General features: G+C 39.6%; 3 protein-coding genes across 27 annotated transcripts; 2 read left to right on the top strand and 1 right to left on the bottom strand.

The window, feature by feature from the left end:
* The first annotated feature begins 5,213 nt into the window (after window positions 1–5,213).
* Window positions 5,214–69,492, top strand: dlgap2b (discs, large (Drosophila) homolog-associated protein 2b). Its single transcript, XM_065963618.1, has 6 exons — window positions 5,214–6,349; window positions 49,491–50,650; window positions 58,186–58,403; window positions 59,809–59,959; window positions 61,226–61,445; window positions 64,883–69,492. The coding sequence occupies exons 2-6, from the start codon at window positions 49,562–49,564 to the stop codon at window positions 65,692–65,694; spliced, it is 2,490 nt and encodes an 829-aa protein (XP_065819690.1). The 5' UTR covers window positions 5,214–6,349; window positions 49,491–49,561; the 3' UTR covers window positions 65,695–69,492.
* A 647-nt stretch (window positions 69,493–70,139) lies between these two features.
* LOC109978920 (disks large-associated protein 2) lies at window positions 70,140–97,404 on the top strand. The gene is made up of 7 exons (XM_065963619.1): window positions 70,140–74,470; window positions 81,631–81,989; window positions 83,119–83,204; window positions 83,293–83,738; window positions 84,004–84,095; window positions 86,301–86,453; window positions 88,410–97,404. The coding sequence occupies exons 1-7, from the start codon at window positions 74,344–74,346 to the stop codon at window positions 88,623–88,625; spliced, it is 1,479 nt and encodes a 492-aa protein (XP_065819691.1). The 5' UTR covers window positions 70,140–74,343; the 3' UTR covers window positions 88,626–97,404.
* A 3,369-nt stretch (window positions 97,405–100,773) lies between these two features.
* ptprk (protein tyrosine phosphatase receptor type K) lies at window positions 100,774–214,541 on the bottom strand. Of its 25 annotated transcripts, none has more exons than XM_065963593.1 (42): window positions 214,241–214,541; window positions 208,085–208,108; window positions 168,325–168,447; window positions 160,759–160,937; window positions 159,650–159,701; window positions 159,490–159,548; window positions 154,845–154,926; window positions 152,997–153,112; window positions 151,960–152,134; window positions 145,071–145,183; window positions 144,073–144,253; window positions 134,862–135,044; window positions 134,415–134,534; window positions 133,746–133,855; window positions 133,429–133,630; window positions 133,220–133,325; window positions 133,052–133,124; window positions 132,694–132,816; window positions 131,671–131,745; window positions 131,284–131,320; window positions 124,086–124,221; window positions 120,821–120,850; window positions 117,921–118,081; window positions 117,167–117,202; window positions 114,870–114,881; window positions 114,241–114,428; window positions 113,700–113,799; window positions 113,170–113,315; window positions 111,616–111,633; window positions 110,989–111,025; window positions 110,764–110,861; window positions 110,317–110,433; window positions 109,908–110,062; window positions 109,596–109,731; window positions 108,194–108,343; window positions 107,398–107,571; window positions 106,027–106,044; window positions 105,294–105,425; window positions 104,654–104,779; window positions 104,320–104,483; window positions 103,881–104,016; window positions 100,774–103,669 (listed from the first exon to the last, which is right to left on the bottom strand). In XM_065963593.1, exons 1-42 carry the CDS (start codon window positions 214,320–214,322, stop codon window positions 103,616–103,618), a joined length of 4,539 nt encoding a protein of 1,512 aa, XP_065819665.1. In that variant the 5' UTR covers window positions 214,323–214,541; the 3' UTR covers window positions 100,774–103,615. The 25 variants fall into 25 exon arrangements, with proteins under 25 accessions (XP_065819665.1, XP_065819668.1, XP_065819675.1 ...); XM_065963596.1 differs by having other exon boundaries at window positions 109,608–109,731; XM_065963603.1 differs by having other exon boundaries at window positions 113,239–113,315.
* Between the last annotated feature and the right edge of the window lie 27,813 nt (window positions 214,542–242,354).

The raw sequence follows: 242,354 nt of genomic DNA, 5'->3' as shown, positions 1-242,354 counted from the left end.
ATGTGTACTGTATGTGTGCTTGTGGTGACTCAGCTGTATTGTACTATATCTGTCATCCATCTTTTCATCTGTCACAGGTGTTACCATGGCTACTACAGACTCACTGCTGTCTTTTCTTTGAGAAGGACTCAGGTAAGACGTGGGCTGCGGTGAACATAATGAGGAGATGTCACTCACGCTAACAGGCAGCTTGTATAATGACTTTAATGGTAAAAAAAAAAAAAACTATCAGAAGGTGTGACGGGGAAAGTGGTGTCAGGTTTCTCGCTTTTTTGAAAGTGATTTAGTTTCCATAATTAGAACATTTCATACTCCTAAAAAGATGAATTGGATCATATCTCGTGCATGCAGCCAAAGCCTGCATCACTCATTTTTACCATTGACTACAGAAGTCTTAAGCTGCCAGCCTGCTATATACTAGTTAATTTACTCCTTTTTCCCCATAAAAAGTAATTTCTGGCTGTATTTTGTAAATCTCTACTGATTAACAGCGCTGGTTTACCCATAACAACAAGTTCATTTAGTTGTTTTCTCGAGATCTCAACTTGTTTTACTCGTTATCTCAGTATAACAAAGCTGTTTACCCCATTATATTGGCTCCATTTATCTAATTATATCGAGATAAGAAGCCCTGTTTTCTCCTGATAAAGGGATCATTTTGAAAACAATAGACTGGTCACTGTGAATGGTCAGACCACGACATGCCATGCTGCCTATTTCTCTTTCTTTTGTGCACTTGCAGCTCTGAGGATACGAAATTATAAAGTCAGGATCTCAAGAAAACGAAAAGACATTACTGGTTATCATGGCAAAATGGAGTAAATACAATGAATGGATGCATGTCCACCATGGGCTTCCGTAATAGACATACAGTATATTATTGTCAAAACTATTGAAAGATATCATTGGCCTTACTACTACACCAGATCACAGCTTCAGCTACTTTATTTCCATTAACAAGGTCTGTATAAAATATATGTTATAGTATTACAGTACTAGCTAATAAGAAGACTTGGTACATCTTACATTTAAAGTGTATAATTACATCCAGCTGTCTTTTGAATAAAACTAGTGTAAGAAATGAGTCCCAGAGGCAGAGAACAAGCTATACATTGATTTATTTAGATTACAATACTAACACTGGTTGATCTGTCAAATACAGGAAGTCACATCTTAAGCGAGTCATCTTTGATGGACATTAGCGCTGAAATACTCAAAAGCTTGACATATCCTAACCAGGACCATACATAAAACATATATCTGTCCTTCAGTTACAAAGAAATAATACAAAATGTAAACATTACAAAAGCATATTGTACAATTTCTTTGTAAGCTGACAACCTTAGATTTTTATATCCTGATAACAAGTAGTCAATTCAAATTACCAGTCCAATAATGAATGGGAATGTGGCTAAAATGAACCAATTAAGATCAGTCCAAAATACAGGCTAGGTGAAAAAGGAAAATGGATAAACTCCCAGCAGTCTACTTAATATGTGCGAACCAACTTTACAGAGCATGATTTTACTCTCCACAGCTTTTATCAAATCCATTGATATCATTTTTATTGAACTGTATTTTGTAGTATGCTACAAGTGCCACAAGGGGGCAGAGGTTACATTTCAAATGTGCTAAGACTCCACAAAGGCCGCTAAATTTTCAATGTTTCAACTCCCTTTTGAGTTTTTCCTTGCTTACACTTTGGTGCTCAGGAAAAATTGTATTATTTCGTAAAAAATAAAACAATATATTTGAAAAATTTTAAGATTTACTCCTTTAGTAAAAAACAAAGGGCTGACAGAAATGTCTATTGTTGGTTTTTTATTGTTGAACTTGATAACACACTACGATAGAATAATATTGGACTGATACTTTACATAATGTACAAACTCACGCTTTGTTGTATCTGTAGGGTGACCTTGAGTGTCCAGAAAGGAAACCTTAAATACAATCTTTAACTAGTATTATGAATCTTAATTTAAATTAATTGATGTTCCCAACCACATGGGGGGCAGCACAGCTCATTAAAACACAACACAGACATACTACCATAAATGTCTACCACAATTCCTTAAAGGCTAAAATGTATATTGAATTCATGTTTTAGTCAACCAGAACAATGTCAGTCCAATATTTATTCCTTTAGGATTTTCTCTCCACCAACTCTTTGGGAATGATCGAACTCTTCAGCTGCTGTAATCTACACTTTATTTCCCAGCTGGTTGCAGACTTTTCTCTGCAGTTTGCGATGTGTAAGGAGTGTACAGCAGCCACTGTTATACTTGTCAAATGAGGCTGGAAACTAAGCTGATAAAGCAGTGAGCTGGAACTAAAAGAGAAAAAAAACTGAAGGTTGGGAACAGAAGGCTGTAAGATGCTAAAATTCTCCATAGATTTGAGAGGAGCTGCAGCACATCTTCCCCTTGTTAAAAAAAAAAAAAAAAAAAAAAAAAAGGTTGTGTGTTTTTTCATGTAAAATTTACCACAAAAAAAGAACAGGCAGTTACAGTATAAGACAGAAAGCAACCTCCAATAGGGCAGTGGAGGTGTTAGCTGTTATGATGTGTGGATAATTTGCGCATGGAGCATAAAGGAGGAAGTCGTTAATTATCTAAACTCTGCACGACTGCCTCCCTCTGCAGAGGTCAGAGCATTGAGAAACATCCAAGGCTAAAGCACTGTAGGGGTCCTCTGCTTTTCTTCTGGCATTTTTCGGGCTTCATGGTTAATCAAGTGCTGGCTCACATCAGCACAAAACTCAAATACTATCACTCTTACTGTGATGCTTAAGCAGCCAGAGGCCAGGAGGATTTCATGAAAGAGTAATAGTACGTTTTTAGAATAATTTACATAGTTATTAATAACACAGATCGGTATAAAAAACAAGAATTCTCATGATACCTGTGATTTGTCGGTGTAAAATTTGCCATAGAACCAAACATTTTGAAGTCTATTTTTACACTGAAGCGTCACCTTTTTCTTCTGCTCATTGATCTTGCAGTACGGTACATTAAGCACATTAAGCCCAACACTAATTGTAAGCTAAGGCTGTTTAGATCCCGCTTTGTTCTAAATCACAACCCCATCTGAAGATAAGGACTGTGGCATCGCAAACAAGGATATATACGTGTTCGTTTCACTCTGAAAAAGTCTTTTCAAGTCTTACAAATGGGCTGACAGTGGAGTTTCAGCCCAAGCACACTCCAGAGATTATCTGCGAGTTAATCATGTGTTGGGTGCTACTGTGATTTTACAGGCTTTGTCAGCACAAAGGCTCCAGATGAAGTGAACGGGAATATGGGAACGTCTCTGCCTGTTTGATGTGCATATCCTAAAGAATTGTTGGAGGGTTTTCTTTTTTTTTTTTTTCTCCTCCCTTTTTTTTTTTTTTCTCTTTATCAGCCAAACGCAGAACTTTCTCTTGATCACACCTTACTCATCACTTTCTCAAGGTTGAAGCAGAATGTTAATGACTGCGTAGACCGGAGCAGTTTAAGGAGTAGAGAGCACGCAGGTCATGACACAGGTGCAGCGATGCTGTTTATGACTTTTGTGATTTTGAGCTTGTGTTTTTAAAAATGAGCATGACGATCTCTTTCTGTGGGTTTTAATTAACAACAGTATTACAACATAAATGTGTACACCTTTGATATTCCTTGAAGCACTTTAGATCACTGTTATAACACTAGGTGGGGCTGTTTACTCGTTAACTCATCCAAAGGCTGCTATGACAAACCAACTTGTGTGTTTCAAAAACTGGCCAGTTCTGAATTCACCAGGCTATGGACTGATATTATGGAACAATAAGACTTTGTGTCAGGGTGTATCTGCTAGAACTTTGTAGTCTAAAAATGGCTTTGATTTTTACATCATAGGGAGTCGTTTTTCTGGATTGTGTTTGACATCTGTAAGATAACTTGTTATGACATTTCTGTGTCCGTAGTGTGCCACTCTGGGAGAAAGCGTCACTTTTAATCTGAAGAGCTTTGTGTCTTTTTGGATGAAACCTGTTTCTCACTTTGATGCATGTGGGGCTTCTTGTCTTTCTCTAGAGCAACATCTTTTAACAGTTTCAAAGGAGGCGGCTTGTTGCTACATTTTAAAATGTAGCTTGGTACCTCTTAAAATCTGGAGGGGGTTAAAAAAAACACAACAATTGAACTTCTTATGACATATAGTGGTCGGCATGACTCCAGCCCCCATGTGACTCTTCAATGGATAAACGGTATTTGTCATGAATGGATGGATCGATGACATATACTGAAATCACTCATTTAATGATGACTATTTCAGTACCTTTTGCTTTGGTCTCACAGGCCGCGTTTCCACTAAAAGTATCCAAGACTTTTAGTTCCAGCAGTCCACAGCTCAGTTTTAGATTTTAACCAAGGAGAACAAATGCCAGAAGAATAGGGGAGTAAGTTCACCTGGGAAAAAGCCACACCTGAATTCCATCAATCTGAAATGTTCAGTGCTCCAAGCCAAGGCCCAACCTAAAGTCCCTGTACTTTTTGAAAATGCTCCCCGTCAAGCAGGCACCTTTTTGGGGACTGAACTAAAGTATGTTAGACTTTTTTTTTTAACCCTGGTCCCTGCGGTGGACTTCCTCCACAAGTCCATTCAGAGAGTTCCTGTGGCAGAAACACAGCTGTAGGAAACCACCTGTTCTGATGTACGGTGTGCATCTGCTGGTAGGAGAAACTATGGGAAACATTTAGAGTTTGCTTGAAATGAAAACAGATACACACCTGATTCCTTTGTTTCTTTAGCGCAGCCTTGTGTTCACACTTAAATTCCAAAAGAGAAGAACTCACAGTGTCACTGGTTTCAGCAGTGTAGTGGCTGTCAAGAGAACATGGTGGGAAGAAAACCTTTGTCTCTTTTTAAACGTTCAGTTGCAGAGGAGATGAGTAAGAAACTACTCATAAAACGATTTTGCACTTGTATTCACACAAGATTTTGATGTCTTTGTGTGTTGGCTTTATGCAGCTGTGTCTTTATTCAAACATTCCTTTTCCAGCTGCACTAGTTTTTAGTGACTTGCCCTTTTTTTTTTTTAAATCTAGTGGAGGAGTTCTCATATTTCTCTCGAGTAGCACCTCTACTTCTTCAGAATACTAAAAAGTCCTTACATTAGGCCTCACATCAATATGATCCTTTTCAAATCTGTATTCATTCCTCTCTTACATTGTCTCTCAACCTTAGAAGCTCTGCTGTGCCGTAGGACAGAGAGGGAGGCTGGTGAAGGAGGGAGGACGTGAGGGGAATGTGAGGGCGGAGGAACTCGCTGATCGAGTGCTCTGGTATTCAGTTGGAGAAATTTGCGGTTCAAGTTTGGACAACAGGTAGCTTCAGGAGGAAATATGGTCAAGTCTGGTGATGTAATAAACTTGGATCAGCTTGGATGCTTTCCAGAAAATGGAGCCATCGGTTTTGACGTGCTTCTGATGTCTTTTCTGTGTTTTGTGAAACTTTCTTAATGGACTGGGTGTCATTTCAACACCTGCACATACCCTGAGAAACGTGCCGGATTTTTGGTGACGTCAGCGGGGTCCCGACAAGACCAGGAAACGACTCCCTCCTTTTTGGTTCTGAGGAGTGATGTCATCGCAGGGAGAGCGTGAGGTTGGCTGAGGCTTTATTGAGCTTGACGTTTTATCGCCAAGAGCACCAGACGTATGACCACATGCACCAGTCATTACGGGGACACAGAGCTGGGAAAAGTGAGCGCCAAATGACTTGGGAGCACATTTGCGATTGGTTATAAACCTCCTAATAGGGAGATGGAGTGTGAGGAACAGACACGCAGAGAGACACAGATGCAGATATAAACCCAGAGGGAAAGAGGGACAGCATGAGTGTGCATGCTGATGGGGATAGGCGCGCGTGGAGCTACAGAGCTGCAGAATCCTGAATCCAGCAGATGGTGACTCCGTGTCCTTGTTTTGCGGTGATCCGTGGGAGCAACATGCAGCTCGCGCCGCTGCCTCGCACTGCTGCAGTGGAGGAGTAAATGCGGAGCCCGACACTGCTCCAGGTGATCCACAGCAGCCCAGCCCGGCAGACTGCTCCCTCCTTAGCCTTCCCTCTCCTCCTCCTCCTCCTCCTCTTCCTCCTTCTCCTCCTCCACCTCCTCCTCCTCTTCCTCCTCCACCACCTCCTCCTCTTTCTCCTCTGTCAGTGCTCCGTTCCTCAGAGGGCTTTGAAAAAAATACCAGGACAGGAGCAGAAAAACAGAGGAGAAATCCGGCTTTCCCCCTCCGTTCTCAGATGTGAAACACCTCTGCATGACTGTGAAGACGCACCGCATATGTGCTCAAATGTCTCCGGAACACGGACTAGCTGCAAGGTAAGAAGACTTGGACTTCTCTGGCAACATATTTACAGCATTTGGCTGTTTTATTTGCTTTTTTGCATGGGACATTTTCCATGTCATTCTAGCGTTTTACGTGTGGGTGAATTTAACAGGTAGATGAGAAGTTGGTACTGCAGATCGGGTGATTAGTATTCCTCTCAATGGAGAGAAAATTAAAAAAAAAGAAGCTCTTGAAGACTGATCCTTTGTCGGATGTGATAAAAGAAGAGAAGAAGCATCTCTTATCTCGCTAAATCACAGTGATCCTTGCAGGTGTGTGTGTTCATGTATGTGTGTGTAATACAGCATCCAGCGAGGAGGGAGGGATTGCTCCTAAACCGAGCTTCTCAATGGGCACAAGGGGATATTAATTTCAACATTGTGGCCAAACAGCTCTCCATTGATCTTCTTGTGAACACTAACGTCGCCACGATCTCAGTCTTCAAATAATTGATTAACTGTTACTCAATCGTACCAATAGATAATGATTATGTAATCATTTTTATTGATTGTGGTTGGCTATAGAGAGACAACCCCCCCCCCACCCCCCCTCTTCCTGACTATTTATCTGTTTCTCTTCATGGATTACTTGTACGAGAAAGAGATCATTCAAGACGAAGAGAGGAAACAAAAGGGGAGATAAGGATAATGGTAGATGAGGACAGGAGTATGGGAGGGGGTGTTGGGGGAGGGAGGGAGGGGGTGGATGGTGTAGGATAAGTTACTCTGTGGTTTCTTGAGATGTGATGGCCAACAGCTGAACACTGATCACTACCAAAATCCTACAATCTTTCAATCACATGGGGAGTTCTGAAGACGTACGCCTGAACCTGTAAGTGACCTAATGAGGGCTCACCACTTTTGACCACACAGACACACACACTCTCCTGAATCCAGAAGAAGAGACCAATATGAGTTGGTACTGCAGCGATATTCAAATCCTGCATTCCGCAGTTTGACAAGGCTTCAGGGTTTTTCTATGTATTTGAGTGTATGGACGCATGTGTGTGTGTGTGTGTGTGTGTGTGTGTGTGTGTGTGTGTGTGTGTGTGTGTGTGTGTGTGTGTGTGTGAGTGAGGTGAAACCTTTGATAGGGTCTTGCAGTATCTTATTTGTCCAGAAAAAGCACAGATGTGTTGGTCATGACCTGTAGGACACAAACATAAAAGAAAAATGTCACGAGCTATCACAGTAATTCATACAGATCAGATAGCAATGCAAGACTCCTCTGTAGCTGTCCTTTGATTTAAAGCAGAGGATTGTCAGACATTATCACCACAAGCATTCAATCTTGTGTCTTGACATATGCAAACACCCACACAAACTCTTATGTACCGCATTTGCTCTAGCACTGATCCCTATCTTCTAAAATAAACGTACAATACAGCGAGCTAAGGGCCCACATTTATGCACATACATACACAGGCTCACACGGACAGCTGTGTGGACTGAATCAAGCGGCTTTCACGTGTAGCAAAGGTGTCTGCAGATGTGGTCATTTGTCATGTGTGGCATTAGGATGCAGAGGAGAATCTCAGAGGAGCAGAGTCTCAGCTCCTTGCAGCTCCCAGGCGGTTTCCTACTGCTCTGATTCTCCTGCAGATACACTGGCATCCTGAAACGCTTCATTTAGCTGCTTAGCTCCGTGCATAAAAGCTCACAGCTCCAAAAAAAGAATGACAGTGGTGAGCACAGCCAGATGCACCTTGAGGATGCAGTGTTTGTTACAAACAGCAACACAAAAATGGATAACATCTTGAGAGATTTTGCAGGTGGCCTCACTTGGACAATGCTTAATAAAAACTTGAACATTTGGGTTCATTGCCGGGACGCAGAAGATAACATTATAACCGCCAACCTGTATGTACATGTATTATGTAGGTGGAAGCAGCAGCAGGTTCCTGTAGCTTTGCAAGGCACTGAGGCCAGAACCAAATAAATAACAACTTACTGGCCGCCGTTAAGTCCGGGACTAGTCTGAACAATTTCTCTTTTCATTTTTGGTGGTATGCAACCTGTTTTTGTGTTTTTGTACAGGTGCTGGAAGGCATATATTAAACATCTGGACTGAGTCAGGATTGCTATTCCCTCTTTTTCAAGTCTTTATGCTTAGTTGAGCTAATTTACCCAAATGCCAAATAATTACTTTAAAAAATGTTGATCACTCAAGCAAATGAAAATCCAGTAAGCTTCCTGGATCTCTTCAAAGATATAGAGACATCCTGAGTTAATTCAGATGTAAAACTTTTGCTGTTGGTCAGCAGAAGAAAGAGGCTCTAACAGTCAACATCATTGAGATTCATACTCTTCAGACCATCAATATTAACAGCACACTTCAAGGACATACCACTTCACTGGTAGGATTTTTACCCTTCATCGGGTCAAACAAATAGTAATCATCAAAGAAACGATTTAGAGTCGACCTCTGAGGACGGGATATACCAACCAAATTTCATGGGACAGTTGTGGTAAACTTGAAAAAGAAGCAGAACTTGCACAAAGACAAAAAGATCAAGATAAGAGCTTATTTTGCCATGGAGTATCATTCCCGTAACTTGATGCCTTTGATTTAACATCCTTTGCTCGTTATCTTAGACGACATGTTTATGATCTCTGTCAGTGAGACTGTTTTTTTTCATTTGGTGTCCTATTCTGGAAGCTCCACATGTAATACAGTTAATAAAAGGGCTAATTTGTTGATATAGCTTCTTACTTTTTTTTCTCACGGAGAGTGTGTGTTTGTTTGAAGGATTAAAGCAGCAGTACATCTTGCTGTTGATGGCATCTTTTCTCTTTGTTTTGTTGCTGCGGGGGTTTGAAGGTCAGGATGGAATGATTAACCAGTCATTAACTGGCGAGCTGATTCATTGGCGGGTGCAGAGCAATAAGTAATAGAAATACCAGTGAGTTTTGTTCAATTTTAAGTAATAAGCCCCATCAGTCAGTGCTGTTGTGCATCTGTAAATGCATGATCAAGACACCAACACATGTTAAAGAAGACATTTCTGTGACCTGTCATTAATTGTGGTGCAGACTTCGGATGCTAACCACAGATCATCCAAACTGCCAAGAAAAAAAAGGACATTTAATGTGCTATTGTCTTTTCGTCTATTTTCACACACCAAATAAATCAGTGAAAGAAAACTATAACATTACAAAGAGAGAGTGTAAATGACAACATCCTCAGGGAATGACACTTTCTAGAGATCCTGCAATTAACTTGCATTTTAATGAGTCAGGAGTTGATTTCCCCAACAGGTAAAACTTCACATCTTTTCTTTGTCTTGTCACCATCTTCCATCTTGCTAGTGACACCTTGGCATTTTTTCTTGCTCCATGTCAGTGTCTGTAACACAAAAGGTGACAATAATCGACACTGTAGTCAGGAATAAAAAAAAAATATACAAGTCTTATCAGCTGATATACCGTCAGTTCAAGTTTGAATTAGAACAGAAACTATTTAATTGTCAATTTATGTCTTCAACCAATCTCCCACAACACGAATGGGTATATACAATGTAGAAGTAGATTTTTAAAAATGTCAGACATTCATTTTCATACATATGACAATCATTGTAACAGTTAACAATTCAAACTCAAATGTGTTCTGTGTATCCAGTATGCGGAATCACACATTTATTTTCTCATTGCTAATAATAGTGTTGAGTGGGGCTACATTTTCTATGAATCATCTGGCTAGACTTGCTGGTCAGTCCTGGGTTTTATTGCTGCTAGATCTGTCAGCTGTCTTTGACTCAGTGAACCAAATCCTCGTCTTCATATCCTCTAAGGTTGGTATCTCAAGATCTGCCCTCTGCTGGTTCATGTCATACCTTTCACGGAGATCTTTTAGAGTATCTTGGCAGGGAGAAGTGTCAAAACTGCACAGCTTATCCACAGGGGTGCCTCAAGGGTCAGTGTGTGGTCCCCTTCTCTTCTCACTATGCACCACCTCACTTGGAGCAATAAGCCGCTCCCATTGCTATGTTTACAATACACAGCTTCTTCCTGTCATTTCCGTCAGAAGACACTACGATCTTGTCAAGGATTTTGTCATGCCTTGCTGATATCGCTTAATGGATGAAAAAAGGCCACTCTCAACTCCACTTATCAAAGACTGAGCTCCTTGTCATCCCAGCCAGTCAACACACCGATGTTTCCTCATGCACTAAGTCTGCCCGGAACTTTTTGGCATGATTGATGACCAGCTGTCCTTTAAGGTTCACATGGCCTTGATGGCCTGGTTGTGTCAAAGTCCCCTATACAACATCAGAAAGACCAGACACTACCTGTCAGAGCATACAACAGAGCTCCTGGTATAGGCTCTGCAACGCCTTGCTGATAGGGCTTCTTTTGAATTCATGCTCATTCAAAACTCTGCAGATGATCCTGAACGTTCCAGCGTGACTGATCTTTAACTAACCCAAAATAACACATATCACTCCACTATTCATATACCATATAGGTGTTGCATATTAGCAAAAAAATTAAATATTGTAGAACGAACAGATATCTCAATACTCATGCAGAACCTATAGAAGAAAGGACCAACTTTGATATCAGAGGCTTTCTGTTTTCTATTTGTAGTTGGTTTGTAGTTTTTGTTGTGTTGACCAATCACATTACAGCTGGCTCTTATTGCAAGAAGGAAAGCAGTCCATATGGAGGGAAAAGAGGGAGATTTCATCGGCCTTAGTTTGAGAAAGCGCATATGCTGTGTTGATTGGATTAATTGTAGATGTTGTACATCAACTGTTGTGGAGTTTTACATTGTTAGTAAGACTGTGACCAATGACTATCACACAAAAGAGGGATTCTTGGCCTGAATGTCTGTTTTCTTCTGTCCTCACATTCGCCAATAAATATTTGCCCTCACCCTCAGAGGCTATATCTTGTCGTTTGGTGTATTAAATGAAAGTGTAATGTGATTATGTTTTGTTTCATCGAAATTATGGTATAGGGCAAAGTATTATATTTATACTGATATTGAAGAAAGAAAAACATCCATTCTTCACATTTGAGAAGCTGAGGCCAAACGATATTTGGCATTTTTGCTCTAAAATGGACTTGACCATATGCTATTTTCAATCCGCAATATGATTCACAAGTTGTATTTTTGTCTACAGTTTACTGTTATTCTTTAACTACTGCAGTGACACAAGAACCCAAAGAGGAATCATTAGAGTTACACCTAAGCTCTGTTGGCTAAATGTTTCCCTGACACCTGATGTTCAGTCCTGTAGCAAAAAAAAAGAAAGAAGGAAAAACACACAGAGAGGCTGGATAGAAATAACTAGAACCTAAGTTCCCCGTTTAATCCCTCCTAGCTGTGCTTGGTACAATACCATGTTAGGTAGCAAGAGAAGCTGTGTGGGTGTACGAGTGAGTGGAAGAGTGAATATGAGTCGAATATAGAGAGCATTCAGAGGAGTGAGCTGCATATTGGCAGCTAAAAGCACAATTGATACTAAGTACTGTGTTGTACTAAAAACAGGAGGAAACACACTCTGCTGATCACATCTGACTTAAGTTGATAACCTTGAATTACATAAATCTCAGGAGATGTAGTATTGCATTTTGGAGGATAAAATACTCAAAAATGGTTTGTGTAAACACGTGTATTTACCACATCACTTGGCTTGATGTTGGTGTGACAGAACAGAATTGTGAGCATGAATGTTTGGTAAAAAGAAATTGTAAGTGGCCGCCTTACTCCACACAACAACTACATACCATCTTAAATGACATAATGGACAGCGGGAGCCACTGAAGCCCACTCTAGCTTTTGATCTCTGTTGTATGTTTGAGGCATTACATTAACAATTCATATATGTACATATTTTTTTAAATCAGTATATCATCTACACTTGACCCTCGAGAATGATTTCACTTTCCGGGTCAGCTGTCAGTGACTGTACACATTTGAGGATACCAAAAGGGTAAGTGTGAGGCGTGAGCAGGAAAAAGCGATGACTAGCCAGGACGAAACTATATTACTGTGATCAAATATAATATATGCATTTGTCATCCTCTGGAGAGAAACTCCTAAGTCCATCAAGCGATCTGGAGTGAATTGACTACTTTGAGGAAACCCCTCATCCAGGTGTGTGCGTTTTTTGTTTTTTTTTCTTAGGTAAAAAAATCTGTTGCGATTAATAATGGAATCATCCGCCTGCTATGTGATGTGGTTTAGCTTCCCTAATGAGGACTGGATACGTCCTCAGTCTCTGACAGAATGCCGAGTGGAATATGCTGCTCTCCAGCCTGTTTCCATGGAGATACTCAGGAGCTGTAACGTTTTTTTTCTCTCTCTTTCCCTTCTGCTGTATGTTGTACCAAACAGTGCTGCTTCATAAGAGAGATCTGGGCCAGGATTTGTCTGTGTGTGTGTGTGTGTGTGTGTGTGTGTGTGTGTGTGTGTGTGTGTGTGTGTGTGTGTGTGTGTGTGTGTGTGTGTGTGTGTGTGTGTGTGTGTGTGTGTGTGTGTGTGTGTGTGTGTGTGTGTGTGTGTGTGTGTGTGTGTGTGTGTGGGGGGGGGGGGGGGGGGATTTAATGGTGTTTTAACAAGCACAAACAAACACGTATGGTACCATTGACGGAAATGCTATTGTGGTAGTATTAGGCACCATGGTCTAGAATGTGCTACTGTGTGTGTAGCTCAGTTTCTCCTTCAGTGCGATTGAACAGTGTGTACTTAGTGTGTGTGTGTGTGTGTGTGTGTGTGTGTGTGTGTGTGTGTGTGTGTGTGTGTGTGTGTGTGTGTGTGTGTGTTGTACTCTCTCCTGGTGTGTCATGCAAGTAGTAGCTACTAATCCTGAAGCTCTGCTGTAGCAAATGTCCAAGTATGAACGTGTTCGTGTATGTCAGCGTGTTACAAAGGCTGAATTATCAGGCATGACTGGTCATTGAGAGTGTGTGTGTGTGTGTGTGTGTGCATATTGTGTACGTGAGAAAGTGAGTCAAAGTGACAGAGAGAGCAACGTCGGGAGAATGAGGGGGCGAGAGAGGTTAGGAAGGGAGAGACGGCGAAACAGAAGGTGAAAAAAGGCAGAAAGTGTCCGTCGACTGTAAACCTTGAACGACGTAATGCCATTGAGAAAACGACTTGTGTGTGGTTACAGTATGTTTCCCCCTAGACCTGTAAAGCCAAGGCTTGTGTGGTTCTTGCTTACAAGGTGACAAAGGTGACAAGTGATTCCTGGCCATACAAAGAGGCCACCACGGGATGGAGCGTGTCGAAAATAGCTTAAAAAAAAAAAAAAAAAAAGGCTCTTACTGCCTTGGCAGAATGATGCAGTGCAGACCTGAGCAGAGAGTCCCTGCCGTATAAAGGCCAGGGCAATCCCTGTAGCAACAGGATTTCTAATCCTGAGGCTCTCTAGGTCGATATACACCCAGCATCTTTTTGAAAGATTGATCCAATCTTTGATTCAGCAATTGTTACCTGGTTTGTCAGAATGGGTTAAAGGGAAGTTTAAATGTAGTGCACTTCTAACATTTGAGGTGTTGCACCAGCTAGGACAGTTTAAAGGTAGGCTTGAGTTGCACTTTTACACACGGCTGTCATTGAGCATTGTTTTAAAGGGTGGGAAAACTTGAAAAATACATGAGAAGAAATGTTTGATGTATTTGATTTGTAGTGCCACTTTTGTTTTCAATGAGTGGATATCATTTCATCCGTCCAATAGTAGAGTGCCGTGAAATCACCTCAAAGGAGACATATTATGTAAAATCCACTTTCTCAGTGTTTTTGAACATATATTTGGCTAAGCTGAGTGTCTACAGACCCACAAAATGTGAAATAAATCCATCCAGTCCTTTGTTTGTGGTCTGCATAAGTCTCAGAGAAAAATGCTCTGTTTCAGATTTGCTCTCCTTGTGACGTCACAGTGGTACATACCTCCCCTGGTATCTCCACCCTTTGACTCCACCCCAAGCCTAGAGCAAAAACTTTGGCACAGGTCCACTATTTTTATTCTCGCTAGCTAAGGAGTGATATCTATAGGGAAAACTTAGGGGGGGGCTCATTGCATTTAAAGAGACACACACACCAAAACGGAACATACCGACTTTGAGGTCAAACATAAGTTGTGTTCAGACAGCGGGAGTTTATACCCTGCAATCAGTGCACGACCATAGACTGTATGCACATGACCGATGTGATCTCTGTGATTCTATAGAAGTACACATAGCATTGAAATAAAGGCAAATACTGTCATTATGGCGTTGTCTAGCAGACTCTGTTGCTACGGCTGCCACTTCTATGATGTTTTTTTTTACATCATGTCATGCCTCAGGAGATCCCCCGCCCGCCTACTGTCCAATTGGGATAGTCTCCCACTCTGAGGTGCATGTGTGAAAAAAAACAGATAGGAAGGATTTCAGGGCCATTCTTCTTGAAATTCTCTAGAAATGTTTAGGAGTGCATTTGAAATTAGCTCAGGTTTAACTTTGCGGATGTGGATCATATGAGACTTAAAAAAAAACAACCATCAGAAAGCAAGAAGAGCCACATGGTTGAATTATCCTGAAATGCATATCTTGCTGCTTCAGATTGACCTGCTGGTTTCTAACTTTGGCTGTCTTTCATTTGATGCTGAGCAGGTATTGGTACACATATTGTTAGATTTGTATGGCAAAATACAGTTTTGGTTTGAAGTAAGCCAAATAATGCAGAAGAGAGCTGCTGATTCTAGTGTATTGTAGATCAATGTGTGGATTGGTTCATGCTGAAATGTTATATTATTTAGAAAAAAAAGTTAATCATTTATATTTTCTGTTTTAACTTATGTCTGAATGTTTGCTGTTTGTGTGTCTGCAATTGTGATTGTCTCTTTTAAATTGCTTCTGTAAAGCACAGACCACAGTTTTACTAAAATCCTGTCAACAATACATACCCCCCCGACACACACACACACACACACACACACACACACACACACACAAAGAGCTGATATGAGATAAAAACAGAAAATGGAATCATAAAGTAAATATGTCCTTGATTCTGTCTTTTATTCAACATTTGTAATTCATACCATAAGGAGATTAAAAAAAAGTCCAGAATCAGCTTTATCAACCTATGTTTTAATCAGTGTTCCATCAAGCATGAAATTGATTTGAGTGTGTGTGTGTGTGTGTTCGCCCTGGCAGCATCCATAGTGAACATCTCCATAGCTGAAAGCAGGATATACTGTGAAGAGTGTTAGCCTGTATAGAAGCTGGGTGGTAGCCGTCTTCTCAGTCTATCGCACTCTGGGGAGCGCTTATAGGATCAGTACAAGTCTGAGCGGGAGGAAAGCTGTGTGTGTGTGTGTGTGTGTGTGTGTGTGTGTGTGTGTGTGTGTGTGTGTGTGTGTGTGTGTGTGTGTGTGTGTGTGTGTGTGGACGCTAAGGTTAACATTAGCCTTTGCCATGGTACCTGCCGTGCATTAATGGACACCGTGTTTGGACTCACGCAGGGTGGCGATGCCTAGCCGGTGTTACATGTCCACACAGGGATTTCAGAGTGCTAATGCTAATGTGCTAAACCAGCATCGAGTCAGGCAACGGGGGAGCGGGGGCCTTAGTGCCTCATGCACGATAAAAGGCTGGTAGGGCATGGTGGGGTGCATTGCTTGGCTCGTTTTGCTCAGCTGGAGGCTCACATGCTCTCTGTCATGCATCGTTTGAGTGCGTAAACTCTGCAAGCATACATGCACAGAGACACACAGAAGGTCATCTGCAGGAAAGCGGTGTATCACAGGTGTTCATTGAAAACACCTGTGAGAGGCAGGTGTTTGTAAACAAGAGTTGTCGACTGGTTTTGACATTTTTCTTTCAACCCTCTAATCACTGTATTTTGTGTCCACAATCTATCACTTCAGTGATAAAGTGGAGCTTTATTCTGGGTTGCTCCACCGGCTGTAACGTAAGAACAAAAAAAGCCTAGCGTAAACACTGTTTTCTACTCCTTTTGTATTCAATTTCAAACAAAAAAAAATGCTGACTTTCCTTCTTGAACGTTTGAATCAAGTTTGGCAAATCTATAACAAGCCTTTAATCGGAAGGCTCTGCCCACTTGGAAACAGTGCATGTGAGAGCTTTTTAGTCGACTCCAGCCCGGCTGCTGGCAGGAGCACCCTCAGCCAACCCGTGGCTCTTCAGCACAACTTGAACATGGAAGTGGAGTATTAATAATGCTTAATGTTGCTCTCAATTGAGGATCCATCAAGACTCTCACGGATGATCTTGAGTTCAATTCGGTTGAATTTGTGGATTTTGAGAACAGTTAACAGTTGAAAAATGTTCAAGAAAGATTTAGTTTTTTATTCGCCAATTTGTGCCAATTCAGCTGATTCACTTTTAAAACTATATTCTTTTAAATGCCCGATCTGACTTATAACTGAGTAAAGAGCTATCTCAATGATTGCTGGCACACATAGTCCAACCATTTAGTGTAAGGCCATTTAGTAGCCTCAGCATCCCCTAATCCTTTTAAATGCGTTGGATTAAAAAGATCTGTGTGCCACCCTTAGACAAGAGGCTTAAAGATCGTGGCCTGTGCTCTGATGTGTCATGGCAACACAGAGGTGAAAACTGTGACTGCTCAGCCCTGGCACCCTGCTGGTGCTGACGGTTTAATTCAAAACTAATTATGGAAAATTCTGGAGCTTGTCACAGTTTACTCTGAGGAATCTGCATGAGGCGGAAAAGTGTTGACATGTAGCTTTCAGAGGTTTGGACCGTACTGCAGAGCGATTTTAATTCATATCATCACTCACAAGATTTTACGTCGTGTGCTGCTGAACAAAGTCGGCGAACAGATCCATTGCTTTGCTGGTTTAGTATTTCAGACATCATTTTAGAAAATAAAAACGGTGATTTGAAGCACTGTTCCCTAAGTAACAGTAAGTAATAGACCACCAGAGGGCAACTGTACCACTCTTGTTGGCACATTTTACAAATATATTTCCTGCCATAAAAGCAATAGATGTAGTCAATGGGAGTATTTATCTGTCTAAAGGGCTTAAGATTTGCCATTTGCGCGACTGTGTGCGCTGTGTGTCATGCTGTGTTCTGAAAGAGGGAGAACTAAAAGCACGCACCTTCACTCTAACCCATTATTCCATCAGCCCATTGAAACAAATAATCAAAGCTCTCTGCTCTTTTGAAACAGAACACTAGAAATGTTTTGGTGCAAAATATGAATATCCTGGGCTCCTTTTTGAGAAGTCACTCACAGCAAGTCAGTTTGGATGATTGTTACCTAGAGCTAGAAATGGGTTTGTATGTCACTTTAAGGGGGTTTCCCTAAAAGTACTACATTTTTACAAAAAGTTAAGCTATCCACAAAAGAGCAAAGAGTTGGTTGTGGTTCGACCTGCAGCTATTTGTAAAGTAGACGTCAGAATTGCATTGATATTGGTGCTGGTGGATGTAGACTGTGTATTGGTGTTGAGTTAACCATGTTGTATATTTTAAATCACAGCTGAACTTGGTCTTGTGTAACCTTATGGATGATAAGAAACCATTCAAACCAGTGATACAGGTTTAGTACATTTACTAAAAGAAAGGACTGATATCCTATTGCAACCGGGGTTCCATTGCAGATTCCCCTGACTGGAGGCGTTGTGGTGTTAGTATTTGATCTAGGCTTCAAGAAATGTCTCATTAGAAAAAAGTCATGAAAGCAAAGTTGTGATTTTCAGCCATTTAAGCGTTTCAGATATATATTTCTTACTGCTTTCCTTCCATTCATTTTTTTAGAGTTTTTGTTTTTTTATCGCCTAAGATGTAGAGATGCCTAATAAAAAACCTGAAAAACATAACCCCTTTAATGCACCGTGCACCTGCAGCAACATTTAGACAAAACATGTATCAGGAAAACGCTTAAGTGGATTTTGAAAATGTATCGGCACCACCAAGCAATTTATCCTGAGTTGTCTAGTCTCTCACATGACCAATGGAAAAGCCCATACCTAGGCTGTGTTCACTTGAGTTTGACTCACCTGGATTAAAAAAAATAAAAAATAAAGCAACATTATGCATGTTTGAACATTATAATAAAAGCTTCAAAAGTGTTTTGATGGTACCCTGACTTTTTAGAGAAAATTGTGCCGGCGTTTGCTTGGAAAGGACATTTCTCTGAACAATAACAGCTCAGCTTTCTGGCAAAAAAAAAAAAAAAGGCCCTGAAGGCAAACATATCCCTTCTTAGCTCAGTATTCCCAATATGGATATCATGGACTGAGTTGAAGAAACCAGTGAGAACGATGACAGAGAAGAGAAAAAAGGAAAGTGAAGAAACCAGCCTGGATGGGCTTAATCTGAGACTGGCTCTCAATCATTGGCCAGAACATTAACTGTAGGGGGGCCACATTGCCAAATAAAACCAAATCTTGTATCATTTTGGTTTAACAAAGTCTCAATTTAAAATATATAATTATTTCACTTAGATCTCCCTGTCAACCAACCAGGTCTGAGGTTTTTGCCTAGTAATGAATTAGTCTAGTACTGAATTGCTCTCCTTGAAACACATGTAATGATACATGTAGGAACATTGTATCCATGTCAGAAACTTTTGCTGTCTTTTGGTTTTCTTGTTCTACATCTCAAGCTCAGTTTCTATTTATTTGTAAAGGGGAAATGAAATTGCTCGAGCAGGTGATTTTATTAAAAATCTTATCTGGATCAGTCATATGAGCTGCTGTTGAATTTTGTTTGAGTAAAAAAAAAAAAGCAGCCAGCTTTGTGAAATTACCCTCTCTGCTCTTACTGCAAAACCACATCGTCAAATAGTTTGTACGTTGTACTAGTAAAAAAATAATAATAATTGAGATGAATCATGTAATTCCCTGAAGGGTTCTCATTTGATTTTAGCTCATTTGCCTCCGGACCTGCCATCCATTCAGGAAGCGCAAACCCATTATAACAACAGCACTACCACCCCAGGCACTCTGAAACCAGGACAAAAGCTTTCTATTGTGCCTGCAGATGAGCATAATAAGACATATTGCTGTGTGAAATATCCAGTTTGTGCTCGTGTAATCTCCCTCAACAGCATCTTTATTAAAATATTCCGTCACTGCAGTGTGCTCTGGGTGTCTAAAGAAGAGAAAGCTTCTGTTGAATGTCAGACTGATTTGACAAATCTAACTTGAGTACGAGAGCCACGCTGCTGCTTGCATGCACGGGAACACAGCTGATGGAAACACCTCAGCAGGATACCACAAAGGCCATAATAAGGTCATACAAAGGGAATTGTAAAGGTTGGCATGAATTGTTTTATAACATATCAGGCTCAACTCATATCACTGATCAATTTTATTCAATCTTATAAGTTAGGTATGCTGCAATTTCACATGAGGTAAAAGTTCAATTTTGTTTGTTTTTTTTGCATAAAATGTCCAGTTACTGGACGTGTGCTATTTTGGCAGTGTCGTTCTGAAAATCAAAACCTTTAAATTATGCCTGTTCATTCGATTTTCCTGAGTAGTGTAGTCCCAATAAAAAAGCATGACACTTTTGTATTTAAGAGAGTAGTTTGTGTGTAGTTGGACTCTTTGGTTTTGATATCCAAAATGTCATGAATACATCATGGGTGGAGCCAGAGGGTGGCCAGGGCCAGCCAGAAATCTGTTTGGCCTACCCAGACATGCGGCAAGGGAGCCACAGGTCGGATTCAAACCCGGGCTGCTTGCTTTTTCGACTGTACTCGGGGTGCACTAACTAATCGCTCGGTAGTGCCCTGTTTTGTTCAGTTTAGGAAAGTATATATCCTCCTATCCATTAGGCAAATAGATTTCAGCTGCGACCTCTTCAGTGCAATCACATGACCTACAAACATATGACTATTTAACGTTCTGTAGACTATTTACCACTTACAAAGCTAACAGGCGGAAGACCAAATAGTTATCACAACTTAGTATTATCATGCACAGTATCAATACACACACATACAGAGTAGACACACACACACACACACACACACACACACACACACAGGATGTCGACATCTGGTTACACAAAGAGACAAAAGGTGGCTAAAGAAGATGTCTTGTTCCTGGGAGCTGATTAAGAAGTCAGTAAACAGAGTTAATAGTCATTTGGTGGCATGACAAACTGTATTAGTTATTAGCCCGTTTGATGCATTAAATGTTTTATTCATACAGAGAAGTTGGTGGATGCAAGCAAAGTAGGAGGAGAGAGAGCATAGCATCCTGTTCATTAGCACACAATTTATGCAACAGAGCCTGTCCCTTAAACACTTCCTGCTGCTCTTTATGAAGGATATGTTAAATAACTGGATGCACTTTAAAATAGTCTTTTCATAAATATGCTTACAAATACTGAGGTAATTCAGACTACTAATTTGATCAAATGTTTACTGTGTCAGACTCAAATATGATTATAAATGTCCTACATAAAATATGAGAATAAGATACAAACCTTACTCTTCCTCGAGGGATTATTTTCTGCTTTATTACAAACTTGGTGTTCTACTATAAGGCAGCAGAATTGCTGTTGTGGAATTGAGTCAAAGAAGAACTAAGCTGCAAAGGTAATACATTTGACTTGTACGATTGTTGGTTTTGGATAGCATTTACTTTTTCTTGATCGTGCTTCAAAGGCGTAATGTGTAACATTTCCTCATTAATATGTCAAAAACTAGTCCCACACGTGTTTTTTTTTTTCAATGATCCAAATTTTCCATGATCCATGAAATGGATGAAATGTTCCCTGCAATGTTCAAATGAAACAAATCTGTAATTTTATTCATGATCGTGATCCATTTCATTTGGTCCACACTGTCTTCCAGGGAAGCTTAGTAAATGCCTAAAAGCTGAACGTCAGCAAACCAGCCTTCCTATTGTCCTTTTCATTTGAATGAAATGTCATAATGTTAGTGAACCTGACTGAAAACAACAGGAACAACCTTAGTACGTAAGTTTGTTGGTGACTTTAAGTTGTGCCTGAGTCATGTCAGAAAGATTTCTGTTATCCAACTAAGTGTTTTGTTGTTGTTTTATTTGATAGAACGCTAGGAGGAGGAATTACGTGCTGTGCCTTCAAAGCTGCGATGAGCAAGAATTAAATGTTGTAAAAATAACTTGAGTGTTGACAGGATGTTGATCTGAACCATTAAATCAAAGTTGGAATATTCAGTTCTGGGATCTTTGCCCTTATAAAGCTCACTTCCTGTTTTATACAGTAAATACAAAAACCCATTCTATCGAGTTTCGCCAGTATTGTTGGAGTTAAAATAGATCCCCAATAGAATAAACAATAGCCTTTTTTTCTGTTAATAATATGCAGAACATGTGAAGTATAATACACAATCACCCTCATGTTACTGTGTGAAATGTCTCTGATGAAGATGTGGAGACAGGAAACACACACACACACACGGCCCTCTGCCCTGTTCTCCATCCTCTCCTCTCGACATGTGAAGCACCCTTTCCACTCCCGCTCACCGCTCGCTAAGCTCAGCTAAGTGTTGCTTTGAGATTAATACATGGGAGGCCCACTCTGCCATATGATGTAATAACCGTGTTGGTTTGCTGTTGCCTAGAGACGGGGAGACAGCAGGAAAAAAAAAAAAAAAACCCTCAGCCAGGTCTTGCAGTCTCTGTCACCGAGACCCCCAGGACTGTTTTGAATCGATCAGATCAGGCAAGCTGCTGCTGACGCTGACTGCAAGTGTTTAAAAAAAAAGGAACAGAGGAGGAAAAAAAGGACTTGACTTAAGAAATAAACTGTCTGCCTTAAACATAATTCATCTAAAAGCTTCACATATTAAATAACGCCTCACACATCCCCTGTCTAGTCTGTTCAAAAATGAGATTTTCTCATTATATCATTTTCTTGAAAGCACTCTGGGGTGTTCTGTAAACTTGTTACGCCTCGTGTTTGCACATTACATTAGTGCTTTGAGGATGCTAAACATCCACAAGCAGAAAACTATCAAACTCCCTTCTCCTCTGTATTACTCTAACGTTCACTTCACTCACTCTACGTTTGCCTCGGTGTGTGTTTGTGTGCAATTCAGGGAGGTAGGAAGTGACTGGTGCTCTTCCTTCTCATTGTGTTTCATTAAGGGCATTTTCATTCATTTTAGAGCCCAACAAAACTTATCGGTCATGAATTCACACTTTAAAAACTTTGTTTTGAACTGTTACAAAACTTGTGATTGAGCTGTGACTGAATTTAAATTATTTGGATAAACTACAGACGAGGTCTAAGATTGGAGGAAAATCTCCTCCTTGTGATCAATAGACTTTAAAATCCCACGACTGGATTAGCTAGAAAATGCGACGTAACAAAACTGAAATCATGGCTATTTTTTTTTTTTTTTTTTAAGATTTATTTTTGGGCTTTTGTGCCTTTAATGCAGAGATAGGACAGTGGATAGAGTCGGAAACCAGGGAGAGAGAGTAGGGAACGACATGCAGAAGGAGGCCACGGGTGGAAGTGAACCCGGGCCTCCCGCTCCCGATAACCGTTGCTCCACCAGCGTGCCCCAAATCATGGCTATTTTCAGTGTTCTTTTCCATGCACAGCATGTAAAAATCAGCCGCCAACAATAAAAGATGACATCGAGGCTGGCGGGGAATCATGGGAGTGATTCTGTCTGCCTAAATGTCGAGTGTCGTATCATACACTATACATGTACAACTTTTTGATCCAGCAGATGTCACCCTTGAGCACCAGCATGAAACCAAAACAAACTGCTGTTTTGGCGACACCTACACCACACTGAATCCTCTGCTCTCCTAAAGCGACACCCCTCCAACCCCTCTCCCCTGAGTTATCAAATTGGAACGCACCATAATTAAGCACTAAGTGCAAGTGGTGGACAAAATTGCATTGTTGTGTAAGCAGGCTAATGGTAGCGCTGTTTAGTAAGCTTGTAGCTTTGAACTGCATGTAAATTTACACGGCATGACCGTGATCGAAAAACACTTACGTGAAATTCAAATAAGCAGTGAGTACAGTATGTTATTCTCCTTTTCTATAGTGCTTATTAAACAGATTTAATACGCAAGGGGACGAGCCGGCCAGCCATCCCGTCCTTGTAAACATGATGTAAATACGGCATCACTGCAGACAGCGGGACTCGAGCGTCACACTCATTGTAGACAGTCATGACTCAGAGATTTACAGAGGATATATACTTGATTTCTGCTGGATTTATGTGTAAAATGTCGCACATTCTTCCTTTAAATAGTTTTGGATGAAGGACTTGTTGCTGAGAACTTTCACAGTAAGAATAGCTTTTCACCTGGAATAATGGATCTGACTGCTCAGGCTTTTTAGGCGGGAAATTAACTGTTACATTTGGAAGATGTGTTGTTTCATGAAAATAATACTCTTTATTAGTTGTGACATTTATGACATTATGAGGACTTGATAGTCTAGCTTCAACAGCCAACTGAGGCGTTAGCATCCATCACCATCTACCTGGAGAAAACAGACTTATCTTGGCACTGGCAGGCCATTGGAAGCTGTATCTGTGGCACTGATTTGATCATTTTGGTGCCAGATCTCGCTATACTTAAAATGAAAATAAAAACTGGATGAAACTAAAACAAAGGGAATCCTGATCCAGATTGTGAAATGTGAAGATTCGCTGCTTTTCTTTATCTTCTGCTAAGATAATTCAAAACTCATTATTTTTGTAAAATGGACTCTGGCTGGACTAAATGAGACTTTTGATAGTTTAATCATAATCTAGTAAACTGTTAAGAACCCTTGAGTATGGTTTGATGCATCAGAAACCAAATAACTGAATGGCAAATTACTGAAATGAAAACATAGTGGTAGCCCTGCTTTTGATCCCCCATGTTCAACTTGCGTAATTTAATCTAGGACCTCTGCTGCAAAAATAAGTATGTGATTGAGGAAATCAATCCTATCAATCCCTTCAGATAGTTTTTTTCTGACAAAGAAAAGACATCCCCTCTCTTGGATGAGTAATGATAGGCCCTCATTTTGCCACCATCTGCTGCTCTGGTGCCATGGCGCTGTGAAAGACTGCCTGTGACCTTGGGGGTGGGCTGAACTGGATGGGCTTGTCTGCATGACATGGACTCTTGATGCCAGCTGTCCATTAATTCTGCAAAAACACTCTGATGAGTCAGTGATGCTTGCCTATGACACATCCACTGTCGATTTTAGCTTCTAGATTGGACGTCATCGTCCATTTTTGGTTTCTACTGAAGTATTTTACAGGCTATCTCACTCATTAGGGTTTTTTGGCTCAAGGATCAAGAGATGAAACAGATTTGCTTTGATGGTTGATGGGTAATTTCCATGTTGACTTAATCCATTTCCACTGTGAAAGGCGTAATATAACACTTTTTGCCATGTTAGAAGGAGGTGTGCTGTTTTCAAAACTGAAATAAGAAACCGCCACAAAGTTGACCAAAACGAGTGTGAAAAGCTTTATTTCAAATGTTTCATTATGAATCGTGAAGCCACCCTCTTAATGTTGGTATGCCTCTTTAAGTGCCTTATTACGTCGCATTGCTTGATTGACCAACATCACATTATGTTTACAGGGGGTTAAGAATTAGCCGATTGGTCACAAAAGACCTGAGATCAGCCTTCACAAATTGGAAGTGCAATTAAGTCTTGAATGTGATGATGGACAGTGCAGAGGTACATGAACTAATCTAGCCCAGTAATAGACCAGTGGTAATTAGAACTGAAAATGACTCCTCCTGGACTTGTTTCTGCTGAAACCTTTGTCTCTAACCTGCAGCTGCAGTGTCCTGTGCTCAACACAAACTCTAAGGTAAAGTCACATTTACACAAAAGAGGTGGTAAGGTAGATAATTACACTGTCTTAAACTGTAATTTATCACTTTGCTAAATACAGAAATAGTTCAACTGTTCCGGCAGCTTGAATTATTAGCCCGTGTGGTTGTGTTTCTCTGGTGGTCAGTTAGTTATGGTTCAGCAGTTAAGACGTTATTGTACCCTTGGGGTAAAGACTGCAAATTGTTTTTAGTTTCCCTCTTACAGTACAATAGACAACCTACATACCTACAATATGAGATCAGTTGGTGGAGTTGGTCGTCAACTGGAAGGTCAGAGGTTCAATCCCCAGCTTCTACAGCCACATGTCCAATGTGTCCTTGGGCACAACCCTTTGGGTTAAGTGTCTTGACCAAGGACACTTAATCCCCCCAAGTTGCTCTAGAAAAAGGCTCCATGAGCTCAAGTTCTTTTACCATTTGACCATTTACCTTTTGTTCGAGTGTTGAATTTGTGCATTTCTGGATACGCACTATGAGTCATCATTACCTTACAGAGGATGGATTTAAAGGAAATACTTAGTGGCAGATTTGCTGCAGTAAAAAGTGACTACACAGTGGAGAGATATGTGTAACAAGTAAAGATCCAAACTGGATAGAAATAATAGTAAAATAATGATATTTGCACAATATGATTTTACTATAAATACAATTTCCCGTTATATAGAATGGCTTACAACAGAATACAATCTTTTATATAATTGCATTAAAATTATTGGAGCATAAATGTAGTCAGCACTTTAGTGTTATATCTGGTAAAGTCAGAAAGGCATATTTTGGGATATTTTGTAGATTTGATTTGTTAAATATAAGCTACAAAAATGGCAACTGGATGTGAGGAATTGTCCATGATGTGAGGTTTTTCTCAGACTTTCAGACTGATGAAGAAATAATAACCCATATGTCTGTGATTACGTTTCCAAATGCTGAAAATTGAATCGTTTGTCCTTGACCAAACTCTTACTTCGCCTCCCCAGAATCTTAGCCTGCATGACGCCTCTTGCTCGAGTTTGCTGGCCTGCATTGTGTACTTGTAGACTATCTCACTGATATGTCGTCATTTAGAAGGCCATCCTTAACTTGCTTACCTCATACTTGTGTAATTTTATTAATTTGAAAAACGTTGGAAGCCACAGTCGTTTCTCTGCGACCGAGTCACAAAACATATCGTTATCTGTTCCCAAAGTGCATCTTAAAATGGATTAAAGCGGTTTCAGGAAGCTGCTCTGCAGGAGGATTGGGGAAGCTGGTCTCTAAATCATTTTTATGCATTATGCATCAGGTTGTAGGTGCTTTGACTAATGACTTTCTGCTTTGTGACCATGGATATGTTGAGCTGTGTTTTATCATTTTTCATGTGATGTTTTGTTCTGGTTAATTTAACTCTAAACACATGAATTGTGTTAACAGTAAGGTTCTGTTGTGTTGTATTAAGCGTTGTATAAATTTAACTACAGGTTGGACCAAAGTATGAATGCAATTGTAAAACTAAAAGAAAGATTAGAAATGGTGTAATGCAGCGGCTGAAAAACAATTTCCAGATGACATTAGCCTTTAAGATGTGTTTGCAAACTCCTGTCTGTGTTTTCTTTCATTTCTGAATCAACAAACAGGCCTGTGGTTGAATGTGCAGAATGCATGTTTATGTGACTCAGCGTGTTTTGATTTATTTACTGCGTGGGGTTAAATAGGGCCCAAAGGCACATTTATACAGTTTTTTAAGGCTCTGTTGATACTCCACACAAACGGTTACATGTCGACCCTATCCGACTCTGCTCTCTCTTTTCTCTCCGTGCTGTTCTGTATAATAAAGCAGAAACACCTTCAAACCAGTCTGTCACTTCAGGACACAGTGGCATTGCATCTATGGTGTTTTGATAGTGCTGTGAGTAATCCCAGCGTCCATCGCTGCTGTCTCTAAGCTTCCACCGTGTCTATTTTTCCCTTCTCGGGGGGGGAGAGGAGGGCTGTGCAGCTGACAGCCGAGGTCATCGCGCTTGTTTTATCTGGGCTGACACTGTCACAGGCTTGTACTTTTAAAAATCTCGAAGACGAGGGCTGTAGAGTAACTTACAGCAGAAACACACACACACACACAAACCGGCAACGTTTCCTTTGAGGAACCCGCAAATAAATCCAAAACTTTAAATCCGTAGCAGAAGGCGTTTGATGTTTCGGGGTGGAAAAAACGTGCAATGCTTAGTTCTTCTGACAAATCCTTATATGGAGATGGAGAATGGCATGGGATGTGAATGACAAGACGTTGAGAATAAATGAATGACAATATGAAGTACAGTCAGGTCTGTTTGATCATAAAAGTCTGTTAACCTTTTATGGCGCGATTAGCATGTTCTTATGGCTCATTAATGTGCCAGACGCTTCAGTGAACGCTGCAGCAGCGTGAGCTCTAATTATCAGGAGGAACAGGATAATCTGTCATAACGACTGATTTGAACATGTGCTCCTCTTGCAGGATGTATTTAGTATTTGCAAGCTGTAAAATGTACTGTTAATATATTGCTTTTAGTTGCATTCACATTCTCTTGTTTCTTTTTTTTTTTAGATACTTCGTTCTCTTCATAAGATAGGTAAAAAGTTGTAAGCGAGTGCTACAGCAAACCATCTCTCACACACATATCTGTTGTTCCCTAGCAACCACTTGGCATTTTTTTGTGTGAAGGATACCCTTATAACCGTATTCAAAAAAAGCCACAGTGAAGCCTAAGTTCCTTGAACTCTCACTGTGGGTGTTTAAATGCTGAATACATAATGTCCCTCAGTAAACACCAGGAGGAGTATTGTTCAGCCAACGTTGCTGTCGGCCTGGAGTCTCTTAGAGGGCTGCAAACTTATTTTTCTCTCATTGGCTGCAGAGGAACAAAGAAGTACAGGAGGAGATTACACACTGTTAAAGAGTTCTAGTTAAACTTTCAGTGGGAGATCAATAGGCTGTAATGCCTGGAGGCTAGTTTGAGAATGGAGTTGATAGTTAAATGGAATCAAATGGACGCCGTGTGGCTGAAAGGTCATCTTATCTACTGCCTGGCATTGCTGTTTGTTTAGAGAGCATGTAAGAGCCTCCGCATACTAAAGCAGGCAGAAAGAATACAACACAATGAGACTTTTTTTTCCTCTTTGTACTGTTGTTATTACGTCCACATTGTGAGAAAATACTGAACATACATCTTTATAGCTTCCTGTTTTATACGTTACAGATGATTCATTCCCTCAGCTGTTTGTCAAGCTTACGGAAACAATTTGAAATTTACATTTGACATTTTTTTTACTGAATACAATCTCACTTTTTATGTTTGATGTGAATATTCACCTATTATTTTATTATGTAATATTATTTTTGTGTTTGTGTGTGAGTGTGTGTGTGGTGGGGGGGGGTTTACCGTCCCAGCTGATTGACATGGTAATGGATTCAGAACAACAGCTGATTTGCGTTTACCTGTTATTATCTCCACATCCTGCTCTTGATTTCATTAGCAGTCTGCCTCCATAGTGTGCAAACTGTGAGACAGCCAAATGAGAACAAATGAATAAGACTCTGGAAGTGTCCCAACTCTCTCGAAGAGAAACGTCCAGCTTGTTGTGGAAAAATATTTATCAGTGATGAACAGTGAAAACTTGATAGTGTGTGTTTTGTCTCTGTTGTAGAATATTCAGAGACGAGATACGGGATTCTCTGAGCGTGACTTATTTAATCTCATACTGTGAGATCCACTGACCGACCAGAGGACATGTTTCATGCTAATGCTAATTTGACTTATTTCATTAGCATTTTTGTTCTGTCTTCGGAGTACAAAGACATGATTGTGAATTATAAATACGGTTGAAACGTGAATGGCACATCCCACTCAGTTAGCGGCTTCATTCAAAGGGCGTGCGGGGAAAAATAAATTGGACAAAATTCAAGTCTGCTCCAAAGTGTCAGATATTTCTCTTTTTCTGTCTATAGCAGCTGATGAAAAGCATGTGAAATTCACACTTTGAAGGATGCATTGTTCATGCAACGGTTTTATTCTCAAGGAATTATTGCCATTCTTTTGTTTTGAACTGAGGCCAAGGTTTGCCTGCAGAGAATTAATTTGCATAATTTTGAAGTTTAGCTTAATTTAGGGTGAAATTTTAAATGGTTTTTGTTAAAAAAACATTAATGGGAGGCACTGACAAGAACTTTTCATTAGTGTTTGTCATTTGTCCGGACTTTTTTGCGTTCCATTTTCTGCCCTTTCTTTCAACATTATTTCCCCGTGAGGATATTAACATACTGCAGGTTCTGCATGGCATCAATCTCAGTACAGCCATCTTGTTCCTCTCTACACCCCGTTTTATTTCAAGAGTTCTTTATCACAAAAAGGGTTGTTGCAAATCCACTCATCCTAGGAGTAGAAGCTATAAAGTGTGTGTGTGTGTGTGTGTGTGTCTGTCTGCGTGTGTGTGAGTGAAGGTACATGAGAGGAAAATCACTAGTCTCTAAATGAGTGAGTGTATGCTGTCTTAAACGCAGAGAGAGGAGAACTACCAAATGAAATGAGGACTGCGCCGCCTTCTTATTTATGCACATGGCGTCCGGCATGCTTGAGTAATTCTGATAAATCACTTTCCCTGCGGTAAAATCAATATGTGTGGCACAAACAGCACTTCAACCCGAAGCAAACCCCAGATAATGCCCCAGATATGGAGGCTGTGTTTCCCTTCTTGAAGCTCGATATGCACACCATCAATAATGCACGAGAGGTTACAGGTTGCTTATTTCTGTAATTAATTTAGTCCTGACCTCACACTAAGACGCCAATGAATCATTAAACACAACATGAGATTCGAGCTGACTTAGGTCAGCATGTCAGACAAGGTATCATCAGGGGGATTTCAAAACAGTTTTCAGATGTAATTAAACAAGAAAATGTCACGACGCCTGAAAATGTTAAAGCTGCACTTGTCAACATTTTAATGTTAAAAGATATCTTATGAGCCCGCAGTTTATATCACACGTGTGACAGCGACAGAACAGATGAGCTAAAGAATCAAAACTGAGAAATCAGCAGGAAGAGAAAGTGATGATAGGTCTGCTGTCACTTTGTCGAGTTGTCTTTATGAAACAAAGGCAGTTACATTACAGACAATAGTTCCATAAAAACTTTATTTACCTCCTGACACCTGGTAGTTTTATGGACCAATGTTGCTCTTTTTTTACACTTAAAACTCTGTAAATGATGTTTCTTCCATGTTACTTGAGTGGTAGTGCACTGCTTCATTAACTCTGAGTGAAGTGAAGTATTAGAAGTTAATGGTTTTTAAAAGCACATCTGGCGACGGCATATCTCAAAAACCATCAATAAAGGAATCAAAGGAGCATCTATTGGCTTTGGTAGGATATGTGGTGTTTTTTTTATTAGTGACACAGAACTTTAACTTTCTTGAACAAGAACAATGACTTCATTGACACGTCCAAATAATTCAGTTTTTTTTGCAAAGTTAATTTCTAAAGAACGCAGTCATTCAAGTTCAGTTATTCACCCACAGCCTCACCATCAGTTTGTTTTATGTTCTGAAGAACAGGAAGCTGCTGAAAACCAGTTTTAACTGAGTCAGGCGCGTTTCACTGTTACCATTGTAATGTTACTTTTAATCTTTCCTGTATATAAATGAAATAAAATGAAATGAAAGTATATCCCACATATCTTAAATGGAAAATGATACATTGTGAATAGGGCCTACCTGGGAATATTTTCTATACATGGCCGGTATAAATTTACAATACAGTCAGTGTTAACTATTGGGTTAGTCTGCATGTGTACTCAGAGATTCTCCTCCACATAAACTGTGTAATAACAACAACCTTAAAACTTCATAGCTTTTCACAACGTGCAAGCTGTGTCTAATAAAGTCCTGGCTAAAGTCATCTGATTAGATTTTTTTTTTTTTAAGGCATGTGAGGTCGTATGTCATGTCAATATCAGACTCTTGTTTTTAAAGCAGGATGAGACTTCCTCTTTCTGACATGATTGTGATCTTTTGTTGGGACATTTTCAGACTTTAAAGACACTTTGAGGAAACTGTCGGAGACTAAAGTTGGATTAAATTTATAGTAAATACTTTTTGAGATCCAAAATGTCAGCTGCTGCGCCCTTGTCTACTGAGAATTGTTTGCTTTTTCATTGCGCACACTGATTAATGAGAATTATGCAAATGTTTCCCCACATTTACATATTCGTTTTAAACACTCTAACCTTGTGAAACTCTTTTAACCTTTAGGACAGTCGTCCTGAGTTGATGTTACTACTATTAATTTGCTATGTGACAATGGAGATGAGTACTTGCTAATGTATGCATTTGATTAACAACCACATTTGCACAAGTGCTTTAATTAAAACTGTGCGAGTGAGCAAGTGCCTTCTGTAATTTGATAGCACTGCGCAGCATCAGAAAACATATGCAGGAAGGGACGCTTATAGACGAGAGGTAAATGCCTCGCTTATTAAAACATTCCCCTAAGCCTGTTTCTTGTTCAGGATGTCCTCCTGCTGACTCCAGTGTTATCACTCTATTTAAACTGTTATCCAAAGGGAATCCCCGACATCATAACATCACACTCTGCAGAATCACATTGTCATCACCTATAACGCAATCCAAGGAGATGTTTCAAACCCCCCGCCTCCTTTAAAACTCACGACACCCAGAGGCGCCGCTGCTTGTCAACAGGCAAGGCAGGCGACCGCTTGGGAGGCCCCAGACCAGCAGGGGGCCCCTGAGGGCTCACAAACTTTAAACGACAGCAGTGGCAAGAAATGTTCAAATTTTGCAATGACATTCAGAAACCTAACTAAGGGTCTCATCTGACGGCCCTCGCTATTGTTGCCTTGCTGAGCGTTGCGTGAATTATTGCTGTAAAAAAACAGAGTTTGTCAATGAAAGTCAACCAAGAAAAATGAAGAGGAATTATCCATCTATAGGAGAGGAAACAGAAACAGGAAAAAAAAGAGGAAAAGGAGTAAGCGTTTTGGACAATGGCAGACATATTGGTGATAAATGCGGGGTTGTAAGGCCCCCAATTATTTCTTGCCTGGGGCCCCAACAGACTTTAGAATCGCCACTGACAACACCCACTTCTGCCTAACAACAGAATATATATTTCCCCACTTTGTTGAAGCTGCTTTGAGAAGCCAAAACAGACAGAGAAAAAAAGAAAAAAAGATGTGATCACTTGAAAGGAAATGTCAACATCCTCTACGACTTTTCTTTGTCACACCTGCCGTATCGTTGTCTCCTTCACTTCACACACAGCTGGGAATACTGTAATGAAAAATGGCAAATGCTAATAAATAATGTACACGCTTTACACACCGTACTAAAAATGAGATTGCAAACAAAAAAAGTGAATAATTGATGCTGTGCTACCAACAGATTGTTCTCCTATTGCACCATGTTGGACGTATCTCCTTCAGGATGTTTATTGTAAACCACACACTCAAATCTGGAGGGAAAGAAAACCTCTTGCTTTTTGGCCCACCCTGAGGGTTTCATGAAAAAATACGTTTAGAGAAAAACTTAACTCCCTTTTGATTAATTAGAGGAAACTGAACCTAATCAGAGCTCAGGGCTTTCCTCTTGGTTTCTAGGATCCCGGGGAGATGAGTGAAAACTAGAATCATACCAGAAAGGAAAAGCTATTCTGTCACTCTTTGGCAACTATCAGCACTCTGCAGCAGCTAAGTCGCTTTATGCAGGGTAAGCTTTTTGAAAGAAGACTAACATAACTCTGTCACTAATGCTCTATTTGCACAGGACTGACAAAATGCTGGGAACTCGGAGATTTGCAACCATGCAGTTCATAGATTATGGGCGATGTAAATCCCTCATACTACATCTAATTCTATAAGTAACCCCTGAATCATAATATTGCTCTTTTTCTTCACTGTTATACATGAGAAGTACCATCAGTTGTGTGTTATATATGCTGGTGCTCTGTCAGTATACTGGTTTTATTATTAGTGTTACTTACTTTTAAATCTTCTGATTGACAGATTATTTTCATCAGTTATTGTCTTTGTTAATGAAACTTCAGAAATGTTTACAAATGAAATAACTACCACATTTTTCCAGAGCCTTTGCTGAAATACTTTTTATTATATATATTTTTTTACATCAGGCCAACAGTCCAAAACCCCAAGTGACTGTTCTTACTTAGGGTTATAAACTTGGTTTTTCTTCATGTGTTTTAGACTTTCCTAAATCTCATCTCCAAGAAAGTTGAACAGTGTCACTTGTTTGACTTCTACGTTTTTTTTTTCGTTTTTTTTCGTTTGGTCATAGTAAACCCCTCAAAAAAGGTTGGAAATGTTATTGCGGTCAGTTATTTCCAATACTAAATGGTGTTGTTGTATATATCGTTGGAAAGCCTGATTTGTCACCTTTACAACGAGGTATAACTTGTAAGGATCGTGTATTAGTGGAATGAGCTACACAGCTAAACCTGTGGGTAGCGCCCAAACAAAAATATGTGCCAAAAAAAATCCCCTGCAATATTCTCACTCCAAAGATATAAAAGTAGACTTGGAAAACTGTCAGAGACACTTAAAGAGTATAAGGAACGCTCCAAAGGGGGTAAAGAGTAAGTCTTAGCTCTGCTTATTCTCTTCCTCAGTGGGCAAACCTTTTCTGCTGTAGGTGGAATGCTTCATAAACTCTACCCTCGAGATTATGTGCAGGAGAGTCAAATTGACATCGGTTTCTTCCTTCTTTTTTTTTTGTGGTAATTCTGTAATGCAAAGGGTTTTCTCATGAAGACAACACAAGGAAACCCTTAACACTTGAGAGGCGAGATAAAACACAGATCCTGTTAAAACTCAACCGTTCTGGCCGGACTGGCACATTAGGGCACTGTGTGTTTGATCCAGTTCATGTTAGAAGAAATGACTCAAACAGTGAATCAACAATGTGGTAGTTGTCGGTTATATCTGTCAATGGACATCAATTAATCTCTCAACAGACACTGAAGGAAATCGCCTTAGCAACAATATGCTATTCCTGAATGAATAATGCAGAACAACGGTGTTTAACGTCAGTATGATTATTCTTCTGTAGTAACAGTATGACTCATTTACCACCGTCTTTCTCGAGCAGGTGGTAGCAGTTAACATCTTCTGTGTATAATGTAGTAATGCTCACAATAGACCCCTCAGGGTCGTTAGCAGCTGTCTGATCCTTCAAGTGGAAGGGACAACACTGAAGATTTAGAGGCGCTATCTGACAGTCATGCAGTTGTTGCTGTAGCCAAAGGAATAGAGTCCAGAGGGGATTTTCTGTGTTTCTGTATTTCCAACGGCAGGCTGAGGCGTCGGCTATATAAAAATAAACTGTCTTATAAAACAGAGAGATGGGCACTGGGGTTTGCAACTTGTAGTCATAATTACAGTTCTTATAAACCCTCATTAACCCTCTTTCATTACTTTATAGGAGGTGTTTAATCCAAAGTGAAATTCTCAGAAATATGGTCAGGGTAAAGGAGACTCGAGGCTGAATTTGTGACTCATTGTTTAGATTGAAGTATGAGTATCTACTTTACTTTTCTCTAATGGGGGTGTGGACTTCAAAGAGAGTTCCTCTCACATAGACATTTAGACTAGTTGCTCAATTTGGTTTCATTATTGATCATTTCTGCTTATTTTATTCAAAGACAAATTATAAATAAAATATACAAGTTTGAAAAGTAGTCAATCAAACTTAAACTGCACGCTGGCTGAATGAGTGAATGAATGAATGTACAGGACTTTGGTCAACTGGGGTCGTTTTTAAATGTGCTCTATGAATAAACTTTGACTTGAATGAATGAGTGAAATCTTTATTGCCCTTGGGGATATTTTTTTGGCACCAAGAGCCGTAAAACATAAACGATAAAAGGTGTCAAAAACAACAACAGTGACATTCTGCATTCCTGCAATGACAAAGAAAACAAAATCAAACTTCCCTTATGATGAAGATAAAATATGTCAGGATATGGCTTGATTGACTTCAGCCAATACCCATCGAAAATGACTTCATCATAGAGGGACAAGCGCTCAGTTACCTCTCTGACTTAGATCTGCCCTGGACTGTAGTCTTTGTATTTATTTAAATCACAGCTATATGTTAACAATACATGAGCTCTGACTGATACAGAGAATGCATATTTATTCCCCGGCCTGTCATAAGATACACTGCCAAACAATAAATAAGATTCTCTCTCTAGGCAGGTCGACACAGAGATGAGTTTTTTTTTTAAAGTGTAATTCAAAATTACCTTTAAAGCTTCTAACAAAAATTACTGTAAAATAAAAATACCCATACAAGGAGCACTTTGATTGGCTGTCCTACTGAGCTCATATTTTAACCCTGCAGTGAATATGAAACAATGAATTTGCATATTAGTGAAAATGTAATAATGCAAAAGACTCCATAATAATTAGAGAACAGCACAGAGTCTTACTTCTTCTTACTGCTTGGCACAGTTTGCATCAAGCACCCTGGAGTTGTTACTGTTCACCGGATACTGAGAGACTTCAGTAGTGGTTGTTATTTACTGCCGTTTTTTTTTTATAATGAGTTTGAGACGATTTGAATGTAGAAACTTAACGACGTCCTTGGAGAAAAATAACCATTAACACCCCTCAAAGTGAGAGTTTCTTCTTGTTAAACTGGGCTCAATCCATTTACCAGACCTACACTAAGATAGCTTTCTGACATACAACAGTGGCAGCATTTAATGGAGGCACACATTGCAAATGGATTACCATTAATTTACAATGCAAAACAAGTATCTTATTGTGTATTTACTTAAAGAAAAAACACTATCATATATTAAACAATTTTCTGCTCATCTGATCTGGTGGAAATATTTCAAAGGAAACAGTTTCTGAAAGTCACCTTCTCTGCATTCAAGTTTTTTGGGGGAAACATGAAAACACTGTTAAATATAAATTATTTACTGCCTCCAAACTAGAGCAGAACACAGTTAACTAGTTAAACTGCAGGATAATCAGGCTGATTTGAGGTCCGATTCTTCCGTCCTGACAATTGCGGGTTCGCTCCTGACTCAAGGCTGCTCAGGACCGGTAATCTTACCAGGTTATCGTTTAGTGTGAGTGGTATAAAGATCCAATTTTAACGTCCCCGATTTGCTCTGCGATCGTAGGGGAAGCCCCGAGTTATTTCAAACACGTTTCATATTTAGAATTTAAACTCTTTACGATTAGGTCTACGTCATGAAAGGGTCTGGAAGAAGTCGTGTGTGACTACGATCACAGAGAGAGACGAGGGAGGACAGTAATAAATGTAGTAATGGCGACCAGCGGCAGGAGGAAACCCGCACAGGTACGCTTGAAAACTGTTGCTCATAGCTACAATCTGACCTCCAGCTCTCACTGAAGCATACGCAACCCATGTTGTCCGCGTCTTCCCAGACACTTCTTCAGTTTCTTCATTTCTTTATAATCGCAAATTCAATCGCCAGCTCCATTGTTTAACCGAGGTCACGTGAGGTGGTGTTCCTCCGTTGGGCGCGGTGATCTTAGTAAAATCCTGTTAGGCACAAGTTCATTGTTGCTGTCTTCCAGCTCTAACTTATTTGAGTAATTTGAGCAACCACTGGGAAGCTGAGGTAGAACTCAGAAACACTCAGGAGACCTGTCACACAACAGAGAAAGCCACAATATACCTGTTTTTCAAGCTAAGAATCAACCGAAAGTGATGTGAAATAACTTAAATCCTAGACTTTGACCATTCAAGAAGAAAACTGACAAACTATTAAGTTCTTAAATGTAGAGAAAAGGTGTGTCTCTACATTGACTAAGGCGCAGTGAGGATTTTGCAGTGATTAGGAGTCATTGTCTAAAGGTTAAATGCGGGTGTACAAAATCAGCTGGGGGGGGGGGGGGTGGTTATACAGCAGATGGTGGCCCTGCTGGGTTTTGTCTTAAAGTCTGTGTTCCAGGTGAGCTTTAGCCTATTGACACATTTGGATGTTGGCTACCTCACCTCTTCCCTTTAAGCAACATAAAGTCAATGAATGTGATGCACCTGGTGTGTTTAGGTCTGTGCATGTGTGAGTGTGACATGTACATCAAGGTACTCCCAAAGTAAAGGGAACAGTACAGCATTAGTAATCAGTCCTAGGACCTGATGGTTGTAGTTTTCCCTCAGTATCAAGCTGTTTGAGCATCAAAAGAAATAGGTATGGTAAATAGGTATGGGAAACATTCAGATTTCCTCAGTTCAGTATCCTTTTATACATTTTGTCTTAAGTTATGGTGTAAAGTCTCCACTAAACACTAAATTGGAACTAGTTTGTTTGTAACTTAGGTGACATGACAGTGACGCAACTAGAAGAGCATAATGTCCAAACTAGCCAAACTATTGTTGCAGATATCAATCAGTGAAAGTGTTTTTCTTAATGCAGTGTTTGTCTCTTAACAGACTAACGACTAGGGTTGCCAACCGTCCCGTATCAGCCAGGATGGTGTTGTTTGGTTGGGCTGTATTGCACAAATGTGTTTAAAAATAGTTATAAATCTGCAAAAAAAAAAAAAGGAAAGGCTTTTCAGCCTCTAAGTACAACATTTTTTCTCTTTGATCAGTGAACCAAATATGCAAAAAAAACTACAAGGCATTTTGAAGATTACTCTTGAGACCCTACAGACAATAGTGTTTAAAAGTTATTCCTAAAATGCCACAAAACAAGCAAACATGGCTAACAGCTGATACAGAGAAGTATTTCTTATCCAGAGAAGTTGGTGCGGTATTTCTTAATTTTGTTTTCCCAGGTTGAAATTATCCTGACTTCTTCACAACTTTATACCTGATAAACTCTTGACGAAAACTTTCAGCTGAATTTGGTATGTGAACGTGATTAAAAAATGTTTCCCCATTGGCTTTGCAAAGCAGCCTTTTCATCACTGTGTCATAAGGACGTTGGTTGCCACAGCAACAAGGTTTTACTGTACTATCTTTAGGTGTTAGACAAATAGCTCCACATGGCTCAGGCTTCTCAACAGCGTCCTGCTGCGACCTCAATGACCTGACTGTAATACTGTATGAATAAACTGTGCACAAATCTCAAGATTTGGATCAGATCAAGGATTCTTATCACAGATCTTTTTCGGAGTGACCAAAAAAAAAAGACATTAATATTATACCGTTTCCACTCCTTAGATACACATCACTCACATCAAAATCATTCTCAATGAATCTTAATAATGTATCACATCCTCTATCTGTCTTTATTCACTTTAGGCTACACATATTGCGACAATTCCATTAATGATAATAGGCGCAGTCATACAAATGACAGTAATGACAAAGACCGCATCATTTTAAAAACAATATTTGTTACACCCTCATCAGGGACATCGAAGTCACAAACACTAAACAGGAATCATCTGGTGAATGTGGTGTGTGTGTCTGTGCACAAGCTGCTCCTGCAGCGCCTGTTGTTGGAGACAAACAACAAACGGGGCTTGTGCGTTTAGGAATGATTATATCTTCAGTTTTTGGACTCAACGCAGCGCTCTGTAATGAGGTTTGGCTAAGTTTACGGCAACAGACTACAGCAGGGTGAAACATTAACAAAGTGGAGCTCGCAGAAGCAGCCACCAGCTGATACATGAATGATAAATGCAGACAGGATGAGAGGGAACGGAGAGAAGACAAAGTAGCATTTGAAACCAAGTAACCTTACACAAGGAAATATCAACGTTTTATGACCTGTTTCTGTGTGTGTGTGTGTGTGTACGCAATAAATATACAGAAATATATTTCAAAAAGACTCTAATGTCTTCCTATTTGTTAGGCGGGTCACCATGGCAACACTTAAACGCTGCCTTCTTTTCATTGAGACTCATTGAGACTCGGATCATGGATCAAGTGCGATCTATTTTAACACTAATCATTCATGAGAAGAAAGTGTTGTGACCAAATTAAGCCTGACTACAGGTGTGGGACGTTTAATTTTTATTTATGATGCCTGTGATGTTAAAAAAAAAAAATGCAGATGTTCATCCTACCTTCATGTAATTAAGTGAGGAATTAAGTTTGTGATTTGGTAGCCTCATTTTCTTTTAATAACCTTTATCTTTTTGAGAATGGTAACCCTGCTGTGTAGGTTTACCCTCTCTATATTATCTTGCTCTCATTGCAGTGTCTCTCTGCCTGTGCTTGATCAACATTCAGGGTCTTTCAATCTGTCGGGCCATACCTCTGTTTTTCCTCTGCTTCACATTTGGTAGAGCCATCATTAAAGCTCAACTCCTCAAACTGACTTTGACAATCTGGTGCAGGCCTTACAGGTATTTGGGGAGGAGTTGCCCCCCCCCCCCCCCCCACATCCAGCATCCTTTCTCTGCCTCTCTTCGTCTCCCTCTCTCTCTCTCTCTCTGTCTGCTGCAGTAGGTTCAAGACAGATGGAGCGGTGCATGACAAAACAGCCTAATTAAGAGAGTGGTGCACCTCTGAATTCCCACACGTGGAAACCCTCTTCAGAACCGTGACGGAACATGTTGGCAGCGAGGAAAGAAGAAAACATTTTTTCAATTTGCATCACCCGTCTTTGCCCCATCAAAGTGCAAGGCTTTTACTACTACCTGGAAGCCTGGCAAAGGAGCTCGTTACAAATGGGCCATTAAGATGTGCGGCACGTCAACACAGAATGAACATAAATGAAAAATAGTGAGCTGCATGGCTGAATACATGTAGGAGCCAAGGGTGATTTGAACACGGATCAAAATCGCACAAACTGTTGAAATTGAAACTGCACATTGAAGAAGGTTGGACTGTTTCCTTGACATGGAATCCCTGATATATATATGGTTTACTTGTAGCCAGCTTGACATTGTGCCTTGTATTGAAAGCCTTAGGCCCCTCTGCCTAGTAAAAATAAAAACATACTTGTGGGGGAAAAAAAAAACAGCAGAAGAAGCCTATAATATTATTAAGTAGTGCCAAAGTGGCTGCTGCTCAGTGGTTAGAAAAAAACACACAAAGCAGCTGTTTCGTTTTGGCATATGGAGATTTGACCACTTTATGATCAATTAAAATGTTCTGCAAAAAAAAAAAAACATAGAACAAAAAAAGCTGTCGAGAAACTGATTTAAGTGTGGGATGATAATTAACACACAGACATAAAATCTTGCAGGAATCTAATAGTACAATTACATCCTAACAATTCGAGTTGTTTGACACCTAACAACATTTATGGATACTATAAAATCTGAGTATTGCAGCACATTCTAACTCAGCTCTAATTACTATTGCTGCTAAAACACACCAATGACGGTGATAATTGTTTCAGTGTCTTTGAGTGGGAAAACTGGATGACTTTGCTTAAACGCGGTGAAAGCTTTCTCAGTCATCGTCAGTGATGATGTGGCTGCTAGAATCATAAATGTGAAAATGTTGAAGTCGTGGGTTTCATTGTGTCCTTGCGTGCAGCTTTAAAGGCCAGTGTGAGACACAAAGTGAGCAGTGTGTTGTTTTGTGCAGAGGTACTGGCCGGGGGCCGGGGCAAGCTGCACCGTGCTGATTTCTTTTCACACGCTATAATTAACTCAGATTCTGTTCAAGGTGTATGTATGTGACATATAACAAAAGCACTTTTCATTTTCTTTAACAACACCTGACAAAGAAAGGGGACATCCTCAAAGAAACATCTGCAAAACACAATTAGGATGATGGACTGGCTTGTTCTTTTATAATGAAGTTGTGGTGGATATAAGGTTGTCGTAGTTGGATATCAGGACATTTTATTGAACAAAGTTTATTTGTCTTGTGTCCTTGTACTAAAGAAACAAACATCAGGTAGTACAAAAAGGGGTTTGCCTCTTTTTTTTTTTTTTTTTTTTTTTTTTTTTTAAGGGGCTTTTTGTGCTTTTATTGGAGAGATAGGACAGTGGGTAAAGTTGGAAATCAGGGCAGAGAGACCGAGAGAGTAAGAGAGAGAGAGAGAGAGAGAGAGAGTGGAGAACGACATGTGGGAAAGGAGCCACAGGTCGATTTGACCCTGGGCCACCCCCGCTTGGAGGACTATAGCCTCCGTACATGAGGTGTGCGTGCTAACCACTGCCCCACTGGCGCCCCAAGGGGTTAGCCTTTTTGTGATTTCTTTTCATTATAAATTTTTTATGTTGAACAGAAAAGTCTTACACCACCTTAACTTCAGTGCACTGACATTTTGTACTGCATCATCAGGAGCACACCATTACAGATAGTCGGGGTATTTGTCTGAGTTAAGAATCAGAGGTTAAAAATGTCTCCACTTTTAGAAAGACAATGCATAACATTTTATTGACTATTTTGCTATGAGTTTTCTTGTGTCTTACTCACCAGCTCACCAGGACTATGAATACAGCTTTGTTATGAAGATTGCTAACATTAATAGCTAAACACAAGTGCGACATTATTGCCACTAATTTCCCTCAGTTTTAATTGGTTTAGTTCTCATCAGCTTTTCCTACATTTTATATCCAAAAAGTATCCATTTAATCTGTTCACCAGTGTTGGAGTGTAAGTGAATAGCCTGACAACCACACAAGCAGGTAGGTCAGAAGTTACACAGTATGTTATAATTCATGGTAGGTTAAACACACATCGTTTTAACACAACATACTGTATGTAGGGTGATTCTATATTTCAGAATAATATGTCGGAGGAAATGTTTTTATGCAGAGGCGTGAACATCCTACTCAACTACGAAGGCTAAAGTGAACCAGATGTCTCAATATTCAAAACCCACAAATGATGTGAGACTTCATCTATGGATAGATATTATACATATGACCAGTTTCCATGGCGATGTGTCAACATCTGCTGCAAACAGGCTGAAACAGTAGAGCCTCCCACACCTGGGTTCTAGGTGTTATTTTTTTCCTCTTGTGTAATCAGCAATGCCATATTTTAGGTGTATTGCCTGAAACAGCTGAAAGGTTAGGATTAGTGCTTGATTCAGAAGGGCAGACTTAATGTGAAGAAAGGGATTATACCATTTCTGGTCATCCCACATGACTGACTTGACGAAGTCATGGATTCAAAGGGAGACACTGAAATTGCATCTGACCCAAGATCTGTATGATTTAATTTAGACCCGTGTGAATGTTATCTATCTCCTCAATGAATTTTCCTACAATACCACTTATGCATGACGTGTACAAAGTGTATACAGATCAACACATGTATTCAGAGATACAGTAAGACCCGGAGGAAATGTAGCAGCTTTAAGACTTTATCTTTTGTGTTAAATCAATGTAGTGTGGGAGGCTTAACAGGCTGCTGCACAGTGAGCAGTGATGGACTATAAGCTCCCATATTTGGCATTTTCTTCCGCTGAAGGGTGTACAGAAGAGACTGAGGCTGTGTCCAGGGTGTGTGGCACCACTACAACATCAGCCAGCGTCTGCTGCTGAGGAGAGAGCAGCAGCAGTGGGAGGGAGTGGGCGGGTATATCAAAAGGTGAAATGCAGCCTCTGCTGTAAACCTACTTCCAATTGAATATAATTTTTGTCTCAGTTGCAGGGTCTAACTCTGTTTCCACTTATATAATTCTCACTGTTGTCCCTTCATATGTGAGCAAAAACATACCAGTTTAAAAGCGGTTCCAAATGTGTTCAGGCTAATCACTTTTGCTTCCAAAACCAGGGAAGACAACACAGTCCCCAAAGTTATTTACAAGTGTTTGACTCTCCAATCACCAACCTGTCTGCTTGAGTTGCTGTGGTAACCTTCTAAACATTACTAACTAGGTATGCTGATGACACGTTTTTCCACCACTAAGCATAAAATCCCATTTAAGTGTCCAGGACAACTGGAAAGAGATGTATCAGTAAAAATCTTGTTTTCAAGTTCATCACATCACCATGACGTTTGAATATATATATATATATAAACTCATTCACTGACACTCTAGTAAAATCCATCTAAATGTCATTCCTATTGGTATCTCCAGCTTCGTCTTACCTCACATCCATACATACAAATGGCAACCTGATATTCTTTTTATAATCAGAACTTACTGCACAACAAAACTCGTCCATGAGACTTCATTATTTCTCTCCTGTTCCTTTTAATCTGATTAGAAATTAGTTGGCAAAAAAAGAAAGAAGTATTTGTTAAAAATGAAGAAGGTGCCTGATGTTAAATGTAATGCAATTTGCTTCTGCGAGTTGTTCTAGCTGTAGCAATCTGTATAATTATAATGTGCCAATCTTTTGAGTCATGGCGGAAGGAAAACCAAATCAAAGGCTGTGAAAAAGTGGCCAATTACATTGTTACTCTGTAACGTTAGCCAAACTTTATTATAAAAGACTGTTGCACTTTTCTATTAATGTTGAGATTATTATTTTTTTTTACTCCTTGACGGTTCGCTCCCCAAAGCTCTTCACTTTTTCAACAGCTTTGTTTGTGGTACCACTTGCAGTTCTAATACGCAAAACTTATACAGCTTTGGTTCTGCATTTAATAAATATTCAACACTAAAGTACTTGTGCTTGACTTTGCCTTCCAGGGTGAGAGACTGAGGTTGATCAAAGCTGGCAGTTCTTGCTTGTGATACTCATGTCAGCTCCCTGCTGGTATTGGGTCTCCAGGATTTCATGTGGATAAAGGCTTGTGTTTCTCCTGAAAATTGTGAGGCTATGGTGTTAAATTTAGGGGGTTAGGGTTAGGCAACAATCTGAGCAAGATGAAGATGATTGATTTAAAACGGATGTTTTGTCTTCATATGCAAACTATCTGAAGGATATTATATTTTAACAGCATGATTCATACTCTACAGTTTGGCTGCCTGTTGCTCTTTTCTTCCCTGCGGCATTAGCTAGATGCGCATTGGTGTGGAGGAGGAAGGCCTCATTTATTCCATGTTATGCAACCATCTTGGGAAATGCTGGCCAGGCGTCGACTGTAGCACAGCGGCAGAGATTTAACTTAGCAGCCAGCAGCTCAATGGTTTCCCAGAGAGCAGAGCAAGCAGAGAGGCTTTCCCCGCTCTCTCTCTTTTTTTTTTTCCTCTTCCACTCCATCCCTAATCCCCCCTCCCAATGTGTGAAAAGGAAAGATTTTACAGGCTGCATCAGGTGCTGACAGAAGCACATTTAAGGGAGGAAATAGCCTGTTGATCATGCACAACAATAGCTGTTGCATAAGCAATGATACAGGAAAGCTCTCATCAATGTTTCATGGACTCCCAATGTGAGGTCTAAAAGGGCTAGGAGGGAGTATTTTCATCTTTCTGAACCCATTGTTCTACTGAAGAAAAGCAAAAATCAATCATTACAACACAAAGCATTTCACTCAGCATGTTTGCTTCAGCATAGAGGGTTACCTTAATAAAAAAGATTTTGTTAATATTTAATTTCTGCCTACAGTATATTGACTTAAACAGTTTGATTGACAATCACACCATGACTGCATGTAATCTTCTCGACTGGAAATGTAATCTTCTGAAATGTTCCCAACGTCGTAGAACAGTAACAAGCTTTCTTGCTTTTCTCGAAGGCCTTTCAGAAGCTTAATTCTCTCCCCTCAGAAGTCCATCAATCTTTTCCTTTGCCTCTGGTTCTAGCTCTTTTTGTACAGCATGCTAATCAGATTGTAAGCAGACGTGTTCACAGATGTGCAAATTAGCACAATAAGCAGTTTTAACCTATATTGAACAACTGCTCTTTCTCACAGACAGATTTCTTATTCATATTGTGAACGCTGGAATGCAAGACAATGTATTGGTCACTGATAAGATTGGTAAACGTGAACCTACTGTACACTCTCATCCTAACGTATTGTTCTTGAATGCCAAATGGCCCTCCTTTAGATTTGAAATAATCATCCAATCTGGCCATGTGAAGAATACAGGTATCGTTTAGAAAGGCTGATGTGCAGGCCAGTTTTCCACTGTTGACACTTTAAGCACAAACTGAAACTGGTGATATTGTAGAATCAGAAGTAAGTGCTGCGTGGTCACATAGAAGTCTGTTCAAATAAGCACTAGAAACACTCCATGGTTCACCTCGGGCGGATGAGCTGGAGACTAAAGGTGCTCCGTAGTTGCATCAGCTCATCGTAGGGAGAGTGGGTGGTATTGTCCAAGATAGAGTATCCTTCCCTTTGCTATTGCCTGCAGGGGATCCAGACTCAGTCTGATGACACATCTTGCTTTTTTTTTTTAACCTGATTGTTGAGCCTGCAGGCATCCCTTGCCTAGCTCCTCCGGATGCAGAGAACTGTGCATTGGCCTCCATGTATTAGTTGGATTCTGTAGCAAATATTGCATGACATGAACCTCTAGGGGCAGACATTCAGTGTGTGTTTATGTTGTATCACTTAAACCAAGTTGATAATAGAAACTCGGATCACTTGATTGCACTATTCTCGTACTTGTTATGGATTGGTGGGAAGTGTCACTGGCATCATGATCTGTCAGAAATTCAGCAACAGACTTCTGCATTTTACTCAAATTCAATATGCAAGAGGACAGTAAAGTTTAAAAGTGGCTTGATCACAGAGTTTAGGCATGTTAAGTTGCACGTTTCGCTCTAGAAAGCGGAGATTTTTATGTGAACAGTATTTGTCAGCACAGCTCACATTCCCATTGACTATCACTTTGGGGTTGAGACTGCTCCAAGAGCATAAAGCTTTCCAAAAATGATTGGGATGTTTTCAGTCACAGGTAAAAGGAGTCAATCAATAAGCCATGTCCAGACAAAGCTAAAACAATATTTAAAATGTTCATTTATGTATACAGGAAGCTTTAAGTACAGTACACAGTTTGAAAATGGTGTGCCTTTAACTTGAGTTTTATCACCTTTAGAATATTTTTGGATGTTCTCCCTTGTACTACATTTTAAAAACAAATAACTTTATGACTTTTATACAGTATGAGATACTTTATCAAAAGTTATAAAGTTTATTTTAGCAACAAAATCCTGGAGTGGCTATATACATTTGTAATGAGGGTTGGTGCTAGAGTAATGGTCAGCCATAGTCTACATGTACCGATTTATTTATTATTTATTACCGATTTGTCCAAGTGACAAAATTTGAGCATTTTCTTGTCTCTTCTCGCGATTCCTTAAAAAATGACTTTTGCCAAATTGACTCTCCTTGAAATGAATTAGTTGAAAGCTAAAGAGCCCAATCTGGGTTGAAAGATTAGTCTCCGTACAGCTTATTATGGAGTAATCAAACCTCCTCTAGAGAGTGCATGCAATCAGAATGCTGTGTTGATTGTAGATCAACAAAAAAATGCTGATCAGGCTGACGGTGATACAGAAAGTACTTGGAGGGGGCTGCAGATGTTTTGTGTTTTTATGAATGATAACTTTGGCTTCCAAAATAGTCATGTTGCCAAAAAAGGAAGTGTATAGGCAATGGCTGAACCTACATGATTCAAATTGCTATGATCGGGGTGGGCTGAAACTAGAAATGGAGCATCTGCCCATTTGTAACAGTTCATCGAGGACAGCAGTCTGCTTCACATAGCATACTGTATACATCTTTTTTTTTGAAGGCCGGGATCCAGCCTCGAACAACCTTGAAAAATCCCACTACAGTTCTTTTTTTTTTGCAGCGGTTACCATGACAACTGTGCATTTCATTCCTGGCTCCTTTGAAATGGTGTGTGAGATCTGAGATCCCAAATGTTATGTAAGAGGATGTGCACTGTTCCAGACTGGGGTTTCCTGCTGCAGAGAACTTAAAGTAATTAATTACAGGGGGATGGCAGACACCCAGGGCGCTTGCACATTGTCTCCCTTCTTACCTTACAGCTTTTATCACTCACTGGCAAGATGTCGGCTGTAAATGGTATGCATGAAGCTTACAGGATGACAGATGCTCTTAAAGAAGCTTCTCTTATTGGGATATTAGTTGAAAATGCTGTTGGATGTGTCTTCTTGTATCTTGACACAGGAGAGCAGAATGAATGTTTAAGATTTGTTAGTATGTCATAGAGGAGGAAAAATTAAATAATACACGGTTATAGTCGTTCAGTAAGTGATGGCAAGCAACTATCAAAATGTGTTTGTTTTTTCCTACAAGAGGCTGGGCTCTTGTTTTGAGTGTTAGAAAAATTCAAAAATGAAAATAAGAGGTCAGCCATTTCCACACCAACTATCAGTCCAACCTAGTTTAAGTTTTTAAGAAGATAAAGATTGCAGATGGCGTAGCTGCCCGAGTTGTTATTTATTATTCGTTTCTGAGTCTCACAACATTACCACTGAGGTATTACCAGCTGCAGAACAGATCCGACTGGCTCACATTATCTCTCAAATACTAATTATAAAAATCCTCTGTTGCATGCAGACACTGTGCCCTCAGAGCTTTGTAACTGGAAGTGCAGGTCTGTTGTTCATTTACCACAGATTATAGTGCCCCCAGTATTACTCAGAGGAATTGGATAATTAAACTCTCTTTCTGTACAACTATACATTCTCCACGCTCAGAGGTGACGCAATCAGAATTGATGCTATTATAATATCCTGGGGAGGGGAATGACTGTAAGGGAAGTGTATGCATTTTGTACCGTGCATTCTTCTCCAATTTGTATTGTTGAAAACAATAAACTAAGAGCTTAGCATGCACATATTAATGCAGTATTGTTCACACATCAAAAAGAAAATATAACAGAAGCCTGGGCAGCATTCAGTGTGAAGCTTCTCTTTTAGATAGGCAAAGTAAAAGGTTTTTTGAGGTTATGCTGAACTCTTTAACCCCTGAGATAAAAGTTGTGAAATTCTCTCTCCTTAAAAGTTTTATGAAAGTGGTACAAAGTTCTTTTGTGCTCTTTGTTTTCACCGTCCAGTGATGTGCACGGCTCATCTCAAGTAATTAGGCATATAACTAATAACAACTGGTTTACCACTGCAGGGCTCCAGAAATAATACTCTTATCACAGATTCCAGAGCTGTTAGCTCAGTTTGTGAGATCCAGCTCCCAATTTATGAGACTGCTTTGGGTTAGGTTTATGAACCTTGTCTTCCTGTGAAGGAACGTCTTGGAAGCTTGAAGCAACTGTTGTTTGCGCTTTTCAAAGTGGTAGCCTAATGATTTTCGGCGAGTGTTAAGATACAGTAGCTACTCGCCACAGTTAGCTAACTCTAGGTGTTAAAGTGAATTATTAAAGTTAAGATAAAAGGTGTATGGTGTCTTGATTTGTCCTCTGAAATAGCTAATATAAACTTAAAACAGAATGTTTTAGATATCCAGCTCCATCCAGCCTCCTTCAACTGTTTTACTGAAACCATGTTTCAGTGTTTAGAAAATCTTCAGATTCTCTTTGTGTATAACATTTGAGTATTTTTCTATTCTGTCCATTTATTTTAATTTGTCTCTGATCTTACACTTAAGAAATATTAACATAATCTTACTAACACTGTTCATCATTCATGTCTATCAGTGTCTCACTTTTAAACATCTTCAGTATATACCCATTGACTCTATTTTATTTCTCTGTGGTACTCTCTGTCATCCTTCTTAGAAATGAAACTCCACTATACCCTCCACACAACCAATAAAAGCACTTGAGTGTGAAAACATTCCAATAGATTATTCAGGTCACTGTAGCTTGAAAGAGAGAATCAGTAATCTATGACAAATTATACATTACAAGTAAATTCTGGTCCACTGAGCCTTAAAATCTCCAACCTGTTTTATGAGCAGGAATGAACCACTTCTCTTCTGATGAGATGAGATTTGAAACGTAGTGTGTCATTAAGTGTGAATACAAACGCCAATGCCTGTAGAAGGGAAAGGATTTCTACCTGACTATAAGGATAAAAATGTATCTCTCTGCCTTCATTTGATATTAATGTAACACTGATCGATGTTCTTCTTTTTGTGCTGCAAGTGAACCAACATTTGTGATTTAATAAGAGAAAGAGACAACTTCAGTTAGCGCCAAAGCTCTGTATGTAGGAAATATATTTCTTAGCTAAAAACCACGGTACTGTAATGTTGTAATAACTTATCACCTAATATAGTTTCTCCTTTGCAAGAGTGTTTATCACTACAGGTCCCACTGTGTTAACTGTGCTGAAACAGCAAAGCGAAAGTGTGAAATATTTACATACACTTACATGTACATTCACATATCCGCATTTTTGGACAGATGGATTTGAAGAGTCTCCCATGAGAAGTCTTAAATTGTCATGTTCTTGCTTGTAATAGTATAGAGAACCACAGTAGCAATTTCAGCTTATGGGGATTTAGACAGGACACAGGAATTACTCTTCAGGATTTTTCTGAAAAATTGTCACTCACCCGGCTGTGTCTTACTACTTTATTTTCTGCTTTTTTTCCCCCCATCTTCTCTGCAACAGACCAGAAGTTTCCACATTGGTCCCCGTCTCGAAAGTTCAATGAAGGCAGACGCGTCCCTCCAGCCAGGAACATGAAGGGGTTATCGGGCAGCCGCTCCCAGCACCAAATCCCTTTACCCTACGGCTTGGACTATGACCCGCACGTCCATGACGTCCACGCTCACCATGGCGCTGAGTCACGTCACTCTTCCTACCTGCTCAGCCCCACAGAGAGCTGCCCCATGGACTTCCACCACCGGTACTCCCCGCGGAGCTCTATCCACTCTGACTGCATGATGATGTCCCCCGTCATGATGCCCCCAGCTGCTACATCTGACCACATTTCCAGCAGCACCTTCCCAAGAATGCACTACAGCTCTCAGTATTACGACTCAGCCACAAGGGACGACTGCGCTGCCATCACAGCTTCTGCCACTTCCCCAGCTGTAGCTGCTGCCGCCGCCGCCGCCGCCGCCTCCTCCCATCTCTCTGGCACCAAGAGCAACCGCCTTCCTGCTAACCTACTAGACCAGTTTGAGAAACAACTGCCACTTCATCGCGATGGCTTCCACACGTTACAGTACCAGCGCACCTCCACCACCACTGAGCAACGCAGCGAGAGTCCTGGCCGCATCAGACACCTTGTTCATTCTGTCCAGAAGCTCTTCACCAAGTCCCACTCCCTGGAGGGATCATCCAAGATGAATGGCACAAAAGGTGATATGATGGGAGGTGGAGGAGGACCAGGGGGTTATCACCATCATGGCCACCACTCCGTCAAACATGGTAGCAAGAGGAGCAAAAGCAAAGAACGAAAGCAACGCTCAGGTGGCTGGTGGAGCTCCGACGACAACCTGGATAGTGACAGCACCTACCGCACACCCAGTGTCATGTCCAGACACCACGGGGAACACGTCAGCCACTGCTACCCTGATTCCATGCACAGCCACCACTATGGAGATCTGTCACTCAAGACCTCTAAGAGTAACAATGATGTCAAGTGCTCTGCCTGCGAGAGCATGGCCATGGCACCCGAGGGCAAATTCATGAAGAGGAGCTCCTGGTCGACACTTACAGTCAGCCAGGCAAAGGAGGCCTATAGGAAGTCATCGCTTAATCTAGAAAAACCCATGATGCATACAGACCTCAAGCCTTCCATGCGTACATGTCACTACCTGCAGGTGAGTGGTACCTTCTTTTATTCACATTTTAAATGGAAGGAAGCTCTACAAAACTGAAAAAGAATGACTGAGTGTTTTCAAAAGTTGGATTAGGGCACAAATTGTTAAACTGTGTGTGATTGTAGATTGAGAGTTTGGAGCAACTGAAATTAACATTTATGCATGTGTCAATGTGTACACTACGGCTGGTTTAAGTCCCCATGATAAAACCATGAATACTCATTGTGTTTCACATCTTATTATGATTTTACTGAAGATGAAATTTAAGATTTTTTTATATTATTTGAGAGAGATCCCCTTGTCTTAGCAGGTCAACCCATCTACTATATTTATAGGGATATTCCTCATGGGCCATTCAGGGGGATTCTTGTCATTGTTCAATTGTTTCAAAAAAAAGGGAGAATAGTTTTTTAAGGTTGAATATTTGTGATCACCTGAAGACAGAACATCTCCAGTCAGAACTATAACAAACAATAATTACCATCAATACTCTCTCATCCATATTGATGTCCTTTTGAGGAAAATGTAGTGATTTATGTATTGAGGAGATATCCTGCCAGGGAGCTCTTTCAGATTCTAGCTTTTTTCACCTATCTTTGTTCTTCTGGTCTCCTAAAGGGCAATTACAGTGTCCGCTATGAGAAGTCAATAAATTTAACCAGGATTCCCTTTTGTGTAGCCACCTCAGGGGGGCTTTTGTCTATTAAGGTGTAGAGAACAATTGAGTGGATCAATGCCAGAGTGGAAGACAGTTAGAATGAACGGCTACCTGAGATAAACTGCAATGTAGACACTTGTCTTATATGATGTTCATCCTCAGCCGATGTAAAGGTGTTAGGCATTTAAAAAGAAATATATTATAAAGCTTTATAGGTCTCCATCTTTATTGTCACACAGATACATCCATCCATTAAGCTGAAGGTGCAAGCTTCAAAGTATACTCAAAAGCAAGTTGTTTTAGGTCTCATTGATTTAATTCTTCAGTTATTCATTCAGAAAATGGCAAAATGTCTTATCTGGACGACTTACAGTTAGTGCAGAACAAGAATATTGTAAGATAACTGTAATGTCATGAAGGTAATTCAAGACATTCAAGTCAAGCAGGATTTCCAGGATTATATATATACATATATATATGTGTGTATAAAGATCGAAGCAAGATGTGAGAAAGATATTGGCCGATATATTAGTATTGGCATTTTTTCTCTCCCATACATCGGTATTGGCCCTAAAAATCCCATATCAGGCCCTAGAGTTTAGCATTTCCTGTTTCCCAAATATTCCCCAAAATCTCTTAAGGTTATCTAGTGTGTACCGTGTTTTACAGCAGACACCGAAACAAATAATATCTCCTTGGGCACCCTGCATTTACAGAGTGCAGTCATGTATGCCAATTTATCAAATTAAAGTCATTATCACAAATCACACATCTGACCACTAAACACAAACATTAACTAGCACACAGCGGATAGAGGTTAGGACTCATTCACTTTGAAAAGCACGATTATTTGCAGCTCTTACAGGCCAGTATATCTCGTGCTAGAGTCACAATATTTGTAATGTTTGCTGGTTAAAAGATGCTTTGGGATTTTGTTATTTCCACAAAGCATTCTTTGGGATTAGTAGCATCATGGTGTAAAGCAGCTTGTCTGTCTAGCTGCCTGAGAGGCACTCCTTAATATATTCTTTCAGGTAGGGCATCAGATGGGAATAGCAATAAGGCAATGCTAATGAGCTTGTGTGATGCTTTCATGAGTGACGGCTGCCTTGCTTACCAAAGCCCCAGATGATCAATGGTGGTACATTAGGAGGAAAATGATGTTCTTAGGCTTGATTAATTAAGTTTCCAAACAATAGCTATATATCATTCCAGTCATCTAGCAGAGGGGACAAATGTACGCCCAACTGATTGGAGGATTTGATTACTCAGATAACTAACTAACTTTTGTCGCTGCGCTCTCAGTTGCAAACTCAGTTCAACTTTTGAAACAGCGCCGCGCTCATCAAAGTCACTTCTCCTTCACCGACCGAATCTGAATCAAGACATGGCGGGACTTTCAACATCAGCTTTCTCCACAACAATGACGCATGAGATGATAGTGGTGTGAAGCTGCTGCTGATGCCAGTACATGACTTCTTTACATTGTTTGAATGTTTCCTGGGGGATATTTCCTTGAATGGAATCAAATATTAAGCACACAGAGTTATATAAAACAGACCTAACAGACATTACCGAGGGAAGCTGAAGCCCATTTAAACTTTTCTAAACATACACTAATGCACAGTGAGCCGCATTACAGCCCTGCTTTACGTCAGCTACGGTAACTCTCAAGGGCCACTTCACTCCATAAGGCGAGAGCGTAACCAACACAGAACAGTCTGTTACACATGCATCATGTCAGCAGTGACCCAAAAAAAGATAACAATAACATAAAGTGCAAGATATGTGCCGTTAAACTGGCTAACAAAGAACAACAAGTTTGATGTTTAACCAAATGAACTTTGAGCACAACGAGAAACCATGAGGAGAAACCAACAAAGACAGGAAACAGTCAGTCTCACACCACAGAATTCAAATTCAAAGTGCTTTATTGTGACTGAAAAACAAGAAGAAACATGAAGTTGTGACAGAACAGGGTAGAAATAAAGATGGATTTAGAAGTAGAGACTAATGGACAACAATAGGAAAAAAATGTGTATATGTGTAGTTAAAACAATAAAAGATAAATAAAAAAAATATATATATATAAAACCCCTACATAGTAAAAGCCAGACTGAATAGGTATGTCTTTAGTTTATGTGTAAAAGTATCAATATTTTCAGCTTCTCTCCTTTCTACATGTATGTAATGATACCAGGGCAGACTAGCCTGCTAATAGCAAAGACAGTGCTAATAATTAGCGAGTAATGGAGTATTCATCCATAAGGTGATGAGAGTACTCACATTTTAATAAAACTGTAAGCGAATATACTTCTTTCTTAACATCACAGCATAAGCAAACTGAGTGATATTCATTGAGTTTCCCTTTCTGCTGTTTGACGAGGCTCAGTGCTGCAGTGAGCCGTGTTACCTTAAAGAGGTTCATTTGTTTTATATTGTAAGGAGAGCTCGAGTAGCATATGGCCTATGTGCTTCAAAACTGTTTTCTACTCGACAACAAAAACATTTGGGGGATACATCAGAGGGAATCCACTAGATGTATGATGGTGGAAAGCAATGGCTGCTATTATTAGCATCTCTTAATCTTCTATGCTTTTCTTTTTTTCCATCATTTTCATGCAAGAGCCTAATGCTGTCAAGTCCTTCTCTTGTGTGCCCCGCTCAAACACACAATCAATTTAGAAATGTTCTTTGGTGTAAAAGGAAAGACAGAGAAGGCAAAGATGAAGACAGGAGTGATATTTCTCTATGGGGGTAAAAAAAAAAAAAACGAGGGGTGGGGGTGGTTAGCCAGCCTAGTTTCTGTGAGTAGTGGCAGATAAACAGCTTTTTGATGGGATGAAGTGAGTATGAAGAAAATCATTTCAGACAGCCTCAAGCTTTTGGCTGTTTGAGAAGCCAAGGCTTGCAATGTGCATTGGGACAACTGTTAAAACTGCAATGCACACTGACATAGGATTGTAATTAGCACATTCCTGATCTATACAGTGCCAGAGTGCACAGCCTGTGACACACTGCCATCGTAAATCTTACTCGTCAGGATCATAAAACCCCAACGAGACACTGATTTTTAACCTGTAAATCATTTGATCTGTGATTATTGATTGTATACTTTTAGTTAAAAGAAAAAGGAGTTTAATTAAAAACATTAAATTTGATGTGAATGAAAACTAAATATTCAAGATAATTGGTTGGAAGTAGTTAAACAGTATGACACGTACCTTTATTTCTATCAAATTAAAAACCAATTAAAGCCTGCTGGTTTTCAGTACACAAGCACTTTGCAATGGATAGGCGTTTGTAGAAGAACACCACACGGCGTACAGTAATGAGTACACAATCTCTTAATTACTACGTTAATCCTGTTGCTGTAATGTTAAACATGGTCACTGTGTGGTTATTAAACTGTTACTTTTCTGTGTTCATAAATTGCACAGATTTACATCTTGATTTTTTTGCAGTTTAATCATTCTTAAAATTGATTTTAAAGCACACGAAAACATATGCTGGGCTGCATAGCATTGATATTGTGAGGTGATTACAAAACGACACCCCAAAGCCTCAAGGGTGAAATTGGCGGCCTTTGCTGTGCGAGCATTAAATACATAAAGTTCCTCATCACCACGAGTGTGAGGCATATTCTGTCGTTTTTTTACAGAAATTCTTGAATGGAGTAAGCCCACATTTTGATTTACAAGTATGATCGTCAACGTTTGTATTACCCAGCTTATCTGATTCTTTTGATGACCCTGCAGATGTAAAGTAGTATTTGTCTTCCGCCAAAATCATTGCATGGTGCACAGAAACCTTGAGGTGGAAAGTCCAAACATCGATCTACATCCTCATCTTAATGATGTGCCTTTATTTTGAAATTCCCACCGCGTGTCTAGAAATGTGCAGATAAATGTCTTCCAGTACTTAAGCTAGAGGTGAGCACGTTATTTGTATTTGTTGAAATGAAAAGGGATTGAGCACATGCACACATATTTACACACTAAGACCCGTTTCTCTCCATCCAACTAATTTCTGTACGTGAAAATAACGAAAGATGTTTTCAGAAGTCACTGCGTGTTTAGATCTCAGTAGCTTCTTACTGAATATGTTTGGTTTTAAGTTTTGTTCCTTTCCTGCAGAGGCGTCTTAAGTGGCTGCTGAAAACACCACACTTACCTGATATGACTCTGTCATAGTTAGAACATCTCAACAGCTTCAAGAGTGGGGACTTTTATTGTGAAAGAAATTGAACGTTTATCGTTAAAGCGCTAACGGAGCTTCAGTTAGCAGAGATTTTCAACAACAGATTGTCAGAGTCATCGTTTTAAACACACATCTAAACTGGTAGACCTGTTGTTAGTCAGATGCAAATCCGTTCCAGCACACAGCCTACAGTATGTCAATGCCACAGACGGAGGGAAAGAGATGGCTGCAGGTGAGCACACCCAAACAATGTTGCTACTAAATTTGCTGAAACTTAGAAAGGGTGGAATACAAGTTCACCTCTGTTGCCACGATTCACTTCCACTGTAAACACTGACACGATGAGGAGGCGGTGCCCATTGATCAGTAAGCCGCTAGCTTTGCTTTGCGTGTCAGAGCGAAACAAGCAGAAGACTGGGGGACTCAATCTGGGCTGTTGTCTTTCACAAATCACTATTTTACACTCCTTTTATTTACCCTCGACTGTGGCTGGTACGTTGAGCGATGCCTCGTGTGCCCTACAACCAAACATGTGTCTTTATACCGGTAATTTTAATGGTCAGAAGAAAAGTTGTTTTTCATTCAAATGTCAAAAACATTTCAGCAATAACGTTGTCAAATCGTATCAATATTGCTAATTTTCTCAAAGTGAAATGTCCCTGATTCAGTTAAATGGGTAGTATCGTCTGAAGTCAATCACAGGCCACTTAAACAAATCCAAATCGTTTTGTCTCAGAGTTTGTGATATCGTCAAATATCATGTTGTTGTACAAAGAACTGATATACTGTGGTATTGTAATTAAACTGGTGATTTAGACCCCTATAAACTACAGGAGCCTTACTACATAGGTCCTGCTGTTAATTAAGTTTTCTTTCCTTTCTGTGTAAATCAAATACACACTACACGACCAAATCCCTCACAGGATGTAGAGCTCCTTATTAGAACCACCCACTAGTAAAAGAATACAGAAGGGAAAGAGCCTTACTCTTCCCCCACATGCATCTAGCCAAGTTGTGTTTATTCCAGACAAGCTGCCGGAAGTGTAACACTCAGTGCCCTTTGTGCGGCACAGGATTTTTTTGAAAACAAACGAAGCTGACAAAAGGTGTTTAGAACAGCAAATACAGAAGATTCAATTAATTGGGGCTAGCTTTATTTACTGGCATATTGCACATCATTACTTAAATGTGCAACAGCACTCTTTTATTAAGCATTACCCAAAGGAGGCTTTAAATTTTAGCATCAAATTTAAGCTGGATCTTCATGACAGTAAAGGGAAGCCAAACACACTTTCACAAGCGTTCAGTACCACAGAGCACAGTGACAAGAATAACAACAGGCAACACATTTAGATTTATTACCTGATCTACCTGTTTCATTACTTTTCATTATTGTTTTTATTGTATTATATGTTGTATTATTGGGCCTTTTGCCTTTATTGTATGGGACAGCTGAAGAGAGACAGTAAATGTAGCGAGGAGAGAGTGAGCATCACATGAACAAAAGGGCCAAGCCTGGTATCGACCTCACAGCGACTATAGCCACTGTAGATGTGGCACGGCAAATAACCAAGAGCCAATAGTTAAAAATGCAAACTGTATATTTAATTTCACTACTCCTGTTCTTAATAAAAATCACAAATACAGTAAAACTTTCTTTTCTTCACTTTCAGCCCTTGGGGTGCACACATTTTGGCTTCTGGAGAAATGTAGCTGCTCCTTGTGAAAAGTTTGCATGTGCAATAGTCACATCGCAGGCTGTGCAATGTCAGGTCAATTACCATGAAAAGCTCATGCTGTTACTTTTTTTCTGCTTGATGCAAGAGGAAAACTTTCTAGGTATCCATTTATTGGCAATAGGAACATCTGTCCAGAATGACAAGTAGAGCCATTCAAACCAAAACAGACAACTGACCGTTGTGCATGCAGTGTTTGTGTGTCACCTGCCTGCATGTGATGTGAGAGTGTGCTTAGTTATCCAAGGCCCAGTTTTCATCTTTGTGAGGTTTATAGATTAAAGTCTTTTCCCTGTTCTTTTGTAAAGCGTCTGGAGATGACATCTGTCATGAATTGAAGCTATAAAAATAATGATGGTTTGATTGGAAGAGGATAAAACCCAAGGATTCGGGAAAAAAAAATTCTAACAAAGTTTTCAGACTCTGGCTTTTCATTGGATAATTTCATTTAGAAAACAAGTTAATTGGAAGAGACAGCAAGAAAGAGCAACAATATGAAGTTAAGCAATAAACTACTCCTCTCTGGGGTGCTTAAGTTATACTTTTATGTGTTGACATGTAGTTAGGTAGATCATTTTTTGTTAGAGTTTTTACACTTATTTTTGTCCGTCCAGTGTGCGTGATGGTCTCTCTTGAGCTATTGTTTTTTGAGACCTCGAAGGGTAATAAATTAAAGCTGGAGCTTGACACCACAGATGCGAGGCAGCTTTATTTTCTGTTTAGGGAAAAAGCATTTAGAGCTAATCCAACTACCTGTCTGATACACGTCTCATACTTGATGGCTAATTGGGCCTCATTGGCCTGCAAGTAAATTCCCCAGTGTCTTCCGGCACTAGCTGAATATCTTATTTCAAAACAAAATATTAAACACTACTAGCTTAAGGGAACAGAAAAGCGTTCAGAAAAGCAGCGTTCAATACAGGGCTGTTGTCTTCCAACAGGTGCCCCAGGACGAGTGGAGCGGATACCCAGGTGAGAACGACGATGAGATACCATGTCGGAGAATGCGTAGCAGTAGCTATGTCAAAGCTATGGGAGAAGTGGATGACGAAAGTGGTGACTCTGAGACCAGCCCTAAGACCTCCCCACAGAAGTCCATACGGCCTGATGCTCTCGTCCTCAAATCAGCCATGCAGAGACCCCATTTAGACCCCCAAAGGTAAGCCTAGCTGCCTAGCTCAACAAGTCCATGCTTCATCTTTAAGTACTCTCAAAAGTTTTAACTCACAGCTTAGTCTTTATTGTTACAAATGTGAACCATCTAACGGTGGCTCTTTGCACCGGTGTCATGCTGTCCATGTAAAGCTGCTGTTTGCTGATGCTGTTTTTTTGCTTAGTTGTCCCCACGAGGTTTGAAACTGTTTTCCAGTGTTTGATACCTCAAAGTGAAGTTGCTTAGCGACACAGTGGAAATATAAGTTTTTGTTGCTTTATCTAAATCATTTTATTAAATGTCTAGATAATTATGTTAGCTTAAGATTTACAACTGGCTAGTTGTGTCCTCGTTGACCTGTCTGATAACATTACTATCTTGCGCAAGCTACAAATTTGATCAAGGATGTTTCATGGGATCAGGTAATGCACTGCTCTGGGGTTTTATGCTTGTGACCTTTTTCATCTGCGAGTTCCAACATCTTACACAAATATGCCTCATGAATGAATGAATGAAGGAATGAAACCTTTATTGCCCCTAGGGGAATTTGCCTTGCACAGAGAGCATAAAAAACACAATACAAACAAAAATTTACAGGACAGCACATAAGAACACATAAAAACACACTGAAGCATCACATGATTCAATTGAGGGGTTTCAGCAAGTTAAATAAAGTGCAGAGTGCCGAGTTTGTCCTGTATAATCAGTTCTTATTATGCAGCTGAATACTGCGCGGTACAAAGGATGTAATGCCTCTTTTAGTCCTCATCCTGGGCATTCTGTACCTGCGCCCTGAATTCAAGAGTTCATACTCTGACCAAAGGGGGCGCAGAGGGTCAGCTGTAATCTTGATGGCTAAATTCACTGTGTACCGATCTGTCAGGAAAGAAATGCTGTACATTTGCTTCCCAGTTATCTTGCTGCCTAGTTTAACAACCTTGTCCAGTTTGTTCCTATCATCAAACCAGTGTTCTTGACAACGACAAAAGATGTTAAAAAGTAGCACAGCAAGACTGGTCAATGTGGCTGTGTATCCCCACAGTTTGCAATCAGCTGGCAATACAGATTGAATGGGAAGGAATTTTCAATCGTGTCAGGTTGCAGCTGCTTTGGCTCTAGTGATTGCAATTTATACTGGTATATTGTGTGCACTGATGAATAAATAGGTATTAATTAGTAGTATTAGTGTGTCTTATACAGATTTTACGGTAAGTATTGGTTCTATGTTGATCCAAGTAGTTTAGAAACCAATGTGAGAAAATCCATACAACTTGCACTCATTTTGGAACCTAAATGAATTTCGCCAAAAAAAAGATTTCTTCCCATTGATAGAAGTAATAAGCACAGAGTCACCGAGCACAGTTCCACGTGTTGCTTTTGAATTCTATCCCCGCCCCCTGTCCTTGTTCAGCCAGGGCTACCACTTGCAAACCAGGGATATGCGGCCCCACCCAAGTGTCACGCTGGACCCTGCCACTTTTCATCCCCCACCCTTCCGGTCTCGCAACCAGAGCTACATGCGTGCCGTCAGCACCCTCAGTCAGGCTAGCTGCGTCAGCCAGGTGAGTCTCAAACACACTCATCACACCAAGGAGCACCTGAAAAGCCTAAATAAAAACATTTATTATGCTGTTTTGTATAGCTTTGTCCAGATGGAATGACATAAAGACAAAAACATAAACAGGTGTCCCTCTTGGAGGTCCACAGCTGATTTTCTTTAGCAGACATAAGCTTAGCTGTCACAAGACAACAAGAATATTTACTTAGTTTTGTTTAGCACAAGTTATTAATGCTTCAACCTATCGTCTACCTTAGCTTCAGACAGGGTACAATGTTATAAACTGTTTTTTTTGAGGAAGGGTTTCTTGGTTTTGAATTTATTGAATACTTAGTTGAGAGTAACTAACTACTTGAGAAACTGAGATACCAGTTTTACATCAGAGTCTGAGGACTTGATTTTTTTGGCAATAATTTGTCGCTGTCCTGTTGTTGAGGCAAGCCAATGTTGGGCAGTCATATGTTATTTTTTGTCAAACTACAACTCATGTTTTCAAAAAGCGATAAGGCACAGAAACGAAATGTCTAACATAACTTAACACAGCAACTTTTTCAGGTTTCTTCGTTTCTCATACCATGTTATGTATCTATACAGTTGGATCAGTTGTTCAAGTCTGTTTTGGACCTCCATGGTGGCACAAGACATGGTTGAACAGAGGAGTTGTGACACTGCAGTAAAGGCTCCATATTGAGAAGGAGTAACAAGAGGTCTGAAACAAAAGCAGGACTTGTATGTTTTATTACACAAGTTAGTATGTTAAACAAACAGAAATAAGCGGGAGGTGAGGTTATGTTAACAAAGTGCAGGAGGGGACACGACAGGATATGGAACTTTATATTGAGCTCATTTTATAGTGAAAGGCTTTTATTGCATGATCTGAATGTTAAGAATTCATTTTGTGTCAGCTAGTAGATGTTTGAATACTCCGAAGATACTGACAACTGCTAGAGGATAAAATAAGCATATTTTACCTTTTTTCCATGTAGCATATAAATACAGTATACAGTAGAGTAAATCTTTTTCCTGGCAAATGTGGTGATTGAAATGCTTTATAACATAAAATGAATATTTTTCTGATTGCTATTTGTTGTCTTTTGCCCTTTTCTTTCATTTGATCTTGACATTTATTCAGTTTAAGGTCGGAATTGACAGTGGCATTTCCTTATGCTAACACTCCTTCATATTTGCTGTGCAAAGGGGAAGAATCAAAGTGAGAAAGAGAAAGGAAGAGGAAAAATTAAGGACTGCTATTCCTGTTTTTGTCTCTCAGGTGAGTGAGACTGAGATCAATGGCCAGTTTGAGTCAGTTTGCGAGTCCGTTTTTAGTGAAGTAGAATCCCAGGCCATGGAGGCTTTGGACCTGCCTGGTTCGTTCCGCACTCGAAGCCACAGTTACCTCCGTGCTATTCAGGCTGGTTATTCCCAAGATGACGACTGCTTGCCTTCAATGACATCCTCCACTGTCACTTCAACTCTCAGATCCACAACAGGTAAAACAATTCCCCCCCTAAATGAGAGAGGGCTTAGACAACATATCCTCATACATCCTATACATGCGCACAAACTTGACATACCTACATATGTACAGTGGGGAACCCTTGAGCTTCAGAGATGCCGGGCTGAATGACTCCAGTTATTTTCCTCAGAGGCTATGATGTGCGTGTGTTTGTTTTTGCCTCTGCATACTACCGATTGTTTGGATGGAATTTGCTTGTGTGTTATTGTGCACGATTCATGCATCATTAGCCAAGCTTCTGGTTGGTCACTTGTGTTGGTGCCAAGCTGTAGACCAGGACAAGGGTGGGAGGGTCACAGTAACACTCAGACAACAACATAATCTCACCGTACACCAATTTGCATCACAGCACAGCCACATTTCAAAGCATGCCTTAAAAAAGGAACAGGTCCTACCCTAAGCATGTTAAACTGTGGTGTTATACATGTGTTGTGCCAAGCGTACGAGTTACTTAGGGAGGGATGAAGACAGAAACGGGCCAGGGGTAGGGCAGTAGTGGTAGGTTATTGACATGTTTGTGATTGGAGGATACAGTTGAAAACCTTTCCGCCTGTCCTTCCCCTGCTCTGTTGAACCAATAAACTAGCATATGCTTTGCCAATGACATTGTGATTGATCTAAAAAAACAACATCTATCTTGATACCAATTTAAGGTAAGTCAACAACCTCTAGGGACTGGAACACCTGCACACACACACACACACACGTGTGCTGGTTGCACAAAGGAGCTGTCCAATGAGGATATACTCATTAAGTTTTCATAGAATAACCTAAACTATTGTTGTAGTGTGTTGCATAAAGCTTGAGAGCTGTGACCTCAGTCAAAATAACTTGTGAATGGCATGTACCATTTATTGCATGACTTACTGAAGTTTCTCAATCACTGTCCACTTAATTTGCAAGTTTCCATTGAGCAACACTACTTTAATGGTCATATTTCATTTTTAACTAAAACAACCACAAAGTAGACATGTTTTGAAAATGATTTTCCTGAAAACAGCACATTTTGACGAAACTTTCACATATTAATTTGTATCAAATGCTGGTTTTATTACAAAGTGCAAGAAATTCAAGGTTTTATGCGACACAGTGCGATCACTATATCCCTAGGTTCTTTGTGCAAGCAGAGTCTTTGCAGTTACTCCCTCACTAAGTTCATTTTGGTGTTTAGATGCAAGAGTAAAGCTATGAACCCTATTGAAACCTTTTTTTAATAATGCATTTTCAAAAATGTATGACCTGACCTGGACTTTTGTTGATCTTGAACATTTTTCTGTCAATTTAATATTGGAGACAATTGCTCTTTAATTCATTTTGTGGGCTTTGTTTTCTTGTGCAATCTGGACATTTGTTTTTGGAATCCCCTCATCTTCAGTTGGGTTTCCATCTATGATTTCTTCGATGTGACTGAAGTACTGAGGATATAGGAGTGTTCTCCAATCCCACTGTCTTATTTGCTGAACTCTACTCATTTAGCTCTCTGCTCCAAATCTATCATCTCTATACGGACTAAAGCAGTTGACTGTAAAAACAATGTTATTAAGTTGTATTTTTCAATACTGGCATGATGTATCAATTACATTTTTAAGATAAGGCTTTAGCAACCTAGAATAAGGGTTCCCTAGATGGTGAGTAGAAATAGTACATTGTCATCTCCATGTTAAGCCGTACTGTAAGTAATATCTCTCCTCTGGTGTAATCTCTGCATTGTTCTTATGAAATAGTAGGTTCAAGTTATTAAGTTTAGCAAGTCATCCCAGCTATCTTGACTTTGAACAAAACAGATTAGAGAAATCCTGTTTAAATGGTAGAACTCACTAGTAGTTTTAATAAATCCTAACCCAGTGTGAGGCTAGTGGCCGCTTGAGCTGGTAAGGGATCCCATCATGCTCCGTAGGGCAGACAAGCAGCAAACCCCTCTCCATTTGACCATCCATCTCTTGAAGGATAACCAGGGGGAAAGAACAACTGGAGGCATCAGGGATGATTGTTGCAGGTATTTTAATGTTGACACGCATACATATATCTATGTATATGTGTGTTTTTGCACTGCCTTCTCAGTAAGAATAATAGATAGAGTATCATTAAAGTCGGTAGACATATCTCATTGTTATCCTAAGTAGCAAACTTGGTTCAAAGCAACTCACAAAACCTCCAAAAAAATTATTTCTTAAAATCTTGACACCCCTGAAAATTGATTACAAGGCTGAATGTAAAACTGGCTTTTGTGAGTTGGTAACCATGTCTCTATTTTAAGTGTGTTTCAACCACATTGTAGGTGTATATGTATAACAGACTTTTTGGAATGTTTTCATATCGTATCCATAAAATAGCATTAAATGTTGTTACATTGCCACTGTCTCCAATCATCTGTGAGAGCAGCATACGTCTGCTATAAATGTGTGAACATTACTTTTTCTTTCCACGAAAATCTGACTTCTTTTAAAAGGCCATGTGGCAAAAGTCTAACCTTTGGTTTTGAGTCTGTCAGCTGTGTTTGACTGTGGGATTGCAGCCTCTCCCTGGTGCAGCCCTGAAGGGGGAGTGAACCCTCCCCTTACCAGGTTACTTACTTTACAAGGTCTAATTAGCCACCTTGGACCTGATATGTTCAATAGGGTTCATATCTGCTTCTTGGCCCAGTAGGTTGTGATTCCTCTACTCCCTTTACATCTTTTCTTTTGCACAAAATGGCACAAATTTTGAGTCACTGAGAAACATTTTGATATGTTTTGAGAAAAGGGTTCCAAGAAAATGGATTTATGATTTGATCATCTTTGATGTATGTTTCAATTAATTCCACTCTTTGCTGTGCTGTGCGGTGAAAAGATGGAAAGAAGCCTTGAAATGACTGAGAAGGCAGTGTAAAAACATTGTGAAAAGCCTACAGTATGTGAGTTTAAAAGAAAATCATTGTGGTCTTAGTTAAGCTGAGGTATGCAAGTCTTGTTTAAAAAATATATATTGTATTTTGTATTGGCTCTGGTAAAAAGCACCATATATTCAATCTGACCTTTCAAAGCAACTTCTAAAACAATTTGGATGATTCCCAAAGAACAAATCACTTCAGATTTACCAAAACTGAACAGATGGGTCCATCTTTTTTTATGACACTACTCAGTTACCTCTTGGTTTTGTACAATACATGAGCAGACATAGTCTCAATTTAATGGCACCAGCCCATATAGTGTTCTTACCATTAACCCTTATCCCTTTAACCCTTTAATATTTTGGATATATAAATATCTTTGGACCTGATTTTCTGTTATTGAAATTCCTTGCTACTCACATACTGTAAGTGATCCATAGATATATGTTATACTAGTTCAGAATCCAAAACAAATATTTTACTCCAGCTGTTCCTTTCACTTTGAATGTCCTTCTGTTTGCATATTCAAATTTTTCTTCCAGAGGGATATGATCTTTTGGATGGGACCTCTTTACTAAATGAAGACATGATAGAGGATGATGATGGTGCTAGCTCCTCTGCATATGCAGAACTGGAGAGGCTGGAGAGAGAGACTGCTGCTGCTCGCAGCCACCACAGTACTAGCTCCACCGTAACAGCCATCTCTGTCCCACCGGCATCCCCGCCTTCATACAGGGTCCCTTCTGCATCACCCATATCCTCTGAGCCACCGGTCCCTCAGGCCATCCAGGCCTTTAAAGAGTCTGCCAACATGGTTGCTGCCTTCAACCTGCAATGGAAGGATGAAATCTCGGCAATGCGTTATGAGCTGGCAGAGCTGCGTAGAGATGTCTGTGGGGAATTAAAGACTTTCAATAGCAACTTCTTCAACTTTACTCAGTGCTATAACATGTGGACTTTGTGCCGGGAACCTTGCAGTGACAGCATGACACAAACAGATGACAGAGTCTCTATAGGGATCCAAGCAGGCTCAAGTTGGTCAGTTCGACAGAATAAAGAGGACAAGTCAGTGATGTGCCAACCAGAGCCAGCACCATTCAGCATTATGGATTTGATGGAACCCCCCCGAATTGAGATCATAGAGGGAACCCCTGAGACCACCCCAGAGGGGTCTGGCAGCCCTGCCAGCCCACTTCCAATAGAGGACTTCCCATGGGAGATCATCAAAAAGCAAAAGCCTCATAAGCAGCCAGAAACAGGATGCCACACAGGTGGACACAGGAGCGCCAGTCTAGAACTATGGAGCAGAAAGTACACAAGTGGGCCCATGTCATATCTGTCTATGTCATTCTAATCATTCCCATTCTTCGCATACGGTAAAATGAGATGAGGAGGCCGGGGATAAAACCTGACCTTTACCAAGAAAGACAGGCCAGTGCTGTTGTTAGATGTCCCTTTACTCTATGCAGACACATAGTCTGTCATCTCTTGAACAGTTTCAAAATGTTGTTCAAGCAATCTTTTAACAAGTGTCTTGCTTAGCCATTGAATAAAAGCGAATGGTTTGTTTACACCTGAGTGAGGTGGAGAGAATGTGAAAGGAATAGTGGCCGATGTACAGATCCTCAAGTGCCAACAAGGGCAACATCATGTTCCCTCCATTGTCTTAAACATCCCACCTTCAGAAGAAGTCAATTTAAGCAAAATGGTCAGAAATCTGAAGGTCTTTCTAAAGAAAAACTCAATAATCAGCCATTGTAAGATGGGGCATACGTCTGTCTGTTTCTGTACGATAATTTGAATAGCTAATATTCATTCCAGTTTCTCGTCATGACGGAACATTCTCTTAAGCACCTGAGTACACTGAAAAAATACTGTGAATAACTTTATAAACCCTAGTTTTATAATGAATGCATAAAAGATGACTTATAATATGAGCATAATCTATGAATCTATCGTCATATCATTTTGTTTTTAGTTATTTCAATTTAAGCATTCCTTTGTCATGGCCTTCATACATTCGTAGCCAGTTCCAGGTGAAGTGGCCATTTTGAGAAATTCAATTAAAATGTTTTTCAATGTCGTACTTGTGAAACAGTATAAAGCAGTTACTGTAATAGTTTTTTTTTTAGTTTTTTTTTAGATAGTACTGACAAAACTTATAATAACCCCTATTACATTTGGTACAGCCAAATCCACTGGAATACTGTTTGGATGACACTGTCTCAAGGCTTTGAGGACATAGTCCCTGGCTTAAATTGTTTACGATGAATAGTTTGTGACTGACTTCTTAGTCTAACAGCAAATATATGGAAAAAAAGTAAGTAGATAAACAGTGGTTGTGAAGTATGAATGTAACGGCTTCAATTCATTCCTGCACAAACTGATTCATTTTCAAATTCTGTATATGTATATAAATGTACCATTTTGTATATATAGAAACTTATATTCAATTCTTGTACTGTTTGCTGTGATAAACATACTGATTTCTGACAGCACTGAGAGGGTTAATAGTACTAATTTTGGTGGTAAACCAAACACAGCACTTTTTCAGAGTCTTTGAGGTCTGGCTCCATTTGTTCATCATGTTCATCACCAATTTGTTAATGCACCTCATAAGGAAGTTGGTAGTTCGTGCCAGTGTTTCACCTATTGTTTTTCATGCAGTGGTGAGTGACTTGAGTTTATTAATTGGTTGTTTAAAGTTTCTATCTTATTGGTTTCTATCCATTCATTTTTATGTTAGGGGTAAAAGTCCAACAAAAACTGTACCATAGTCATCATTCTGGTAAATAAGAGATTTGGACTAAGTTCTAGTAGATTGATCTTTATCAATTCCATATTCTATCTAGTATTGGACACATTTCATGCTGGTTTGGTTCATCACTGCTGAAAGACAACAGAGAAACATTGGTCTATAAGTAGACAATCAGAGCCACAGAGGGCCACTACCTCTCCGACATGTCCCCTGAGTTGCAGTATAGTACCACTGAATGTACTAACACCGCCTCACTAGTGATGGCTTAGCTGGGCTCCTGTTGAACCTTAATGGGTCGGAGCCCTTACTCATGTACTATATTAAGCTAATTACTCTTTATGCTGTTCAAATTAAGTAGCTGGTTATGAACTGGCATTCCCTTCAGCCATTCATTCACTCCATTGTCCCAACATTGCATACCAAAGTAAATACACAAGCCTATGGAAATGAGGCCAACAGCAAACATCTCCCAGCTTGAAAGCACTTGTCTCTGGATGATCACTGCAGCACAGGACCATGGAAAGCCTGTATGTAACAGACCCCTGACTGAAATGTGAACCTTTCAAGAGGACTTAAAAAAAAAAGGAAAGGCGTCATCTCTCACTTTCTAAAGTGAGTGAATCTTCTTGCCCCTTTGCACGACCAAAAGACAACACTTGCAGAACAAGTGGCACTTTGAAAAAATGGTATTTATACAAAGGTTGAACAAGAGGTAAGGTCAAAATTGGTGTTAAAGCCACAAAAAGAAAAAAAGACAGACATTTCCTTTTCAGGTATTGCATTGGCTCCTTCCCACACACCTGTTATTGTTTCTCAGTCAACCTGATCCAAAATGCCTAGCTGAAAATGTATTTGCCTTGATAATCTTGTGTGTAACAGAGAAAAGCTATATCGAGTTGTTTTGCTGGTAATTTTTCACAGCAACTCTATTACTCAGAACAACGTTTTGAGGTGTTGGTAAAAGTTCAAATCGGTTGTTGCCCTTATCCACCATTTGCAATACAGATTAAGATCTTTAAAAAGCGTAATATCTATATATTGTCGTTATCATTCCAATCAAAAGAACTTTAAGTTTTCCATCACAGACCAGCCAAAAGCTGGGTTAGCATATTAAAATGATTTCAGAGAAAGGCATATGACTGTGACAACATTTAGCCTATACTTCTTTCATATACAGATATATATATACAATATAAATAAAAAAAATATTTGGAAAGGCTTGTATTCATATCTTTTGCTTTTTGAATTATTAATGGAATTGCAGAGGCATTCCTTACGTACATACAGTATGTTCCCATTATTTCGGGAATGCAAACTAATTAAAAGGTGCTGAAGACTGGCTAATCATGATGTCTCCAATCTACATTCATTCATTCTATGCAAGTCCTTTGTTCTCCGTTTTATTTTCCTCTAATCTCAATATTTGCAGTGATAGATATTAGGTGTTTTTGTTAAGCCTTCATACAAGCCATCAATGCAAGGAATGGACTATTTCAGAAAATACAGGTGGCTCTTTTATTTTACTTAAATATTTTTGCATGAGCCACAGGGCACACTGAAGGTTGTTTTGGTGTGTAAGTAGTGTCATTCACGTTTCGCCCATGTCAGGTTATATGTACACCAGAATCAAAAGAGTTTGTTGGGGAAATTCTTAAGATTCCTGCTTGGTAGTAGCATCTGTGTGCTTTGTGACGAAAAAAAAAAAGAACAAACATGAGTGTAAAACTCACTGACATTTCATTTACGGACTACAGAAAAATTAGACAACAAAGCCTGTGCCAATAGAATTGGGAAAGCTGTACAAATGCTTGACATTTTCTGAAATCAGATCCAATTGCACAGCGAAGTGGTGATTAATTAAGCCATGCTACTCACCCATGCTTCTGTATAAATATGTTTATAACAGTTTTGTTGTTGTTAGCATTTCATCAGTCAGCCCAAAGAATTCAACCTTCCCTTAAAACAAGTTTAAATGTAGCAAAAATACAGATCTAAGTATAATATACACGTGAATTATGTACATTCAACAGAGAATGATGAAGACATAGAAAAAGGGTATTTACAATTATTTTTGAACCATGCAATCATATTTTGTGAAATGAAATATATAATTATTTGTAAGAAATTCAAAATTGTCTATCTAATATGTAACAGAAATATGTAGTAAAACACCCTTTGACTTTTGTTTACATTGTTATGTTAACCAGAGATCTGATGCAACAACTGTGCCAACTCTGTGACATCCAGCGATTGAAATCAAAGGTTTTTGGATGGATTCAGATCTCACCTGAACCTGTAACACAGCGTGATTATAAACCCTTTTCTACCCCTTTGTTCTATTCCTGCATTTCTTTGTTTTGGTTCCTTTTTTTTATTTTTATTTTTATTTTTTTTAGAAGACACGATACTCTGTTTTGCATCAATCATGTTGCAATTTTCAGGGATCTCAGACAACATTGTTTAGTGATTCAGATTTTGTCAAGTTATAAAGAATTCTTTTGAAAACCATGGTTGAGCCTGCATTTGTTAGCTTCTGCTCCTTCTGTTAAGTGGATGATGTGATGCTTTTGGGTTTTTTGTTTTGGGCTTCTTGTGGTGTTTCTTGTGAAATATGATTTAACTTTTATTGGCCTTATGTATTTTTCATAAATTGATATAAAACAATGGATTAAATTGTTTACGATGATTATGTTTTTGACGATTCAAATCTCAAAAAATGGGGGTCATAGCTTTACAATAGCATCCAAAGAAAAAAGTCACTTAAAGCATCAATGCTAGAACTTCAGTCCATATAACTACACCCACACAATCAGACCACAAATACACAGCATGGGCCAAGGCAGTGTCTTTTACTTTGACCCTCTCAATATGCATTGCTTTTATACTAAGCTATCATCTTTTTGTTTTTTGTTTGTTTTCTATTTTCTATTTCCCCCCATTTTAGGCATCCGTAGCTTAGCTGGGGGGCGTAGAGAGTACGGTAGGTCTGGTAGGGAACCGTTTTTATTATATCTTTTTTTATATGTTGTTTCTAAACTTTTTCATACATTTTGTCTCACTCATTAACATTTCCCACTAAAATAAGCTGTAGCGATAATACCATTGTACTCACTCAGTATGTATAATACATAAATGTATAAATGTTTTTCATCTGTTTCAACATTGAATCCAGTGGGATTCTCCAGATAATGTTCATAGCACTGAGATAAGGAGTTTAACAAGAAAACAAAACATATTACTGTCCTACATATGTACATGTTGGCCTTGTACTTGTTGGCTAGCACACTGGCATTTTTGTCAACATCTACTGCATTTGAACAGAGTGAGTAACAAAAACAACTGTTCCATTTTAACACACCTGGAACACAGCTTAACTGAGAGGTCTTGATCTCTACACAGTCCATTCGATGATTTATTTGATTTGTTTTGAGTTATTATGTTTTAATATTACACTTCTGTTCAAATTCATTGGTATTAGTATTGTTTCAACCTCTTGCTTTAACCATTGTATACATTGTTTTAAGCGAACAGAGGGGCATAAACTCAGCATAATGTAGTGTCTTTATTTTATGTATCCTAGCATGTGGCAAGGCAGGTTATGGCCAACATAACAGCTTTGTTCTACAAACCACCGCAAATCAATGCTGCATGTAGTTCTAGTTACAACCTGTTCTATGTGCTCAAATTGAAGACACATTTCTGGCGTATCAGAAGGCTTCTTTTAATAAGAGTATTGTTATACTGTTATTAGTAATGTGATCCAACAACGGAAGCATGATTCAGCAAGAAAGGAGAAATACAATCCTTCTATAAACTCACATTCAAAAAGGTGTTAGGTGATGGGTTTGAATTTAAACCAAGCACATGTTGCAGATTTTAGCTTCCAAGAATGTGTTCATTTGTTATTTCTACGTATGAAGTAATTGACAAGTTAATCTTTTCATGACGTCTACACAGACTCTTACATACAGTAGTATTCTTCCTATGTATTGGGTATTACAATAGTTCCAAGAGAGCGGTCTGTCTCTCTTCTGGACAACTCTTTAACTGTGGGCCTGAAGTGTATTTTAAAAAGGTCTGCTCACAAAGAAATGTTTATACTTCTTTGTACAGTTTCAGCTTACACTTCTGTTTCGTAGAAAGGTCACCTTAATGGCAGCTGCTAGCAGAAAAGCTCATTAATGGTGATATCCAGTGGTGTCACAGTTGTTGTTGGTTCAAAAGTTACATAGAAAAGACTGTTTGAACCCTACATATCAATCTATCATTTTAATGTTGAAGTCATGACCTTTCCTGTAGTGCCACCATCAGGCCATGACTTCCACATGTATTTAATGATTTGACAGCTTTGCTTGAATTTTCTGAAAACTTGCACCGGGAATTTAACAATCAGAATTGCATTTTCAGATTCAATTTATTCAGGAAAATCTTGTTTGGTTTAAAGATCCTTTTGCGTCTCTTTTTGGTTGATCTTAAGCAGATTTATTTGGGATGCTAACCACTACTCTATCACTGGTGTAAAGGCAATGAAAAGAGATTTTGTACAAAATATTGTCAGTACATTGATTTGTATTGGTTTGTTGCGATGTATCATACATAAAAGGTTAATCCACATTGCATCCATGGGGGCATCACCACTGTATGTATATATGTATGTGCCTATAACAAACATGCTTGTTTTACTGTACAGCTTTTTGAAACAAAGCTACACAAACCTACTTTTTAAAAGTATGTAAATCCAGTCCAATCAGCTGGAAATACTGACGTACACATACTCAAGTTCTGCTAGTTGTCCTATGTCAAATCACACATCCATGAACTCATCCATTCATCAATCCATGCTCTCATTGATCTATGCAAACCACTAGTGCCATGCCAGAGCTCAATCCTAGCTCAAGGAAATATCTTCACAACTGTTGGGAAATATATGCTAATGCTGGTTGGTAGGTATTTTACAAAGAAGTGATCTTTTTGATAAATTAAGTAATTAATAATCCCTGAGGCTACGTCTGTTGTCATAGCATACACTAAAGAGAAGTGTAGTTGATCAGGGAAATTAAGATTAAGACAAGGATTTACTTCAGACAGAAAATGTTCAAACCAAAAGGCAATTTATTTAAAAAAGAAATCTGCACATCAGTAAGACTATCGTTACTTGTGTGTCTGGAATATATCTCTACTGTATACAGGCAATTTACTAATACAATGGATAACTACAGTAAGTAAGAAAAGCCAAGCAACTTTAACTTCATGAACTTTACTTTAATGCAAGTTTATTTTATGTAGAACTGCTCTGACAGAATAGAAACTATTCAAAGAGAGAAAAGTGATCATACTGCAACAAGAAACTAGTTATGATTGAGAGCAAGTCTGTTTCCATGGTGATAAAGTCGAGAGTCAAACAAAACTTAGTGTTACAACAAGAGCTGTTAGAATCCACATTCACTTCATCACATCTTCAGCCCCCATGCTCATGTGCACAGCTCGTCAGTCCATTGCACGTCATTAAGCCTCGATCTACCCTGATCCGAGTAAGAACGGCATCTCACCAGCCTCTTTGCCAGTCTGAGTCCACAACTATATCAAGAACAGCCTCTTGGCACAAATGGAGGGAGTCGTTTCGGAGAGAAGACGCTATCAGAACTTTTCTGAAATTTACGTGTTGACCACAAAGGAGCAAAAGGTTTGAGAGGCCTCTTTGAAAAAGCACAAGAGTGAAGGTCTGTTAAAAACTTTTCTAAAATGATATGCGGTCATGCTTTACATTAAGTCTGTATAGAACATTTTTTTTTATCAAATTCCTACATTTATTGCTCTGGAAGCTCAGCAACAGGCTGCGAATTCTGAACATGTGAAATGAGAAAAAAAAATATAACTTATCACATAATTACCACATTTGAAGTGAAGTGGCGCACTTGCACTTTATGTAAAGCATAGCTTAATCTCATGCCCTCTTATATTAAATGTGGTTTTAAAAGAAGTACATTGGTTTTAGAAATATGTAGGTTGGTCGTGCCCATTCGGTATTAGTGAGTTTGAAAAATGGGAATGTTGAAAATGTTACCTTAAAAAAACTCCACGTCCTACAATCAAGCATGCAATGGTTATCCATATACTAGACTGTCACACCATCAGAGGCAGTCCACTAATGTCTTCCTCTTCGGGTTAAAAAAAAAAGAGAGAAAACATGTTCTAGGTCACTTGGCACATCTTTTTCTTATTCGCTTTAACTACTGTTTAAGTTTCATTTCTGCTATCTCTACAAAAAACGCAATTTGACCCGCACTGGAATTGTTCCATTGAAGCTCCTGTTTGTGGCGTTTGATTGTAGAGTGTCTTATTCAGCTGTTGATAATTATTGTCTTTTGTCTCTACATGACATTTTTGTTGTGAAAAAAAAAATAATAATGTTCTGTGCCTCTCTCAAGAGACACCCTGTACTGCAAGGAGACTATGCTTAAAATTTAATTATTCTTTTACGTTATAACTTTGTTAATTGGCTTTATTTTACGTAGTTTTATTAAATCCCAATTTCTAAAATAGACTTTGTGTTCATATTTATGTTTTTATGATTTCTTCATTGTGTCCTACTTGTATTTTTTTTTTGGATAGATGATAAGGCTTAGCCCTATATGTTCAGATGTTATCTCATGGTGACTGTTTGAGTATAAGAATGACTTATCTGTTGAGCCCAGCCTGATAATTAATCATGATACATGTCAACAGAGGAGGGAAATGCAGATTGGCAAAACATTTCTGGCAAATATTGATTTTCAAAACCGTCATCCTTTCTTGTTGCTTAACACTACTGAGCTGAACTCTGCTATTCTGTTGTTGATCTCATAATTAAATGTTTAAAAAAAATATATTTGAAGGTGCAACAGAAGAAACTTTGAAAACTATTTAAAACTTGTTGCCAGCGATCTTTGATCATCTGTATCTTAGGAAAAACACAAAGTAGTTGCTGGATTTACGTTGCCCAGGAATAAGAATTAGAGATGTTGTTAATTGTAAGAGAAGAAATGTAAATGTAGTTCACTCAACTGAAATCATAAGCCTGTGCGTTCAGTGATGAACATTAAGCATTGAGGAAAATGTTAATACTGACAATCCAGCATATCTGTGTTTCTTTCCTTCCCTGCCCAACCCTGATTGACTAGATGAGCTAAGAGAAAAAAAAAACATGTTTTAAATAAGTTGTATACCTCTTGGAGTTAGTTGTGGTAGATTTGGTAAGTTAATCAAATGAAAATGTGCATTAGTGCGTTGATTACCTGGGTCTGTCTTTCTAACACAAGCTGCTTGCTCCTTGCAGGGATTCAGTTTCGTCTCCCTACTTCGTGCAGTGTGGACCGCGCTCAGCCACCTCCAGGTACCAGCCGGCCTCCATCTCTTCTTATTTCCCCCATGCAGGCTCTTCTCTTTGCAAAAGCATTTCAGTTGCAGTCATACATCCATGGGTGAAGCAAAGGGGCTCCAGCAATGTTACTAAAAGAAGAGAGAAGGAAAAATTCAATCAAAGTGTTTTTCTCCTTGGTTAATCATAATAAGCTACAATAAACTAGTAGGATTCATGCTAGAGCTGTTAGCACAAAGGCTATTGTGCTAACAGCTATTGTTTCACACGTTTTATATTGCCTATTTTAAAATAAAGAATGAAAACACTTTTCAAAAAGTCAAGCTTAATAGTAAAACAAATATGGCATGATTTGAAAAGCCTTATGTTGACGTCAACTCGATACATTCATTAGGCATACATTCACAGAGCTTGAATACACAGCGTCTGTTTGTTGCTAACGTATCTGCGCCATTTCACATTTTAACGGTTGCACCAGAAATACGTCTTAATATCAAACGTCCTATAAACTCCGAACAAACACTCTTCAACCTAAGTGAAGCCCTCATTTTGATAAGATTCAACTCTTAACTTCTGAGCTGAAGCTGACTTATACCAGCTAAAATTGCTAAATATGATTGCTTATTTTTCAAACTGCCGCGACCACTTGCGTCGTTTCGTCTCCTGTAACCGTTGGATTGGCGCTAACATTACAGCTTGACGTAGCTCACGAGCCGCCGACCGGAAGACTTATGTACTCCATGGGTTAAAAATATTTGATTTTAACAGATTTACTGTCATGTGTTCGCTTATTTTTTGTAATACTCAGCAGGTTGAACAATATCGTGCATGTTTTGTGCACCTCGACCTCCTCAGTCCGCTCTTCAACATCTCAAGGCTTTTGAACGTTCAAGCGCCATTAAGCGATTGAGGCTCAACTCTGACACCATGAAGGTAAAAAGTCCCTGAGTCACTTCTGTTGTATCCTTCATCTGTATATAGGCAATTGATTCAGCTAGAGCCAGCATGCAGTTTTTGCCACTCAATGCCACGGTTGTGTTTGATTATATTTATCAATCAATTGATATCATAGATCTTAAAAAGCCCAGAGGCCTACGTGTAGGCAAATCTAAAAGAGGATGGTGTGGCTGTGGGAGGAGATAACATGAAGATAAATTGTGCATATGTTGTTACTTCTTTTTGTCTGACACAGAAGCTCGTCCCTGCCTCTGAGCTGCAGGTGCTGATGACATGTCAACATGCTGAATGGCATTTAAACAGGTTCCTTACTGTTTACTTTTATCCACAAATACATTTTAGCACAGCAGCAACACATATTCAAAGCATGACATTCAGGGCCATCTAGTCTTGGCTGCGCCTCCACTGTGTGGGTTTGTTTACTGAACTGCCCAGTGCAGCAGTGCTAAGCCAAACATTCAAATTCAAACACAGGAAGCCAGCAACAACTGACTTCACAAAGGACAGGATGCTCCCCTGCGCTAATATATTCAAGCCAAACTTTCAGCCAATTGGTTGTAGATTTCAAAAGAAACCCTGGCATCTGCATTTCTCCATGTTAACTTTCTCTCTCAAGTTGTACATCTTCTCAGGAATTGATTGAGTTGATTGAAGGGCTGTCAAAGTATGTTGATTATTATGTAGCAGTGTCTTGAACTCTGGGTCTCATATGTGGGTGGGGAGAGTGGGATGGATCTTGTGATTGCATCGTGTTATTGATTATTGAGGGTGTAGTGTCAGTGTGAAGACGGGATTTTCTTCCTCTTTTGCATTGTAATTCCCTGTGTAATGTTTTAATGTCAGTGCAGAATGTTAAAGTAAGTCTAGACAAATGACCTTCAGCTTTAATCCGATAGGAAGTTATTTTACATCTTTTGGTTGTGCACTGTTCTGGAAATATCTTCTTTTTTTTTTTTTTTTTTTTTTTATATCTTTGCCTGAACTCAGATATGAAACCATAAGCTAGTATGTGTTGTTTTAAAGTCTGGTATGAGTTAGGAAAGTTTTATAAATCCTTTGGCGCAAATACAAAACTTTTCCTGAAAGTTTAAATAAGTTAAAAGTCCTCGAGGTGCAGAGATGTTTGACTCTGTTTTTGGAATTAATTGTGAATTCCATTATTAATTGAAAATTACAATGCTTCTGTTGGAGCAGATACAACATTTCTTTTTCAGAACACAGTCGTAGGTAAGTCACATAGTACTAGATGACTTGTCATTTTAGTCTTGAGATTACAAAACACTTACTGTATAGCTTTCACTTGCCATTATCACATAACCCCAAATGTATATGTCTTCTGTACACGAAGATGCTTTCGGCTGATGGTCTGAAAATTCTGTGTAGTTGATGAAGTTTCCAAAAGAATTGACTCTACATAAAATCAAGGTTCTATTGAAATGTATTTTAAGGAGGTGTTTGCACATCCAACTATCTCATAAGAAAGGTGCGTAATAGTACAAACTATTACTTGAAAAGAAAAAATCCTGCACACTACTCTTGCTAAGTATCACCAATGTATTAGAAAAATCATGTTTCGGTCCCTCTGAATCTTTGTCAAGTGTGTTTGAAATGTGTAAAAAAATGTAGGAACGTAGGAAAATGTTTGGTAGATAACCTTTACCCTGAAGAATATGAATTATGCCTTTTATGCAAAACTAACTGACCGCTGTTGATGTCAAACACAATGTTTTGAAGGAAAATTACTACACTGAACATCTCTCTGAAATGATTGAAATAGAAATATGTATAAGATTGTATGAATACTTTACTGATAGATTAAGTTAAAAATGGTTGTAGTGTTCAGTACCAGACTACATGTGACCACTGCTCTAATCAATGTCCACACTTAGTTGTGTTCAAAATTACCCTTCCAGCACTTCTTGCAGTTTCAGATTAAAACCTAGAAATTAACTTTTAAATAAAGAGAGAATCATTAAAAATGCACATACACTGAAATGCCTTATCTTAATCCACTGACAAAACCCAGTATTGCCTTTAATACACTCTGACTATCTGATTCTATAGTCTGTAGGAGGACATCTGGTGTCTAGTAGATGTAATGGCAACTCATTGAGATTTTTCTTTTTCTCAGATTGAATCAGGCACTTCTCTGAGAAGTATTTTATGTTTTGATATGACAGCCCATGAGAAGTCAGCATATTAAATGTCTTCCCTAAACATCATTAACCTCGGCAAATAATTGTGTAATTATGCAAAGGACCTAAATGTAGGCGTGTAAGGCACCAAATGTGTTTACAAATGCCAATCCATTTAGAAAGCATAGGGAAAAAAAATGACTGGATAGCAGAAAACTGTGTGCTGCTGACTCAACTTCCAGTCTGATAATGGGCTCATTTAGAGTCATTACCCTACTGAGCAAGTACAGTCACATTCATTACTTCTTCTGTGATGTGACTGTTCACTTTTGGGTCTATTAGTTTCACGTTGTGCTGTGACTCATTGTTATTCGCTGAGAACATTTATGCTGTGAAGACGAGTGGAAAGCTCGCGAGACCCCATGACATCAACATCGCAGCACCAACAAAAGTTCACATTTTTCGCTGACAATCTCTGTGAAGCATTAGCTTTTCATTGTTCTGCTGTCATTCCACTGTGACACATACCAGCAGGTGTGCAGCCCCGGCCTCTTCCACAGAAGAGAACCAAAAAAGACAAAGATATAAAGACAAATCCTTTTTTATAAAATAGTTTTATTCTACTTATCACCACCATCTATTTTAGTATCTACTTAATATGCTATGAAGTAACATTGTTCTTTACATTCTTTTTATTTCATTTGATACATTAGCACTAGGGCTGGGAACACAATTGGATTGGATTCCGATTCTTGGGGTCACTATTTTATTTTTGATTTCAAAAAAATTCTGGATTCATGGAATCAAATTCTATTTATGAATTAGTACATACTTCAGGATCTACTCCAGTCATCTGTGGGACTGGCTGAATTTCTTGCTGCTCCATTTGGCATTAGCACTTAGCATGGAGTAACTGATTGGCCAAAACAAAAATCGATTTTTGGAAGGTACGAATCGTTAAAATCTCAGAAGATAATAATCTTGATTTTTACATTTTTCCTCAAATTACCACTGTCAAAGTAGTAAGTGTGTCAAACTTCCCTCCAACAAATGAATGAACAGCTTGATTAAAAGTAGTTTGTTTTGCATTATGTGTGGGTGTCTCGTCTGGACTGTCAAAGAGAAGAACTCAGTTATTCTAACTCAAATATACTGAAATGATTATACTTCATGGTAGATAAATATAATTTAAATGTTAACTCAGGTACAGAATGGATTTTTTAAATAAATAAAATAACAGGGAGGCTATGTCTTTAAATAAACTCTATCAGGAAGCAAGAGTGTACACAAATATTTCCATAACTTTTTTTGTAGTACAGCACCGCAGCAGTTTCACAACCGTATTTTCTGCTGAAAAAGAAGATGCTTATTCAAAAAAACAGAAGCCATGGACAAAAAAGACGAGTATGAGAGGTTCTTGTCATTCAGTATGCATATGGTAGCAGGCAATCTGTAGCGTTTTCAGTTTTGAATGTAATGAGTAGAAAGTGTAAAAATAGATTGTGTGGCGTTGCTTGTACCGCCTGAGTCACTCTGCTCTTTTCATTTCAGTATCCACCCACTGTGTCTTGCAGAGCTGCAGCCCCTTTGAGTTGGAAAGAAGTCAAGTCTGTTACTGGATTTAGCTTAACACCATTCCCTGTGGTTGCTTATTTCTTATGCATTTAATTACCTGTAATCCAAAGTGGTTTATGTGTGTGTGTGTGTGTGTGTGTGTGTGTGTGTGTGTGTGTGTGTGTGTGTGTGTGTGTGTGTGTGTGTGGCTCTGCCTGCACCTGCTCATGGCAGTACACACCCCCTGTCTGGGTAGATAAAGCACAACAAAGCTTGTTATAGGAAGTCGTGTATTTAGTTTGTTGATTATTTCAATATGTAAACTGAACTTTAATGAATAACAGAATCAATTGCAGACAGCACAAACTTGAATTAACTTATACTTGTATAGAAGGTTTGTACTTTGATACATCTCACAGGTTTGTTATTCTCTACCTATCCTTTTCTTAGATAACATTTCAATTTACTTTTTGTTCACTTTGTTTGAAAAGTGGACATTCGTAGTTTGAAAGGGAAGCTTACACTTACATCTAATGGCCAGCAGGGGGATTGATCCCTGGTTGCACAATGAGGTTCTGATGTAAGGAAACAGATGAGATATTGAGCCTATGTCTTTGTTGATTCTTTTTTTTACATCATTAAACATTTCCTTTTACATTTATGGTCTCAATTGCCGTTTTCATGTCTTCCTCACCATTATCTCAGTTTAAAAAAGATGGGGTCTAATTTTGGTTAAAGGTCAGATATTATTCAAAATACACTTCACCATGTTTTTCTAACACTAATATGTGTCCCTAGTCTGTTTACAAAGCCCCCCAATCATGAGAAAAGTCCATCCTCTCTGTCTTTCGTCTGCTCCACTTTTCACAAAATGTGTGCTCAAACAAGCTGTTTGGAGATTTTTGCTTTGTGACATCACAAAGGGCAGTAACCCCTCCCTCAGGTGGATGACCATCACACAGCTATGTGTTTGTTCTGCCCTCTGAGTCTGCCTTCTCACCATCAGTATTAAATAATTGGGCATGTGCAAGAAAGCCCAAGCCAGCCAAGACCTTCCAGAGAGGGGGTGTGGTCAGACACAGCTCATTTACATATTTAAAGGTACAGACACCGAAACAGCCTGTTCTGAGCAGGGCTGAAATAGAGGGGTTTATAGACATGATCAAATAAATGATCAAAGTGGATTTATAACAAGAAACTTCACAGACATGCACCTCTGAGACTGGTTGAAAAGGAGGATAATATGTGACCTTTAAAATAGACGATAAAGCAGGTTATGCGTCAGGTAGGGCTGGACGATTTGACCTCAAATCAATATCACGATGGATTGGAAATTTTACTTCAATTACGATTAATGAACGATTATTTCATTTTTTTCATGGGCAAGATTACGTCGGTTAGAGGTAATTAGTGTCAGTTTCAATTATTTTTCCGATTAATATTTTCCTAGCATCAGGGCGCCTCTCTAGGCCCAGCCCTAGCTTCAGGGCACCTCAAAATGTGTGGCTTCAGTAAAGCAATAATATTAATTCAAGAAGTAATCACATCTACAAACAAAAAATAGGAGTCCATCACATCCACTTCTTATACGTTCTATTTAATAAAGTCATCTATAGACAGATGCCAACATTCTTATTGAAAAAAAGCAAATGTGCTTAAGATGTAAAAAAAAGTTTTAAATGAAATACCCAGACAGATTTGAATTAATTGATTCTATTCTTCTTGAAATCAATTACTTCAATCACTTAAACAAAAGTTCATACATTAACTCTTTAATTCAGCTTGACAAGTTTAAATGGCATTTTATGGTTCTAATTTAGACTATAACACTAAACCTGAGAGTATTGTCAGAGCCTCAGAGTATTGTCTGTGAATTCATCCATGGCATCTGAACTCATTGATAACCCAGATAATCAAATGTATGAATCTAAAGCTCTGCTCATAGTATCTTCCACAGTTGAGGATGCTGGTTGACTGGTTGAATCAAAACAAACACAATCTATATCTTTTATGTCCTATTTGCTTTGTGCAACAAAAAACAAACTAACATTTGACCTTCAGTATATTTTTCCACTACTTATTTACCCATTAATTTACTAGGACGCTGTCACCTTCCCCAACTTAATGGATTTTCTAAATGTTAAAAAAGGAAGGGAATCTTTTTGGTTTCCAACTCTGCTTCGAGGTCCATCTTGGTAATTTTCCATCAGATTCTCATTTGCACTTGAAAAACCCAAACTTCTCTCAACCCTTCATTGCACTCCCTTAATAAAGGCACATTTTACAAAGCTGCTGCTGGTTTTCACCTTACTTACATTACTCGTGCTATAAGTGCTGAAGTGCTCTAACACATACTATAAACTCCCCTCATGCTCTGATGCTCTTCAGTCACACCAGGTGTGATCCAGGTGAACTGCAGCTTTTGGCCCTTGTCAGCTTTTGGCCACGTTTTTCATTCTCACATTTTATTTTATCCTCTACCCTTGTCTTGCCTTGTCTTCGTCCTCTCATCCTGCTTGTGCTATCCAGCGGTATCATTTCCTACCAGTTACAAGAAGACCCCACCTCCTGTGCCCCCGCGCACCACCACCAAGCCTCTTATCTCTGTGACAGCCCAGAGCAGCACAGAGTCCACACAAGATGCCTACCACGACGGCAGGCATCCACGGGGCGGTCTGTGGACCACGGATAGCCTTGGTCGTCCCATCTACAGCTCCATGGACAGCCTGGACAGCACCAAGGCGGTCACCATGGCCATGGAGTCAGCAGCAGGCAAGAGGCATGCGTCTTTGGGCAGCCACACCTCTGTCCAGACGTGCGACAAAGCAGTGCTGGTGTCCAAGGCCGAGGAGTACCTCAAAACCCCAAGATCCTCTATTGGTATACAGGTAACAACTCACCTGACACCTCTCTCTCTTTTCAGTCACTACTCTGCCTTTATGATAATAACACCAATCCAGTGTGTCTCACAGTTCTCTGTCTAACAATTTCTGAAGGATATTTTTTTTCTCACTTTTATTTTGAGAGTTAACACAAAAAAGAGCTGTCCTATAAAATCCAGTCCCAGTAAATCCATGTCTCAGGGTTCTCTTAAGCAGCTGTCCTGTTGAATAAATACAGAAATGGTCCAAAAAAAGACTTGTTTGTCTTTCTGTTTGTTCTGTTTGTGATATGGATGGTGTACATTGCTGTTCGGTAACAGTAAACTCTAGCTGGTAGCATTGGCTTAAAAATACAAAAGCCTTAACCTGAAAAAAGTACCTCCACCACAAAATCGAGAACTGTGCGTTTTGTGTTTGTGCATGACTCACTTAGCTAGCCTTTCCTTCTCCTTAAGGCATGTGTCTTCAGTTGTTAGCTCTAACACTGTGTCCTGTGGCTGTCTGTGTGGACCCTGCTTGTTGCCTACACACATCTCTTGTGAGCAGTGTTGGCTATTTTTTAACTAAAATGTGGTCCTTGTTGACATCCTTAGATATCACTACATTTATATCCCAAACCATGTGTCATTTCATACCGTTATAAAATTGGTTTTGTTGGTGATTCAAATGTGAAAGTACCAGTTTCAGAATACAGTTGCTCCTCCTCCTGCTGAGCATGAAGGACACATGAAAGTGGAGATTGAGAGTGAGACATGAGAGTGTCAGACATGAGGGTATCAGACATGAGAGTGTCAGCCTTTTGTATGTTTCCTGTTTAGCACTTAAAAAGGCACCTGTATTTTTGGGTATCATAATTAAACATCTAAATATAGAGCTGTTTTTTGGATGTTTGTTAGAGCCCCCGTCCAAGCCAACAAAGCACATCTATTACATTTCTATCTGAAAGACAAACACGGAAACTTGAATCATCTGTGCAAAGTAAAAAAAAATGTCTTTCTTGTAAACATGTGGCAAGTTTCAAAACCTCAAGCTTTGATTTGAAGACGATTAGATTTGTATGTACTTATTTGTTTCTGTACATTTTAGTTGTGAACAACACAATGACTAGCACGTGTTTGTTGTTTGTGTTTACCAGGTAGAAACTGTGACGGACTCTGAGACTGAAACTAAAGGCCTTCCTCAATTCCATTCTATAGGGATCCAGGTGGAGGATCATAAACGGTATGTTGCTCAGACACAAGATGTCACCGTGTTCTACATACAGTATGTAGCTGCATTCCTCACATTATGTCTCTGTGTGGATTTCCAGGCATGGGAGGTTCAAGCGCTCAAACAGCGTGACCACAGCGGTACAGGCAGACATGGAGCTGGAGGGCTTCCCCTCCATGGAGGACAAGGGCCTGCAGTTCGGCGGTGGCTTTGGTCGCCACTCTGAGCCCAGCACGCCCACGCAGTACGGTGCCATCCGCACGGTGCGCACGCAAGGCCTGTTCAGTTACAGGGAGGACTACCGGCCTTCCAGCGGACCCCCCAGCCCTCAGCCTGAACCCTGGCTGGTCGAACCCAGTCTGCAGGGCGCGGAAGCGGGCCGAGTCTCTCCCCTCCGCAGGGACGGCAGCTGGTTCATGCAGCTCCTTCACAATGAAACCAAACGGCTTGAAGGGTGGTGCAAAGAGATGGAGAGAGAGGCAGAGGAGCATGACCTGTCAGAGGAGAGTGAGTGTCCTGAGGGAAACTACATTCATGTCAAAGCAGGTGCTGTTTTTGTGTTCAGAGGTCCATGATTTTTGTATATTATTCTGTGATCTTTCATTTTCTGCAGCATGTGCACAGTCACAGTATTAGCTGGCATGTGGTTGATGAAAACACAGAATCTTGATAGGCGTTCTGTGAGCAGATTGGATGCTTTTAAAAGAGTGAAAGACATTTTTATCTCTGCCAAGCAGCCAGTGAAACAACCAGAATCTCTCTCTCTCTCTCTCTCTCTCTCTCTCTTTGTTTTTGTGTGTGTGTCCATCAGTCCTAGGGAAAATCCGGAGTGCAGTTGGAAGTGCTCAGCTACTAATGTCTCAAAAGTTTCAGCAGTTTTACTGGCTGTGTCAGCAGAATCTGGTGAGTGCTGCACATTTGTGAACACTGTATCGACCCCACACGCTGTTAATATTCTAAATAGAGAAACCCAAAAGATCAGAAGCAAAACTTAGGCTACTCTTTCTCCGAGCCGTGAGGAGGTGCTCGGCCTGACGCTGCACTTGTGCGCATTCCAGAAATAGACCACAGGGATCAATAGTGAAGCAGTCCCTCTGCCGGTATTGACCCTGCAGTAAACGGAAGGGGAATTCCAATAGGAAGCAGCACCAGCGTCGAGGCTTTTCATTAATGCAGGGAGGCAGCATTTTGAATGGGATCACAGGGGTTGAGTAATGGACTGCCAAACTGTCTTTCTGTTTCGCTCTCATGCCACGTCGACTGAAAACTCATACCTTTTCTTTTACCAACTATCCACTCAAATAGTCAGCTAATACGAGAGGATCATAGTTTCATTAGTGGGAATGATTCGGCAGATACAGGAGAAAGAGACGGGGACAAAAGACAGCCAAGAACTTCATCACACCTTTTATGAAAGCGTATCAAATTTCCTAAATGAAATGCGAAAACCTCGTGGAGGTTGTTGAAATGTGCCTGCTCTCTCCGAGGCCATGAAGCGTGTGTCTTAACTCGTGTGTTGCTCTCTTACGGATGGCTTCAGGCAGCCCTCTCTCCATCTCTCCCGAAAAAGATAATAGGATGATGAATTAGGTCTAACATCGGTAGTGACAAGCCTTAGATTGCCCTGAGCTTTAAGACGTGTCTGAATGAGAGAATGACTCTTTTTTTTTTTCTTCTCCCTGCTGGAAGGAGGATGAACTGCATGGCGTGTGTCTATAGGGTTTGATTTTAGAGGCCCGTCCTTGTTCAAAGATCACACTCGTTCTCTCATTCTGTGGAGATGAAAAGATGGCTGCCTGATTGGGTCATTTATGGTTTGCAATTTCCACAACATCAGTCAACTGCAAGCAGCAACTATGAGCACCAGGTAGATGTCATTTCAATGTCATACCATAGGGATATTACCATAATATTATGTTTTGGTAAAAGAAAGGAAACTTCTAAAGAGGGTTCATTAGTTTACATCTATGATGCTTGGAAAACAATGTGTGTTTTCCTTCTCGATGTATTCTTTCCCTTCTGCATCATGTGATCTCTAACATGGACTGTGATGATTTTTAAGAGTACGCCAATAGATAAATGCATTAAAAATATATATTAAAATGACAAAACTGATGTTCCCAGGCACTGATAGTGTAGTTTAATGAACCGGTGTTAGTGCTGTGCTGCCACACAGTGGTGGGAATAGTAAGGTTCAAATATTGAGGTGTTGAAGTGTTTAGTTGTCAATATAATGATTTAGTTAAATTGTGGAGGGCTGTTTGGTTGTTTAATTTTAAAACATTTTTTTGTTAATTTTAATGTATGTTTTTCTCTTGTCAATAAAAACACACAACATAAGACAATAACAAGTGTTTACAATTCGGGTTTAACCACATTGTTAAACTATTAGTCTTGTAATCTTGGAATAACAATTTATCCTACCTTTATTCGATGATAGGACATCTTTTTAATCACTCATTATGTCTGCTTTGATGTCACCTTATAATCATATCACACAGGTCCAATACAGCAGGCACACACACACTGACGGCCCAGTGTGTGCCAATCAGACCAGAGAGCAACAAACACGTCTTCAAACTTACCATTTCAAGATAAACTGAACTCTCCTGATCACAGTAATCCACCAGACTGAGTCCCCACGATTTAAATCCAGTAAAAGGTTTAATCCAAACACGTTACATCCATAACGACCCACAGAACTGTTTAAAAACTCCGCTGACCTTTTTGACACTTCATTAGCAGTTTATAACAGCCAATAAGTTGAAGCCTTGTTCTGACGGCCAATTGTACACAACTGTGCCGATGACTGACATGACACTGACACTCTTATAACCAATGAAATGATCTAAACATGGATAATGTTGCTTTTATCAGTTACATTATATGTTCTAATAAATGAGCAGGTAACACATCTTTTGGACAATCCCAAAAGGTGTGTGTGTTCTCTCGATTTGTCTCTAAATTTAACATGAACAGGAATTGAAATGCATGGTTCGAACTGGTCACACAACTAAATGTTCTTTTTGAAAAGTTTGTTAACTTCTTAAATTAGTGTTACAGCCCAATACAAAGATGGAAACTTTAACCCCCACACTTTCTCTCCAGGACCCCAGTGCCATGCCCAGACCCACATCTCAGGACCTGGCTGGATTCTGGGACCTCTTGCAGCTTTCCATCGATGACGTCACTGCCAAGTTTGATGAGCTGCAGCAGATCAAGAGCAACCAGTGGCGGCTGGTAGGGAGCCCAGAGAAGAAGGTAAAACTGGGTGCTGTTTTTTTCCCCCCTTGGATCAACAGCCACACACACACACACACACACACACACACACACACACACACACACACACACACACACACACACCCACAGAATTGGGATCATTAGTGTTAATGTGCTACAGATGAACTTGCAGAAAAATGCAGTAACAAGATTTGCCCTTCTTTTTTTAGGCTCGTGACCAGCAGGAGGTTAAACGTTCTTATCATAACACTGCAGGGACAATGTTATTAGGCAACAGCAGCTCAGCTAAAATAAGAAGCAACATCCTTTCAATTTATTTTCTGTTTGGGATGTGTTTGAACACAGTGTTTGAACACATACAGAACTCGTCTATCACATTTGAACTGGCTATTTGTACTTTATTTTTTGCTTAACGTTTACATATAACGCGGGTTAAGGCTCAACAGGTGTCAAGGTGAATCAATGGAGGTAAGTTCACCACTTTTTAAGGTCCTCTCATATCACAACAGAAGTTGTGGAGCAAAGTCTGAGTTCCAACAATCAGTATGAAAGAAGAATATACAAAATGATTGGTTGGTTAATGTTAGATCAAATCAAATATTAATGGTCAGCAGTTTAACGAGCCAGCAGCTGAAATAGCATCATTTTTACAAGAGTGGTGCTTGTTGATAAGAGAGCCACGTTTGTTTAGACAGTAATGTGTTCTTAGAGATAGACGAGATCCTTCAGGGCACTTTGATAATTATCTTCATGCTACACTTGTAGTTGTAGAGGACTTATTTACCTCCAGCAGTTAATGGGCACATTGCAAGCGCCATGAAGCTGAGCTCTAACAGTGACACAGATGCTCTTCTCAGAGCAGGCGCAGTTTTACACTAACACCAGAAAGAACTTGTCCTGCATTCACATATTACTCATTAAGAGTTTTAAAGTTGAAAGTTTTCTTCCTCTACAAGTTTTCAATGATGTTAATGCTCGGCAGTGTTCAGGCTATATAATCAATACTAGTTTGCTATGGATTGAGCAAACTGCAAAAAGCTTCCGGGTCAAAAGTAGGCAGATTTAGTTCAGTCAATATTTTTCTGGTACACTAATACACAGCGCTGTACTGACAGTGGGAGCTCTGATTATGAAGTTTCATACTTTGGACTCTGGTGGACCATTTCTATTCTCAATCTGTGACACCAAAGTGTCCCAAGACAACAAGAGTCCATGTGTACAGTCCGGTTTAGCCAAAGCAGCACGCTTCAACATTTATAATCTTTTCAGCCCAATTTCGCAATCAAATTATTTCTGCTTCTTTGGGAGTGTTGAATATTGCTATTTTCTGCCTCAAACCCTCAATTATGAGTTCTGGGTCTGAGCTGAATAAATTGTCTCTTGTTTATCCAAAATGAGATCATATTTATTTATCAAATCAAATAAGAACTTTATCAAATTACCATTTCTATAATGAAAAATATTGCTGTTGTGTGTCTTGTAATCCACCATGAAGGGTGTGTAAGTGTTGAGCAGTTTATTCAACATGACTGATTAGAGTAACAGTTCATAATCCATTAGGTTTATGGGCTTGATATATCCAGAACAAATCAACACTGATCACAGTTTTTTTTCTCATACTTAATTAATCGCTGAGGGGAAATTCTGGTTTACACTCTGTTATCCAGATTCATGCTTCAGTTCACACACACATAGGCCAGAAGACACACGTGTGGAAACAAACAGGACCAATTGACTTGCATTCCTACACAGGGGGCGCAACAGAGCAAGGCAGGGCACCTCTGCATTACTCAGGAAGCGACATGGTACCTCTCCAACCACCAGACCAACTTCCACACTCTAGATCCGTACCTTGAACCAGCATTTTTTTCAATGGTTGCATCTCTAGAATCAAATGTTCTTCTTGATGTTTTGCTTAGTGTATGACCCTCATGATTGGATACCTTGTTTTATCATGTCATCCTGTTTCCTTAGGAGCGAAAGTGGCCCCCACCATTGCCAAAGCGGCCATCCAAGGGGCGTGGCAGCATGATGCGCGAGCGATCTCTGGACCTTCAGGACCGCCAGCGACAGGAAGCTCGCAGACGCCTCATGGCTGCCAAACGAGCAGCTTCTTTTAGACAGAACTCAGCCACAGAGAGGGCAGACAGCATCGAGATCTACATCCCTGAGGCCCAGACGCGACTTTGAGGTCCACGGACTCATCCTCATCTCCCCCCCCCCCCCCCCCCCCCCCACCCACCCACCTCAACCTTCATCCAACACCAGCTTGTGATGTCACATCCAGCCTCCCCCTGCTGTCAATCGACTGTCACTGCAATCAGCATTCTCTGGTTTGTCCCTGCTGAAGCTACACCCGGCAAGATTTACTAAATTGTTAAAATGTGGCACTGCCAGAGGGAAGAGGCCCCCGTTTTTGTTATCAGGAGTGACTAATCAGGTGAGTCCGGTGTGGACGGTCGTTTTCTTACAGAATTAATGAATCAAACATTATGAAAGAAATTTGAGAAAACAGGACTCACCAGAATTAGACCTTTATACTTAACAATTAGGTATCCATTGTTCAAAACTGAACATAGTGACGCTATCTAACATGTGAAGTTGCCTGGTGTAGCTTAAATGCAACGAGGAGTCTCCTCTTTGCCCCAGGTTCTGCACCACGAGAATGAGCTGCTATACTCCAGATTAAACATTTCACCAGCTTTTTATTTGAGCAACACTTACTCAAGTTAGTGTTTGAGTGGGTCATAGCCATTACTGGTAAACAGTCAGTCCTTTCTAGACAGGGCGACGCTATTCTTACCAGATTACCACAAAGTGTAACGATTAAAGAGTTTCTCACCAGCAACAATGGTCCAGGGCTAAACTGGCTACCTGTGTGAGGAAAACAGCTGCTGAAGAGATTAGTGTTTCCTGCTGTCTTTACAAAGTTTTAACACCTTTAAAAATATGAAGGTTATATACTGCTTACAGAAAAAAAAAAAAAATTGTAAGGTGCAGCAGTCAAAACCTTTTTACAAGTTGGTTGGTTAAACTCGGTACTTTTGTTGATCAAATTCTCCCTGCTGATTTGTTGTCAAAAAGTTAATCAATGGAACCGTAATAAATATTGGAGGTGCACAACAAGAAGAAAACACTACCTTTTCTAACTGTGCATCATCTGTCTTGAACCAGGCATGCTGCAGCTGTTGACCAGTGTTGCTGTTTGAGATCAGAAAATAAGGCTAAAAATCCTAAACCATGTCATCAGCATTTAGTCATAGTCATTTTTGTAACCCCGCCCCCCCCCTCCCCTTAGGACTTGACTTTTTTAAAGCTATGTATGTTATTTGCTGCTGGATACATTTCCATTGCAGAACAAATATGAATTATTAACAAATGACAAAGATTTTTGCGCAGCCTGGAAGAGGTGACTGTATCGAACAATGCATTTTGCACCTTATAATATTCATGTTTGTATTTCCAAGGGAAATGTAGTTTATGAAGCTCATGTGATATTGTTGCAGTTGAATTGCAAGGACAGACATGGAAAATTTACTACAGAATCTCATGTTACTCTATAGGTCATATAAACTGCACCTTTTGTTCTTCTGATTTCATTTCTTTCTGGAGCCGTTCAGGCCTTTTAGTATTACGATATAGTGATTATGACACTTTTAAATATACTTACAGTATCTATCATACAACCGTCATCACAATCTACAGTATACATTTAGTATTTATAGTTGAAACAGTTGTGGGTTGATTTGACAGTGCATTTGCTTATTAAGGGTTTTTTTTTTTCTCTCAGCTATTAGAAACCGTATCTCATAACACACTGCATCCAACCTTTTGTTCCAAGTGGGGGCATATTAAAAAAAACACTCCTGTTGTTACTTTGATCTGCTCATGTAGTCTAGGAAAAACAGGTGCAAATGACACTTTAACAATATTCAGTTACTATAGTAAATGGTGCTGCTTTTTACTCTAAAACTGTTGTCCTTTACCCAGTCCTATGTGCACGCACACACACACTCAAGGACTTTTTAAAACAGAGATTTATTAACATGGTGCCAGTCCTCTCCGAGACGACTTGTGGTAGATTGTGACTCTAGAAAAGATCATCTTTGCAATGCTCTTGCCCTAATGAGGAGAAGGTCAAATGGTTTCACTTTCTTTCTTAAATGCAAAGAGGTCAGGGAAGTTTATTTGAGCAGACGAGAGAGATTTCAGGCTTTGACATTCAACCAACTTTAAAGTTACATTTAAGATGCCTAACCTGAGCCAAGGGCAAAAAGCTACAGCTTGCTGCACAAACTGTATCGTACCGCTCCATCATTTGTAAAACCACAACGATACATTTTCCATTTCCATATCTAACCCCAGCTTACAAAAACAAACGATATAGGGCCACTTCTAATGCTGCAGTACAATGTTTGATGTTTCCTATTTTATTGTAATGACAACAGCACTCAGTAAGAGATTAGTTCGCTTGCTTTAAATACTAAAGCAGTGAGTCGTTGCGTACATTCTTCTGACCAATACCTGAATTATTTTACTTTGTGTAACTGTGTACATTAGTGCTAAATCTGAAACATTTAGCTACCTTACCAGACAGCCTTACAAAAATACTGATGAATGTAGAGCCCCTAACCAAGCAAAAAAAAGTCAGCGCACACAAACGAGCCGATGCTAAAAACCCGGCTGAATTGGACACTTTTAATTTTACAGTAATTGAACTCACTTCATCATTAAACTGCTTTCTTCTATTTTGAAAATAATGGAATAATGGAAGAGAACAGCTAATCTTTCAAATATTTTATTTTGGCCTCATTTCTACAGAAGTCATAAAGAAGTCTGTGCGTTCAGAAAAATAAAATGATTGTGATGCATTTTAAACTAGATTCCCCGTAGGTTTCATAAATGTAGGTTTAAATGAAGAGCAGCCCTGAACCATTTATGTTCACAAGTCCTTGTCATTTATAATGAGAATACAGTTAAAGGAACATGCTGTTTATGAACCATATAACCTGTTTTTAAACTGAAAGATCGATAGGTTGTGTTTTATTTCTAACTGTGCCCCAGTCACCGTAGAATCTAAGAATATAAATTAAAGATAAGATTAGTTTTTTTTTTAAAAAGACATTCAAGTGCATTTTATAACGGAGGCTGGAATCAAATGGCAAGGGCTCACTTTAGAGTTCAATCAATTATTTTTTACTTGAGGGGCTTTACCTCCAACATAAACACATTAATTGTCTATATTGTAGAACAACTTTTAACAGATTTTATGCTTTTATTTTGAAAACAGAAACTCAGTTTTCTGAAACTCTTTCCTCTTCAAGTGCTTAAAATTGTATTTTTGGTCTAATTTAACCCTCTCAACATTAGTCAAACACGCCAAGGATGTAAACGTTTTCATTCATAATTACAGTTAATTTAAGTTATAGTGACAAGTGTCACCTGTATCGTCTTCCTCACACGACAATCGTCAGTCAAGTCTCTTTTCTTTCCATTTTTTCACCTTCAGTAAATCTTTTCGAAAAGTGAAATATTCAATATGTTTATAACACAAAGACTTTATCTATGAACCTATTCTTGGTGTGGTTGGTCAAAGTTTATTTATGATTATATATATATATAATAATAATTATGTATTATAATATCTATTTTATACAGGCACATTTTAAGAGAAAATCCTATGGAAACATTTAAAAAGCTGAGAGAGAATTTAAATCAATCTATGAAAGAAGAAGAAAACATTTACTTAGTAGAGCTATTTAAGGCTGGCTTAAAAGTATACATAGTAAAAATACATTTAGTAGATTGTAATTAGTGCCACTGTTGGGTGGTCAAAAATATACATAGGTTTTATATATCTCATTATCACCATCTCACTGGTGAACCGATAAATGTTGACACCTTCACTCGTCTTCTGGCTATTGAGAATACTTAGCTCTGAAAAAATAAAGTCCTCATTTATTGAACTGGCTCCTCCCTCATTTAAGTCCAACAACAATTTTCTGAACTATTACAACAGTCGATGGGCTACAAATGCTCTTCCACTTCACTGAAATTCATGCAAATCAAGTCTACTTCCCACAGACTGCAAACTGTGACAAGATCATATGTAGTACTTCATGATTTGGTATTCAATTCAGTTCAATTCAGGCTTCAGAAAATTGGACACACAGTATGTTTCATGTAACCTTTGAAGCTTTGACTAGATCTTTTAGGTATTTGTAATAATGAACCATAAAAAAGCTGTGGCCATTTTTCCTTTGACATCAAGATTTAGGAGTGAAGCTCAAATGCTGTTCAATGCCAAATGCCAAATCTTATGAACACGAGGAATCTGACAAATCCTTAACTCAATGCTTCTAAACTGGAAAACACTGAAAAGACAATAAATACTTATTCCGGCCATATTTCAGGTAAAACAAATACTTGATAAGAAATTCATATGCTATCTAGCGAAATCTGAAAAACTTTGTTAGCACCCAACCAATTCTGGGCTGAAATAACTTTTGGCTAGCTCGAAGTCAACTGTTTCATAGAAAACTGAACAAAAGTCTGTATTGGCATTACTAACTGAAGGCCATATTTTATGTTTAAACAATAAATTCTTTGATAACATGGTTAGTTAGCTGGGATAAGCAGTAGCTAGCTAGAATGACTAATAGCTAGATAATGATTAGCCAGTTAACATAACCATTAGCTTGTTAATATTACTGGAAAGTAGTAAATTCCTAGCTAACAGTAATAGCAAGCTAACAATTATGTCCGGTAGATATAACCATTAGCTAAGTAACATACCTTTACCTTGCTAATTTACTGTGGGAACATGCACTTCTTGTCATGTTGTACAAAAATATAAACACTATCATTTGGTAGAAAATGGTGGGTTGCCAACATTAGCTGTTGTAATGCCAGGGGCGTGTCTCCTGGTGCACTGGTGTCTCCTGGGGTGGCAAGAACTTTGTGCACACATGCAAATTTATTTGATTTATTTACACTTTATATCCCCATTAATGATCTGTAATTGTATGTAACAACATTTTGCAACATAAACATCTTCTTAGCTAAGCTTAGAAGATGTTTATGGTATTTTTTTCGAGGCTGCGTAAACATAGTGAAATGAAAATGACAGATATGACAAAGGAGACACCAGACACTCATAGTTTATTCTTTGAGGACTCAAAACAAAGATGCACAAATTAAAGTACTTAGAAAATTGCATGCAAAAATACATTTATTGGCAATGTTTCGGTACCCAAACATTGCTACTAAGTGCTTTGCAAGTTAGACAGTGTGCAAGACTTTGCTTGCAATTTTTTATGGACTCATTCCTTTTCTGACACATAAAGAAAACTACCAGCAGCCTGTTGCAACACAGCCAGATTAATCGATTTTAACTTAAGGTCCTGTCTCGGATAAGGTAAATAGCCAATGATAATTTGGGGATTTTGGGATGGCACCCAGGGTGGCCAATCAGATTCCAGGGGGACAATTTCACCCCTCTGGACACATCCCTGTGTATTACAGCAGCCAAGAGTAAGGCCTACCAAACATTTTGTTTTACCTTCAAAAATGTGCCAATTAACTTTTTCAACCATTGTGTTTTCAGTTTGGGATAAAATGAGATTCAAGTCTTGAAATTATAGACATTATAAGTCCCTAAGTAATGTGTATGTCTTGCAACCTGAACACCAAATTGCCACAGCATTGTATCAACACTCGAGCTTTCCACCATTATTGTGACTTCAGAGGTAAACAGCTGCAGCGAGACTATGGTGAATGAGGTTGGTTTAGCACACATTAAACTCTAATTTACCTTTCCTGATTTGTCCTTTTGTCACGTGCCACCTTTAAAGCCTGACTGAAACTGAAAGGAGAATGGTAAAGGGGACAGATTTGGGGTTGAAGGATGAACAGGAAGTGGAATCACAACCTTACTGTCTCTGGCATTATTTTAAAAATGATGTCACTTGAGCTGTTTTTTGCACCAGTCACCTATTAGTCAGACACTAGGGCGTCCTCAAAAGTCACAGGGACACCAGCTTCTGCAACATTAAAATACACATAATGACAGAATTGTAGATATTAATATTTTTGTGGTATCATGCAAGGCTACTCTTTAATCATGGTTCCAATTTTCCTGATGTTACGTTCCTAAGGATTTAGCATGCGTATCTTAAGATTTTTTTTGTTTTCTCGTCAGTGTGACATTATTATCCATCATGCTATGAGGGGCTTAAGAGTTTGGCAATTATGTACATGACAAATCCTCAGGTGCCTTACAATTTGATTCTCATAGTACTCTGTGAGGGAATGTTTTGGGCTAAGATACGTGAAAGGACTGCAACACCTCTTGAAGTGCGGGTTTGTCTGTAAAACCACAACAAAGGGCTGAAAAATGGACTGGTCGGACTGCATAATTTAAAACTTTACCTACATATATAAATATATAGACTAAGTCAAACGTCCTACTGAAGTAAACTTTAGCACAATACAGTCTAGAGGATATCAAGGGAGGATTTGCTAACTTTTGTTTCCTCTTGCTTTCTTATCGCTTAGATTTTCTGCTATAATTCACCATAATGCAGTGTTGTTAGAATTGAATTCATTTGCTATGGTGTCAGAAAAAGTCTCAGTGAAGAGAAAAACAAAATTCACAGAAAATCTGTGAATTCTTGTCAGTGGATTTGACTGTATAAACATCTCGTCACATCCTCTTCAGAAATTCATAAAAGATCATTTATTTTAAGCATTTTTCCTCTATTTTTCCTACTTAAGCTTTGACATTGTAATCTTGTAGTGTTTTTTTGCCTTCTGGGCATCGACATTACAGAATCTGGAGACTGACAAAACTTGACCAGCCAAAAAGTGCAATAGTGTTTTCATACAATGACAGGCAGGCTCACCTACAGCTATTTACCTCACAGATGAGTGTTTTAGTAGATATGTTATATTAGAATTAATACCCACAGGATCCCTTTTTTCATGCCTGTGTACTGTACTATGCAGCAGTATTTCTGTGGGGCGGCAGGACTTGCAGGCCCTGGTTTCAGATAACCTTCTTATGCTACAGGAGCAAAAAACATGTGCTATCACTGTCATCCAGCACTCAATCCTACTAAGCTCATCCATGAGCATTTAGCTACTTTATGCTGATTTGATGAATTAAACATCTACTGAAAAGTCTTTGATTATTAACAAGGATGAGATAAATTGTGTTCTTAAACTTGTTAATACACAAGACATCTGCTCATGCTTTATACAACACAGTTTGCAGCCCCATACTTTTGACTAACATCATGTATTAGTTGTCCTGATGATAAACCTCAGAGAAGTCTGTATAGGTGCTGAATCAACCAGATTCTCTTCTCTTACTTTTTCCAAAAATCTACTTTTTTTAAAGATTCATTCTGACAATCAGCACATACCAAAAGCATCAAACGCACACACATACACACCACAACAGCAGTGTTGTATTTTATCCTCAATATAGAGCCCTTGAGTTGCCCTTGTGCAGATGTTGAGGATTTCTTTACAATCTATTGAAGTGACACTCTATCAAATTTTCATTTAAAGCTTTTCTCCTTGTTTCTGATATGGTTGCACTGCAAAGATGTCTTTCTATTGCTTGCTCTCTCTTCTCATAAATAATGTGACTTTTGTTGACGTGGATCAGTGTTTCATTTCTCATAAGACAAAGAGTATTCAAGTATTTATGGATCATATTTTATGTCATGTTTTCATTTCTACTGGGCTGTATGAGAGTGTATCTGCTCTTCAAGCAATAACCCTAATTTAGATATTTAGTCTGACTTTTCATTGTGATCATCAAGACTTCGATCAAACCCAAATGTTTGGAATTTTATACTTTGTTTAGCCGTTAGCTAAACTGTTTTAAGTCATTTTGACAATATAGTTATTTCTTTTCTTTTTGCGTTAGGAAAGTCCATGGATACAACTCCCAAAGTAGTGTCAATGACTTTAATTTTAATTATAATGTTGTTAATTGTGAAGCTACAGACAGCAGTTGATAATCTTAGCTTAGCATAAAGACTGAAAATAGCAACTCCACATTCTCTCCTCTCCTTTGTTTAATTCGTATGGCTAAAAGTGGATTTTAGCCTCGATTTATTTCTATAGTTTTCAGGAACTACCAACATGTTAACAGTCTTTATGGCTAAGTTAATACGTTTGTATGCTTTAGCATTAAACTGACCAGGAAACAGCTAGCCGGCTCCCTCCAAATATAACTAAACACCTAAAATTACCTGTAGAGCTCAAAATGAATAATGAAAGTATGTTTGTTTATCAACATAAAAACTAAAGTTAAAAACATAAGTAGTCTTAAAACATAACTTGTGGTTTCACACGGGTTAAATTCTAGTTATGTTTCTGCCCAAGCACAGTCATTAAAGCTAGCTTTTTCCATTTCTCTAAAGCAAGAGCTAAAAGAGCCATAAAGAGACTAATCATTGGTGGATTTTGTGTTTCCAAATGTAGATTAACAAAATCCACCCACTGTTTATAGCTAGGACATCTGGCTAACAAACAAACCACCTGTCCCGTTTAGTCTTTTTGACTAAGCTTAGGCTACATTTCCTGGCTTTAGCTTTTGTCTGACGAATACACAGGCTACATTTTTAGCCTCCAGCTAGCTGCTTCCACCCATTTATTAAAGATGGAGCTAAAGCAAAGAGGTTAGCCTAATACAGCAATAAAGACTGAAAACAGGACACAAGTAGTCGCCCAAGAAAAGAAATACAACTTGATGATTAGGAAGATTGAGAAAATCTGGGAAGCTAATTTTTAACCACGCTAGCTGTTTCCTATTTCCAAGCTAACTTAAACCTGACTGTAGCTTCATATGACGTGAGATTTCATACAATTTCAAACTATTATCTTTTGACCGGTGTTCTATCAAATGGTGCTACCGATCGAGATGTGCCACCATGTGGTTCTGTGCAGTGCAGGAAGCATGGGTTATTTATTAGTTAGTTATTTTTTTCTCTATTAAGATCTGCTTCCTCTTAAATCTTAAATAAAGATTTTATGAGAGAGTATCAAAACATGCTTTCTGTTTCGTTACAGTGCAAATAGAGCTAATAGTGGAGTTTTAAAGTGACTCTGTACTGGAAGCGCTATTTGTTTAGGGGATCCTTAAATAAAATTAAATAATAGAGTATCAAACTTGCTCCCCACACTCTGAATGTGTGGATTAATATGAAGCTATTTTGTTCTAGTAGCCTTATATGATGGGGCAAACGGATCGCCTCGTCTATAAGTTCTCACTGTCATTGCAATTTTTGACAAGGCAGCACGTCTCGACAGAACACCGGCAAACAATTTCTTTAGGTTCAACTTTTTGAGTTATGAAAATGCAACTGGTTTGTTAAGAATGAGTGTGTTTTTGTTTTTTTGTAGTTGTGATCTCTGTATCCACCTACAGCACATGTTAACCTGTCTACATTAACTATGACTGATAGTTTATACTTCTGCTTATCTTTGCAACAATTGAAGGACTTACAGTCACACTTCAACCAGAGTTTTTAAAGACATATATTGTCCACATTTTTGTATTTTTTTGTGTGTAACTGGGAGGGACAAATGTTGCTATATGTGTGTGTTTTATTGATTTCTGAATGTTTGAATGTTTTATGAGGAGAGAGAGCAGTCACAACTTTGGCTTTGGTGGAGAAATGTCTTGTGTTGTGGCTGTGGTTAGAAATAACAGAAGGCCTCTTATGGGTTCTTGAATGTGACATGAGAAAAATGTAATAGCAAAAAAGGTTTGTGGTTAGCTTAAAACTATTTTGAAATGTTAGATATTATCAATAATGAGGATAAATATAATGCCAAATATTCAGTATTTGTACAAAAATATACATATATAAATATATAATATATGCCTAATTTAAATGGAACTATTTTCCGCTCTTGACCATGTTTTTGTTGTTTAATGTTCCTTTGTCAACATTATTTTATAAGATCTTCAGATAGCATGCAGGATAGTGAAAATGAATGTATTATTTAGTGTTTCATTGCTGTTCAGACTGACAGCATTCTACAGATCAGTTTGTGTTTGTACAATTAATTTAAGCTGAATATTTCATTTACAGGTTTGTTTATCTATAAATGAATTGTAAACTTTCTTTTTTTTAATGCAAGGGTTTGAAATGGTTTGAAATACTTTATATCATTTTATTATTTTCCTGCTTTATCAATGTGGTTCAGTATATTTTGCCCCCCCCCCTTCTAAGTACTGCTATCAAAAATCTGTTGTAAATAATTATGCAAATTAAACTTTTTGAAGAAAATGGCGTGATTGTGGAGAAGAGCTCTTTATTTAATTTATTTTTCTCTATAAGCACTGAGAGTTTGGGGACAGTTCAGTGATGCAGCTTCACCACAACGAAGACAAGTCAACATGTCAGGAGGAATTCAAGATTATAGAGTTATTTATAGAGATTTACTAAAACTTAAGTAGAACTTTTTATCCCCCCAGAAGGAGCCTTTACAATATGAAAATAAAAGACAATATTTTTGCCAAAGGGCAATCCATGTAAAGTCGTATACTGGCTCTAAAACTACAGCTATGATTATTCAATGACTTTGGCCGTGTTATTTGAAAGTATTTTAGAATCTCTAACTTCTTTACACAGGTTGGCTCATAATGGCTTAACGTCAAACTTGCATAGATTGATTTGACTTTTTCATGTTGACGATTGGCCTCGTATATTTGATGGTCTGTTGTGTAACTTTCATTTGACTAAACTGTAGTTGTAGAGCAATCTGGCACTAGAATTTCCGTCAAGATGAGTGAAGTTCTTTCACATCTAATCTTTTAAATGTCCACTGAGAAGATCCTTTTGCATCAACCTAGTCTTAGCATTAAAAGTTTTTGGCATAAAACCTGTCACACTAATAACATTGAAAGTCTATTGAGCACTCAGGGCATCGGGTCAGTTAGTGGTGATGTCACACTAATTTGTAAAGTTGGATTTTCTCATGAATCTGAAATGTTTAAAAACTTTGAATGGTTACTACAGCACCAACATAAGGACTATTAGCACCAAAGCCAGTTTAGGAGTTTTGGCATAAGACCAGACCTTTGTGACAAAGTTTGGTTTATTTTCATGCATGGAAACAAGGAAAGGCAGATTTCCTGGTAGGAGGCAAAAGTTAATGATGAAGTCAAACATGACAGAAATAAAAACACAACATTAGGGACCAGCAGCTGACCTTCCTAGCACCTAAAAATAAAACACAAGAAGAGTCTGATAGGTGAGACTAGTTTTGCTCTGCTATGCTCAGCATTTATCTATTACGACACATGTTAAGGATTAGAGCAGATCGAGCACAAGTGATTAATAACGTGAGTTAAAAAGTAAGCCTGTGTTTTTCCTGCAATGACAGCACAAAACATCTCTGTTGCAAACATTAAAAAGCCTTTATTATGGTGTGCCTTTGAGTCTTTCTCATGCTAAATAGAACCAACACTTTTCATTTTGCTTTCATCAGATAGGACAGCTGAAGAGAGACAGGAAATGTGAGGAGGAGAGAGTGGGGCAGATGTGCGCCAAAGGGCTGAGGCAGGAAGTCAAACCAGTCGAGGACTGGGGCGAATCTACTGACAGAGTGAAACCAGTGCCCCATTTTTTTTTTTTTTTTCAAGCACAAGATGTCTGCTTTATTTTTTTATTTGATCAAGTGAGCAGAGAAAACTGCCAAAGTTACTGATCGATCAAATTCCTATATTTCTGTCAACTGATGACTTCATCTTTTCTTTTGTGAAGTTTCTAAAGAGGAAAATTTTTTTAAAAGTATCGTGATTCAACAAAAAAATGCTATCAAAGGAAAGCAGTCTGGCCCACTCACACATGGTTATTAAGTCTCAAATCATGTAGTGCAGGAAATGATTGGATGTCATCAGCCTGCATGAGTCTTTAAGTGTGAATTGTCCTGAAATTAAAGGTGCAAAAATGGTACAAAAGAGTGAAGGAGCAGTCGATGTGAAAGAGCTTTAGTGACGTCTTTCTGGGGGGCCTTTTGCCTTTATTTTGACAAGACAATGGATAGAGTCGGAAATCGAGAGAGGGTGGGGGATTATGTGGGAAAGGATCCACAGGATGGACTTGGACTAAAGCCTCTGCACATGGAGCGAAACCACAAGACCACTTGCGCCCCCAATGTGAAGGAGCTTTAAAGGTAGGATACAGTGAATATCACTGGTTTCTGAAGTGATAAGAAACTTAACTCTTCCTTTCCCATCCCAGCATTTTTTTTTTTTTCCCATTCAAAATCCTAAAAACATGGAGCTTACAACAGAAGACAGACAAAAGGCTTTAATCAAAGAAGTGGTCTTTATTACAGCAAAGAAGCCAAACATTACAGACAAGAATAATTATGAACCATGAATATCAATTCTATACTCAAACCGGCCTCTCATCAGGACACTTGCTTCATTCACTTCTCCTCAGGGACATGAATTCAGATTTATTAAGGAGGAATAATGGGCATCTTGACAGGATTCACTCCTTACGTTCCTCCTAAGCGTGTAGTTAAGAGGGCTGAGATTTTTTTAATTTGAATTTCTATCATTGCTCTACTCTCTGTGCATGCTTCAGAGAAGGCCGTAATCATTTTATCATATCTGAAATTTTTCCTCCCTTCTTTGCATCAGACGAAAAATCTGAAGGAAAAACTGAAAACTGCTTATCCACCAACAGAATAAACTTTTTAAACAATATCTGTCAAAATGTGAAGTTGAATCCTCCTGTAGTACAATCTCTGACTTTTATTTTTGTATCTACAACAGAACTAATGTTCTGACATCGCATCCATCATCTACACGTCTACTGTTCATCCAACAATAGAGCCTTATAGAGCACTCCTGATAGTCTATTTACAATAACATCCGTAACAGTGGACCTGCGCTACTCTTGTTCCAACAGTGTGAAACCTCTGACATTTTATTTACAATATTATTATTTTTTTTTTTATCTGAATCAGTTTGTTCACAACAGAAACACATCTGGTATCCGGTGATGCCTCACAAAGAATTTTCATGAAGCGCTCGCTTGAATAAAACACACTGAGTCATGGTTTTAAAAACATTGATCGTCCATGAGAACGCGTTCAACAAAGCCCTGGTTTGCAATCTCAAAATGCTGTTAAAATGCTTGAGGATGAGGATATTCAAATGATTAGGCACAAAAATGTTCTCTTTTTTTTTTTTTTTTGTCTCACAGTCCTGCATGTCACTCACTAAGCCTGTTTGCATCACTGAGTCCATGTGTGTGTTCAGGGATAATGGTGAGCAGGATATGAGGATGAAGATAATAAGCTTATCCCCAGACTAAGACTTTAAAAGGGATAGGAGCCATTATCCAAAATACTCTGTGGATGTAAACGCACCGATGTTCAACTGACCACAAACAGAGCGATGGGGCTGTTACACAAAGAAACCACGGCAACATCACAGAGAGTTTCATTAAGTGAAAACAAGACAACACTACTGCACCTAAATACTGAAAAATCTACTTCTTACGCTTCAATATACAGCTTCTATCAGGGCTTCTTAAACTCTTCTTCATGGACACAAAAAGAGCAGATGCAGCCTCTGACCTCAGCACCCATTATGGGCTCATTCCAATACTCCTCAGAGGAAACAGTACTGCGGCCCATTTTGCATCCCTGACCCGCAGTTTAAGAAACGCTGGTGGTAGAGTAAACATAGAGTGAAGAATGATTGTTCTTACAAGCAATGCAAGTAAACAAACAATAAATACAAACAATGTGCTTTATCCGTATAGACATATTTACACAAAGTCTTTGGCTTATGAATAAACATCGGCTACGAAATAATAGAAAGAGAAGAAAACAAAGGGGAAAGTGTTGGCCACGAGTGCACAAAAACAATGAGGCCTGGGGTCAGTTCACTTCCAACTCTATTCAAAGCAGAAATGAAAACTGTAATTCAAAGAGCATTTTTTAATTCTCAGTCTTTTCTTAAAGGCATCAATTCCCCTCCAACCCCCCCCAGACATCTGTTCATATTTGAGTTTTGAACTGAAATCTCCCCATTCGTGAATTGGCTGAACTGAAAGTGCATTGGGCCCAGCCCTGAACACAAACATGATTACACTACATTTCACATGGCTGAACATTAGAGTTCACGTTTGAGCTACAAAGAAGACTTCAAAACTTCTATCCAGTAGATCAAAAACTGAAGCAACACAAAAAAACAATCAGAAAAAAAAAATAAACATTGCAGCTCACTTTGAGTGCAGAAAACATGAAACAATGATACATATCACACTTTTTATACATTTAGGTGAAAATCCTACACTTTTTTTTTTCACCACTTCATGATAGGATTAAAAAAAAAGACTAATACTCGCTGTGTAAATGTTCTGTTGTTGTTTCATTGGCAGCCTTGATGCTTTAACACTACTTTGAGTTTATTTTCTCTCTTTTGATTCTTTTAACTGACATTTTTCTGAACGTAATTCCATTGGTTCAAAGTTGGTGTTAATAATTACTGAAATACATGATTTTGTTCTGACTGAAATGAGCTGAAAAGTAACATAGAGAAGCGGCTGGTGTAACAAGAGGAAAACAGAATGGACAGAGTCTGACAGGCTGTACCTTTAACTTTCTCAGACACAAGTACAGACTGATAATCAGATTTTGTAACATTAGCATGATGATAAATTAGCATGTGAGCAGGAATGTGTGGCCACTCAAAGCTTTCAGCTGTGTTTGCAGCTTGCACTGGGGGAGGGAGACATCTACAGGGCACATAGAGTACTGCAGCATGAGGCATCGAGTCCGTGGAAGGGGGGCTTAACATTTAAATGGGGGGGGGGGCCTGAAACATACAGAGGGCCCCGCTGGCACTCAAAAAGCTGTACAAGAAGCGTTAAGGAGTAAAAGGAGTAACACCACCTCCCCTCTGGTGTTCTTCCAGCAGCTCCCTCTGCTAGAAGTCTGAACGTTTCCCTTTGTTTGGATATTAAACAGCGCTGTACAAGGAGCCGCTCGGGCCATTCGTAGGGACGCAACATGGGGGCCACAGAACGGCCACCACAGAGGGGAGTCGGGACCAAGCAAAGCCAAGGATCAAACAAACGGAGAGTGAAAAGATGTTCTCCCTCCTCTTCACCTCCTCTTCGCTCCTTTGTTTAGGAGGACTCGATGAACTCCAGTGACAGATCGTAGCAGAACCGATACTGCTCCTGTAGACAAATACAGACCCAAATATTTAATCAGTATCTGCTGGTTCTGGAAATCAAAGCAAGTCCATGATTCCCTCTCCTGTTATGACATCTTCTTACACATATCTTTCAGCTAATCGCTCTAGAAAAGCTGGGCACGTCTTCTTAATACTGTGGAACTGTTAGTATTGTGTGGAGGTTGTAATCTAACAGTTTGTTATCTCTGACTCACCGGAGTGTCCACCATGTTGGGCTTGCTGTTCCTCAATGTCTTCACAGCGTGGAAGACGTCAACCACACTCTGTCTCTTTGCCATCTCGCACACAATGCTGCTGGCACAGAAAACTCCACTACGCCCACCTCCGTTTCTGCCAAACACAAAGATGAATATACATATTTATGAGCACAGAAAAGCACAAGTTACTATGTCCATTGTAGTTTTTGACACATCTCACAGCGCAGATGACACAAATCCTCCCGCTTTTTAGGAGACCGAGACAAAAAAGAGACGTGTCACTCTGAGTGAGTCTTTAACACTCCTCCGATTCTTTTTCACTTCAACAAATGAGCTCATCGTTTTCACCGGGTAAACAGAGTGCTCTTGCTTTTAAACCCAGCCGCACATTGTCGTTTTTATAATGAAAAAAGTGGATACGCTTGTATTTACTCACAGGCAGTGAACGATGGTTCTCCCCTCGCCCTCCTCTCCCTCACGCTGCCACTGATCCACCTGCAGGATCAGTTTGAGGAAGGAGCGTTTGGAGGCGGGGACTTCTCTGTGTCCCGCCCACCCAAGGTACTGGAACTGACGAACCATCAGGTAGCCTTCCTGAGGCTAAAAAGACAAAGCGCACACACACACACATTAAGGGGGAGGAGTCAGACAAACAGAAGACTGATCTAAACTTACATAAAACAAAAAGTTAACTCTGTTTTTCATTTTAACTTTCTTCAAGGAAAAAGCTCTGAACCAGAAACATGACAGCACAGTATAAATGTTCTGACCCTGGTGAGGTTGCAGACTCTGAAGAGTCGACTGATCACATCACAGTCCATGGAGCAGGACATACATTCCACCTGGACCGGACCGTAACGCAGCATCCCTTCTTCTGGCCAGTACTGAGGACAACCCTGAACACAAACAGTTAAACTATTCAGACACAGTGAAAGTCAACTAAAGCAATTGTAGCTATAATTTAAACAGAAACAGACAGCAAACATTTACATGATTTCCTTTGACTTTATGGTTTGGAACATTTGTGGGAGTGACACAATTCCATGTTGATAAACTTTGTGATTAAGGAATGGACGGGTTCTAAACATTAAAATATAGAAAGAATCACATGTTCACGTTTTCAAAGAAAACCTGCAGAAGCATCTGTTTAAAATGTAATTACAGAAATTACAGATAATGTTTGTTCTTTGATGTCAATTATAGTTATTTAAGAAGGAAATCAGAATCGGATAAAATCGCTATCAACAGGTCAGACCTTGAAAAAATCTGAAAAGGAATCAGCTAAAGAAATTGCAATGGATGTGTGTGTAGTTTAAAGCCTTACATGTTTGAAATATTATCCTCTCAGAAATGTAGAAAATCACAGCTCTTTGAACAAACTAAATAGAGAAGAGCAGAGCAGAGATTTACCTGAGCCAGGTCAATTTCATTGAGCATCACTAGACTGGTACATCCATAGTCGTAAACCAGACGCCAGAAGTCTTTGACCGTGTTAGGCAAAGGATGCTGGGTAACGATGAACGCAGCAGGCTGTCTGTAGCTCTGCAAAGAGATAACAGGAAATATGTCAGCTCTTTTTATTCACTCAGACGGTCATTTCATTCACACATTTTTTGTTTTTTTTTAAATCCAGGAGTTTGAAGCAGCAAGTTTTATTTTCATACTGATCCTGAACATTTCTCTCACACATACTCCCACATCACAACAAAACAGCGGAGCAGAGTGGGACAATATGCGGGACAGCAAGCAGCACAGGTGATGTTTGGTCACATGATCATGCAGTGAGCCTATCAGATGTGTGGATGAGGAGCATGCATGCACAAACACAAACAGCTTACATCATTATCCAGAAGGCTCAGTTAACTTCAGCTTAGGTTCATATTAAAGTTACAGAAGAAAAACAGACTATTGGCACGATAAAGTGACTGAAAGTGAACTGAGCCTGTTCTGAATATGGGCGACATGGTCGTGAATGACTTTGGTGACTTGTACTCATGAGCTGAATCTAATGTGAAGGTGGGTTAAGGTCGGGTTTGAAGTTTGGGGATATAAATGACTTTTCTAAACATGAACCTGGTGGCAGAACGACACTGAAGCCATGAAACAAATCCAGTATTGTAGATTTGAAGTGAAATCCCATTACCTGGAACTCTTCTGACAGCTTGATTAAAGAGAGGCCAAAGGTAAGTAACTAAACTTTGAATGGAAACTTAGAAAATTGGACTGATGCAGCTTTTTTTTTTGTTTGTCTTCCAACAGCTTTGTTGGACAGAAGCCAGGTTTTCTCCACACCATGCACGTATAAACCCAAATACTTCTTTCTCACCTCCCGTCCCTTTTTCGTCTGTCCCCTCTTTCTCATGTAAAACTTCTCTGATGACAAACCTGCTCATTAGCATTACATGGTCATAACCCCACATTAATCTTATCTTACCTTACATCCCCCCCTAAGTCAGACTCTGTTTAGAAGTCCCTGTACACGGGCAACATGTTGAACAATGCTGCCGATGTAAACAAAGTCCTGCAACAACGAGGCTTTTAAAGATCTGTTGGTGGCCAGAGAAGCTAGTGGTCTTCTCAGAACCTGGATTTGTCTCTAGCCTTCTGCTGCTAAAACCACAAACACAGCATCACACAAACAGGGAGGGGAGTCTGTGTGCGTGCATGTGTGTGTGTGTGTGTGTGTGTGTGTGTGTGTGTGTGTGTGTGTGTGTGTGTGTGTGTGTGTGTTGTCTGCATCATTTCTTAAATGTAAATGTGTTCCTCCTGATCATCATTTGTGTACAACCTCTAAAAAGTGTGTAAAAACTTCAACAGTTATGTGATTGCAGTTTGGGACAAAAAAACATGAAATACCTTTAATTTAGTTTTCACATATCAGAAGTCCAAATTCATCATATTCACACAGCGGCCATTTTCTTCTGTTTGACAGCTTTATAATTTTCATATTGAAAACAATCAAATGATAATGCTTACACTAAACTACTTCCTAGCTAACAGTTATATTAGATAGGATGTTCCTTGATGTTGTCAAGAGGTCTTTTATTCAAATTCCTTACTGAGAAGAATGTAAGCTAGTTGGCAATAATGCCAACCAGGAGTTGGGAGCTCATGCTAGCTGTTCTGACATCACTGCAAGTAGCCGGTAAAAATGTCACTAAATAGTGACCTGATGTTACCTGTCTGTTTCCTTTGTAGTTGTTGACCAATCAGATCAGAGTGGAATTACATTGACAGATTTTCTACATGTATATAATTTACATACTGGAACAAAGCAGAGTGACTTTAACACAAAATTCAAACTTTCCACCCTCAACAGAACCAAAGTGGAAGGCTGCTGTGTGAATATGTTCATTTGTGTTCAAAGCAACACATCTGCAAGTCTAAAAGGGTATATCAACATGCCATAAAGCAAAAGAATCCACACACACAGTCTAAAAATGTCCCAAACTACTCTTATTGGATGTGTTGAAAATAACACGTCGTCACTGGACTGAGTGTGTTGTGTACTTACATCCATCAGAGCAGCGTTGATGTAGTTGCTGCTCTCTCCGTCTATTGTGATGAGGAAGGGTAGGCACCTATCAGGAGGAAGGCCGTCCACAAAGCGATTCTTATCTTGGTTTCTAGGCAACAATGCAATGCTGCAGTCTTCAGGCTGAGGCTGAGGAGTCACCGAGTTTAACGTCTAGACGCATGGAGAGATATAGAAGTTATTTTGGTGCATAAAATGCTCGACCTTACCGAGTTAGTTACACTTTAACAACAAGTTTTTTCCTAGCACTGGATTTAAAAACATTTGCTCTGTGTGATTGTTACACAAATGACCTTTTGGTGAGTATCACTGAATCTAAACAGAAACTTCTTTTTACAATAGACACCTTTGAGTTCAGCTGAATATGTTGGGCTCTACTGTTATTATTAAATGACACAAATGATGTTAAAACAGTTCTGAATTATTTCTGGCTGTTGTCTCTGGGTTGAAGCCGAACAATAAAGATTAATTTAAACTTTGAGAGAGGCATGGAGTGGATAAAAAAGTAATTTCACAAAGCATTTCACCAAAATGTGGTTTACATATTCATTCAGAAGCCCAGAAACTTTGCTATTTTTGTTTGCAAAATATGGAACCTATGAATAAACATGGCAGAGGAGGATTATGATGCAGGAGTGGCTGAGACATGTTGACGTTTGTTTTCAGCTTCTCAGTGGCTTTTAACTGAAATGAATAAAAGGTGACCACAGCCTCTGTTCTTCTTGCTGGAAAAGGATGTTGAGAAAAGCGAGGTAAGGTCTACAGTGAGGTTTACCTGGAACTCGTCCTTCAGATGAGACGAGTTGGTCTGCGAGTCGATGCGGATCAGCTCGTAAAAAGCAGCTTTGAACTCACAGACTGGTATGGCTGTTTCTCCGCATAGACAAGCCTCCAGTATGGCATCGTGGATGAATATATACTGCTCCTGTAGACATTGAATTCAACACATGCATATTATGACGATCATACGCATCTTTCATTCACACTAGAAAAAAAACAACATAATTAGATATTAAAGAAAACACACACTCAACACGTGGACAACAGCTGAACGTGAGCACGCTGACAGTGTGAGTGATGACGGATGGAGATGGAGTTGTGAATGAGATGTTGAGTGTTAATCTCACCTCTGAGTAAGTCCAAAATGAAAATTGAACTTTTTTAAAAACGTTTAAGTAAATGAATACAGCTTCACTTGAACAAACACAGAACAGGGAGTGAACTGAAGGATGCTTTTGTGAATGAAAGGGGAATGTGCTTTGTCATCTGATGGATGAAGCTGTAGGTTGTTATTCTTCTTCGGACTAACATTTCACAAGTTTAAGGATTTTCTGTGATGGTGTAAAGATACGACAGTATGTAAAACAATTACAACATGGACAAAAAGTGTCCATGCAAGAATCTAAGGAGTTATTTACCTCCAAGTAATAAAAAGCAAATCAATGTTGCTAAAAAGAGATGCTTTGTGATCAGACAGTCGTTAAAAACTTTGCCTTGATTTCTCCATAGAAACAAAGTTTGATTATGTAAGAAATAATTAATGATGAATAAAAAAAGAGCAGCAGATAGATTAAGATATTGACAAAGGTCTTATTTTGTTATTTAAAATCACCGCAATGTGTCTTATTGTCTGCTTCTTAATTTTACACATTGGATTTTGAATTCTGCAAACTATTTAACTTTAAACTAACCATATATTCATACTTTACAGACTTTGCAACAGCTGAGTAAAATCATGAATTTATTTGCATCCATGCATTAGGACTTTTCTTGATTCTAGATATAAGTGTTTATTTAGTGCTGAATGCATTAGTGTTAGCCATAGTGTAATTCCTAAAACTACCACTAGATGGTGCCACCGCGAGCTTAAAATCCTTCATGAACGAGTAGGGTTTTCTTTTTGTACCCCTTTTTGTGTGGGAGAGTGTTTGTATCTAAAAAGCTACATTTTCATATTTTTCCGTGTCCAGGCCATTTCTCTGTCGTTATTTTTGAGCGGTTGATGTTTCCCCTTGTGTTTATGCAGTGACATGAAATTTTTTATGAATGCTTATCAGATAGATGAATCCATGTAGTCTCCTCAGCCTGCTCCATGTCCATGGCCGAGTCTTACAGTGAGGGTTCATTAAGTTGACTCTAAGATGTGGATGCAGATGGAGGATGGGTAATGCAGTCACCTCAGTCTGTACCATGTTGATCCTCCTGGAGCGAAGTGCCTTCACACAGTTGTAGATGTCCACTACTCCTTCTCTCTCTGCCATGTCCAACATGATGTCGATGACGATGAAACAGCCCGTACGCCCCGCTCCAGCACTGCAGAGGGAAACAAACATGGACAAATGAGTCTTTGTCTTTAAGTTAAAAAGAAAGAAGAGAGCTGTTTGACTATCGGTATGTCAGTATGTCGGTATGGTTCACATGTAAGAGTACAAAAATAAACATATGCCGTACATTATATAAAAGATGTAACTGTGTGCATGTTTTCATACCTGCAGTGAACCACTATTGGCCCAGCAGAGGGTGGATTGGAGATTTTAACTCTGCGGATGAAAGAAAGTAGTCCCGTGGCGTGATATGGAACGCCGTGATCCGGCCAGCCTGTGAAGTGGAACTGCTTGACCTCACGCACCTCGTTGAAACCACGCTATGTAACGAAAAAAAAAAAAAAAACACCTTTAGTTAAACATTTATTACAAAACTAATTTAAACTAAGTGATAAGTTAATTTGTTTTTTTTTAAATCACATCCTGGACGGGTCAAGCTCGCTTTGTTTTCATTACTTCCACCAGAGACAAGAACTATACATGATAGGTTTTTTTACAACACTGTAAATAATGCTAAACATTAATACATGCAAACAACACAGAGACTTAATGCAAACTGTAAGATATGACTCACCCTCTCCAGGGTAAACGTGCGAACCACGTATTCAGCAAGAGGTTCAACCTCCACAAAGGTCACCTTGAAGTCGCCGTACACCTCTGCATCATCGGGCCAATACTTATAGCATTTAACCTGTTCAAAATAAAATGCGAGGTTAGGATTTGCTCTAATATAGGATAAATCATGTTAATGGGTCTCAATCATGCTGAAAATACACGGTTTCCATTTGCACAAAATTCTAATGACATCAGCTTTAAAATAGAATAAAATACTAGAAGAAAAAGTCACTTGCATACGTGCTTACGGTTTTTTCAAACATGATTTGGATTTGAAATCATCGCATTTAAAAAAAAATCTGGCTATCCAGTTAACTAATGCTCTGAAAAAGCCCCACACAGGTAAAAAAAAAAAAAAAAAAAAACGCCATAAAAGAGTACATAAGAGATGAAATGACCATCTTACCCTTCCAACCTCCACCAGATTGGTAACCATGACAATGCAGGCCGACTGTTCCTGCCACACCATCCGCCAGAAGTCATACACCGTCTCATGAACAGGGCCTACACACAAACACGCAGACACATCTTCAGTACTCCGAATCATCCCTTTGCGTGAGTAGAATTGTCTTTTGTTTTTTTTTAAACAGCGGTAATGAATAATTTGTTTTATGGAGTTGCAGTTGCTTACCCTGAGTAGCAATGTAGTGGCTCGGTCTCTGGTAGCCCTGAAATCACAGCAGCACAACAGAACAGCTCAGTACAAATGTCCCTTTGTTAAAACATCACTTTCTCACAGCTAGAAGAGCCCAAAGTAAAGCTTTCAAACATTATCTACCAGTGGACACAGTAAACACAATCCAGTAAAGTTATATCAGATATTATTGTCATTTTAGGGCTACATGTTGAGTTGAACTGCCTGTTACATGTTTATTTAGAAAAGAGGAACATCTAAAGTAGACGCTGGAACCTGGGAGAACTCTTGCTCTTAATATTTGTATCTAATATGTCAGAAGTATCAGAACAAAGCTGCAAAACTATGTTTTTAGGGTACCAAAATCCACAAAACATCAACAACTGAAAGATAGAAATCACACGAAAAACATGTTCTACTGATAAAAAGGGACATCACACGGTGGGATGTAAGGAAGCCTGACAGCAGGGCGATATGAAGTCATGCAGCCGAGGCCCCAGCAACTTAAAACATACGAACAACGTGACGCGATGCATGTTCTGACCGGTGTGTAAGTATGGATGTAGAGGTGAATAAGTGTAAAAGGTTGAGGGGCGTGATGAAAGAATCCACAGTGATACTTACATCCCTGTACAGCCAAATCTATAGCCCAAGCCACAGGCAGAAAGAACGAGTGGAAGAAAGAAAGAAAGAAAGAAAGAAAGAAAGAAAGCACAACAATGTCAGTGAGTGTCAATCAGGAAAAGAAAAGTTGCATTGACATAATGGGAGTTTGAAAAGGACATGCAGAAAGAAACATGATTAAGACTGAATAAAAAGGACACTTCCTGATGTACTTAGATTTTAAAAAAGCCTTAGAAGGCAGATTGTTTATAATTTCATTTAACAAAACAGTTACAGCTTTGTTAACGCTCTAGCTTTTAACTTTTAAGTTTATTTTTTAGTACAATCCAAAGTATGTTGAATACCATCTTACTAAAGCTGTACCAACAGGGATAAGCTATACAAACCAGGTAGTGTCCAATCCACTCATTCTAGTTCTAGTAATGTGAGTGGTGACATGCATGTCATGTAACAAAGAAGATAATGCTACCAGCATGTTAGCATTTAAATAAGCACAATGTGAGAGAACCCTCATGCAGATGATTGTTGTAAATGCAAAAGCAGAGATGGGAAAATGTGAATGAATGGATGCGAATTTAAATGGAGTAATCGAGTCACTGGTGAATGTTCAGAGAAATTATAGATACAACAAGAGACAGGGTGAAAAAGGGAATAAAGTGAACACACTATTTAAACATCCTAGCAGGTATTATAAATTGAGTGAATGCTAATTGAAGGGACTAAAATAAATAATCCTACACTTTTGTGTTAGATGAGAATATCAACTCCTCTCTCGTGTTTAGAATAATCATGAAGCTGGCTAGCGGATTAGCTTAGCCTAGCATTAAGACTTTAAACAGCAGGAGCAAGCTTAGATAAGATAGCTCTTTCAATATCTAACATCACCTAATAATAACATGATGTACCAATATTAAAGTTATAAAGGTTTAATAGTTAAGAAGTAACTAAGTAAATAATCTAAGACATCAAATTTACGCGATGTGACGTGCCTATCACTGAGCTTCAGAGTTGCAAGTAATCAGATTTTGTTGTGCTGTACACTGCCAGGCTAGCTGTATACTGTATATATTTCCCCTGCTTATTTTTATGTTAAGCTAAGCTATCTTGCTATCTCCTCTGACAAACTATAGCTGCATTCTCATAACCATAAGGACGACATCGATCCTCTCACTAAAATGCAAAATGAAAGCAAGCAAGCTTTAAATATTACATAAACATCATCTCTCATTGTGTAGCTCTTGTTGTTGCTTGTTGTCTGTTGCATCTTTTGAGAAACCGAGTTCTACTAAATAGGGATTAACTCTGAAAGTCTCCTGTTGTATATCATATTACTCTTACAGACTGCCTTTGGAAATGGCTTTAAAAAGTCATTATGATAAATTCAGAATGGATAAATGAAAACATGGATAGAGACAGAAAGAAGACAGCAGAGGTGACACATGATAAAGACACTTGATGTATGCATGATGTGGTTTTTTGGGGGGTGGCTGGATGCGTAAAAAATGGCACGATGGATGACTAGTAGACGCATAAAGGTATAGAGGCCTGACATACGAGCGAGGGAGTGTGGTTTCGTTGGTTTCGTTGGGAGCCAATAGTAGCATTCGATGCGTTTCCACTTACATCGATGTAGTTGGCGTTGATGTAGTCGGAGGAGGGGTCATCTTCTATGGGCTGAAGAATAACCCTTGAATGGTCATCTGAAGAGAGACACAGGAAGGCAGTGTTATAGAGAGCAATGGAGAGGATTAGAAATAAAGAGAACGACAATGACTCAAAAAGAGGAGAGCAATACATGTGTGTCATTACTGCTAAATCAGAAGGGGTGGGTGCAGACGGAGCACTGAGGGTATGCTACTTTTCAAATATTACCAACCCTGCCTTTAAGGGGGGAAAACGTGTCTGTGGCTTATGAGTCCAAGGACAGCAAAAAAAAAAAGTCAGATTGTCCAAAGGAGGAACAACGGCTTAACACTAAAGTAAATGAAAGGTCTGCATATTTTCTGTCTCTCACTCCTCCTTTTTCTTTCTCTTACTAAACACACTGTAACTTTGTTGTAAAAAAAAATGAAATGTTTGCTTACATGCTATAATGTTCCCATAGCGGTTCTTGGTGCGGTTCTGATCTTTCTTGGCAACGTCCCAGGAGGCCGACTGGCCCTCGAAGAAGCTCTGTATCACCAACAACAGACGAAACAATGGGCAAGAAAATTACATTTCATGGACTCACAGTGAAAAGTAACACACTGAATAGCTCTGAGCAGAAAGAAGTACTTGAGTAATACTTTTGCCCGCTTATTCAATACACAAAATATGTGTTGTGAAGAAAGTTTGTATCTCCTCGACTGTTACGTCAATAAGGCAGAAAATACACTCAAATGAAGAGGGGATTAAATCATTTTTATGTCAAGCCAAAACAACAAACAGAGCATTATTGATTTTCATAATAGATTTCTTTTTTGTTTTCTACATTAAAGAAGTGTGCACAATACAGTTTTAGATAACTTAATGAACAGCAATTTAAACTTTTAGAAATTGCATGATAAATATTTTTGACATGGCTACAAATATTAAACATTTTGCTACCAGTGCTAGTACAAATGATGCTGCTATTAATAATCTTACTTCGTACTCCTCCTTAAAGCCATAGCTGTCAGATGTTTTCATGAGGTTGATGTGCTGCAGAAGGTCAGCCACTCTGATGGCCGGGTGCAGCTGTCCTGTCTGATACGGAGATTCAGTTCCTTCACAGTGATAGCGAGGAACGTCCAGGAGCCGGCTGTTCTCTGCTGCAGAGGCACTGTGGTTCTCATCTGTCAGGAGAGAGATAGAGAGAGAGAGAGAGAGAGAGAGAGAGAGAGAGAGAGAGAGAGAGGACAACAGTGGTCAGATCATTTGTACATTAAATAATGTGCATGGATTTATCAGTGTCTTCACTAAAGGCACTAAAGCGGTGATTTGTATGGTCCCGTGTTAAGAACAATTAAAACAAAACCTGTTTTTCTTATCAGGTCTGAGGAATGATTTATGCACTAGAAGGATTTCAAAGGCTTTGTGAGGCAATGTAGGCAGGATACAATCATGTGCACCCCCTGATTACTGACATCAAGGGAAATAAAACAAATAACTTTTATCTTTAGCAAAAGAAGTGAACCCAAAAACATGATGGATTTGAGCAATTACCATACGAAAACACTCATTTTCCTCAAACTAAACAAAGCATCAAACGCTTCATTTACTCGCTGTAAACTTACCTGTAATTGGAACTACATGTCAAAGCAGCAGAAGAAGAAAAGAGAAAAACATGGGTTTTGAAGAATTGCAGCAAAGGAGGATTTGTTAATAAGACTCTAAACATAAACTGTGATCCAATTACAAAGGGACTTTAAATTGTTTATACATGATGGATGATCTCACAATACGATGGGGCATGGCCAACAATGAGAAGAAACAAAGAACAAATGTGTAGAGCGCCGACTCACTAAAACACCAACCACAACATAAAACGCACTTAAAAGCTGGAGTTCAAAGTAACGTCTACTGCAACGCCCTCTAGTGGTTCAATCCACTAATACTCATGACTACATCAGTTGTTGTTAAAAAAAACTTTCTAAAGGTCTCACAAGAACCGAGATTATATTAAAACAAATTAAAATATTTGAACGTGAGGAAGTATACGAGTACAGAGTAGAAGTGGTGAAGGAGGAGGAGTTATCTGAGATGACCGATTTCCTTTAATTTTTTTATTTTGCATTTAAGGAATAAAGTTAAAGTTGTGAGAATAAATCAAAACTTTAGTAAAAGTATAAAGTGTAAGAACTGATAAATCAGAGAAGATGACTGATTTATTTTTTCTGATACCTGGACCTTACTCAGAAAGTTTCTATTCCTCCATATATGAACTTTTGTGTCTGTACTTTGATTTCAGTCTCCATTGACATTTTGATTTCAAACCTTTATTTATTCTAGAAAGGACACTAAGGTTTCCCTCATTTCCAATGCTGTTGAGATTTAATCACATCTTAGACTTCACTCTATTCATATTTTAACATGACATATGCACTAAAACAGGGCTGCATGTTTATCACTCATAAGTAAAACATATGATTTATTAGCATTTTCTTAAGCCTGTACATTGAATAAGTGTTTCAGTTGACGGTAATAACGGGCTCATATTTTGTTTCAGAACTCCCAGGTGAACATTTGTGTGCTGTTGTTGATAATGTGAGTGGGCAGTAGTAATGCAAAGACTGACAGGTTGTATAATGGAGAAGCTTGAGGTCGCAGCACAAGCGACTGATTTCATCTTCACCGCTGTTTATTAACTGACACTGTTTATTTCATCCGACTGATTCTCCTCTCTGCTCTGAGGACATGTTAGCTCATTACTGACTGTTAAAGGTTTGTTAAGCTCTCGTCAGGCCAATTAACGGCAAACTTAACCCGACACTGCCTCTTAATTTGCTACTTCCTGCTACTTCTTCCCCCTCTGTGATGTGATTGGCCAAGACAGATTGTAACTGCAGCCTTCGCTCCAAATTAGAGGCTGTGGAACGGTTAATTAACACAGTTTGGTGGCGTGGTGGATCACGGAGCCCTTCAGGGTATGTTACAACTCCACATCATGCTGCAGTGTCAACACGAAAACTAAAGATAAACACATTGCAGTGCAACGCTGGAGCTGGATCCAAGTTGGCAAAAACGAAGGTTTTTCACAGTTCAGAGTGGCCCAGGGAATAACACAGATGGTAGATACTCAAGTAGACTTCTGGATCCAGACGCACGCAGGACTCCAAGCATCAAGTTGTTTGCCGTCACTTGATGTCACAGATTTAATCAGAAGCCGTTTTATTTAGTGGCGACGTGACAAATAGTCCCTCTCCTTTAAAGTATCAAGCTTCTGTTGTTGTGTTTTTGGACAGTAAATGGCATGCCTTGAAACAACTCAAAACTGTGGAAATAATGAGGTCTCTAAGGGAGAATGTTGGTAATTACTGTGAATATCAATAAGTCTCAGTAGGAAACAGAAAGCGTGGCTGGAATTAGGAGTGATTGAACCTTGGGAAAACACAGTACGACAGATGAAGTGTTTGGCTGCTGGAGTTTTTTTTTGTACCGGCCATGTTTTACACAGAGAGTTGGCAAAAGAAGATGTGGAAAAATTACACATCTTTAGATACCTTTGAACCAAATCCAAACATCCATTTTGTTCTATCTCTCTTTCATTTACTTTATTTCACGACTTTCTGCGGCGAGTATGTCCTTGACTGTTTTACCCGGAAACCTTCACAAACACATCTAGAACTTCTGGCGATTAAAAAGGAGACAACGTGCTGGTACTAAAACTTCAATCCAGCCAAAGTACACATTCAGGTCATCGGACACTGGAGGATGTCATATGGAAACATGAGCATTTGGAGACAACATTGGGGGCCTATTTCACGACGCACAGAGACGCACAAGATGGGGAGGGGCTCTGGGATGAAAAAGGGGGATCACTAAAGGAAAAGGATGGTAAATGTGAAACATCCATCCATGCTGTAAGTCTCACCTAACACAGCAGTAGGAACCAGAGGATCGTTGGGTACTGTGGAAAGAAACACCGTCACCATTAAGACCCTGTGCCCTCCTTTAATGAGACTCAAGTGTGTCTCTTTGTGTAATCATGTATATGTTGTGTTTAAGCGTGTTGTATGATGTTTTAAACATAGCACCTTGTGTAACTTTGTTACCTTGTGTTTTAAATTGTGGCAGATATTCACAAACGCTACTTCTTGTCTTTTGCATGCAAGAAGTAGACTTCATACTTTTTATATTCTGTTCTACGCAAATATTTCTAAATCTCAGCATTACTTAAACTGATTAAACAGCTTTGGTTGATCCTCAATTCTGATTGGCCAGTTACGACATTTTAAGGTCCGTTATATCTTAATATCAGACCTTTGCTGAAGCCTAGCAAACAGAAAGTATTCTGTAAGCTTAATATTTTTGGGTCTGGGACTTTAATTGGAAAACATCTGAAGACATATCTTCACTATTAGAGAGGGTCAAAGGAGCTACTGATGGACTTAACTAAACTGTGACCCGGCTGGAGTGTGTATTACGACCTTGAAGGTGAGATCAATTCTCAATGAGGATAGCAGAGAAAAAAAGACATGAATACTCAGATGTGTTTATAGTAAAGGAAGATAGAAGAAAATTTTAGATTCCCACTAAGAATATTGAGAAAAAAAATTATTTTTTCAAGTTAGTCGATCTATAAACAATCTTTGTTGTAATATGAACAGTCTCATTCATGAACCTACATCTGTTGTTGTAGTTGTGAGAGTCCATGAATGTCACAGCCATGGGGTCCTCTCCATGCAGAGCGCTCTGGTCAGCATAGCTGCGATCCATGGCGTTCACCATGTGAGTCATTTCCTGTCGTGTCGTTCCGATGGCGTCTTTACGTTTTTTAGCCAGTTTCCTGTCAGGGGCAGAGACGGACACAGTCAGACATCTTGTAAATAACAACATCACAAGTATCAGCCAGCCTGCAGACCACAGCCTTGTGATTAATTGATTTTTTTAAATTATTTTTTTTAAGAACTTAAGCATTTTGTTGGAAGTACTGTAGGTGGTATTATACTTGTTTTTTATTATTATTTTTACCAGGCCGGGGGGCTGCAGGCTGCTGATTCACGATGCAGAATTTAAAACCAAGAAGGAAGAAGAAAGAGGAAGAGAGGCAAGAACAGGCAAAGGGGAGGAAGAGGAAAGGCTTGTTTTCAAATGGCAGCATGTATCAGACTCAGCTGAAGGCGCAGAGGGGAAAAAAAAGTGTCTAATACAGAGCAGGGAAAATGACCTAAGACCTACACACCTAGCAAGGAAAAACAGAGCTTCAATCTTCAGAACCATAGATGAGCTGTCAGATGAAAGCCTTTTTAGAAACAATAGTTTGATTAACTCAAAAATGGAGGATTAAATATTTGGTTTTCATCTAACAGCAAAGATGGAAAAAATCCCATTAAAACAACAGCCAGGGAGTGACTTATGATCTATAGAAGCTCAGGGGAAACCATTTTCAGTCCAAAACACCACAGTTACCAACATATGAGTAATAGGACTCGAGGTCATATAATAAAAAGTCAGGAGATTATATAGAAAATCAGGTATCTGTAAACATTGCACCATTCTCTGGACTATTTTTCTTCACAGACTGCTGGTAAATGGTGGAATGGTATTGTATTGAAGGTGGAAAAAACCCTTCGTTCTCTTAAGAGCTGGTGCCGTGTGAAGAAAAATAACAGTTTAAAATGAAAACACACAGGTATCTCTCCTAGAGGGTTTAATTCTGAATCCCTATAATCCCAGGAAAAATAACAGCACAGGGCTCAGTGCTCAGTAGCATGACAGAGCATGCAGGAACATTTTGTACCCAGAGCCATAGATGTAAATCTGTTAGGACAACAATTGCACACGTCAACAGGCATTTCTTTGAGTTTGAATTAGCCCTTCACTTGTTTTCAAGTTTGAGCTACAACTTGAATGTTAATTAAAAAAAATTGCCTGTTAAGTTGAATTCTGATTGTTGCCTAACTGATACAACGTACGGCTCTGACTCTCCCGGTGAACAGACAGACAGCATGCTTTTATTGTATATTTTACCTCTTCACCCCCAAAATACACCAAGTCCACCTCCAAGACCACACCCACACACACACACACACACACACACACACACACACGATACACGCACACACTCACACTCAGTAGCAACATTGATATAACTCAAGACAAACTGGAGCTGTTTGTGTGGATTTTTTTGTGAGGGTTTTATTTGTCGTCTGATAGAAAAAATGAAGATAGGACTTATGAAGCACTTATACAGTAAATAAGAGAGGCTGAGGGAGAAACAAAGAGGAGGAGGAGTGGTAGCTGTGACCAGATTTACAGTACATTGCTGTTTGTTTTCTTGTTACATTTTTAATGTCTCTAATTCAGAATTGATTTTAAGTGCAATATGTGTTCACAAAAAGTCTACTAAACAACATGCTTCTCACAATGTTGATTCCTTCAAAGAAATAATGAAAAACTCAGTTTTCAATTAATGACTTAAAGCTTCGTTTGGCCGTGAAGAAGGAGAAAAAACGTCCCAACATGAGACTGGGAAACGGTCTGAGGAGCACATGAATGCAGGGTTTATGCTTCTTTAGTGGATGGAAAAAAACACTCTGTGCAACTTTAAGCCCATGACTCCATTTCATAGGACTCTAAACTACACGATTAATGATCCTAAATCTTAATCTGACAGGCCAGAGATGGTGAATAACAAATGCCTGATTCCATTCTTTAATCTGTGTTTTTTTTTTAAAATTCACATCAGTGCTCTTTATTGTCCCAATCTCTTTTGAAGTTAGTAATGAGGAAGCCATATATGGTCACAGCCATTGAGAGCTTCTAAGAGACATAGAGAAGACATGACGCTCCCACATCACCAGAAAAAAAAAACCCACCAAGAAAAACTAGCAGAAACAGAACCACCTGCTCCAAACAGGGAGCCGACCGACACCGAGCATGTGCAGCAGCGTTACTGTGATACCTGTGACTTGATGGGCGGATGGATGATCACATGACTACATGCACACAAAGAGCTACAAGTCACAAGTGCAGCATTCTTTTTTCAAATAACACGCTTAAGCCTGTGTCGTCCCACTTTTGGCCTGCTTTGATCTTGTTTGAAGGCCAACTTTGACCTGCTTCAGAGCAACTTTGGAGCATGTAGAGGACAGCAGGGCTGAGGTCAATTCACGGTCAGTTCAGTCCCGTTGATGGAAGCTGACACTAAATTTTACCAATTATTCAGCATTTGTTTATTTTTCTTGTTATTTTAAAAGACAGGAAAGCGTCAAACTTCTGTTGCTGAAAAAACATTCTCATGAGGATTTAAATCTGTTGATACAAATAAAGTCAAAAGAATTCAAAAAGTCGTGACCTGACTGACATGACAGTGAACTGACCCCCACCCTGGTGTGGCGTCAATGAGGATGGCTTTGGCTGGTTGGTCAGAGCTGAAAATGTGTTTTGTCTTGAAAAAAGTATACTGCATCTTTAAAAATAACAACATCTAAGCCACTAAGAGTAATAATAATTACTATAATAGGTCGCCCAATAAGATAACAGCAGCTGGGTGAGCTGATTGTTGATTGGTTCGTTTACTTACAGGTAATAAGAGTATGAATAGTAGGTCCTCCTGGGGTTGTGAGCCAATCAGAAAGCAAAGAATGAGACACAAGGGTCATGAATATGCAAATTAGGACAATACTGTCCTGTCCCAACCAGCAACAACAGAAACAGAAATAAAAACACCTTTTATACGCTACAACTTAACGGTCATGCAAGGGGTTGTAGTAAAAACTATGGGCCCTATTTCTCAAAATTTGTATCGCTAAATACTACAAAACAAGCCTATAAAACTATCACTTAAAAACCAGGAAGTGTCAATATTAAACTATAAACATGCAGTCTTTTTTTTATTTTTTATTACTTCGAAGGGTGTTACATTTTTACTCATGCAATATTTTTATGCTGATTTTTCTGTAACTTTAAAATCTGATTGGAGATTTAAAACCTGAATCAGCCAATCACCATCACCTATTCCTATAGAGGCTAAGCTGTCAACCTGATACAGAGCTGTCTGATTTGTAACACCACACAGCTCGCTTCCTGTAAAGCAAGCATGATGTCACTGTGATGTCATCATGTCCCACCATTTTAAAGATGCAGTATCGTTCAAAGTCGTAAAGGTCCAATGACAATGAAGATTGATCTCCCCAGAAACCTTTGTGGGAAACTACTGAATCTATTGAGGTCATTGTTTCAAACAAACATACATTATAAGTTTAACCTAGAATGATTTTAGCGCTCATTTTAAGTGGCTCAAAAGTTATTTTCTATCCCATGCAAAAATGTTCATGTACATGTTCTCAACCAGAAACTGGCATCATGACTTGACTGATGTTGGTCATGAGACTGTCTCTTATATTCCCAAAAATCAAACCAAAATTTTCACAGGAAAAAAACCCATCATGTTTTTATCAAATACAAACTTTTTTTTCTGTTGGTCAAACTGGAAGAATATCATTTTACAATATGATTAGCATGAACGATGTCCTACTTTAGACACTTTGCAATCTAATGCTTAAGTTAACTTTAATTGATCTTTTAAAGCTTACAGTTCAAAAACAACAAACTACACAGCATTATATTCATCCAGGCTGTGCAAAGAAATGTAAGAATCCAACACAACAGTTAACCCCGCAGATGTATGGCCAACAGTCTTTGAAAGACAGACACTCAAATACGGTCCAAAAAGAGCAACACATGCTCATGTTGCAAAAAGTGAACACAAACTAGGGATCAAGCAGTGTCAAGCAGGTTCTTTGGTTATCTTTCTACTTTGACACTAAATCTGCAGAATGAGTTGGATCACATGAATTCATTACAAATTGAATGGAGGTCAGGAGCAAAGGTTCTTCACTGACGAGGGTTCATGGCTGATTGTAATTTAATGTCTCTAATCGTTTTTGACTGCCTGAGAGAATTATTGGTTGTAAATGAAAGACTCTGGCTCTCTGAAGCCTCTGGCAAGATCCGACACTTCAGTATCTAGAGGAGATAATCTACAGCATCTCCTTTCAGACACATTTTCTTAAGTTTCTTACAGCCTATCTTAAATGTTTTAATGGTTCAAGGTACATGGCAGGAGTTGGTATGTGATATGAGGCACTTCACATAAATGTAACCCTCCTGAATATGCAAATTCAGTTTATAATTATTCTCTTTTTAATGAGCCACTCATGTTCCCTGAACACCAAGTTTTAATTGAAAGGTCACTAGAGGAATGACATATTTAGTAATAGTTAATTATTACACTCGTACACTTCCTTACAAGTCTTTAAAATATGCATGCACACGTGTGCACACACATGCCCCTAAGGTAGGAAGAGAGAACTCAACCTCATGTAACCTTACAGATACAGGTTGAGTCGGATCTGAAGAGACTGGACACTGAGCCAGCTCTAAAACGTGGGATTCATTTAAAGCAGAAAAAGGTTTCTAGATTTTGAAATAATATATAACAACTTAAATAACCTCTGTTAACTGCCTTACAGTGGTCATAACTGTCAAAATAACAATACTGTGATTTTCTTTTCTCTTTCAGTGTCTGGTGATGTTCGTATTTCATAGAATAAGACAATCCCTCATTCAAGCACTTTGATTTGATGTCTTGTGAAAAGGCAAGACAAACTTTGATGCTTGCTCATTAACCACAGAAAAAGGACAATAGTACATGACTACCAGGTTTTTAAAGACTATGAAACATTAATAACAGTTGTTTGATTACTGCTGTTTAAAAACAGTTACAAAGTATAGAAAATTAAGCTGCTGTTCAGAACTACATGCCGTAGTTATGCTCAGCCACCACATGATGGAGCCCTGCACCAAACTAACACATCATAGGCTGAAACGATAAAGTGACACAGGAGCTTGACTCTTCTCAGGGCTGAATGAGTTATCTGATGAAGAGACGCAATGATTCTGCAAGTTAGATTATTTCAGTATCGTGCTCTAATTTTCTGTTTTTTATTTTTCTTAAAATAAAAAAGCTCCTCAATCGGACCTGCTCCAAACCTCCTTTTAGGTTGTGTAATCTAGTGTATCACATGAAAGTGAGCTGAAACAAAGTGCAGGGGGCGATGTTTGTACTCCGGTTGTTTAACCCTCACACCAACATTTATCATTTTCCCTCAATCTGAAATACATTCTTCTTTTATGTTCAGTAGAAATGTCCTTGGCTTCTTCCAGGTTACAGCTTTCACATGCATATCTCCAATGTATTTTTCCTTTACCCCAAAAATACAACATCCCAGCATTTCTTAAAGATATTTATGTCTTTGATGTGTTTATGTAATCTTTATGTTTTGGAGTCTTAATTCAGTTGTTGAAGGTTACTTGACATCTTCCCCTTGGGGATCTTTTTCTCTTTCTTACTCTCAGCTGATTGTTGTTGTTTCTGGTTTGTCTCAGTCAGTGTACTGTACCAGGATAAAAAAAAGCCTCAGATCTTTGTCAGAGTAAATCACACATCTGAGAGGCAGCAGTTTCTAATTTTGGATTAATCTCAGGACAACAAGCCGTCAGCTATTTATTGCCTTAAAAAAAGAACAAGCTTCAGGAAGTGATCGAGCTGGTTCTGAAGGGAGATCAACGTTTATGGTGGATGGATGGAGGATGGTGTTACTACAGCGAATACTGGACCAAACACACAAGAAGAGAATGAATTTAGGCGCACATTTGTTTCTCTGTGACTCTCTCCATCTGCATGCCTGCTGGTGCAGCACTGGTGTTCATGTTGATTTAGGACTTATCATCAAACTCCTCTTCAAAGCCTTGTCAGCGGGCGTGTTTAAGGGTGTGTCACTCACCTCTTCTTGACCAATAGGATGGCTACCAGCACCAGCAGTATAAAGACGAGGACTCCAGCGCTGATCCCGGCTATTTTCACCACCCGATCAGTCTGTTTGGCGGGGTCAGGGATGACCTCTGGCTCCTCTGTCGCACCTAAAACAGAATGACAAGACAACACACATCAATACTGCCGCATGAACATTTATAACTCCTTTTTTAACTACTAGAACAAAACCAGCTTTAGTGTAGGATTAAAGGTGTTAAATATCCCAAGAAAATATTATTTTTCTATCCACTGTGGTACATTTTTGAGGTACTTCGACGATTCTAAGTGAAATCATCACCAAAAATAGCCTTCCCATGCACCTGATTATTAAATCAAAGGCTGTCTTGTCTCATGTAATGATGTAAAACAAGCAAGACTTTATAATAAAGGAACAAGACGTAAAAAATAGTAACATCAATGCTGAAGAAATGGGTCTCCTGAGTTAACTCTTGGATTGATGATTACTGGACAGCAGAGGTAAAAGACAAACTTCCCTCCGCACACAAACACCTCTGAGACATCACTCAATAAAATAATAAAAGCATGGTGGGCTTGAGGTTGATTGGTGATATTGGACAGTTATTTTTATGGCCTTGTCTGTTGAAAAGCTGTCTGCCTTTTCTCAAAGCTGCCAGCCAATGTGGGAATACAAGTGAATAACATGTACCCGTCTGGCTGGTTTTCTAACTTTAAACACATCTACTGCGAGACAGAAGATCAAATAAAAACACTAAAGCTCTTCATATGTATTATATTTTATCATATCTGACTATTGCTGGTTATTTTGTTTAAGAGCTACATGGACTTGGACAAAGTCAAGTTAAGAAGTGATAATGTGTCTTGCCAACCTAACTACCTTGTCAGACTAGTCAACCAAACAAACCATATCTGTCCTTAAAGCTTTCCAGGAATCTTAAAACTTCTGGGGTGTAAACCTTCACTGAGCATTTCTGAAAATGTTGCTCCCATGCACTGACAGACTTTAAGCCTGTTATACAGGAACTCTTGGCACCATTTGGACATATTTATGCAACCTTGTGTCACCCAAGGCTGTCAAAGTATGCCACCCAACAGCCTCGGGAATCATGTTTACTTTTACTGAAGACGTCTTTACAAAATGCCCTCACATCAGGTAAAGTGGTGACTGCGATAAGAAAACAAACCCTGATTAGCTGTTTAAGAGCAGGTAAATATCAAGACTCTAAATATCTCGTGAAGCAAAGACAGAAACCTGCCTACACAAATGTCATGGAAACTGTCATTCAAGGTGTACATTTAGCACAAGGTTTTGTTTAAGAAGCTTAATTCGCTCACAGATTTAAATATCAAGATTAACAGCACAAACCTCATTGATACGATTCCTGTTCAGAATTAAACAAAAGATATTCCTCAAACCCACGCACAAGTCTCTTCTGGTGAACAGCTCATATATCTGAACATTAACCTCTTTTCATGGAAGACATTTTGGCATAAAGCAGGTATATCTTTAGAAACAGATCAAAGAGATTACTTAACAATTAAACTCTCAAACTTCAGGCGGGGCGGCAGTGGCTCAGTGGGGCGACAGTAGCTCAGTCTGTAGGGACTTGGGTTGGGAATTGGAGGGTCGCTAGTTCAAGTCCCGGCACGGACCAAGTCCGGAAATTGGCCTGGTACCTGGAGAGGTGCCTGAGCACTGCCGAGGTGCCCTTGAGCAAGGCACCTAACCCCCCCACCAGCTCAGGAGCGCCCACTGTGGGCAGCCCCCTCACTCTGAAACCTCTCCATTAGTGTATGTCCATAGGATCCTGTTTGTGCATGTGTGTGTATTTCAGCCTATGTTTGTGTAGCATGTTAACTAGACAGAGTGTAAAAACAAATTTCCCCTCGCGGGATTAGTAAAGTATAAATTATTATTTAAGAGTCTACAGTCATTCTAGTGTCTCTGTGAGGACCCAAATAAGCACAGTGGTGATCTGAATCTAATGTTAACGTCACAATGCTTTCAGGATAATGACACCAGATGAATAATGGCCTGCATATTAAAACAGTCAAATGTTTAACAAAGATTGGCAGATTAACATGCTTAAAATGGGCAATTGCTATATTAATATTGTTCATTTTTATTGGCTTAAAAGCTATTTATTTTGCAGGAACTTGGTGGTTAACAACGTGACATCGTACAGGATAAGCAGTATAGATAATGGATGGATGGATGGATGGATGCATAATTAAGACGATGGATGGATGGATGGATGGATGGATAATTAAGACCTGATTGTTGCAGAATATCAACGGTCAATGGACCACCAAAAATAAAATGAATCCTGAAAGGGGCATGAACTTTACCAGGTTTTATGCAAAACCATAAAGAATAGCTGTTTAGGTATTTTATAGGAGAAGTTCATACTTTGACCAACTGATGCTGCTGAGTAAAGAGTCCAGGGAAGCACAGTCCAAAGAGTTATTAAGCCTCTGGGAAAAATTAGTAATTGTACAAAACTAATGGACATCCCGCCTGTAGCCAAAGTAGGTGACCAAGTGACTGACACTGCTAGCCCTGTAGCTGTTACGCTAACATATTTAAAAACACATGAGAAGAAATCAATTTATTTAGGTCTTTCTTTATATTAACTTACAATGCAGTACAAATTTAATCATGAGGATAGGCTGAAATAGAGCATCAGGGGGAGCTAACAATGTTTATTACTGCCCTGTCATCTTCCCATTCAGCTTCTCATTCATGATGTTCAATCACCTGATATTAAATGTAGTGAAACAGTGAAGTCTACCCACACTCACTGCTCCTACTACTTCTACTCCCAGCTGCAACAACACTGAAGACAACATGAAAATAAACAGACATTAACAAAATCTATAGAAATAAAGAGACCGTCCATTGACTGCGTCTTTGAGTATATCAGGTTGGCCTTAGCTCTCACCAGGAAACACTTATGAAATGAAATTCTGCTGAAGCCTTGCGATGTTTCTGCCCCACATCACTGTATATTACTGGCACTCAGACTCATTTATTTTCCTGATGACTTCAGAGGATTGTGTTTACTCCCTGATTTTGTCTTGTTTTTGTAATATGATTGAGAAATGTTAGATGCAGAGTTCGCACCGTAGTGGAGACTCCACCCTGTTGATCATGGACACAAAGTCAACAGAAAAAAGAGAACAAGCATCTGGTTTTATGCTCCTAAGCTTAGTGATCCGATCCCGTAACACCAGAATAGTTCCTCCTGCCATGTAAGAACATTATCGTGCATTATGATAATCCAAATAATCCAACACAAAGGCATATGCACAAAACTCAATAAAATGCAATACATCTATCAAACAATAATCTACTTCTAAAGCTGAATATCAACAAGATCAACATAATCTCCCTCTCTGTTTTTTTATCCCCCTCAATATTTGCGACCTAAATGTATTATTTTTTTAATAAAATGTTCTCTTGCTGCTGAAATCTATCAAATGCCTCCATCTGCCCAAATGTCATTATGTAATAATAGAACAGTAAAGGATTCAGCTCTGCCTCCTTCCGTTTCCCTGTCAAACCTCAGATCTACAGTGACATTTCTATTAAAACACACAACGCATATTATAAATGCTTTTATTGTAATGAAAGGCTGAATAATATTCTTCTACAGAAGCCCTGTAGTTTTCAGATAAAATCACTTGATAAGGAGTGTTTATTGCGTTTTCTCTGAGACCATTTTCAGCAGCAGACTAAAACACATGTGGTACAGAGATATCAACACCAATAGGGTAGCACCAATGGATGGGATAGACTTCTGATAAACTAGCTGGGTTCATGGTTATAAAGCAGCACATCACCCAGTGTAAAAGTAAGGCGACATTTCTAGAGGTTTCTGCAGAAGTGATGTAAAATGAATTAAAGCCAAAGCAGAACCTTACCATGAATGTCATGAAACTCATTATAGCAACCCATTATTTGTCCTAATGCTACTCAATGAGGTAAACAGATATGTCACCAAATATGCATATATAATCGTCTTATGTTTGGAAGAAAATTGTGGCAAAATAGGCCACAAAATGTTTGAGGACTACAGCACGTCAAGAGCATCATAACTGTGACTTTTTAGAAAATCTGAAAGTAAATAAAATGTATCTTTAACTGGTGAGATTCCAGCTCAGCATATCTTTGTTACAGTTTTTAAAACAAAAAAGATTTATAAAATGACTAAGCCAAAAAAAAAATGTTTATGTTATTACTTTGTGTAAATCATTATTGATGTTGGTTTCAGAGTCAAAAGTCCAATCTTGGGTTTCAGTCCTTATGCTGGTATAGGTCGAAACTTTAACATTGTACAGAATAATACTAACTAAAGTAGCCAGGAATTGTTAGTTAATCCAAGCCTGCAAATGTTTCTGCATTTGTGATTTTATGAAAATGTCCTCTTTATTTTTCTTGATGGAACAAATCAACTCCTCACTTAGTGGTTTCACGTCCTTTTTTTGTCCATGATAATCAGACCATGATCGATGGGCAAAGGTTATCAAAACAGGACATTAAAAAGAAAAGAAAAATCTTTAAAAGCTTCGCCGCTGACCTCATAATGTCAGCGGTACCTCTTAATGTCTGTAAAAATTATCCAGGTCAGTTCACTCACAACTTACCCACGAGGGCACAAACACACACACACACACACACACACAAAAAAACACCCTGAGGCAGCAATGACAATACACAATACCCCAGATGACCTAATAGGACCACCATCACTTAATCCTCCCTCCCGGATGCACGGCTGAGTGCACACACACATGCAGAGAGACAGAGCGAAACAGAGATGCGACAGAGTCGTCTGACCTCTCTGTCCATTAGTGCGTCTTTCTGCCTTATTAAAAAAAAAAAAGAGAGAACCTAAAGAATGTCTTTCAGCTTTACTTAGGAAGGCAGAGCGTCATCTCTTTACAGCAGCCTTTAGCAAAGTTACCACCTGTTCTACTTACTACAAGCACCAGCATTTCTTGAAATCTGATGACACTGGAAACACAGAAACTGGCCACATTTCCTCTTAGTTTTCAGTGGAAACATGACACCTCACAGGCACTGCAGGGACTTTACCACATCTTTGATCTCTCCCATGGGATCTATTACCTGTGAGCCCACCAGGTAACATGCTGTGGTCACAATGAACCCTGTGACCTACAGAGAAAACAGGCTTTGGTTTCTGAGGCCGCACACTTTTACGTTAACTATAAAGAACAAAATTTAAACTCTAAAAGTGTGCTTTCTTCTACTTGAACTTATTTACTGTTCTGTTTTAGGGAACATATCTACATACTGCAGATTTTATCACCTGAGCTAGTTTATAGATCCTACATGGATCTTTACGAGGATACAGTCATAATGCTTAATTCTGCAGTAACTATGGCTGAAAGTGATTACATTTGTCACTTTTATTATCTAGTTTTATGATCATTTTAACTAAGAAGGTCAAAGCAAGGACCAACATTTGAGTGCAGAGAGTGATTACAGCATACTCCATGTTCTGTAAATATACCATCAATCCTCTATAGAAGTTTTTTTAGAGGTTTTTATCTCACATTGTCTATAACTGTAGATGTTTGTCTACACAAAGAGAATTAACCATATCTGAGGTTGTTTTTATTAGATTTTAGTTTTTGCATATCAACTTTTTCAAAAAGCTTTAAAGGTCACATATTATCCTCCTTTTCAACAAGTTTAAATAAGTCTCAGAGCTCCTCAAACGTGTGTGAAGTTTCTTGTTCTAAATCCACTCGGATCCTGTATTTGATCATGCCTATAAACCCCTCTATTTCAGCCCTGCTCAGAACAGGCTGTTTCTGTGTCTGTAGCTTTAAATGTAAATAAGCTGAGTCTGACCACGCCCCTCTGGATGGGGATGTGGCTCGGTCTTTCTCGCCCTATTATTTACAGTGAGAAGGCAGATTCAGAGGGCAGAACAAACACCTAGCTGTGGGAGTGCCACCCACCTGGGAGAGGGGTTACTGCATTTTGTGATGTCACAAAGGGAAAACAGCCTGTTTGAGCACACATTTTCTGAAAAGTGGAGCAGGTAAAAGATGGAGAGGATGGACTTTTCTCGTACTAGAGGGGTTTATAGACAGACTAGGGACACATACGTATTAGTGGTAAAGTTTACTTTACATTATATGTGAACTTGCATCTAGAAGTTTAGCAAAAGAGCTGACAATATTTTTCAATATATTGATTAGTCAGTTTTCCAAAAATACACATTCTGATTGGTTTCAGCACTTTAAATGCGACAATTTGATCTGTGTTTTTCCTACATTGAATGTCTTTCGAGTTTTACAGTCGCATAATTGGATATAACAAAGTAAATGTATATGTATGAATAATACATTTGAATATTTCTGAATACTGAATGTTTTCTGATATTAGCAGAACATAAATATAGAAATTAATACAAACAGAGGTTTAAGGGATATTAAAAATATTTCTTAAGTATTTTAAAAATACAAGGAAATCAAGGACAAGGCAGAAATGAAGCAGAATACCTTTGAGGTTTTTCTTTCATCTGTATGATTTCACACTGTTTTGTCTTCTAGCTCCGAGTAAAAAGCCAAATGAAAACTTAAATGTCCTCACTGTTCTTTGAAGCTCAGCCTGACCGACCACCAGGATTGTCAATTTCATTGAAAACACAGTAATACATGTCTCTGTTTATCCTTGTTCTTACTCCACAGAGCTCAACTCTGATCCATCGGCCACATTTCGACAAATCTTTCCTCAAAACATTGTGTGTGTATGCTTATGTGTATTTGTGTATGGTTCCTCAGGGATTAACTCCACACCATTTAAAGCCATTCTGATAATCTATCAACATATGGCTGCTTGTGAAAAACATGAATACATTTTCTCTCTCTAACATGCAAAACATGATATGTCTCCTAACACTCTAAGTCTGCCCTCTGTTGAACTCAAACAGAGATTGTTCACTAAGTGATATTGCATCAGTCAAAACAAACCTGATGAGCTGGAAAAGCACAACAACCATCGAGGGACACTAAGGAACTGATCAACAGATTATACACATCTCACACCAGATACAACATTACAAAGTGTTGTTTTTCATGTGTTATTTTGATCCGAGTGTAACGATTAAACTGATCCAGAGGCATTTCTGACATTGATATCAACATATTCTTACCTTTAGTAGCCAGCCTCAGACACTGAGTCTTAGTTTCCTGAAGAGAAGACAAAAACAGAGTGATATTTAAGTTTCATGTACGAACACATACTGTAGCGTACCTAGAGAGTTTAAATGTATTTACAGAATAAAGAAAAATACAAGAGGCTCATAATCAGTTCTTATTGAATGTAGTGCTTATTAGAAGTGTTTGGAGTTTGGTTTGGGCTCCCATACTCTCAGGAGTCATAACTTATTGCAGTAGGTGTTGTGTTGATATTTAAGAGTAACTAGTATATCCATCTGTAATGTGTACACAGACTGTATTTACTGATTGAAGCTAGCAGGTGAGAGTTACAGGTGCCCTGTGTGTTCAGTGCTTATTCACATGAATTCATATTTATTTACCCTCTCTGTGCTGCTAACAGCTTGTAGGTAGATGTTGTAATTCTTTCTTGGTGCCAGCGGAGGATTCCAGAAAACCTGAGGGGGAAAAAGAAAGTAAGCTACACATTATGTCAGGCTAAATATATGTATGATGAAGGCTGCTGATTTCACTTACAGTCAAGTTACATCTAGTCAAAAAAAATGTTTTATGTTAATAAACAGGATAACCTAAATCTCTTTGAACAAATGAAGAAATGTGTTTATTTGCTTTATGGCAAAAGTTAGATGAGACAACTGACATCACTCTCATACACTAAAAATCATAAAACCAGCTGTAGGCTAACTTACTAAACAGAGTAAAATGTGTTCAAAACTAACAGACAACAGCCCCTAATCTCACAAATTAACTACATACAAATTCCATATGTAAATGTCTCTTCCATGAAGTGAAATCCCCAGTGTTGAGCTACTCCTTTAATAATTTCCATACAATAAAGATCTGACATGTTCATAAAAAAAAGGTTTGTGTGTGTGTGTGTGTGTGTGTGTGTGTGTGTGTGTGTGTGTGTGTGTGTGTGTGTGTGTGTGTGTGTGTGTGTGTGTGTGTATTTCAAGGAACCAGCAGCTTTTGTGAAGGTATGTATACATTTACACTTTTTTCTCATGCATTACTGCCTTTGGTTGCATTAAGAACATCTGTGGCAAGCGTACAACACAACAATGATCGGCCAATTTGAATGTAGACAAACGTCCTCATTTAAAATAAACGTAGCTGCACATCGGTGAGCTCTCTGGTATATTTGGCTTTGAGTTTAACCTTGATTAAGAAAAAAAAAACACCTTGTATTAAATAGTATAATAAAAACAACCTTAGCTTACTAAACTAAAACTTTATTTCCCCCTGACCCTGTCTGCTACCTTTTCTTCTCCTGTTAGTGAACACCTCTGTGCTTTTAGTAAGTTTGCTATGATTTCTATTTAATCTTTGTTTTTATTTCTTGCTGCACTACGTCCAGAACATTTTGCTCAGGTGAAAAGGCTTGCCTCATATGTCTTGTTGTCTCCCACAGTGAAGGGGGACGGCTCAAGCAGGCTGCTGGGGGACAGCTGGGCGGCATAATAATATGGAGATCCACCAATAGATGCACTGTGGTAGGAGACTGGGACCTGAGAAAGGTAATTTAAATGATAACGTTCAATATTATAAGACCATAAATCTGAATTCAGAGAAACTTTCTGCAAAGAACAAGTCACATTTTAGTAATTAGGATCCTAAGAGAGTCAAATGGTAAAAAAAAACTACAACTACGAAATGTCTTTAAGCACAAACAAAAACTTATATTACAGAGGTTTAAAGAGTTTGGCTTCTTTAATGTCTGTGAAACAGATTTTTTATAATCACCTCAAAACAATCAGACGAAGCCTGACGACGTGTCCGCTGAGGATTCACTTCTTCCACCACAATCTGGTATGCACTGGAGACAAAAAGATAATAAAAATTAGTTTTTTAAAATTCACACAAGATCAATAATTATAAAGGATTATTCTATTCATTTTATGCAGACAGTACCTTATAGGAGCTCCCTTGGCCTGGGCAGGTTTTAGGAGGACAGTGATGGTTGTTGCAGTTTCATTCAGGAAGGCCTCTGACCCATCATACTCATCTATTGTCGGGGCTGAAGAAGAAAAAAAGAAGTGTGTTAGTGTCCAATGATCAACTTTCTAGCCATTCAAATGTTGTACTGAAGAAAATAAAGAATCATGTAACTTATTTTCTACCTGAAATATTAGTGGTCACGTTGAGCGTTGTTGCCGGTCCAAACCCTTTAGAGGTGGATGCACGTATAGAGAGCTGGTAGGTGACGCCCGGGTAGAGCATGGAAAACAGATGATGGGTGGCATTCGAGGGCAGAGACGCTGTAAGGCCCGGCCGCTGGAGAGGCACCGAAGGGTCATATGAACGCAGACCACTGTAGCTGATCTGAGGAGGGGGAAACAGAAAGAACTCCAGTTTATACACCTACTTTTTTTCTTATCCAGGTTACATACTTTAGTTTCTCGATAATTACTCTGCCTACTTCTTCTTCTAAGAGTACCTCATACTGGATGATGATCCCGTTTGGTTCAGTTGGTTCCTTCCAGTAAAGAAGGATTCTGTCTTCAAACGGAGTGGCTCGTAGTGACTGACTGGGAACATGGCCTGGAACTGAAAACACACACACAAAATGTTTATAGATCTACAGAAAATGTTGTCGTTTGATAAAAGAAGCAGACACCTTCCTCATCTCTGTTAAAGCCGTACATGAAAGTTAAAGCTCAGGAGCTTTCTGAATGATCTACTGTTTTACAGAAATATAAGAAACAAGACAGAAAGTGAAATACCGTTTTGTTAACCACATCATTTTAAATTCATACTTTGTTCTCTTTTGCAAAAGTTACACCTATATTATCAAAATATCTATAATTATGCTCTACACATGAGCATAGCTGCATAAGAACAATGTACTTTTTTTCTAAGACACCTTTTGTTTTTCCCCCCTTAATTTGGATTGTCAGCTTTCCTGACAGACAGGAAATGTGGGGAGAGAGAGAGAGGTAGATAACATGCACCAAAAAGCATCAGGATCGGGAGTTGAACCCCCCCCCCCCCCCCCCTGCTCTACCAAGTAAGCTAAACCTGCGCCCTACAACCATTAACTGATGACAACCACCCTCACCGTGAAGCTAACACACAAACAAACAATGAATGATGCACTGTGTCATACCATCTTCATCAGTTTGTATGACGGTCTCGTCACTTTCTTTCCGTCCCTCTGGGTTGGTCAGAATCATCTTCAGACTGACGTTGGTGTACGGCGGCAGGTTTCCCACCAGGTGACGAGGAGCTGAAAAAATAAAAGTAATTTAATGCAGTTTCTCAGACTGTTAATCAAGTAAGCCATGAATCAGCTAACTGTCTGTGTGCTAGATGAGCTAACAACATTTATTTAAAAAAGAGAAACGTCAATCCAAAAGAGGAGTATCAAGTTTTCTATCAATGCTTTGGTGCTAGTTCTTAAGTACTGCTTTATAATGATATATTCATTACATCTTACAGATGTTCAGTTGTAAGCTAGCCTTTGTTTTGTCATAATATTTAAGGAGTTATAAACAATCAAAAAGCATGACAAAACCCCCAAAACAATTTAAGACCTTTGACATTTGAGTATTACCTTTAGGGTCCATGTCCAAGCAGTCTGCTTTGCTGCGGTTGCTGGCAGTCATGTAATGGTAGCAGATGGTGACGTTAAAGGTGTGACAGCGAGTGATGTTGTAACCCAGAGATTCCCAGTCCACGGCTATCAGACGAGACCTGGTCTCTGCGATCTTCAGCCTCTTAGGAGTCCGCATAGGTTCTACAGAGGAACAGAGGAGAACATAAATGATGAGGAGGTGATTTCTGACTGCTTCTTCCTCTTATATGGTGATAATACAGTGCTGATAACAACACCTTCAGAAGAACATAATCATCTGTCTTTGATGACTTGTAGAGTAATGTGAAAATATATTAAGTAACCCTTTATACAAGACAAAGCTCAAAAGTGCTGAGTAGACATTTATTCACAAGACAAATCCAGAGGGTGCTTAAAACATTCATTTCTTCTCCTCATTACCGTTTAACCATTAGTCAAATGCAATAACTCCTACGAGGCATGTCTCTGGTTCCCATCTTTTATGTGTATTCAGGACTCTAATAGTCAATATAATCTACCTTCTCCTCTTCCGGCACAGAGCTTTAATTACCTTAACTGGCTCATTTAACTGGATCAATAACCCCCCAGACCCCACCCAACAGCACAGATACCAACACACACACACACACACACACACACACACACACACACTATCTGCTCTATCAGTCCACTTCCAGGCATTACTTTCTCAGGAATTTCAGCAAACATTAACCACACCAGCTTTTCAACCTTCAATCTGAATCATCTAATGAAGGACTACACATCTAGCTGCTTTTCATCGACCTGAAAATGTGTTTTCTAGAAGGTGTTTACAATCTGTAGCGGCTACAAACTCCTACAAAGGAGTGACAACGTTATTTTTTTATTTAACAGGTATCATGGTGTCACAGAGGTTGATATCAGCCCTGCAGTCAGTCCATACAGGTCAACTTGATCTTGAAGCCTAAAACACAAGTTATTAATCTTATTCTTTGTGTTTAGATTGCTAGCAGCTAGGTAAGAGCTGACATACATATTCTCAAAAAGGAACTGAAGCTTTGGTCTTTACTTTTTCTTCAAGTTGTACTCGTTTACGAGAGCAGAAATGGTGGAACTAAATATTCAAAGAGAAAAAAATACAGAAACAAAAACTAAAATAGGACCGCAATGGAAGTAAACAAACAAAGGTATCTAAGGTATACTGCAATTTCCTGTGATGACAATTTTATATCTTGTTCTTTCTCGAGATCTCCACTTTCAGGTCTCTCTACCCTGAGATAACAAAACAGGCACAACAGGCCGCTCACTGTGAGAGGACAGACCACAACATGATGTCATTGCCCACACTAATGGGGTAAGTTAAGCCTATTTCTACATGTATGTTTGTTTTGTACTTAATGAATATACTTAACTACCTTCTAACACTGTAGTAAAGACAATATGAGGACAGTTTAAAATGCTTTAGACTATTTCATGTATTTCACAGCTGAGCGCACAATAAGTCATTATCAGAGTAGGCTTCATGCAGCCACTACAAAACAAAAAAGTCTTACAAAAAGCTGATTTTGATCTTGTAGATTAGCTGCAGAGGAAAGACGAATCGGTCACTAAGCAACCAGGATAAATTTGATTTAAAGTTTTGTTTGTTGTTCCTTGACATGAACCGTCGTCGACCATTGTGATCGGGACTCCATCATCTGTTGTTGTTCCTTCCTTTTCTATCACTGCCTCGCTGTAACTCGCCCGCCTCCTTATGTCTGTCCAGGCGTTTTTTTAATAAAAACAGCTCACCTTAAATAGAGATGCTAGTCTCTCTCCAAACTCTTCCTGCATTGCTCTGTTTTTTTTTTCTTCCTCTGGGTCTTCCTCCCTCAGAGGAGACAACACAAGGACACAAACTTGTCGCTTCTCCTGACAACCCATTATCTGCCTGTCACTCACTCACACACGCACACACACACACACACACTCGGTTATTACCCAAATACACACACACATTCGCTTCAGGTTGTGACAGAATCGAGATTAAATCTAGGAAGAGCATGTATAGGTACCTGTTTGTGTGTTTCTCAATAAAACTTCCCATAATAATGATGCCTCGTCAAGGGCAAACACAACTTTTGTACACACTCCCACACACACACACACACTCAGCTGTAAATACAAACATGTTCAGCTTTGCTTTGTCATTTAGATGTAAATAGCTCTCTAATAAAGAGAAGATGAAAAAAAAAAGACAGAGACGAATGAAGGTTGGGTTGTGAAGATGCCTGGGCAGGTAATTGTCTGCTGACCAAATATTATTGCTAAACTGTGTGTATGTGTGTATTAATAGCGGGGGAGGGGGTCAGAGCTTTTCATTTTCGCTTCAACCTGTTATTGGATGGTTGACATTTAAACAGGGCGAGAGGAAGACCTATTGCTTTTCCTGTCTCTCCCTCTCTATCTGTCCCTTCCTCACTTGTCTTGGTCCCTTCCTCCCGTCTCTCTCCATGTTCAAATCAATACTTGTGATCCTCGCCATAAACCTGGCAATTACACAGGAACACACACACGCACACACACACACAAGCACAGTTAAGGCAGTGTAATAAATTGTATTGATTTGAGGGTCTCTTGATGCTAACACTGCCTCAGATTGAGAAGGTCTTCAACGAGGAATTAAAACATAATATATGACTGGATGCCTTTTAAACACACACACATGCATGCACCCACCTACACAAACACACACACACACACACACACACACACACACACACACATAACACACAGGCATAGGTCCACCTGCTTTGAAAACAAAATTTCTCCGTCACTGACCCATAATGAATTGCTGCTTATCTCTATTTACTTACTAGCTAGTGAAAGAGAAAAGAGCGCAAGGTAGGAGAGACAACGAGGAGCAATGGAAATGTAGAAGTAGAAAAGAAAGAAAGAAAGAAAGAAAGAAAAGAAGAAAGAAAGAAAAGACAAGAGGGCAAAGAGAGGAGCATTGAAAATGTGTAGAGAGGAACCAAAGTAAAGCGTGGAAACATGAAACAAGAGGCTGCAGGGAGGGAGGGACTGATAAAGGGAGAGTAAAAGAGAGTGAAAAAGATGAGAGAGGCCGAGAGGAGGAATGGGGAGAGGGACGATAACTAGTTTGGATCACGGCCAGAGTGAAGCAGGACCAGGTCCAACAGTAAACCACAGAGGCTGCCTTGTTCCTTCTCCCCTCCTTTCGGTAGACAGACAAGCGGCTGGATTCATGTCAGAACTAAAAGGCTTTGTTCTCCACAGATGGAAGCTTTGAAAACAACAACAATACCAATAAACACCAACAATAACAAAGAGGACGACAGGCTTCATATCAGCAGAATCCAGAGGTTGGAATTAAGGAACGGCAAACAAAAGGAAAACAAATGAAACTAAATGAGAAGGAACTACGCTAAGGGCGAGAAATAAAACCTGTCTCTCAACATTAAGCATTAGGAAGAGCCAAGAAAAACAGTTTAAAAAAAAAGAAAGACATAAAACGGTAAAAGAAGCTTTAAGAAAAACAGAGAAGTAAGAAAACAGGGAGGGGGGGAACAGGAAAGGTTGACAGGAGATGCAGCTAAATCCGAGTTAATCTGTCCAATTAGTTCTCGGTAATCCTTCCACTGTCATGAGGAAGACAAATGAAACTTGGGTTATTCATTCTGTGTCAAACACTCATTTTCTCTCTGCATGTCTCCGTCTCTCTACAGACCGATTCAAGCAACATGAAAGGTGCACATTTGCGCTACGACATCCATTCAAATTGCACTCACAAGCACTTTCTGGTTTTTCTATGTAGAAGCTTATAATGCAATAGGCGACCGACCCTGACTGTTTTATAGAGAGTATGAAATGGTATACAAGTTGATCATACGTCAGATATCAACAAGCTCAGAATTAGGTTGGTAGAAACAATCACTGCTGTTATAAATGTATTGTACTCAAGCTTGTAAGTTGTTTAAAATAAATGAACTTGCCAGTGAAAATCCAGAGGGACAAAGTGTAATGAGCAACATACCTGATTACCCATTAGCTAGATATTGGTGAGTAGCTACATTACTGTTTAATAGTTAAATAAGATAGGAAAAGGAAAATGTCCTTGCTAATAATAGACTAGTAATAGCTAAATGGTAGCTAAATCCTAGCATTATGGTTCAATTGTGTTGTACTATATTAAAGACATTATTTTATTAGCTCAATGGTGGCTGTATTAAAACATTATGGTTTGATGGTTTTATAGTGTTGTGGCATAGAAATGCATTCATTTCTTAAAGTATTAGATACTAGTTGAATGCTTACGTTATGGTTCAACAGTGATAACGGTACTATATGTAAGACAGTATTTAAATGCCAACATTCACTGTTGGGTTTTCTTGTTTTAGCTCAATTATGGCCTGATGTGGATCCTTCTGGAGTCTAGGCTGTCCTCTATGTCATTTGTTGATCCATTAGGATGCAGTTGAATGACACAGACTGCTAGATTCTTTATGTTTGAACATTTGGCATCCCCTAAGGCCGCAGTCGGCCATGTCACTGTAACTTTTCGACATTAGACAAAAGTGCATGGCCCCACTGTTAGTATAGTGAATAGTAAGCCCTTGCTTATGTCAGCTGTTAATCCAAATGTGAGGCCCATCAGCTGTGGTCATTAAACTACTACATAACAGTGTGCAATTTATTCTATTTTGATTTAACCTTTATTTTGGCAATTAAACATAAAGCACTCTGTACTGATGAAAATCTACCTTATACATTAAATCTACTTCCCTTCCTTTGATCTTCAACAGCTCAATTAAGTTCATGTCAATAATTGTGGTCTTTTTTTTTTTTTTTTAAACCAAGGACTAGATTTCCTTACAGAGAGGCCGTCACCTTTCATCTTTGAGATTAATGTTTCAAACCTCAGCAACATTTCTTAACAAAACACAGTTTAAGGTTCTTTTGTCCTTAATCGATAAACCTGCCCCTCGCATATTAGCCATCCTGAGTATGACAAACATCTACCATAAAGGACAAAATTCACACGAACACATTCTGACTCTTATAAACAACACTGGGCAGTTCTATGTCTGTTAATCTTTTGGCTGCTATTTCAAGGGTCTGACCCTTAAAGCGTCGCACTGCTGACTGTTTGTGCATGTGTGTGTATATTTTGTGTGCGTAATCACATGTATAAAGAACTACATGCGATATATTGTGTGGGATTTCTACAACATATCTGCTGTGTGTCTAAAAATGTGCGTTTTGTGGATTCCATTCTTCCATTAATCCAAGTGCTGCTGACTTTGTGCAACATATGAGAAATACTATGACTCTCTGAACTATGTGTGTGTGTGCGTGCGTGCGTCATTGTGTGTGTGTGTGTCTAACCTGCCATGACCAAGAGGTTTTCGGCAGAAAATTCTGGATTTGGATTAAAGGCTACTTCATCACTTCCTTCTGTCACACACATACATGTGCACACAGCACACACACACACACACTCAGTAACTCTTCAGTTCAAGTTTATCATTTTTACCCTTCAGACAAGAGCAATAAATCACCACAGAAGAAGAACTGAAAAGAGTGGGAGAAGGGGGGAGAGACCAAGGGAAAATGAGAAAGGAGAAGTAATAGAATTTATTTTTAAAGTGCAGAAGAAGGGATGACAGGAGAAAAGAAGAGAGGGGTGGAGATGAAATCCTCCTTGTTATCATATCAATTGCTCTGCGTGTGATTCCTGCTCTGTATCTTATTAACTTTATTGGTTTTTAATTAAACTGTGTTCTGTGCAGAGGCATGCTTGGGTTTATGCCTGGTGTGTGTGTGTGCACACATTTCCCTCTGTGAGTGTGCGCACATGTTTTCATTACTTTGCATCCAACTAAATATTCAGTAAACTACAGGTGGTGGGATCAGTCAAACCTAACCAAACAGAAAAAGCAAAGGAATCATTACCATTTAAATAACATTTCTACCACGTGTCTGTCTCTGTTCTCTTCCTCAATAAACACACACACACACATCTCCAGGTATGTGTGTTTGAATGACCTTTGTCACACTGAGAAACAAACAGAAAAAGACAGGGAAGATATATTTCTACAACAATAATAATAAAGCCAGAAAGAATATCCCAGTAATGACATGTTTATGTATATTAGGTGGAGTTATTTAAAATACAAGCTAGTATAAGGAATAGCGTCCAAAATGTGTAGTATGGGACTTAAAGTGAAATTCTATAAAACTACCTTTACACCAATAAGTCTAACTGTTTTTACACATCTAGTATTGATCTGCAAAGAGGTAAAAAAAATAAATGCACCATTACTGCATCTTATCCCATCTCCTCCTATCCCATCTGTCAAAACCGGCACAGTTTCGGTAGATGGCTGTTTCGTCATGAGAACAGGATTTGCCCACGATGCCTCTTAAAAGGAAGTTTTTTTCTTGCCACTGTAATTCTGCTTAATGTTGCTAATGATGGGTGAAAGCTGTGTTTTTGTAATATAGCAATGAGTCAGGTCATTTACCTGCTTTTTGTAAAGCGTCTCAAGACAACACTTGTTATGAATTGGTGCTATCCAAATAAAGATCGATTGATTGATTGATTACTAAAGCTTAGTCACTAACACATCGTATCGCTGTGTTTTTATTACCCTGGGTGCAAAAGTCTAAATTGTGCTGACATACATTATGTGATGTATCTGCTGGCATGGCTCTTGGCAGGTTGTTTTTTTGTCAAAATGAGATCAATAGACAATCGAGAAAAACTCCAGGAAGTAACCAACTTTAGGCCAAACCCACGAAAAGTGCCATACTCTGATATAATTGTTGCTAGTTGTCACTCTCTTTATTGTAACCTCTTGCAGCTTTATGAGACACAAGCTGCCCAGAAAAACACGTTTACTGTACACAGTTGATGAAAACGAGCAACCGTAAAAAAAAAAAAAAAAAAAAAAAGGACACATTTTACGAGTCTCACAAACTCCCCGAAGTGATTATTTTTTTATGGTCAGAAATTGAACCATTTGATCCAATTACATTTGGAAGATATTATCCCATTAAAATGTACCAGGAGACAATGGGAAGTCAGCTGATGCTCGCATGGTGCTCAAGTGGAAAAAGATTGTTATACAGATGCTCTTTAAGAAAGATGAAGAAACATGAAGAAGCCTGCAGAGGCCTCTCAGCCTAATCCCAGGTTTGTTCTCAGGGAGAAACTTTCATATTGAATGAATGGGTGTCTCTTTGAACAATGTGTCTGGTTCCTTATCCATGATGAAACCAAGAAAAAGTCAGCATCCAAACAAGGAATGAAGTTTCTTTCTTATTATGGGCGTGCGGCAGAAGCTCAGAATGTAGGGACTTGGGTTGGGAAGCGGAGGGTCATGCTCATGGTGCATTTCTGTTTGGTCTCTGTAAGTAATATAACTAAGAGTACAGTCTAAACCGGCTCTGCATGTGTGGCGCTATACAGATTAGTGATTGATTGCTCAAAAATGTCTTCATAGTTATTCCTAAAGTCTGAACCTGCTCTCACCTGGAAGCTGTCAGATGAGATGATTGTTAAATCGGGCTTTATTTACGTGTTTTCAGGGCAAGGATGTGTCTTTTATTTGACTGTTCAAAGACAACACGGTACTTTCACAAGATAAGATCAGCAGAGGGCTTAGATGTCCTGTGTTGTCCAAAAGGTCAAACACTAAACAATATTTGAAATATTAACATGCAAGAAGATTTTCTTTATTCTGACATTATGCTGCATTGCTGTTGTAAGAAATACATTGCAGTAGAAATTCCCTCAAAGCTAATCTCAGATGTCTCCCCTCTGATCATCACTCATAATAGTCGGACTACTTTCGAGTCAGTCGACAGAAATGGCTCCGATAAACAGAATGATTTGATGTAATTCTCTAAATTCATAACCATATTTCCGTGCTTTGGTCTGATATGGAGGCATTATGTGGATTACAATGAGTTATTGTCTTTAACTGGATTCTGCTCCAGTGTTAGCGAGGAGCAGAAGATTAATTTCCTTTTCCTGTCAAACAGGAAACTGTTCAATACATGAGTTGCACGAACAAGTCTATGACTTCCTCTCTGTCAATAAACACACGTAGGCAAAAAACACACACACAGATCCTTTTACACATATATACACACACAGGTTGCAAGGCATCAGTCAGGCCCTGTGGTTATGAGTTTTCATCTCTCTTTCATTTTCATTCTCCAGTTTCATCATTGTCTCGCCTCTGTGCTCGCTTCTTTTTCTCTCCTCTTTCTTTTTCCTGCCTTATTGTTTTTCATCATCTCTCCATCGCTCCTTTATTCTGTTTCTCATTCAAGCTCGCTGCTTTTCTTTCTGTCTCTTTCCCTCTCATATCAGCCCTCTCTCTCTCGCTCCGTCTCTCTCCCTCAGGCTAGCTGTGTTTATATTTCAGTCGTTTATTTCTACAAATGTCAGACAGTGTTTCTGCCCTCCGTCTATTGATCCGCGGAGAGAGAGAAAGAGATGGGGAGAAAGAGGCCGGGGGAGAGAAGGAAGAAAAAAAAAAAGGGGGTGAGAGGCAGCGACAGGGAACGAAGCAGAAAGAGATTTTATAGATGGGGGAATAAAAGATATGAGAGAGAGGAGGAGAAGCCGAAAGGAAAAGAAAAAGCAGGATAAAAAAGTGTGAAAGGTGGAGAGGGCCGTGAGTATTTTAATCACTCTTTCTCTCAGATCACTGAGCAACCACAGTCTGACTCAGGCTCTCCCCACCTTTATTCTCCATTTCTATCCCCCGCTACACCTCTCCTCTCCTGCTCATAGTATAAACATCACTCTAGTAACTGAAATATAGAGACCAAGACAAAAAGAACAACAGTGGATGGACGGATCGATAGACAATCAGACGGGCAGAAAAAAGCTGTGAGCAAAAGAAGACCAAGCAGAAATCAAGTTACCAACCTCTTCTGTTTGACACACAGTTCAGGGTTCCGGTACTCATTATTGTTTAAAAGTTAGGAAAGAGCTTAAATATAAAAGTATGTAAGGGGAAACTTTCATTTAAACTGGAACCCATGTGGATACAAAACCAAAACTGGAAGACTCATGAAGGTACATAAACTTCATCATCAGACAGATAATGTGTCTCTATAGTTACAGTTATAAAATAAGAATAAGAACAGCAGGAGATAGAACTGCCATCAAACATATGTGTCCAAGTCCTACCTGCACATTTGGTCCTTGTTATGAGTGGCGGTCCAGGTTTCCCCGTTCCTCCCTCTCCTGGTCTGGTCAGCAGCACTCTGATCTCGTACTCTGTGTCCGGGTCAAGATGCCATAACTTATAGTTTGGAGAGTTAACAGCGTGAGTCTCCGTCCAGCTGCCTGATGTCATTCGGTACTCAACCTAAAAGAGGGGGGGGGGGAGCAGATATGAACATATTATAGTTTGGATCATTTGGCCTGATTACACATTTGAATCAAAGTCATCATGATTACCACAGGTCAAAGGTCGAAGCCTCACAAAAGCACATGCTTCATTTTTATAGTTTGCTTTTTGTGCAGAATAAACATAATATCAAATCATAAATACTGAGATTAAGAAGTGCTGCTTTGGCAGATTTGAAACAGTTGGACAAACTTAGTCAGCTGTTCCCCCTTTATTTTTAGTCTTTGTGCTTCGATAAGCCAACAAGCTGCATGTGAAACTTTTTACTTTGCTCCCAATAAAGTCACAATAAAGTCATTTTTTTAGTGTACAGTGGTTTATTTCTTTACCCAGCCATTTGTACTAAAAAGTGGCCCCCCAAAAAATACAGGAACATTAATTTATTAACTTTAATATGAACAGGTGGTCATCAATAATAAACATTGTTCGATCTCATTTTTTAAATCTCAAAGCATTACTGTCCCTTACTTCTTAGTTCTTGCTTATTCTTACAATTACATAATACTCTCTCTAATGAAGACAGAACATCTGCTACACTATATCTGAACTAGGTCGAGTAAAACACAGTTTTATTTATTACCCGTGAAAAGATAATCGACTGTTTTTGTTGTAAGTGTTTTGGTTATCTCTTGCTACTGTTGACAAATCAAAGTCTATTTTACATTTAAGTATTGTTTATGTTTTATGTCCTGACATTGTGGTTTCATACAATGTTGTTACTCACAAGTTATGGCTTAAAAAAACACAAACATGCAGTGTCTCCCACTGAACATACCTCCTTCAGTATTATAGGTCCATCTCCAAATATGGAGTTAGCATTCAACTGAATCAGCAGGTATGTGGGGCCGACGCCGAGCAGCTGGGGCGGGGCGATGGGGTGAGGAGGCTCTGAGGAGAGAACACAATGAACAAAGATCGTAAAAGACGGCTTCAAAGAGAACATTTAGAAGATGAATGAAACAGACCAACACAAGGTCACAGCAGGACAGAAGGCGGTGGTGGCTAAAAGGAATAACATACTATAGTCATAAACAACAAACATTGGATTTGTGTGAGCTTAAGTTCATTTCTCAAACAAACTACTTTCTTCGCCTGCTGCAGCCTTTACGTTAATCTGTGAACAAACTATTCATTTTGACTTTTCAAACTTAGAAGTGACAGATTTCACCAGGTCCCACCTAGAGGTGACATATTGCAGGACGTTTACAGACAGTGGATCTAAAAGTCTGTTTAAAAACAGGCATTGGTAAGTAGTTGCTTGCTAACAGCAATATAAACATGTATACTTGGTTTTGCTAGTTATGTTCAAGGTTGGTTTTTTTTATGGCACAAGTTGGCATCTGAGTGTGAAGTAAACTAAATGATTTTTAAATAATATGCTTCTTTTTATCTATATCTTCCTTTTCTATAGTTTCAGTGAGGGAAAAATGGATTGCTCACATTGTTGTTTTCGTTCAACATATGTCTTCAAGTTCAGCCGTGTACTACATGCCGTGATGCTCTCAGTAAACAGATACTGTATGTGTGTGTGTACTTGTGCAGAAATGTGATGGATGTGTGACGGTTCAGGGCCAGTCAGTCTGATCAGAGCTAACTGTCAAACATCTGTGATTGACAAGCAGAAAGCACAACACACACCAACACACACAAACCTTATAACAGGCTGCATCAAAGATTTATCTACTTGACACATAAACACACACACAGATCAACACATGAATTAATCACAAACCATCTCTCAACACACACACACACACACACACACAGTAAATCATACAGATTTTATCTCTCCGAGACACATTTTCAAGCGCACTGCCAGACTGTATAGCTATCAGTATGAAGATAGTGATTTTTGCAATCCAGCTTCCCTCATATCATATCAAAGTTAGCATTATCTAAATATATGTGTGCATGTATGTGTGTATGTGCATGTTTTAGTTTTAATCGTTATATTTTGCAGTGGTGTCACTTCCTTTTCTTTTTGTGTGTGTCTGCATTTCTGCTTCTGTGTGTGTGTGTGTGTGTGTGTGTGTGTGTGTGTGTGTGTGTGTGTGTGTGTGTGTGTGTGTGTGTGTGTGTGTGTGTGTGTGTCTGTGTTGAATGCGGCTGTCAGAGAGGCGCAGGCTGGGAAGCGTCTTTTTAGCAACAGATGAAACACTGTAGTTTGACAGCACAAGTGTGTATGTGTGCAAACACAGGCACACACACAAACACACACACACACACACACCAGCAAACAAACATGCAGCCAGAGTTGAATCCAGATAATGAATGTTGAAGTGACTTCAGAAAACCAACAACGTCAACAAGATGTCAGCTTGCAACGCCATCAAATACACAAAGTAAACAACAAAATGATTAAAAAATAAACAAATAAAGAAACCCTCACTAGGTGTTTGCGAGAAAATGGGAGTTTTTTTTTGGTTGCAGCCTGGGTGTTAACTTATAACTGTGTTACTTTAAAACCTTTTATATTTCTAAAAGATAAAAAATAAGATTGAAACAGAGAGGATTGTAAGTGGGTCATTATGTGACTCCAGAGAAAACAAGCGCTGGAGCCAATTCCTGCTTTTGATTTTGCTTTATTTTCTGTTCCATTACTTGTCATTTGTACAGCTGACCCAAATAAAACAACAATCATCAATGGTGTTGTTTTGTGATGGGTTTTGTTGGCACCATCCGTTTAATTATTAATCACAAATGTGAACCCTTCCAGCTTTTCTCTGTTTTTGGGTCAAATGTAAATGATAATAACAAAACAAATGTGGGGAAAAACTTCAAACTGGTGTGTCGTTTCTGACCCCCTGACAGCGTGATTAATTTAACATTCACTGTCACTCACTTCCTTTATAGAAATTATAAAACAAAAAAATCTCCTGAGGCGTTGGTAGTAGTGGGAATGATAGATTTAAGATTTATGACATCAACACAGAGACAAACAAAAATAAAGAAAAACAGAAATAAAGAGGACATTTTGTTAGCGCCTGGCGCCCACTAGGCATGTTCTTCTTTGTTGTCCGTAGTCAGCAACCTTGTCAATAAAGTTAAGTTCTCACAAACCGCTGCTGACATCACCATGGAGCTCACTGGAGGACATTTGACCTCAGTGGGAGTGCGAGAGAGGAGTGTGTGTGTGTGTGTGTGTGTGTGTACAAGTGTGTAAACGTGTGTGTTTCAGTTGTATTGACAGCCAACAGTGGTAAGTTGGTTTTCTTTAGTTCCATAACGCCTGCAGCTTCACCTGTCATCATCACTTAGTGTGAGCATGTGTGCGTGAGCGTGTGTGTGTGTGTGTGTGACAGTATAGAAGTGGACTATTACAGGTTTTAAGACAGTTGTATGAATCCAAGTCAGTTGCTTGTCCTCTTAAGTCTGATAAACGTGTGTGTTGGTGTGCTTGTGTGTGTGACAATAATACTGCAGGAGCTTTTTAGGCCATGGGTTGTGTGTAATGCATGCTGGCATGGTGTGTTTGCGAGTGTATTTAAGTGTGTGTGTGAGTGTGATGCGAGCTGGCGTGATGATGCGCTCTGTCACCGTAGGAACCAGAGGGCAAGGCTTTATTAGAGTTCGGCACTGACCAAACCACTAGTGACACACACAAACACACATGTACACACACACACACACACACACACACACACACACACACTTACATGTATATAGGCCTACACAGTCAGTCTCTCAGGCCGTTGTGTCTTACACACAAACACACAATAGTTATAAGCTGTTTATCTAGAAGGACTTGTTCAGGAAGTGCTGCTCCCTGCTATCTGAACAAAACTGTAGAGAAACAAAGGCCGACTCTGAAAAGCTCACTTTTAAAGTGTTTACTTCTTGTTTCATCAAATAGTTAAGAGGGCCTTGCTGGGTTTAAAAGGACATTCATTATTCAGTAAATTAGGCTTACTTTGTAAAATGACAACACTTTAATATGTTCAAACTAAGTTTATGTGAGAACAGAAACATATTTGTCATTTCTGCACATTTCTGAAAATGAAGATTAGGTCAACTGAAATTATTAGATTGTAAAAAATGATGAAGCCGCACGAAAACGTATCCTTACATTTTTTGCATTTGAATATTTACATGCCAAACTAAAATGATTTTGTGAATCAAACAGTTTTGTATATTAATCGACTAATTGATAAACGGATAAATCAGCAACTGTTCTGTTTGTATTGTTTCCAGCCTCTAAAACGGACACAAACGGTAGTTTTTAAAACTTTCTGTCAAACGAATGTTTTAATATTGAACAAAAAACGGGGAATTTAAAGATGTCTTTTGTCAATATGAAGGCTTTTGTGGACAAACAATCTTTTTATTTTATTTTAAAGATAAGGGACAGTTTAATTTATAAAGTAAAGAATAGTGAATTGTTGAAGAAGGAATCGCTCACGATACGATAAAATTCAATATGATACGAAGCTCACAATAATGATATCATGATACAGAGATTCCATAATAAACATAAAAAACCATCACATAATGATACATCGCAGTAAACTTTAAGATTAATTCATTTATCACGCTTCATCCTTTAACTTCCTTTCACCACTGTCCGACACTATTTACTTCAGCATCTATTTTGGCCAATTCAATTCTATTCCTGTTACCCTTAGTCATGTCATAAACCTCTGTGAGGAGTCTTTAAGTAGAGATGAAGCGAGTCAAATTACAGGGGAAATCTGTTGAGAGTGCGCTATTTTAAAAAATGAAAATACAGACATTTTGAACAAGCAATTCAATATTTGTATGATTCCATATTTGAGTCAGGGAGACGATTTATTGCCATGTCAATATTCTGTCCCACCCCTAGTGAAATGTCATATATCTGCAAATGAAAGAGAGAAAAATACACAAGTATAAGAAATATTTGGGAATCCCATGTCACCCCCTTTATAGTCCCATGATACTTCTTCGTCTCTACATATCGTGCTTCCTCCCTCTGATGTTGACAGATCCAGCACACACAGAGGGAGAAGATAATGGCACATTGCAGTCATCTACATGTAGTAAATATCAATAGACTAGGTCTGAACGTACCTGCACAGAGGCAATCTCAACACCCAGCAGACCACTTTAAGGCTCTGCAAAATGAAACCTGGGTTATTCCTGCCGCCTTTTTCATATATTCATGTCATAATTTCCCACTTCCCTATGACTCTTACTTTGGATTTTACTGTTCAGCAGATTCTTAACAGATACATATTTCCGCCAGCCATCATATTTCCTGTCCTGCTTTTCAATTTCACGCACAAAAAAAAAAGAAATATTAAAAAGTATAATATTCGTAAAACTATTAATAATGCAGCTTGATTCTGTCCATATTCATGTTCGTCAATGTCCTGCAGGAGCCTCAAATCTCCTACACGCATACTTTTCAAGACGTGAAATAAACATATTCCCTGCTCCTTTGATTTCACTCTGGCTTCTCTCATCTCCCATCTGATATTTCTAATAAATAAACATGAGGCTCCTCTCCTTCCACGTTCATGCACACAGTCCTTGCTTTTTTTTATTTTTTATTATTGTGATATCTTTCTATCAACCACTCTGGATCAATATTCATTATCACCAATATCCCTCAGAGGTCCACAAGCATCTTTTCAGAGAGTGTGGATGTGGCTGCTTCTCAAGCTGATGCCTGGCTATGAAACATGCAGCGCTCAATGTGTGTGCCCTCTTGAACCTGAATACATATATGTAGATTGGTCCAATTCCTGTTTAGACACATGTCTCCAGCTGAGCGGATTCCCGTCTCTCCCTCTCTTCTCTTTGCCTTCCTATACTCAAAAAAAAAGATGTTCTTGATAAATAAACATTAGCCACTTATGTATTCTTACTAGATCAGCAAGGTCCTACAGAGAAAAAGTACTACTCTAAAACCTCTTCTGACTTGACCACAGAACAAATCTTTTCCTTCCCTGCAGGGATCGTAACCATCTCTTTAGCTGTGTCAGGGGTGTCTTCTCAGGCGACACAGGGGTGAAACCCTCAAACCGGACGCTGTAAGAGCTCCATTATCAGAGCCACCACACACAGGCCAATATTCATATTCATGATCCTCTCTCTGCTTTGATTTCTCATTTCTTTCATTTTCTTTCCCCTCTGCCATCTCTTATGCAGAATAATAAACATGACTGTGTGCTCAGCTGTTTACATATTCAGACATATTCCTGATTCTGATATGGATATTCCTGGGATAATGAGCAGACTATTTACATTTAACTTTTCTTCACCATTTCCACTTCTCTCACTTGAGTCCCCCCCCTCCCCCCCTTCTTCTTCTCTCTGTCACTGTCGTATCATTCTTCCTGCATCTCTTTCCCCTTTACTCCCCTCTGCCCCCCCCCCCCTCTCTCTCTCTCTCCCTGGGAGATGAATTGAATATGTAAGCTATTGAATGTGAATGAATAAAGCATCCCGTCTCAAACACACATTGGTGACACCTTATTAACCGCATGTCAGCTGCACATGACAGCTAGAGCACACACGCTTGCCACTCACACACACACACACACACACTCTCAGGAAACACATCTGCACACAGAAACTAACGCAGCTGATTCACACCCACGTGAGCACACACACAGTATTTGCACACACACACACACACACACACACACAGACTAGCCTTGCATATACACACATCTGCATACACTCACACTCTTCTCATTAGTCTATATTCTGTTAGTGACTCACATTTTTCAGACGGAGGGAATATGCATTTGATTGGGAAAAAAGCATTTGACACTCCAAAAGTTAAACACAATATAAAGTTACTAATAACACACAATATAATTGGGTGAAGAAAATTACGAAGACGGGGTCATCAAAATATTCAAACCAGCTTGATAACAGACCACATGATAAACCCCTCTGTGGACTGTAATTGATGGACTTACTGCCAGACAAACACAAGAAAGCGTTCTGTTTTTCAAAGATATTTGTCTGAGTAGCATTAGCTCATCTGTAAAGGTTTATTTCTGCATGCTAGGATATTTTAAGCTAACGTGGTGGCCCTTTCCTCTTCATTGGAAAACAAAAACCTGTCTTGGTTTTCCTCATATGGGCTAAAAATCTAAACAGTGTGATATTAGCATGAAGAAAGACTAATGCATTGTCCCTAATCATACTAATAATGCTCAGACTTTACACTAGAAAAACACAGCTTCTTTATTTTTACGTCTACTACTTGGATAATCTGCTGGTGGGAATCCTGGCATTCAGTAAGCGACTTGTAGGCTTAGCTACAGTCTGTTAGCATGCTAACCTGTATCAAGTTTATATCTGTATTCTCATTTACAGACCTCTTGTTTAAAAACATGTCAGCAGGAAACATTAACAAGTCAGCCAGAGGCCGACGTTTTCTACCAACTCATGTAACTGGGAAAGCTTAGATAGCGAGCTAGTTACAGCTGATTAATCTGCTAACTTGACATATGAAAGCTTAGGACGGGTAGCCTAATGTGGTCTTCCTCTGACTGACAAAAAAGGGGGCCATGTTTTAATGAATTCCATAAAATGTTGGGAGCGACCGTTGGCATCGTTAACTGTATTATGTGCAGTGACACTAACTTCAGGTCAAACCAAGTGAAGGGTCAACATGCTTAAAAAAATAGTTGGAAAGTTGATTAAAAAAAATTCCAACAACAACTCACCTCTTACGATAAGACCAGCAAAATTGGACACCCCAGAGCCTCGCTCTGATTGGGTGACACAGCGGTACAGATCTTGATCCTGATTGGTCACTTCTTTGAGGTGGAAGGAAGCGGCAAACCGTCTGTGATTGATGTTTTTGGTCAGAGCCACAGGGATGTCTTCTCCATTTCTCCTCTAAAACACAGAGAAATACACAGAAAGGTGAGGCGCTGCAAAGGCTGCTAGACAGTTAGCTGCCTTGCTCAAGGTCACAAGGTAGTGCAGGACCTCACACACACACACACACACACACACACACACACACACACACACACACACACACACACACACACACACACACACACACACACACACACACACACACACACACACACACACACACACACACACACACACACACACACACACACACACACACACACACACACACACACACACACACACACACACACACCTCCTCTCAGCCTCCCTGACAGCAGGTTTGAAGGTCATGACTACAATAGAGCCATAATAAAATCAGCAGCTATTAAACTCTTAATCATGTTAGCTGCTAGGATGTATGGCCCGGGGTCATTCTGTGTGTGAGGACGCCTGTGTGTGTGTGTTGTGTGTGTGTGTGTGTGTGTGGATGACACTTTATTATTGGATGTGGCAGTCCTGAGGATGGCACATTAAGTACAATATTTGATCTCTGTGGACAATTTCTACATCCTCTTACGGGTGTGCATCGTCAAAGACAGATAATCTAATATGTAAGATATTAAAAACATTTTTTTTCTCACCTCTAGTTGTGTCTTTGTATATTCAAAAGTACCCTTTACTGTTTACAAAGACAGGACCACTGTGTATAGGAATATCATTTGCACTTCACTGCATTTTGACACAGGATACATCACTCTACTGTTCCCTCTTCCCCCTCATATCCCCATCAGGCTTACTTTGTTTAAAGCGGATGTCTTGTGTTAGTTTCTTGTTAATCCCATTGCAGTAGAGCTTTATTAGTGTGTTTACATGTACTGTAGGTGTACAACTGTACCTGCAGCCAGAGTTTATTGTTCGTCGTGTCTCGTCCTGTAGCGATGCACTGAAATGTTGCGTTTTGTCCGGCGTTGACCTCCACGTCTCCAAGGCGCAGGAAATGAGGGGATTTATCTACAGCAAAGGGATTGACCAAATGAAGGCAAATTAGATTAGTTTAACAGAAAGGATACACATGGAAGCGTTCAAAGATGTTTTTGGTCTCGGTTTTTAATTGGTCTGTTAAAGGCAGCAATGAGGCGACAGAGCCAGGGGGAGTAATGGATTCAAACGGGTGGAGTTATCCCAACACACCATATACATTTCAGGGCATTTTCTAACCCTGAGGACTTTGTTCATTATTACAGTGATTAGATTTTACTAAAGTCCCATGAAGCCAGATGCAGTGCTGCATAGCCACTGGGAGGTAACATCACTGTCACATCCAGTGGAGAGAATTTGCATAGCTTCAAATTCCTAACTACGAGGCTGAGATATGAAATAAGCCTTTCACACCCTGAAGATGCAGTTTGGCTGTTACATTTTTATTCTGGGGAGGTGATTGCAATCATAGATTTCAGCTACACACACACACACACACACACACACTCGCTTGCACACATGCATTCATGCAAACACGAACACACACACACACACACACACACACACACAAACCTGTGTGTCCAGAAATGCAGCTGTGAGAATGAATGCTTCCACTGTGAAGTACTAATACTTGCTCCTGCCTATTAAGAGTCCTGCTCCTCTGCCTTTAAAAGACTCTTCTATTTATATTTCCACTCATTCATTACAGATCATTTTATCAACTAATTTAAAGTTCAGGAATTTCTTTAATAAAGAGACTTACGTATCATTAGAGACATCTCACTGCTGTAACTTCATTTTTTAAGAAACGGAGACAGAGGCAGTGAGCCCCAGACCTCATTTATCATAAAAGAGGACGAAGCAGGAAAATCAACACTTACTTAATGATATCACCAGATGAAGACCACTGGGTCTAAAGGTGGTGATTGGTAAACGTTTGTGGCATTGAGTAAGTGTGCAGGCTTGTCTTCTTTTCTTGATTGTATTTTTATTGCCCTTCACCTACATGATATGGGGTGTAACCACCCTCCTTCAAGAGGATGTTGCGAGATATTTTATACCTATGACTTAAAAATCAATAGAATCTATTCAGAAAAGTCCTCTGAGATGTAATGCTGCTATAAGACAGATGTCCACGAGGAGTTGTGATTGCTTCCTTTTCAAACATAGCGACCCTCCAGGATCCTGCCTATGGCTCTAGATTCTTCTGTTAATGGTCACAGTTTGTCGTCACAACTCTTCTTTTGGCCCCTAAGGAAACACTCGAACGAAGGGGAGAAGAAGACTTGAGACGTAGCTTGAATTTAAAATGGATCGCAGCCCTCATCTCTTTCCTGTCAGTAAGAGACAAGACTGCTACTGTTCACTCCCTCTGTGTGTGTGTGTGTGTGTGTGTGTGTGCATGTGGGTTAAAGAGAGAGAGAGAGAGAGAGAGAGATGGAGAAAGTGCTGAGTGGTCAGAATCCTCTCCCTCTATGATTGCCCTAATACTGTCTCATTTCCCGCTTCAGTCTCTCCCTCTTCCCTCTTTCTCTCCGTTGCTGCCGCTCACAATCTCTCGCGCGTTCTTTTTATTTCTCTCATTCTCCCCCTACGACTCGCCTTTTCTCCTGTCGCTGCTACCCTCCTCTCCCGTGTCACCTTCCCACTTATCTAACCGTTCAACTGCAACAGAAACCATCCCGGGTACAGTCTAATTAGTGGCCAAAGTTATCAGCGTCTATTCAGCGAACTACGACTAATTGCTGGCATGCTAATGACTCACCGCATGGGTAGCTGAGCACCTGAATGTCGTCGATGGCGATGAAGCCGGCTTTGCTGTCCGAAACCTCTGCTTCAAATATGACCTGAGGAAAAGAGAAAGGGATAGCTATTATGCCCTCGATTTGTATCAATATTACACTGCATCCTATTACCATCCTATATTAAAACAAGATTTATATTACTTTTTTATTGCACAAAATAAACACACATAGTAGAAGTAACAAACACACAGAAATGTATATACCTTCAGAAAACAATTACATGGAGCAATAAATAAGCTTGCTTATGAAAGCAGAAGAAATGTGAGAGAAAAAAGTTTTTAATTAACTTTCGTTTGTTGTTTTATTTCCTCACATTTCTGCAGAGTGTGGGCCTGCTTACAATGTGTACTTAGGGCTTTTTAGATTAAACACATATGAGATTATGAGTATATCAAGTCTTCTCTGACCATCAATTACTTTGTTATTGGAACACCTTGAGCAAAGAAAAAAAAAAAAAAAGAGTCCAAAACCCAAAATGAAACAGCAGCAAAAACAAAAGAGAACTGTTCCTGGGAGAAAAATGGAACTTACATAACCAACAACAGCTCAGCGTGCACATCACAAACCCTCTATGGCACTGTTACAGAACATCAACTCTGTTTGTTATTGTTACCAAATCAGACACTGTGTCTCTAAGTTTGAGATGTATTCTGACTGCACTGCGAGCTACAAAGTAAGCATATTGCCATTTAAATTTGCTGTCGAGGTGATGGATGTTATCCAAGTTGTCACAGTACAGATAGATAGTCGGTGACAGCCGTCAGTGATGTGCATTAAACTGGATAAATACAAAGCTGCCATCATGGCTGCTGCTGGATTTATACATTCTGGCCAACAAGCCAAGAAGGATAAATGAGATACTTCCTGGTGGATCATTGTAATCTCCTTTGGTACATACAAAATGGCTGCAACAGAAATGATAATAATTAATGGAGCCAAATGTGGTGGCAGAGAGAATGACAGGATCTATTTGTTATTCCTTTCCATGTCATCCCTCCTTTATTTATTTTTTTATTTAGCTTCTATTTTATTTCTCCTTTGACTTGTTCTTTTCATCTGGCTTCCTTTCTTTAAAGCACCACATTTTAAAACAAGTAGCAGTCCAAAGTTTGATGAATTAAATTCCATGTTCGGGTCTCTGACAGTACCGTTAAGGAGTGAACATTTTAAACTTCATGATGCCGTTTAATTTTTCAAGCTAAGCTAAAGCTCAAAATGTATGAGCTCAGCACTAACAGCAGATCTAAGTTTCACTTTAATTCTTTGCAGGGGAAATATACTGTATAGCAATATGCTTAGGTTTTATATATGCTAAAAAAAAAAGTTTAAATAAAGTATACTTCACTGAACAACCTAAATAATGTTGATATGCTACACACAGTAGTAAAGGGAATTTGTTAACATTACATTGAAATATTTAACTGGGAATTATTAGAATGCTACATCAAGTATACTAAACCTTACCATGTCGAAATATGTACATTTTAACATGCCGTGTGCTTAACTGTTCTGTTAACTTAATATACTTCACCCAAACATGTACACTAAATAAGAAATTGTTAGCATGCTACACGCTACAGTAAGTGAACCTGTCAACTTACGTAGTCCATACTTCACCTCAACATGTACAAAGTACAGTGTGCATGCTACAAGCCGAACTACAGTAAGACAACCTGTTTACTTTGTGCATACTTTACCTAAACATGTACACCAAATGAGCATTATGTAACCTCAACATCTACACAAAATAAGTCATTGTGACATGCTAAGCTGAGTGAATTTGTTACATATACCTTTGCTACACTTCTACACTAAACTGTGATAAAAGGAAAAACATTGGAAGATCAAATCGAGTGATTTAAGGTAGTTGTCTTAACTGCTATACCCCTTCTACTCTAATCAATATAGGTGGGGCGGCCATTGCTCATTGGTAGAGTAAGTGCAGTTACAGAAGGTCGGGGGTTTGAGCCCCAGCCCCTGCAGGTCACATGTCAAAGTGTCCTTGGGCAAGACACTGAACCCCAAATTGCTCCTGCGTCAAGTGAATGTGTGTGAATGGATTAGTTAGAGATGGTCACTTTACAAAGTAACATTTGCCATCAGGGTGTGAATGGGTGTAGGTGTGAACTGCGTTGTAAAAAGGGCTTTGAGTAGTCAGAAGACTAGGAAAGCGCCACTTTCCATTTCTACATTTCGAGTACTGATACTACACATTCAACAGGTGTTTACATTTACCACTATCTGAGTTCAACAGCTCTAGGTCTGAATAACTAATATTTGATATTTATCTCTTCACCCTACATAAGCCCTTCAACTCCCTCCACTCCGCTTTTTCTTCCATTTCTTCTACGTAATCCTTCTTACTTACTATCCCCTCCTAATTTTTCTCTGTCTCTCGCTTGCCTTCTCTGCTTCCTAACAGTGTTTGCTCAAAGATGAGCACAGTAATGAACAGAGGGGAGGAGGTCCCTTTCAAAAAAGAGTGACTGAGGGGGGAAAGAGAGCGAGGGGGTGAGCAGTTGTTGTCATTCATCACCTGTAAGAGGAAATCTGCCATGAACTGTTTACCCATAGCTTATCATCCCCTGCTTGTCACACTCCCCCCCCCCCCCCCCCTCCCCTTTCTGCCTTCCTCCCCCAACCAATCTATCTTGTCTCTCTCTCCTATCATCTTTCACTCATAGCTCACTGCGGAGCCCGGCAGAAAGACATCGCTTGACTTTTAATACCTTCATCTCTGCCTGTCTGACTGCCCGCCTCTCCAGTCTGCAGATCTTGGCTTGTTAAAACAGCATTTTTGTTTTGGTAGCCAAAAAGTGACCTGATGACTTTTCCTACTTTTAATCGCTCTGACAAGTTAACTTTTTGTGGAAAATATTACATTCATTATTAAAAACCAGTGCTGCAAGTCAGTTGAGGGTGTGTCAAACTAAAATGATTAAGAATTCTATACAAAGTCAGTACGGTTTCACAGCAGTAAAATCTGACACTTGTGGTTAACCTTTTTTGAAGTGTCAGGTCTGCTGCTCTGTTACCAATAACTTGTGCGTTTGAAATGATTTCCACAATTCAAAGGTTCTACTGCAGGTCATTGCTCATTTACACACTAAACATTACAGATTATCCACCATAAGATCTTTGCAATGTGGGAATCATGAATCCAATTTTGGTCACCTCTGAGGAGACGGTGTTTCCATCATGCAGGTGTCAAACACTCCCTGACTCTTCAGGGAGATCTGTGTGGGGAGGGATTACTGATGGCTTGGATTTACAAGTTTTCACATGGGCAAAATGCTAAAGGCTGAGGACTGACAAATCATCACTCCAGACAGGAGTTGGACAATAGCATAAATCCTCTTATCAACCAATAGCATCTATCACTCTGATGTATGCATGTGTGGACACAGAATCAAAATGTTCAATCAGCAGGCAAGGAGTGTTTATAGTTTGAATTCTCTCAGGCATAAAAAAAAAAAGTTTGTACTAACATGACCCAAAGCTGTCGGAACTTAACGCAAAACAGAAGAGGAAAATAGGCAGACAGGTATAATGTCATTCTGTGGGAAACACTGGTAATTATACATATTATTTATTAAAATCTAGTGATGGCAAAGAAATTCACTCACCAATTTTGAAGTGTTCATTCAAAAAAAAAATTGAATTTGTTATTAAAGGTCTACCTAAATAGTTTTTGTGTGTGGGAGTATGTGCTTTTAGTGTGCATTCATTATTCTGTGACTGTGTGCGTGTGTGTGACTGCATGAGCCTGCATGTGCCTGTACTCCTCTGGTGAAACCAGTCTCATTACAACTCTGCCAAAGTGCTAACACAGAAACATGTTCCAACATGAAAAAATATCTTCATAACCTCCAATCCAATAACCTCTTTCAGAGCCTGAAAAAGCTACATAAGCCTTAGCAAACTGGGGTGATTATGTTCAATTAAAACATGTTGACACACGAGTTTCATGCTGGTGATCTCCTCCTGTAGTCACTGAGGGCCATTTGGGCTCCAGATGGGCCATTTGGAAGATGCTTTCACACTTTGCCTTACAGTAATATCATACAGTCCCCAGGCAGCGTGTGTTTACATGATCAGTGTGTGTCTGCCTGCGAGGACACTCAGAGTCAAGCTATCCCACAATGTGCCCACATCTGTCAACGCCGGTCAACACACAAATACACAGATCACACTGACTGACCATGAAAGCATAAAAAAAGAAGGAGAAATATACAAACAAATGTTATCTAACAAGTCTGTATTCATTTCTACCTCTGTGAATCATGAGATGTTCAGGTTTGAGAACATATCTGAGAGGTAGCTAATTAATGCATGTCCAGTACACACACCCTATGCTTGCATACTCATGTGGACATCCATACACACACCTTGTTTTTCTCAGTCTTTGTAGCCTAATCGTCACCTCCTGAGCCTCAGTCAACACAAATAAATCAAATGCCTGCCCCACAGCGTGTGTGCATGTGTGTGTGTGTTCATATGTGTGTGTGGTGTTTGTGCAGTCACATGAGAACTACTGCAAATAAAGACACACAAAACAAAGTAATCATGCATTAAATGACCGTTGGTTGTAAATTAGGGAGTTACCTGATATTCATTAGGCCAAAAGGTGGAGACGGCAAGTTCTGCTCTCAGCCAGTCTTTGCCTGAAAGACAACACCACAGTTAACACACACATGGAAAAGATGACGTGCGTTATAATGACATGAGTAATAAAATGAGTCTAAATTATGCTTGGAGTCATCACCTGTGTAGGACGTCACATTCCAGATAGGGTTGGCTAAGGGACCCTTGTTTACCTAAAAACAACAGAGGACAAAAAAATAAAGCTGGGTATAAAACGAGGCGAACGATGATGGTCTCCATATTGAAAATGCTATATCCTCCTAACTTTCGATCAGTGTAGAAACAGACAAAGAGATAGAGCTTAGGCGGGCTGTGAGGCTGCTAGCAAACAGCTACAATGCCCTCACCTGTCAGTCCACTCAGGTCCAAATGTATGCAAATTTATGTGCAACTCTTAACCTTAATATTATCAAGCTGGGTAGGTTATATAATATTCACCCCGCACAGTCTTTAACTAATAAAGTAATTAGCCTGAGAGACCAACCCTGTTTTTTTGTACGAGGTTCTAAACAGGTTTATTTCTGCAGTAAAAATGGGCACAACTAATGGCTTTTGGAGCCAGCCCCAAGTGGACACTAGAGGGACTGCAGTTTTTTGCATGCATTAGGCCCTGCTTATGTTGCACTGAAATGTAATTAGTTAACCAATAAAAAAATAGTAATAACACACTTAAGTAATATTTTGTGCAAAAGTGAGGGCAGAGGGTCAGCTCATTCACCACCTCTTTAACTCCATTTGCAGGTAAGATTATTCTGCAGTAATGTGGGATTGACTTTGTGCCATCAGATTGAAGGGCAGTCTTCCTACTCATAATGGTCCCCTGCTGCTAAGAACCAGGTAATGGCAGAACCAGTAAAATAGCAATCTTCTGCTAATGTGTTTTCTAACCACCTCCACAAATTGTGAGAAAGCTCGGGATGAGGAGAGAGGGGAGGAGAAGTCGGGAGGATTGTGCAAACAACTAAAGTGGAGGGATGAGGTCTGGATAATTGCGTCACAAAATTGCAGCTATCAGTGCGTTAGTTAGACTGATCCTGATTCAGAGCCCTGACACGTGGAGAGTTTGCAAAAAGTATGCAACCTTACATTATCATGGCACAGAGGAAACGGCAACGTAGAGGTCAGTATGCCATTCACATGATTCATGTTTGTAGAGTTTATTTATTGAGAGAGTTTATGTCTCTATTATTAGTATTGTAACGACCCAGAGTCTCTTATTTTCTCTCTTACTGTGTTTACTCCGATTACCTTCACCAAGACGTTAAGGGTGCCGGGGCTGGAGCCATCCGGGCTGGTGAGCAGATAGTTGAAGTCGATACAGTGAGTGTCGTTCTCCTTCATGACAGGTAGCTGAAACCTGGCCTTCTCCCCGACATCGTACTGAGAGACGTCCACATACATGAAGGAACCTGGAAAAACACACAATTCAGGGTCACCAATGACTTAAAAGAAAAGAAAAGCCACAGTTATTTAAAATTGGATCAGGTTCAGGAGCGTCAGTGAATCAAAACCCATCAATTAGCTCTTTCTTTGGTTTGCAGCTGTTTGTGCTTGTACACCACATACCAGCTGAAATCCACGGCATGAACGGACTCGTGATGGTGCCCTCTGAGGACGTGTAATGTAAGCATTTTGAATGGGCTTGCCAAACGTCAAGTCTTTATGTCCGCTGCCTCTGTTTCATGTAGCTACATGAGGGAATCAACTTTCCCTGCTACCGTGTCTTCAAAATAATCACATTTGAAGACCTGAACTGGTTAGACACACAGAAGGAACACGTCTCTGAACTGGGTTATAATAGTGATTATGTTATTACTTATATTGGTTGACCATTGGTTTAATCTCCATTTAAACTGTTCCAGGACAGAATCATTGCTTTGCTGCTTCTTGAATGATCTGCAGCTAAATTCAGAACAGCATTTTTGCTTACTCATACTGTAAACAAAAAAAGCTAGTGTGAGCATTTAACACCTTATATGCTGACTTTACTACATGATAATGTCACAAGAAATAAAAAGAAGGACATAGAATCCTAGAAACTGGTTGAAAACTAGCGTCAGCTAATGCAATTTAGCAGTCAGTACCTAATGAGCTAGATTTTAATGCATCAAGAAGCTGTCAAATGATTTACAAAAAAGGTCAGATTGCCTATGTTTAACCTGTTTTGCAATCTGAAACAGCAGTGCAGTGTTCTGTGTAGAAAAATGGCTTAATGTCTTAATTTGTTAAAAAATATGAAGGGCTTTTACCTTTATTGTACAGTGGTCATGTTTTTTACTTTTTCAGTTTCGTGGACATGGCTTTAAAATCACTGTAAACTCTGTGGTGCACATGTTACAAATAAATGACAAACAAAAATTCCTTAAACTGTAAATCACATAACCCATTACCCCTGTGTGCATCACTCACACAGTTCAACAGTATGGGTTCATATACACATTTCTGTGTGTGTGTTGTCCCCAATGTGGACCAATACATTTCACAATAAGCCAACCAGGAAATCAGGAGATTCTCCTTTAACGACTTTGTTTGGCCCTCTCTTTGGAGCAGTGCTTTTTTTTTGTCATGGGAACAAAAAAACAACCCAACAGAGCCTTTCTACTTTCATGTTTTTTACATTTTTGTTTCTTCTTCTCTCATTTCTTTTGGGCTTACAGTACAAGAATCAGTCATCAGTCCCCCCCCCCCAGACACATAAAACAAACCCCTGTTACGACGACTGTGCCATTTGTTCCTCCTTTGTGATTGCAGGGCTGTTTCTCGGCAAGCCAAGAACAAATAAACATAGGAAATGGAAAACAAAGAGACGAGAAGAGGAGAGCTACTTCATTCTTTTATATTCCTCAATTTATGTTCTTATGAAATTTGCACAATTCCATTTCTTCTCCTCTAGTCTTGTGTAAGTATAAAAAGCTAAAAAAAAAAAAAAAAAAAACACACCAAAAAAAACAGGGTTATATCACCTTGCTTTAGTTTACACAGGCTCCTTAACCACACAGTGTGCAACATGTCATTACCTGAATCTACCCAGACATGTCACATGATGAGCTGCAGCTTTCCTCTAGGCTATGTTTTTCTGTTTACTTGTTTTGTTTGCATGTGTTCCTAGTTTTGTTATTCTAATTTGATGGGACTCGTGAGACACTTTCAGTCACTACGGAAAACAAAACCGAGAAGAAATGTGCATCGGATATTTTGTCAACCCTCCTGTCTCCACTGAGCGCTATGCCTTGTACCTGTAGCAGTCTACTGCTGGAAATCATGCATAATCTGGGCGGGTTGACGGGACAGTCAGTCAGCCCATCCAGATGTTCCAGTAATCAGCTCAGACCTCAAACAGATGTTGTTTCAGTGAAATATGATGAAATATGATCCCTTCCGCCTGATCATAAACTGAGAGGGAGAAGCCATGATTGTGTTTGATACTAAGGGTAGTATAGAATAGAATAGAATAGAACAGAATAGAACACAGTGGAACAGAACAACAGAATAGAATAGAAAAGAAAGGAATGGAACAGAGAGGAGCTAGAATCTAAACAGAACAAAACTTAAACTAAACAAAACAGCCCTCTATTATAACTTCTTAATTCAATTTGCATATTAGACCATACACAATTTGCGCTATACAATAAGCTTTAGACAATAGTGATTATCACTTATTGTTAAACTGATCTGCTGTGAGAAAACACTTCTCTGCACGATGCGCCGGAACATAACAGGCTTTTAACTACTGCACACATGGACACACACATCAGCTTTATCAAACTTAACTCTGCATCCCAGTTATTGGACTGCATCTCTCCTATCTTTATGTTTCTCTCTCATTACCAGTCATACGAGCACCTCTACACACTTCTTCTTTAACCATAGGAGTATTAAAATAATCCTACTCCCCTATTCTGAATGTCAACAAAAAGACAGAAAATGAGGACGTCCAAACAAGACCCATGCCAATAGGACCAAAATCGAGAGCACACTGGCACCGTTGTCCCGCCCCATATCTATAATCCAAATCCATCAGAAATGAACACACAGCACACGTCAATCCTGTTCCTTCATTTTTGGCACCAAGATGCCAATGTGACATGAGAGAAGTGCCTTAAAGATGGCTGCCAAGATGGTGTGCCAGCTAAATATATTCCTATCAGTCAGTGATCCAGATATGTCACAACACAAACAGCGCAGCAAAAATATAACCTGTAACACGTCAGCTAATCATAACAACGCCCGCTGCAAAATCATGACAACAAATGAAGCAGGTATAGGTAAAAATAACTGAATACTGCCTGGTAAATAGGGCTGTCAGTTAAATACCAAAAAAAATCTGTTCAAAAGATATCTAATAAATAATGTATATTTGGTTTATGAGCCTAGATAAACAGAGCAATAACACCCAATCTGAAAACAAATTAGCATTAGAAAAATGAGTAAAAAAAAGAAGACTGACAGCACTTGAAACTTATACAACACCAATCCATAAAAAGGTAGCATTGTCACACCAAGAACACCTTACACCTGAAGTCTGCCAGTTATTTTAAATGGCTGATGTGTGCCAAGTGCCGCTAAAATGGCCGCTAATCGAATGATGACACAACGTAACGATGAGGCTAAAAATATCCCCTGTGACAGCCCTAAGACCCAGATATGTCACATAACAACAACAGCAGCAGCACTGTGACAGTCGTAGGGAAATACACCTAATAGAGAAGTTTGAGCGTTCCATACTACTGAACAGATTAAGTTTGCTGACAACCTTTAGGATATAGTACTACGCAATAGGTTCGACAGCAGATACTCATCAAAAAAAAACAATTAGATTCATCATGTGCTGTTCTGTTCTAATTTAAAGATCATTTTATTTGTTTTAAAACACTGAAAGGATCAGTTTGCTTGGTTGAAGGGCAGTTGGAGCTAGCTTCAGGTAGCTTGAATGAAAACGTAGTGAAAGCATGGTCATTCATCCCAGGCCTCCATCAGGTAAAATGTCCACATGCTTCTTTGATTGTGAAGCCCTAATACTGTAGACTTTGTGAAAATCTAATGTGTTACACAAAAACCTGAAATAAATCAGAAGCGTTAAAACAAAAACATTATATTGTTATTTCAAATACTGTTTCATCTGTTCCTATTTTTATATTAAATATTATTTAATATTCGCCATTTTAAACAGAGCCTACCCCCAAAAGATTTTTAACATGTTTGACACCCTCATTTCAGTGACAGTAAACATCCAGCCTCTTGATCACACCTATAAGTATATTGACTCCTTATGCTCGTATAACAATCCAACATATTTTGAAAAAAAATCTGCCTTCCCGAACTAAAATAAAATGTACATTACATGGAGTTTTAGAGTTAAAAATGCAATGCAATCCAAAGGAGGGCTAGATGTTAAACCTGGCAGATACTGTGTGAGAGATGTTTGATTTCATGGTAATTTTAAGGCAGTATAGTTTGTGTAGCTGTATCCATCATTATTCTCTCATTATTAAAACATCCAGCTCTACTACAGTTTGTGCCTCTTTTCGCTTCCCTTATTAGAGAGTACACTGTGGAAAACAAGAGCAGAGAGAGAGAGAGAGAGAGAGAGAGAGAGAGAGAGAGAGAGAGAGAGAGCAAAGAGAGAGAGCAAAGAGAGAGAGAGAATGGTTTAGGTTTAGAGTGGTACTGGCTGACAACATTATGAGTCAAGAGTATCTGCTTTAGTCCACTGAGCCACAGAGCCCCAGTCCATGAATGTTCAACTGGCACGACAAGTGTTGCCAGCGGAGCATCCAGACCCTGCCATGTTCGCTGGTGCCAACATCAACCCCCGGAGAGATTACATAGAATTGTTTTATCTCTATTACGAAAAGCGCCAAACCATCCCTCCCCACTCAATACCGCCTTAAGCACCAAATGGTGATTAGCAACTGTGAAAAATCAATGTGGGCTATAAGGAACAAAAGTATAATTGTTGGCTGAGCTATCCAATGACTCTAAAATGATTCTGTGTAAATCCCTAAGATGACTCCTTTTCTTCAGCGTTTACCTTTGGCAATTTATAACCCGCTGAAATGCTAATCAGCTAAATAAACTCACTCCCAAAAGGTCACAGGGACGCCAAATACTCCTCACAACTCCCCTCGAACAAAGAGGGTCCGTTTACCTTTGTTTTCAGGGGTTAAAAGTAAAAAGGCTTCTCTGCCTGCACTTCAAATCATGCCATAGCCTGAGGGCCACTGAAGCTAGCCAAACAAGCAAACCTTCAAATTACTGGTGGCGGGGCTATCCTGAGAAAACAATTCTAATAACAGGTATAACCAATGTGTCCCTGGGCAAGGCAAGACCACACGCCCTTTCCCTACTAATTCCCCCCACATAAAAAAACCTAGCAAAGTGCTGTATCCCAAATCCCCTCCAGCAACCTGGTTTTCCATCCAAAGCAGCAGCGTCTCGCACCCTGCTGGTAAAATTAACACTTCAAATGTCCCTCCATGCCCTCCCATACCTGTAGGCTGCACTCTGAGCCTACCCTTTAGCAATCTTCAAACCATTAACCTGCACCGCCATCCCCCCTCACCCCTGCTCTTCCACAAGCTTCCACAGGCGCTAATGCTATGCTAATTCCAGCCTCTGGGCTCTTGGGCAATGTATTTAACCTCCTCATACTGCCAACTCTGCCCTCTCTGCATAGTGACAACCCCTGGTATTAATAACACTAAATGTGAGTCTGCCATTGGGCAAGGCACCCCAACCTTTTGTCAAGTATGCAAGACCACATGTGGTAGACAGCAGGACACACATACACACACACACACACACACACACACACACATTTTCTTTGGAGGATTTGTGTGAAACCCATAAAGAGCTGGTGTTGAACTGAACTTTTCTCTAAATGTCAACCAGGCTGGGTTGTCATGATGATAAGCATGAAAGATAAATAATGGCATTGCATTGTCATGGCAACATAGTCATACCTTCCCAAACACAGGAGGATACGTCAGGAGATAAGGAGGGAGGAGATAATGGGTCAGGAAAGGACGGAGAGGTGAAGAGAAGAAATTATAGTGGGGAAATGCAAGGAGAGGAGACGAAAGTTTAGGAAAAGAAAGGAGGGGACAGGGCAAGACAGGAAGGAAGAGCAGATTAGAGATTAGGGACAGAGAAAAATAAGTAGGATACAGGAAAGGTAGGAAAAAAATAGAGGACAGGACAAGAGAGGGAAGAAAACAAGAGTATAGGGAAGGAATTCAGGACAGTCTGCCCCTGACATCCTCCTGACATTATCTGCATTACATGTGTGAAAGGGGCTAAGAAGAAAGTAAAGTCAAGGAAAGGAGAAAAGGGGAGAGGAGAAGATAGAAGATTAGAAGAGAGGAGGCTACAATAGAGGAAATGGAGAGGAAGGAAAAGAAAGGAGTGGCATGAGAATAATAGGATTTGAGATAAACTAAGATGAAAGAAATGAATAAACTCAAACATAACTGTGGTTGTTTAATTTCAATGATTTCTGCACTTGTGGTCAACACCATAGTTTACACACCAGTCATAATTCTTGCTCTGTGGTCAGCAACTTGCTCAATACTGCATAGCTGGTAAATGTTATAACATTTAGATTTTAACATTGTAAAGTATGCAACCTTCCCTGTTCCCTGCCGTTGATTAATGACCTCATATTCTGTTAATTAGACCCTCAGCCCGCAGGCAGAAAGATTTAATTTCCCCTTCATCATCATTGTGGGGGAAAAAAACAACTGATTAAAGAGGAGAGGAGAGGAGAGAAAAGGAAAGGAGAGGAGAGGAGAGGAGAGGAAGGGAGAGGAGAGGCGAGGAGAGGAGAGGAGAGGCGAGGCGAGGAGAGGAGAGGCGAGAAAAGGAAAGGAGAGGAGAGGAGAGGAGAGGAGAGGAGAAAAAAGGAAAGGAGAGGAGAGGAGAGGAGAGGAGAGCTCAGATCCTTACTTAAGTAAAAATGCCAATACAGCAACGTAAAATTCTCCATTGATGAAAAGGTCAGCAATCAAACTCCTACTTTAAGAAAGGCACCCAAAAGTCTGAAAAGTTCAAGTTCAGCAGAAAAGTGCAATATGTATGAAACATTTTACTGCTTGAGGTCGAGCTAGCTTGCGTTTTTTTTTTTTTACTAATTCAGAAGTTTAACCCAGTGTTTCAAAACATAAAGGGTGGGGTACCCTAGAAAGAACCACAAACACATTTGGAGGGTCTTAAAATGATTAACCGTACAGGAAGGAAAGAAAACTTGTATTGTAGTCTATCATATGAAATCTTTATCTGAAACTAACCATGTGGGAGAAACGGGGCAGGCAGACACACAAAAACTTTGGGCCGCGGTGTGGTGAGGATGGTTTTTTATCGTTAAATTGTGTGCAGGTTTGTTTTGGTTTTCCCCCCATGCATGTTTAGATTGCTGGGTTTGGTTATTTCAGTTTGGGCTGGAGAGACCAGTCCTCCTATTTTTGATTGTTTGAGTTTCTGTAGATACGTTTTGTTTGGAGGTAGTTTAGGGGGAGGCGCAGAGAGCGACGACCCATTACGTGCTTGGCTCGGCACGTTCCCATCTTTTATTCTGTTTAGCCAGATCTCCAGTCCTTTTTGTTTGTTTGTTTATTAAATTAGATTATTTCCTGATGGGGGGAAAGCTTGGGGTTTAACAATTCAATACATGAGTCATTCTTGGTTAACTTTATGGTATGTTAAGGAGGCCTTAACATCTTTGGGGGCTCATCCGGGATCAGATATGGTACGTTCAGGAGGCCGTAACACTATTGAATTCATAGACATATGGAGACTCACCTTGTGGCAGCTCTGGAGAGACGTATGGCACTTCCTGGGTGTTGATGTGCGTCCAGTCAAAGTCATCATAGGGATCTTGCTGGTAGTCACACTGAGAGAAGCCCTCATCGAACGTGCAGCTCCCTGTAAAGAAATAAACGCAAAACAATTTAGCTCATCTCCTGTGATCGATGATTTTTCGAATGATCTTTTACAGTCACATGGACTCCTCTCTGGTCCTATTCAGTAAAACTTCAGATTCTCCCCCCGCTTGATGTTTTTCTGTGCGTGACCGTGTCTCAGCTCATTAACAAACCACCAGGAGCCCGAGCGCCAACAGTCATCACTCAGGGCGCGCAAGATCACCTCTGACTCAAGCACCAGGGCCTTCAGCTGATCATCTGAGCCCATCATCCCAGCCCCAGGAGCCCCATGTGTGAGCTGGCCGCCTGCAGTAGAAAGTCGCTCTAACGCAGAGAGACGCCACTTGTCCCCAACAGCAAGCGGAGATAATCAACTGCCGATGATATGTGGCTTGTGCTGGCAATATTGCTGATAGAAATAGCATGCTGGTTACTACGAGCTATCTGATTCATTGACCTGCGAGTGCTACACAGCTTGTGTTAATAAAATGGCTAGGAGACATACGGCTAAGAAAAGCCACAACGCCATCTGATTCAAGTCACCGGTTGTTAGTGGTCACAGAGATGTGACAGCATTGTCCTTGTTGACATTGGCCAAAGTTGAAGTGGTGGACATGGATACAAATCTTCTAGATGTAGAGTCGAAATCCCTTAGATTACTCATAAAATATAAGATTTATAAAAAGACAGGCAAAAAAAAAAACTTACATTGAAAAAGCTGAAAGCAGCAAATATAAATGTCTGAACTTTTTCATTTTTGAATAATGTTTCAGTGTGTAAATTATGAAATAAAAAACAACCACAAAACAAGAAAAAGGAAAAGAAAATAGGAAAAGAAAAAGCTGAAACCAGCAAATATTTGTTGGAAAAAACGTTGGACAACAGGATGTAGAATCAAAGTAGTTTGTAACGTAAATGCTTTGATTTGACATATTGATGTAACTTTAAACATAAAAAAATTGAATTGAAAAATACAAATACTCAGATTAATCCTAACATAGAAACAAATAGAAACATGTATATTTTGTTTGTGTGTGTGACAATGATAAGAAGGGATTGGAGGCACGTATGCCGTATGGAAATGGAAGGTAATGCTGCAGACGAGATCAAAGTATTTGTAAAGTAAAAAAAAAACCATCAACAACACTTTTAACTCTCTCTGTTGTCTAATTTTCTAAGTAGTTTTTGCCAAGATTGGAATGTCTTTTTGTTTCTACTCTATCCAAAACCACTTAAAAGCAGTCAAAAAAAAAAAAAGAGGGTTTACGAGACCAAGCCACCATGAAGCACTATCAGCAACCAGCACTGGCAGCAACATAAATCTCCCAGCATTCAGTTAGCGCTTCAGCTTTGCTACCTGTGTCCTCGAGCATGCCGCGGCAGCTGTGATGGAGAGCAGAACGACAGGCCCTCAGATACCCCACTGATCTGGGCCCCCTTCTACAGAGGGATACCAAGAGGTGACAGCCAGCGCCGGAGGAGAAACAAGTTAACATCAAACTAAGCGACTGTCTTCAGCTGCCGGCTGTACGGCTGCCTGTGACTCACAACCCTCTCGGGGTCGTTGTTTAAACCGGCCTCTCTTTGTGCATTTTAGCTCACTCCCCATTCGATTCAATTAAATGTTTGTCGTAGCAAGTTACCTCCAGTCATAATGAGAAAAAACACTGGGACATGTAAAGGGCACCACGTACAGCTTAAAAACATGCATGATTTAAGTACAAACTCTTGGATTTACTGGACCTAACCTCACTTATGACAGACAAAAGGCTGTTGTTTGTTTGTGTTTGTAAACCACATGACTTCCTGTCTCCTACGGTGTGTGTGTCAGTTTACATCTTGCTGCAAGGTTGCTCTCTCTGCATGGGTTAAAACTGCAAAACATGCTGTGTAAAGTGTGTCTGTGTATGTTGTAGCGCTATTTTACAAACTGGGTAAGTAAACGGTAAGAAAAATAGTTGTGTTTAATGTTAAGGCTGCTGTGGGTTTGGAGATCATTTGCTGCCATTCTGTTGAGACAGGACAGCGGACAGAGTTGGAAATTAGGAAGAGAGACAGGGGGGAATGACTTACAGGAAAGGCACCACAGGTTGGATCCCAACCCAGGCCGCCCTCTTCAAGGACCAAAACCTCTGTACATGAGGCGAGTGGACTAACCACTCTACCACCGGCTCCGATTTTGTGAGAAAACTGAGTGACTGTACCTCCAATACACAACACAGACCCTTAACATTTGCATGTTTATGGAAATATACTGCACCTGCAGCTGGTATACTTGTAAATGTAAAACAAGTCATTTTTCTACTTTCCAAGATTTTCCAAAAAGGTTTATTTCTCACATCTACCTCGTCCACTTTGGCGAGAAACGGGTACCAGATCCCAAAGTGTCCAAATCAAACCGTTCATCAGGAGCCTATGAGTCTTTCCTCATCAAAGAAAAAAATAGTAAAATGCTCCTGCAAATGAATTCAGATGTTTGTGAAACTGTGAATGTGAAACTGCTTTTGAAAAGAGTGACAGAATAGGAATCTGATGGTCACAGGTTGACTTTTGTGGCCACAGACCAAAAGGGTGACGGCTAATGTTGAATCCTTGTGCCAGCAGAGGCTGTCATTAACGTCTACATATACTCCTGGTGGGTTTTTGAGGTTATAACACGTTCAAAGCTGCATTATAGGAGACTTTGTAAGAGAAGAAGCTTGCGTCAAATTAAACTGTGTCCCTGTTCCTGGATGATTCCCAAAAGGCTCAACCACTCAGATGCTCAGTCTAGGTGATACTCAGGTTTAATTAACACGGAAGAGGAGGTGTCAGCTATGGTTGTTTAATTAATATGGTCTTTTTGAAGAGGTAGTAAGCTATGATGAGTCATGACACGCAGAAGCAGTTGACATACATCAATTACGACTATTAGGTTTGATTGCTAATGTGCAAGATATCACAGCGTGTAATGCTGTTTCAAAATCACAACAGATTACTGTGAAAATCTTTCTAAATGGGCAGGGAGCATTTAAAGTACTTTGCTAATCGACTACAGCTCAGTGCTTCTCCTGATAGTGATGTATTTATGAGTATAAAGTTTAGAGTCAAGCTAAAGAATTCAGTGTTTTTACTGCAGGTGATAAACTGTTTGGGCCTCGTTTTGACAGAAGCACTTGGCCTTGGTTTACCTGCTATAGCATTTGTTTGGCCTTGTTTAACCTCGCTGAAGCTACAAAATACATACAGAAGCTCTATTTAGTTTCAAGGGTTTTTCGTCAAATTTCTGCCTTTGAAAGCGGTACACAGTGTAGAGCAAACTTGGATTGAAAACCAACGCTTTCTAAAATACGTGCTATTGGCTTTCAACTGTGTACACACACACACACACACACACACACACACACACACACACAGTAGTTCCATTCAGCTCTGATACAGTGCCGCTGTACAAGAGGTATTTTGCCTTGGCTTTTCAGTGTAGAAGAAAAACCATGTCCTTGTTTTAAATTCTGCTTTACCGACTGGTTTAAAAGAACATTTGCTAATCAAAGAGCGTTTCTCTCCACTCGTCTGCACACCTCTGATAGACGCTCTCAACGCTTTCAGCTGCTAACATACTCAACAAAGTAGCCGAGTGTTCATGTGTATGTGTGTGTGTGTCTCTATGCTGAAGAAGGGGGTCTGCAGGAACCAAATATGTGTGAAACTGTCTACACATACACACACACACACACAACCCTCACACTAGCTCGCCCACGTTCTCAGTTAACACTTCTCTTTTTCCTCTATGTCCTGCCAACTTTTACCAACACACAAACATGCGCACACAAACACACACATGCAACTGACAGCTAACCCTTGTTGCCAATAATGACAAGAGCAGACCTTGAAGGATTATTTTACCCCTACAGCAAAAAAGTTGCACAAAGTTCTCGTCTGTCTGTCTGTCTGTCTGTCTGTCTGTCTGCCTGCCTGTCTGTCTGTCTATTTTTCTGGTATTCAAGCTTTTTCAGCCAACATAGCTAAGTAGAACCCAGTAGAAAATAGTCCCTTTATGTTTTGTTTTTTTAAATGTCAAACCTGTAGCAAACAGTTGCCTGTTTAAACAGGAAAAAAACAGAGAAATACTGGAGTTTATTTTTGGTGTTTTCACACAGCATTGACATAAAGGCAAAAACTGTCTTGGTGATGGACTCTGTTGCTTCGTCAGCCATTACTGAATTACTCTTTTTAAGTCATGTCCTGTCTCCAGAGACCTCCATATATTCATGTACTGTTTTGCTATTGTAAAAAATATCCATTATAACGGCTTTAAACATTAAATACTATTTGTGTTTGTACATGTGTTCATTTTATAATACTATGAAACAAATCCCTACGACAGTTTCCTAAGTGTATGCACGAGTGTGTGTCCAGATGGGTCATTATTGCCCCCCTCCCATCCATTCACAAGGACACAGAGAGTGGGAGAGAAACCGCCTGCATGCTAATCACTTCCTAATCAGCTTCTGTGATTGGCTGCCCCGCTAATGAAATAATGGTGACTCATTTGCATAATAAAATAATTAGAAGGACTTGATAAAGGCTCAAGGGCAGAGAGGAGGAGAGCGCCCACACACACACACACACACACACACACACACACACACAGGACAGGCGCAGTCTTTTCTAAAAGATTGTTGAATGGCATCAGACACAACATCTGCCACCGTCACTCAGAATCATTTTGCGGTGATTTGCGCTGACCTCCACTTTCAGGAGGTGAGTCAGACGCAAAGTGCTTTGACTGAAACTGTCCAGAAACATGGGTGCTGACGGCCCGCAGGGGGTCGACAGCAAAATAGAGGATCACGTTCATTTTATTTTTTTTCAGCTATTAACTCAGATCAAGATTATTAGTTGGCAACACGGCAAGAATTTACAACAAAGGCTGGTGTGATTAGCTTTGCCTTTCTCCAATGTGATCTAACCAATCTGCAGAATAGGCAGTATTAAATCAGATCTAACAGCTACAGTCTGCTCTGATGGGAGTCCCTGGGACACCTTTAAATCAAATGAAGGTCTGAGCTGCTTTTTTTTTGTTTCTCTAGACAATTACTTAAAATCTATTACAACAAAGAAACTCCATTATAACTAAGAGATGTCTGATTATTGAATCAAAGAATGCTTAGTCGAGACTTGTGCCCTTGCAAAACATTCCTCCTCAGCTTCAGATTCACGACTGTGTTAGTATGGACTATAGGTGCTTTTTATTCCATTTGAATAACCGACTTTACAATGTCTAACCCTGAACTTCAATGCCAGTGGATATTATTCTACTATGACTGTAAAGATGTGTGGGCTGTTTGTTTGACTCAAACCCTTTATTTAATCACATACATTGTTAGAGTGAAACACTTTTGATCCCTTCAAGTGTTTAACTGTAAGGAGAGTGAGGGTTCTGGGTACTCAAACACGGCTAAGCAGTCAGTCAACTGATTTCTCATAATTATGGGTGTCATTTTTGGGATGATGAGTTAAAGTCTGTATCCTAACAGCATGAGACGGATACAAGCGTCCCTTGTTTTCCCAGTTGAGTCTCCAAACATCCCTTAAACAATGCAGCAAACAAAGGTGCTTCTTCATATTGTGCTATTTACAGTAACAACACTTTCAATGACTGAAATCACAGAAATAGAGATTTAGTCAAATGAATGTCCTGTGTGTCTGCTGCAATGTGTTCACTCTGGTTTGAAATTAAGTAAAAATGAATACTTTACAAAAGATAAGGTCACTGAGCTCTTAGCGCAAGATATGCAGGAACATAACAGAAGATATAAAAGAGAAAGTTCATCGACTCCAGATCATGTCAGCATAACTCTGATGACACCAGACAGTCTGCGTTCAAGGATGCTTTCTGTCTGTCCACATACCAATTCAGGTGGTTCAAGATGAAAAGTGAAACAATTTTCTTTGGAACTTAATTCCATCAAACCACCTGAACTAGGTAAATGGAGCTGTTAAATCAATTTGTGGTGCTGTTGTTACATGTTCTAGGTTATCAGTCAATTATTTAACCGCAACCTACTTTAACATGCATCAAAGAAAAACACATGTCGCATTCAATGTGTTTTTCTTCCTTTTATGCAAAAGGGTTGAATGTTAAGAAGTAGAAGAGGTAGATGAAGGAGAAGAAGAAGAGGAACAAGGAGAAGAACAATAATAAGAAGAAATAAACTAGGGGTCTAAAACACAACTTAACTTAACTCAGAATTACAATTAAAAACATTAACTCTCCACTTCATTTATGTACATTTGTTTTTACAGTTTTCTATAAATTGAGCCTATCAGATGAGCCTTACATTCCTACAGGTTGGTTCAGAACATCGCATCTGGACACTGATCTCAAGCGGAGACCAAACTGAATAAATCTGCTCAGGAATGTGAAGGACTGAGGATAACATGACGTACAGTACACAACTCCTGCGACTGTCTAGTATTTATCAGCGGAGCTTCGTTTCAGTCTGCGGGCAGAGATATCATCACCGGATAGCAGATAAGACAGGATGAGTGAAAGAAGGCTAAAGAGGAGGGAGGAGTACAAAGAAATTGAGTGGGGGAGAGGAGGTGGAAACAGAATGGCAGGGGAAGTGGATCATTCAAAAACCCTTTGATTAACTTTATGATACCATAAACGTGAATGGATGTTTAACATTGTTTTCTTCTCGTGTTTCTATTCCTGCTTTGGTAACAACTTCAACGAGGATCAATATCTATTTAGTCTGGTGGCATCACAGCTATGCACCATATAGAAGAGATACAAGCAGAGAAAAAGAAAGAAAGTGAAGAGGAACAATGAACATGTTCCAAAAGGGAAAAACTTTCAAGGACAATAATTACATTTAAGTCATTAAAATCCAATTCCAACCACGAGTGATACTGTTTCCATCCAAATCAGTGCAATTCTGCACGAGTCCAGTTCTTAATTGACCCGGATTTCTAATCCTTTGTGGATTTGTGAGACATTATAAAGTAGTGAATCACTTAACGGGTTTAGTTTTTGCTCAAATATATGAAAAAGCCGTAAAAAAGGGAAAAGAGAAGAGGGAGGAGAGGATTTAATACAAAAATAATGGAAAAGAATTTAATTCACTCTATGCAAATACTGTATTCTAAACTACACACTCCTGCTTTGTAATGCCCTCTTGACATTGCCCTGTACTGTTTCATATTATACTCTGTTTGTTGCATTGAATCTGTGTGTGTGTGTGTGTGTGTGTGTGTGTGTGTGTGTGTGTGTGTGTGTGTGTGTGTGTGTGTGTGTGTGCATCACCGCCGCCTCAAGGACACTAATAAAGTTGTACCTAATCATTCGCTTTCTGTGTCGTCCCTACTTTTTGTTCCCTCTCTCTGCCTCTTGTTCTTCCTTTCCCGCTCTGAGAATAGGTGAAATTAGCCTGAAATGATACAAGGTGACATCAGAGAGGCTGACACACACACACACACACACACACACACACACACACACACACACACACACAAACGCTCACTCGTCACGCCTCAGTGGCCCTTGCAGCGCAGCGCGACGCCATCAAAGCCAAAGCCCATATACACACACACACACACACACACCTCGCCTGTTAAACATACACACTGGCACGCGTAATCACACACACAACGTACACGGCAACACACACACACACAATGACACACTTGGTGCACACACTAACACACACTCAGAGCAGTAGTTTAATTGGAAGTGCTGAAGGCTGAAGAATTTCTCCTTCATCTCACAATGCTGTAATTGAATCTGAGACGTGTGCACGCGCATGTGTGTGTGTGTGTGTGTGTGTGTGTGTGTGTGTGTGTGTGTGTTCAGCTGATTCAGGGCTTTTCATTGACACTAACAGTGAAACAGAAATGTGTGTTTTTCCTTCTGTAAGGAGCCTTTCTGTCCTTCCATCCCTTGACTATCTATCTGCTCCTCTCTCGGGGTTAATGCGGCTTTTCAATTCAAATTCAGACTCAAGCACTTTTCAAGCACCACAGTTCAACAAAACCCATTATTTGCTTGTACAGGTTTTTTAGTGAAAGGCAGCAGTGACCTCCATCGCTGTCCGTTGGTATTTCCAAACATGTTCAGATAGAGTATGACTTTAATAATAAAGCTTTACAGAGTTAGCCCTCTTAAAGAATCAATCCGATTTTGAGAGCTTTCCTTTTCAAAGTGTGAACATTTTGCAGAATACAAATGTTCTCATTGTGGGGTTTTCATGACAGAAGACGTTGAAAGCAGTACTTGACAACACGTTTCTGCTTGGACAACCGAAAACAAAAAGCCCCATCAGCAGACAATGAGGCGTGAACGACGTACTAATGGCCTGCCATGACAGTATCACTTACATACGATACAACAAGAAAAGGAAAGTGGGATGTGAGGCTGCGTCTTTTTGAGTGGTCCTTTTTTTGAGCACACTATTCGGTTCCACATGGCAACCTTATCATTAAGAGGTGCAATCTATAAAAGGAAATTGTTCTCCTTCACTGGTTTCAGACAGGTTGCATCAACTATACACAGGAAAAGGTTGAAATGTTGCCTTCGGAGGTCCATCCAGAGCTCAAGAGTTGAAAGTTCTTTCAAAATGCAATGACGATCATATTAGAGTGAATCCTTTTTTTTTGTCATAGATAAATTGACAAAAATATGACTTAAAGAATTGTTCAGAATACCATCAGAAAATGTATTATCTTACAACATCACTATTGGGTAGGTAGGTACGAAAAGGAGCTGCAATGTGTTTATATTTTAGAGAATTACTTCAGCTAATTCATCTTTTTCTGAAATTTTGTACCAAATACCAATATTCAGCCTGAGAAAAAACTGTTTCTCCAATCAGTTAATAAGTGAATTTACCGATTAATGGATTCTTATACTGAATAAATCGCGAATAATAATTTCCATGACTACATCCTTAAACATTTAGTCTTTGGAAAACAATATGGTTAACTGCGCTACGATAGGTGGTGATACAGTATGCACCCTTTCAGCCAGTTACTGGACCTTCTTCTGATGAACCTATTGCACCTCATAGCAAACAAAAGTTAGTAAGCGGCTAACTACTGGTTGAATGATGAACGGTGAAAACAGTGACAACTCTACAGCTCTGTACTCTACGCTTTACTTTCAGTACTTTTACATCCACCCTATCCTTCATGTTATGGTGATATCCGAAGGCAGACGACAGCAGGCGCTGTTCAAATTCCGAAGGTAAAAGCCCGGCGTGGGAACTGGAGAGCTGACCAAGGGGTTCTGCCTCTACATTCCTGACGGCAGCAGCGTATTTAAACAATCTAAACCTGTTGACATTCAACCTGGCGCCCTAAATCCTTAATGCAAAATATGTCGAAGGGAATATCTTTCGTCTCCATATCTGTCTTTATTCTTCTCTTTGTCTGTAATCAGGACAGCGTGTGTGTGTGTGTGTGTGTGTGTGTGTGTGACCAGAGATAACTGTTAGCACTGTTAGCAGGGGTCGAAACCTTCCACAGACACTATCTTCATGATATTCACCTCTCTCCGGTGCCTTCTCTCTCTACCTCTTAGAGCTCTGTCTATCTCTCTGCAGTTAATCTCTATTACTATTCAAATGCTGACATTTAAAGCAACTTCACATGCTAGCTGGCTGACGGACTGACTGTCTTAAAAGATAAGGCAGGAGCAGAGCGGACAGGACAGGACAGGAGGGGAGGTGGGGGGGGGGGGGGGGGATGATAGAGAGAGACGGAGAGGAGAGCTTGTCGTTCACAAAGAAAAATTGGGAAATCCTCCTCACCTCTCCTTTACCTCCCTCCCTCTCCCTTCTTCCGTGAGGTCTGTGAATGAGTTTACCCACAACCCCCAGAGGGAGTCTGATTTCACTCCTTCTCGAGAAAGCTGAACCTCCCCTCTTCTTTTTGTGTGTTTGCTCACCCATTTACCTCTCCCCACACCCACTTCTCTGTTCGCTGTCTCCCTGTCCACCCCTTTCTTTCTGTCTCTGCCAGACAGAGTGACAATACAGTCTGGTACCAGAGGTGCCATTTTAACAATTCACTTTAAAATATAGTGTTGTGAGAGCACTGACACACTTCAGCTTTTTCGTCAAACTTGGCAGGCTGACTCTCTTTCTGTAGGGCTGTGCTGAAAAAGAAAGATAAGTTTAATGGTTGCAATTAAGTGTTAAGATGACTCTAGACATTGTTACCTCCTAGCGTCACCGAAACTCTAACCCATAAACCATCCACACCATCAGATCCCGTGTCAGTGTATGTCACTCTGAATGAGTCAGAGGGGAGTAATTATTGAGACCTTAGACGGCACTCAGCTTGCCTCACATCTGAGAGCACAGCTGGTATTTTCTTTAAAGTTAAATCCCCAAACAACAAGTCCCAACTGGCTGCTCTCCTCCATCCTTCATCGCACACTTGACCTCAAAAATGCTGACTGGCTGACTCACTTCAGACACTCAGCCCATGTAAACTTTAACTGGATAAGGAGTCAAAGTGGGAAAAATACAGGAAGCCATTAATATTTTATTGCAGATCTCTTCACCAAGCATGTAAATACCATTTGAGTGATCCGAGCACAGTCTCCCCCCCTCACTCTGAAGTAGGAGGAGCGGCTTGTAAAACGGTCTTTTGAAGATGTATGTTCCCCTTTTCTGAATGCTGTTCTCCAGATTATTGGTGTGGTATGAAGGGCAGAAAGTCTGTTCAGAGTGAAGGTTTGATGCAGTTGACTGGACATAGAAATGTTGGAAAATTGTCAAGGAGACCAGGAATGATTACCATTTGAAAATAAACTGACGTATTTTTGAAAGTGAGCTACCTTTTGAGTTACATTCCAGATGTTAAGCTTACCATTGTGAGGACTACATGCACATTTTAAAAAAATCAGTGCGGATAACAAAGTTTTGAAAAACAATTTAGCTATTGGGCCAACACTGATCCCTAGCTAGGACTTTTTTTTCAACCCAAAACATTTTCCTTAAAACTAACCAAATCATTTGTGTGCCTAAACATACAATTCTGCAACAGCTTTGCAACAATAAGCATTTCAATGCATGTTAAAAAATGGTCTTTAATGTTTCTTCGGAGGCTTTTTTGTGTTAATTGTTAAATAATACATCTAACCTGGCTTTTAATTTCAGAAAAACAACTTAAAAGAAAGCTTTAGTCTAAAAATCGAACACAGAGCTGCATTCATTTTTGCTTACTTTCCCACAGGCCCCTGCACGTGCCTTAAACTGACACTAGACTGGTATATAAATGGTCATAGTTTGAAGTTTAGGGACACAGACACTGCCACATTCAATGACGTGAGATAAATAAAATAATAATAATAATAAAAACGATACAGGTTTAATTATACTGCCCCCACAATGTGAATAAAGGTGGATGGACAGGTCTCATTGAGTCATACAAAAAAGGTGTCTGGACTGTAAAGGGATCAATACTGGACAGAATGGGGTCAGGATGATTGCTAGCGGTTGGTGGGCTGTATTTGGGCAGAGCGGTGAGCCCCACACCTGTGTGTACCCACACGCCACCGGAGACAGAAAGCTTCTTTACTCTGCGACACTGAACCATTCATCATGTTCCCTGATATCTAACTGATAAATTACCAGGAGAATACAATCAAATAATGCTCCAGCCGTTGGGGTGGGGGAGGGTGGGGGTGATTTGAATGGGCCAATAACAGAGCAGACAGGAGGCAGTTTGTTTCCGAGCCAATCGGGGCACAGTTGAGGTTTTGGACTGGAAAACAGGTCTGGTGTGGACGAGATAAGAGCAGAACAAACACACATTTAACACCAACCCCCTGAGACACAGACGCACACATTCTCAAAGAGACACACTAGGTAAGTGAGGCCAGATGGAGCAGCAGGAATAGGAAGAAAATTTACGGAAAACAAGAAGGAGGCAGAGGGAAGAAGAAAAAGAGAGTGTGAGTTTAGATTGGAAAAAAAAGAAATCGTGCCTGAGAGCTTTAAGCAGGTTAAATCTGAAGCAGCTCGCTTAGCAAGTCAGCACAGAGGCTGGTGACACGCTGAAATGCCCGGCTGACTCCTCCAATTGTCCAGCAAGCCGGTTCAAAGGCTGCCTGACTGATTTACTGACCATCCTACTGGCGGTTCGGATTTAGTCTATCCTGTTTGTGCAGCAGAAGCACTTCTGTTGTTCAGCCTGTCGGACAAAAAGCAGTTCTCCACACTGACACACAAAGAACAACCTGAAACAGCACTAATACTGGAGAGACCAACAGAGATGCAGAGAGAGAGAGAGAGAGAGAGAGAGAGAGAGAGAGAGAGAGAGAGAGATAGAGAGAGAGAGAGAGAGAGAGAAACAAATAAACACCAAAAAAGCCTATAAAACATCCACACTTCAAAGGAAGAAAAATGCCAAAAATAACAATTGGAAAATGTTTCTGGGACTTCTGAAACCAATAAAAATCAAATACAGAAAAAAAAAATCTCAAATAGAAAAAAAAAACAATGTGTCAAAGAAGCTCTTTTATCTGCAGTTGTGACACAGTTCTGTCGAACAACAAAAGATACCTAACGATAGCATTTACTGTCCTGGAGGAAATTTACTTTTCTCTGCCAGCACAGAAACGAGAGCACATTACGCAGCAGTGGAAACCATAGAGACCCAAACAAAGGAAATAACATACTACTGGGAATAACATGCAAGCGGGCCAGATAACAAGCACAGCACCTCGTACTGAGACTGTCTGCAGAGTTAAACATACATTACACATTCTGTTAGCCTGTCAGGAAGGTGGCTATGCTGAGGGGACATACTATGTCTGCAGTGATAACAGGCATAAATAAAGAGCATAGCTGGATGTCACAAGAGCAGAGACTCTTTGAGTAAATGTAAAAACAACATGAAACAGTGTTTACAGCTTTGCGTGCACCATGGTCAGAAGGTTTACTTCCCAAGGCAATTTTCTTTTAGAAGAGGAATTCTGTTTAATGCAACAACCTGGATGTTGTTTTGGTAGTTTGGGACGCCATTACTCATTACTTATAATAACATTGCTCTCATGAAGTTAATTCCAAACAACTGAAGCTGGTGACTTCAATGAAGAGGACAGATGTGAACATTTCATTATGGTGGTTCTAAACAAAACGTATTCAGAAAATATGTAAACTTCAAACTGTGAACTGTCCTATAAAAAGATGTTAATCACAATTTTTAGATCAACTACCTCAACTGTTTGATACGAGAAAAAAATGGTGACGTGCAATAACATTGTTCCATATTGGGATAAGGAAATGAAGGGAAGTAAATAAACAAAATGTAAAGAGTACATATTGAATAAAACTCACATTTTCTATTTTCATTTCTTTTTGTCTACAAGATGATTCCTCTGAATCCAGAAAAATCCCCAAAATTAGGTTTCTTGTTTTTTTTTACCACAAAATTGGAAACAATTAATCTAAGGGTAGCTGATAGGTTGATCTTCATTTGACTGCATGAAAATAGTTTGAAAGTATGTGCCATTATACCCCTGCTTTAATCCAACAGGTAAAATGTACACATGCTGAGTGAGACAGCATTGCTCGTTTTAATAATTTTGACAATTTAAGATTTTTGCGATGTGTTTATTGTGAAACTTCATATTGTGATCATGATGAATTTGCGATTAATATGACCTGTGATTAATACACAACCCCTCCTGTGTTGTAGACTGCATCAACAGCTTTATCCACTGTGAAAACTTACACCAATTCTGAATGTTTTCTTGAGTAACATTATACTGAAAAGAGAAACTAAATGTGTGTAAAGTTCATATTGCCAATGACGTGCAAAGACAAACCTGAAAAAGCACAAAAGTAATAAAGTAACCTTCAAGCACTGACATTTCAAGTATAGTCATGATAAGAAAAGGCAAATAAAGGAACATCACTAGATAAAAGATTGACATAAAAAGCTCTACAAGTCCAGATAGAAAACCAAAAATAAAAAACCCCAAATATCTCTTGATTTCCAACCAGCCCATTAATGTTTTTTCTGTCTGTTGGTTTGTGGTTTTCTTGCTACAAGCTCGCAATTTCTGTACGCAAATTGAATGTGACAAAACAAATAAAGTGTAGGCCTATCATTAATCCTTGGCCACAACTAACCAGGATGTAATGCATCTTCACGTGGTTATCTACTCTCTATTACGCTGCAGAGCCATGCATAATTGGCTGACAATGGCCAATCCTTCTTAAAACCAAACCCCGTCATGCATAACTTTTACTTATTGCACTTGCGGTAGTTCTGCATAAATATTTTTTTTGCTGTGCAATGAATGACAACAACTATGCCTCCGAGCACGACCGAAGAGAAACTGTAGGATTGTAACCACACGTCTACTTTCTCTGCTTTCTGTTTTTCCCCTCCCTCCTCCTCAAACACAATCAGACGCACCAGCCTGAGGACTGACTGGACCACATACCGCAGAGTGTGTATGGAGTGTGTATGTCGTCACCTTCAGCTGTAAAATGTAGTCAAACGTCACTTACGGGCTGGGAAAAAAGAGAGAGAATGAAGCGAGACAGGCGGAGAGAGAGATAGAAGAGAGGTTGAAATAAGTGGTACAGAAACCTCCACTCTCCTCCCTCCAAGTTCATAGTGCGTGCCTATAAGTGTGTGTGCGTCCGTGTGTGTATATGTGAGTGTGTGGTAAATGAGTTTTGGGAGTTGTCGTCTCTTTACGATAGCTGTAACTGGCCCGAGGACAGCTGTTATTACACTTTACAACAGGGAAATACTGTATGAGTGAGTGTGTGAGAGAGCCTGAGCGTGTCTGTGCAGAGATTTTAGAGGAGGAAATGGAGAAACATTACGGTCGTGTGCTACATACTTGTGTCCTTGTGTGAGTTTAATGATAAGGAAAATGAAAGATGTTTCGGACGTGGCTCATTTGGAACAACATTTTTTTTTGTGTGTGAATTATATTAATTCACCTTGATTCAATTATTCACAAAGTCATGTTGTACAAACTCTTACGTGTGTGTCTTGGAGCTAAGGAGTGGCTCAGGGGAGGGAGAGGCCAGTTACCTGCTGCAGGGGAGTGGACTTTTAATAGATACAGTATGTGTGTGTGCGATGTGTATGATGTGCGTTCATTGTTAAATGACAAAGCTCTGAGCAGGAAATCAGTCGAACCGGTTTCTGACTCACATTCAGGTTACAGCGCACTGCCTCAGGCTCACACACACACACACACACACATTCATGCACACACTACAAGACACCAGACACCATTGTTAAACGTGTCCTTTCTCCTTTGTTTCTTTTTTTCTGTATACACATAATGAGGTCAATAGACGAATATATGGGCTAGTTTAAGGTTTAATGGTCAGAAAAAATGACTGGAGGGTTGCTAGTTTGAGTTCTGCACACACAAAAACAGAATCACACATACACAGGGAGAGCACAAGAAAATAACCAGTGGCCTGTCTTTCAGACATTGAGTACCGAGCACTTGTCAGTGGTACTGAGCGAACACCATGAACCCTGGGTCACTAAAGTCCTGCCAGCGCTTCTTCAGAAAAAAAAAAACTCTCAGGCCTTGGATGTCATTGAAGAGAATTACATTTTGCTATTTTGGGTGCTGGACGAAAAAAAGGAAACTAGTTTAATCCAGGACGAACAGTATTTTTTGCACGTTTCTCAATCAACTAATTGATGCAAGTTGGCAGTTCTAAAAAAATAATAAATCTAACATTTTCGATAATTTATAACAATTATTGTACAGCCTGGGTCCGCGTACATTTTCCTCCAGTTTCCAGTAACCATGGGACCAGTGGGGACCATGTGAACCACATTGTCATTTCACTTACAGCAGACTCTGGCTGAAAAAAAGGATAGTCCTGCACAGTTAGTAGATGTACTTGTGTCTTGTCTGTTCAGTGCAGACATCACATTCCCTTTTACTCTGACTGACAGTACACACCGTCTCCTCTGAGCACAAAAAGACTCCTGACCTTGCCAGCAAGCCGGCCCATTGATTTTGGGACAGTGGTGCATGAATCAGTCTTTCTGAAAAAGGGTGATGTCAAAAGTACAAGAATGCACTTTTGACATGCTTACTAACAAATATCCCCTGAGAAAGACAAATATATATACTGCCCAGTCTTGACAACATTTTCTTTCCCTGCAAAGGCCGTTGAAACTGAATTAAAAGGACTGCTTTGCAAACCTTTCGTTCGAGTAGATCATGTCCTCAAATGTAAAAAGAAACGCCAAGATTTAAAAACTATTTCCTTAGGATGTCCGCCATGTAGCTGACCCTGAAATGTCCATCCCACGGGGAGTGTGTGCGCACATTTTGAGGAGATTTTGGCCTATTGCTCCAGGGCATCAGACCCTGTTTATCAAGCCAGGACTCACTAACACAGACCCTTTAATGTCAGCATCATTGGAGGAGATACAGATGAGGGCATCACTGAAGCATTCACACACACACACACACACACACACACACACATCATTCAATGACCTAAGAACCAGACACGAACACAACACAACAAAGGCAGTATTACAAGTCAGATCACAATGTGCTTTTCTTACTAGCATAGATTTCTTTCATTATATTTCCTTTATAGAGCACAGGAAGCTGTTGGTTCCCATTCAAAGACTCCTGTTGCTAGTTGTGAGTTGCGTACATTCCTGTTCTACCTCTTCTTAGCTAAATATTTGACAAGCAATCAAGTTTATCACTTTTTTTTGTGTAGATCTGCTCTTCAAATTATCATGAACGCAGGTTAGGAACAATTGAACTAATATTATTTGTATTAACCCGTGTGGCTTGTTTTATTATCTGTACATCTATCAAAGAGGATCACAGATCATCTACACACTCTGAGGTCTGGAGCTTAACAGTTTTGCATCGAGACCTAAATAAATAAAGAACCAGTTAGCCATACATGTTGTTGTATCTGGTGTTTTTCACTTGTCATGTTGTGGTGTTTAAGGTTATTTTGGGGTTCCTATGTTAACAGGTTTCCATGGAAAAGGCAAAAAAACAAATCCATCTATCCATTAAATTGATGTTATTAAATCACTAAACTAAACAAGCTTATGAGTCAAATGTCTCCAGTTTACCAGGAATTGTTTGTTGCAGTCTGAACTGGTTAGGTAGATTTACTGTATAATGAATCAAAGTCTGCTGACAGGGAAGTAGGTCTTTATCTGCAGCAGCCACAACAGTCTTGACATGATTGGACATTATAATATCTCTGTTGTGCATTTTGGACAATGTTTGATTGATATTTTCCAACATAATATATAATGTTACCTCCTAATAGCAGATTACAAAAACATTATCCACTCTAGTTGGAAAAAAATGTATCTGCGTATGACCCGTGTGTGTGAGTGCTGCCCTACATCTTCTGAACGTTCCCACAGTATAATTGTCCTTTCTGTCCTCCTCTCTTTCACACACAAAGGCTCTTCTCTTTTTGTTTCATATGTACACACACATTCACAAGTCCCACCGTGGCATGTACACATCAATGCGTGCCAAGTAATTAACGCTGTTTGTGTTTGTTCTCTGAGCAGTTTTGAACCTTGATAATGGAAAACGAGTTCAGACAGGCCGCATTTTTTGTTCATCCCCATCTAACCATATAACCGTGTCCATCTTTCCGTCCTCCTCTTTATCACTCATCCCTTCCACCATAGCCACTCAACACACATACACACACAAATACACATACTTCATAGCTTTACTTCTCGTCCTCCTTACATGTCAGTGTCAGAAAAGACTTAGTCCTCTCTGGTTTGTCGCACAAGGAAACCATTGGATGTTACACAACAAGCCAACAATCACTGCTCTGTTTGGTTGTTGACTTGTGTCTGGGCCATACAAACACACAAACACACACAAACTTGGTCACTCTGTATAGCGCACACACACGCACAAAATCCAGAGTGCAGTCTTTTTCTTGCTCACTTTAATGTAAGTAATCAAAGTGGACAGGGGGCTTTGTAATGCTGAGAGGGCGAGCGACACAGAGAGACGGAGAGAGAGAGAGAGGCAGAGAGAGGGATCATCTCCTTTAACTGTCCACTCTTCTCTGCCTCCTGTCCTGCAGGAGAGGGGGGAGGGAGCGAGGGAAGACAAGAGGAGACAAGGAAACTGATAGTGACACAGGCCAAGGGGAGAGATGTGATAAAAGGCAAGATAAGACCAGTACTCCCACTTAAGCAGCATTCATTCAGACGGATTTTGTGATCATTTTAGGATTTTACTTTCTTTCAGAAAAAAAGAAATCCCCTGGCGATGCACAATGTGGCCCATTTCCTGAACATTCACACAATAAAACCCCTGAGATGGGCTGCAATTTTACCAAATCACTGCACGATAATGCTGCAAAAAGCACAGACTCTGCATCCTTTGATTTCCTACAAATCCACGTACATCAGTGAAACTGCTGCTTCAAAATACTTCTACCATAACATCAGATGCAATTTGACAAAACATACACACACATTCACAGAATAATTGGACGGTGTAGTGTTTCTGGCAGGTGAGCTGGTCTGGTCTGGCTGCAGGTTTTGGACAGAACCTCTTACCATGGCTGCTGCTTCAAACAGAACTCGAAAATGTATACAAGTGTGTGTTTTTGTGGGACTTTGTGTGTTATAATGCCATGCCCAAAAGGGTAGAAGTCTATAAAATCAGGCCTAAAAATGTGCATGTGTGTTTGCACATATCTTTGTGTGTGCGTATGTGTGTGTGTGTGTAGGGGGGCTTGAAAATGTGTGAGTGTGTGTGATGTTGTGCCAACGGCGCTGTGTAAAATCCACTCAAACAAACAACTTGAAGAGTAAAAAACAGCTTCCTTGGACCGAATATGTAGCCATGGGCAATGTGGTCTGGTATAGTGTGTGTGTGTGCGTGTGTGTGTGTGTGTGTGTGTGAGAGAGAGATAGTGTGTGAGAGTGCGAATGTGCGCGTGTGTGTGTGTGTGTGTTGGCCCGAGGCAGTGTGTGTTTGTGTGTGTGTACGAGGAGTAGATTGCTTCATGCCTGGACAGACATAAAAGGTAGAAAGAGAGGGAGAGAGCATGCCCACACACACACACACACACACACACACACACACACACACACACACACACACACACACACTGGAAACAGGAAAAGCCCTTTGCCATAGTATTCATGTATGGATGCGTAAATAAACAGACAACTGAATGCACTCATCTCCTTCCAGTACAAACGCAGTAGACACACACGCACACACACACATTATCATTGTGAGCAGTGAAGTGAAAGGATACTTCTTATTTTATCCATTTGAACATCCTTGTTCTGTGGGTGATTTTAACATCATAAATGTAATCGGTGTAATCATCTCAATCATCATTTAAACATTAATGCTGATTATTCCTCAACACATAATACTGTGTAATATTAAGGCCTGTAACTAATGGTTGTTTTTTTAATTATCTACTTTAATTTTTTTACATTTATTGGTTTGTTGGTGATGGTCTATAAAACATCAAAAACCGGCAAAAAGATGACGCCTTTAAGCAGTATTTTGTGCTGGCAATAGTGAAAATCCAAAGACATTCAGTTTGTTCATTCTGTTGTACAAATGGAAAAGACAATTACAGTTGGATTGCAGTGATATGTTATAGATGTCATCCTTCATGATTGTAATACTCTGCTCATTATAAGCACAGTCTGCAAGAACGGTCTGGTTTAGATTCTGAAATTATCAGTGGATTTTGTGGGGAATGACATGAGGGAAAGGAGCCACAGGTCGGATTCAAAACCGAACCAGCCACTCGGCCAAGGAATATCATCTAGGGATGCGCCGATTGCATCAGTTAAACATCAGTAATGGCTGACATGGCCCTTCTGAAAACAATGTGGCATGCACCAATGTCAGCAGCCAATGTTGACACCACTTAACTATTTATTCAGAGAGTTCTATTATTGGGCAGAAGAAGTTATCATTTGGAAAAACTCTTGATTGTTTTCATGGTCAAACTCTAAAATAAAGTGTTGGCAGTATGGGAGTTTTACACCAAAAGATGTAATGTGAAAACATCGGTGTCGGAATTGTTCATCGGCCAAATTGTTATTCAAACATCGATATCTGGCCTGATTGTCACAATAGCTGCATCTCTACTAACATCATCTTAAAAGTAGCCACATCAGGACTTTTTTTATAATTCAAATTCCGCTTTTTGGCCTCCAATCAGGAGAGAGAAGTCAAACGGATACCCTTGTACAGAGACATGCAGAGAAGTCGGACTAAGCAGAAAATCTCAACAATGTTTCCAGTCCACAAAATGTGAACCTGGTATTTTTGCTAAGCTGTTAATGATAGTATATCCATGCTGACTTGTAAATAGTTGTCTCTCTTCACCGTCAGCGGAGTCTAACTTTGCATTTGAAGTAGGAGCACCCGGATGGTGGACGTGTATCTTCTCATACAGATCTTTAGAATATTAAACGGGTAAATCTGTCTGTAACTGCAGAAAGGCTGAATGGGGGAGCATATTCCTTGCACATACTGAAGCTGATTTCATTATAGATAAATCAGATTCATCTATTCAATCACTCTTTCTATCTATCCGTCTGCCCCTTTCCATTTCATCCCCTTTTTTCCTTTCTGTGTCTTTTCCTCATCTCCTCCCTTCTTTTAGACCCTTCTCTTTACTTGTTCACTCCGACTGTCTTTCTCAATTTCTGTCATTCCCTGTATCGGTCTCATTATCTTTGTCTTTTAATAAGTTTGCACTCAGAGGAGAGGAGGAATGAAGAGGGTTTGATGAATAAAAAAAACAGCGGATAGTAGAGAGAGCAACCAGGAGGAGAAAATAGAAAGAATATAAAAAAAGAAGTGCGCTCTTAAAAAGCTGAGTCCACCAGAGCAGTCACAACAAATTCATCTCTCTGCTCTCTCTTCCCAGTCTTTCGTTCCCTCGCTCGCCCTTCCTCTGATACAAGCTGGCCACAGTAATACAATAAAAGAACTGGGCTCAGCTCTGTGTGTCTGCATGCATGAGTGTGTGTGTGTATGTGTGTGTGCAAGGTAGACGACACCTCTTACTCCCTACTCTCTGTCTCATCATTGCAGCTGTTCCACAGAGGTGTGTTTCAATATATCACCCTGTCACACATACACACACACACACACACACACACACACACACACACTTCGTCCCACTGCTTAATAAGCAGTATTCAGAGCTCCTGGGTTCATAGGAGCTGAAACTGCACTCCTGCACAAAACTGGAGCCTCTCTTTCTTTTCTTGGTCCCTTTTCATTTCTTTTCTTTTTTATTCGTTTCCTTCAGCCTTTCTGCCATCTTCCCTTTCTTGCCATTTCTTTGCTCCTTTTATTCTGCCCTTCTTCCCTTTACTTCCAACCATCTTTACTTTCTTCATCCTCCAGAAAAAAACTCAGTAGAGTTACTGAGTTTTGTTTTAAAAATAAACTTGACCTTGTGTTGTTTCATTTAGAGACCATGGCTAGAACTAAAGCCTCAGAACCCTTAATGAAAGGAGCTTAAAAGTGTCTGAACATAATGGATAGAACTAGCATGTTTGCATGATCCTTAAATTTGACTTTCAATGACTTGAGTGTCACTTTTTATCAATTACAGTAGAATTAATGCATTATTAATTCTTATCCTGATGACTTTATGTAAATATCTAAAATAATGGCTTATCTTAGTTAACTTTAGATGAGAAGATTGATAAGCCTTGCACTTTGATATCGTTCAATAACTAAAGCCATTTCATGGTTTCATTTGTCCTTTCTTTCTTTATTAGTTTAAAGTATAGAACGAAAGCTTAGATTCTTAAATGACACGATTTAATGTGTAGATTAGTGAAGAGTTGCTGGTAAGAGGTAGGAACTTTGTATAGAGTCTAAGGGTGATGGCTTCTGGTTAATGTTACATAATTAAACTAACTCTCCGCTGGAAAGATGCTAAAGCGTGTTTAACAAAGAAATTTGACTCTTGCAGCTCAGGATACACTATGATATATATAATTCAACTGAACATGAACCGGCATCATAATCAGATCCAGCATAAAAACTGTAACCACTGTTATCCAGAGTGAAACCAACAAGGAGGCTTTTTAACATCTTTTTGTTCCCTACATATCCCGTACTTATTTCATTCTCTACTTTTTTTTTAAATCATCTCCGCTCTGACTTTTTATCCCACTGAATGTGAGGAATCTGTCTGTGGTCCAGTGATTTCTATCCATGAACAAACTAGGGGAAACTGGAGGAAAAAAGGGAGAAAAGACAGAAAGTGGACACCTGGATGAGTCCTGAGGCTCTGCAGGGAGGAGGGGACAACTCAAGGAGGAGGGAGGATGGGTAGAAGGGTGGGCAGCTTCCTTCAGCTGTTCCCTCATATGGGTGTGTGTGTGCCATTACAGTGAGTGTGTGTGTGCAGGGTCCATATGTGCATTAGTGCTGGAGGAGTTGAACAGGGGGTCATACCAGATGGACAAACACAGACACACACACACACAAATGACAGATTCCACCCACTAACCCTCGTGTAGCCACGATTCAGTGGCTCTCCTGATCGCACGTTACTCCACACTCAGTATTCTCACGTTTTTAAATCCGCAATTAAGCGGAAAGTGGGAAAAATAAGGGTGTCCGCCCAATTCTGCAAAATTACAAAAATGTAAATCTGACTCATTCTCTGAATAAAATCAGGTTCAATCGTTCAAACACAGACACTCGTTTGTTTCCAGCTGCAATAGAAAGCAGTAGTTCTTTCTTTGAGTGCAGATGGGAAACACCTGCTGAAACATGACTGACTGGGATGCAGCCACAGGTTGAACATAATATTTAAGAAGAGAGCAAAGTTATATATATACATGTATACAAAAGCATCATCTTAGAAAATGTGAAGATTTTTGTCCATTTCTCACTCACAGAGAAAGGCTGTAACTAGTGCTCACATTCATTATCTATCAATATTCCTTTTATTTTCACAATCAAATCATTTCATGGTTTTAAATGTAAGAAGATTTTACAGAAAAATCAACATTATAATGACCAAGATGCCACAGACATTTTTCATATTGCTCTCTCGGTGCAAGAAACAGCACCAACACACGTATTCAGTTTACTTTCATTAAAGACAAAAAAAGAGAAAATATTCACATTTGAGAAGCAGACAGCGTTGTATTTGGGGGATTTTGTCTAAATCAGTTTGTACTTGAATTAATTTATTACAATTCGATCTCATTAAGACTAACAAACGGCCCACTTACAGTCAAAATTCTGCGTGTAAACTCACTATAAAACATTACAAATGCCTGACATGAGTCACACGAGCAGTGTACATTGTAAGTCTGCTAAACATCAGGTGTACTCAGAACAATTAAGCTTAAGAGCGGATCCTGTAAAGCTCTCAAGAGATAAATTGTGTCCATTGACCCAGATCAACCTCTCACTCTCTACACACACACACATAAAGACTCATACAAACACACAAACACACTCCACTTAATATCCTCAGCACTCCACTGGCCACTCCATTCCTCATCCAGTAAACTAGCTTCTATGTGTGTGACTGTGTATGTGCGTTTAAACTGAGGTCAAAGGTTAAATGATGGTTATTAAGATTCATCTGAGTTCACAAACTTGCAAATCAAATACCCATCACACACACACACACACACACACACACACACACACACACACACACACACACACACACACACGATCAGATGAGGGTGGACTCTCTGTCAGAGTGAAGCAATTGTCCTTCCTCTTCTGTTTGTCTCTCGCCTGTCATTTAGACTCATTCAAATCGCTGACTGCATAATGAATCTGGTAATTGTAGCACTAAATCGGAGGTAAAAAAAACAGAGATCACAACAGATCAACCTCCTCATTTTGTTGTTTCCTCTCTCCTGCTCCACACTCGTGTTTCGTTAAGTGATTCTGCAAAGAGACAAATGGCACGTTTTATAACTCCTGAATAAATCATTTTCTGTACATAGACCGCGTGTCTGTGGATCTGTTGTGACATGCAGTTTACACATTTCTTAATATTTGCTTATTCCTGCCTCCTGCTGCCTACCAGGTTGACAAAAGAATAATGATTACGAGGGTTACAAATAGAGGGGACGAGGAGAGGGAAGAAATGAATGATGATTCAAGTCGTCTTCACACCTAAAGATTGGAAAAATCGCCAAAACATTTCTTATTTTTACTATGTTTATCACACATGAAGCCTGTTTGTGATTCTGTGCGTGTGTGTGAGTCTGTGTGTGTGTGTGTGTGTGTGTGTGTGTGTGCGCGCGCATGGATTTTTCTATGTGCTTCAGTCCTTACTGACTAACTGACTGCCTAACTAACAAGGAAGTTATTGGCTGACAGACAAACTGTCGAATTTTCTTCTTCGACCTTAACATACAAAAACACACACTCACACACACAGTACATACACACACAGCATGATGACTGAGTGGACCCTGTGTCAATCCCAGCAAGCCTCTACGCTCCGAGGCAGGAGATTCTGTCATCGCCGCAGCTACTGTCAGGCCGTATCATCAGTAGCCGTGGCAACTAATTAAGACCTGCCTGTCAGCCCGGTGGTCAGTGTGTGTGCGTGTGGAAACGTACAAAAGGGACAAACACATCCGTATAATTAACTACCTGTCATAAACACACATGCACATGCACACACACACACAGAACTCTTCCTTGCCAAAGCGACTGTGTCTGCCAGTATGCATCAGTATCCTCAGCGTTACTCACCACGACTCACCAGTCAGTGGTCCTGAACACACACACTGCACACACTAACCTAAAACCATGTGCACAGTAGATGTGAAATTAATGCTTTCATTTTACTTATTTCATTTCTGATACTTTTGTGTCGTCGTAAAGAGTAACAGTTTTACAGTTAATCACAGGGCTCGGTAGTGTTAAAGAATTCAGATCTTTAACCAATAATACCATTTAAAAAGCATTTTAATACAAGTTAAAGTCCTGCATTAACATGTTATTATGTAAAGGATAAGAAGTATAAGTAGAATGTATTTAATCAATAAAAATACATTTAAAAACCTGGCCTTGTATATGAAATCAAAGAAATGAATACAATATGAAAATAGTTATGAATTACACCCTTTAGATAATGATATGGAATCACATTTACAACATGATCATATTTCTTGTATATTTTAACATGCAAAATTCAAATTTTACCTCTTTACACTTTTCAGATAATTGAGTAAATTAAGTTAATCCCTCCATATTGTTGTGGAGAACAAAATAGGATTGCGTTAAATTTGTTCAGTTCAGAACTTTAGTAAATTGTATGAGTCACTTTCCTCCAATACTGTGCATGTTCTTGTTTTTTTTGTTTTAAATAGCTTATGATGAACATGCACTGTTTTTTCTGTCACTACAGCCTCATCTCAAGTCTCAAAATAAGCAGCTAATGTAGATCATCCAGTTAGCTGAACAACATAAAAATCATGTTTCAGCCAGTTGCTCTCTTCTGTATAGGACATCCGCCCTCACCACATTAAGCAGCGATGCAGGTTCACTGACTGAATAAGTGAGTGTGTGTGTGTGTGTGTGTATGTGTGTGTGTGGTCAGTAATGAGGTGTGACTAGTGTGTGTCAGTGAAAGTTGAGTGATCGGCGTAATGAGAAACAGATCATGAAGGAAGAGAATAGAGACAGGAGATGTACAGACAGAGAGGAAGGGGATGTATTAATATCTTTTTTTTTAGTAACGATTGATTGCACATCTGAAGGCAGTTTGTGTCGCTGCAAAATGTTTTTGATGCTGCTGGGTATTTGATGGGACAGACCAAAGACTGACTGTAAATATGAGAAAGTAATATTTCCTTCCTGTCTGAAAACAAGTTCAACATTGACTCTCTGGACTGATCTATTTCAGTTAATTTCTGTCACTTTTTTATTTCAAGGGACAGATATTTTGTAGTAGAAGAAGCCTGACATTAAAACTAGGGTTGCACAATATATGTCAGGATATTCATTTAAAAAAAATGGTTTTCTTAGAATGAGGTTGCTTAAAAAGGTTCTTGCTTCAAACTTCAAACGGTGTCTTGAAAAAGAAAAGAACATTTTGAATGGTTTGTGATTAATCGCATGTTGGCATTTTAAAATAAAGATTGTTAGGCTTTTATTTTAAAGTGTTTTACAGTCTTACGCGGAGATTACTTTACATGCAGTTTGAATTCAAACCTGCTTTTGTTTATAAAGTAAGGACGTTCTGGTAGAGAGAAGGTTCCGACATTAACTTAACCACAGAAAAAGGAAATCGGTACGGATCAAAAGCTAAAGGAAAACAGCTAAAGGGAACAGACACAAAATGAAAGGTTTGATATATAAGGTGGATATCTCTTTTGACTCGTCAGCTGAGCTGTCTGGGAGTTTTTTTTAAAGTGAAGTGAGACATCAGTCAAAGATGCAGCAGTGTCGTTCTTTTCCATCACTGTGACTTCGGCTTGCTTTGATCGGCTGCAGCCCCGGATGTTTCCAAGCAGACTGATTTACACGTCACTTAAGTCTTAATTAGCTAATGGTGCAACTTGATTTAGTAAAGCGTGGGAGTCAATCTAGTTAGCAGGTAAAATGAATGCAGGAAGACCTGTACAAACATACTTAGTGATGGGTTTACAAAGAGCTGGTTCAAGCCAATCCAGATGTCTAAATATCATGATTATTAAGGAGAGAAAGAACTTGACAAAAGAACATAAAGTGTTACCAATGTCAAAATGGTGCCACCTTCAAAATGTGGGTCACTTAAGGCAAAAAAAAGTTGGCCAACTGAGTGAGGTAAAGTTTTACCTTGTACTACATCCCCCTTGTTCAAACTGATCAGCTCCAGCCAAAAGCTGAAGAATGTGAAACAGAAACAGGCCCCTGCAAGACAAACACTCTGATTTCACAGCAGAAAATAATCACTCTCTGAATGGGAATCCAGCCTGTTAGCAAAGTAAACACACACTCATGAGACAAGGAACAAAGTCCAACCCCTCGCGTCTCTACCATCCCTTCTGTGTGAATCTGGGTTAACTGTTTGTGTTTGACCTCTTTCTGCTGGTCAAAGTGTAACCTCACTGCATCCACAAATCCCCTCTCCACAAGGCAGCAGTGAAGTATTAAAGCATTGAACCATAAACAGGTTGCAGACCGAATGAGAAAAACTCGCCCAAAAAAGACAAGATGAGACAAAAAGAAAAGCCATTCTCTGCATCCTATCACACCAGCATAACTTTCACTCCCTCCCCTCCCCCTGTCTGCTCCTCGGTTGTTATCAGTAGAAATAGAGGGGGGGGGGGGGGAGATTGAAAGAGTGCAGCTGTGAGAGTTTGTTGTGTCAGTTGGCTCAGTTCTGGCGTAGTTCCTTATCACACTTCAAACAGCTCTTGCTCCTTCTCCCACACACTTTTCTCTGCCCACTTTTATTCTGTATCATTTACTCTGAATTCTCCTTTTTTTGTGAAGGATTACAGCTCATGTTTGTTTTTATAGGATTGAGTCTGTACCATACATCCAAAAAGTGTCTTATTTTGGTTTTAAAGCAACTAAGTTCTTTCAGATCTTTTTTTGTTCCTTCTTAAAATAACTTTGTTCAGTTTTAGGTAGATGAAACTCAGCAAACAACTTTCTCATAGAGGATATAGCGGGAAATGTTTTGAAAAGAGATGAACCAATCTCTTCATCGCTGTTTTGAAGATCAAATCCCCCCAAAAAATGTATCTGTACATCTACTAGTCGAGCCAAATCACAAAAAATAATTATGTGTTCATCTACTAGCCAGGCCAGATTTGAATTATTATGTGCTGTAACTCAACATACAAACAAAAAAAAGGTCTGAAATGGCATCCTTGTGAAGCTGACAGCTATGAAAACAGTCTGTTCGTAAAGCTTTACTGGTTTTAAGCAGCGAGGTTCTGCTGAAACATCATCGCTGGATAGTATTTCCATTTTCAGGGCTCATGATTTTTTGTTGATTTGATTTGATTTGATACAGCTAGATCTCTGAATGCTGCCACCGTTCACGGTCAAATCTTAAAATAAATCAATGTCACTTTGGTCACAATCAGATTTAGCACTTTGTTCAAAATCCACACCATAATAGGCTAAAAAAAAATAATTTCATACAAAGATTTTCTGTTCTACAAACCAAACAAGGAGCAGATGTATTTGTAAAAGCAGAAAAAGCTTTCTGAATGAACACACTGAAAAAGCCAGAAAACGAAGACAAATGGCATCCTACTCCCAAGATACATTAAACTCAAGTTTTTTAAACCACGCTTCATTATGCTCTAATAACACGCTAAATTGATATCACAGCAGCCAGGAAAAATGATTTACAATTCACTTAAGAAGTCGGGACAGAGTGAGATAGTGAGACCAGCCACAGAGAGAAATAAACAAAACAGTGTTTTGTTAAGCCCACTCTTTGTTCTCGGTGTCGTTTAGAAGACGGTCGGCTTTCTCATTCTTTCTCACAAGTAGGAGGAGGCTTTGCACTGTTCAAGGATGTGTTGGTTGCCAGCAACAGTCGTTTTGATTTTTTCAGTGATTCTAAGAAAAACCAGGCGGTATCATGAACGTGACTCATGTTTGAGGAATCCCACAGGAGGAAGCTAAATGTTGACTCGTTTTTTCCTGGAGCAAAATCATCATTCAAGAAGCAGAGACCAAACTATAAATACTATCTTGACAAAGATGAGTATCCAGCTAACCCCGTATACCTTTTCAGTGAGAAGCTGATAAAATATTATTTTAAACTTACTCACAGACAATTTGAATGTTCCAATAATTATCAACCACTTTATAAATCAAATAAAATCTAAAAACAAGTATTTTGACAAAAAATATACAATATTTTCCATATTTTTTCTGTCTACAAATCGTGTTTTGTAACCACATCTTCTTTGCTCTGAGTTCTGAGTTAATCTGGAGGAAAACGGATCCTTAAATAAAAAACATTCAGTAAAAAGTAACAGAGAAGTGTCTGTCATACAGCGGCTGCTGTCAACAGACTGTTGTCATAGAGACGGGACGGACGTGCAGCACTTTTGTTCTCAGTGCACAAATGCTTGATGCAAACGCACAGCCAGCGCTTTTCTGCACGGGAAAAATGCAAGTTGGACAGGGGGCCAACCTGACATTTATATCCAGAACCAGGCTTCACTGTTGCTCCTTGGTGGTTTAGATTAATACATCTAATATTCAAACCCACTTCATTGAATTAAAAAATTCTCTTTTTTGTGCATCAGAGAATCCTGTTTCCCTAAATTTCACACTGAGATTTCTGGAGCTTTCAAAATGTTGGGATCTTTGCTAGAAATTGAAATAAAGTTATGTGGGTATGACCAATCTCTAGCTGCACAGCACGAGTTTGTAATGATGTAATATGCAGTCAAGACTAGATCTAATTAAAAGAACCACTTCAGGCGATATCATTCTTGATATTTCTCTGATTCTAAGACAACTTCATGTTGTGTGTTGTTTTAAAGACAGTCAGACAAACACTTTTATGTGTTGGATTTTTGTGTATAACTGCATGTTTTTGTGCTCATGAATTGGAGATGAAAAACCTTCATCAAAAGCTGTGAAAAAAATCTCAAAATCTTCACGTACTTACATAACAGTCACAGCTTTTAAGAACCAATACAACATAGCTCAGCTTGGTCCGACTTGAAAATCTCATTCTTAGTTTAACTCAAATAAAATGTAGCTACTTGGAAGAGAAAGAGCCAAGATAAGTGTCCATCTTCACAAGGTCATTTTTACTTCAGGATATTCAGGCTGAGCTCTTCGTGCTAAGGTAACAGCATAAACAGACGAGAAATATGAAGACTTTCGAATCAAGAATGGGGCAACAGATCATGTGAATCAAGTGAAATATTGTGGAAATGCAATAGAGGTTTGAAGACTTTCTTTGTCATTTTAACATGCATGAATGTTTCATACGACCACTTGTTATTGACCCATATAGGAGAAATAAAAAAGGGCAACAGGACAAATGCTGCAGAATAGATTATAGCCTATTATTAGCTGCGGAAGATAGATCCTCTAACTGCAGATTTGTTTGCTATAAGCCCTCGTGAAATCAAATCCCTGCAATGGTCTGGCCTGTTTTATTAAGTGCAAAGTGTAAAGCTTAAACATCACCAGCTCAACATCACCACCAGGAATGACGAAACAAATATGTTTAGGTCACACATACAGCTAAAAGTGAGTTCAAATGGGAAAAAAAAAAAACTGTAGTCAGTCTCTTTATCCTCCCTCACTCCCTCCTCTGCTGCCTCAATTAAAGTCCCCCCCCCCCTCTCCTCCTCCTTCAATCGCTCCTGCTCTCTTTGGACCACTAACCTTGATTCACTGTTCTACTTGACTCTGCCGCGGGCTGGGACATGCATCCACACACACAGAACACAGACACAGACACGGACAGACAGAAAGATTTACAAGCCGACACGCCGGCGTACGCAGAACTGTAGAAATACACATGTAAGTTGACCGTGGTGAAGTAGAAGCGGTTAGTTTGGGGCCTGTGTGAGGGGAAAGTGTGGCTAACCGAAACCACATGTGGCTCCCTCTCTCTCGCTCCATCCAGAGGTATGTAAGCCCTCTGGAGTGTGTGTGTGTGTGTGTGTGTGTGCACATGTGTGTGTGTGTGATGGTGCGTGGGAGTAAAGGGGGAGGTGTAGTAAAGGCACAGCCAGTTTCATGCTTCGACTTTAACCTTATATTATCCAGGGAGTCATTGTGTTGCTGTTTGTAGCCGCTCTTCCATACATTCACAAGGTTACCACGATGTAACTACAGTTTTCTACTGGTGGCCGCTGCAGCAGTGCCAGTGGATCGGCCTGAGGTTAAGTGGTTTGTACAAGGGTAAAGTAACAAATTACAAGTTACTGAAGCCAAAGCATACATTAGAACTGTTGTTTATGTGTTAAATAGGACAACATCTATTATAGGGTTTTCAGAATGTTTCAAATCTAAGTGTTTGTAACAGAATGTGTTTCCTCTCGTCCCCCTCTTTTAGGTTCAGTCCAGCCAAATACAACAAATGTAAAAAAAGTGATTAATGTGTAGGTCACAAATGGTATCTCTTAAAAGCAAATGGTGAATCTTGAGCAGCTGCTTGACCAAACAGACCCTCGATCAGATCATAGTTTTTTCCCGATGTAGCTTTCATCTAAGGGGGAAAAGGACCACCGAGTTTTTTTAACAGCGTGCGAGAGAAACGATGCAGTTCAAAGGTTGAATAAAGACTTCTACATTTTCCAACACAATGCACTACTTGTGTTTCCACAGGCTGACCATGCATATTTAATGAAATCGATCAACTCTGAACATCAAGACCAACAATGTTCATCAGACAAGAGTTCACACCGAAAGAGGAAACACATCCTTGACAAACATTCAGAAATTGGGTGAATATTTGCCACAATTGTTGATTATGTGACTGAACCTTATACTGGTGCCATTTTCTTTTCATAAGACCTAATTTTGAAGAAACAAGCCAGCTAGTGATGAATTGAATAAGCTGTCTTTAAAAATGTATCCAAAAAGCTTTTCCTTGGTCTCGCCTACTGTTTAGAGGTTTTATACACTTCACAAAAGGTACATTGCATTGCAAATTGAAGCTCAGTCATTAAGGTCTCAACTAAAACGAGAGAGAAGCTTTGCATAGAAACAGAGGATAACATTACTTTTGATGCTACACCAAAGGTTTATGTACATATGTTTACCCTTCTGGGGCTGTAATTATCTCTGTTGGCTATGTGTTGCCATAATTCCTGATGCACCACAGAATACAGCAGCAAAAAGAAAATGTGACACACCTGGATAAACAGAAATTACATATCTATCTTTTTTTTCAGTTTTCTAAATAGAGTGATAGAAAGACTTCCACAAGGTTTCCATTTTGCACTTAATATACATGACCTTAAATCAGGGCATGACAGCATGTGGGCAACAGTTTTGAACGTGCGCCCCATGTACATATAGGCTGGGTTGGAGTCCGACCTGTGGCTCCTTTCCCCGCTCTATCTGTCCCCAGTTTCTGTCTCTACAATGAAGGCATACAAAGCCAAAAGATAAATCTGTTAAAATTGAGGGAAATATATAGATTGGCACTCATTAATCTAGAAAACCTTAATCAACCACAAAAATGTGCAGTACCTCACACATGTTCACAGGCTGCAGCAGTTCTGTTTCAAACATGTACTTAACTTCTTAAAGCTGACTTTGTACTGAGGGACTAACCCTACAAGACAGAGCGACGCTGTGTGTTAAGGTAGTATTGTATGAGTGTGTGCGTCTGTGTGTGTGTGAGGTTGAGTGTAAGAGACAGTTTGTGTCATGTGGAGGTAGAGCTGTATCTGCTAACCGTTACTCCGACAAGACAGCTCGCTTTGCTCACCCATACACACAACACACAAACACAACGAACACACATACATGAGATGCACACACAGACACTTTATTTACCTTTGGCCGATACAGACATCGTGACAGTTAACCAAGCCACTTAATACAAAGAGACAGTTTCTTCTACAAAGGTTTAAATTCAGAGGGGGGGGTGTAGTGTGTCGTGTGTGTGAGTCAGAGTAAATCTGGCTGAACTGAAAACAGAGTGACAAAACACTAACAAAAGCATTCCAGAAAGTGGGTAGGAGAGATAGCAGGACAGAGGGGAGAGAGAGAGAGAGAGAGAGAAACCTTGACATGATACAGGAGAGGGGGGGAATGAGTTGGAGACGAAGGAGTGAGGATGTTTTGTGCCAGCGTGACACCGAAGAGGAGAATTTGTTCTTAAGATTTTAAGCTATCAGATAAAAACATGCAAGTGTTTTCGCTTGGGAGATATGATTGATACACTCAAGAAATAACAGCAACTTGTGTAACTTTGACAAAAAAAAATCAAAGTTTAAAAAGCAGAAATGCCGAAACTTACTGGTTCTATCGTCTCAATTGTGAGGATTTTCTGCTTTTATCGGTTTCTTTTTAGTTGAAATTCTTTTGGTTCTGGAGTTTGGTTGCACAAGGCAAAGAATAAGAAATGCCTCAGTGGAAATTTGACAAATGTGGAGGCCTCTTTTATTACCAAACTAAAACTTTAACAAGGACGAAAACAGATTATTTTAGAATGACACTTAACTGGGGGGACAGGTCATTTTTGACGAATTAACTTGAAGGACTGCGGGTTACAATCCTAGAGGTTAGCTGGACTTTTAAGTCAATTGCATTTTTCCTTTACAGTGCAGAAGTCCTTTTGTAATAGCAGATTGGTTATTCTAACCTCAGGTCAGGAGGCACGACGAGATGTAGCTCTACATTTAGGACAGTAAAGAAAACCTAATGTTTTTTTATTCTAAAGTTTCATTAGCCTTCTTAAATAAGAGACGGTGCTTTGAATAATACCAACTTCATTCAGTTTACAGTTATTTCTTACTGCACTGCTGTGTTGCTCCCATGGATATCTTAAATTACAATTTCCACCTTAAGCAGACTCCACACACTTTATCCCTGTAATTCAACACCATTAAGTCTGGAATTGAGCGAACAAAATCCCACCCTTGATCTTGTTTTGGGTGTTTGGAAAGGGAAACACAAAAACAGGGGGGAAATGGAGACGAGAAGGTGGGCTGAAGAGGGGGAGAAAAGGGGCATTAGTGGAGGGTATGTAGAAGCAAAGAGGGGGGGGGGGGGGAGGAGTACATGAGAATGGGGGATGGTTTGATAAACATTGTGTTGCTTTGTTTGGGTTAGTGGGCCATAAATTCCAAAGAAAAGGAGTGGAGAAGGGGGAATGGATGTAAAATAAACGTTAGAGAAGGTTGTAAGGGAGTTAAAAGAGTGATCATCAGAAATGTTTGGAGGAATCAGAGGAAGTAGGGAAGGTAGAGTAGAGGACAGGGGAGGAGAGGAGAGTGTGTTTGACTAAACTGACTGATTTTGCTCGACTCCACCAGACACCGTGGAGTCTGCATAGTGTCAACAACGCAAAGGAGTGTGTTTGTGTGTGTGTGTGTGTGTGTGTGTGTGTGTGTGATGTGCTGCTCAAGTGAGTATCATAAAATAAATCAAATACCTTCACAATAAGAATCTCACAGCTACCTGCCAACGAAAACCTTGCATATCCTATTTTGGTGTTTTTCTTGGTTCTCATGTTGCTCTGCAGCTGGGACTTCCCTTGGGAATTTTTTCTGCTTCTTATCACTTCTAGGGGAACGGACACACAATTTGCACCATTTTAAAAACTTTGTAGTTACTGTAATCTGGGTGGAAGAACTCTTGCTCAGTGTTTCCCACAAGGATTTATGCGCTCACTTTAAAACAGAAAATGCCTTGGGGAAATACGGCCTCAGTAGGTGTCCACACCCTTAAATCTATTGAAACCCTGGAAAAAAACAACTATTGTTTAGTCCCATGAATGCAGGGAAATAAATCCAAGCACTTCAGTGTTTTCGAGGTATAAAGTTACTGGAAGCCCAGCGAGGCACCTCTCTCAGTTAATCTGTTTGCGGTGCTAAATATTTAAATTCTGATGTAGGCTAGCAACACACTGCTCTGTTTACACATCATTTGTGACCTAATTTGAATCCCCAAGAAGTGTGCTTTTCAGATGGAATCCCCCATTTGAGACAAACAGGCAGTAGTACAGTAAAATACAGCTTTCCTCATGTTTTAAACTAAACTATATTCAAGCTGATGCTGGCTATGAACATTAAAGCGTAACTCTAGTGGAAGTGGAAGTTTGTGAAGGGTGAAGGGATAGTAACTTTGTACTATAAAGCAGTATTCACATGTGAATCCTGAAAATGTCTACAGAATTTCAGGAGGGCAGCCCCTGAAATCCTCCTGATATGGTTGTTCACACATGTACCTCACAGCAGGGGACGACTCAACCTGTCAGGCAGGATGGGGAGGCATGACATGACGTAAATAGAAGTTGAAGTGGGGGTCTTCTTTGGCTAGTTTGGGTTTGTCACATGGTTACTGTAATTGTTACCTCTAGCCAACGTACATGAAAATGTTTACAACATTCTTCGGATATAATATAAATCTATTGAAACCAAAGAGTCTAAATTTAAACAAAATGTAACAAATCAAATAACTTATTTGTTCTTACACAATTTTCTACTGACAACTTGTAGGGCTTTCACACTTGCAGAAACTCCAGGAGGAGCTGTAGGTGTGAACGCAAATAGCATTTTCTCCCGCCAGCCCCCCTAGTATTTTGTACTGCACAAAGTCTTAAACCCTTTTCACACATACGGAAATCTCCTGAAAAACTCCAGAGATTTCCAGGAGGAGCTGTATGTGTGAACGCAACAGCCGATATTACCCAGAGTTTATCCGGCCAGACCCCTAGTATTTTTTCCCGCAGATAATCCGGAGGAGCTGATGTCTGAACGCGGCCGAATGTACTCCGGAGATTTTCAATTTGAGCCAATAGGAAGAAAATGACGTTGATATAGTGACGGCCTAAAGTGTCTGCCCGCGACCACTACGATCTCCGTGCACGTAATTAAACGGCTGCATTATGTTTTCTGTTCGTCAGTATGTTGTGCTCCGCTCTTTTGTAGATGTTGTCATTCCATTGGATTACACATAGCATTGATATAAAGGCAAATATTGTCATTATAACGTCCTGTAGCGGACTTTGTTGCTACGGCCGCTACTTCCACGTTGTTTATTTACGTCACGTCTTACGTCGGGAAATCTGTAGTCTCCAGCTGGGAGGAGCAAGTGTGAACAGCCAAGTCAGGAGAATATCTGGAGTAGTCCTCCTGAAATGATCTAGATATTTTCAGGAGTGCATATGTGAAACCGGCTTTAGTTCATTTGCAAAGAAAGCTTTCCCTTGGAGCAATATTTAAAAAAAAATGTTATTTTTGCAAAGTGGTGAACATTATTAATTTATTGGCAAACAAGTTAAGCTAGTCCAACTATTGCCTGCTCATTTTCTTTCAAATGTTCTCTTGGATATCTTTTAACTTAGTAATCATAATAATTCAGAAGCAGTTATTTGGAGGTAAAATCTTAATGAGTGTACATAATGTTGCTTTAACGTGTTTAACAAGCTACATATAGAGCTGAGAGTGTCTCAGCAGGAACGACCAGAAAAGTGACAGACAGATGTTCAACACTCAAATGTCTGTCTGCAGACTCCCACACGCAGCCTGTCTGTTAGAGTGATTGACTGAAGGTGCTCAACACGTGCACGCCATGCTGTCAGACTGACCGTGTGTCTGCAGTCATGTAGTCATTTGCTAACAGAAGGGACACACACACACACACACACACACACACACGAATGAAAGACAGACAGACAGACAAAACGAGCGATTACTATGGAGGACAGATTGAAAAAGAAACTGTGCAACATCAATTAGAGGAAAAAGATAACTATGGGATATCTGCTGGAAGATTTAAATCTCTGCTTACACAGAGCAGGAGCGCAGTAATGTGAAGATACACGGTCGGGGGATGGAGATGATAATCTTAATGGACTGGTCATCTGTCTGTGAGCCCCTGATTCACACACACACACATAGAAAAGGGGTTTATATCTTGAAAGCTTTCTGCTGCTTTCTACTGAAATCAGCTTAAAGAGCAGAGGAGAGTTATTAGAAAGGTCTATAAGAACTGTAAAAATACTGTCCTTTTTGCTATCAGGATGTACATACTGTGGCTGTAAGTCCTCTGGGGTTTTAACACGTGGCCACACACAGAGATCAGGATGAGACTTGCTATGGTATACTGCACAGGGATTGCTTATGGCTATGGCTACTTTTGTGTGTTTGTGTGTGTGTGGTGCAGCTTTATGACAGATGTCTTCTTAACTGGACTAATGGAAAACACTTCAGCCACTGCCCATAGCTGCATGCACACACACACACACACACACACACACACACACACACACACAACAGCCCTTTGGCCCTGACTATAAACCCAATTCCACCTGAAGGCTAACATAAAGAGGCTCCATCTCACATATATACACCGTTTTTTTGTCAAGTTTACTCACATACAGACAAAAGAACAAAGAACAACCTCCTTTTATGGACAGCTTTTTTTCTGTCTTGAACAAATTCCAATGTAGCCTGTCACTTCAGAGACACTTCCTTATCTTGATTTGTCTAAAGTGTCTCTTAAGGAGCTTTGAGTTCGACTAAAATAGCCTCAGCAAGGACACTAAGGCACATGTCCCTGAAAAGTCCAAACGTATGATTCCCACTGAAATTCTCCTGTTCTAAGATAATCTTTTGGACTGCTAAGAAAGACGATCGTGTGATCATGTGGCACACTTCCCAGCTCATATTTGAAGCGAGGCTGCATGGTTAAGCAACAAGAGTTCCCAAAAACTTGTGTATTTTAGTCTTCAGTGGTTTGGCTAGACCCCCAGTGTTGGCAAACATTTGCTAAACATGCAGGGCAATGGCAGGGCTCGGTTACAGAAACAGCAGAGAAACAGGAGATTTACAGTAAGGGTTTGGCCCCACGCTGACACTTTATCAGCTTTGGGATGAGCTCTCTACTCGAGGTTCTTGAATGTGACCTTCAACAGTATTTGATGCAATCATGTTAACACTCATTTGTTCAACTTATCAAAAGATGATTCCAGTTGTATCAGACAGCTGTATTTCCAATAAACCTAGCTCTAGTCATCTTTTCTGACTTCATACTCGCTACATCCTTTAGACAGTAGATAACTCATGTTACTATTGGAGCAGAAATTAAGTTGAGAATAGTATGTGCTTTGATAAGTATTGTACAAAGATGTTTTTTGTGAGAAAATAAGGCCTTGATATTTCAAAACGTTTCCCTTTTGAGAAAGGCTCAGTGGAATTTGATGGAAATAGAAAACTTGACTGTACAACTATGGGTTTTAGTTTCTATTCAAAACAGAAGACCAGCACTATAGCCCTCTTTGTAGTTATGGATTATTCAAAATAGAACAAGAACATTATTGAAAACAGTCTTTTTATGTTTGATTCTGTGCCTGTAAATTAGAAATAAAGTTAGATATAAAGTCAATCCGCCAACAACCAAATCCTAACTAACATGAAACCTACATACATCTTTATTCAGTTTTACTTCACCTTCAAATTACAGCAAACTCATGAAGCACTGGAGGTTGTTTCACTCACAAACACATCTTATCTCAGGGACCGAGTTGAGCGTTTTTACTGAGACACGTTGCGGCTGAGGTGGAAGCTGCCAAAACTGTTTTCAAGAATCTGTCCTGCTTAATATGAACTGACAGTGTTTCTGCCCTGCTGGGCTTTCGTTATGTATCTATTATTTTTGCATCAAATAATGTGTGTTTTGGAGCATAGCACTTCAAATCCTGTGTTAGACTTACACATGTTTATAAGGGGGGGGGGGGGGGAATCAAGCATTTTTTGTGGTTTGGGGACTTGTCTAAATCAACTGTGGATTTTTGTAAATAAACATAAAGATGATTTTTGCTTTGATTTTGTCAGAGCAAAGCAAAGCCTTGTGGGATACCAAACTCAACACAACTCAGTTAGACTCTGCATTGTGCAGTGTCTGCAGCGTCTATTTTACTAACCTGTCACTTTCACACAAAAACACCAGTCCCTCATTAACACCACTCCCACATTGAGTGTCTGTGTGTGAAGGAGAGACAGGCGGAGGCAGGAGAGTTAGAGGATAGGTGTGAGACGGAGTGAGAGGATGTGAGGTAGCTAAAATGGACAGTTATGAGAAGAGAAGACGAAGAGGTGTGTTCAGGGACTGCAGGGACAAAGTTACTTTGAAAAATCCTTCAATAAAAACATGACTCAACTAAACAAACAGCAGCGGGAACCTTTAAACCTGCCGACAGCTGTCTAACTACACACAGGCAGACAGACAGAGACAAAGTAGGGCGGAGAGGTACACACACAGACAGACAAATGGCAAATAGATCAACTGGCAGCCAGGCTGGCAGAGTCACAAACACAGACTACAGTAAACCAGTGCCGCAGTGTTTCAGAAAACTTTTTCAGTGAATTCAAAACACTTCCATTATAACAGATGCAGATTTGACCTTGAAAATATGACGCTTTACAAAAATTTCACGATTGAACCTTCAATTTGCAGAAAATCAAGTAGGCTCGTGACTCTATACTAAATGTTATCACAATGTGACTTTAGGAGGTGAAAGAAAATACTGATACACTTAAGAGTCCCGATATTAAAATATGTGATACAAGATCAATTCTCCATTAAAATACTGTGTAGGTTTTTATTGCTATTTTACATACAATGATCATTTTTTTTTACTGATATCAGTAGCTATTATCTTTGTTGGGATGCATGAAAAGATACTGAAATGTTGAGTCAGCGCAAGATTTCTTATAATAGCAAAGAACAGAACACCCACGAATGATCATTTTATCAAAATGTGATGGTTAATGAGGACGTGCTGGCTTAAAGATGACGTTGTGTTTCTTTCACATGCGCATACCTGATGTCTCATCTTTGAAAAGGGAACTTTAGGTGACAGTTAAGGTGAACACTATGGGTTAATGACGACAACACCAAACACTCTAGGTTATGATGATGACTATGAAGCTCAGCTCTTAGCTGGCCACTTGTAACTCACCCTTCTCAGCGCGCCCCATGTGAGCTGCGTGCAACAGAAGAAAAGCAAAGAAGAAGAATCAGATTAGACTGCATGCAAAGTTGTAGAGTCACACACACACGAGAAGTTTTAAGATGCATTCACATCTTCATCTCACAGCACACAACACTTATTCAGACTGAACAATCATTTGTCCAATGTAAGGCAGCAGCTTACAACGGGCCAAAAATGTTCCCTTGAAACCACAACCCAGCCCAAAAGAGTTGTCCAGTACCAGGAGCCAACACAATAGCTTTCATTTGATTCCTTCTTTCCTTGTACTGTTTCTGACCACGACTGATAACAAATCTGCTCAGCAGCAACCAAATTATCCCACAGCTTCAGACACCATTGTTAGAAAAAGGCAAAAGAAAGAATAGATATTTTCAAAGTTGACGTGATACACAAATCTGTGGTGAGACCAATCTGTCGGCTTGCACATGTTCTTAAACACGGACTCTTAGGCCAACAGATGCCTGATCACAACCTTTCCCCTCTGCTTCACCTCACCCTCATGGTAACCCTTAAAATAATCCTTTTCCCAAGATTGTCATCACCTGTCGCCACTTGTCCCAACCTCCCCCGCCCTTACACACACACACACCAGACACATCTCCATTACACATTTTATCACCACACTAGACTACACAACTGGTACTGAAGCTGCCCACGTCTGTGTATGTATGGGTGTGTGTGTGTGTGTGTGTGTGTGTGTGTGTGTGTGTGTGAACTGTAACGTAATTAATCAGCTGAGAGTGTTGATTACTTAATCTGTCATTAGGCAACCGTGTGTATGTGCGTGTGATTGTGTGAGAGAAAGGCAGCAGGGTGTTTCAAGGCCCCCTTGTACTGACAGCTGTGACCAGAGCCAAACGGGGCCGAGCTGAGATTGATGATACTGGACTAATAACCATCATTCATCAGGGATGTGATATTTTAGGGATTCAGGATTTGTTGTGGATGTGCCGCTTTCCTTCATTTCCTTCATTGAGACTTAAACATGTTCATGGATCACTTCATGCTTTGCGTGGCTGATGATCTAAACCCATCATGTTCCAGTGCCTGAAGGTTAATCCTGATCCTGACTTTAACGTTCAGAACATTTTTATCTGCATTTTTGTCCCCATCTCATTTTTGCAGGAAACAAAAGAGTGGAAACGCTATGAAATAATATAGACAATGTTAAAAATTGTCTAAAAAGTTTTCTTGAGGAAAAATGTTGTAGAATCAGAAAAAATACGACAAATGGTAACAGGATTTTGTAAAACATTGGTTTCTGATTTCATCCGCTTTAAACAAATCTTCCATGTCCATGTTAACTTCCTCTGGATACATTTATAATCAGGAGAGTGTTGTGTCCAATCTCAATCACCATTGTGGCTTAACAATTTAAGTCGGGGGCTACACATTCCAAATCGCAAGTTTTATAAAAACATAAACTCAAAAAATAATTTGATTACATTCTCCAAAATTGGATGATTGGATGCCACTTGTACATGTTTTCTAAGACTGTTAAATTAATCTTTGGACTTTTGAACAGTTGGTTGCCCAAAAGTAGACTTTTTAAAAAGTTACCTTGGTCTTTTGGAAAAATGTTTCAGAATTTTTGTAATGGAGAGCATAGAGTCCAACTTTGCCTAGTGGCCACTTATGGAATTGCAGCCACACACAAAAAAAAAAAAAATCAACCTGCGTTTTTTCCATGGATGTTTTTAAGTTAGTAGAGATTTTCTTCTGAGAAAGTAGAAAGTAAAAATATGGGATGTCACTGATAAAGATCTATGGGTTGGTGACAACTTCTGGAAGTAAACTTGTCAATAAGTCCTTTTTTGCTGTATAGGTCGGTTCATCAGTTCTTGTTTTACTGAATATTTTTGGGCTTATTATCCAGGTGTTGGAATTTCCTCCATGCTCATACAGACTAAGGCTGCAACTTAGAAGGATTTTTAATGTTAAACATTTTGCTCCCTCCTGCCAATCATTATGTTTTGTCAGCAGGCAAATTACAAGCAATAACTGGATGCTGGGAACGTGTGCTGATTGACATATTCTCAAAAGCTCAAAATCAGCTTGAAATTTACTTAAATCAAAAATGTTCCTGTGATTAGTCATGCAACCTGTTGTAGAACATCGCTTTGCACTGCATGGAGTATGAAAAACCTGAACCACAACCTGTGTCAGTCCTGTCATGTTCTCACTCCCCCTCTCACTTAACTCTCTGGCAACAGTGCGAGGATAAGAGGTTGCACCGTCGCTGTGTGTTGCTAATCCATATTTCAGCACAAACCCTCCAAATCATTCTTACACACACACACATGCACACAAAGTCTAATGAGGGATTAGCTAATGAATTCTCTCAACAGATTAATTACATTTCACACACACACGCTTGTGTGCACGCAGACTTCATCCCTAAACGCAGGAGAAATGAGCCAGTTACTTTCAAAGAGATGGATTTCTCAAATCTATCACAAAATTGAAATCCATGGAAACAGTTTGGCTCTGAGCAAAGCGGCGTTTGATTTGAAGAGAAGACATTAGGATGGATCTGAAAGACGGCAGACCAAGGCATTACTTTTAATGAGAAAATAAATAAAAAAGGCCTTTTGATTTGGCGCCATTTTACATGGCACGAGTAGAATGATGAGGCATTTTCACATGAGACTAAATGAGAGGCAAACATCTTTGTACCACTGTACTCTGCAGGGCTTAAAAGCATCGGCCTCCCTCTTTCTCTTCAAGTGACAGCAACACACATGACACACAGACACACACACACACACACACACACACACACACAAGACATGACAGCGAAGCACACACAAACACACTCCCCCTCCTGCCGTTTTCACAGTCTCTTGAGTGGAGGAGATGCCCACGGCCAAAAACCAATGGTTGCATTTCTTGTTTTTCTTCTCCTCTTTCTCACTTTCAATTCTTTTTCTCTCTGGAAAAACACATTTTAATTTCATCTTTCAAGTTGAGCAGAAAAGTAATTATAATTAAACCAACTTGGTTCTAATGTTCAAAATACTAAAATAATTCAAAATTGTAATTAAACCAGCTCAGATGGGGTGTTTGGTGGCAGCGGCAGCCTCTTAATTTGTCTGCAGACGCTGATGGAAAACAATTATTTCACTTCATTAAGATTAAAGACGCCTGGAATGTGTGTCAAAGCTCGATCAGCGAGGAGACAGATTTAGAAAGTTGTCAAATTAACAAAAGCTCACTTACTGTCTTCGTACAGTCGACGAGACGCACATTTATTACACTGACTTTGAAAGTGATAGGCCAAAACCATTCTGATAAGACGAGACAAATTCACAGAAATGCTAAAATTTATAGTTTGACTTTCTAAATGGGAAACTGGGAGATAAAAGCGAGAAATGAGACAGTTTGAGAGAAAAGACGCATTAACACAAACTCAAAGTGACTTTGTTACAATATGACGGACACATTTTAAATCCTCTGCCATCGATTTTTCCCCGTCCTTGTCTCTGATTTCAGGGCTTGACTGCTGGCGGCGGATGCTGCAGCACAAAACACACGTGATTGTCTTCACTACTGACTTCTGTTTAAATAATCACCACTTTTTCTTACAAGGCTGGCAGCATTTATGTCGTGCTCATTAACCCTATCAGCCTCGGCAGTTAAACATAAAACTTCTGGGATCATATTAGAGTAATAAAAAAATGTTTGCACTCCTTTAGCAATACATGCAAGGTCTTGCTTTGTGTGCAATACATATATACACGTCGTGTCTCCATGAATTAAGATTCACAGTGAGCATTGAAAAGGGACAAAGCAATTAACTCATTATCCCGAGAAATTTCATTGTTTCATTGCAATTAAAGAAACCTTTCCCTTGATCTGATTAAATTAAATTACTGCTGATTGACTTTATCTTAAACAGAAATATATTATTTTCTTCTGCAAGACAACTAACTGCAAGTCCTCTTTTTTAAGCCCCTCTCCTCATTAATGATAGCCCACCTCCCACCCTGTGCAAAGAGGCCTCTGGTCACTAGTATTTACTTGCAAATTAACAGCACTCAGATTCCCAAAGAGGCCTCAAAGAAATTCCACACATTTGTTACCCCAGAGGGCCAAATGGCTACACGGGAGGGGGAGGGGGGAGTTACAGAATATGGGGAGGGGGGGGGGGGGGCAATAAAACGTTCACAGATGAAGTGGTAATTAATGTGTAATTTCAATGCAAATCATTAACAGACAAAGGGGAATTCTGCAGCAGAAAGCGACGTTTTATATCCCGCTTCAGGTCGTGTCCAGCGCTTCAAATGCGCTTTACTTGTCCTTTGTTACAGCCTCTGTGGTGTTAGTGTAACTTCAGAGGTCAGCTGTCTAACAGCTGTGGAAGTGTCTGTCTTTCTCTCTCTGTCTGAGTTAAGAGTGCAGACACTAACAACTGCTGAATGCGGAAATAAAGCGCACAAAAGCCAATCCACGCACAAAGGCACAGGTAGAGAGAGAGTTTGCTTGCGCGGAGTATAAGAGCTGCAGAGAATCTTGGAAGACGTCCGATCTGCCCTGCACCGACAGCAAACACATCGTATACAGGATATAACCCCCTAATGTAGTTTATTACGCGGACTTTTGCATCCCGCAAGAAGAACTGATCCAGCGTTTTGCCCTCCCTGTAGCACAGTTGCTTTTCTGCACACCACACGGACGAAACGGGAGCAAACCAAGCACACTTTGCAATGCATCCTTCGCTTTAAACCGGGCTCCAAGGGCATCCTGAAGTCAGGGAAACGGGCTTTGCATGCATCACCGGACAAATTAGAAAGAGTTTAATAAACAAATGTCATGCGCAGAGACTCGGGCTTCAACTATGAATGCGTCATGTTGAAGTTTCATCCTCTCTGTCATGCAGGTGTAGTATTTCAAATCACATGTAACACCATAAAGAGTAAAACCTTCACAAATTCACTTAAAGCCAGGTTATCTACGTAAGAGTGGACGACCCTGTCCTTCCTCTTCTGTCTCCTGTTAGTTAAATCACTGTGCAAGAACATCGTTCACTTCATCAAACAGGAGATCAGCGTACAGACTATAATCCTAACCATTAGGTTTTACTGCATGCAGCGCGAATAAAGTTGAAGCAGATGAGGTTCATTCGGTTTGCGTAATGAGAAAGACTCATTTAAACGACTTAGAGTTGTCCTAAAACATCGCAGACTACACAGGACACTCGATAGATAACATTATAGCTAAAAAAAAAAACCCCCACGAAGACAGAAATGATCGCTTAACGCCGTAGATACAATAATGATCACACCGTAACGTCACAGAGCACTAGATTGCAGTATAAACTAGAAAAAATATAAATAATTCCAGTGATTCGGAGGGAATATTATAGTTATCAAGGGGAGATTTTAGTGCACACCTTAACTTTTTCTCCATTCACGCGTTGTCCGTGAGGCTGCACGGCGAACAGGAGGGGGGGGGGGGCGATGTTTCTCTACACACACACACCATCATGAAATCTCTATCCCTTCAACCTAACACGAGCTTTTAACAGGTAGCCCCGTGCAAAAGGTGCAAATGTCTGCCACTGTAGCTCGTTTGCAAGCTCATGATGATGATGATGTGCAGCATATTTCTGACTTTTGATTCTAAATTTAAAAACCCGTAGTTTTGTAGGCTGCAGAAAAATCAGTCCCGGAGTTCCGAGTCTGAATAAATATGTCAACTTTGTTTAAAACTCCGACATTTCAGTGACCAACCCAAGCATGCATCCGTTTTAGTCATTCGTGCAAACTGAGCACCCGACTCGGCAAACAGACCAAGTTCAAACAAGAGCCGACAGTTTCACACAGGCTCGAACAGCCCAGGATGAAACATTTTACACTTCACACAGGGACAAAAAGCCCACTTTGACGTGCGTAGATAACCTACCTGTGCTGCTGAACAGTAGCCTACAAAAGCACTAAAATAGTCACAACAGTATAGGCTACAACATGAACACGGTGGCTAACTTTTCTACAACACCTAAACACACCTGTCAGGAATTCAAACGTAAGCACAGACGGGGAGGGAAAAACGTCCAAACTTTCATTTCACAGCACGGGAGGAAACCCCCATGAACTGTCTGTTTTATTCCGTTTTTGTACTCACCTGTCGGTATCTGACCGGAGACTTTCCCAACAGTCGAGAGGAGAAACAGGAGTCCCGGGAGTGCAGAGAAAAGTGTATCCATGTTTTAAAACGTGGCCGTCGGATGAGTCCGGAACAGTTTTCTCCCCTCCGTAAAAAAAAAGTTTTTTTTCCCCCTTCGTGTTTCTCCGTCTTCTATGTATTGTATCTTTTTCGTTGCGTTATTATTCCTCCTGCTGTGGTGAATTCAGCCGCCCCATTCTCTCCTTTCTCCGGTTTCTCTCTTTTCGCTTCCTACGGGCTCTCGCGGACTCTACACTTTGTTGAGTGAGGGAGCGCGAGCGACACAGAGAGGGAGGGAGCGCGAGGAGCGCAGCAGAGAGAGTGCGTGACGTCACGAGGTAGGAGTTAATTGAAAGGGGAATTAAAAAAATAAATAAAAAATCAAAACCTGTATTTTTGTACAGGCCTTCTTCAGTTAAAAAAACATTAGTAATGATGTTTTTGTCATAGTTTTCCTCATTAGTGTAATCACCACCATTAATCCAAACTTTTACAATAAAGTTCAGTTAAATATGGGAGCAGAGAGTATGCTATATAAACTATATTGAAGCCTTTTAACCTAAATAAATGATTGCCTCACATTTCCTTTTTTTTTTAATTTCCCTGTCATCAGTAGGCCTTTACATTTTTAAAAAAACTAGTTTTGTATTTAGCTACTTGACTCAAAGGCTCTGGCTTTCCATTTTACAACATTTTTACATTTGTTTTTTTAATTAAGAGATTTTTTTAATAGACTACATTTTAACCTAATTATTGTATTTGACTGTTATAGTCACTGCAGGTTGAAATATGATTTAACATACGTTAGCCACTCATTAAATTAGTGCTGGTTTGTATTTCATAGAAAATAGTGTGTCCACTATAGTAAATATAAAGTCATACATTCCTGCATGGATAATGCTGATCTCCTAATTATGAGTATCAAACAATTAAATGTAATTGATTATTTATATTCAAACAGAATAAGCCGGCACACATGTTCTTTCCGACAGACCTTTGTATGAACTATCATGATTTTAGTTCATATGTGCAACTCTAACTTTGACAACCTCAGAGCAGAAAAAGCCTTGAGCCCTACATGAGATCTTTGGTGCGCCTCCTAGGGGTGCCCAGACCACAGGTTGTGAACCAATGCCCAACACCTTTCAGCCTGAATATAATATCCTCTGTAGATGAGACAGTAGAAGAAACACACACAACAAACCTCCACTATTTTTAGAACTATAATTATGTTCCATCAAAGGATGATGTTTGAGTTTATATCAATGTCTATAAATTGTGCTTATTTGAAAACTTGGATAAAGATAAAACAGAGATACAAAAGTTCTGAAGGACAAAATCAAACTGTTTCAAAGACACAAACCAGAGCAGCGTCAGGATGTGCAGCGTCATCAAGATGTACAGCCAGGAGGTGCTTCCTTTTGATTTACAGCAGACCTTGTGGACAGTTGCTGGACTGTGAACTTCACTTTATTTTTTATTTGTTGAAAGAACCTTTCTGTCAAAAAATGAATTTAATCACTTTAGCATGTGGTTCAAGGTTGACCTTTACATCCTTGGTTTTAGATCATAAAATAAATCACTGCAGTTAGTACATTTAACACATTTTCTGCAGCGTATGTGAGTAATGGTGCAATATACAGTAGCTAACCATGTTCTTGTGTTCGTGCTGGTTTCTGTATGCTTGTAGTAGAATTCAAAACAAATCATTTGCCCACATTTCACCATCTGCCATCGATGATGACAGCCGTGCGTGTCAAGCTGAGGCTAGATGACATCATGAAAGGCCTGCCAAAAAGACAAAATTGGTGTTTTGACTTGATGCACAGCTGGGCTAAAAATATGTGGTGTGGCTAGAAAAGGACGAGCAGGGAACCACATGTGTGTTGTCTCTCTTTTAGTGCCACTTTATTTTGTCATAAAAGGCATGAAAAATATCTTCTTTCAAGTGCCTGGCTTAGGAAGATAGGGATATTCACATGTGAAAACTTTTGTTCTGTTGGTGCTGGATGGGAGTGCTTGTAATCATAAGTGTTTCTTTCTGCTCTAACAGCAAATCTAACTGTCTGGTTTGGATCTGTAGGTGTCCTCAAAATAAAACCTGGGTGTCCTGTCATCATAAAATCTCTCTGTTGCTACGACTCTCCTTCAAAATGTGAATTCGCTTTGGTAAAACAGCGCTTGTACCCTGCTATTATAGTCAGCAGTGTGTTTTTACCGTTGTGTTTGCTGAAGTTGCACGTTCCAGGTTGTTATTTGAAGCTATTTTCTCGTACACACAGCTGTCATGCCACACTTTTGTATGCAATGATGCAGGCAGCCTCCTATCTTTGCAGGTTTGTTTACAGAGGGCTGAAATCATCTGAGCATACCTGTACTTTAAACTCAGATTTTGCATGGGTATAGTGTTTGTGGGATACAACTGTATATGCAGGCATGGACGTCTGTGAGGTTCTGTCAAGCATGAGAATCAGAGATGCAAATTTCAAAGATAAAATTTATAGTTGAGAATATTCACAATTACAAAAGGAGATTGCAATAATATAAATGCAAATGGCCTATCCTCCACCAATCCGTGTGGAAACATCAATCATAATTATTAGAAAATCTACTCTGAAAACACCTTGATTTGCTGTTAAGGCCATTATTCAAATCACAATTTTATTGTCGCTATCTCGGCTCTGCACACAACAATTGTGCACATGACACTTTGAGTAGTGAAGCTCTGAACTATTGTTTTGAGTCATCAGAATCAGAATTAGAGGATATCAGAAGGACTGCCGACTGAAAATCATCAACGTCACCACCCATTGGTTTCTGAAGAGGTATTTTGATGCCCATCGATTGCAGTTGTCATGTTGGAAACGCTATCTCAACCTAACTGTCAATCAATCTAGAAACAGACAAAGAGGTGGAGCTTAGGCAGGAATTAAGCCTCCTGGCAAACAGCTACAGCACGTCCACTTGTCAGTCATCTCAAGCACTCCTAATTATGCAGATTTATTAATATCTCTTAGGCTTAATTAAATTAAAGCAAATTAGTTATAAACCCCTCCCTCCTCCAATTTAGTGCGAACCAGTAATGACAAAAGCTATTCATACCATAAACATTTTTGTGACTGTGGTGAACTCTGGCAGCCAAGAAAGGGACAACTGCTGTCCACACTGAAAGTCAGGGGCCATCAGTGTAACAACACCACAGGCAACTGAACCCAAAAGCAGGACTCACAACGCAGTCTTTGATTGGGGGGAAAAAAACAGTCTTTACTCTTTAAGACGACACAATCCAAAAAAGTGATCAAAGAGGAAACAAAAGGCTTGAACACTTCTTACAGGGGTCAAAAACGAACTGGCATAGAAGGAAGGGAAGCTACAGACTAAATACTAGGGTGAGGGGGAAGACAACGAGATGCAGCTGGGAACAATCAGGGCGGGGCAGACAATCACACAGGTGGGAAACACATGAGGGCAGGAAGTGAAGGATCTGAAACGAGAGGAGACGTTAGTGACCCAAACCAGGAAATAATACAAGATAGAAATTAAAACAACCTAAGACACTGAGCTGGACATGACAATCAGTACTTGGATCAAGGACGCCACTAACACTCAGTTCAAAAGGCTGTGGTGTGAAGTTTTCCTGTATTTTATTTTTTTTAATTTGTAATAAATAAAAAGGCCTAAACATGCCCAGGTCAAACACATTATAAGGATAGTTTTCAAAATGTTCAGCTTTGGATTTAGGCTAATTTTCTTATTAGTTTTTATTGGCTCTCTCTTTCATTAGACCAGCTGAGGAGAGACAGTAAATGTAAAGAGGGAGTCAGGATGACAAGCACCAAGTGGTTGCAAGTCACCAGTGCATCAAGGATTTAGCCTCTGGAAATGATACTTGAGCTTGTATAGGACTTTTCTAGTCTTCTGACTACTCAAAGCACTTATACACTGCAGGTCACACCTACACATTCACACACTGATGTCAGAGGCTGCTATGTAAAGTGGCCATCCGTATTAGCAGAAGCAGCAGGAGCAACTTGGGGCTAAGTGTCTTGCCCAAGGACACAACGGTTATGAGGCTGCAGGAGCTGGGGATCAAACCATCAACTCTACCACTGAGTCCAGCTTTAATGGGGAACCTGCTCCACTGATTTATCTAAACCAACGCCCCTGAAACTGTTTCAGAATCATTTTTTGGATGGAGACTTTTTTGTACAATAACCCTAAATCAAATAGTGTGGCGGTTAGAGTGAATTTCGACTCACTGACTTGAGATGTATAGATCTTCAATCTACTGTAAAATTCTGAAAGTCAGACATGTGGTGGAGTATTTAAAAAAAAAAAAAAAAAAGACTTGTTGCTTGAATTTTCATGTGGAGCCATGAAAGCATTTTCTCTGCCTATTGTATTTTTTTTGACAGCCTTTAAACCATTTAGACATTGTCTTTCCCAGTGTGGATTTCTGGTCTTTAGTGATTTGAAGAGGGTTTTTTTTTAACCCCTGTTGTTTTTTTTTTACCCCTCACATCAAACAAAAACTATCATGTTGCAACTCTTATCTGGCTTCAGGTGGCAAAAGCCGGTAAAGAACATCACGGCAGGTAGTCATCACTGTGTAATAACAGACTGAAAGTTAGTCTACCTGGAAGAATATCTGCGCTGGAAATGGACTGCAAGCATAAAAAACATTTATCTTTTTTTGACCTTGTTTTGAACCCGACGCAGGAACATTGTTCCTGTGCAGGCAATTTGCAGCAATCTTACCTGTCACAGCACTCACTGGAGCTCACCTGTAGCTCAATGCAATTTAGAGAACAAATGTTTCATCTTGAGTCTGGTTTGTGATGGACGGCTGACGAGGCTACTGTGTTTTTGGGAAACTTAAAGTGTAAATGTTGGATGATTCTGTTTAGTAGCAATGCTCCTTTTAAGTCCTCTGTGCTGGTGACAGCTGCGGCCTGGGGCGTTATATTCATATATCGTGGGCCTGTCCTACTATAGTGATTGAAACAACTCTTTTTTTAACCCAAGGATGAGGAAAGATTAGATTTTGGTTATGAAAGGTCAAAGGTCAAAAGTTGAGATGCTGTGATAGCTAAAAGAAATGTTTGGCCATAACTTAAGTATTCATGAACTATGGAATATTAGTTTACACAAATGTTAGTTAGGTAGAGGCACTGCTTTTCAACAGGCAAGGCAGGCTACTGCTCGGGAGGTCCCAGGCCAGTAGGGGGCCCCTGTGTGTGTTGTGTAAGCCTGATTTGACAAATCATGTGATAGAAATGTAGTTTAGATTTTAATAGATTGATTATCACCAGATTTATGGAGCACCATTTGTTATCTTCCCATTTGTCTTTTCCATTGTTATTTGTTTCTTCATTCGTTAAGTTTTGTATTATGTTAGGAAAGAATACAGCTGGCTTCCATGATTTTTGTTGTATTTCTCATCTCTGAAGCGTATAAAACTGCTGCTTTGAATCCGAATTAAACCGTTCCTCCGGCCTTTCTTTGGAGTAGGAATATTGGGACTGACACAACATTTTGTAGTTTCCTTAAAAACTCGGGACGTAACAATGTCAAAATAGGGATCACTTCCATTTTGACAATAAAGAAACTGAATACTTTTTATCAAATGTCTTAAAAGTTATCTTTATGGTGGTGTCGGTAGCCTAGTGGTAGTGTGCAGAGACCATAATCCTGCAAGCGGGCGGCCCGGGTTTGAATCCGACCTGTGGCTAATTTCCTGAATGTCATTCCCCTCTCTTTAAAACACGATTTCTAACACGGTCCAATACCCTATCACTAAATAAAAAAAATTATAATAATAAACTTAAAATTAAAAAATTATCTCCCTGTATATCCCAGATGTGTGGTTAGTCATTGATCTTAAGTGCAACTTAAATGATTTGGGATACAACTGTGCAGTTAGCTCTCAATTGTACATTTCAGGCACACAATAGCACGATATAGAAAATGTTAGTCTGCTTCCTGGCATGAAGTTTAGTGCAGAAATTCATGCTTCCCAGAAAATGAATCCAGTCACTCTCACTATGTCACAAATCTTGTTTCATCATCGGGTCAAAGTTTTAAAAATTTCTGTCAACATCTCAACTGATAACTCCATATCCACTTGTTGGATTGGTACGAAATGTTTGACAGATATTCATGAGAAGGTGAACCACACTGACTTTCATGACAACTCCATGAATTTTCCCTGTTGTACCAACATGTGGCTTAACTTTGGGTCATCTGATAGGAAAAACTTGACCACTGTATGGATTGCCATAAAATTAGGTTTAGATGTCAGTGTCTCCTTGTTGTCATGTAGTTAAAAAATTCCATCAACTTGAATAATTTGGTTATTCATCAAATACCTGTTACACTGTTGCCCTTTCTATCAGCTTCAGCTCGTCTCAGACACAGGTGATGTCACGCATACATCCAGCTTTCTGTCTCTCCTTGTCCTTCTGCCTGATTGACAGCTCTGTGACTCTCATGTTATCTTATTCCCACCTGCTACAACAGAACAACTTATTCCTCCTCCACTGTCTGTCTGTCACATTCTCTATGTGAAGGCAGACGCAAAAAAAAGCCAAGACTCACTTCGTCCCCTTGGTTTGAGTACTTTGAGAAAGCTGATTTTTTGCAGGGTAAAAAGAGATAAGTGTAAAAACCAGCAGGCTCTATCTAACACGTCATGCTGTTCGGATAAGGCCTTGGATTTTCATGTCACTGTGATATGTATAAAAAAAGGTTTTGGCAATGATTACTGGAAACTGAAGATTTAACCGTTAATTTTGTTCCCATGAGTTTGGCTGTAACTGTGACATGTGTCAAGTCTCACAGAAGCTAACTGATTAAAATAGTCAAGTAGCTTCACATTTTTAGTGTCAATAGAATATTTCATCGAGAGCAGGAAAAAAAATTGGCTGCTTTGAAGGGGACAAATGAGACAATAAAAGAGGAGAGACCCGAAGAGAACTCGAGGTCAGCTCCTTTGATTTTGGTTTCAATTTATTCACAGTCTGAATAGAAACATCAATTTGAATTTACAAAAGTGCAACCTTCACTCGGTTGTGATGAACACGGCATCCTTTCAATGCAAGAACTCTTTAAATATTTTAATCAGCATATTAAAAAAAACTCACTGAATTAAGATGTTACAAAGAAAACTTGACACCGGCTGAATTTGAGATTTCACCCTCATTTATGACAACTGTCAAAATGTATTAGTTAATATTGATATACTGATGTTGCTTTAAATAAAGGTCAGAGATTTTAATGACTTCTGGATGTGTTTTTTTGTGGTGTTGAGTTTAATCATCAATTAATGTCCATCACTGAGAGATGAAATTCACCTCAGGCTCCACATTGGACCTAAAAATTATTTTTAGAAGAGGCCCCAGTGACCTTGTACGAGTAGCCACTTTATGAGCTGTAGCCAGTGCTCTTTAAAGATGGAAAAGATTTGTGAAATGAAATAATTCACCATTGAGACAATCCAACGAAGGATGAGTATAAATGCCTATTCTCTGTCATACTGTCACAGAGGAAGGCAGATAGATTACGCACTGATTAGATACTGTCAGTCATGTCTTATCGAGGAAAGCACGGGAGCCGATCGGGGTGATTCTGCAACTAATTATTAGTCCAAATAAACCTCAAGTGTGCTGTGTCAATTAGATTATTTCATTGCACCCAATTGAGGTAGAGCCTCCCTTATCACGAGTTTCAGATCGGCTGCCTCCAACAGAGCACCTGCACTAGCCAAAGAGAGTGAGCAGGCTGAGGAAGCATCACCAATTGCGTACTTCTACAGCTCACAAACATGGCAGTGAACATAAACACAACACAAGTGCAGACCCTTTATAATAGACAGCCAGCTGACAATGACGATCGTCCGCAATACTTGTTTTTTCTTAAGTCACGTTTGATCACTCAAGTTTATGAGATCTCTTGTCTCAATCTTTAATCTTCATTGAAATAGCCGCCAAGCGTCGTTGTGAGATGCAAGTCAAGTCTCAGATCTTTATGTTTGAGACCTGTTTCTGACATATACATTCAATTTGTAGATCTGCAGCTCTTTTCAAAGTTACAGTCACGACAATGTTCATTATTTATTCAGCTGAAATTGCTATTTTTCCAGCTCTTCTTGCTTATAAATATTACACTTTTGTATGAGGAGAGGAGAGAGTAATCTACCTTGTACACAGAGTTGGCAGTGCACACACACACACACACACACACACACACACACACACACACACACACACGCGCACACACTACTTAAACCATTTGGGGCCTGTGTGTGAGAGATATGCATGTTCAGTCTCAAGGTCGCAGCTACAGTATGAATCTGCTCTGTGTGTGTTTGGATGTGTGTATGTATGTGTGTGTGTTTGGATGTGTGTGTGTGTGTGTGTGTGTGTGTGTGTGTGTGTTTGTTTATTTTTTTAAAGACAGATAGAGAAAGTTGTGTGTGTTATTTTTCTCATGCATACTCAAGTCTGAGGTATGCAACCTGGTGTGGGAGTGTGTGAGCACACATTTGCTCAAGTAAGCACGTCTGCATACTCTGCACACACACACATACACACACACACACACACACACGCACACACACACACACACACACACACACACACACACACACACACACACACACACACACACACACACACACACACTCACTCACTCATCCAGAAACATACTTGAAGCCAGTTTTACTGCTCATCCTTCAACATGTTTGGTTTTTTGTTCACAGGTGAAGACAGATGTTGCAGTTGTCAAACAACAAGCCAAATGAAACTTACATGTGAAATGTGAATGTAGCCTGACTAGTTATCATTTGCACAATCTTGACATTCAAAAGATGGTTCCCAAAGATTAAAAAAAAACAAAAAAAACTGAGATGATCAATGAATGTACTCTTACTGTTTGTTTGCCTGTCTTTCATTCACTCAACTTTTATAAACTTGAATCAAAAGGACAATTGAGCAAGGAGGAGATTTTCTCCACAAAGTTCTGCTTTAAAATCACAGTTCTGTTCCACTTACCAGAATACATTTAATATCACACCATGTTCAGCCCCAGAGGATTAAATCTGCACCTCATACTGTATGTGTGCCTGCAGCATACTTTCAGAAAATCGAACCACATTCAAACACGTACCAATCAAAAATGCACTTATAAGAAACATGAAAAGGCTTTGTATGTTTGGTCTGCTTGCGTCACACTGGAGCCTCATATAGGAAGAAATATAGAAATGAATTCCAACAACCAACACAAACGCATGACAACCTTGAGATGGTCCCACACTGCAGTTTGGACTTGTAGGAAGCAGATTCATATTCATTTTGCATCAAGTTTCTCTTCCAAATCTATTATTCTCTGCCACTCTGCCAATGTATCTGCATGCCTAAAGAAGCAATTTGACTGAAAACATGGCCAAGAATGTCTCATTTAACCAGGAGTAAAATGTAAGTAATGAGTGGTTTTCTAAAGGTGAATTACTTTCATATATATATGTTGTGTGATGCTGTCCAAATGCCCAACTTCTTAATCACTTTGTCTAATATCTTGGACACTTCACTTGACTATTCCCCACACTCAATGCAATGCTGTCCACTGAGCCAAGAGGAGGAAGGGTTAGTCCAAACTCCAACTGGAGCCAGTCTTTCCCCACAGTGCTCACTGATTCAGCCAAGGCGGACTTGGTTGGCTCTTCTGTTTGTCCAGTCCCTGCTGTGGACATGATTTAAAGTAATGAACATGGTAAAATTGAGTTTTGTTCTTTTGCTTTCACTTTTGAGGATTCTTCCAGTTTAAGAACTTACTGTATATAAATTTAAAGCACAGTGGGATGTTCACTCTTTTGTTATGTTGACTTTTGAAGCCTCAAATTCAGCATTTTGGCCATGTTGATTTTTTTGGAACCAGAAGTGACTTTATTCGGATGATTGGATGGAGCTGGAAAAGGGTGAGGGATTGGTAGAAATGAAATGATGAAATGAATATGATGATGTTATAAAGCTAATTCAGGTGATGTCTACTTAGCTTGTTAACCATCATGTCTCCTGACTTCTGCACATCTCTGTTGGGAGAGTAAGCTGTGGCTGATCAACTATGTAACTTTAAAGAACCAATTGCCCATAATACAATGCAGATGTTCCAAAAAAGCACAAAAAGGCAGCTACATGGAGCTATTGTTGTTGCAAATCCCTAAATGCCTGTTTTTTATTGTCTTGTGCCTTTGTCCAGTCGTACTGTTTACCACTTGCACGTGTTTTCCAATGTGGTTTTATACTGCAAATGGCAATAAACTGAACCAAAACTAGCCACAATTAGGAGTCATTTTTAAATATGTACAAAGTGAATAATTGCTGAAAAGTTTAAGTGTTTTATCTATTAACTGCATTTATGGGACTATACACATTTACAAATAGTTTGCAACAATAATAGCTTCATGTGGCCAAGCAGCACCCACCTGAGATATACTCATGCTCCTAATATGCAGAAATTCAAGCCACTATAACTTCAATAATTGAGTTAAATGGAAAAAAATGACCCTTGTACAACTGTGTATAAGAGAAAGATTAACTATCCAGACCACATGCATTATTTTTACATATCTGTATTCATGTTTAATTCTATTGTAAAGTAGGGCAGTTTAATATGGAGCTAAATGGGAATTAACTCACTTGTGGAGGCAGCCTCAAGTGGCCATTTAAGGAACTTCAGTTTTTGTGCCCTGCATGTTTGGCTTAACTTTACAGAACCACAAGCCGCTGCTTTGTTAAGAAACACACTGACTGTTTAGAATAGTAGAAACATAAATTCAAAGCCTGAACTGGCAGGTTAATGTGAAATACTGATGTTTTTTTTCTTCTCATTCATTTTTTATTGAAAAACCATCATATTACAGACAGTACAACAGCCTAGCAAATGTATTTAATGTTAAACCGAGCTATCCCTCTAACCCCACACCCCCACCCCCTCCCCCCTCGTGAAACACTGATGTTGAATATTAGAGATATAAAGTGACAGATCTGACACAGACTGACATCTGATTGTCAGTGATTACTACTATGAAATGTGTTTTTCTGATGTGTGGCTGTTGAATCAGGATTACAAAGCAGCATTGTGTGTGTGTGTGTGTGTGTGTGTGTGTGTGTGTGTGTTCGTGAATGTGTATGTGTTTAAGTGTGTGTGTGTGTGTCTGCTCCTGGTCCAGTTGGCCTATAAGGCTGGCACTACCCACTTGTCTGTTCTGCTGTTACCATGACAATGCCCACCATGACAGGCCAACACCATATGGTTGCTATGGTAACGCTCCATTTTATTTGGCGGATGTCGTTGAACCAGGTGTATCTGCCAGCTGGTGACGACAGGTGGATGATGGGAGTGGGTGTGTGTATGTGTGTGTGGTTTTTTTTGCTTCTTTGAAAGCAGATACACCAAAAACATGGAGCCTCAAGGAGACAGAATAAACCAAAAAAAGAAGAATGTACTGAAGACTAATTCTACATGACTGATGATTAGAAGTATGATTCAAGGGCTGTGAGTCCCAGACTCATGAAGAAAATGCTGAAGAGCCCCGACACACTCAGCCAACAGTTGGCCATCGGGCTGCGTCTGACCATCGACTGCCTGTGAGTCCAGCACCATCAGGTTGGCCTGTGGAAGCTTCTGCTCTGCCAAATCAGCATTTTGAAGCAAGGACGCTGAGACTATGTGAGGGTGACGGATCTGAGTGGTTCTTCAGTAGTTATAAGTTGCACTTTTTAGAGAAATTGGCCACTTATACTACAAATTAGACAGAACTGTAGAGACAAAATACTTAAATTACTTACTAAAATGTGAAGAAATGCATCGATCTATTAACGCAGGTTACATGTTATTTTACCATTTTAATTGTGCTTTGTCCTACAACTTTCTTTAGTGTTTGTTCACTAACATCTTTAATCTGCTTTCCTTGATTTCCTTCAGTACAAACTGACTTGTCCTGACCCTCCTGCTTCTGGTTGTTCCCCCCTTCTATGTGTCTGCCTCCTTCAATTTATTCATCTGCAGAACGTTTTCTTAAGTCACCCAATGAAACAGAACTTGATTTTGAAACTTTTAATCATAACTGTATTCTCACAAACAGTTGAGATGATTATGAAGGTAGTTTGTTGTTAACAACATAGTGTACCGAAACAATCCAAAACTAAGATCTAAGATGGAGGATGACTCCCTCACGCTCTCTGATATCTGCAGAGCATAACGGGGAGACACAACTTCTTCTTCTAGTTTATTGAAAGTTGCAATCTTATACTAGTAAAATAAGAAAAATGCAAAAAACTCTTTGATACCATGTTTTTTTAAAACAATACAATCCCCATATATTTTGGCTTTGATATTATTGAAAAAGTTTTTCTTTTGTTAACTCTTACTTAAGTTTACAATTCTGGTTTCTTAAACTCCCTAGTTCATTTATTGCATTACCGCCCCCTGCGGTCAATTAGAGGAAAAAACGTGAAAGAGTCTACCCAAGGGCGAGAGGCAGAGTACACCCTGGACCTATGGCCAGTCGATCCCTGACACACAGAGACAAACAACCAGTCAAAATGACATCCACAGCTATGGATAATGTAGAGTCACCAATTAACCTGGCAAGCATGTCTTTGGACTGTGGGAGGAACACAGAGTACCTGCACGCATGCATGGTGAAACATGCAAACTCCACAAAGAAAGGCCCTGTCCAGCAGGGACTCAAATCAGAAGCCTTCTTACTGTGAGGCGACAGTGCTAACAACTTGTTACGGCCCCACCCACACCCCCTCTCCTGTGTGTCTTTGTGTGTGTGTGTGTGTGTGTGTGTGCGTTGGTGAATGTATTCTCCTGGCCAGATACCGTTCACCTGTGCTGCCTGCTGGAAAAGCTGCAGAATGCAATTAACCAATCAGAGGACAGCCCCTGCCTGCCCATTCCTTTAAGAAGCTTGGTCAACCAGCAGTCTGGGCGCAGCTTCGTTTGTTCTCAGCTCGCCACTGTGCCTCTCGTTGGCTTTCATCTTTATGTGTAGAAATGTTCTTAAAACTCATTTTACTGTTTGGACTGAATCAGGTATTAGTTTTGCTTCATAGCTCCATAGTGCTATCATAATTATAGCCATATTATAGCCAGCTACAGAGGTGATACTTGCACAATACAAAAACAAGCAACAAGGTATTTGACTAACAATGATGGACTTCCTTTTATCGCTTGTCTTAGACTGTTTGGCAGCTACTTCAGGGTGTGTTCAGTTGTCAGAAAGTATCAGACGCCAGAGTCAACAGATTCCAACATCTAACTGTCTGCATAACTACAATAGCTTTGCTCTGATTCAGCTGTGTGTGTGTGTGTGTGTGTGTGTGTGTATGAAATGAATGCTACACTGTAAAAAAAAAAAAATTAAAGGACCAGAGTGAGGCTCTATGACATTTATTATAGTTGGTGTACAAGAAATCACTGTACTTTGTTTGGGAACATTTGGCCCTAACAGGAAATGACTTGTTCTACTGGACATGAAGATATTACCTTTGAACATAAATGCTGTCATAAAATATGACTTGCTCTCTAAATTTACTGGGAGGAATTTTTTTTACAGAACTCAAAATAGTTTCTTATGTCATTCTTTTAATAAGGTGACTGTTCTTTTGTAAAATTCATAAAATACTTGCAGTTTTGGGACATTTTAGTTTTTACTTTGCGGGACAACATGTATGTGAGTCAGCGCTTTATCTTCATCTCAAAAACAGTTTGTACATTGAGAAAGTTGTCCCTCTGACTACTATCAATTGATTTAAAAATATGCAGCACCCTTGAAAAAGAATAGTACCACATAAATTTTGATTCATTCTGTTTTTTACATGTTTAATTTGGCTCCTTGGCACCGATATTGAGCATAAGAGAAGCCAGAAGACAAACAGTTTGCGCAGCCAATAGATTGTCTTTTATTAGCGCTTCCCAGTCACTCACAGTTATTGTGCATTGTGTTACAAAATAAGAAAGAAAAAATCGAAACACAACAACTTGCATTCCAACTTTAAAAAAAAAAAAAAAATCTTCAAAATTAAGGCATTTCAAGGTTGCAACACTCACAGAATCCAAGAAGTGTTTTTTTTTTTAGCACCACAAATCCATCCATCCACAAATTTTGCAACAATTTTTTGACCAGGGTTTGTCCCTCTGTGGATCATACTGAGTCTGAAGAATGGGTACGTTTTAAACTTGGGGTCACAGAGTTTATAACTGACATCCACAGCAGGCCAGAAAGGGCAGGCAACATGAGAAATGACATCAAGCTCAGGAAACTGTGCAAGAGTTTGCTCTTGCCAGAGGAGAGATGTGTGTGTGTGTGAGTCTTTGCTTTTCCCCGTGCATGTGTCTCAATGCACGCTGTAACTGTGTGCTGAGCTGTACACTATGAATATCTTTGTGTTTGTGTGTCTTTGCCTGTGGAGAGGAGACGAGGTAAATTCATATCAGACTGTTTTTGCTACAGGGCTGTAATTATGGCACTTTTTAATAACTATGCTTTATAATCATTTAGCACTGATGATACACACACACACACACACACACAGACAAACACACACACACACCTCTTGAGGCACTAATGAATTTAGATGTGATAGGCACCGAAGCTGAACTTAAGGGAGGTGGGGCAGAGAGAGATGGATGGATAAAGAGCGAGGAAGGCCAAGAGACAGAAAGGAAGGGAAACTTTGTTTTTAAGGGAACAAAATAACCAATTATGCATGACAATGTAATGTGGCAATGATCGTTTTTCATCACCGTGTTAGGGGAAAAAACTGATCAAGGCTCAATTAATGTGAACCCATTCTGATTTCTTGGAAAAGCAGAGAAAAAAATGTTTTTATTTCAATATCAGAGCTTGGCGGAACAAAGATATAATAGAAAAAAATCCTGCAACAAAGGTAATTATAATATTTCTTCCAGATTATTTTGCCTATTCTAGTTCTAAGTCTACGTCTAGGGTAAACAAACAAAATGTTAATTTGTGAGATTCTTCATCATCATCAGCATCAGAGAAAATGGATGCTTTGCTACTTGTTTATTCCCTTTAAAATGTCACTTATCTTTTTTTTGTTTTTAACTTATATCAGACAATTTAAAAGATTGAGAGAGAAAATGTTTTTTTTTTTTTTTTTGCTAAACTGTTGATTGGTCACAGTAGGGATGAGAATCGCAGGGTAACTCACAATCGGTAAGATAACTGACACGTGGCCAATGATAACCATATCATGATGCAGCCATTCTGTGATCATCAATACACTATATGGTAATACATCACGATATCAGACTGACTGAAGAATATCAAATGCCTCCAAAAGGTAAAGTGTAGGATTACTGTATTTAATCACTGCAATTTGTTGTCAGTTTCACTTCTTTTCACACTTCAACCATTCATTTTTTCACCACCGTTGGACATTATCCCATTGACTTCTTCTTATTATTATTATTATTATTATTCAGGCCCGCTAGAGCTTCTTCTTTGGCCTATTAAGATCTGTTCACATTACCCTCATTCATGTCATATGTCTCATGTTCCAGACTTATGCCTGCTGGGTTTACACATCTGCTCACTTGGACTTTGGCATGACTTTTCAGCGTCCGGTTAAAGACAGGGAAAGAAGCTGGACATTCATATTCAGATATGCACTCCTCAGGATGATGTCGGGAAGATTTCAGGAGAGCAGAGCATGTGTGGAAGGGTCTTTAGATGGCTCAGGTGTAGGGAGTCTCTTATGCTGCATATAAAACATGGTAGTATCTCAGTTCTGTCACCAATTGGTTTCTGAAGAGGTTTTATGAAAACCAACAATGGCTGTCCTCACATTGAGAATACACACTCCGACTAACTTCCGGCTAATCCAGAAGCGGGAAAAGATTCGGAGTTGAAGCAGGCTGAATGAATCTCATGTTTGCTGAAACACACACGTCTAGCTCGTTTAGCTGCTCATCTAGCTAGCATATGATGAAAACAAAACTTTTTGCACATTCGAATTGGCTTCATTTTCAACACTGGAGGTTTTCACTTGGTCACTATCCAAAAGGCTGGGATAATATAGCAGATAATGTTAATCAGTCTGATGAAGGTCTCAGGATGCTTAAAACCAAGCACTTGCCATAACATGTAACAGCATTGGTTAACCAATGCTTTTGCTGTCAAGACCGCTTTTTATGAGGTCTGCAGACGTCCGACGTCCACTGTATATGTGTACAACTGAATGCCCACAAAAGAGATTTAAGCCTTGAGTTTAAGGGGGGGAAGGGGAAAGGTTTTTAGATAAATTAACCATCCTGCTCTCCTCTCCTCTCTGCTCCTCTCCTCATACCTCATAGGTTTCGACAGGTACTGAGTGTGGCAGAGCTGAGTGAATTGGTTGCTGAGATGGGTCATTAGCTTTTCGCCCTTGCCATCGATCTGAGGCAGAGGAGATGGGGGAGAAAGAGAAAGAGAGGGACAGAGAGAGCGAGAGAGAGAGGGAGAGAGAGAGAGAGAGAAAGGAGCATGGCTGCGCTTTTAAATTGAGACGATTGAAGAGAATCAAACAGTGAATGGAGTGCCTGCAACAGGATTGGCCAGGTTAAATGGATTAAACTGTCTAGAATGCTTTGTTTTAACTTAATGTCACAGGTCCAGTAAGTGAGTCTGAAAAGACGGCCATTTTGTGCCCCATCGTGTGCATTGTATTTGCTTTATTTGGAAGCAGAAAATGGCATGAGTAAATCCATAAAAGCAGCTAAGAGGATTACTTTGGTCCCAGTTATCCAGACCAGCTAATCTACTGACAGCATTAATGAAGTTATTCTAAAGAGAAAGCAGTCTGAATGATCTTTTAATTAAGGAGTAGAACTGCTGTAATGTTCTCGCTGGAACATGATTGTAAAATTTCTCAAACTACGTGTAAGACTAATAGAGGCATTTCAAAGTTGAGATAAGGGTGATTCCCTTGATCCCCCTTCTGGCCTCAAACCATTTCTCCAATTGTCTTTTTGATGTGTAGTGAAATATCTTGACAACTGTTGGATGGATTGCCTTGAAATTGGGTACAGATTACTGTGTTCCATAGAGGATATCTTCAATGACTTTGTTGATTAAAATGAATATTCCCATTAAGCCAAGAGTCAATCAATGCTTCGACGTATTCTGTGAAATATCTCAACATCTACTGGAAGGCTTGGCACAATTGTTTGTCCAAAGGAAGACTGCTAGTGACTTCTACAATCGGCAGATTTTTCCAAACGGAGGGACCAATGGGTTGAAATGTTGTGAAATATTACGTAAACGCTGCATGATGGTGCAGTTGTTACTGTAGTTTCCCCGCAAGAAGGTTGCTGGTTTGAATTCCTGCATTGCTGGGCTCCCTCAGGATACTTTCAATACATCCAAAAGTCCAAAGTTAATTCTGTTTATTGGTAACGCTAAATTACCTGCAGCGGTGAATGTGTGAGCATATGGAGGCCTGTGAATCAGGCTTACAGCTTTAGAAGCGTTGATACTTGTGCTGATGGTGGGGCTTTGCTGCCAGCCTTTTGAGTGACTTCTTGTTAAACATCAAATATACCTACTAGAACTTAACGTATCATATTGGAGTTGGAGCTAATACATGTCTAACAACTGGTACTTTGACTGAAATAACTGCAACACAGAACAAAATCGCTCACAATACTTCATAGTTATGAAACTGTCAATCATTGAGTCGCAGTTAACCACAATGCTTGTATTGAGAGAAAGGTCTCTGTAGATTCGTCATAAAGCGAACAAGCAGGCAATAATGTTGCGCCCAGCCCTACCCAACCCCCACAGTTGCTTTTTTTGGGGAGGTGGGTTGGTTTAAGCACATGCTATGTACTCTGAGTGGAAAGGTTCAACATACCTTTGGTGAACCTACATCGCACATTCATTACATTCTTCAAAGCTAAGCTTAAAGTGGATGCAGTGCGATCAATTTAAAAGCTAATTTTTACATTCAGTATTTAGTCTACACAGGTACACAGAGGCCAACTTTAAACACAAACATTGATTTTACACATTACGAGACTGAGTCCATCAACTTCTGCTGTATGTTTAGTCTAGCCCAAGGAATGACGAATATTTGTTTTTACTTGTAGCAAGTAGGTCAGTGCAGTTGTTTGTCAGCCAGAACTGAGCAATACATTTTATGAATATTGTGAAAAATTCTGGCTGGACTTTGGGCCCATTAAGCTAACTACAATTTTGGAGTGAAGCAGTTTCCTACTCGATAAAATTTAATGAAAGTGAATTCCAGTCAAAAACAGACAATATTACCCAAATTGTAACACTGGTGTAAACAGCAAACTGAATAATATGGTTCATCCTTAACAAACAAAAATCATACAGTTAAAAAACAAATTATGTCTTGGACTATTTCTGCCCTCTTGGAGTGCATTTAAAGTCAGCGTTATCGTCAAGGGCATATTTGCATTAAGCTCAAAGAACTGCAGTGCCTAATGTTTTACAGAGCCACCAGACTTGATATAATTTTTTCAGTCTGTGCTGATTTCCCCAAACAGCCATTGTACCAACTGTTCGGCTGTTAGCAGTTAGCTAGCAAGCAACTCAAGCACCAACCATGTCTGTTAATGTGTGCCTGTTTGTGTTTTTTTGTGGCAGCTCAGCCTTTGACTGATCTCTAACCACAAATTCCATCTCTCTCTGTAATTTGCCTCCGGTTTCGCTCCTTTTTTCCTCTTGTCTCTGTGTGTTTATGGAGTTTTTTCATAAAGCCCTGGGATAAGCAGAAATTTGCTTTGTGTTCAGTCTGAATACACAGTTAGCCTTGGTTTCTCCTACACTCTCATCCTCCTTTTGTCTTCTCTCCTCCTATCAAGCGTTTCCCTTCACTTTGCCAACACCCTGTAATTATCCTGAAAGATGTGCTGTGTTTGTGTTTTCCCCTTTTCACCGTTCTTACATCCAGCCTCACATATCTGTTAGGCGCGTGGGTTGAGCTGCCTCGGATTCGACTACACGGTAAAACACCTCGATCCACTCTGCTCATCCCTTCCACCATCTTTGAAATCTTAACGAGCTGTGACATCACTGCCTCGCCGTTCTAACGGACTGTGACATCACTGCGGTTGTGTTTATTGATTAAAACGCTGGCAGCCTTCAGGAAGTTGAAATAAGATCCCAATCCAATCACGGCTCGACTTAATGGCATTAGTAGCTGCCATTGGCTGGCTGGTTGCTCGGTAACATGATTAGCGCTAAAGCAGTTTGATGTTAATGAGATTTGCTCTTATTGGTGTCTTATCAAATCACATCAGGGATTGCGCGTGCACGGACACATACTCACACTCACGCACACGCACACACCTTAAATTGCGAGAGGAGACACACAAATACAATCTACAGGTATTACTGCACACATCAGTGAAAGTGCTCGCTGAAAATTGCATACGATACAAACACGTGTATCTGATTTACACATAAAAATACACACAAAACGTACGATGACTTTTCTGCATAAAAAAGCAAATACGGTGTTCCAAAAAAACAGATCAAAAAACGTTGGTAGAAAAAAGGCTTCAGAGTACAGGAAGAGAGTAAAATACAAAACAGAACGATGAGCACAACTTGGTTTTGCCCCCAAGATGAGTCACAGGATGTTTACGATCCCCGACGAAAATGATTCTGTTAAAGCTGCAGATTTTGAAGTACAACAACAAACTGGAACACAGAGATAGAAGCGAGGAGATTTAGGTCTCCCCAGAATCCAACTTCTGCAGCAACATCGACAGCATCAATCTGCAGAGAAAAACCCCATCAATCCTCTGGAATTGATCCACTCAGAAAGCTGGAGCTAAGAGGTAAAACAGCCCCGTCGGGGTTATACAGTCATCCTGCGCTTTGAGATTCCCACCCGAGCAGCGTAGGCCGTTTTTTTTTCTTTCTTTTTTTAAACATCAACAGTTTAACGCGCTCAACATCTGCTTTGAATTTTTGTCAAGGGCTTATAATGTCAGATAAGTGGGGCTCAGAAATATTTGACAGTATCTTCTAGCTGCAAGTGTTGAGCATTTTATATCAACAGACTGCAAACCATGTCAGACATACCTATGAGACTGTAATAACAGCATGAATCCTAAAAAGTAGGAAATATCTACAGGCAAGGGTATTTGGATTTTTTTCCACCCAAACTGACACCAATCAATATTGGAGCATGAAGGTTTGAAGACTTTCACTACTCAAACACGCGGAGTCCTCTTAATGCAATGCTATGATCATTAACTTTTGGTTTTGGTGACTGGCTTCACAAATGGAGCAGCTCATAACAAACTGCCAACAGGCCTGGACCTGGTTATGAATATTCATGACCAACATACCGCAGAGACTTTATGTCCACTTGGAGCCAGCTAAATTTGTACTTGCATCTTTTCCTCACAGTGTACTTCTGTCAATGATAAACTTGTATTTTCCAAAAATGTCTGTTCAGAGACCTCCTCCAGAATAGATTGTTTTTGAAAGACTTTTGGGTTTAAAGTTCTTCTCCTTAAAAAATAAAAAATAAGTAGAAAAGTAGGGAAAAGTAGGGATCGATAAAAAATATATTACCCATTTAATGTTGACATTTTGCAAACCTAATAAAGTGTACTTCAGTCACTAAACATATCAAACATACGTTTGCCATGATGCCAGGTACAGACAGGATATGACTTTGGGCTCTCTCACATGAAAGATGATCAAAACGATTGATCATCTTGGCTGGTTCAAAACGGTCGTCCTACGGCGCACTGAGGAGCAAAGATGACTGATCTCCTCTTAAATTTGTCATCCTCTTAATTTTATACATTTCCATTGTCATTTCCATCCATGCATTAAAGGCTGGGCTCTCAAAATGAAAATCTTTTTCTGGCATGTTAAAAAAATGTCCTGCCCCAAAGTGTCACTTTTTCAGGTCGATTTTTGTGACAAATCACGACAATTTCAACTCCTCATTTAAAAAAAAATGTTTGGCTGTATCCCAAGCTGTCTAAATAAAAATGTCCAAAAACACAAAAATGATTATGTCGGATAGAAAACAAATGGTGGCAAACATATCTTACCACTTGACAGCATTTTTATGGACTTTTGATTTCTGGTTAATGTAGTTTTATTTCACTGTCAGGCTGTTGAATGATAATGAAACTGAGCATCACAAGGTTCTGTTTCAGATTTGAAATGTTCCTAAGTAAAGACTTCAAAATCCTGCAGGTGTTGGTTTGTATCTGCTTTAAGCCAAAGGCAGCAGTTACAGAGAGCCTGCTTTCTGTGTGTGTGTGTGTGTGTGTGTGTGTGTGTGTGTGTGTGTGTAGGTGCAGGGCTCCACTCTCTTTGTAGGCTGAAAATGCCAACTCCTCTTTTCACTCTTACTGATTCCCTTATAATTAATCAGCCATGCAATTATACTGCAGAATAGAGGGAGAGAACAAGAGAGAGAGAGAGAGAGAGGCAGAGAGAAACTGGGGAGAAGTAGAAAAAGAGAGAGAATCAAAAAAAAAACTTCTTTTTGAATCTATTGTGGGGGAGAAGTAGAAAAAAAAGTACGTAGACATAAAAAGAAAGAGAGATGGAGAAAGGGAGGGTTTCTCTTGAAAGGTGATAATAAGGAGCCCTTAAAAGAACAAATGAAAATGTCATTTCTCCCCTCCCCTTCCCCCTTTCACCCCCCCCCCCCCTTCTGTCCTGTGGAGGGATAATGAGGGGGAAAGGGAGAAAGTGAGGTGTTTCTCGACATGAAACCTTTTGTCGAAACATCTCTTGGTTCGTTCCTTCCCTTCCTCTCTTTTTCCTCGCACCCTGACATCTTTTCCTCCTCACCATCCACCTTTTTCTCCAGCCTCCCGCTTGGCACCCTTTGCCTTTTGTTGAGCTTTCCTTTTTTTTTGTCCCCCACCCTCTCTCGAGTCTGAAGACGTGTCTTCAACCACCCACGCCACCCCCCCCCCCCCTCCCCGTCCGCCTTCCTTTTTTCTCCCTTTCCAGCTCCATTATGCTGGACATTAATTCCAGGTTGTTATCAAGACGATAGGTTCGGATTGGGCCAGAGCTGAGACTATGTCCCTGATCTCAGCCAATGGAAAGGTCAGCTATTATGCTAATAGGACACAGTTTGATATTAGAACCGCTCTCTTTGTTCCACACAAGTTTCATTACTCTGGAGAAGCTCTCATTACAGAGAGCAACGCCTCACTCCAGCTCTCTTTTGTTGAGAGTATAATACACGAGGCGGATGAATGGAGGAACTCTGTCTCCTCACTTTAAATACGCTGCTGAGGTGTCCTTGAGCAACATAATTAACATGCGACTTCTCAGCCGGTTCTTGATTCCAAGTCGTCCAATATGACAGCTTGATCGGTGGCCCAACAGGTCAACATATGATGTTGTAGGTAACCCTCTAGCTGTCCTGTATCTCATTGCCTTGGTGTGGTGCAAAAAGTCAGATGAAGCAGTATGAAGAACATTAAAGTCTGTTAGTAATGGTCATTGAGAGCAATGGATGGGTCAAAGAAACACAGGACTATCATCCAGGGCACAGAGGGTAGACCTTCTTTAAGATGTGGATAGCCTGTTAAGTTACATTACTGTTGATTGTTAGTTTATAAGAACATATTTGTCAGACAGCTTTATTTTTAAAAATCTACTGGGATTTGTCTCTTGTACTTTATTGCTAACTTGAATCCATCCATCCATTTTCTTCTCCTTATCCGAGGTCAAGTCGCAGTGGCATCAAGGGAAGTAAGTCAACCCGGAAATCCCTCTTTTTTTCCAGCTCCACCTGAGAGGAGCCAAGATGTCTCCAGGCCAGACAGGATATATAACCCTCCAGTGAGCTCTGGGTCTGCTATGGGTTTACTCCCAGTGGGAGGCGTGCCCAGAAAACCTTAATAATAAAGCCCTGTTTCCACCAAGCAGTCCGGTTCAGTTCGGTAATGTACGGTACGGTACCCATTTATTGGCGTTTCCACCGTCAAAAGTTGGGAATGGTACCAAACTAAGGGATCCATTTTTTGGTACCCTACTGTCGGGGTGCCAAGGGTACCAATTTGACCCTAAGTGGTCCCTTTTGTTAACTGTGTCCTGTTCTTCTTCTTCGTTGAACTTAATTAATAGCGGGCTACACTGTGTTGAGCTGCTGTGATGTCACACTATTACGTAGCTGCATGGCTATCTCCATCTGGCTTACACTCCGCTTACCAAATAAGGATATGGTTGGCTGTGGAAACGCAAGCAAGATCAGGGTTTACTGTAGCGAACTGAACCAAACTGCACTGAACCAAACTGGACCGCTTGGTGGAAACGGGGCTAAAAAAAGGGAGGCGTCCAGGAGGCATCAAACCCCCTCAACTGGCTCCTTTTAATGTGAAGAAGTAGCAGTTCTACTCCGAGCTTCCCCTTAATGTTTAAACTCTTCAATATATCTCTGAGGCTGAGCCCAGCCACCCTCCAGTGGAAACTTATTTCGGCTGCTTGTATCCCAGTCTTATTCTTTCAGTCACTACCTATAGTTCATAACCACAGGTGAGGGTTGGAACGAAGACCCACCGGTAAATCGAGAGCTATAGACAGTTAATAAGAGTAGTTTCCTCATTTACACATCGGGTACAAATGTCTGGAATATTAGCAGACACATGATGACGTTTTACATGAGTTAAGGACATTCTCATCAACCATTTATATTGAAGTAATTTACATCTTGAATTTATGGTCTGCTTTTGTGCCTTTAAAAAACATGCCTCATCCCTAATCTGCCTGTAATCAGTCTTCTAAGGGTTCAGTTTGTCTAATGTTGAATCTTTAGTATTACTCATTTATATGTTGTAGAATTTAGAAAGATGGCCCTTCCCTTCCAAATTATGGGATATTTATTCAAGTTTTGATACAGGTGGTTGTTGTCTTCATGCAGCCCTTCTCTAGAATGTCTGGAAATTTTCGGGAGCTTTCTGCTCTTGTGAAAGGGCTAAGGAGGGCTATGAAAACCGCACATTCAGACAAAAAGACATCCAAAGGACTAAATTGTTATTGTGCCTCAAGAAAAAAATCCATTTTCATCCATATCAGAAGTGAGGTTATCGAGCACTGAGAAATCTGTCATTTTCAGTGAAAAGTGAGAGCAGGTCTGTGGGCAGCATGGCAGGCGAAGCAGGGAACAGGCTTGGTCTCATAGAAACAGCTGTGAAACTGCAGGTGAGTCATGTTGAGCTATTTGAGGCCGTCTGAGCACACTGTGCTTGACCAGTGACATGACAGCTCTGATTCTTCTGTCAGAGAAGAAAAGGTAACGCATGCTGTGTGTGGTTTTAGTCTGATGTGTGTGCTGTACCTGAGATGTCTGAACAATGGGCGCCAACGGGTGCAGCTCTTTATAGTCGGCACATAATGCTGGACAGTTTCCATATTTCTCTCTCTGTGCACAGAGTATACTATGACTTTATTCATAAAAATAACTACTAGTAGTAGTAATGATGATATATGTATGATTATAATTGTAATAGTTGAAGTCAACAGCTCATATATTTACCTCATAAATTTCAATCTTTTGAAAGTTACAATTTTTTTTTAGCAGTGGTGGAGAACTCAAAACTCAAAAGCAATACAGCATCCCAATATCACTTGTCACAGCTTCTCAATGTGGACCTTATTAAAGTATAACTTCTTGATATACGGCTTACGGCATCTATCCAATGAACACATCGTAGCTAACGTTATTTTGCTCTGTAATCATATTATCCCATGCTAAGTTGATAACAGAGCGTCCAATTAAGCCATTGACATTAGAGTTCAATGGTTTGCTCCAAATTATAATCTTTAAAAAAATGCTAAAGAAAATCCAGAAACAGGAATACAGTACACCAGTAAAGTTCAATAACGTCATCATGATATCAGCACTTGAAGTTCAGTATTTAAGTAAATGTACTTAGTTACTTTCAGATTTGTTATGATATTGTATTATTGACATATGTTGGCTGGTGATTTTTTTTCTTGGCTTACTGTCAATTGGCAGATATACAAAATAGTTAATTTCTGTTCTCCAGAGAAATGTTTACGTTAATAGAGACTAAAAGGAAGATGAACTAAACATTTGATTTCTACTGTTAAAGATACAGTTGATGAACAGCATCAAATTATAGAGCAATATGTTCCTTATTAGGACGTCATCAAACATGGTGGCAAAACTTTTAAAAAAAGTTAAGCATTTTTTTTGTTTTAGAACTTTAACACTGAAAATAAAATGTAATTGCCAATTAGGGCCTGAGAAACGAAGACCGAGTTGAAACGAAGACCTAGTTGAAACTCTGCTCCTCTCCTCGTCTCCGTGTTCCCGCAGAGAAACAAGGACGTCGCAGAGAGGCTGCGTGGGTCTGCAGGCGACACACTGCTTATCGTCAGGGAGAGACTTCAGGAGGATTCTGTTACGGAGCGGCGGGGAGGCTGAGGCCAGCTGGACCAGACTGATCAGAGAGCCACGAAACACACCGAGGAATCAGACCAGACTATTAACAAAAGATGGAGGGCCTTTGAACGTGTGTGTGTGTGTGTGTGTGTGTGTGTCTCTGTATCGGTCTCATTTCTCCCTCCGTCTAAAATTGTGTGTGTGTGTGTGTGTGTGTGGAGAGACCAGATGGGAGGTTGAGGAATCAGTAAATTAATCCTCAACACATCGCAGAGCACTAATTACTGATTAATAACCACTGGACTGCTCTGTGTGTGTGTGTCTATTTTTGTTCTCATACAAACACTTACACACAAATACAGGTATATGGGGTTATTTTTAGTTTGGATGTATCTAGAATAATAAGGAAGAAGAGGGGAGAGGTAGGTCAAAAGAACTCAAATCGGATAAAGGAAAACGATAAAACGAGAGAGAGAGAGAGAGAGAGAGAGAGAGAGAGAGAGAGAGAGAGAGAGAATGAGAGATGGGGTGGGATGTGGCGATGCAGAGGGAATGCAAGTCTATTGTCTTTTCATCACAGAGCGCTCATTGTTTCTAATCCACTTACGCACACAGGGGTAACTGACACACACACACACACACACTACACACACACACATACACTGTTTCAATTTAGGCATTTAGCTGGCAACATACAAACAGTGTGGACATACACACACTACACAAAAACAAATCCCTTACCAGGCTTAGTCTAATTGTTTCATTGTCTGTTGTTACACTGGAGAGGAGTCATATTCATCTCTGCATAAATACTGTCAGCCGGTTCTCATTCCAATGTAAATAAGCAGCTCAGACTGCAGCCCTGTAATTCAAACTATGACACACTACTAACCAGATGTGGGAGAAAATATTGATACGGCGACATATCATGGTCCTGCCTTGTTGTGATACAATTATTGTATATCACTGTTGCCAAATGTTGGTATTTATATACATGAAGCAATCAAAACAAAGTTCCCTGGCAATTTGAATCATCCCCGTCGCTACTTCGCTACTAAAGGCGACGCTTATGAACGAGGGTAACGTGAACCGAAGTTGATTGACCACAGAAGAAGTCGAAATTAAAAATTAGAAGACAGCAGGGTCAAAAAGATGTAAAGAGATGAAACATGATCAGAGGTGAAACCTACACCAAACTTCAGTGGATAAGTATGTGATGTGGATTTCCTTGTTGTTGATATGTTTGATGATGAAGAAATTCGCTGTTGAGACTGACTTGCTTTCAAAGAGTATCATTTTATTTAAGCAAGAAACAGAGTCACTGGTCGCGTCTGACCAGGAGGATCAAGAAGCCAAATAATGATCTCTCGCGAACATACAGAGACAATTTGCCTGTATGCATCTAAACATCTGCTTTTCGTCATGGGTCATAAAAAACATCATGTAACACATCCATATTTGGCAATACTCTTACACAACACCTCAATGTAAACATTCAACTTGAGGGGACTCCTAAATCTCCTTCAGATACAAACTCTCTCCAGATGTACACGTTATTAACTTAAAGGAGCAGTATATTATCTCTGTCCTAGTTCCGTCAGACACTTCATATGTTAATGCTACTCGTTACCTTATAGGGACATTTTATACTCTTCAGTTAATCATATATCCTGATGTATTATTATATAGTTTTCTTGCTCTATATCGATTATCACAGAATCATTACATTTTGACATTATTGTTACCATGGGCCACATATCAGGTATTGTATTGTAATGTGATCTACTATTCCATCTCTACTATGGACTACTACTACTATTCCATCTCCTGGGACTAACCCCATTCATTTCGAATATGTTATTTATTAATGTTCTCATGGAGTCAGGTGACTTAGAATAAAGAGCAGTTAGCGTTAATACTCTACATTAGATACGCATGCAGATTTAGACAAAGCTGTAAGCCCGCCTACCCGTATCCCTGCGACATGATTGGCTGTTCTTCGTCTTTTACTTCTTCTCTTTAATGTCGGATGGTGTCTACAGTTATAGACACATTAGCGCCCCCCTCTGTCCCAGTGTTTGTGTGGTGTAATTACAAGTTTAATTTATCAAACTTTTATTTAACATTTGTCATATTTATGTTCAGAAAAATTAAAATCGCGATAATTATCGTAGATATCTGTTTATTGAGATATACAAATCGCTGTCCGATGACTGCCGATAGGAGCTAGGATGTCAATATGGCGGATGGCATTCTGCCTGTTTTTGCTCTCCATCCAGACTGTTTTTCCTGCATACACTAAAGCCTGGTAGTACCTTAGACTGTCAATATTAATGGACGATGGTGAGTCTGTGTATTGTGTTTTATTTTAAAAATCGACTGGACACTCTGTGCGTTTCCCTTTCTCACTTCTAGTCCAGCTCGCTCTATTATGTCCAGCTTGACGTGTGCTTGCAGCGAGCTCAGTAGAAAATAGATTTGCAGCATATTTGTAAACGGAGCAGTGCGTAGTGGTGCTGCTGGTGTGTGTAAATTGGCAGTAAGAGCTGAAGCTGACGCAGGTTTTAAGCCTCTTGATAAACAGTTACATCGTGCCTGCTTGTCAGTCAGGTCAGCTAGGCGCACTG

Source organism: Labrus bergylta, chromosome 15 (genome assembly GCF_963930695.1).
Source record: "Labrus bergylta chromosome 15, fLabBer1.1, whole genome shotgun sequence".
Taxonomy (NCBI): Eukaryota; Metazoa; Chordata; class Actinopteri; order Labriformes; family Labridae; genus Labrus; species Labrus bergylta.
Note: the sequence above shows the minus strand (reverse complement) of the source record. Positions and strands in the feature narration are given on the sequence as shown.

What these genes read in the sequence shown, in the direction of transcription:
- dlgap2b (XM_065963618.1), top strand. Translation starts at nt 49,562, where the DNA reads ATGAAGGGGTTATCGGGCAGCCGCTCCCAGCACCAAATCCCTTTACCC. An exon ending in GTACATGTCACTACCTGCAG is followed by an intron (nt 50,651 to 58,185) that starts GTGAGTGGTACC and finishes GTCTTCCAACAG; the next exon opens with GTGCCCCAGGACGAGTGGAG. An exon ending in AACTCTCAGATCCACAACAG is followed by an intron (nt 61,446 to 64,882) that starts GTAAAACAATTC and finishes TTTTTCTTCCAG; the next exon opens with AGGGATATGATCTTTTGGAT.
- LOC109978920 (XM_065963619.1), top strand. Translation starts at nt 74,344, where the DNA reads ATGAAAATGTGCATTAGTGCGTTGATTACCTGGGTCTGTCTTTCTAAC. An exon ending in CCGCGCTCAGCCACCTCCAG is followed by an intron (nt 74,471 to 81,630) that starts GTACCAGCCGGC and finishes TGTGCTATCCAG; the next exon opens with CGGTATCATTTCCTACCAGT. An exon ending in GATCCTCTATTGGTATACAG is followed by an intron (nt 81,990 to 83,118) that starts GTAACAACTCAC and finishes TGTGTTTACCAG; the next exon opens with GTAGAAACTGTGACGGACTC.
- ptprk (XM_065963593.1), bottom strand. Translation starts at nt 214,322, where the DNA reads ATGGATACACTTTTCTCTGCACTCCCGGGACTCCTGTTTCTCCTCTCG. An exon ending in CTATGGGAACATTATAGCAT is followed by an intron (nt 113,316 to 113,699) that starts GTAAGCAAACAT and finishes GTCTCTCTTCAG; the next exon opens with ATGACCATTCAAGGGTTATT. An exon ending in AGAACCATCGTTCACTGCCT is followed by an intron (nt 104,017 to 104,319) that starts GTGAGTAAATAC and finishes TGTGTTTGGCAG; the next exon opens with AAACGGAGGTGGGCGTAGTG.